Genomic DNA, 256,262 nt, shown 5'->3' with positions numbered 1-256,262 from the left:
CCCCTGTTCATGCTCTCTCTCTCTCTGTCTCAAAAATAAATAAAATGTTAAAAAAAAAAAAAAAGAGTTAAAGTAATGGTCATAAAAATGTTTACCGAACTTGACAGAATGGATGAACACAGTGAGAACTTCAACAGAGACAGAAAACGTAAGAAAATACCGAACAAGTCACAAAGCTGAAGAAGACAATAACTAAACCAAAAAATACACTAGAAATATTCAATAGCAGACTGATGAAGCAGAAGAAAGGATCAGTTACCTAGAATACAAGGCAGTGGAACTCACCCAAACAGAGCCCCAGAAAGAAACAAAGAATTTAAAACAGTGAAGATAGCTTGAGACTGATAGGAAAACATCAAGCAGAATAACATTTGCATTATAGGGTTTGAAGAAGAAGGAGGAGGAGGAGGAGGAGGAGGAGGAAGAGAAGGAGAAGGAGAAGGAGGAGGAGGAGGAGGAGAAGGAGAAGGAAAAGAGAAAGAAAGGGATAGAAAGCTTATTTGAAGAAATAATGTCTGAAAACGTCCCTCACCCAGGTGGGGAAGGAAACAGACATCAGATGCAAGAATGTCAGAAAGTTCCAAAGAAGATGAACCCCAAATAATTCACACCAGAACACATTAAAAGTAAACTTAAAAGTTAAAGAGAAAATCATAAAAGCAGCAAGGGAAAAAAGCTTGCTACGTACAAAGCAGCCCGTGGGACTATCAGTAGTGTGTTTTAGCAGAAACTTTGCAAGCCAGAGAGTGGCACGGTGTCCTCAAAGTGCTGGAAGGGAAAAACTTCCAGCTGAGAATACTCTACCCGGCAAGGTTATCATTCAGAATTGAAGGAGAGATAGAGCTTTCCAGGTTTAAAAAAAAAAAAAAAAAAAAAAGCTAACAGAGTTTATTACCGTTAAACTAGCCTTACAAGAAATGTTAAAGGGACTTCTTTAAGCTGAAAACAAAGGGCATTAATTAATAAGACAAAAACATGTGAAAGTATAAATCTCACCAGCAAAAGTAAATATACAGTAAAGGTAGTGAATTAATCACTTATAAAGCTAGAATGAAGGTTAAAAGACAAAAGTAGTAAAAATAACTATAACCACAATAAACAGCTAAGGGATACAAAAAAATATAAAGATGTAAAATGTGACTTCAGAAACATAAAATGGGGGAGGGGGGTAAACATGAAGAGTTTTAGAATGCATTTAAACTTATATCATTATCAACTTAGAATAGACTGCATATATTATAGGGGGTGAGCCTCATGGTAACCAGAAAACAAAAACCTATAGGAGATACACAAAAGTTGAGAAAGGGATCTAAGCCTAACACTAAAGAAATCATCAAATCACAAGGGAAAAGAACAAGAGAAAAAGAACAGCCAAAAAACAATTAACAAAATAGCAGTAAGTACATACCTATCAATAATTACTTTAAATTTTGAAAAAACATTTATTTATTTTTGAGAGAGAGAGAGAGAGAGAGAGAGAGAGACAAAGCGGAGCAGGGGAGGAACAGAGAGAGAGGGAGACACAGAATGTGAAGCAGGCTCCAGGCTCCGAGCTGCCAGCACAGAGCCCGATGCGGGGCTCGAACCCATGAACCATGAGATCATGACCTGAGCCAAAGTCGGGTGCTCAACTGACTGAGCCACCCAGGTACCCCAATCCAGCTTTTAAATTCACCTGTGTCTGATGCCACAGTCCATGTTCTATCTGCTTTATCCCCTTCACTCTAGGAGGGGGAAATGGGGACTAGTTCAAGTGTGATTTGAGACACTATATTCAGCCCTTCTGGGCCCCAAGACATGTTCTTTATCAGATGTCTCAGTTCCTGAAAATCCACTATTAAACAATCTTGGTCCAATGTTCCAAAGTCTTCTCCTTTGGTCTTGATCTTCTATTCCCCGTCTGTTACCATCCACCCAATGGCCCCAAACAAGAACGTTAGGAACAATCCTTGCCTTTTCCTTCTCCCAGAAATTAATGGCAGTAGGGGTGTGGATTCGCCTTCATAACCAACTCTCAAAACCATCTGCTTGCCACCCTTCCGGAGAGCCTCCACCCCGTCTCAGATGAGTATAACCACTCCCTTGCATGACCGCATCAGCCTCCTAACCTGCCTCTCCACCAATTCACTCTATGTGGGGTGGGAAACATCAAGAATGTTTAAGGAATGCAGAACAGTAGGGTATTAATACACATTTTCACATTTGCCATACCTTCTATAGGTATTTCTCTTGATATGTATGCCTGTGTGGTTACTGAGCATGTTAACTCTGTTTTCATGAAAGGTCTTCATGTCTTGTCAGGACATTACGGTTTGATGCTTTATGGTTTGACTTCTTTGAGCTTTGGTTTCCTTATCTGTAAAATGATGTTATACCTTGATGATATAGCACCTCAAATTCGAAGGTTCTATGATGTCCTGAATAAACTTAACCGCCCGCTTTCAAAATTTTATTTACTTTTATAATCCAATGCTAGGGATTCAGTGTGTACTTTGGTGAAGGCTATCTGTCCTGTTTAGACTGGAACTTCGTGACAGAAATCCCTTTGTTGTTCTACAGTCCACCAGGGCGGCGCCGACTTTCTAGGAAATTGGACATCAGCGCCTTGGCTTCACAGAAATCATCTCCTACATTTCAGGAACATTTCAGCGAGCACAGCATTATAAACAACTTAAGATAATTGTTAGTACAAATTGATTTCAATGTTTTAAAAAGAGCATCTCCACAACGGGTTGAATTTGTTATTTTCCCCATGATACTGGAGTTATGAAATATATGAAATTTGTATGAAGTTGAACTGGAGGTTCTATTCCAAACTCAAGACAATCTCCATTCCTTAGCCATGTTCCTACTTAATGTCTGTATTTCCCACTTACTTCTGCTGGATCTACCTTGGAGGGTTTCATGGAGATTAATTTAAAGGATATGAAAATGGCTACTCAAGTATGTTGTTATTAGGCAGGAGTTTATTGCTGAAAAACCAAGACTCGGGATGTGTGTTAATTGTTTAAACTATAATTAGACATATCTAGAAGAAAAAAGTAAAGCGAAATCATAACAAATCCAGTGGGTTTTTTTTTTCCTTGAAATCCATTCATTTGAAATCCCCATCGGATAGAAGAAAGGTACCCACATAAACAGCATGTCTGTGTTCAGCAGCATCACAGTTTTGATGCTACAAGGTGGTTTAACCAAAATAAGGACATTGAGTCAAATACTTTCGTTATAAAAACGATTCTGGACACAATTCTTCACAAAAACAACAAAATACTTTGGAGAGCAAATAAGCCATTTTGAGGGAAGATTCTTCTAACCATTGAGAGAAGGTGATTCAAGGATACATGTTTATGGGCTTTAGGTAAATTATAATGGGGTCTGGCGGTGGGGGTGCAGTAATGATGGAGGATTGGGCGAAGCGGGTAGGGATAAGGAAGGGGAAGAGAGAGGGGTGTGGAGAGCAACGGGAGGGGGTCGGAGGAAGGCAAACAAACTGGTCAAAGGGACCCTCTAGGCAGGCAAACGTTGTTAGCACTTCGGACACGAGAGAGCAGCCACCCAGCAAACTGGACACAACAGGGTTCCAAAAGGTCCACCAAAAAGCAAAGCAGCCACCCAGAAGGATGGTCAGGGCATTGGGAGAAGACGTGAGAGATGATGGCCATAGGACTTGTTATATGACGTGGTACAATTAGTTGAAAAATATGGGCTTTTTCAATATGGGTTTGAATGACCTTGAGAACATTGGTTCACATCTCCAAGCCTCAGTTTCTTCAACTGTAAAATGAGGAGAGTTAATACCTACCTCTCAGTGTTGTTGTAAGGATTTAATAAATTAACAAATATGAAGCTATACATGGTAAGTACTACAAAAACATCACCATTATCATGATCCTCTCTTTCTCTTTATCATCATTTTTATCTTTTTAAAAGAAATTTTTTTTAGTGTTTATTTATTTTTGAGAGAGACAGAGTGTAAGTGTGGGAGGGGCAGAGAGAGAGGGAGACACAGAATCCGAAGCAGGCTCCAGGCTCCAAGCTGTCAGCACAGAGCCCGACGTGGGGCTTGAACTCACAAACTGTGAGATCATGACCTGAGTCAAAGTCGGACGCCCAACCAACTGAGCCACCCAGGAGCCCCATTATCGTGTTCTTTTTTTTTTTTTAATAAGAGAGAGACACAGAGACAGAGAGAGAGGGAGTGGGGGAGGGACAGAGGGGGAGAGAGAGAGAGAATCTCAAGCAGGCTCCATGCTGAGCTCCATCCCATGACCATGGGATGATTACCTGAGCTCAAATCAAGAGTTGGGCACTCAACTCACTGAGCCACCCAGGCACCCTATAATTTTTATGTTTATCATTATCCCCACGTATTGTTTTCCTTCTAAGGCCTATTGATGAAAGCCTTTAAGTGGGTGTCCTATGTGCCTTCCCACGCGTGAAAACTAAATTGAAAACAAAACTCTGTTAAAACTTAGCATACACCTTCCCTGTGACCAAGCGATTCCCCTCCCAGGTATTTACCAAAGAGAAATGAAAATATGTGGAAATAAAAAGTCATGCACCCACTGTTCATTGCAATTTTTTATTGTAGTAAAAGCATTCAACATTAGATCTATGCATTTAGCAAAATTTTAAGTGTAAAATATTGTTAACGTAGGCACCATGTGGTAGAGCAGATATCTAGAACTTATTCATCCTACATAACTGAAACTTTTTCCCCGTTGAATAGCAACTCCTAATTTCTCCCTCTCCCCAGCCCCTGGCAGTCACCATTCTACTCTCTGCTTCTATGACTCTGGCCAGTTTAGAGACCTCGTAGAAGTGGAATCATACAGTATTTGTCCTTTCGTGATGGCTTATTGCATTTATCATAGTGTCCACGAGGTTCACCCATGCTGTCACATATTGCAGGATTTCCTTCCTTTTTAAGGCTTAATAATATTCCATTATGTGTATACCCCACATCTTTTTTATCCATACGTCTATCAGTGGACATCCAGGTTATGTCCACCTCTTGGCTGTTGTGAACAATGCTTCACTGAAGTTTAAGCATAATGACCTCAAACTGTAAACGGCTCATATGTCCGCCAAGTAGTAAATTAATAAGTAAATTATGCTCTCTTCATCTAGGGAATGAACCACTGACACAATCGATACCATAGATGAATGGTCCAAATACATCATGTTGAATGCAAAAAGCCAGACGCAGATAAGGCATACTAATGAGTTCCTTATATCACGTTGAATATGCCAAACTAATTTATGGTGACAGGTATCAGAACAGAGGTTTGGGGAACAGGGACAAGGGTGGTGCGGTTGGACTGGAAGAGTGCCTGCGGAAACGTTCTTGGGCAATGAGAATGTTCTAATCCTGTTTAGAGTGTAGATTTCACAAATATACACATTAAACAGTTCACGTAAGCTTTGTGCCTTTGACAAATGTATATTAGACCTCAATAACATTGTAGTTCTTCAGAAAAATAAGACAAAAGCAAACAAACAAGTCCATGATATTTAGCCAAGAAGCTCTCACAAAGCAAAGCTGAGCTACCAAGATCTAGTGAAGGCAGCACGTGCACAGATAGCTTTCCTGGCAAACAGACAGAAGCATATAGTGATGAATAAAGCAAGAGCAACTTTCCAGAAGAGTGAGCACATCCACAGCCATTCAGAAAAAGCATCAGCCGACAGAGGCCACCCCAGCAAAGGGTTTCCCTGTGTGAAAGCTGAATTGTCATTGAGCATAATTGAGGTCTGTGAAAAGGGTTGATGGGGCACATCCTGAGGATTTGTCTCTTGTCTATTAATGTGTCTATTTACCCTACCATCAGGTCCTCTGCTCTCCCTCCAAAGTATGCCTGTAATCCGGCTGCTTCTTACAGCCTTCACTACAGCCCAAGCCACCATCATCTCTAGCCTGATCACAATAAATTCCATTACTGGTGTCCCTGCTCCCTCTCTTGCCCCTCTGCAACCTAGTCTCAGCACAGGAGTCAGAAATGTGGTTAAAATCCTGCAGTAGTTTTCCACGGTCCTTAAAACGAGATGCCCGATTTTTGCCGTGGCTCACAAGGTTGACATGAACCTGCTGCTGACCGCCTCTTCAACCTCAGCTCCTTCCCTGAGGCGTCCCCCACCAGCTTCCTGCTCCAGCCATGGTGGCTTCTTACTGTAGCTCAGATGTTCTGGATTTGCCCTAGGTACTTATTGTTCCCTCCACCCAGAATGACCCTCCTCCATAGCATCTTGCTTCTCCTTGGAGATACCTTCCCTGACTCCTCTTTATAAAACGGTACCCCTAGCTACTACCTTTACTCTTAACCTAGATGATAGTTAATTTTGACTGGGCCATGGGGTGCCCAGGTATTTGGTTCAACATTATTCTGGGTCTTTCTGTGAGGGTCTTCTTGAATGGAATTAACATTTAAATTGATAGATTAAGTAATTGATAGATTGCCTTCTTTAATGTGGGTGGGCCTCCTCCAATCAGTTGAAGGCCTGAATAGAAGAAGTGGCTGACACTCCCCCAACTAAGAGAGAATTCTCCTACCTGAGCCACCTTTTAACTGAGATATCCTTTTAACTGAGCCTTTTAACTGAGATATCCTTTTAACTGAGCTATCCACTCTTTTTAACTGACAGCCTTTTAACTGAGATACCCACTCTTCCTGGTACTACGACAACTGCCAACTACTGAACTTGAATTTAAACATCAGCTCTGCAGGTTTTGGATTTGCCAGCCTCTGTCATTGTGTAAGCCAGCTCCTTATTCCTTTTTTCTCCACACCCCCATCTGTATGTCTTCTCTGGAAAAGTCCAAAGCTTTTAACCACATGGCTATGCTGCCTCCCAGTGGCATCTCTCGCCTAGATTATTCCAGCACTTTCCTAGCTGGTCTTCCTGTCTGCATTCTTGCCCTGCTCCAGTCTGTTTGTGATGTCACATGCAACCTTGCCTGAACCTCCTCAGAGGCTTCTTCTTGCCTTCAGGACACCATCCGAGCATCACACCATGGCCGACTGTGACCTGGCTTTATGTACCCTCCAAGGCCAACCGCCGTGGTCACCATGTCCCCTGGCCTTCCCTGCTCCTTCACACACATTATATTTTCAGCCTTGCCAAACCTGCTTGGGTCCCTCAGATTCAACACACATCCTCTACGTCTGGGCTGCAGAGTTCTCTCCCAATTCTCCTGCTTACCTCCAGCCTACTCTTGAGTCTTTCACTTATATGTCACTTCCTCCAAGACGACTCCTCTGACTTTTCCAGGCTACTTTATGAACTCCAGATAAGCATTCCCAGAGAGCCCTGGACCTCCCCTTTCATAGACCATCAGCTTTTCTTGGTTTTAGTTGTTTTAACTTCTTGCCTTCTTAGCTGGACAGGAACTAGTCTGTTTCACTCGCAAGCAACTGGTATGCATAATACACATTGGTAAGTGGTTGATTGAATCTGTGAGTAATATATTTATGATTCTCAGCTCTTAAGAAGTCATCTACCCATTTGTATGATTTCTAGAAAAGGTAAATCTATAGAGAAAGAAAGTAGATTGGCAGTTGCCAAGGGCTGGGAGTGGAAATGGAGAGTGCCTGCCTAACTAGCAGGAGGAATCTCCTTGGTGTGATGGAAATGTTCTCAAACTGGACTGGGGTGATAGTTGTGCAACTCTTTCGGTTAACTAAAAATCATTGAACAGTAGGTACACTTAAAATGAGAGCCATGACAATGGCATGTAAGTTACACAGCAATAAAAAACAAATTTAAAGAATGCATCTAGGGGCACTTGGGTGGCTCAGTCGGTTAAGCATCAGGCTCTTGGTTTCGACTCAGGTCATGATCCTACAGTTCTGGAGTTTGAGCCCCATGTAGGGCTCTGTGCTGACAGTGCAGAGTATGATTAGGATGCTCTCTTTTCCTATCTCCGCCCCTACCCCCCTCAAAATAAATAAACGTAAAAAAAAAAAAAAAAAAAAGAACGCATCCAGTGTCTGCTCGCTCGTTGCCAGCCAGTTCCAGAGATGTTTTTTCTGACGGCAGGAAAGCGATCCGAAAATCCGACGTAGCTTAACATTTTTATAAAAACAATGATATCCAGACCTCGCATTTCATTGTTTCATACACAACTTGAACTTCTCTGTGGAAAGTATTTTGCTACTTTAGATTCTTCAGGGTCTGCAATCATCAAGTTTCATGGCAACTGATAAGGAAGCCCAGGATCATATTGTCATGAGAATTCCTGAACCGAACATTAAAGAAGAAATGTTTGTAGATCAATTTTCTCTAAGACTAGCACGGCGTGTGTCCCGGTGAGATAAGGCTGGAGAAATGTCCCCGTGTGAGCCGGCCAGAGATTGGAGAATGACTCAGACAGTGGAAGCGGTTTTCTCCAATTGCTGAATTCTCGGTGGAATGTTGCTAAATAGTCATGTGGTTCCCAAGGGGTGGAAGTTCTCTGATTTCCCTTCTGCAAGTTCAGCAAGAATTTGGAGCTGTCTGGCCCAACGTGGGGAGCATATGTGGGAACAGGCAGGCCTTGGGACCCCAGTCATATTCCAGTAGGACTGCTTCTTTGCCCTGATCTTGTCAAATGAGACCGGACAAGGAATGTTTTGGTAAGGGGCTGCAGCTACACCTGTGAAGTTACCACATGCCCTGTGCCCCAGTGGGAGAACCACGGTGCTTCTCAGGCCCAAGATCCCTAGAGGGCTCAAAGCGGGCAGCTCCAAAATCTCTTGATGCCTTGGAATCTGGGACTGCCTGAGGGTAGATCAGCAAAACCACCAGGGGCGAGAACTCCACCATTCCAGCCTTGGTCTGTCTCTTACTAGGCATTTGCTCTTTTGCATTGGGATTGATTGACGATACTTGATTGCCATGGAGTTGGATCATGTAATTCTATAAGATTTAAGAAACCAGTCTTGGGAGAAAGAGCGATTCAAGAGACAGATTACAGGACTGGAACACAGAAGATGTGAATTCAAATTCTGGTTCTACAACTAATCAGCTGTGTGACTTAGGAGAAATCACTTTTCCCCTCTGAGCATCTGCTTGTCCATCTGTAAAATGAGGGTTTGGAATTAGATGAATTTTAAGGTGTTCTTGACTCTGATAAAAATGATAATAATAATTTTCATTCCCTAACCATTTTCCTAATCATAGGTGCCGGGTACATTTGCATTTCATCCTAAGAGGCAGGCATGGTTCTCATTGTTTGTCATGGATGAAAATGAGGACAAGTCAGGCTAAAAAAATTGCTCAAGTTCAAAGTGCTTGGAAACAAAATTACTTGGACCTGCCCAAATCTGTCTACTCTACACTGGGCACTAAACCCAACTACACAGTGGAACGTGAGGGAGTCGTTCCTCATTTCCTGGCACCATCGACGTTTCCAAAGGCCACTCACTGCTACAGAAAAGCCTCTTGATTATTTTCCCCAACATTGTATTTAGAGAACTTTTAAGCCTACAGAACCATTGAAAGAATTTTACAGTAAACACCCTTACACTGATTTTCTACTAGTTCTCACTGCTTACTTTACCACACATCAAGCCAACTACCTATCCATCCCTCTCTTCCTCCATCCATCTTATTTTTTACGGAATCCCTTGATTTTGATCTTTGGAGAAAGGCTTCTCCCATCACATTTTCTCAATCTTTTCTCCCTGTCCACATACCATTCAATCATCACAAGAGCCAATGTAGCAGGTACAATCCCGCCTTATGGATAAAGGATGAGGTCATGAAGGTAAGCAGCTCGCTCAGTATCGCTTAGCTAGGAAGCAATAGAGTCTATATGTCTCTTGGGCTAAAGGCTAGACTCTTACCCTCATGTTCTTATGCCCTCTGACACAGTACTTTTCCAAAAGTAGTCATTATGCCTTCACTTTGATAATCTTTGCTCATTTCCACTAGGGATTTTTTTTCCATAGGCAATTAATATCTTTTACAGCCAAGTGAAACAATAGCAACGACAAAAACACCTCATGGTTTATTCACTGTGCTCTGATCAGTGCTTTAAATATAGTACCTTAGGGGCACGTGGGTGGCTCAGTCAGTTAAGCTACCGACTTCAGCCCAGGTCATGATCTCGTGGCTCATGGGTTCGAGCACTGCGTCAGACTCTACGCTGATAGCTCAGAGCCTGAAGCCTGCTTCAGATTCTGTCTCCCTCTCTCTCTCTCTGGCACCCCCGCCCCCCACGCCCACTCATGCTCCCCCTCCTCTCAAAAACGAACACTAAAATAATAAAAATAAATAATTAAGTATAGCATCTTAAAAGAGGATATATAAATTATGTGGCCCTTCTTCAATAGAGCTTAACATTTACTGTTTGATTCTACGCATGCGTTTGTGTGTGTTTGTGTACTTGTGTGTATTCCATGATATCTGTTGCTTTTACAAATCTACGCCTTTGCGCCCAGTTCAGAACCTTGGCTGGGCTTGATTTCTTTGCTTTGTTTTGTCATGCTCTTGAAAGCGTAGGTGAAGAAGAGGTCTCATCAGGTGCATATGTGGAAGTATGGGCGTGTGTGATAGGGGATTGCTCAGATTTAGCTCAGCGTGGCTCTCAAGCCCCAGGCTTGTTACCCTCAACCTGTCAACTTGGGTCAACAAGTAAACAAATTCCCTTCCCAACCTGATTGAGCAGAAGGGCGTTGTTCACCAGAAATACTTTAGGTGACCCAAAACCCAGTGGCTATTTGTATTTTAGACCAGTCTTCCCCTCTGCTTTTATTTAAATATGGGTGTGTCTCATTTATGGAAGTTATCACACTTCAAATCCAGAAGACTTACCATGAAAGTGCTTAAGTCTGTTGTGCTGTGAGCCTCTTTGGTCATCTGGGAAAGCACTGGACCTCTTCTAGAGAAAGTGTTTTTAAATTGTTTTTTTATGTTTTTTAATTTCTTTGTAACAGAGAGAGAGCACTAGTGGGGCAGGGGCAAAGAGAGGGGGACGGAAGGTCCAAAGTGGGCTCTGTGCTGAAAGCCTCGAGCCCGAAGAAGGGTTGGAACTCACTAACTGTGAGATCATGACCTGAGCTGAAGTCAGAAGTTCAACCAACTGAGCCAACCCTAGAATAAGTGTTTATAAATGAATAAAATAAAATGTAGGGGCACCTGGGTGGCTCAGTCGGTTGAGCGTCTGACTTCGGCTCAGGTCGTGATCTCACGGTCCGTGAGTTTGAGCCCCGCATCGGGCTCTGGGCTGACAGCTCGGAGCCTGGAGCCTGCTTCCGATTCTGTGTCTCCCTCTCTCTCTGCCCCTCCCCTGCTCATGCTCTGTTGCTCTGTGTCTCAAAAATAAATAAAAACATTTAAAAAAAATTTTTTTTTTATAGTATTTTTTTTTATTTTTTTTTCAACGTTTATTTATTTTTGGGACAGAGAGAGACAGAGCATGAACGGGGGAGGGGCAGAGAGAGAGGGAGACACAGAATCGGAAACAGGCTCCAGGCTCTGAGCCATCAGCCCAGAGCCTGATGCGGGGCTCGAACTCACGGATCGCGAGATCGTGACCTGGCTGAAGTCGGCGGCTTAACCGACTGCGCCACCCAGGCGCCCCAAAAAAATTTTTTTTTAATAAAATAAAATGTAAGAGTATAAAGGAAACTAATTTTATTAAAATGCAATTATCAAAATGTTGAAATAATAGCTTGTGATATAATATGTATGTTTATTAATGTATTGTATAACTAGACACAAAGATAATTCTAATAGTTATCATAATTTCCAACTAATGATTAGTGTTAATGTTATTTCAAGAGATCTAACATATCTAGATATTTAATAATCTGAAATACCATGATTTATATTATGTCAATATGTAATGAAAATACATGAGGTGTCTGTGTGCAGCAAAGTCATAGAAACTGCTAATATTTGAGTTTTGTTTTGTTTTTAATTTTTTTTTTAACATTTATTTATTTTTGAGACAGAGAGAGACAGAGCATGAGCAGGGGAGGAGCAGAGAGAGAGGGAGACACAGAATCTGAAGCAGGCTCCAGGCTCTGAGCTGTCAGCCCAGAGCCCGATGCAGGGCTCAAACTCACGGACCGCGAGATCATGACCTGAGCCGAAGTCAGACGCCCAACCGACTGAGCCACCCAAGCACCCCTAATATTTGAGTTTTATTACCCAACTCATAATTGAAAGAAATGCTAAATATCAGTATTAGTAAAAGTAAAGATTGTTTTGTTTTGTTTTTTCCACCAGAGAAGTTGACATAAATTCTAATTTCTATGCAGTCATGGGAATGCTTAGTTTGGAAAGGACGTTAGCAATTATGTCTCAGGGGTTCTAAACCAAGATGGGTTTCACAACAATTTAGTGAATATTGAAGAAATAGAAATTCCTGGGACCTAGCCGTGACTTGTTGAATTAGAATCTCTGAAGCCAAAGCCACGTACATTTCCTATAAATCCCAAAGGTGATTCTGTTGCACAGGCAATCAAGGAATTCATTGAACTCTTAGTATTTCCAAGGAATTTCTCCAAGAATTTCTGATATATATTCCCTTTTCCACTCTCAACTTTCGTGGACCCGGTAGTTTGAAAGATTTATCTCAGTGTATGAGTTAAGTAGTCATTAATTCCTTCCTCCTATAAAAAAAGTATTTAAGATATAATTTGCATACAGTAACATTCATACTTTTTCGTGTATCGGATAATCATACATCCACAACAACTATCAAGATATGGAACAGTTATATCACCCTAAAATTTTATACAGGTAAAATTCGTAGATAGTCCTTCCCTCTCTCTTGCCTGTGGTAGACAGTCCCTGCCAACAACTGATGTGCTTTCTGTCCTAGTTGTGTCCTTTCCAGATTGTCCTACAAATGATTCATACAGGCTTTGATCTGCCCTTCTTATATTTATCATAATGGACTTGGGGTTCATGCATGGTGTTTGTGCAAAAGTAGTTCATTCCCTTCTATTTCTAAGCAATACTTATTTCATGATATTGATGCACCAAGTTTGTTTATCCATTCACCAGTTAAGGACGTTTGGATAGTCCCCATAATTTCTGGCAATTATGAATAAAGCTGCTATAAATACTTACAGATTGTATATGAATGTAAGTTTTGTTTCACTTGAGTGAAATCCAGGATTGGGGTTGCTGGGTCATATGGTAAGTGTATATTTAACCACATAAGAAACTGCCAAATTGCTTTCCAAAGTGGCTGTACCATTTTGCATTCACACACACGCGCGCGCACACACACACACACACACACACATGCACACACACACCAAACATGTTCATAACAAAATGAGGAGGGATACTTATGAGAATCACAGTCCTTATCTCTGAAATTGATCACATGGTCATAGCTGGTGTTTATTACTAACCACTTGCATTCTCCACTGTGTATTTCCTCAGCTGGTCACGATTCTTGGAATACAGTGGAGAAATGAGGGTAAACATCGCTGAGAGCATTGCTGAGAGCATTATTTAAAATGGAGGGGGTTGAGGAAGTGCGTGTCTTCTGTCTCAAATTCTCAGAATTGTTGCGAACTCAGCTAAAATTCAGTTAACAGGTGAGGACTCTAGAGAAGTTAAGCAATCTGACTGAGATCCCAGAGCTTGAAGGGTTAGAACGCCTTCCAATGTGGGCAGAATTTCAAGGCTATGGGAGCGTTAGCCAGGGGCTTAGGGCAAGTCACACAACCTCTCAGAATTTCAGTTTGTGGTGTCACAGGGGGACAGTAAGACCTACTCTGCAGGTGGGTCATGGAGATTAGATATAATACATGCTTAGTACAGAATCCACATTCCAACAGAGCCCTCAGTGTCTTCTTCCTATTGCTTTCATTTACTATACACAATCTCTCCTTTCTAGTGTCTCAGTGAGACTAACCATGAACAAAGGACTCTGCAAGGACACTGGGAGGCCGTAGCTGCAGTAAAGGACCCTGAGAACACTTATCAGTTTGGTCCGGGTCTGTGAAGCTGATGGAAGACGGAAACTAGACCGGGCGTGTTTATGGACTGAACAATGGGAGACCCTCAATTGACCCCTACAGAGCATTGTTCCTGGACCCCTTTGGGATTCTCAGGAGAAAACTGAGCTCACTCCTATAGAAACATAATAGCCATCACACCGACCTGTTAGAGTGCCAATGCCAGCATTAGGCTGCACATCTCATCTCATCCTCACTGCACAACCCCAAGAAGTAAGGATTATTTTGCTTATTTCATAGAGGAGGACATAAACCTAAATCTACTTGACTCCTAAGCCTATGATCTTAAAATACTGTCCTTTTTAGAAAAGATTTTTTAGAAAAAAAAAAAAAAAAAAGAGGGGGAGGGATCAATTCAATACGCTGTAGGCAAAAGAGGAAATATTATTATGTAAGTAGTTTTTCACACATTTCCTGAGTAAGGAACCAGAACTGGAAACTAGAAAGCTGTGCATGTGCGTGCGTGTTCTCACTGAACCCCGTCCCCACCCTCATCCCCCCACACCCGCCATCTTTTCCCTCAGTCTTTTCTTTCTCTCTGTGGAGCACCTCCCAACACTTCCTCAGCCCTGTGTAGAATTAGCCACTCCACAGTTCTGAGGTTATAGGCTACTGGCCCATCCTCTCATGAAGATTTCTTTTCCAGTTAGCAGGAGAAGAATCTTTTATTTATTTACATATTTATGTATGTATTTATTTATGACCCAGGTGTGAAATCTGAGGGGTGTGAAATCTGAGCTGGGCCACAGAAATTCTTGAGAGTCCAGCCCACTCGTATATGGGAGTCTTGTATACCCCCACAGTGTGCTCACCTGTCTCAGTGTGGACACCTCCAGGACAGCCAGTTTAATTGTGGGCATCCTGGCTGTTAAAATATCCTCCTTTACACTGTTCTTACCTCTATTAAGTCTCCTTCACGGGGCCTACCAAGGCTGAGGGCAGGCCTGGGAGGTGGCCTCAGCCCCATGGTTCGTCCCACCCCAGCCCCTGGGCCACAAGCTCCCGTCATCAGTGTTCCTCTGAAACAGGCGAGACTACCACCCTCCAGCTCCAACCTCTGGGCAAGATTTCCCTACTGGTTTTCAGCCCAGCACACGGTGGCTGGTGCTGAGGGGGACATATTGCTCCAGAGGAAGACCCATTGTGGGTTGCTCAGGGGCAGAGGCAATGTTGAGGCAGGGGGTGGTAATGGGGACTCCTCTGCTCCTGAGGATTCACAGGGAGGCAGGGACCCCAGAAAGGCCCAGTCAAGAGGGGAGGCACAGAGCCCAACCCTGACCATGGCCCAGCTCAGTCACAGGCTCTGATGGCGGTCTTTCTGAGGGCCTAGCCAGTGTTGTGGGTGGAAGGGAAATTGTGGATAGGGCGTTCTTTGAGAGGGGTGAGGGCTTTGAGATGGAGGGGGTTTAGTGAGAGGAATGAGGGTTCAATGAGAGAGGGGGTTCATTCGTGAAGGGTCCATCAGTGGTGGGATGGGGGTGACTGGTGAGAAGACTGGGTCTCGGGATGAGTGATGACAGAAAACTACAGGCATTTTTTCCCTCAACTTGGGGGAGTGGGGGTGGGGGAGGGGGCTCTGTGTTGCAGCCTGGGCCTTTTTCCATCCTACCCCCACGACCTCCACCTACAATCCTCTGTGCGTGTTGTGTCTTGAAGTGGAGGGAAGTGTGAATGAGAGAGAGAGAGAGAGAGAGAAGATGGGCTCTGTGCAGACATCAAGGGCAGTGGGGCGGGGGGGGGGGGGGGTGCAGGTGGGGTGGTGTCAGGACAGAGTCAGAGACACTGCTCCACCCAGAGCTTAGTCTCATACCCCAGAACCAGCTGGCCCAGAGCCTCCATTTTGACCCTCCCGGGAGAAGAATCCTATTGGACCAGCTTGAGTCAGGTGCCTTCCGAAGTTCATACTGGTTGAGGACCAACAGGATCAAGGGGAGCAGGAGCCACCTTGGTGCATTGCTGAGCAAGGAGAAAGGGGACTGATGCTCAGGACGGATATAGACACTGGAAAGCGTACCCTCCACAGCTATGCTACTTTCCTATAAGACGTTCAAGCATTTGTGGGGCGCCTGGGTGGCGCAGTCGGTTGGGCTTCCGACTTCAGCCAGGTCACGATCTCGCGGTCCCTGAGTTCGAGCCCCGCGTCAGGCTCTGGGCTGATGGCTCAGAGCCTGGAGCCTGTTTCCGATTCTGTGTCTCCCTCTCTCTCTGCCCCTCCCCCGTTCATGCTCTGTCTCTCTCTGTCCCAAAAATAAATAAACGTTGAAAAAAAAAAATTTAAAAAAAAAAGACGTTCAAGCATTTGTTCATTTCAGGTAATTCAAACCGAGCGCGGCCTGTATTAACACAAACATGGATTGAGGAAGGCGTAATGAAGACGTTAGATGCTTAAAGACACTGAGTTAGGTAGAGAAACTAGTAAATCTAGAAAATCTCGAAACTAGCAAATCTCTGCAGTGCTGTCAGGAGGAAAAAAAAAGGGCAAGCCACCTACGGAATTTTAATTTTTTTTCTTTTTTTTTCAACGTTTTTTAATTTATTTTTGGGACAGAGAGAGACAGAGCATGAACGGGGAGGGGCAGAGAGAGAGGGAGACACAGAATCGGAAACAGGCTCCAGGCTCCGAGCCATCAGCCCAGAGCCCGACGCGGGGCTCGAACTCACGGACCGCGAGATCGTGACCTGGCCGAAGACCGCGAGATCGTGACCTGGCTGAAGTCGGACGCTTAACCGACTGTACCACCCAGGCGCCCCTGGAATTTTAAACATTCTAGCAGTCACATATTTTCTTTTTTTCTTTTCAGCTTTTATTTATTTTTGAGAGAGAAAGAGAACACGCACGGGGTGGGGAGACAAGGAAGGGGGGTGGGAGAGGATCCCAAGCAGGCTGTGTGCTGTCAGCACGGAGCCGGATGCAGGGCTCCAACTGAACTCACGTGCCATGAGATCGTGACCTGAGGCCAGAGACAAAATCAAGAGTCAGACGCTGAACGGACTGAGTCACCCAGGCACCCCACTGGCAGCCACGTGTTTCAAAAAGTGGATGGAAAAAGATAAAATTCATGTTAGTAATACGTTTTATTTAACTCAACATCCAACATATTATCATTTCACCATGTAATCAATAACATTAATGAGCTGTTTTACATTTTTTCTAAGTATTCAAATACTGATATATATTTTACAGTTAGAGCAGATCTCAATTTGGATGCAATGTTTTCATTGGAAATACCTGATCTGTGTTCAGATTCCCTAAAATACACATTGCACAAATACAGCTGTATTCACATGATCAGCTATCCTTGCTACCTCTCATTTCTTATGTGGGATGAAATGAATTCTTGTCGGGGTTTCCGGTTATCGCTCACTGAGTTGGTCCATCACCCACACCGTTTTTCTTATGTGAAAGTGATCATGGATCAAAATGACCATGCTGAGATTGTGAGCCCCTACTCTGCAAAGAAAAAAAAAAAAAAAAGCTGGAAACTGGGAGCTACATTTGTTCACCTCCTTGCTTGCTTTACGTGATAACAAATACCTTTTTTTTTTTTCTTCAGAGATTAACTGAACTGAGTAGGTTGGAAATTACTGGGATTGTATTGTTACTTTCTTTTTCATTGAAACAATCCAGTTTCCTTAGGGAGAGCTTTTTCTTTGCCCCCTGTAACTCAATAATTGCATATAGTGGGTCACGGGGTGCTGACAGTGCAAAGGACTCGTGGCCAAACACAAGCAGCTAACACTTGTCCCTTCCTGGCAATACTTGTGGACAGCTTGGATCAGCAAGGAGGCAGCAGCTCCTGTAGGGAACACCCAGCAAGGCTTTGGGTTGAATGACAGGTCATGAGCTGCCGGTAGAAGGCGGGTCTACAGAATGTTCTCTAGAATCATGTAAAGACAGCACAGATCTAACCACTCCTAGTCTGGTGCCAGGGAAAGCTATTTCCGCCGAAAACATGGGTGCCAGAGCCACCAACGCTGTCCTCACATTCTCCTCTCCTTGGGATGGCTCAGCCTGGTGGGGCCTCGGATTTTTTTAATCTTTTTCTGATTAGTTTTTTGATTCGAGGAGGGAAGAGACAGCTCCAGCTCCCTTTTCTTGGCATCCCAGTCTTCGTCCCTCTGGTCCAGAGGCAGCCCCTTCTGCCTGGCAGTGCGGCGATGGTCCTGGCACTCGGGCTCGGCCCTGGAGAGGGGCAAGATGGCAGCTCTCAGTACCCAGATGGGAGAGCCTGTGTGGGCAAGATGGCGGCTCTCAGTACCCGGCTGGGACAGCCTGTGTGGGCAAGATGGCGGCTCTCAGTACCCGGATGGGAGACCCTGGGCTGACATCGACGTGGGTGTCTCTTCCAGCCCTCTGCACACAGCCTGGCCACCTCAGGAGTGCCGGAGAGAAAGAAGGGGGCCGAGCTCCAGCATCTCCAAGTGTACGCTTCGGGACCTCGGACACTAAAGAAGCTACTGAGGTGGAGAAAAATGGCATACCCAGAGTGGGAAGTTCATAGAAGGATGGGCGCTTAGCGTGAAGACGACACTGCTAATGCTGAAGGACTCACATTCACAGAGCCACCAGCATATTACTAGGATGCTGTTTTCCTTCGTTTCTTTTTCCCTTGTATTTTTTCCTTAATTATAAAACCATGTACATTTGTTGCATAAGATTTTATTTTTTTATTAAAAAAAATTTTAAATGTTTACTTATTTTTGAAAGAGTGAGAGTGCAAGTGTGAGAGGGACAGATGGAGAGGGAAACGCAGAATCCGAAGCAGGCTCCGGGCTCAGCTGTCAGCACAGAGCCCCACGCAGGGCTTGAACCCACGAACTGAGAGATCATGACCTGAGCCAAAGTTGGTGCTTAACCGTCTGAGCCGCTCAGGCACCCTTGTTGTATAAGAATTTAAAATATGGAAACATTTAAAAAAGAAAGGAAAGTACTCATAATCACATATGATTATTTGTATATAGAAGGATTTGTGAAAAGAATACTTACACGATATATAGATAGGTGATAGATACGGAACAATAGAAGAGGTAAGAGAGGAATGGGTAAATAGATCATCATACACACATGGACAAAGGAAAGCAGACAACAGGATCATTTGAAGTAGTTCAGGTACAAAGTTTTATAAACAGCACAGTTCGATAAGGAGATAGCAAACCTGCTTGTCCCCTTAACAACAAGAAGTGACCGCTCTGTATTTAGACCACATAACATCCTTCCTCTGCCCTGCTCTTTTTGGGCTTTGCCACCTTCTATCCCATAGTAGCACTATTTATGTAAACAAGTATCTCTCCTCTCACACAGGGAACTTGACATCCAACACTGTATCTGATTTATCTTTAAATCCTTTGTGGTATCGAGTTCAAAGCAATGGGCATGGTAGGTAGGGCTCCAAAATATTTGTTGAATGCACGGCTTAGAGGACGCCGAATCAAAAGCTGAATTATTTCACTAGGACCCCTAGGATATTCAGCAAGTTGTCAAATACTGCCTAGGCTTTTTCTGAAATTCTCTTATATCCTTTCTTTTCGTCATCCTAGCCCAGGAGATCACCTACTTGCAACATGAGGCATTAAGAAATTCCTCAGTGACCTCCCTACTTATGGTCTGAGTGCCTCCAATCCTAGCTGCATACCACCCCGGCTGTCTCTTCCCCTACAGAAGGGACTTTGCTAGAGCATCTGTTACCTCTCCTCAATGCCTGGATGAGTTCACACTCATCTGCTCGCCCATCCCATAATGGTCACCCACGCACCCAACCTTATTCTCCACTTCTTTCTAGCATGAGTGGTGTACTTAGCCAGGCCGCTCATCTTTTCACTCCCCCTCCACTCCCTCACACGTATGCACAACCTCTGCGTACTTCCGACCTGGTGCCCTTCTCTCCAAATCAAGAATCTTTCTCCCTTCTGCATTAGTCAGGCCTTAGCTATCTTTCAAGGTCCAGATTAATTTCCTCTTAACCAGGATTCCTTCTCTCTAACCCCTTTCAACTGTCAAAGGGGAAGTTCCACATGGAAGATGATGATACCTAAACATGACTTACACGTGATGTGGCTGATCGTTGTTGTTTTTGTCGGCTCAGCCCTGCGGGCCCACTTTTCCTGGTAATAGCACCCCACCCCCGCCCCCGCTCTTCGGAGGAACCACCCATCCTCCACTTCAGTTATGCTGGGCTCATGTATCATGCTTATCCACCCACGGGTCACTAGGAAGGGGATGAGATTATGCAGAGAGGTTCAGCAGAGGACAGCCAAGGATAAGATGCTGAGGAATTTCAGCATCTAAAAGGCCAGCGAGAATCAGAGCCCAAGAGAGTCATGAGAAGAAATGATCAGATAGGTACAAGGAGAAATAGAAGGCAGTAGCATCAGAGAGGATAAAAAGTTATCCAAGGAGACATGCCAAAAGAGAAGGGCAGTCAAATACCAAATTAAGGGAGATGAGAACTGATAAGAGGTCACTCATTTAGCAACAAGGACCTCCCCGGATGAGCATTGATTCATACAACAGTGGGGCAGAAGCGCAAAGGTGGGTGAGGAAGGAGAGACGATTACACAGATTAACATTCAAGTAGCACAGAAATGCAGGAAGAGAAAAGAAACAGCAGACAGCAGAAGGACCTCTAATCGTTTGTGTGTTTGTTCCGGAAGATCTATTTGAACAGGTTCAAAGGCCAATGAGGACTGAAGGGAAGGAGTAGAAAAAAAGCCAAAAAGACAGAAGAGAGGATAAAAGATGCAACAGAGAGTATGGGAACGATGGCCTTGTAGGAGGTACAAAGATTTGGGTCAGGGCCTATATGGAGAGATAACACTTCTCCCAGAAGGACAGACAGGAAGGTAAGAAGGAACAGATGTGGTGTATATACCACATGTAGCTGTAGGAGGTTGAAATACATATGCTCTTGGCTTCAATCTTCTCTATGAAGGGGAAAGCCTACTGCCTGAGGAACAGGTGGATGTACGATGGGGACGTGAGTCATCAATGAAGGAGCAGGACAAGAAGGGATAGTCCAACTGTTCTGAGGGCTCAGAATCCCAGAATTTCTGACGGTGCCTGTGTACGTCGTTGTGGGCTTTTCTCGACCAGAACAGGCACAGGAGTGGAGAAGACAGACACTGACTCAAGGGTGGGAATGCTGGGTCATATGGTACAGAAGGACAAACGGTTGGAAACTTAAGAATCATGGGAACAGAATGGAAGAAGCAGTGAATCATGGCGTCCAGATGGCAGATAGACGGAAGATCGTGGAACCTTCAGGCAGACGACGGATCGGGAGGGAAAGAAGAAGCTGAATGAGGAGAGGTCTTGATGCATTCAAATCCCCGCGTGGTGATCCAGGAACTGGCAAAACGAAGAGAGGGCACCACGCTCACATAGTGATATGTTAAGAGTTTTTAAAAGTTCAGAGAACAATGCTGCAGATGCTGAGGTCCACAATGGATGACGCTCACTGAATGTAGGGGATGATGCAGGATTGGGGAGAAGAGCCTTCGAGTCAGGACTCAAGGTTCTGTCTCTTTAACCTCCAAATCACCTCAATCATGATATTTATTTATTTATTTTGGAGATACAGAAAGAGAGACCGAGCACGTGCATGTGTACATGTGGCAGAGGGCAGAGAGAAAAGGAGAGAGAGCATCCCAAGCAGGCTCTGTGCTCAGCACGGAGCCCAACACGGGGCTTGACCCCACAACCCTGGGATCATGACCTGAGCCAAAATCAAGAGCCAGGGGTTTCACAGACTGAACCACCCAGGCACTGCTTGAGTCTTTTTTACTGTGGAACACCTTCTTAAGAGAAGGTCTCTTTGGTTACTTCTACAGATATCTAACCTCATTGTAAGCTACTATTTTACTTTACAGAAGATAACTTTATCTTCAAGTTCTTAGAAGGTGATTTCACGGTCATCCCCCCTCCCCACCATGAACTGCCCTGCCCTGGAGTCAGATTTGCTACGCATCTCATTTTGGTTTTCAGGCAACGCCACCCTCATTCTGTTACTTTACTGCCTCGTGTACGAACTACTGATTAACCCAACCGGATCATAAATTCCTAAACGTTATTTCCATGCCTCCCGAAGCTGTAACTGTCACGTGCGTAACTGACACTTAATTCCATTTGAATGTGTGGGTGAGAGAAAAGATTAACAAGTGCTAGAAGAGTCCTTATGTTTGGTGAGTGTGAGAATAGAAGATTCATAGGCGAACAGCAATTTTAAAAGGTAGAAGGGACCTTACAGCTGATAGCCTAATTCACCAGGTTCATTTTTAATACGAAAACTGAGCCAGCAAGGTGGCTTAACTTGCCCAAGGTCACAGAGCTAGTATGAATACCTTTCAGGAATCTGCAGGGGCTGCATGAATCTTGTCCCACGTCCCATTGGCAAACTTGGTGTCTCACCTCTCTTATCTGAGATAATTTTTGTACAATCTAAAATAGTAATTATAACAATGAGATGTTGTTAACATTATTATAAATATGTATCATTAAAATAACTATAATTTTGGTATAATACAAAAGCAATAGATTTCACATAATCTGCAGCAATGTCGCTTCCACCCAAACTAGTCATTTCTGTGAAAAGTTCATAAAACCAACTCAGACGACTGTTAGCTGAATTTGCTCATTCCCTTGGACGGAGCCGAGACCACTGAGTTGGCAGATATCTTGATCACAGGCTCCTGTTTCTCTGCCACTTCTCTAGCCGGAAATAGAGGAAACTTACTTCTCCAGAAACGCCACACAGGCGGTCTGCCCATAGATCTGTGCGATCCTCTTCGGCGTGTCTCCAAAGAAGTCGGGGGCGTCGATGGCCGCATGCAATGCATGGAGAATTTTGAGCACACTCACGTGGCCTGACTCAGCTGCAAAATGAGCCGGGGTCCAGCCCACATCAGTCACCAGGCAGGGCCTGGCTCCGTATTCTATAAGGAGCTGCATCACCTCCACATGCCCTTAGATGTAACGGGAAGAAACGGGAGGAGGTTAAGATTAAAATGTCTCTGCCCCCGCGGAGGCCAGAACTAGCCTAGGTTGTCCAAAAGAAGGGAAGACATTTGCTGGGAAGCCCCTCCTCACCCTCCCTCTCCTTCCGCCCGCCCCTTCTTACCAGGGACTCAGTGCCCCACTTTCACCCCATGAACCTTGCTCCTACCAGAGGCCTGGGCCCTCCAACTATTCCCTCTACTCCCTCCCTCCAGGGCATTCCCTTCCCCCCAATCCCTTCCTAGGAATCTTGCTTTCCCTCCTAAGGCGCTGTATTCATGGCTGTAGGGCACTGGTCAGGCTCACTCAGCTTCTGGCAGTGTCAATGGTGATTGAAAAACAAACATTTTGCAACAACAGGGATGGGCCTTGAGGGCATTACGCTGAGTGGAAATAAGCCAGAGAAAAAGAAATACCTTAGGATCTCACTTGGACGCGGAATCTACAACAACAACAGCAACAACAGAAACCTCACACACACACACAAACACGCCAATATCACTGGTTCAGTGAACAAACTGGTGGGTGCCAGAGGTGGGGGGTGAGGGGCCGGAGAAACGAGTAAAGCCCGGCAAAAGGCACAAACGTCATTATAAAATAAGTAAGTCCCGAGGATGCAACGTACCACAGGGTGACTATAGCTAACGAGACTGTGTTGCGGATTGGAAAGCTGCCAAGAGAGCAGATCCTAAAACTTACCAGAAGAAAGCTTTTTGGTAACTACAAATGGTGACAGATTTTAACTTCAGTTACTGTGGTGCTCATTTCGCAACGCATAAAAAAGTTTAGTCACTGTGTTGTTGTGCATCTGAAACTGATATAGTGCTGTATATTAACTACACCTCAATAAAAAATATTTTAAGTCCCACCGACTTTATAGTTAGCACCAGTTAAGAGCCCAGGCTTTTGGGGACGACGGATGTGGGCTCATACCTGCCAGTAAATAACAGCTGCTAACTACGGCATCCCAGACGAGAAACGAAGGTGTGAGGCTCAGTTTCCTATTATATATTATATATTATATATTATATATTATATATTATATATTATATATTATATATTATATATTATATATAATATATAATATATTATATATTATATATTATATATTATATATAATATATAATATATTATATATAATATATTATATATAATATATATTATATATTATCACCTCCCTCAGTGAGTTCTTGTGAAGTACGAATGAAATCACAGACATAATGTATACAGCACAGTGCCCAGCATAAAGCCAATGTTCACTAAAAGGTGCTTCATTATAGCTACCATCACCTTGTACTTGAGTTTCTGCAAAATTCTACCAACTGATTTCTCTGCATCCAGTCTTGCTTCCTGCCAATCCATTCTCCACATAGAAGTCAAAACAAAATTTTAAAAAGCAAACGGAACACTCTCTTACTTGACATCCTTCCATGGTGTTCCACTGCTGAAGGCCTTGATAGGCCCATTGGCTGCTTTTGCTACTATCCTCCTTGAATTCTGTAACCGAGCCATGTGAGGCTTGGGGGTTATAGCGATGAACAAGGCAGAGTCCCCGTCCGACCTCGGCAATGATGTTCCCTTTCTTGTTGGAGGTCAAGAGGGCAGAAGACTAATATCAATTGAGAGCAAGTTATGGGCTGGGCACTGTACATCCATTATCTTAGTGAACCCTCACCACAAGATTCCAAGGTAGCATCAGTTTCCATTATGTAGATAACTCACTTAAGGCCCAGAGACATTAAATAATTTGCTGAAGGTGCTACAACCAGTAAGTGGCGGTGCCAGGGTTGACATGTTCCATTTGGCTCTCAAGAAATGTTCTTCCTACTACCCCACACAGACTGGTCACTTCACAAAAAGATGGATTCTACCCAGGCACTGCCCACTCACCTTTGATTGCAGCCCAGTGAAGTGGAGTTCGGTCATTCCAGTCCACATCCTTGTAGTTTGGGTCACAGAGACCTTTCTTCAACATCTTTTTCACGAAACTGTAATCCCCAACAGCCACAGCTTGGTGGAGCTTTGTCATGTCTGACATTTTGGTCGATTCCATGACTGAAATAATGGGGGGGGGGGGGGTGGGGGGAACATGCCCTTTAGGAAGTTCTCTACAGCTCTTTCTTCTCAGTAAGTGATTCCACGGGATTCTTTACCATTTACTTTCTTTCTCAGCTCACAAATTTGCATGTGTGTGCGTTGCTGAGGGTGTATTTGGATCTCAGCCACCATGGTTAGTACATGCCAGTCCCTTACCTAAAATCTATCGACGCTCCCCTCTGCCTCCAGGCATACAGGCTGAATTCATGGGCTGGCATTTTCTATTTGGCCTCAAACCACTTTCCAGTGCTATCTCCAGTTCCCGTTCCAAAGGGCTGGTAGTGCGATTCTGAATTAGTTGTGTGATTCTGCGCCTTGGCTTTCTCATCTATAACCTGGAGACAACTTGCCGGAGTTGTTGTGAGGGTACAATAACAATCTACGTGAAAAGTCTACTGACTGAATGCAGAGAAGGGACTCCAGAGAAAGTTAATACTATTGGCACACCAATTCAGATGGAGTAGATGTAAACATGCAAACAACACAGCTACAAGTTATCTACAACATCAATGCAGAAACCGACAGTTCTCAAACTATAGTCTACAGATGCTTAGGAATCTCTAGGACTCTTTCAGGGGATGCATGAAGTCAAAACTATTTTCATTCTAATGTGAAAATGCCATTGGCCTTGTTCACTGTGCCGACATTTGCCCTGAGGGTTGAAAAGCAATGAGGTACAAAGCTGCTGTTGCCTCAGCATGAAGCCAGGCAGTGGCATCACACACGTAGAGTCAAAAACAAACGAAAAGGGGGGGCACCTGGGTGGCTCAGACGGTTAAGCGTCCGACTTCAGCTCAGGTCATGATCTCACAGTTCGTGAGTTCGAGCCCCGCGTCGGCTCTGTGCTGACAGCTCGGAGCCTGGAGCTGCTTCAGATTCTGTGTCTCCCTCTTTCTCTGCCCTTCCCCTGTTCATGCTCTGTCTCTGTCTCAAAAATAAATAAATATTAAAAAAAAAAAAAACCAAAAAAACGAAAAGGTAGTTTCAACCAAGAAACTAAAGTAGTAAGAACTATGCATGTTGACCCTTAATTGCATGACTTCACAAAAGTTATTTTAAAAGATTCTGTAACAAAATGTGTCAACATTTGGGAAGTCTGCATAACTCCCTGAACTGATGTCTTCCAAATGACAAGTGGATGATGTTACAAAATCATGCATGGGTAAAGAGACCCATTCAAGATAGACCTGTGGATTTTAGTGAGACAGAGGACAAAAAATACACTGAGGTTGTTTCAGATTCCAAGTCACTAAAAAGCACAGCCATGTGTCAGTTTGGGCATAGTATCAGAGAATATCCGCAGTTATCTGAAAAGGCCACAAAATACTCTTCCCTTTTCCAATATATGTAGAACCAGATTTTCTTTCAATATTTCAGCCAAAACAACAAACTGAATACAGAAGATCTAAGAACCCACCTATCTTCTATTAAGCCACATATTATAGGGATTCAACTACATAAACACATACATACATACATACATACATACATACATACATAAACAATGTTACTCTTCCCATTTCTTTTGCTTTAGAAAATGTAATTATTTTTCATAAAAATATTTTTGTTATTGTATATTAGGCTTATTATGATTTTTGTAAGTGACTTAATAAACATTTAAATTTTTTCTCAGTTTTAATTTCTAATAAGGTAAATAATAAGGTAACGGAGTCCTGAGACCAACAAGTTTGGGAATTACAGATATAAACAAAATAAGGATTGGGATAGACATTTTTTAAATGTTTACTTATTTTTGAGAGAGAGAGAGAGAGAGAGAGGCAGACTACAAGTGGGGAAGGGGCAGAGAGAGAGGGAGACACAGAATCCGAAGCAGGCTCCAGGCTCTGAGCCGTCAGCACAGAGCCTGACACGGGGCTCAAACCCACAAACTGTGAGATCATGACTTGAGCCGAAGTCGGACGCTTAGCCATCTGGGCCACCCAGGCGCCCCAGGGGTTGGGATGGAATTAAAGAATGAGGAGAGAGCCACTTGCGGTGGGGCCAGCGAGAATGTCTCTTTGATCCCAACATTTCAGTTGAGATCTCAAGAAGAATTTGGAGTCAGCCAGACACACTGTGGCCCAGCAGCAGCAGCACCTAGGAATTTATTAGAACGGTGAATTATTGAGCCTCATATCAGACCTCCTGATGTAGACGGAAATATGAGGACAGCCCTAGAGGGGGAGAGAAGTGCGTAACATAATTAACATGCAATGTCCTAAATGTTATAATGGCAGTGATTTTTCTGGGGACAGAAGGAAAGGACATTTCCCCAGGACTAGGAAGTGAAAGGGACTTTTTTCCAAAAGTGACCTAAGCCGAGTCCCAAAAGGATGAGTAAGAGTCTTCTCGGGCATGGCCGTAGTGGAAGATCCAGCCCAGGCAACAGCGCATCTGGAGTGGGGAGGGAGGCACATTCTGCAAAGAGCAAGTGGCTCTAACTTTGACGTACAGACCAAGGATCCACAAATGTTTCCAATAAAGGGCTGGATAGGAAACTTCTTAGCCTTTATAGGCCAAGAGGCAAAACTCAAGGCTATTATTTAACGTTACCTAACTATTATGCAACAAGAGAAAACCTCTTGCCAGAGGCGGGCCATCCTGGGAGGGGAAGGATCTGTGGTGGTGGGTGAGCGTCCTTTGTGCCCAGTCACGCTCAGCTGGAGACATTCTCAGGGCCAAGAGCAACCAGCCCGGGGAGGAGGGGTCTGGCTGAAAGGATGGTCACTTGCCCTTTACTCCAGTGATGCCCAGATCCCAGCATGCCCTCTCTCCTCTCCAACAGCCCAATCAGTTCAAGTTGACAGCTGGTGGGAGGCAAGGTAACTTGGCTGGACCATTCCTATTGCTCACTGCCGACAGCAGAGTCCCCAAAGTGTAGGCGCTGACCAGCAGGGTCCTGGGCAGGGACTAGGCACAGCCGTGAGCTCAGCGGACAAGTGCTAAGAGCAGACTAGGGAGCAGTTAGCTCTCCAAAGCTCACCGTGCTTGACCCCCGAGAGCCACCATCATAAGTGGTGACCGCATGCCTGAAAACATGGAGCGAGCCACACTTGGCCCGTAGACCGTAGTTTACCAACCTCTGGTCCATATAAAGCATCTGGGATCTTGTTAAAATGCAGATTCTGATTCAGTAGGTCTAGGAGGAGACCTGAGAGCCTGCATTTGTAGCAAGTCAACACGACAACTACCAGTTCATAGACCGCACTGAGTAGCAATGTCTCTGGCTACATGGCAGGGGAGAGACTTGAAGTAAGGGAGAAGCAGTAAGGATGCAGCTGTTTTTCCTCACTGAAGGACTACGTGAAAATTACTGGTGAGTTTTAAAAAATAGATGCCCAGGCCTCGGCCTGAAGTGCTTCAGAGTCATTAGATGTGTCGGACAAGGACGTGCCTTTTTGCATGAAGTGAGCGCTCAGTATATGTTAGGTAAGAGAAGATGGCATGGGATGTGTTTCCTCTTTTTGGCTTGTTTTAGTAAGAAAACCCTTACACCAGAGGATTTGATCGATGATAAATCAAATAGTGAACAAGTGCTGGAGGCTTTCCGACCTGCAGGTGTCACAAAAACCAAACCATTTTTAGAATCAGTTGTCTGGAAGCCTCTGCTTACATTTCACGCCAACCTTTAACCAGGTTTGGGCTTAAATCAACTCCATCGGGGTCGCGTTTGTGTTCATACCAAGGAAATTCCACAACTTCCCACAGAGAAGCTGCAATTCAAGTAGAAGTTTCCAATGAGTAGCTACATTTATTTGCAGAGAAATTGATGAAGTGATCCTAAAACTTCATATGGAAATACAAAGGGCTCAGAATAGGCCAAACCATCTTGCAAAAGACCACAGTAGGAGGACTCAAACTTCCCGATTTCTAAACTTACTATAAAGATACAGTAACCAAAAAAGTGTGATACAAAGTACACTGTGTGGCATAGAAATAGATACAGAGAGAGAAAAGGGACAGAATTGGGAGTCCAGAAATAAACGCTTACATTATGGTCATTTGGTTTTCAGCAAAGGTGCCAGGAAAATCATAGTCTTTCCAAATGGTGCTGACACAGTTGGGTCACAGTGACACAGAGACACTGACACAGTGAATGCTTGAGTATTCACATACTCAAGAATTCAGTTAATCCTTTCCCTCATGCCACACACGAAACTTAACTTAAAATGAATTGCAGACCTATAGAAGACCTAAAACTAAAACATTTAGAAGAAAACATGGGAGCAAATCTTCATTACTTTGGGTCAGACAATGAAACGGTTCACAGACAGGACGGCAAAAGCACAAGAAACAAAAGAGAACAAACAGATAAATTGAATTTTACCAAAATTAGAAACTTTTTTTCTACAAACAATACCTTAGGAAAAGTATAAAAGCACATATGGAATGGGAGAAAATATTTGAAAATTATATATCTGATAAGAGATTTGTATCCAGAATACAGAACTCTTACAATTCAACAACAACAAAAAAGCTCCATTAACAATCGTCAAGGAATATAAACAGAAGTTTCTCCAGAAGAATAGGCACATGAAGATACGCACAAAATAATAAGCACCTGAAAAAAATGCTCAACATCATTAGTCACGAAGGAAATGCAAATGAAAACCATACTGAAGCACCACTCACCCCCTCTAGAATAACTGTAATCAAAAGACAGACAATGTCAAGTGTCACTGAGGCTGTGGGGAAATTGAACCCCTCACAGATGTGGTAGGGATATAAAACGGGGCAGCTGCTTTGGAAGACAGTTTGGCAGTGCTTCAAAAAGTTAAACATAGACTTATCATATGACCTGTAACTCCACACTTAGCTATGTACCTACAGAAATGAAAATATATATCCACCCAAAAACTTGTTACACGAACGTTTCCAGCAGCATTATTCATAATAGCCAAGAGTGGAAACAACGCAAATGTCCCTTAGTAGGTGAATGCATGAATAAAATGTGGGAGTTCATACGATGTAACATTATTTGACAAAGGAAAGGAATAAAGTACTGACACCTGATACGACACGAACGGACCTTGAAAACACGCTAAATGAAAGAAGCCAGGCGCAAGAGACCACACATTGTAAGATTCCAATTATGTGAAGTGTCCAGGATAGGCAAATCCACAGAGATAGAGAGTAGATTATTGATTGCCTGAACTGGGAGGAGGCGGGGGTAGGAAGTGACTACTAATGGGGATAGGATTTCTTTGGGGGGGGTGATGAAACATTCTAAAATTAGGCAGGGGCAAGTGATGCTTTCATAACTTTGAATATATTAAAAACCACTGAATTATGTACTATAAATAAATGAATTTTATGGTATGTGAATTACAGCTCAATAAAGCTGTTTAAAAACAATAAATGAGAGGGCGCCTGGGTGGCTCAGTCAGTTAAGCCTCCGACTTCAGTTCAGGTCATGATCTCATGGTTCGTGGGTTTGAGCCCTGCCTGGCTCTGTGTTGACAACTCAGAGCCTGGAGTCTGCTTCCGATTCTGTGTCGCCCTCTCTCTGCCCCTCCCCCCCCCCCCAAAATAAATAAGCATTAAAATTTTTAAAAAATAAATTAAAAAATAAATGATACTGCTAGAGGCTTTCTTTAAAAAAACAAACAAAAAACTGTAGAAAACGTCCAATTCACTAGCCTGCAACTGACAACTGAAATTTAGCAAACTTTCCTTCACATGAATCTTCATAAATTTCATGAAGTGCACCTGAATTTCTGTCTTTCTGGTACAGGCGCCCAAATGTAAAGAAGTAGCCAGTAAATATAAGTTCTAATAATATGAATGATCCATAATAGGTGTAAAAAGCTGAAGGCAGGAGTAATATAAAAATACTTACTCTCTTGCTTGAGATCTGAGGCACCCAGCATGGGCAGGCGTCTTAGGGGCCAGAGGTTTGTTTTGTTCACACCATGGAAACTGGCCCCTCCTTCCTCAGTAAAGCCTGTCAATCAAGGTAGGCCTCCGGGAGGGGGTGCTTGCTGGAGGAAAGGGGACTGCCCCTTTGCTTCCACTGAAGCTGGTCAGCGGTCCTGGCCTGCTTCTGTAGTCTGAGTGTGGTCCTTGACAGCTTCTCTTCAAGTGGCATTTCATCCAAATGCATGAAAATGGAAAAACAGATTGCCAGTCCACAGGGCACTGTGAAGGAAACACACTGCCCGGTGACCACCGCGGGGTGGCGTAGATGACGTGCACCCCGCACTCTCAGAACCAGCTTGAGATCTTGCGCAAGACCCTTAAATTTGCTGAAACTCAATTCTCACCAATAAAAGGAAGTTTTAACACTTTTCTCATATGGCAACAAAAGATGCGTAGCTGAAATAATTGATAAAGCACCTGCTAACAGGGTGGAGGAAGGAGAAAGCCTTCAGTCAATTTCTCATGGCCCCCTCGTTTTTGATCCCTTACTCTAGCATCTCCTATCTTTATGGTGATGCTGGTCTTCCTGTCTCCCTTTTCGCTCTCTCCCTCCCTCCTTTCCTTCCTTCCTTCCTGTCTTCTTCCTCTCCCTCTTTATCTCTCTCCCCCTCCCTCTCTTTCTCTTCCCCCCTCTTTCATTCTTTTTTTTTTTCTTTCTCCTATCATTTCTCTGCTACCTTTCTCCCCACATGTGTTTACTGAATGCCTTATATCCTGTACTAGGCTCTGTGGAGAACAAGACTCATGTTCCTTTCTTCTTCGAGCTGAGAGTCCAAAGTAAAAGACAGACCATGTTGAAAGCATTTACTACACACATTCAGTATTCCATTAGCAGAGTCTACTTCTTGCAGTGTACAAAGAATTGATATTGTTGCAAGATCAGAATTTATCTTCATCTTATGTTTATAAAGCTTTGTGTGCTATTTCTGTCAAAATTTTAATTTTTTTTTTTAATTATGACTGAATGAATGCCTTCATCTGGGGTGAATGTCAATAATCTATCCTCAAGGGTCACTTGCTTATATTGTGATAGGACACAGAGGCCACCCGGCAACATCTATGGGCCAGACATTGACCTTTGGTCACACTGGCTCAAGCACTGGGACGAGCATTTCTGGCTGAAGTGACTGCCGTTGAGTATCTTCTCCATAGAAGCCATTTTTAGATCAGGAAGGGACTTTAGAAATCGTGATTCAAAAATTCATCTAGAGATGAGAATGTTGCGATCTGTTGACATTATGTGATTTGATTAATTCACACAGCCACTGTGTTTTAATGCATCTCTTACCATCTCCCCCTGTCACAGACTTTGAGCCTGAAGTTCTCTCTTGTCCAGCAAGAGAGCGGACACAGAATTAAAATGTGAGAGAGGATGTAATGTCTGGGAGAAGACAAGAGCCCCAAGTAAGGGTCCTTGCTCTATTTTTATTAGGATCAGAAGGCCTACAAACATGACGGACGTGCAGAAAGAGACCATGAAACCACGAGCATTAACTCATGTGTGCGAGAGAAAGGCGGTTTTGAAGATATCCTGTGATAGGGGTTTGGGTCAATACAAAACAAAATCCTGGCACTGGGCCGATGCTTGTTTACCACAGGCACAAGGAGAGCCTTCTGTTTACCTTAGCTTGCCTAGGGGTAAGACAGAGCATGGGTCCACAAGGCACCTTACTTTTGCTAATTAGCCCTACTCCAGTCAGTTTCACCCTACTGAGGTCTATGGCCCTGTCTACCTGTTTACCTATTCTGGACCTTCCTTCCTGTGAAAGCAGCTTTCTGGTTTTGTACTATGTTGGGGGCACTTCTGCTCTGTTTACCTAATCTCAGATGCTTTCAGCCTAAACCTTCTTAACCCATTGGTGCAAGTTCAGGGAATTCCTAAACTTATTCCCCACAATCCCCACCCTAACTAAACTCAGGATATATAAGAGATGCTCAGTGACCACAAGTTCAAGGGTTGGCTGGGCCGCTTTGTCACTCCATTGTATATTTACTGCTTACTGTTGACCTCTGCTCAGAACACCATGATTTGATTTTCTTCTGCCTCCCTCCAATTCTAAAGAAGTTGATAACAACAAACCTATATAGACTTTGTTCTCAAAGCAATACTTGTGAGGAGGCAATACAGTGGGGAGGACAGAATGGTGATCTGGCATCTGGGAGTGATGGGAAAAAATGAGATATTTGTTGAATGCCTTTGTGCATCAGGCATTATTCTAGGTGTTTGGGATATTACTCATCAATCTTTTTTAAAAATGTATTTATTTATTTTGAGAGAAAAAGAGACAGACAGAGAAAAAGAGCACATGAGCAAGCAGGAGAGGGACAGAGAAAGAGGGAGAGAGAGAATTCCAAGCAGGCTCTGCACCCACAGCATGGAGCCCAATGCCGGGCTTGAACTCATGGACCATGAGATCATGAACTGAGCCAAAACCAAGAGTCAAAGGCTTGCAATAATAACCCTCCTCTCTCTTGTCTTTCAAACCACCCACGTCACCAATATTTCTCAGTTCTTCTTGGTTATTCATGTTATGTATGTATGTGTGCATTTATATATATTAATTCTCTTTCCCGCATACAGTAAAACCTTGGATTGTGAGTAACTTGTTCTGCGAGTGTTCCGCAAGATGAGCAAACATTTCTAATAAATTTTAACTTGATAAAGGAGCGATGTCTTACAATCCGAGTGGTAGTATGGGATGCCGAATGTCACAAGATCACAACTGAGCCAATGGTTCTTTTCTCTCTCGCTGTGAGATTGTGGGATGCCCAGATGCTTGGTCTCAGGCTGCGGTGTTTGGCAGAAACCAGTGATTTTTCGGAACGTTGGAAGGCGCCCACACCTGGCACTAATGTATTTTTTGTCACTTCAAAACACCTATGGACAGTCCTTTGCTTTTCCATTCAAGAGGAAGCTGACGAATGCTTTGCTTCATTCTAGGTCAGGCTGCCTGCAGATATAGACCCTTTCCTCTTACTGCCAGTTACATTAAATACGGTATATGACAAGAGTTTATTAACACTGTACCACAGTCAACATCCGTGTGAGTGTATACGATGGCCCCCATGCAGAAAAAGGTTGAAAAGAAAGGCGGTAAGAAGGAGATGATTGCTGTGGAAGTTAAGAAGGAAATCATCAAGAAGTATGTACAAGGTATGCGAGTGGCCAAAATTGCAAGATTTTATAAGAAGTCTATATCTCCGCCTCGTCTGCAGGGGAATTGAATCCCTCACTTCAAATGAGATTAGGGAGATGTGTAAAATGTGAGAAACAGTGCAAAATTCTGTAGGAAAGCACCACCCGAATAAGGCTGTAGCAGTGAGAGCAGTGAATCTGTTTAAGGACAAGGCAATGTCACATTTCTGCGAAAGCCTCAAAGGGAGGCAAAACCAACGTCATTAGATAGGTTCCTTGCTAAAGTTGCACAAAATGGGAAAGATTCCACTGAGCCAATAGACAGCAGTGATTCCATTAGTGATAGTGAAAGATCTCCTACACAGTAACCCTCCTCTCTCTTATCTCCCTCACACCCTCCAGGAAGGTTTTCAAAGGTAAGTGCTGTTTATTTCTCTTTCTATTATGTATCTTCTTTATTATTTTGTATTATATTACAGTATTGTAATCATTTTTGTGTGAGTATTTTTAGGTTGTGGAAGGAATTGTCTGCGTTCCATTATTGCTTATGGGGAAATTTGCTTTGATATACAAGTGCTTTGGATTACAAGCATGTTTCTGGAATGAATTATGCTTCCAAACCAAGGTCTTACTGTACATATATACGTATAATGTGTATGTTCACACACATACACATGCATATGTATTTCAAATGCTCACTCTGCTTGCCTAGTATTGTCCTAAGCAATTTACATGCATTATCCCTTTCAGTTCTTACTGCAACCTTGTGATACAAATACTATTCTTATTTCTGCTTCACAGATTAGGAAACTGAAGGGTTACAAGGGTACGGAAGTTGCCAAAGGCCTTGAGAGCTAGTAAAGGTAGAACTGGATTCAAGCCCAGCTCAGTCTGACTCAGCCTTCTTAATTACCACACTATGTCTGGAAAAAATGTCAGGAAGATATGCACCAAATGTTAAATAACTACTTCATGAAGTTGGGGTTGCGTGACCCACCCGCTTCCTATGTTTGCTGTTTGGTTTAGATTTCTAACAACAGGAATGTATTATTTCATCTTAACTAGAAAAAAAAATCTCTTTTCAAATTACCATCAATTCCCTCATTTTCTCTGCCTTTGGTCAATCTGCTGTCTAATTTTGCAAGACCAGATAAGCCGCCACTCTGGCCTTGTTCCTGGAAGAGCAAACATCATCCGGGAATGCACATCACCAGACAGACTGACTCCATGACTAAGGAGTGAATTCCAGCCACCATGGGGCTCAGAAAGCTTCAAACAGCCTCAGACAGAGCCCAGGACCATCTCCCACATTATCACTCTCTTCATGCTTTACTGTTACCCAAGTCACAGCCGTATCTCCTTCCTTTTCTTCCCCATCAACTATCTTAAAAGTAGTCTACACTCATTGTCTTTGCATCTGCATTTCTACTCCTTACAGACTCTGACTTCACCCCTCAGTCATGATACTGTTAGTTTTAGGGGTCACCACGTCTTTCTAATTGCTAAGCCTCATGACCCTTTCCTCAGCCTTCATTCCTTCTATCTCATCAACAGTGTTGGTCATACTTACCTTTTAAAACCTCTTTTCTCTCTTGATTCCACAGAGCTTCTCTTTCCCATTTTCTATCCTCACTGTGACTAGCCTGTCTCAATTTCATTCACCAGCTTCTCCTCCCCCTACCGTCCATGACTGTGATGTTCTTTAGAATTCTTCCACCTCTGCTCTCTCTGCAAACCCTTGATGGCCAATCCCCCGAGTTCTCAGCATTTTCACTTCCAAATAAATGACTTCTGCACAGGTTTGAGACTGAGTTTCGGACCTGCACAACTAACGGCCCAGGAGATGGTTCCACCCAGATGTGCTAGCTCACTGGAAGACAGGATCATTTTGTAGTGTTTGCTGATTTCTGTGACATGAAGCCCTCCCTATGGCTGATCTCAAGCTATCAGAGCGAAGTCACTGACTACAGAGCTGGAAAGAGATGTGCACAGGCAGGGGTTGAAGAGGAATAAGTCAACTCCACGCCCCCACTCGTTCTGCCTGGTATCCAAGGCCAAAGGCTCTCAAACATTATTTTTTAACATATGGTAGAAAACACATTCTATGTCAGTTACCTGAATATGTATACGACTGGAACAAAGTTGTCCTGTGAAACAACATAACCTTATCACATGTGATATACTTTGAAGTCTGTCACGTTTCATTTCGTTAAAAAATGTGTCTCAACTCACCAAGTACATTTAATAAGCCATTAAAGGTTCAAGACTCACAATTTAAAAACATCATCCTCGAGTCTTTCAAACTCGATGTGTACAGAACTGCATTTATTATCTCACTTTCAACAACCTGCTCCTCTTCCTGCTTTTCCTTTCTCAATTAATGGCTCCATCATCTACCTGGTTTCCCCACTAGAGGTCTCGGGGCCATTTTGGACTCATCCCTCTGCTTTATCCTTTATACCTTGCTGATATCCCTTAAGTAGATCTTCCTACCTCAGTTCCCACTGTCACTATCCCAGTTTATATCACCACCTTTCACCCCATAGTCTCCCAATTCATCCCCTGTTTTCAATTTCTCCAATCTCATTTTTTTTTTTAGTACAGTATTGTTTTCCAAAAATCAGTAATGCTACTGCTCTGCTTACAAATGTTGATGGTTTCCCATTGCCCCACGATGTTTTGCATTCATTTAAATATTCCAGAGGGCAACTAATGTGTGCTAGGCTTCGTACTGGATGCAGGGGAATAAAAATGACAGAGTTCTTGTCCTTAAGGAGCTCACACTCTACACCCCATTGCATCACTCGGAAGACTCTTATAGTAATCCCAGCTTATCTTGTCATCCTTAACTTCTGGCCCACCCCATCTGTACAGCTGATGCTTGCCAGTGGGGAACTTGACATTCCCAAGGAACGTCATTCACCTTTAGGTCCCTGTGCCTTTGCTCATACAGTTCTACATTCTGTTCCAGCATTCTACGTGCTCTTGCTTTCTTTCTTCCAGATGACCTCCCACTCATTCACAAAAGCCACTCTCTGTGAAGCCTTCCTTTGGGCAAATTCCTACTTTAAAAAGTTTTAAATATTTATTCAACGTAATCATGCACATACTTCAAATTGTTAAGGTGTTCTAGAACAGAAAAGAAGTACTAGAACAGAAAAGTCAGACTCTTCCATCCCTACCTCAGTCTAATTCCCCAAAGATAATCAATCTTAACAGTGTTTCTTGTTGGATTTTTGGTGATCTCCCTGTGTTTCCAAAATAATACCTGGTACTATTATTTCTTAGTGGGTCATCTTAGGCACTATCTGTCTAATTTCTACTAAGAGAGTGAGCATTTGGCTCACAAACACACCGGCCCTATCTTTTCTCTTCCCTGAGCCTCCTGATAGGATTACTTCTGTATATTCATGCTGTCTACTTGTTTTCTCCTCTGCAGAATTGCTATACATCCAGAACTTTATTTCTGTCCTACCAACTGTAGACAGAATCTCTCGATTTTCTAAAATGAGACCCTTAGTAACCCAACCTTCTCTCCACCCTCCTCCCCAGTTCTATTTCCTTCTACCTACCTACCTACCTTTATTTTTACATTTAAAAATTAATCTATTTACGTTTTCTTGTACAATCATAGTTTATTCTACTTTGGCTTGTTTATAAGGTGATTCTAAAAGTTGAAAACCAATAAGCAATGTTCCCATTATTAGACTATCTGAATATTGTCTCCAATAGTCTAATAGAGCACACTGCTCATATTTTTTTCTTTGGGCCATTCAGAGAGGTATATTCTTGGATTTCTGGTTTAAATGTAGTTTCTATATTTAGATACCACTCAGTAGTTCAAAATCAATCTATTGTAAGCTGTGTCACACTAGCGTTAGGCCTTTCCTGGACATTTCCTCCCTTGGAGCTCCTACTTTTATTTTATTTTATTTTTTAAATTTTATTTAAATCCAAGTTAGTTAACATACAGTTTAATAAAGATTTCAGGAATAGAATGTAGTGATTCATCACTTACCTATAACACCCAGTGCTCATCCCAACAAGTGCCCTCCTTAATGCCCATCACCCATTTAGCTCAGCCCCACCCCACCCCACACCCCTCCAATAACCCCCAGTTTGTTCTCTGTATTTAAGAGTCTATTATGGTTTGCCTCCTTCTTTGTTCTTATCTTATTTTTCCTTCCCTTCCCCTATGTTCATCTGCTTTGTTTTCATTTCACATGTGGGTGAAATCATATGATATTTATCTTTCTCTGATTGACTTATTTCCCTTAGCATAATATATTCTAGTTACATCCACATTGTGGCAAATGACAAGATTTCATTCTTGTTTATCACTGAGTAATATTCCATCTTACTGATTCATCTTCTTTATCCATTCATCAGTTGATGGACATTTGAGTTCCTTCCATAATTTGGCTATTGTTGATAGTGCTACTATAAACATTGGGGTGCATGTGCCTCTTTGAATCAACATTTTTGCACTACTAGGTATTTATCCAAAGGATAATTTTTAAATTTTTAAATTTAATTAATTTTCTTTTTTGTCGTAGACTCTAAATCTGAAGTTCTCTTTTGGCCAGCAGAAGAGCAGGATGCAGGATGAAAAGCAAGAGATGGCTAACGTCCAGGAAAAGACAAGAGCCTCAAATAAGGGTACTTGCCCCATTTTTATTAGGATCAGAAGGCTTACAAACATGGTGATGGGTGTGCACAAAGAGACAATGAATCTGTGAACATTAACTTGTGGATGTGAGGGACGAGGTCTTGAAGATATTCGGGGTTAGGGGTTTGGGTTAATACAAAACAAAATCCTGACACTGGGCAGTCGGGTAGAAGGTTGTTTACAGAAGACATGAGGCACCCCCCTTGTTTATCTTAGCTAGCCTAGGGGATGGGACAGGTAGGACACTTGACCTCAGAATTAACAAGGCACCTTTTCTTTTGTTAATCATCTTTGCTCTGGGCTGCTTTACCTGCAGCATAGTGGTCTATAGCCCAATTTACCTGTTTACCTAACTTGATCCTTTCTTCCTGTGAAGATAGTACTAATATCTAAGTACTAAGATAGCATCTTCCTGATGCTATAGTACTAAATTGGGGGGGGGGGGGCTTCCACCCTGAACACCTAATCTTGTTTATTTCACCTTTGTGCCCTTATTTTGGGGCCTTTGCCCCTCCCTCTCCATCCTGGGGGCTCTGCACCGCCCCCCCCCCCATTCTGGAGGCCTAAGCCCCCTTTCTCTATCCTTATTCGCCTAATCTTGTGAGCTCAGTGTGTGGGCATCCTATGGCTTTGTATTTATTTATGCCTTGGTAACCCATTGGTGTAAGCCAGGGAATTTCTAAGCTTATTCCCCCCACAATCTTTTAATTTTTTTTTTTTTTTTTTTTTTTGCATTCTGTCACCAGCTAAGAGCTTCAGGGGTTTCCAAGTTCCCAATCATATCTTCAGTTTTATTGAATCCCATTTTCTCCTCTAGCTTATTATTTTCATCAGGATGGGTTGGCTTCCAGGCTAGGCCTAGCTGTCGTCTTGGGATTCCCTTTCTCTGCTCATTTGTTTCCAAGTCCCATGGAACGTACTTATACATATATATAAAGCTTTTTAGCTTTTGTTGTTTATCTGAAATTCCATTTAACTGGGTATCCTGTTTTTATTTTTTTGCTAAATCTGGCAACCCTACACTGGGTATTTTCTCAGGGCACTAACCTATAAAATGCCAACCACTGTCATCCCATCAGAGAATCTGATCTTATTATGATGGGAAAAGCATAGAGCTGGCTGGCACTGAAAGAAACAAATACAATATTGCATACTCGCCTTCCATACCCGCTTTCAAAGCCCACCACATTTTTAGGTGTGATGCTGAATTTCCAGCTTCTTCATCAGGTCTTGAGGTCCTTAGAGATCTCTTACGTAGGGCACATGTACCCTTTTCCATGAATATTCTGGGACAGTTTGCTTCACAGGAGGTCAGCCCAGGAAGTACAGGAAAATGTCGTTAAGCTGATCAAGTTTTATTTAAATTTTCATCTACTGCTAGGTTTAAATAAGTGCCTGCTTCTTTAAAGATACTGATATGAGATAACAGTGTGACTGTTTCCCAGGTGACTGCTCTGTCCTTGCATTTCACATGCACAGGCATTTCATTCTTCCAAGAGGCCGTCGACTGATGTGTTTTGATTATCTCCATTTTACTGGTGAGGAAACTGAGAAGCAGAAGGGATTTAAGTGAAAAAACAAAACAAAACAAAACAAAACAAAACAAAACCGTGCCCAGAGTCGTTCCGTCACCTCACCCCAAACCAAAAATCACTATTTTAAACGTACAGAACTTTAATAACGCCACGCAGGAATTTCAAACTATTTTCCCCGAGTCTCTACATGAAGTTTTAAATGAGTATGTTTTCATTAGAAAGCAGATTGAGGAGAAGGCATTGGGAAACGGAGGAAATGTCAGCTAAACCCCAAATAATTGCGTTAAATTGAGCTACGAGATTGGCCCTTCTTACGTTTCCCGTCATAAATGCTCTTCTGATGGCCCTCCCCCGCATCTCCACGCAGAAATGAAACCGACACAGTGGCAGGCTTTCCAAACCTGAGCGCACCCCACGTGTGCTTGAGTCGGAGTCGAACGCACAAGGGTCGGGAAATGAGGAAGGCGCAGGCTATTTGGGATTACAGATGGAAGCAGAGTGCCTGGAAAGTGAGCAGGACAGACAAGGTTGGCTGGATGCGGAGTGCAGCAGGGAGCGGATCTGATCAGGCCGGAGTCTGGGAACAGAAATTGGGCGGCACAGCACCCACCCGAGGCATGTTAGGGTCCGTCCCCGGGGCGTGTTGCGTTATCCAGCGGGTGCGGGGTGCGGGACCCCGGGGCCGCGGGGAGGGTGCTGGGTGCGCCCGAGCGCGCTGGCTTCCCACGCGCGTCTGCCTATGGGAGGCCGGCGGCCACACGCTCCGCCCCGTCCCTCCCCACCCCCCACCGGGGCGGACCGAGGGCAAAACCGGCGCGCAGCCCACCCGCCCGCCGCGCGCCCCGGGGGAACTGCAGCGCTGGCGGCGAGGAGCGGTCCAGGGCTCCTGGTTCAGACGAGCAGCTCACCGCAGCGCCCGGGTGAGGAGCGAACGCGGGGCGCGCCGGGCTCGTGCCGGACTCTCGCGGCCCCGGCGCGGGAGGCCGGCGATCCCGGAGCGGCCACGGCCACTGGCGTCTGGAGGGTGGGGGGGAGGGGGGGAGCCGCGCCGCGTCCTGCCCGGGGTGGGCTCGCCGTCCCTGCCGCCTGGCGACAGCGCGCTGGGATCTTTGCGGGGAGGGTCACGGAATTGGAGCCCAGTTCTCCCACGCCTGTTCCCCCCCCCCACCGAGGAGGCAACCCTCCTAACCTAAGAATTCGGTGCCCAGAGGGAATCAGGGGACACGGGGAGGTTTCTCATCTCTAGGTCTCCTGTGCTGGGACAAAACGGACACTTCTCTTTGGGGCGTGTGGCGTTTTCCAGACCAGTTCCGAGTAGCTGCGGTACCACTAGGGTAATAAAAAGCACTACCTCTGCTTTGCTCACAGGCTCCGCGGGTCCCACGCCTCCCCCCGCCGCCCCCCCCCCCCCCTTCAGACACCATCACCCCGGCTCTACCCAGAGTAAAGGGGAAGCTTGCTTGTAAAAAGTCACACGAAACCAGACAGCAGAGAGCATTCTCCTCCCATCATACTCTGGAGCTTCTGGTAGAAGTTTCTAGCCCCAGAGAACGAAAAGGTCAGGCTTTCATTCAGGTCTTTGGTTCTTGCGGTCGCTGCAGAGGTGATGAGGCAGGAGGAGGGAGAGGTGTGTAGGGTTCATAAAGGGGAGCTCACCATTCTTGAAGGACACGTGAGCTCAGGTTTGGGAGAGATTTGTGTGAACAAATCAGACTTGTGCAAATTACCTTTGACCTAGGCGAGAATCCTGAGCTGGGAGACTGGTATGGGAGTAGGAGCTGGAAAGTGTATCCCTTAAAGTGTTGACAATCCCAAAAGGCTCAGGACCAAATCTTGGGCTCCCCTTGAACTCAAGAGACCAGGGCATTAAGTATTGGCCACGACAAGGGACTGGTGAGCTGCTAGCACCCCACAGATCTCCTCAGGGAGGGAATTCTGGTGGTCCCCTAGAAGCTGGTGAGAACCTACCTCCTTGGATTTCCCAGCGTCCACTCATTGCGTGTGGGCACTGTAGGTTCTCTCCCTTCCCCAGACATTCGGGCAGGGGTTGCCGCCGTGGATGGCATGGTGATGCTCTTCATTGAACGGGACCCTTTGTACTCAAGGCGGACACTATGAATTGTGGGGGATATTAATCTGGTTCAGCCACTCATTTTACAGTAGAGAAATCCTTTCCGAGGTGTCGAAGGGGTTTGCCCAGCACCCCAAGGCTTTCCTGTAAAGAGAGCCCTGGACAGCTGGTTCCCCATTTCCTGTCCATTGTATGTCTGTGCCCTTTGAACTTCAGTAGTGAGGAGTACGCCTTCCCTACCCAGTTAGGTTTTACCATACTGTTTGAGAGTCTCATCGTAGAGCATTGAGACAAGTGCCGACTAGGTACCTGAGCAACACGAGTGGAACCCTTGGGAATGTCACCGGAGCTTAGGAATCTGTATTCCTTTCAGTGACACCCCAGAAAACGGATTATTTCCTGGAAAGGAAGGTGATCATCAGGTTATTTGTACTTTGATTCATCTGAAGGTTGATGAACCTTTTTTTTTCCCCCAAGATCCATGGTTATTGTCTAGACTGACCTCTGGAGGTATTGAGAAATTTACATTGAAGTGAAGCATTGAAGAGAAAGTATTGAGTGAAGGGCAATTGAAGGGGAATGTCTGGTTCTAAAAGTGCATTGTACCAGAATTCTGAGGAACCTTTGTGTTTTGAAGGGACGGGCAGCAGATTCTTACCGCCTCTCTCTATGAAGCCAGGCACTTATTATGTACCTTCACTGTCACTTTGCTCCATTTTACAGGTATGACTCACAGCACACTAATCGAAACAGTCTAATATATATGGGCTTGTCATTTTTTTTAAAAAAAGAAACTTAGTTGAGAAAGAAAAAAATCAGCTGTAAGAATCAATAGTGATTGGATTCAATGGGCTAGTTGATTCCTCATACAAGTTTGTGCATTCCTTCATTGATGTCAAGAAATATTTATTGAGCACCTACTGTGTGCCTGGCACTGAGTATAGAGCAGTGAATAAGACAGATGTGGTCTCTGTTCTTAGGGAGTTCACCTTCTAGAATCGAGGGATGAGCAAGGTAAATTCAGATACCGCTAGGTGTTTTAAAGCAAAGGCAACAGAGTGCTGTGGTAGAGTACTGTGATGAGTGTGTGTGTGAGAGAAAGAGAGAAAGAAGGAGGGAGGAAGACAGAGAGAGAGAGACAGAGACAGAGATGGTGGGAGAGGCCCAGCTTCTTAGATTGGGTTTTAAGGAGAGATTTTTCTGAGAGATGGCCTTGAGATGAGCTCCCAGAACATTGACAGATTGTTCTGGTGAAGGAACCGCAATCACACAGCTCCGACCACGAGCTCAGTGTGTTCCAGACATAGTCGGAGGGCAGCGTGGCTGGAACAGGGTGAGGGAAGAGAGTCAGGTTGAGGGCCAGGGGCCAGGTCATGCAGAGCCTCTTGGGCTCGGGCACACTGTCTGGACTTCAAGGGCAGTGGTAAACCGAAAGCAGGGGCGTGCCATAATAGACTTAACGTTTCCTCAGAAGTTACTCTCGGTGCCTTGTGAAGAATGGATTGCAGGGAATGAAGGGCAAGAAGGAGACTAGCCCCAGGCTTTTTATGGTGACCTAGAAGATGATGGTAGCCGTAGGTGGGCAGAAGCTGTTTGGGGAAGCAGAGTAGGAAGTTCCTTAATGTTTTTCTCTCAAACTTCCCTTCTACTTGGTGGGGATGCCATTGCTACGCCTGGTCCACTTAGCTTGTAAAAATCAATAAGCTAGCGATTGATTATGCTCTTAAGGGTGAGGTAAGACTTCATTACTGGCATTATTTGCTAATGCCGCGTTACTTGGAATTTTCTGTGCTTCGTTTTCAAAAAGTTTACCATAGATTTCATTCTTTTCACTTACTTTACTCGTTACAATAAATTATGTGTATTGCACATAAAAAATACTTTGATCTGCTCAGAAGATTGGAATATCTCAACTAAGAGTTACCAATTAAACGCGCCATCTCAGGGGCGCCTGGGTGGCGCAGTCGGTTAAGCGTCCGACTTCAGCCAGGTCACGATCTCGCGGTCCGTGAGTTCGAGCCCCGCGTCAGGCTCTGGGCTGATGGCTCAGAGCCTGGAGCCTGTTTCCGATTCTGTGTCTCCCTCTCTCTCTGCCCCTCCCCCGTTCATGCTCTGTCTCTCTCTGTCCCCCCCCCCAAAAAAAAAAAAAATAAAAATAAACGCGCCATCTCAGAGTGGAGTAAAAGGATGCTAGTGTAATAACTGACTTACTGTGAGGAGTCGAATGTGATCGGGTAAAGTTCAAAACAGAGTATTTGAATCTGAAAACAGTTCACAAGGAAGTTAGCAGATTTCCTTTTGTCCTGGATAGGGCTGTATGCAGAGATCTGAGTGCAAAGGTCTGTTGATAATTGAAAGTCTATACGTGGCAGCAGAATTTCTGGAGAGGGCTGTGACCCAGAGTTGAATAGGAATTGCTTCCCTTAGTGAAGCATTCTCTCTCAGAGGGGACTCTTGAACTTTCCCTGATTGATCACTGACTAAATATTAGAGGGCCAGGGAGGAGTTTCAAAGTTGTTTACCAACTGGGGTAGGGATGACCGTCTCAGGGACGGGACAACTAACTGCCACAATGAGGCAACGCTATTTCTCTTTCCTGCCTCATTTTGACATGCAACATACTAAGAGGAGATGTATCTGTTTACAAGGAAATAGAAGTCCTTCCTCATTTACACTGTGTGCAGTGGAGGATTCTGCTCTGGGAATGGGCTGTCATTTATCTTCATTTGCCAGACCCCATTAATTATTTTTTTAATGTCTATTTATTTTTGAGAGAGAGAGACAGAGCACGAGCAGGAGAGGGGCAGAGAGAGAGGGAGACACAGAATCGGAAGCAGGCTCCAGGCTCCGAGCTGTCAGCACAGAGCCGGACGTGGGGCTTGAACTCACAAACCGGGAGATCATGACCTGAGCCGAAGTCGGACACTCAACCGACTGAGCCACCCAGGCGCCCCAGACCCCATGAATTATTTATTGGCTGGGGCATCTGATTTTAGCTTGAAGTGGCCAGTCTGGTGATTCAAACTGCAGGCAAAATATGACAATAATTGTGGGATCTGTATCTTCCCTTGGGGTTGGGAGTAATGGGGGCATCTTTTTTTTTTTTAAATCATTCTTTTTTATTTATTTATTTATTTTTAATTTTTTTTAATGTTTATTTATTTTTGAGACAGAGAGAGACAGAGCATGAACGGGGGCAGGGCAGAGAGAGAGGGAGACACAGAATCGGAAGCAGGCTCCAGGCTCTGAGCTGCCAGCACAGAGCCTGACGCGGGGCTCGAACTCACGGACCATGAGATCATGACCTGAGCTGAAGTCGGACGCTTAACCGACTGAGCCACCCAGGCGCCCCAATGGGGGCATCTTTGAGGGAGAGATTATAGTTTCTCCTAGAGACGACTAATTATTCTCTTTGACTTCCGTAATGTTTTGAAATGTTGAATTAGCCACTATCCTTTAAAAATCAATAGAGTCAGTAGATTGTACATACAAATACGGTTTCCCGGCTTTTCTTGGAAAGAAGAAAATCTAGTACCATGGAGCTATCAACCTTACATGACAGCAATCAACTGGAACAGGGTGGTGCTGTTCCTTTTCAGCTGGTCTTGTTTGCCCCTGTCCCCACCACTGTTTTTTCCTTTCTCGCACGTCCTGTTTAGCTCATCTGAGTTACCTGGCTGGCCCTTGCAGACTTCTGATCTTAAACCTCAGGTTTAGGGTTACCTAGCCCAGCCTGTGCATCCCATTTCTACCTCTAGCCAACGCAACAGTCCCCTTTTCAGTGTCTTTGCTAGGAGTCCCCAGACCTGCATTTACATTGCTCCTCTGATTGAACATGGTAACTGTTGAAAGGCTGCTGATACAGAGTTCTCCAGTCTGGGTGTATACACAACATGTCCTCTTTCCATGGAACTATGGCGGCCATGTGCCATCCGTGTCTCCCCCAGAGTAAGCATCCCTGGTGCCTTGAACAGCTCTTCTTTTGATTTGTTGCCTTGTTCCCTTATCAGTCTGGTTATTGTTCAGCGATCGTCCTTCTGCATACACTGTCATTTGTTGAAGTCCTCAAAACCTGACCAGTTCAGTGAGGTGGGGTATAACCGGGGTGGAATATACCGATATGCTTCCAGCGCGGCCGCAAACTGTCCAGCGATCTTAGGTAACTGTTAACATTTGTGGCCTGGAAGCCATGTAGGGCACCAAACGTTTGGAAACCAGATGCAGGTGAGTGCACATTTTCAACGTGTGAGTAGAATCAGTTCATCGTGTTTTGTTTGCAGCTGTTCAGTGCTTACGCTTATGAGCGTATGTTTTATTAAATTACTCGCACAACAGGGAACTGCTCCTTATCTTGCTTTTTGGAATCTATTGTTTTTCTTGGGTTGTGAAATGATTACCCAAGAGTTGTGTCTGCTGTGCCCAAGATAAGAGGCTTTAGAGACTTTGCAGAAGTCCCTTGAGAGTCTTGCATTCATTTGAGACAATGTCCAGATGAAGTGTTGATTCCCTTAGCTAAAACGGCAGAGCAAAAATGATATTAATAGATTAGGTACTATCTTTTTTCTTTTTGAGTTTCAGTACTAGCGAGTCTGAGGCAAGAACTTTTTACTGACGCTTTTATTTTTATTTTTATTATTTTTAAGTTTTTTAAACATTTTTCTAATGTTTATTTATTTTTGAGAGAGAGATAGAGTGTGAGCAGGGGAGGGCCACAGAGAGAGGGGACACAGGATCTGAAGCAGGCGCCAGGCTCTGAGCTGTCAACACAGAGCCCGATGCAAGGCTCGAGCTGACAAACCCCAAGATCATGACCTGAGCTGACGTCAGATGCTTAACCGACTGAGCCACCCAGATGCCCCTTTGCTGATGCTTTTAAAAGGAGTCCTATATCTTAGAAGAAGATGGAACCTCGGAGTCCAGCCAGAACAATGCATCGATCCCTTTTCCAGTGTCCCTGGCAGAGGGCCAGTTAGCAATGCTTGAACCCTTCTCATGACAGAGGACTCTCTCCACACTGTAAGGTATACGTCACAAACAGCCTGATCATTAAAAAGTTCTTCCTTGTGTTGATGACGCATCCACCTTCCTCTAGCCGGTTTCAGAATGAAAGAAGTATCTTCCTTATTAAACAAGGATATAGTTTCTCCAGTCTGCCTTTAGACCAGGGTTCTCAACCACAGCATTACTGACCTTTTGGACCATATATATATGGTTCAACCCCGACACGGGCTCCAACCCATGAACCATGAGATCATGACCTGAGCTGAAGTCAGATGCTTAACTGACTACGCCATTCAGGCACCCCTTATATGTTTAAAAAAAAATTTTTTTAATGCTTATTCATTTTTAAGAGATGGGGAGAGACAGAGCATGAGTGGGGGAGAGGCAGAGAGAGAGAGAGAGAGAGAGAGAGAATCTGAAGCAGGCTCCAGGCTCAGAGCTGTCAGCACAATGCCCAAAGTGGGGCTTGAACCCATGGACCTTGAGATCATGACCTGGGCCAAAGTTGGACGCTTCACCGACTGAGCCACCCAGGTGCCCCTCCCCCTATATTTTTCAAAAGTTTATTATTTATTTGGAGAAAGTGAGTGGGGGAGGGGCAGAGAGAGAGAGGGAGGGAGAGAATTCCTAGCAGGCTTCATGCTGTGAGTGAGGAGCATCTCACTCCGGCTCAGGTCATGATCTTGCAGTCCTTAAGTTTGAGCCCTGCATCAGGCTCTGTGCTGATAGCTCAGAGCCTGGAGTCTAGTACAGATTCTGTGTCTCCCTCTCTCTCTCTCTCTCTCTCTGCCCCTCCCCCACTGGTGCTGTGTCTCTCTCCCTCTCTCTCTCAAAAATAAATAAACATATGGGGCGCCTGGGTGGCGCAGTCGGTTAACCGTCCGACTTCAGCCAGGTCACGATCTCGCAGTCCGTGAGTTTGAGCCCCGCGTCAGGCTCTGGGCTGATGGCTCGGAGCCTGGAGCCTGTTTCCGATTCTGTGTCTCCCTCTCTCTCTGCCCCTCCCCCGTTCATGCTCTGTCTCTCTCTGTCCCCAAAAAAAAACAAAAAACAAAAACGTTGAACAAAAGAAAAAAAAAATAAACATAAAAAAAAAAGTACTAGATTGCTTAGAAATCAGGGCTAGAAAATTGACAGTCTCCTGCCTTCATCCTATTGTAAAAGATCCAAAACAGAAGATTTTATCTTCTTCAATCATTCAGTTTGATATTGGGTCAATTTTGAGATATTTAAAGCACTTTTTATTTTTTAACTTTAGTTGAAAGTGAATCAGCCTATATTTGTTCTCTGCTTTCATTCTGTAGCTTTATGTGCTCTGTGAGTTTTCTATTGCTGCTGTAATGATTTATCACCAATTTATTGGTTTAAAGCAACCCAACTTTATTACCCTAATGTTCCATCGGTCGGAAGTCTAACACGACTTCCCTGGGCTAACCTCAAGGTGTCTTTAGGGTTTCATTCCTTTCTGGAGGCTCTAGGGGAGAATTCGTCTCCTTGCCTTTTCCAGACTCTAGACGCTGCCCGTATTCCTTGTCTCATGACTCCCTTCCTCCATCTTCAAAGCCACCAATTGTGGGTTAAGTTTTTCTCACATCTCATCACTCTGACTTCCTCTTCTTCCAGCCTATTCCACTTTTATTTATTTATTTTTTCAGATCCCAAACGCCGTCTTATTCTCTTAAAGATAAACTGGGAAGTCAAAGAGATGAAGTATTTCGAGATTAACTATTCCCAGCTGATTAAATATGTCTAGCAAAGCCATACCACCTGTACTGGAAACGCCCCACAGGCCAGATGGTTAATTTGTACTTGTCTAACATCTAGTCTTTCAAAGGAGATAATGCCGAAATTCCCATTACAGCATATTTGCTTTCCCACTGAAGAATCACAAGAGTTCTTAGAGGCACATGCTACCCATTCATCTGGCTATGTAGGTAGATGCTTCCTGGGAATACCAGAAAGAATGCCCTGAGATGCAGTTTCTAGAAAGTGCTCAGCATCTTTCTTTTTTTATTTTATTTTATTTTATTTTATTTTATTTTATTTTATTTACTTACTTATTTATTAGTAATCTACACCCGGTGTGGGGCTCAAACTCACAATCCCGAGATCAAGCTCTACTGATCGAGCCAGCCAGGCGCCCCATAAAGTGCCCAAGGTCTTTTTGGCATTCATGGGCAACGGGAGATGGCAGTGGGTGGTGGACACTGAGAAGTGTTCAACTATGGCCGGGGGTATGACTTGTACACATGTCACGGGGCTACGGGGCATCAGCTCTTCAAATATGATGGAGGAAACGCACGGCCCCAGTTATGCCGTGAGTTCATAAACTGAGCAGTGTCAATAATGGCAATGATGACAACCGTCAGCAAAGCCCAAGGAGGCCCAGTCCTACTGGTTCTTCCGTTGGACCTGGCCCCCCCACAACTGACCTGCTCATTTGGCATCGGCAGTCTCTGGCCACCTCAGACAGACGCCGCTGCTCGTTGGGGATGGGACTGAGGGAGCCACAAACCAGGAGCACCACTAGGATTTGGCTCATCATCTTGTCGGATGCATCCACACCCACTGCGGTGGTCACCTTGCGTGTGTGTCTCAGGCATCCACAGAGGCACTCGGAGAGCCTCGAGGGACTGCCAGGGACTGGGGACTTCGCTGTGTTGAACCCAGGGTTCTTGGCTTGCACCCAAGGACCGCACAGCACGGTGTCTGGTCTCGAGACACAAAGCCCTCTTTGGCCACCCTCCCTCTTCACTTTTAAAGACACATGATTACATTGGGCCCACCTGGATAATCCAGAATAATCTATTTTTTTTTTATTTTTTTTCTTAACATTTATTTATTATTGAGAGACAGAGAGAGACAGAGCATGAGCACGGGAGGGGCAGAGAGAGGAGGAGACACAGAATCTGAAGCAGGCTCCAGGCTCTGAGCTGTCAGCACAGAGCCAGACGCGGGGCTCGAACTCACAAACCGCAAGATCATGACCTGAGCCGAAGTGGGACGCTCAACCGACTGAGCCACCCAGGCGTCCCCAGAATAATCTGTTTTTCTCATGTTTATTTTTGTGAGAGAGACAGAATGTGAGCAGGGGAGGGGCAGAGAGAGAGGGAGACACAAACCTGAAGTAGGCTCCAGGCTCCGAGCTGTCAACACAGAGCCCGATGCGGGGCTCAAACCCGTGAACAATAAGATCATGACCTGAGCCGAAGTCGGACGCTTAGCCGACTGAGCCACTCAGGCACCCCCAGGATAATCTATTTTAAAGTCAACGGATTAGCCACCTTAATTCCATCTGTAACCGTGATTCCCTTTCGCCACGTGAAAACATATTTACGTGTTCTGGGGATTAAGATGTGGAATTTGGGGAGTGTCGCTATTCTGCCTGCCTTATACCCCCCATTCCAGAAGTTCATCAGAAAGAATCTGAGAAACAGAGTACTGGCACTTGTGAAAGAACCATTTCTTTTCTCTTTACCAAGAACAGTAGAGTTAAGGCCCATGCCCTAATCTCTCACCAGGATTGGGATTTACACAGGTTTACCTTTCAGCTCTTGACATAAATCCTGGACTCAAGAGTGGGCATCTTGCTTACTATTTTGGTTTGTCTTTTGTTTCAGAAACGGAAATGATGCCTGATAAGAGTTTACTAGTGACGGATAGGGGAACAGAGGGTTAGCAGAGGTCACGGCGTTAATAATATAGAGATCTCAGCTGAGATTAGAAGGGCAAGTAGGGGACTGTGGCTTGAGGGACAGACGGAAGTACAGGAGAAAAGACAGTATCAACTTTTTTTTTTTTTTTTTAAGTAATCTCCGTATCTACCGTGGGGCTTGGAGTCATGACCCTGAGATCAAGAGGCATGCTCAACCAACTGAGCCAGCCAGGCACCCCAAGAAGGTGGATGGATTTAGATGGATTTAGAAAGAAGATGGATTTAGAAAGAAGATGTTCTTTGAGCTCTCTCTAAAGGGTCTTCTTGATCTATCAGCATGGCATTTTATGTCACGGTCAGGGCGTCAAAATTGAAGAAAATGCTTCTCAGGTTTTATTATTTTAAAAAGTAGTGATTTTTTTTTTAAAGTAAATGTTCTCATTGATTTAAGATCTGGGCCAAGGGAAAAGTAGAAAGGATAGAAAATTACCTTCAGTTTTTACCTATACAAAACTCTTCCAAGAAGGTAAACTTTGTAAATGTTTGTTATTTCTTTTATTGATTTTGGGGGCGCCTGGGTGGCGCAGTCGGTTAAGCGTCCGACTTCAGCCAGGTCACGATCTCGCGGTCCGTGAGTTCGAGCCCCGCGTCGGGCTCTGGGCTGATGGCTCAGAGCCTGGAGCCTGTTTCCGATTCTGTGTCTCCCTCTCTCTCTGCCCCTCCCCCGTTCATGCTCTGTCTCTCTCTGTCCCAAAAATAAATAAACGTTGAAAAAAAAAAATTATGAAAAAAAAAAATTATAAAAAAAAAAAAAATATATTGATTTTGGGTCTTCTTCTTGTCCCGCCGTCTTCCCCACCCCCCCCCACTCCCCCGCACTCCTTCTTCCTCTTTTATGTATCTGAGATTGTGGGTAATCCTTTTTATTCTCCACATAACAGTTTACTTAATATTAAACGTAAACACTTTCCATGGTCATACCAACTCTACTAAATATTCTTTTAAAATTATTTGTTAGGGGGCACCCGGATGGCTCAGTTGGTTAAGCGTCTGACCTTTGATTTCAGCTCAGGTCATGACCACACCGTTCGTGAGTTCAAGCCCCCGTTGGGCTCTGGGCTGGCATCTCGGAGCCTGCCTGGGATTCTCTCTCTCTTCCTCTCTCTCTGCCCCTCTTTCACTTGCTCTCTCTCTCTCTCTCTCTCCAAAATAAACAAATCAACTTTAGAAAAAAATTAAATTGTTAACAATAAAGCATTATGTTTTATTGTAAAAGAAAATATGAAACTTCATGGGAAAATCACATAATTCTCTCACCCTTATTATATCAATAGTCTTTTTAGTGTGAATTTTTACACAGCATCATTTTATTTTTTTTTCAATCAAAATTGCATTGTAAAGAGTTTCCTAAGTCATAATGAATTGTTTTGTAAATATGTTGTTAGTAACTGAATAAAATCCCATTGACGATATTCTCATATTGCTTGAAATCTGTAGGGTTTCCATGTGTGTATGTGTGGGTTGGCTCTCATAAATGGAACTGGAATGAACACCACAGTGCATTATATTTTTAGGCTTTTCTTTCCCTGTGAATAAGATTTTTTCGTGTGTGCTGATCTCAGGAATGAAGTGAAAAGGTCCAAGGATACAGACAACTTAAAGCTTGCCAAATTGCCTCCCAAAAGTCAGAGTACCTATTTATACTCCCGCTAGAACTGCTGACTTTGCTTTGGTAAATTTCACAGTGTTAAAGAAAAAGGTAAATCCTGTGTTCTCCAGCCTTTGGCTTACCAGTTACTGCTCTGCCTGGCCAGGTACCTCTTTCTCAATGAAGATTTTGTATTGGCTGGCGCCGTTAGTAACGAATCCTCAAACATTATGATTAGTAAGGTTGCAGGATCAAACGTTTTAGCACTGTCGCCTTGGATTCTCCAGTTGTAAATGTCCAAAGTCAATATTAGACTGTTCAGGGCCCTCGTTTCCAGAGGTAAATACATTTCTAGCTAACTCAAAGCCCGTGGTTGGGAAAAAGGTATTTTTCTGTGGAATGGGAACCATGACAGCTAACAGACTTCTTATGAATTATCCCTCTGTTTGGATTCAGAGGCCTCCCTAGTCCTCTTCTCAGACATCTCAATGGCCATCAGAAGATAAAAGAAGCCAGTGTTTGAGAAAGCCAGGGACTTGTAGCCGGTGATAGTAGCCCTTTGTTCAGAAAAGCAAGAAGCACTTTTCTTTTCTTTCTTTCTTTCTTTCTTTCTTTCTTTCTTTCTTTTTGGCGCTTTCATTTTAATAATATGGGAACTGTTTGGTCATATTGATCTAAAATGGGTAATACCTCCAGAGAGGATTGTTAGTTGCTTATAATAAAATCACGTGAAGCAACAAAACAGCTCATGTAAGAAATAAAGCTAGAGAAATGGATTAGAAACCAAAAGAATGTATTGTGAAGGTCCATAAAAAGGCAAAATTTGAAAAGGTGAAGGATACTGGACCTTTTTCAGGAGCAGCTTCAGTCTATTTGGGGTAAGAAAATGGACACGATTTTTAAATGTGACAAAGCGACACACGAATTAACCGCAACGTAATGGGATAGAGTGAGCATGGTTTTGGGGTGCTGAGGAGGCACTGGGGGAACGGATGTTACCGTTAAGGAGCTCAGATCCCCTTGATGAGGAGGTGTGGGGCCACAGCCTGGGACTGCGGGGGGCTGGGGGGCGGTGAGCCGTGGTCTGGAATTGAATCAAAGGCGGAGAGAAAGGCTCCGGAGGGAGTGTCCTCCTGGGGTTTCCGTTTTCCTTGGGGAAGCTTTCACATCTTCAGTTGTAGGGAACAGGAGGGCAGGGAGAAGGAGAGTGCATCATTTAAGGAGCCACAATTTTCACCTAGCAGGAAGAAATGAGCTTAAGGGTCAAGGGGCTGCTGTGACATCATGGGGACACGAGTCGTAGACTGAACTGTGGCCTGGGGACACAACTGTGCTCGGTGGCTGTGCTGAGGCCCCAGAGCCCTGCACTTTACATCCCCTGTAAACCCCAAACACACACACGTGCACATGCATACACACGTCACTGGGCTAAGGACACCCACAGACAGCATTGTGCACTGCCCAAGTCATTCCTGTGTTAATTCAGCACATCTTCATTGGTCACCTGCTGGTTGAAAGGCCCTCACTGCTGGGCGCAGCGGGACGTATCACTACGTGTAGGACAAAAGTCCCCCCTGAGATGCACTGTTGTAAGGGTCTCTGTGCTCTGGCCCCTGCGCTTGCCTCCAGTCTCCTACCACCCCTACGCCTCACCGATTCCCAGGCTGCATCCCCACAGTGCCTTCACTTACAGCCTCCTCTGGGGCATGCCTTCCGTCTCCTCATCAACCCCGGCCAGTCCGCTAAGGCGTCCTCCTCTTGGGAGCCTCAGCTCCAGCGTGCCCTCCTCTTCTAGGGCTTTCCACACCTCCCTGCATGCCCACCCCCTGAAACTGACCATCCTCCTTGGTGTCCGCACCGAACCCACTTTTATCAAAACATCTCATACTCCAAATTGCATTTTAAGAAATCCTTGACTCTCTCTGTGCCTCCTCTGCATTTAGCCAAAGGAGGGTTAAGACCTTTAGAAGCTACAAGTGTTGCAAATACACTACAGCGTCCCCATCCTCTACCTGTAATGCAAGATGAAGACTATCCTAAGCCAAAAATCACACGTAAAACCTGTGCATATATTAATTTAGAATAATTCGTTTATCGACTTTTTGATTGAAATATTATAAATAAATTTATCAAAACTGAAATTTTCTCCTAGCTTTGGAGCCCTTGCCACACGATTTCCCTTCATAGGGTTTGGCATGCTTATATATATAGATAGATATAGATATAGATATATCTATAGATCTATATAGATCTATATAGATATAGATCTATAGATCTATCTATAGATATCTATAGATATAGATAGATCTATAGATCTATAGATCTATCTATAGATATCTATAGATATAGATAGATCTATAGATCTATCTATATCTATAGATATCTATATCTAGATCTATAGATCTATCTATATCTATAGATATCTATATCTAGATCTATAGATCTATAGATCTATCTATATCTATAGATATCTATATCTAGATCTATAGATCTAGATCTAGATATATATATATCTATATATATCTATCTATATATATATATAGATATATATATATATATATATATATCTCATAGGGTTTGGCGTATAGGTGCCAGCCATCCATTTAGCTCTCAAGACCGGGCACAGTGATGGTGCTTAGGAAATGCTTGAGTGGAGGGATGGGCCAACGGATGGCCTGGCATAGAGGCTGTTGTGGCACAGTGCATTGTGGGGGAGAGTACACACCATTTGGGAGGAACAAATATGTGGGCACTGTGGGGAGGGGCAGGTGCCTCCGCTCGGGGAAACCATCATGGGCATCTCGGCAAAACATCCCCAACTAGACTACAGGGAGAGTAAGATGAAAGGCAAGTGTGAGGGCGCATGCATATCACAAGTTGAATACATTACTGAAGAATTCACATCTCTTAGTAAACCTAAACCAACCACCCAACCCTATGTTTACTGTTAGATCAACCTACCTGCTTAGCAAGAGGGCTCATACTTAAAGTTCTTTCTCTTAAAATCGATGGTTTTCAACTCTGGTCTTTATTGACTATGTGGTTTTGCCCCATCTCCTCGATAAGATAGGCCTGTCTTTTCCTTCGCCCACTTTTTTTTTTTTTTTTTTGAGAGAGAGAGAAGGCTCAAGTGAGCGAGGGACAGAGAGAGAATCTCAGGAGAGGCAGAGAGAGAGAGAGAGAGAGAGAGAGAGAGTAGCGGGGCTCACCTGAAGCAAGACTCCTGTTTTATGCAGAGTGGGGCTCATGTTCACCTAAGTAGGTAAGATAGTCATTTACACCTCGTATCCTTTTTAAAATTTCTTAACCAGTAATCAGGTTTTAGATTCAGGAGAACTGAGTTGCAGTGAACATACTTCTTTGTTTATCTTTAGAGTTTCTGCGAAAAGTCACGTAAACCAAAACCAAAGGCAACAAGTTGAGACACTGGAAAACTAATCTCCAAGTCTTTTCTCAGATGCCTACGATATGTTAATCAGGAGCATTCCTGGAGACTTCCAGAAGCATGCTTCAGCAAGTCCTTCTCCTGGGCCAGGGAGTGCTCATTCAGGTTTTAAGCAAATGTAAAACTGGGCACCTGGCTGGCTCAGTCTGTAGAGCATGTGGCTCTTGATCTCAGGGTTGTGAGTTTGAGCCCCACACTGGGTGTAGAGATTACCTAAAAATAAAATCTTAAAAAAAAAAAGAAAAGAAAATGTAAAACTGATTAAAATGCATTTAAGAATGTGTATCAAAATCCTCTTTCTTATTATCTTATTACTTCTTTAGCTTTTTTCATAACATCACGAGTTTGTTTGGTTTGTTCTTTTATTTGAGAGAATGAGAGAGTGTGCTCGCGAGCTGGGGGAGAGGGTCAGAGGAAGACAGAGAATTTTAAGTGGGCTTCATGCTAAGCACAGAGTCCAAGGTGGGGCTCCAGTCCACGACCCCGGGATCATGACCTGAGCTGAAATCAAGAGTCGGCCACTCAACGGACCGAGCCGCCCAGGCACCCCTCCCTAGTTTAGTTTTAAAAGGACTTATTGCCCAGGATTGCCTGTTTCACTACTAAACCTCCTGAGAGAGTACTCGCTGATACCGTCCCAAATACAGAGAGAAAAAAATGGTTTCAAAAAAACCAATTTTCCTATTTTTTTTTAAAATTATGAGAAGTTGCATCCCAAGAACAGAGCTGTTTGTACCCCTTAAGTACTGTCTGTTACCTATCTCCTTCAAACACAAAAGTTACATCACAAACTATACTCGGGACAATTTAGTCCCCTAGTTTATAGAGTGTCTCTTCAGTGCCGTACCGAATGGTAGAGCACAGCTCGCTCACTCTTGCCTGAAGCTTGGAGGCCAGAGGGTGCTGGGGTAGCCAGAGTGGATTACTGACCACAGGATCTGACTTGCAGGACTTTGAAAAGCCTTTTTTCCCCAAAGCGTTTCTTCCCAATAGCTTATGATTCTTTCCTTGGGAGTAAATCTTCAGGGGCTTTGATAGATTGCCTCCGGGAGAGCTTGGCTAAAGGAAGGGGCTGTTATTTTGGAAGTTGATGAGGAAAGCCCCCATGAACACACCAGTACCTTTTAGCAGCTTGCGAGACTGGGGAGCTGTCACTCCGAGAAGCCACGTGAGGAGCTGAAAGGTGGAACATTTGAGAAGTCTTAAGAGGCAGGTTGTAGATGATAAGAGGTGCGCAGGCATTATGGGGGCACCAGCAGCCTGCAGAGGGGGAGAAGGCCAGTGAATACAAAGTTCCCCCAGAATTATAGGGGAGATGCTAATTACAGTGTTTGGGAGATATTGGAGCCCTTAATGAAACCTAGAAGATCTATTCAGCAGAACCACCTATGGACAAAGGGGATGATGACCAAGCATGACTTCCTGTTTCTATCTCAAGGTCTCGATTGGCACACTAGCTTTTATTTGGATGACACTTATTGAGCAACTCCCTACCTGGGAGTGACCCACGGTGCTAGGAATGCGAAACGAGTATGCTAATGTTTGCATCTAGCTCCATGCAAAAACACTGTGTTACGCATGTCAATCACTTAACCCTGGGTAATATTATTATCATCCTCAGCCCCATTTTATGGATGAGGGAATAAGGCAGAGAGGGATTCCATAGTTTGCCGAGGGTCACGCTACCAGCGTCCAGGCTGGCATTCAGACCCAGGCAGTTGGGCTCTAGGCACTAAAGCCCAAGTAATTGACCCCTACCCACTTTGGTGTATTGAGAAGTCATCCCTGGTGTGAAATCATCTGGGAATGTGTTTCTGGGCTGCTTGGTAGCCCGTACCAAAATGAAAACAGGATTCTTCATCCTCATTAAGGAAGTATTTACTCATGCTTGCTATATACTGGCCACTTTGTAAGTAGTGAAGAGGTAAATGAGACCAATCCCTGCCCTGGAGGAGCTCACAGGCTAAGGGTGAAACAATTCTGTAAACAGAGCATTGTATTGGAGGCTGCAAAGTATCCAAAGGAGGACGTGTATAGAATGCTGCCAGAGGGGCGCCTGGGTGGCTCAGTCGGTTGAGCATCTGACTTCGGCTCAAGTCAGGATCTCGCAGTTCGTGAGTTCGAGCCCCGCGTCGGGCTCTGTGCTGACAGCTCGGAGCCTGGAGCCTGGTGCGGGTTCTGTGCCTCCCCCCAACTCTGCCCCCCACCCCATGCTCATGCTCTGTCTTTCTCTGTCTCTCAATAATAAATAAACGTTAAAAAAAATAAATTAAAAAGTTAAAAAAAAATAGCAAGAATGCTACCAGAGGGGGGGCAGACTTCTGTGTTGCTAGTGGCTCCAGGGCACAGGAGCCCCTGTTCTCTGGGGTGGGAAATGCCTTCTTCCCTGGTGTCCTTGAGGAGCCAGGCCCAGAGAAGGCCTCCTTTCCCAACTGCAGGGAAACCTTGGTGACGATTGTCCACTGCTTTGGACCCAGCTGTCGTGCCATCAGCTGGGGACAGTGTTGGCATATCGTTTCATCCCACAAAGCACACCAGCAGGAGGCAGCAGGGGAAGGCAGTTCATTCTGTGGCATGGGGTGGGGGGGGGGGGTGGAAAGCAGGCAGGATCCCATCTGGATCCTTCTATCACTCGGTACACGGGGGCCAAAGGAAGAAGACCCACCGTCCATTCCTGGCCGCAAACAGTGACTAGGTGACCTCAGGCCGGAGCCAGAGCCTTTCTGTGTTTCCTTGACCTTCTTCCCCCAAAAGGAAAAATGCAGGTGCTAAAGTTTGCTTCTCCTTTATGTCCACTAAACCTTTATTCCCCCTACATTTTGTAAATAATCTGTTACGGCATTTACCACAATTGTTTGAAAGTCTCTCTGCCCACCGGAATTTTTAGGATAAAAAAATCACGTCTATTAAAAAAAAAAGCTTGATTTAAAAAGTATTTTTATCCCAAACATGGGCTGACACATTGGTGCTCTTTTTTTTTTTTTTCAATATATGAAATTTATTGTCAAATTGGTTTCCATACAACACCCAGTGCTCATCCCAAAATGTGACATTGGCGCTCTTAAAATTGAGTGCATGAGTACGTGAACAAATGAACGAATGAATGAGTCAGCCAATCATTAAATTATTTAGAGGCTTACTCTCTTGAGCATGAGATCAGATAGCACATTATAAGAGGGTGGTGAAAACCTCTAAACAGGTAGTACTCTCTGGGCACCTGGCTGGCTCAGTTCGCAGAGCACGTGTCTCTTGACCTTGGGGTCATGAGTTCGAGCCCCACGGGGGGAGTGGAGATGACTTAAATAAAAAAATAGTGAGTTAATTAATAATGCTAACTGAATAGTACTCTTTTTGTCCCACTGCAGCAGTTTCCAAATGCTACATTCTGGGAGTGGCTGTGTCGGGATCCCTCAAGAGCTAAAGTGCAGATGCCCCAACGTGCCTTCTAAAAATTCTGAGTCAGTAGGTCTGGGTGGGACTCAGGAAGCAGTCTGTTCTGAGGTTCCCCAAGAGCCGTTGTAGCTAGCATGAGGTCAGGGTGGGAACTCTAACGTGCCATTTCACCTGGCCTTCAGTCTGTCCTGCTTCACTCTGAGGACCGACGGTGATGGCGTTGGCACAGGTCTGGTAGAAACACGGGGGGGGGGGGGGCAAAGCACCCCAGTCCTGCGTGGAGGACCTGGCGAAGCCCTTCCAGCAACTGGCCGTCTCTAGCTCTTCCTGAGGTTGTTAACAGGGAAGCTGTCATGAGTACCACAGAGCTGTGGGCAAAAGCTAACTTTCTTTGGGTTAGTGCAGTGTTCCTAAAACTCTCTGTTGATCTCCTTGTGTGTTTCACGTGGCCTTCCTTCTTCCTCATCTTCATCCCCAGTGATTTTCCAGATGGCCAAATGAAGCTCCTCTAACTCAGCCTTGGGCTGGAGCACCAGGGGTAGAATTTTCTAAAGCCCTCTGTTCATGCCCCTGTAAATACTTTCTGCAGATGGTGTCATTTGGTGAAAACCCCAGTTGTGACGGTATAACAGGAGGGTGGTTGGTGGAGGCTGGGGAGCAGATCACCTGACTTCTGTTCAACTTCGTCTGCTGCTTATTTGGGAAACTCAGTAGCTGTTTCTCTGGATGCATACACAGCACTCTGCCGTCTCCAAGGGTTCTAGCATGTTGCTCCAAATATGAATTAGGGCAAGAATGATGAGACAGAGTCTCCTCTCTTTAGAGAACATCTTTTAAAAGTCATCTTTTATTAAGTCATCTTTTAAAAAAAAAATGTTTAGGGGCGCCTGGGTGGCTCAGTCAGTTAAGTGGCCGACTTCAGCTCAGGTCATGATCTCACGGTCCGTGAGTTCGAGCCCCGCGTCGGGCTCTGTGCTGACAGCTCAGAGCCTGGAGCCTGTTTTGGGTTCTGTGTCTCCCTCTCTCTGACCCTCCCCCGTTCATGCTCTGTCTCTCTCTGTCTGAAAAAAAATAAAATAAAAACGTTAAAAAAAATTTTTTTTTAAATGTTTATTCCTGTTTGTGGGGGGGAGGGACAGAGAGAGGGGGAGAAAGGATTCGAAGCAAGCGACAACAGAGAGCCTGGTGTGGGGCTTGAATCCATGAACCACGAGACCATGACTTGCGCCAGAGTTGGACCCTTAACCGACTGAGTCACCCAGGCGCCCCTATTAAGCCCTCTTTTCAATCCAGGAAGTTCCTAAACACATTAGCGTCATTAAAATAGGTGTTGTGTTCATTAACTTTAGAAGATTATCATTTTAAGGTGAAGAGAAATTGGTGCCGCCCAAAGTTGTGGTTAAAAGCAGGGCCTCAGATAGTCTGGGTTCAAGCCCCGCCTCCAGCCCTTGCTAGCTGTTTGATTAGGACAAGTCGGTTAAATTATCCTTGCCTCTGAAGAAGAATGAAATCATGCCATTTGCAACAACGTGGATGGGACTAGAGGGTCTTACGCTAAATGAAATAAATGAGTCAGAGAAAGATAGGGATCATATGTTTTCACTCATATGTGGAAATTGAGAAGCTTAACAGAAGACCATGAGGGAAGAGAAAGAAAAAAAATTATAATCAGAGAGGGAGGCAAACCATAAGAGACCCTCTTTTTTTAAAAAAAATTTTTTAATGTTTACTTGTGAGAGAGAGACAGAGCATGAGCAGGGGAGGGGCAGAGAGAGAGGGAGACACAGAATCCAAAGCAGGCTCCAGGCTCCGAGCTGTCAGCACAGAGCCCGACGCAGGGCTCGATCTCACGAACTGTGAGATCATGATCTGAGCTGAAGTTGGACACTTAACCGATTGAGCCACCCAGGCACCCCATAAGAGACTCTTAAATACAGAGAACACACTGAGGGTGGATGGAGGGGTAGGGGAGAGGAGAAAATGGGTGATGGGCATTGAGGAGGGGACTTGTTGGGATGAGCACTGGGTGTTGTATGTAAGTGTTGAATCACAAGAATCTACTCCCGAAACCCAAGAGCACACTGGATACGATGTATATTAGCCAACCTGATAAATCATATAAAAATTGTTTTTTCCTTGCCTCAATTTCCTCATCAATACAATGGGGATGATTAAATCTCCCTCACAGATTGTTTTAGGGCCAACTGAATAAGAAAACACATGCCAGAAACTATGAAAAATGCTGGGTGCATAATAAGCCTTCAAATGTTGGCAATATTGTCATTTGTTTAGTGAACAAGCTTTTATGAGGAACTCCTAAGTGCCATTTTACATAAAAAGACAAACTATAGTGCCGTATACTCATATGAAAAGACTCTAACCATATTATCAAATTAAAAGTGTAACTTGAGGGTCACCTGAGTGGCCCAGTCTGTTAAGCGTCTGGCTTCGGTTCAAGTCATAATTTCACAGCTTGTGAGTTCGAGCCCCGCATCGGGCTCTGTACTGACACCTCAGAGCCTGGAGCCTGCTTTGGATTCTGGGTCTCCCTCTCTCTCTGCCCCTCCCCTGCTCATGCTCTGTCTCTCTCTCTCTCTCAAAACTAAATAAACGTTAAAATAAATAAATAAAAGGGTAACTTGAAATGAAGTTCTGCAAATAAATTTTAAGAGTATAGTTTTACATATTGATATTTATATGTATGTGTGTATTTATAGCTATGTATGTATTCTATGCATGTATTCAAGCATAGAAATACATCTGAAAACAAAAGTCTGTTAGCAAGTTATTACCAGTGAAGAAACAATTCAGTTTTATGAAGGGAGAAGTTCTAGAAGGTAAAGATGATGCACAACTACAAGATAGGCTTTTGCTAATAAGATGTTAGCATAGCGCCCAGTTGTAATATCATTTGTTATTATCATGAGTCTAATATACCACATGTTGGACTACAATCATTCCTTCACAAATTCTGTAAACATTTATGCAACACCCACGGCATGCCAGGCCCCTGGTAGGCAGTGGGAAGAATACATAAGGCCTGACCTCGCTGCCTCCGGGAAGGTTTCAGTGTAGAAGAGGCATAGAGATCACCAAAAATGAAACATCATTTCTGCAGCAATATGATTTTATAATTGTGACGGAAACATTAGCCAGAACTCCCGGAGCGTTTACGAATGTGCTAGACATGTGTGTGGACATTATTGACTGCCATCTGTGATTGCTACAATTATTCTATTTTGATGCTATTCTTTATAACCAAACTAGACTGCTACAGAGTTAGAGAATTAGTGACCAGAAACCTAATATGACTGCCTCAACGTGTTATTTCTACGCGCTATGATATGATCCGGCATTCCCAAGGATTTGGCCACCTTGATGCCATTCAAAAACCCGGCCCAGAAAATGCATATTCCGTTTTTTTCCAGGTGGTTTCTTCCCATAATTGTATGTAAAATCATGTTGCTAGTGCCTTAATCTCCCTGATTTGTCAGCCTATTTAAGTCCTCTTGATTGCATGTGTTTTTTTTTTTTCTTTTAATAACCTGCCTTGAAGAAGGTTAAGCTGAAACCACTCCTCAGCTACCAAGATGTTGCCATCCAAATTGCATGCGCTTTTCTGCCTCTGCAGCAGCCTCGCACTGGTTCATCCTTTTGACTGGCAAGACCTAAATCCTGTTGCCCATATTAGATCATCAGGTAAGAGGCATCTTTGTTCCAGGGCTTGAGCAACTGATCTGTGGCCAGATTCCACGTGGCCCCGGAGAAGTTGCATGTGTGGACTTCTAACCAAGTTCTATTACAAAAAGGCTCATGGAGACCTGTTCTCCTGGGGTTGGGGAGAGAGCCTCGCTTTCTCCTCATTGCAACTGAAACTGAAGAAGCGCCTGTCTTCTTCAATATCATGACTGCAGGACAGAACCAAGATGAGGCATTTTCAGACAGACTGGAAGCTCAGCTGGCAACCACTGTGGAGAACTTCCTCAACGTGGCCCCTTCTGTCCCTCACTGCCCTAGCCCGCTCTCACTCAGGCGCAGTGACACAAAGCCCCTGGAGTTCTCTCAGAGGCAACCTCAAAACCTGCTCCCATGAAGGTCAAGGAGAGGCAGGTGTCTTGATCAACAGGTGTAGTCCTGGTTAGTACTGGGGGGGGGGGTGGTGATGTGAGAAGACAACCATTTAGGCTCTTGGGGTCCAGAGGGAAACCATGTTTTCTATGTTATCACAAGGGGAAGCAGGGACCAGCTGAAGAGCTCCAGGGGAGAATGGATGCACATCTCTTGCTCTCTCTTACCTTGTGGTGGGAGGGAAGGGGAGGAGGGGAAGGTTTAGTCAGGCCCAGAAGAGGTGGCCAGAGTTGGACAGCCACCTCTAGAAAGGTACATCTGCCATCACCAAGAAGGACCTGTATTGCAAAGAGATTGCTTCCGGAGTTTTGTGGGTTCCTGCGAATCCCAGAGCATGGTGATGCACGGTCTTCTCTGTCCAGCTTCTCCTCAGGTGAGCAGTGTAGGTGGCTTCTGAAGCCACAGACCTGGTGACTCTGGATCTAGCTGTTCAGGTTTGATGGGTGACTCCTTACTGTAACATTTACAAAAGGGCTTTCATAACCCTGCACCTGATAAATACTGCCTTGCTTTGTAGTTGGCAAAGCAAATGCATCGGTCGGACAGACTATATGTTGTATCTGTATTTACACAGGAAATGGCATAATATCTCACAGGTGCATTCATTCAACAACACTTATCAGGAAGTTGAGTCATCGCTGATACACCGGTGACTAAGACAGTGAGCTTGTGGTCAAGCTCAAGGACCTTCCAGCCTAGTGAAGTTAATTTTCCCATTACCTTTTCCAAGGATTGGAAACGAGTAACATCTTACCCGACGGACAGATTATCAGCTAGGAGACGTTTACATCATGCACTTTTTATTGGCTCAGGGTGGGAATTTCAAAACATGTTTTATATCCCATGTTTGAAAGTCATGGGAAGGCTGTCATTGGACTGGCAGAAACTTAAGAACAGGGACACTACATTTTTCATCTTTTGTAGTCCCACAGTCAAGGCCAGTGTCCCATTCGGTCTTGAGCAACCGAATGCATACATATTTTGTAAATTGTTAGAAATCCTTGGTTAAATAAAGGATTAGGATAATAGATGGTTGTTCATATCCTAACTAAGTGAGTATGTAGAAAACATGGTTATGCAGGTAAAGTATGGGCTAGAAATATCCTTTTTGTTAATGGAGGACATAAAGCTGTGTAAGAAAATGTTATGTTCCTAGCGTGTATACAATCCATCTCGAAACCCAGGAGTGAGTATCAGGAATATTTGACAAATGAACACCCCAAAAAATGTAAGATTAATAGCCTATAAATAGTCCAGAGGTTCCAACGCTCCTATTAAAATAAAGTTGAAGAAAAACAAGGAGTGACATGTATGAGTTCTGAACCACAAACTGTATCATCTAGAGGATGGACGCTCAACCTGATAAGACTCCTCGTTTCTCCCTTCATGATGAGTCCTGATAGATGATTGGAGAACAGGAAACCGGGGACAGTGACTGGATTACCTGCAGGCTGATGAAACTTTTCTGTACCCCCCTGGCACTGAACAGCCACAGGGCTCTGTAGACCTACACCCACACCTGGGTTAGCTCCAAGATTCCTGAGGGGCCATCTTCAAATGGGCAGAACTGTAGACTCACCTTGACCTGCGGCTCCTGAATGCTGGGCAAGGGGGCTTTTTGGTAGAGCAGGATTTGGAGAACCAGGGCACTCCTAGGTAATTGGAGAAGGTTCCCAGAGCCGAGGTGGAATTGAGATCTCACAAGAGAAACCTTGTGGGCCTTGGAACCCTCCCATTACTCTAGAACTGAACTCCTAATTTCCAGAGGTAGAGTACTTCCAAGGGGGCTGTGCGTTCTCTGCGCTCCTCACCAAACTCCATGAGCTGTAGCCCTCCCCTTCGATGCCCTTACCATCACATCATGGCTGATGTGGGTGGGGGCACAGCCGGACACAGCCTGCCCCTCACAGAGGGAAAGGCAGGGCTTAACATGTCCCTGTTACACCACGAAGCCTGACTTGGTAGACAATCTTAAATGGGAAAGAAAGAGCCTTTTGTGATTCTAAATACCACTGAAACCGTTAGCCTTTACAGGTAAAGTGGGTTGTTGTTGTTGTTGTTGTTGTTTAAACGTCTGAGGAAATACTTTGGATTTTGAATCTGCCCAAAGGGAAAATAGTATGGTCTAGTTTCCATCTGCTCAAACTCTTCTGAGGGCTTGAATTTGGGTAGCCAGAGTTAACTCCCTCTAGGTAAGGGACACACAGTGTCAGTTGTCTGCTGCTGATGTGTTCTGTGCTAGGCCCTTGACTTCTACCATCACTTCATTCTCACAGCTGTCCTGCAGGTTGTCAAGTGCCTTTTTCCGCCATTTGACAAATGAGAATAAGAGAGGGGAGCAACTTGCCTAGGCCAGAGCGCCATAGCTTCTCAGGGGTACAGCTGGAATCCAAAATAGGACTACCTGGCTCTAATACCCCGGGCCATTCATCTCACTCCCACCTTCCTTGGAACTAGCTCCTACTATTGGACTATGAATGGCAGATCAGGTGGTCTGGTACCTTCGCCTAGTCGTTTTGTAAACTTGAATAGGCACAGCCTTTCTGATTTAGTAGAATTGGGGTACGGCTGAAGATCCTGATTTCCAAGCTCCCAGTGATGCTGATTCAGGGACCAACTTTGACTAGCAAGCCTCATGTATTGAAGGGCCCATCACTGGCAAGTGCTTCACACATTAGTCACTGACATGAAAGACAGGCTTCTTCTCAGTCCTCAGAACATTTCTGGGTGATGCCCCATGATATCGACATAAGTTCCATACCTAAAACGGCTCCCTGTGTCTTAGTGGCAGAGGCAGAATGCGATGGAAAGCTTGAAGGAGTCTGTCGAGCAGTGAAATCGACTCGCACGGTATCAAGTAGGCAAGCTCGGAAAGACAAATAGAAACGTGAAAGTCTGGCTATAATGATAGTTGGACTCACCATCTTACCAAGTAAATACGGATTCAACTGGGATTCAGAAAGGAGGGTAACAGGCAAAACTGCAGGTGTGTTGAAGAGTTTAGGCACCAAAGAAGGAGAAACAGTTTCAAGAGTGGGTGGGTAAAAGAATATATACCATAAAGGGGTTGATGCAGATGAGAGCCTGGTGAGCCGTGGAAAAGCTCAGCTCAGCTTACTTCCACAAAGATTTATGGAGCACCAGCTGTGTGCCAACATTAAGATCTGAAGATACAAAAGTACACAGCTCTTAAGAAATAGCCTAGTGTGGGAAGCAGAGTGTACAAACACATAATTTTAATACGATAGGAAAAAAAGAATGATAGAAACACATAGAGGGAACTGATTTAATAATGAGAATGAAACAAGTCTGGGGAATGAGGGAAGGCTTCGGAGAAGACCTGACATCTGATCAAGATGTTAAAGGGTGAACAGGAGTTTGCCCCTGGGATTTCAAACACAAGGAATAGAATTTATAAAGGTGCCGAGGCGTCGAACACCTCCGTGTATCGCTCAGGAGTGCTGGAGCCCACGGAAGGCAGGTAAAGAAAAAGCAGAAGAGTACAAGGCAGTAGACCTTCAGATCACTGAGGGTCTTTCTTACAGTGCCCAAGAACTTGGGATGTAACTTATGCCCCTATGAAATCTACACATTTCAACTCCAGAACATTGGAAGGATAGGCCACATTTGTGCCTCAAGTAGCAACGGAAGTAGCTTAGGAAGACGTGTAGATTTAAATACCGTCTACAGACTGCCTTCCAAAAAGATTCCAATATATTCCTCATTCAGAAATAGCCACTTAGTGATCGGAAGCCATTGATAAATTCTAAGAAGAGTAGCCTGGTAAAATGTGAAGGATGCATTTGAAGGTTAAGATCCAAGATGAATAGGACAGTTAGGAGAGATGACAACTGTCTGAGACCTTGAAAGTGTAAATAGACAATTAGGGGATCAGGGCTATACTGGAGAGAGAATTTTAGGCTAAAAACAAAATGTTAAAATTGAGACTCGTTGGATGGAGGGGTTTGATGAGAAGGACATAGGAGGAGGATTCCCAGGTTTCTGACTCGGGATACACGAGCTAGGAAATGCTGGAGCTGCAGGCTGTGTGGTTGGGGGATGAGGAAGGAGAGTTGCGAGATGGCCATGCGATCTTATTTTGGACCATTGGCCTTGATGTTCCAAAGGGAAGGATAGCAGGTAGAAGCACCCAACGGGAAGTTGTCAGCCCAAATCTGAAGTGTGAGATAAGGTTCCTGTTTGGGAAAAACAGTCGGGGGAAGGAGTTTTTAACATGATCTGGATCAGAGCAGAGGCTAAGGGCAAGGCTGTAAGTGTTAGGAGGTGATGGTCTTAAGCATCTTAAGAAATGTCTACCTCTATCTTTATTCCCCCACAATACTTTGCTTATATCAGGCCTTTAATAATTATTTGTATATTTTACTAGTTAGGTAAAGAAATGAAGGAGGCCAAAAACGAAGGGGTGTAACTTAATTCCCTTGGAATTTCCTTTTGCATGATAAAGTCTGGGTGTAATGGATGACAGTGAGATAATATTCACTTTTTCTTTTGTTTCAGCATGGGTCAATAAAATACAAGCTCTGATGGCTGCTGCAAGCTTAGGCCAAACTAAAATTCCCAAAGGAAATGGCTCTTATTCTGTCGGTTGTACAGACTTGATGTTTGATTACAGTAATAAGGTAATGCTTTGATTAATAGCACTAATCTTTATGTTCTGACACTGACTGTTCCTGTGGTCCCCTAGAAGGTTTTGAAACTTGCTCTTGCCCTCACCTGAGAATGACTCATGTTGTTATTTATGTTGTTGCCTGAGAAGCCTTTTGCTACGTAAGTCTTTCCCAGATTTGTTGCTATCATCTGATTTATTTATCTATAAGCTCTATTTTCCCCTTCCTTAATGGTTGAAACCAGCCTGCTTATGCTTTCTTTTCACTCAGAAAACATGTTTCTCCTTCTCTTTCTACTGTATTCAGGCACCACAGCAGCTTAAAAAGTTCTCTCTGGACCTCCTTGTGAACAACCGAGGTTTCCCCTCTAATTAAATATGCCAAATAGCTGTTGGGACATAATGGAGAAGCAACTTCACTAAAAGTACATTGATTTCTTTTCCTCTCCAGGGCACCTTCTTGCGTTTGTATTATCCATCCCAAGAGGATGACCACTCTGACACCCTTTGGATCCCAAACAAAGAATATTTTTTTGGTCTTAGTAAATTTCTTGGAACACACTGGCTTATGGGCAAAATACTGAGCTTCTTTTTTGGTAAGATTTCTGTTGATCCTGCTTTGGTAGGCTCTAGAATATAAGAAAACCTTGAAAACAGCAGGAGTTTCTGGCAAAGATCAAAGTAGATTTTCTCCAGTCTAAACTTCTAAGATGACAAATTGCTTCTTTTTTTTAAATTTTTTTTCAACGTTTTTTATTTATTTTTGGGACAGAGAGAGACAGAGCATGAACGGGGGAGGGGCAGAGAGAGAGGGAGACACAGAATCGGAAACAGGCTCCAGGCTCCGAGCCATCACCCAGAGCCTGATGCGGGGCTCGAACTCACGGACCGCGAGATCGTGACCTGGCTGAAGTCAGACGCTTAACCGACTGCGCCACCCAGGCACCCCGATGACAAATTGCTTCTTAAAAGCCCAGGCAACTGTCAGAGAAGCAGGGGTTCTCGTTTTGTTCGTTTTGCATATATCGGGGTATATGGAGGTAGGGAAAGTGCCAGACTTAAAGACGGCTGTAATATCTGCCTGTGGCAGATATTCTTTGATATTCCTGCTCATATACTGCAGGGAAGCAATCATCTGGTAAGTGCCCACTTCCCTTTTGTATGCTTTGTGCGAAAGTGAAAACTAATTTCTCACCCGTCATAAATGATGAGACTCCGCTGTCATTCCCATCTCCTACCTGCCAAGGGACCAGCCTCCCTCACCAAGACAACCTGATGTGCATTCCCCACTTCATTTGTCTACTTATAACTAATATAGACGTTTCCTTCCTTATCTGTTTGACCAGACACTACTGTTGGGCCGGTGTCGACTACATCTTCAAATTTCCCTCTCAAAACTACCTGCCACTTTTGGCATTCTTTGAAACATCTCCTTGGAGTTTTCCTAAAAACCACCTAATAACAGAAATGATGGAACCGTAACTAACACCTCTTTATGTTGCCGAATAAGTTAACAGATCACTTCCACGGCAATCATCACGTTCAAGCTTTATGACTGCCTCTCCATTTTATAAATGAGAAAATGAAACACAAATAACTCATGGTGATAATGACAATAGCAATGGAGAAGTGAAACGAGGGAAGACAATGCCTTCCACGTTGTGAGCCCCTTCTTACGGCACGAGATAGGCGCTTTACATATGTTGCCTACTTAGATAACATTCTCACAAAAGCCCTATCAGGTATCATTTCCTCCATTGTGCAAAAGAGGAATCGGAGACTCGGAGAATTCTCCTTACTTGCTCAAGATCAATAGTAAGTGGTAGAGCTGCATCCAAAGGCACATCCGAGTATGAAGTCAGCGGTCTGTCTTGATCGTTACCAAATTAGCATGGAATGAAAGGAGATTTGAAGATTCTGGTTCTCAGGGTAACACTCCTGAGGTTTATTCGGTAGTTTGGTTTCAGAATATTCCCTTTGAAGTTTCACCAAGACCCGGGGTTGGTGCTCAGGAACAGCCTTCTGAATACACCTGTAAGGGGTAAAGTGTCTCACCCTCAGTTCAGAGCTGGCAGTGAAAACTGATAATTCATGATTTTACGGTCTTAGGAAAAACCACATGCTTCAGGTCTTTGGGTGTTAAGTATCTAGCAGCAGACTTTTTAATGAATTTACTATTAGTACATAAAAACATAAGTATAAATTCCATGAGTTAGGATTTCTACTAAGAAGATGTAAATTAAATTAGGTGGCAACATTCAAGTCGGAGCAAACACTAATTATAATCTCTCATTGTTGTCTAGGTTCAATGACAACTCCTGCAAACTGGAATTCTCCTCTGAGGACTGGTGAAAAATACCCACTAATAGTTTTTTCTCATGGTCTTGGAGCATTCCGGTAACGTGTGAGAGGAAAACTTTTAACCCCTAAGGTCCAATGGCAATGCATTCCCTGCCCTCCCCTCGCAAAAAGAAGAGCAGAGTTTGGAGTATCATGGTCACCCCCGTCTTGGAGGAATTGGGGTTCCTCAAATGTTGACCATGGTCTGTTGATCAGTCCAGCCCTATCTGGTCAAGTAGTTTGTTCTCTCCTTCCAGCTCATGGGGACTAGCCTCATGATGAGGACAGAAGAGGTGGCATTTGGGGCTGTCACCCTTCTATAGTACAATACACTCTCACAACCATCCCCTGGATTAGCTCAGGTCTTCTGAGAAGCGTGCACCAAGATTGGATTGGCTATAAGACATTTATGGAGAGAAATGCCCATGAAGGATAGAGGGAACAGAGAGGAAAAGACAGAATCTTCAGATCATGATGCAGGTTGGACACTTGGGAAGGAGATGGGGAATGGAGAGATTGGGTATGGAGAATCCCAGATTACAGCACAGTTCTAGCAGAGACTGGACCAGGCCAAATGAGAGAGTGCTTAACTCGAAGTTGCTCATCAAAGGAGCCTCGCATCTCACAGGAATGGGTCTCCATTGCTACCCGTGCCATGCCCAGTCACTGGGCACAGCCCACAGGAAGCTTAGCTGGTGGTGGTGGATCCAAAGGGGAAGGGGCTCAGTGGGGTCTTTAGTCAACTATGCTCTCTGTGGCATGATCTCAGAGTGGCACGTTTTCATGACCGCCACACCCACGCCTCCTCTGTTTTCTCAACTGCCTACCTTTCTTTCTACCTCAGAGGATTATAAGACTTTCAGAAAATTAAAGGTGACTTTTAGTTGGCCAGAAGTTGGGTAGCTTCTGCAATAAGAAATTATCTTCGGTACTTCAATTGGAGCCATTTCTTTGATTTCTACCAGACCAGTGGTTGGCACGTTAGAATCTGAGGACCAACTCTAGCCTGCTGCTCAGTTCTATAAATAAAGCTTTACTGAAACACATCCACACTCATTCGTCTTTCGCATTGTCTGTGGCGACTTTTGTGCTACGACAGCAGAGTTGAGCAGCTGTGACAGATATCGTATTGCCCACTAAGCTGGGAATATTTACACTCTGGCCTTTTCCAGAAGACGTTTGCTGATCCCTGTACTAGACCCATTTCCCCTTCCTGGGTCGATTGCGTATCTTCAACAATAGAGGATATCGTTCCCACTACCTCTCTTTGGTTCTCTATTGCCATTTCCTATTGAATGCATGACACGAGAAGATCGTCCAGAATGAGGAACTGGAAGGGGTCAATGCAGCTTACTTAGCACATGATTGTTTCCAGTCGTTTAAATAAATAACAGTTGACACGTGTTCAGCCTTTCCCCTGTTTTAGATGTGGTTATAAGCACTGAAAACATATTAATGTACTTAATCCTTGCAAGAATCCCACCAGTTATCATAGTGTTGCAGAGGACAGATAAGTGACTTATCCAAAGCAGTGGTAGATTCAAATGTAGTGGTCAGACAGCAGGTCGTGTTCTCTTCAGCACCACACTGCACTGCCTTCCTACATACGCTGTCTTAGCAAAACCTTCTAACTGTTCTAAAGCAAAGGCTTTATAAAGTCCCATTTTACAGGTGCAGACAAAGATCTGGTCATGCAATTGCCTAAAGTTATATACTTGGTCAGTGGTAGGACCAAGATTAAAATCCAGCGCTCTCAAAGGCAATATTTAGAATCACTGCATCACGGTTTCTCAACCTCAGGACTACTGACATTTCTCAGAATTTCTTATCGTGGAGGGTAGCCCTGTGCACTGTAGGATTTTTAACAGCATCCCTCTACCCACTGGATGCCAACAGCACCCTCTGCCCGGTCATGATAATGAAGTTACCTCCAGACATTGTCAGGTATCCCCCGAGAGGCAGAAGTGTGCCCCCTTTGAGAACCACAGCTCTCTGGTGTACCCCTGGGCACTACCACAGGGGTGTGATGGCTTCCACATTCCGAGGCTCGTTAGTGGACCCCGCCTTTGCATGACAGCTATTTCAGTGCTTCCTGTTTGTTTGTTTGTTTGTTTTGTTTTGAAGGACAATTTATTCTGCTGTTGGCATTGATCTTGCATCTCATGGGTTCATAGTTGCTGCTGTAGAACACAGGTATGTCACCTGGGCTCTAACTTCTAAGAAGATTTATAAAAAGAAATCAATGAAATTGTCGACTATGGTTACTAGATGAGGGGGGAAAAAGGGGACTGAGTTAAATTGTCAGGAGTTGAAAACCAGCTAGCATTTCTAGAGTTGTCATTGTGTGCCATGTTCATATATCATTTAATCTTTGGAACAACCCTCTGAAATGGTTACTGTGGTCACTCTTTTAAGGAGGAGGAAAAATGAAGCTGGGAAAGGTTGAGTAACTTGCCGTAAATCACACAGTGAAAAAATGGCAGCACTGGGATTGGATTCGACGCATGAGTTTGCGAGGGGGCCTCCTAGAACAATGACGATGGGACGGGTTGACTTGACCTGCAGCGATGGCTCTTTCTGAGGACTCCCCTGGGGGCCTCTTTGGTTTTATTTTTGTTTTCATTTATTTATTTTTAAAATACAATTTATTGTCAAGTTAGCCATCACACAGTGTGCTCTTGGCTTCGGGAGTAGATTCCCGCGATTCATCCCTTACTTACAACACCCAGTGCTCATCCCAGCGAGTGCCCTCATCAATGCCCATCACCCATTTTGCCCCTCTGCTCCGCCCCTCCCCCTGCAACCCTCAGTTTGTTCTCTGTATTTCAGAGTCTCTTCTGGTTTGCCTCCCTCTCTGTTTGTGACTATTTTTTTTCCCCTTCCCTTCCCCCACCGTCTTCTGTTAAGTTCCTCACAGTCCACAGGCGAGTGAGAACGGTTTTAAAACAAAGGAAAGGGAAGAAAGGGAAGTCGGAAAGATCAGAGTGAAGTGCGGGATGGGGATGAGGAAGAGCGAATGTAAGTAATTGATTTGTTTGTGTTGTAGAGACGGATCTGCGTCTGCGACTTACTATTTCAGGGACCAGTCTGCTGTAGAAATAGGGAACAAGTCTTGGCTCTATCTTAAAACCCTAAAACCAGGGGACCAGGAGGTGCCTCTACGAAATGAGCAGGTACGTTGCAGCAGCAAGAGGAGGCGTGGTGACTAAAAATCGTATGCACGATGATGATGCTTGCTGATTTAATTTGCACATGGTAAAGTCTGCTCCGAGCTCTCCCATTTCCCATTCCCAAAAGGCCTGTCGGAAGATCTTCAGAGTGATACAGCTCCCTTGATGAAAAGTCTGGATCATGGTAAAAACAAAAGACCAGCATAAACATCTTGAGAGATGACAGTAGATATTCAGAAATCATTGGCATCAGAACTTCTAATTTTAGGGGCGCCTGGCTGGCTCAGTCGGTTGAGCGTCCGACTTCGGCTCAGGTCATGATCTCACAGTCCGTGAGTTCGAGCCCCGCGTCAGGCTCTGTGCTGACAGCTCTTGCTTCGGATTCTGTGCCTCCCTCTCTCTCTGACCCTCCCCCGTTCATGCTTTGTCTCTCTCTGTCTCAAAAATAAATAAACGTTAAAATTTAAAAAAAAAAAAAAAAAAGAACTTCTAATTTTAGAATCTCAGAGGTGCTAGAAAAGGAATCCATAAATACCCTCGCTGCCAAGGCAATATTAAAAGCACTACTTTTTGGAGAAGCAGTATAGGACAGTATTAAGAGTCCAGGCCTTAGAATCCAAATTTCTATGTTTGAATCCTGATGCCCTCGCTTCCTAGTGGGATGATCTCGATCAAGCGACTTACTCTATTTTGCTTCTATGTTTTACCTGTTGCAAAGTAGTGAATAATAACCGTATTTGGCTCACGGGGGAGTCTGGAAGATAAGTGATAGAGGGCACATTGGCTTCCACCTTTGTGCCAAGCTTTACTACAATGGGCGTTTTCCATATGTCATTGCATCTAACCCCACCCACACTTCACTGAGGTAGGCATTATTACACAACAAATGGGAGCTGCGGAAGTTAAGGAAACCGTCTGAAGTCACACCGTGGGGAAGCAGCAGAGACAGGATCTGGACTCAGCTGTAACTACCTGCAGGGCTAAAGCCTGTGTCCTTACACTAGGTTGTGTTCCAGTCACTAATCACTGAGACATTTGTAGTTTATAAGCAATCAATCGTCTTTCCCACACGCAACTCGTACACACACTTTAAAATAAGTATCGCAGCTTCTTTACTGGTCATTTCCTTGTTCTAATAATCACACTAGGTGCGCCAAAGGGCAAAGGAGTGTTCCCAGGCTCTCGATTTGATTCTGGACATTGATCGTGGAAGGCCAGTGAAGAATGCATTAGATGTAGAGTTTGATGTGGAACAACTGAAGGTGAGCTTGAAAAAAGTCATTTCCGTTGTCCTGTAGTTCTTTATTATTCCTTATCATCTGCTTTTCTGCTGTAATGCCTGGAACCGTGTGACAAAAGGCTGCAAATTAAAAAAAAAAAAAAAGTGTATGTGAAGTATTATAGTGATGAGGAATGAACTAGGCTGAACTGTAGATGAGATTGCCCACAGTCACCTTTGAGCTACAGAAGCAGCCGTTTCTGTGGTTCAACTCAAGAGCTCCAGCAGAAGTGTCGTCATTTCTCGGATGGCTCCTGCATATTGTTGAGCGTGATCCTGAAATGGTGGCCAAAAGTTTTCAGCAGAATATGGACAGGAGGTGGAAGAGTATCAAAGTGGAGGGCATGCACAAAGACCCAAGAGTGTGTATGGAGGACGGAGGGCAGGGAGTAGAGGGGACTAGGTAGAAGGGCTTCAGTCTGGGTAGAAGATGATCGTCTGTTCTCCTGACACAGTGAAGAGTTTCTTGTCCCTCGACCGTCTACTCCCTCTCCTGTCTCGCCCTTGGCCTGACACATTCTTCTCCCTGAGTCCTGCTTAATCTTCATCTCAAGTCAGGCATCACCTCCTCCGAGAAGCTTTCTTGGACCCCATTGTCACCCCCGCCCTGGACTGGCGAACTATCTATCACCCTCCTAGCTCCTGGGCACCACCCTGTTGTATTTGCATCACGTGTCCATGTCTCTTTCTTCACTGATAGACTGGGAGCTCATTGAAAATGAACTACGGTGCCTGGCACAGAGCAGGTGTTCAATAGATACTCATGAAATGAACAAACTAATTAAATGTGGACGGAGGGAGAGGCAGAAGTCAGCAATGATGCTGGTGTTGCAAGTGTGGGTGCCTAGGAAGATCATTAAGTTCACTTCTGAACTTCTATGAATGCTCAATGTGTGTGCATGTGTGTGTGTGTTATTTGTGTATATGTATATACATATATGTGTACATACACGTGTATGTATATGTGTGTATTTGTGTGTATGTATGTATGTATTTCTTTTATAAGAAATCAAGGTACTTAACCATGCCCATGAAATTATTAATAATTTTATAATTTAAAAACTAATTTAGTCTATTCTAACAACCTGTGAGATAGTTATGAATATATATCATGCTTTTTCATATAGGACTCTATTGACAGGAATAAATTAGCAGTAATTGGACATTCTTTTGGTGGAGCCACAGTTATTCAGACTCTTAGTGAAGACCAGAGATTCAGGTAAGAGGAGGCAAAGAGAGAAAATAGTAAGCTATTGGAAGAGAGGAAGTGATAACCTATGTGAGATAGAGTATTTTTCAAATTCTTAATGAGGAAGGAACCCTTCAGGGCTTATAAGTCTGTTCTTTTGCCTCCATAAGTACTCTATATGAATTTTCCTAGACAGAAATAATCTACTTCTCTTGCTATCATAAGATCTCCCCATTCCTATATATTTTTCTTCATCATTCTTATTTATCTGCTTAAGGACTTAACATTTTCACTTGGAAATTTATCTTTATACATCATTTTATTTTATTATTATTTTTTAGTGTTTATTTTGGGGAGAGAGAGACAGAGCGTGAGTGGGGGAGGGGCAGAGAGAGAGGGAGACACAGAATCTGAAGCAGGTTCCAGCTCTGAGCTGTCAGCACAGAGCCTGACGTGGGGATCGCACCCACAGACCGCGAGATCATGACCTGAGTCGAAGTCGGATGCCCAACCGACTGAGCACCCAGGCGCCCCCGTATACATTTCATATATGACATATGATTGTGATGCCAGTAATGCGTCTTGTAGTATTTCTAGACTTCCTCAATATGCAGGGCATTTTTAATTTTTTTTTCCCATCCTTAAGATGGACAGAGGTCTTAAATTACACTTAACTTGGGTGACAGTCAGGACCAGACCCCAGAAAAAAATACTTTCTTTCTTGAACTATGTCATCACAGACTGATGAGATCATGTAGAGCCAACCAGTTAGAAAGTGGGTAGGCTCGGGGCTCCTGGGTGGCGCAGTCGGTTAAGCGTCCGACTTCAGCCAGGTCAGGATCTCGTGGTCCGTGAGTTCGAGCCCCGCGTCGGGCTCTGGGCTGATGGCTCAGAGCCTGGAGCCTGTTTCCGATTCTGTGTCTCCCTCTCTCTCTGCCCCTCCCCCGTTCATGCTCTGTCTCTCTCTGTCCCAAAAATAAATAAACGTTGGAAAAAAAAAATTTTAAAAAGAAAGTGGGTAGGATCATCTCTGAAACTTCATCTCACATTTCTTCCTTAAAATCGGTTTCCATTTAAGGGAATTATCTTAGTTTGCCCATTTAGCACATAAAACAGAGTGTCCAAAAGGTCCAGAAACAGGATAAACATACTTTTAAAAAGAAAGTTACATTTTCAAATGATACGCCCCCTATGTTTTTCTTCAAGCCCCACTTTTTCAGGTGTAGTACCTCAAAGCAAGTGGTCCAACGGTTGCTCTGAAAAAGGCATAATAAATCAACTACAGACTGGCCGTACGTGCTGGAAACAGGGGCAATAGTGCATGTATTGTATTTCTTCAGACACCCTACAGTTCTGAAGAAATCGTTGCTTGTTCGAGAATGTATTTTGAAGACCGTAACAAAAATGAAAACATTTTAAGCATATTATATCGTTCTAAAGGTCACGATTCCTAACTGTCTCTTAAAGAAAATGATTATGTAATGCCAAGTCGACCGCCTTATGAAGCTAATCATATTCCCTTCCCACACTGAAGTATAGTACCAGTGAGATTAACCTGTAATGAACCAGTGTGGTGCATGTCCATTAATCCTGGCATCATCAGGAACGCTGTATTTCGGCCAGCGTGTAACCAGCTTTTTATCATTGTCTACAAACACCTGCAGGTGTGGTATTGCCCTGGATGCATGGATGCTTCCATTGGGTGATGAAGTATATTCCAGAATTCCTCAGCCCCTCTTTTTTATCAACTCGGAACGGTTCCAATATCCTGCTAATATCATAAAAATGAAAAAATGCTACTCACCTGACAAAGAAAGAAAAATGATTACAATCAGGTAAGTATTAGTGATTTATTTCATCTTCTGAAAAGAAACTTGAAACTTGGATAAGCATCCCAAGGTACCATTGGTAGCCGTCCCAGAGTTGTTAAATTCACTGTTTAGACTTTCAATAAGGGAGAATATTAGATACTTTCAGGGTCTAAGAGCCTTTGTGTTTACTCTTTAAAATGCAAATGTTTTGAGTAGTGTTAACGTATGTCATTCATATATTGATCATTAAAATTTGCATTAGGATACATGCTATTTTTTTTTTAATTTTTTTTTTTTTTCAACGTTTATTTATTTTTGGGACAGAGAGAGACAGAGCATGAACGGGGGAGGGGCAGAGAGAGAGGGAGACACAGAATCGGAAACAGGCTCCAGGCTCCGAGCCATCACCCAGAGCCTGATGCGGGGCTCGAACTCACGGACCGCGAGATCGTGACCTGGCTGAAGTCGGCCGCTTAACCGACTGCGCCACCCAGGCGCCCCGAGGAGTCTTTTTTATCTGATGTGGTCAGAAGACACCTTGGAAGACACGGGAATAGAATTGGCCTTGAAGGATCAAGAGACATTAAACAGATAGTGAGGAGGGTCTAAGGTGGTTTAGTTAAGGACCTCAATTTAGCTTCAAGTTAGTTAAGGACTTCAATATTTGTATGTATAAGTCTAATTCTAAAACAGAGGTAATGCAGAACGCCTAGCCTCCCTCAACCCCACTTCCTTACTAGGCTCTTTACCTTTTTCATCCTTTCTCTGTGAGGAGCCTGGAAAGAATAGCTCATACTTAAGAGCTCATCCTGACTTCCATTTCCACTTTGACTCCTGTGGACCAGCTTCCTGAACGCCACCAATGTACCGAAATGCGTCCTGTGGAGGACATAAAAGGCCCAGCAGCCTGTTCGCGGCCTCAGGCTTGCTCTCTGCATCCGTTAGACACTGTGGACTCCCCCTGTTTCTCCTCCCCTGGTTACCACACCCCCACTCTTTCCTGCTCCTCCCTCCATCTAGACTGCACCCTCCCTTTCTCCCCGACCCTCTCCTTCTCCTGAGGCCATTCCTCCACTGTTGGTAGCATCCAGCCCTCTCATGACCCGGTTCTACCTTCTGACACTCACGTTATGTTTGGAAGCAGGGAAGAAGGAGCAGGAGGCAGGTGGCTCTGGTTTGAGTACAGATAAACTGAAAGGGTGGTGTTTGCTTAGAAGCAGCAGCAAAGTGAAGAGGAAGAGTTGCACCATTCGGGGCTGGAGACATATGTTTTCATCTCGGAATTTCTTAGGTTGGGACGGGGAAACCAGGGTAGAGATGTCTGGCCACAAACCTGGCAGGACAGAATTTGTGTCTTACACCCGAAACCTTGGGAGTAGATAAGACCACCAAGTATGGGGCTCCTGGGTGGCGCAGTCGGTTAAGCGTCCGACTTCAGCCAGGTCACGATCTCGCGGTCCGGGAGTTCGAGCCCCGCGTCGGGCTCTGGGCTGATGGCTCAGAGCCTGGAGCCTGTTTCTGATTCTGTGTCTCCCTCTCTCTCTGCCCCTCCCCCGTTCATGCTCTGTCTCTCTCTGTCCCAAAAATAAAAATAAACGTTGAAAAAAAAATTAAAAAAAAAAAAAAAAAAAAGACCACCAAGTAGATAAGAGCCACCAAGTAGGGGAAGAAGTGGTCTGAGAGCAGAATATTGAGGAATGTCCATATGTATGTGAAGAGAACAGAGTTGTTAGGGGAAGAAGGGAAGGTACAAACAAGGGAAAGGAGATCAAAGAAACAAAAGGAAAAAAAAAACCGGCAAGAAAGTGTCAAATGTCTTACAGGCAGTGGAAAGTGATCACCAAAAAAGGCCATTTTCTTGATGTTAGGTAGATTTATTTATTTATTTTTATTTTATTTTTTTAATTTTTTTTGATGTTTATTTATTTTTGAGACAGAGAGAGAGCATGAACGGGGGAGGGGCAGAGAGAGAGGGAGACACAGAATTGGAAACAGGCTCCAGGCTCTGAGCCATCAGCCCAGAGCCTGACGCGGGGCTCGAACTCACAGACTGCGAGATCGTGACCTGAGCTGAAGTCGGACGCTCAACCGACTGAGCCACCCAGGCGCCCCATGTTAGGTAGATTTAAAGAGCAGTGTAAATGATATCTGTAAGGTGTTTACAGCTTAAATAATACAAGGAAAAGAGGTTCCCCCCCCCCCCACCACCAAATATTTAATCCAAGGTTTAGGTGCAGTGTGTTTTGAATAGCATCACATAGATACGAAGTTAAACAGTGTTGGTAAAGGCTTCTGGCTCTGAGTATACAGTCCCTGCAACACGTAACACATTTTGTCAGCTCAAATTGGGACTATTCTAGCCCACCGAAAAGCTGGAATCATTTCTTCTAAAACCAAGATGCCAAGGAACTCAGGAATCTTTGTTTATCTAGAGGGGAGGATGTATAGATACTAAGATGCACAGCCTGTGACCCACAAACACATCTACAGAGATCAAATCTACAAGTTTATTTCCTCAGTTTTCACTCAATAGGCTACCTAGACCACTATCCTTCCTGCACCCTAAGTACCAAAATAATTTTGTCAAACAATGTGATTTATAAACCTCTCATTTCTCTTTCAGGGGTTCAGTGCATCAGAATTTTGTGGATTTCACCTTTGCAACTGGCAAAATAATTGGATACATGTTCACTTTAAAAGGAGATATCGATTCAAATGTAGCAATTGATCTTAGCAACAAAGCTTCATTAGCATTCTTACAAAAGCATTTAGGTAAGAAACTAAGAGTGTTTCATGACACAAACCAGGTGCTTCTTAAGACAAAACTGTTTTATTGCAGTGTGAGTCCCATTTTAACTGTCTCCAGTTGGTTTACAATGTCCCAGAACAGTAAATCAGTTTGAAGAAAGAAACTTGAGAGATTGAGTTTTGCTGCTTCTCATGCTACATATCACAGATAGGAAGTCTACCTGTTAATTTATCTTTGAGGCAGAGCATGAGCAGGGGACAGGCAGAGAGAGAGAAAGAGAATCTGAAGCAGGCTCCAGGCTCTGAGCTGTCAGCACAGAGCTCAACGTGGGGCTCAAACCCACAAACCGTGGGACCGTGACCTGAGCTGAAGCCAGACACTTAAGGGACTGAGCCACCCAGGCGCCCTGGAAGTCTGGCTTGTTAAAGGGAATCATGTCATCTTTCTGTGCAGACTGGTGGCCGTTTGTGGTGTAATTTGTGAGGCTGTCCTGCCACCTAGAGGCACTGAGCTGTCTCGTACTCTCCAAAGCTTCATATTCTTGTTAACATTTTTCTCTTCCAGGACTGCAGAAAGATTTCGATCAGTGGGATTCTTTAATTGAAGGAGAAGATGATAATCTTATTCCAGGGACCAACATTGACACAACCAACCAGCATGTCACTCTACAGAACTCTGCAGGAAGAGAGAAATAGAATTTAGATCAAGAGCACTTTTTAAAAAGCTGTCTAAAAGTGTGTGTATGTGTGTGATTTTAATGTTTTTTTTTCTCAAATAACTCTATTGTAAAATGTAGACTATATCATAACAGTGATTGAAGCTTGTACTGGAATTTCTTTCTTTAAATGTAAAGAACGACTGCTATGTATAACAATCATACCAGCCTAAATTTTTATTTTACTAAGATGATACTTTTTCAGTGCCAAAATTAATAACTATTTTTACATTCCTTTAGTGGACAAGTATATCAAAACAGGCACAATGCTAATGAAAACATGTTGCAATGACATAACTAACTCCCCCCAAATACAATAAATACAGATTTTTTTTTTTTTTTTGCCTCTCTTTTCTATTATGAGTACAATTGAGTTTTGGCAATATGGTATTCTAGGTAGGCTTTGGAAGCACTCCCCTTTGACTTTTGGTCATGGTGAGAAAAATCAGATCACACAGATGATAAAAGCACTGATTTACCACAGGATTAGGGATACTGTACAATTTCAGTATGAAAACTAAATTAGGGGAGTGGCCAAGGATAAGAATATTGGAGACAAGGCAAAGGCAGCAGATTAAAATGGATTAAAGAGAGTTTATAATTTGTTTGCATTTACTTAATGCTTTATCTCTGATGGATTCCACCTACTCAAGAAAGGTGCACGAGACCCGGGCCAGGGATTCCAGTTATAACATATTAGTTATGCAGCCGAAGCCTGTGAAGGATAACAAAGGAAACAGAATTGCTTTTAACTGGTTTGTTTTTCCAATTGGTTTTATTTATGTTTTACATTGTGTATGCAGTGGTAGAAGTGGAATAGCACAACACAGGCATACCTTGCTTTATTGCACAGGGCAGATACTGAATTTTTTACACGTTGAAGGTTCAGGACTTCCGTGGAGGAAGTAAGTGCGTGCAGCTGTGGTGGAAATAGCAAAAGAGCTAGAATCAGACGTGGAGCCTGAAGATGTGCCCGAATTGCTGCAAGCTCATGATCAAATTTGAACGGATGAGGGGTTGCCTCTTACGGATGAGCACAGAAAGTGGTTTCTTGAGATGGAATCCACTCCTGGTGAAGATGCCGGGAAGACTGTTGAAATGACAACATAGGATTTAGAACGCGAGGTACACTTAGTTGACAGAGCAGCCGCAGGGTGTGAAGGGATGAACTCCGATCTTGAAAGAAGTTCTACTGGGGGTAAAAGGCTACCGCACGGCATCACGTGCTACGGAGAAATTGTTCATGGAAGGGAGTCAATGCGGCAAACTTCATTGTCTTTTTAAAAGACGCTTTAAATGTTTATTTTTGAGAGAGGCAGAGAGAGGGGGGGACAGAAGATCTGAAGTGGGCTCTGTGCTGTCTGTGCAGAGCCTGATGCGGGGCTTGAATTCACGAACCGTGAGATCATGACCTGAGCTGAAGTCAGGTGCTCAACTGACTGAGTCACCCAGGCGCCCCCATTTTGGGTGCCAGAGCCACCCGAGCCATCAGCAGCCTCCTGATCAGTCAGCAGCCATCAGCATGGAGTCAGGATTGTCCAACAGCAAAAAGATTATGACTCACTGAAAGCTCAGATGATGGTTAGCATTTTTATAGCAATCAAGTATTTTTAAATTAAGGTATGTACGTTGCTTTGTTTAGAGATGCTATTGCACATTTAATAGACTACACTCTAGTGTAAACATAACTTGTATACACACTGGGAAACCAAAAAAGTTATTTGACTTGCTTCATTGTGGTGTTTGTGGCAATCTGGAGCTGAACCCACATCTCTCTCAGGTATAGCTGTAAATGGAGGTAAAAAGCTGGCTTAAAACTTCACGCGCCTGGGGCGCCTGGGTGGCGCAGTCGGTTAAGCGTCCGACTTCAGCCAGGTCACGATCTCGCGGTCTGTGAGTTCGAGCCCCGCATCAGGCTCTGGGCTGATGGCTCAGAGCCTGGAGCCTGTTTCCGATTCTGTGTCTCCCTCTCTCTCTGCCCCTCCCCCGTTCATGCTCTGTCTCTCTCTGTCCCCAAAATAAATAAATGTTGAAAAAAAAAAAAAAAAAAAAAAAAAAAAAAAAAAAAACTTCACGCGCTTATACGTCGGGCGTCATGGGAAATCGTTTGTTTCCCGATGAATGTAAAAACTTATGCCACTCATAGTTAAGTATATTTTGGCTTAATTATGGCTTAATTAATTATGGCTCCTATGAATTCTTCATAATTAAGCTTGTTTAAGCCTGTGTGAACAGGATAACCAGGACTTCATAAGCAAACCAGGTTAACTGTAACTATTCCATCACCTACTTATTGTGCTCAGTTAATAAGCAACGGTGTATTTTGATTTGGCACTTCGGGCTATCCTAATGTGGTAGGGTGCAAAATCGCTCTTTTTGAGAAATTTAATTTCTCAATCCTATAGCCAATTCCGATTTTTAAAATTTTTAAGAGTCAAACTCTTTAGCAGGACACTGAAGCCTCTCTATCATCTGGCCCTAATGCATCTTCTCTGACCTTTTCTGCCAGTACCCCACAACTGTATCTCCTACAGGAGTGAACCAAACTTGTCTATTCTCATCCCAGGAACAGGTAACACGCTTTCTCCCTCAGCTCTGTTCAATGCAAAACCCTCTCCTTTCTACTTATTGAAATTACACCCAGCTTTTAACGTCCTTAGTTCTCACCATTACCCCATCAGGCTTCAGGGTCTGGTAATGTCTCGGAGGCAGGGATCTTTTCCCCGCTCACGGAGCAAACCTCCCTACTCATTTTAGAAATGGATGGTCCTTCCAATTGTGGTGATGGCCCATTCGGTAGCATCTTTGGGGGTGGTACATGCAGGTGCTGACAGGAGAAAGACCCAACGAGTTAAAGGTTACAAATACAATAATGATCTAGTGCGCGCACTGAGTATCTTTCAGGGAAAAGAATACTATTTCTAATCTTAAAAACACTTCGAGAAAGGTTTCATTAACCCCATCTGACAGATGAGGAAGATGAAGCCTCAGAGAGATTGTATAACCTGCCCAGGTCATATATCTAATCAGCAGCATATAGCTGAGGTCCTAAAGCTGGGACCTGTCTCACCACCTACACAAAACCATGTTTTCAAAGCATGGGCTTTGAAGTTAGATCGGTCTGGGTTTGATCAGGTTTCTGAGACTCTCCAGCTCTTTGACCTAGAGAAGTTATTTAACTTCTCCAAAAACCTGCAATTTCCTGTGGCGCCTGGGTGGCTCAGTCCCTTAAGTGTCTGACTTCAGCTCAGGCCGTGATCTCGTGGTTTGTGAGTCTGAGCCCCGTGTGGAGCTCTGTGCGGACAGTTCGGAGCCTGGAGCTGCTTCGGATTCTGTGTCCCCCTCTCGGTGCCCCTCCCCCGCTTGCATTCTGCCTCTCTCTCAAAAATAAATACTCAATTTTCTCACCGATAAAACATGGATAATATTAATACGCCCTTCGGAGTTCAGAATTGAAGGAGAAAATGCATTTAAAGTACCAGCGGAGTGACTGACACGTAAGAGCTAATACTGACTTTACTATTTCCCCCATTTTTAGAACTGTGATTCCATTGCTACAGATAATCCAGAACCAAAGATATTCCACAATCGTATTTCCTGTTTGTTTTAGGCTCTCATCACCATTTATTTCCGATTTTTTAATTTTTTTGAAGTTTATTTATTTTGAGAGAGAGAATGAGTAGGGGAGGGGCAGAGAGAGGGCCTGACACGGGGCTCAAACTCACAAACCATGAAATCATGACCTGAGCAGAAAACAAGAGTTGGACACTTAACCAACCGAGCCACCCAGGGGCCCCATTTCAGGTTTTTTACATGAACGATGCTAATGTGAGTTTACAGGGAATTTTTCTTTTCTTCTCTCTTTTTAATTTGAATTCAAGTTAGTTAGCATATAGTGTAGTATTAGTTTCGGGAGTAGAATTTAGTGATTCATCACTTATGTATAATACCTATTGCCAGTCCCAACAAGTGCACTCCTTAATGCCTATCATCCATAAACCCCCCACCCACCCTTCCCGCAACCCCAGTTTGTTCTCAGTATTTAAGAGCCTCTTGGGGCACCTGGGTGGCTTGGTCAGTTAAGCATCCAACTCTTGATTTTGACTCAGGTCATGATCTCACGGTTCGTGAGTTCGAACGTGCCTCAGGCTCTGTGCTGACAGCTTGGAGCCTGTTTGGGATTCTCTCTCTCTCCCTCTCTCTCCGCCCCTCCCCTGCTCTTTCTCTGTCTCTCTCCCTTCCTCCCTCCCTCCCTTTCAAAAAATAAATACGCTTTTAAAAAAAGAGTCTCTTATTGTTGCCTCCCTCTCTGTTTTTATCTTATTATTTTTTTCCTCCCATATGTTCATGTTCATCTGTTTTGTTTCTTAAATTCCACATATGAGTGAAATATATTTATCTGTCTCTGACTTACTTCACTTAGCACTAGACACTCTAGTTCCATCCACGTTGTTGCAAATGGCAAGATTTCATTCTTTTTGAGTGCCGCGTAATATTCCATTGTATATACACATCTTCTTTATCCATTTATCAGTCAATGGACATTTGGGCTCTTTCCATAATTTGGCTATCGTTGATAGCACTGCTATAAACATTGGGGTACATGTGCCCCTTTGAATCAGCATTTTTGTGTCCTTTAGATAAAATCCTTATAGCGCAACTGCTAGGTCATAGAGTAGTTATATTTTAAATTTTTGTGAGGAACCTCCATACTGTTTTCCAGAATGGATGCACCAGTGTTCATTCTCAGTACAAAAGGGCTCCCCTTTCTCTGCATCCCTCCCAACATCTATTGTTTCCTGAGTTGTTAATTTTTGCCATTCTGACAAGTGTCCTCACACCTGTATCTCATTGTGGTTTTGGTCTCTGTTTCCCTGATGATGAGTGACGTTGAGCATCTTTTCATGTGTCTGTTATCCATCCGGATGTCTTCATTGGAAAAGTGCCTGTTCATGTCTTCTGCCCATTTATTCACTGGATTATTTGGGTTTTGACTGTTGAGTTTAAGTTCTTTACAGATTTTGGATACTAACCCTTTATCTGATGTCATTTGCAAATATCTTCTCCCATTCCATCGGTTGCTTTTAGTTTTGCTGATTGTTTCCTTCACTGTGTAGAAGCTTTTTTTCTTGATAAGGTCCCAAAAATTCCCCTTGCCTCTGGAGACATACCTAGTAAGAAGTTGCTGTGGCCAAGGTCAAAGAGGTTGCGTGTTTTCTCCTGTAGGATTTTGATGGTTTCTTGTCTTACATTTAGGTCTTTCATCCATTTTGAGTTTATTTGTGTATAGTGTAAGCAACTGGTCCACGTTCATTCTTCTGCATGTTGCTGTCCAGTTTTCCCAACACCATTTGCTGAAGAGACTGTCTTTTTTCCATGGGATACTCTTTCATTGCCAAAGATTAGTTGGCCATATATTTGTGGGTCCGTTTCTGGGTTTTGTGTTCTGTTCCAACGATCTCTATGTCTGATTTTGTGCCAGTACCATACTGTCTTGATGATTATAGCTTTGTAATACAGCTTTAAGTCTGGGACTATGATGCCTCCAGCTCTGGTTTTCATTTTCAACGTTACTTTGGCTATTTGGGGTCTTTTCTGGTACCATACAAATTTTAGAATTGTTTGTACTAGTTCTGTGAAGAATGGTAGTATTGTTGGGATAAGGATTGCACTGCATGTGTGGATTGCTTTGGTTAGCATTGCTATTTTAACAATATTTGGTCTTCCTATCCATGAGTATGGAATGTTTTTCCATTTCTTTGTGTCTTCTTCAGCTTCTTGCATAAGCATTCTATAGTTTCAGCGTACAGATCTTTTACTTCTTTGGTTAGATTTATTCCTAGGTATCTTATGGGCTTTGGTGTAATCATAAACGGGATAGATTCCTTGATTTCTCTTTCTGCTGCCTCATTATTGGTGTATATAAATGCAACATTTCTGTATGTTGATTTTATATCCTGAAACTTTGCTGAATTCATGGGCCAGTTCCAGCAGTTTTTTGGTGGATTCTTTCAGGTTTTCCACAGAGTATCATGTTGTCTGTGAAGAGTGAAAGTTTGGCTTTTTCCTTGTCAATTTGGATGCCTTTTATTTCATTTTGTTGTCTGATTGCTGAGGCTAGGACCTCCAGTACTATGTTGAACAACAGTGGTGAGAGTGGACATCCCTGTCATGTTCCTGACCTTAGGGGGAAAGCTCTCAGTTTTTCCCATCGAGGATGATAGATATTAGCTGTGGGTCTTTCGTATATGGTCTTTACGATGTTGAGGTATGTTCCTTGTATCCCTACTTTCTTGAGGGTTTTTATAAAGAAAGGATGTTGTGTTTTGTCAAATGCTTTTTCAGCATCTATTGAGAGGATCATATGGTTCTTATCTTTTCTTTTATTAATGTGATGTATCACATTGATTGTTTTGTGGATATTGAACCACCCCTGCAGCCCGGGAATAAATCCCAGTTGATTGTGGTGAATAATTCTTTTAATGTATTATGGGATTCATTTTCCTAGTACCTTGTTGAGAATTTTTGAATCCATGTTCATCAAGGAAATTGGTCTGTAATTCTTTTTTTAGTGGGGTCTCTGGTCTGTAATTCTTTTTTAGTGGGGTCTCTGTCTGGTTTTGGAATCAAGGTAATACTGGGATAATAGAATGAGTTTGGAAGTTTTCCTTCCATTTCTATTTTTTGGAACAGTTTCAAAAGAATAGGTATTAACTCTTCCTTAAATGTTTGGTAGAATTCCCCTGGGAAGTCATCCAGCCCTGGACTCTTTGTTTGTTGGGAGATTTTTGATTACGGACTCAACATATTTTTATTGATTGTGGGTTTATTCAAATCTTCTGTTTTTTCCTGTTTCAGTTTTGGTAGTTTGTATGTTTCTAGGAATTTATCCTTTTCTTCCGGGTTGCCCAATTTGTTGGCATATAATTGCTCATAATATTCTCTTATTATTGTTTGTATTTCTGCAGTGTTGGTTGTGATCTGTCCTCTTTCATTCATGGTTTTATTTATTTAGGTCCTTTTTCTTTTTGATAAGTCTGGCTAGGGGCTTGTCAATTTTGTTAATTCTTTCAAAGAAACAGCCCCTAGTTTCGTTGATCTGTTCTACTGTTTTTTTGATTTTTCTATCATTGATTTCTGCTCTAATCTTTATTATTTCCCGTCTTCTGCTGGTTTTGGATTTTATTTGCAGTTCTTTTTCCAGCTCCTTTAGGTGTAAGGTTAGATTATATGTTTGAGACATTTCTTCCTTCTTTAGGAAGGCCTGGATTGCTATATACTTCCCTCTTATGACTGCCTTTGCTGTGCCCCATATTTCCTTTTTAACTTAAAAAAATTTTTTTAACATTTATTTATTTTTTGAGAGACAGAGCATGAGCAGGGGAGGGGCAGAGACAGAGAGGGAGTCACAGAATCCAGAGCAGGCTCCAGGCTCTGATCTGTCAGCACAGAGCCTGATGCGGGGCTTGAACTCATGAGCCGTGAGATTATGACCTGAGCTGGAGTCAGATGCTTAACCGACTGAGCTGCCCAGGCACCCCTCCTTTTTATTTTTTTTAAGTCTATTTATTTATTTATTTATTTTGAGAGGGAGGGAGGGAGGGAGGGAAAGAGAACAAGTCGGAGAGGGACAGAGAGAGGGAAAGAGAGAATCCCAAGCAGGCTCTGCACAATCAGCATAAAGCCCAATGTGGGGCTTGATCTCAGGAACTGTGAGATCATGACCTGAGCCAAGACTAAGAATCGGCATCGTAACTGACTGAGCCACCCCAGCGCCCCTCCTTTTTTTTTTTTTTAAATTTTTTTTTTCAACGTGTTTTATTTATTTTTGGGACAGAGAGAGACAGAGCATGAACGGGGGAGGGGCAGAGAGAGAGGGAGACACAGAATCGGAAACAGGCTCCAGGCTCCGAGCCATCAGCCCAGAGCCTGACGCGGGGCTCGAACTCACGGTCCGCGAGATCGTGACCTGGCTGAAGCCGGACGCTTAACCGACTGCGCCACCCAGGAGCCCCACCTCCTTTTTAATAAAATGAGACTACCACACCTTTAAGGAGAAACTTTATTCAAATATTGTGTCATATTAGAATACTTCCAAAATCAAACAGAATATTGATCAAATGTTAACTAGACCAACAAGACAAAGCTCAGAAACAAAACAAAAATCTGAATGAGTTATTGCTAACAAAGCCATCCCTATAAGTAGTATCATAGAATATACTTGCCATAAACCTAGCATTTTCTATTTTAATTTAAACACTATATTCAAAAGAAACAGAAATAGGGGTGGGTTGTTTTTTTTTTTTGTTTTTTTTTTTAAATTTGAGTAATGTGTTAGCATATTGTTTAGCAAAATAAATCCACTTAACTGATTAGAAACATAACATATTTAAAGGGAGAAGAAAGATCCCAGATCCATATGTACGGCAAAACCACTATAAATACATTTCGTAGTGGCCCTGAGATCTATTTTGTTTTCAGTGCATATCAGAGTTTTCAAAAATGACAACTTCTTGTGATCATATGCTCTCAACTTGCTCAAATACTCTGTCGGTCTGGGCAAGATGCCACATGTTTAAGAGCAGTTTCGGACAGATTGGCCACGTCTATGGATCCACAGTTAAATCTATATCACCTCCAGACCCCTTTTCTGGAAAAAAAGAGAGAGAGAGGAGACAGAAACCTCAAGTTGAGAAAGAAAAACAAGAAAATTATCTACACGAGTGCTACCACAACAAATTTAATGTCCTTTCAAAACGGTGAGAATTATTCTATGGCGAATTATTCCTACAGAAATGTTTTTTGTCTTTTAGCATTTTGGTTCTCACACTCTACCTATTATCAAAGTTTCTCTAAAATATATAACTGGCATATTTTATATTTTTCTAGAATGATGTTAGTAAAGCTGATAACTGAACAGTCCTTTATTCTCTTTCACTAGTATGTATTTTTCAAATAATGGGAAAGCCACCAAGAGCGGATTTCACTCTCAATGCACCTCACTTCTAAGGACCACGTGCTACTTATGAACAAGATCATGCGATAACCAGTAACTTCCAACAAATTGAATCTTATCACGAGATAAACTAAAAACCCAGAAAGAAATTCTGAGAGATCATTTAATATATGAAGGTCACTTGAATGTATGAGCTAGTCAACGCTGAGAAAATTCTTTAAAATCCTTTAAAATATAAATTTATCATATTCACAACTTAACTTTCAAGATTAATTCAACCCACAAACAAATTTTCTATGATATTTCAAGAAATCCTCTTCTTTGTTCTTTATTCCCAGATGCACATTTAACATTTTTAGCTAAAAATTTTCTACTACTAACATCCAAGGAAATTGATAAACCATTTTTGTTTGAGGATTCAGAATAATGGTACCTTTAAGGCTTGGCAATCTGTTGATAAAAGCTATTTTCTTTTAAAGACACAAATCACCTTCAATTGTAGTCTAATCCAATGACATGAAGTAGAGATCTTTCCCCACTGTTTGGAATACAGCCTAACAAAAGGAACCTTTGGATTACCACCAATTCTTTGTTACAGACACAAAATGATTAAAATCAGAAAGGGACCGTAGATAAACCAGAAAAAAATGGTAAACAGTGAAAAACTAAGCCTCTTGAAAGTGTGGCAATCTGATTTTGTAGTGAAGAATCACCCAAGAACATTTTCTATCCTTCCAATACTCATTTCTCTGGAACATCTCTACTGGAGCGTCCCATACTGGGAGTAAAGTAGCCTTTTCCAATTTTCAGCTCCCAGTCTCCCACAACTTTGGTGTCTGATGCCTTTCTCAAAGGGCTCCTATGCAAACACATTATCCACGGTGAGCCACAGATCCTTTACTAAAGACTTACTGAAGAGGGATATTTCTCCTATATTCCTTTCAACAAATAACAGCATTGTGTGTATGTATGAAGTCTATACAGAAATTGATTCATGATGAAAGGGCGGGCCTACGCCAGCCGACTCCATCTTGTTCTGTGTCCTTCACCTTGACCACACCTCCTCCCCTTGAGTAACCCCCCCTCACCTGCCTAACAGGACTCGGACCCTTCCCCAGGACCCTTCCCCAGCCAATCGGCTGAGGCCATAGCCATTACCTCACCAACTGCCCCCAGGCCCCAATAAAACCTTTGTCCTTTTGAAACTCGCTCTTTCCCTGGTATCTCACCGCTGCGTCGGTGCAGGTAGGGGATTGAGCTCGAGCTAGCTCGAATAAAGGCTCTTTGCTTTTGCATCGGACTCGGCTCCCTAGTGGTCTTTGGGGATCACGAATTCTGGGCATAACAATGAGACATATTCTTACAATAAAATGAAATCTCTCAGATACAAAAAAAAAAAAAAAAAATCCTTAAAAAAATGCAATCAGATCACAGTGACTTGACCAAAAAAGTCATGCGTAATTTAATACCTCACAATATCCACTTGTAAAGGAAAACCAGCTTATTTGTAGACACATATCTAAGAGTTCTTTCAAATTTGAGGAAAGGATCACTTAATAAATAAAATTAAGAAACAAATTTTAAAAAGTAAAGCCTTATCCATAAGTAGCTTCTATATTTGCTAACTGATGTAAAAGCCAGTTGTGTCTATACTATTTTATGAACACTCTGAGTTGCCTTACATAGTTCGCTATTTGGCAGGCATAGGGTAGTTTATCCAAATAGAATCCCATATGTGTACATCTATGCATTTGGCTGTGGATTCTTGAAAAGTAATGAATGGAAAAGATCAGAATGTAAAAGAAAAACTTCAGTAAATACTTATGCAACCTAAGTGAAGCAAGCTGTTATTTTTGACAAGTAAACAAAAACACGAAATTAATATAAGAAGGTGAAGAAAGATGTTCAGTGGTTTTTCACAGTGGAAAAATTTCAAATGACCTAAATGTGCACCGCTACAAGAAATGGTTTACCAAATGACTGACCATTTGTGTCATGTAAGATTATGCAACTATGGCCTTCTGGCTGTGGCCAAGATGGAGTGAGTTGACTATAGCCTGCCTCTCTTCTACTTGCTACAACTAAAAATTCTGGAAAGTATACAAAAAGTAACCGTGGGCTCTGAAAAGTAAATGGGAACAGGCAGATTGAGGACTGAAGTAAAAACCTGAATAATGACTCATAACAGGGGTGGATTCACAGATGTTTCTTTCCTTCCCTCCTTCCTTCCTTCCTTCCTTCCTTCCTTCCTTCCTTCCTTCCTTCCTTCCTTCCTTCCTTCCTTCTTCTCTCCTCTCCTCTTCATTCCTCTCCTCTCCTCTCCTTTCCTTTCCTTATTTTTTTCCTTCTTTGTCTCTTAGTTTTGACTTGAGCCTGGACCAAATCAGAGCTGCCCAGCCTGTGTGGATGGCAAAACTCTGAGGGAGACCCCTATTTCTAGCCAGCAGATTGGGAAAAGAGGCCCCCTGAATGCTAGAAAGTGACGAATGAATGGGAAATCTCGTCACTATTTTTCTTTTTTACCTTCTGACCCTGTCATGAGAGCAGCCCCAACTGAAAGTCTGAGAGAAGACTCTGACCAGTGGAACGGGAAAAGGGCTGTTTGTTACCTGGAAATGGGGGGGTGGGGATTGAGTTTTCTTGTTTCTCTCTCTGCTTCACTCCAAAGGCAGGCTCAGTCAAACAGAACTGCATGACAGCAAAGAAGGAAACCTTGAGAGAAACATGCTCTCTGTCTAGAGGAGCAAGAAAAAGAGCCCCTAGGAGCTGGATTAAAGAAGATCCTTGAGGGACACCTGGGTGGCTCAGTCAGTTAAGCGCTCAACTTCGGCTCAGGTCATGATCTCACAGTTCTTGAGTTCGAGCCCTGCGTCGGGCTCTGTGTTGACAGCTCAGAGCCTGGAGCCTGCTTCAGATTCTGTGTCTCCCTCTCTCTCTGCCCCTCTCCCACTCACACTCTGTGTCTCTCAAAAATGAATAAACATTAAAAAAATAATAATAATAATAATAAAGAAGATCCTTGAGGCCAGCAAGTGTGGAGGAAATCTCAGAGAGAAAAGGAATTGAAAAATATGAATCCCTAATAGTATAAATGAACTGATATAAATCCCAAGGTCAACCCTCAACTATGCATATGCAGAAGAGAACCAACTAAGCATAGCAATCTTTAACACCCGATCTACTATATAAACTGCTACCTAAGTCCCTGGGAGGCTTATGCTCTGGGTGGATGCAAACACCAAAGCAAAGTCTCTGAAAACTAAACTGACATTGGAACCCACAAGCAAAGAAGGAGAGACAGAACTTGTGCTATGAACCCAACTGGGTTGACCACCTGCTAAAATAAAGACTTCAATATTTTCTAGAAGATTTTAATAGGATCCAAAGTCTTGCAACATAACGTTCAAAACATTTGGGACATAATCCAAAATTACTCAACATACAAAGAACTAGGAAAAGCTAATCATCTTTCAAGATGATCAGTAGATGGCAAGCCCTGAGGTGACCAGATATTGGAACTATCAGATACATATTTTAAAGTAAAAACGTCAACAAATGTCAAACAGAATAAACTCAAATGCCCAGATATTATAATGGCATGGGAAATTGAACACAAAATATAAAATATAGAACACAGAACACAAAATATAAAACTGTATGCAGAATGAAATCAATTATGCACAAAATATGTCGATGACATACGTACATTCCATATAAACAGAAAAATTATGAAATAAAATGAAACCGATCAAGCTCTTTGTCTTAGATAGATGTATTATAGGTGATAGATACTTTGTTTCAAATTTGCCATTTTTCAGATTTTCTACATCAGGTGTATTTTATAAAGATCTCAGACACCAAACAATTTTCATTTTTAAAATCCCCCTCTCCCCCGAATCAAGGTATAAAACATTAATAACCCGTTTGCCCAAAGGGATACTTGGCATAAAGTCCAGAATCACTGATTTTGTTATTTCTGCTTTTCATTGTCATTAATTCCAGTATTAGTATTCTTTTTTCTTGATTATTCCCAAACACAAGGGCTTTGGAAATAGTTTAAATTACCTTTCAAAATGAGACACAATGCTCTCATTAATTAGTATTTATATCCATACCTCAGATGGACTCTTATCTAATTTGGGTATGCCATTCCAGACATTCTCAGGGTTCACTATCTCCTCCATACCATTTGAAAGGTTCAAAACCTACAAGAGAAAAAAGGTATTTAATAAAACTTGGTAGTTTCCAAAAACTGTAACTGATTTATGGACCCTAGCAATCCTTCTTCAACCGAAATACCTCAAAAGGCAATGAAAATAATTTTATTAAACTTCAACTTTACGCTTCTAACTCTATGGAACTTCTGTTCAAAAAACATATTGAGTATGCCTAGATATCAAAGGTAGCTAAAAATGAGATCTTAAGAAGCTCAACATTTTGTGGAGGAACAGATCTCTAAGCAGATCATTACATCGTAGTAAGTACAGACCTCTGTAGCAGGAGAAATGGGAATATAATATAAAGTTTTTGGTGTGTGGGGAGGGTGAAGAGATGGAGAGATTTAGAAATAATGCTAGTGAATGCTCCCTGGAAGAGGCAATGCAAAACGAAAATGAAGACGCAATGAAAATCTTCCAAAAATAAGTGAAAATCGGGGCACTCAGGTGGATCAGTTGGCGAGAGTCTGGTTCTTGATTTCAGTTCAGGCCATGATTCCAGGGTCATGGGATTAAGCCCTGCATTGCGCTCCTCGCTGAGCACAGAGCCTGTTTAAGATTCATTCCCTCTCTCCCTCTGTCCCTCTCTCCTGCTCACACTCTCTCCTCTCTCAAAAAAAATAAAAATATTGCAACTACGTGGATGGAACTGGAGGGTATGATGCTAAGTGAAATTAGTCAGTCAGAGAAAGACAAAAATCATATGACTTCACTCATATGAGGACTTTAAGAGACAAAACAGATGAACATAAGGGAAGGGAAACAAAAATAATGTAAAAACAGGGAGGGGGACAAAACAGAAGAGACTCATAAATACGGAGAACCAGCTGAGGGTTACGGGAGGGGTGTGGGAGGGGGGATGGGCTAAATGGCTAAGGGGCACTAAGGAATCTACTCCTGAAATCATTGTTGCACTAGATGCTAACTAATTTGGATGTAAAATTAAAAAAAAAAAAAAAAACAAAACAATAGTGGAAATTAGGTGTCTTTGTACTATCTTCATGATTTTTCTGTAATCTAAAACTCTTCCAAAAATAAGGCCTATCTAAAAATAAAATAATAACAAAATAAAAATAAAAGTGAAAATGAGCCAGTATGGGAGGGGGATAGAATACAAGTGACTGGATCTGCATTATTAAATATATTGAAGAAGCCCTGTGGAACGATATATATAAGAGAGAGCGAGCAATTTGGTGCCCATCCAATATAAGTTACAAAACATAAAGGAGTAAACCTAAGACTGGAGAAGAATACGGACACTCGGCCCTAGAAGACCTCAGGTCCCCTAGAGGACCATGCCATGTTAGTGAGCATGGCTTGGCTTTTCTATCCTAGACCAGTGGCTCTCAAATTTTAATGGTAAGAGAATGCTCATTCCTGGTCCTACCCCCAGAAATTCTGTAGTAGCCAGCCAGGGCAAGGTGCAGGAATCGACTGCTTAAGAAACCCACCAGGTGATTCTGACACAGGTGGTTTTTTGGGACCACAGGAGAAACACAATCAACTGGACGTCCCCAAGGAGTTTTACACACAGGAATTCTGTCGTCAGATTTGCACCTGACAAGTGTCACACTGGTAGTGTAGAGAGTCAGCTGAAGGAACACTAGAAGAACTAAACCAAAATAGGTTAATAGAGTAATCCACTTGTAAAATAAGGGACTTCACACCAAGGCAGTGACAGTAGGTGTAAAAAGTTTTAACTAAGTGATAAGAAGTGGAAAGTGTGACTGATAGGATTTGGTGACTGATAGGATTTCAGAGGCAAGGGAGATACAAGAGTCGGGGATGATTTCTTGCCAGGATGCTTACATCTGATCTTCGAGATGAGTTCTGCACTCGCACCAAATTTTAAGGGGAATGATCAGGTAAACGTCTGTTCAAGTGCATTTTCTAGTCTGGTAAAGTTGGCTAAAATTTCTTCAACAGTCTCCAAAGTATCTTTTGAGATAAAGTGCTTCCATTTCACTTACCTTTGTGCCTTCTTCACCTATTTCCAGAATCTCACATTTAGACCATGTGTTTCTTAGACTTGACCACACAACACACTTGGATCCAACGGCAAATCCTTCCAGAGTGTAGGTCTTCTCTGCTTGAGCTGCCAAAGTGAATAAAGACTCAGCGTGTACCTCTTAATCCCTTGATGTTAAATACACAAGCAAAGCATTTTCTTATCTGCGTTGACTATTCCTATATAATCAATGTCATGGATGGTCTCAGTCTGTATCTTTTCCTGGATTTGATTTTAAATTCTTCCAGGGCCCTTTCCCAATAAAATTCCTTATCGCTTTCTTCAAAAAATACCAGCATGATGTGATGCGTCTTTTAAGAATATGAATCTGGGGGCGCCTGGGTGGCTCAGTTGGTTGGGCGTCCAACTTCGGCTCAGGTCATGATCTCAGCGCTTGTGAGTTCGAGCCCCGTGTCGGGCTCTGTGCCGACAGCTCAGAGCCTGGAGCCTGCTCTGGATTCTGTGTCCCTCTCTCTCTCTGCCCCTCCCTCACTTATGCTCTGTCTCTCTCTCTTTCTCAAAAATAAGTAAAACATTAAAAAAAAAAAAAAAAAAAGAATGTGAATCTGATTCCTGACTTCGAAACTTACTGTTGGAAGCTGGTTATTGTTGCCACATGCGATGTGGTCTATGGTTACAACAGCTGTTTCTGAAGCAGCATATTACAAATTGGTAGACATTCTTATCACAGAGCTATTACTTATTATTAATAAAATGTGGCAAGGGGGACTAAAAACCTAGGGTAATATTTAAATGAATTGTAGTACAGCCACCGAATGGAATCCTAGAGAGTTAAAATATTTTGAAAGCATATTTAAGGGATTAAAATGCAGGATTTGACACTATGATAATATGATTTCTTTTTTTTCTTTTTTTTTTAACGTTTATTTATTTTTGAGACAGAGAGAGACAGAGCATGAACAGAGGAGGGGCAGAGAGAGAGGGAGACACAGAATCCGAAACAGGCTCCAGGCTCTGAGCTGTCAGCACAGAGCCCGACGCGGGGCTCGAACTCACGGACTGTGAGATCATGACCTGAGCCGAAGTCGGATGCTTAACCGACCAAGCCACCCAGGCGCCCCGATGATATGATTTCTATTTAGTTCTTTAAACTGTATGTAAATAGACACAGGGTGAAAGACAACAGGAAAGAAGTGCACTGCAGCTTTAATAGTGGCAGGCTTATGGTGATATGGGAGATTTTCATTCTCCCTAGACTACTGTTTTCTCTATTTTGTACGATGGCTCAAATTTAATAATCTAAAAATTGACATATGGGGCACCTGGCTCGGTCGGTTCAGCGTCCAACCCTTGATTTCGGCTCAGCTCATGATCCCAGGGTCTTGGGATCGAGCTCTGTGCTGAGCATGGAGACCATCTAAGGTTCTCTCTCTCTCCCCCACTCTGCCCACCCTCCCCCCACCCCCCGGGACACATTCTCTCTCTCAGATAAAAAAAAAATAATAATAATAATGATAATAAGTAAAAATTGACATATAAGAAGTCTAACATTGATTATTTCCCAAACCCTAAAAGTTAGGCATTTCGTGTAACTTTGTTTTGTTTGTTTGTTTGCTTGTTTAATTTAGAGTGTGAGAATCTTTTATTTTTTTATTTTTTTATAAATTTTTTTTTTTCAACATTTTTTATTTTTATTTTTGGGACAGAGAGAGACAGAGCATGAATGGGGGAGGGGCAGAGAGAGAGGGAGACACAGAATCGGAAACAGGCTCCAGGCTCTGAGCCATCAGCCCAGAGCCCGACGCGGGGCTCGAACTCACGGACCGCGAGATCGTGACCTGGCTGAAGCCGGACGCTTAACCGACTGCGCCACCCAGGCGCCCCTAGAGTGTGAGAATCTTAAACACACTCCATGCTCAGCGTGGAGCCAGACGTGGGGCTCAGTGCCACGACTCCGGGATCACGACCTGAGCCCAAATCAAGAGTTGGATGCTCAGCCAACTGAGCCACCCAGGGGCCCCCATTTCATGTAACTTTTAAATCTTATTAAGTAGAAAGAAAACAGCCATACATGTAGTTTACTTAGAAAGTTCATAATAAATTTTCTCCAATATTTACTCATGGCTGGTCTCTTGCTTGGTTACTATAAGCTCCCCAAATCTAGTGTTTGTTTAGGGGTTTCTAAATAAATGACAAGGTGTATGCATGAACAAAATGGTTAAATTTGAAAACTCTGCAAAAATGATCCCTATCGTCAATTCACGCCTACAGTAGTGCTTAGCAAAGGAACATGTTTTTTTTAAGACTTAACAAAAAACAGAACTTTTGATTTTAAAGATTATTTGCTTACATTTGAAACATAATTACTTTTTGGAAACACAGATTCTAAGCATTTTTATTCTTAAACACAAAATTAATAATTTAGCAGCATTTCATCCAGCCTACAAGGTATGGTTCTACATTGATTTCGCAACTTCATCTCCCCACACTTAAAATGCTCATCATGGGGGCGCCTGGGTGGCGCAGTCGGTTAAGCGTCCGACTTCAGCCAGGTCACGATCTCACGGTCCGTGAGTTCGAGCCCCGCGTCAGGCTCTGGGCTGATGGTTCGGAGCCTGGAGCCTGTTTCCAATTCTGTGTCTCCCTCTCTCTCTGCCCCTCCCCCGCTCATGCTCTGTCTCTGTCTGTCCCATAAATAAATAAAAACGTTGAAAAAAAATTTAAAAAAAAAAATAAAATGCTCGTCATGAAATCCGAATCTGATTCTCTTTTCAGGTTTTAATCTTTTCCCCCAAAAATGAATTAAGAAAAAAACAAGGCAAAAAGTAAATAAGAATTATTGTCTTTAAGACAAGTAGGTATTTTTTGAAAAACACTAAGTTAAGTAAAAGAATAAGAAATTACATACCTGAGACAGGATCTTGTAAAGCATTATTGCGCTTCCTTCCGTCTCTGGATTCTTCTTCGGAGAACAAAGTCAGTGGTGAAATGGCATCTCTGCTTTTGTACTCTGTAAATTCTTCTTTATATATGTTCATTTCAACTTGCCTGTTGGGATCGCAATTCATTCCGTGTAGGTGCAAGGGTAACCTAGGCTGGTCGTCAAAACATTCCATACAACTTGACTTCCTTACGTCCTCAGCGCACGTGGGGTCTTGGGCTCTCTGACCGACTCGTAGAGACAAAGGGTTTATTTTGTCGTCTAAACACAGCTGGGCTGTGGGTAATTCTAGTTCCGGCTGTTTCTCAGATTCACAGTTGAGGGGAAGCTGCGCTGTACATGGATGCAGGGTGGCTTCTGTGTCACAGCCCTGGGGGAGGGGCACAAGTGGAGGCACCCGGCCTGGCTCTTTTTCTTCATCCCCGACTAGAGAATGCTGTAACTCAATGGACTCCAGCTCCAGGAACTCTTTTGATTCATCATCAGGAGAAAGTGGCACCTCAAGTGAGTTCAGTTCTAATATCTCCTTTGTTTCACTAGCCTGCAGTGGAAGTAACGTGTTAAATCCCGTCATGAGGTATTTATCATCAAACTTTGCTTCGTCAACCAGATGGCACTCTCTTTTACCTTCCAGTACCTCGATGCCTATTTTATCTTTGCGTGGGTTTTCGAAAGCTTCAAAAATGTTGTCAGTGTCAGGGTCATAGAACTTAGTTGGTTTGGCTTCAGTGATGTTTAAATCTTTTTCAATTCTTTCAGAGAGCTCATCTGTCTGGGACTCGACATATAGGGCTTTCTCTTGTCCAGCTTTACTACTTGGTTTCTTAAATCCAACCTCAGGACCGAGGGACCCAAGAGCTCCCTTTATCTCCGGGTCATGTTTTTCATAGGGCAGATCACTGTTACTAACGCCAATCTTAGAATATTTCTTCATCTTCTGATTAATACTTTCGCCTTTGCTTTTCAAGTCAACGATTGCTAAAGGGATATTACAAACATCCCTTTTGATTTCTAATATTGTTATCTCCAACACATCTTCTGTTACTATTTCATAAAAATAGTCATTTCCCTCTTGACGGCACGCACCTTCTGAAATATTAAATCCTGAGAGGCAACATGGAAAGGCTTGCATGGGAACCACCAAGAGTTCAGAAGGAATATTCCAGAGTGCTTTGGGGTCCACGCAGTCTTCGATGTTTCCAAAGTCCACAAGCCTGACAGATACCAGATAATCATCACAAATATTGGTGATAAGTGCCCTGTAATAATGCCCATCTTCTCTATATCTCACTATGCAAGGATCTCCAACATGAGGGCATGGGACACAACTTCTCCAAGCCGTTACTTGTTCTCCAGCGGTTTGTACTTCTACTTCTAAAAACTGAAGTTTCTCGGTATCAGCAAACTGACACCAAAAATATTCAGGTCCATCTATCACAGTGGCATATGCTCTTATCGTCTTCATCTTTGGGTTGTACCAGTTAAGAAACAGTGAAGTGCCAATGTCTGTTTTGTGGACAGACTTTGAACAGGCACCTTTAATGATTTGGTCAGAAAGTCCTACTTGAGATTTGTCACTGAAAGCATATCTGCTAATCATGTCTTCTGCTATGATCCCATGTTCATCAGCAAGAATAACTTCCCATCTGTCTTGGAGTTGAACAAATTCACATCTTATTTGAACCTCATCTGTCCTTCGGGAAAAGTAACGCGTCACTGCCTTACAGTTTAAAATCTCGGGAACCCAAAGTCCTCTCAAGGAGCAGTGAATGCACAGGGCTGGTACCAGTGCGTATGGAAGGTCCAGCTTACCTATCTTGTTAGTATGGACCACAGAAACATTGCCATAATCTATAAACTGTACACACAGAAGGTCATTGGGTTGTTGTTCCCTGACCACAGCCCGATACCACAAACTGTCTTCCGGAAAAATGGCGCATGTTACATCTCCTCTCTGCAAAGGTGGACCTGAATAAAATTCTGGCCTGGTCCTAACATCATTTAATCTCTCTGAAAGACTAGTGATTTCAGCTTCATCTTCTGTTAGTTGAACATAAAAGTCTGAAAGGTCATTTATGTGGGAAACATACACCACTGTTTTAAAGCCAGGCATTATAATCTTCTGAGGGAGCTCAGAAAATTTTAGAGGCAAATCTTTGTTACACGAATCTCCTATGTTTCTCTCTGAAAGGGTAGCTTCTAGTCTTGTGGCTTTCAAAGGCGACTCAGCAGAACTTTCTTCTTTCTTCTCGGCTGTGAAGGGACACATTTGATTATCTTTATTTCCCACGGAGTCCTGATACTGAGTGACTAAGTTTGTCTTTGTCAAACTTCGTAAAAGCTTGGTTTCCCTACATGCTGGGCTGGTCTTAGATTTGTGTGGTTCTCCCAAGATCTCCATGCTACATAACGCAGAGTTCTCTACTGATTTACTTGAATACTCCGTAGGTGACAACTTGAGATTTTCCTTCTTTACTTCAAGAGTTTCTGTCGTGGTGGTGAGATCTTTGCTTTCTTCTTTTTTTCTTGTCCCACCCTTGTAGCCAAGTAACCCTAACTTCTCATTGATATGAGCGTTGATTTGGATACTGTCCTCATAGAGTTCTATAATCAGTCTCCCATCTGGATCTTTTGCCACCACCAAAGCCTTCAATGACTTATCTAAAACAGTCTCCTGGAACCATGTTGTAATTTCGTCTGGTATGTGATCGGGTATGTCAGACAATGAACACTTAACAGCTTGCATGGGCAGAAGTAAGACATCATACGCATCCCTAGGTAGCGGAAGCAGATCATCGCTGGTTACCACATAAATGTTTCCAAAATCAACAAAAAAGACTTTCTTTGGTTCTTTTCCTATTGTCATCCCCCTATACCAGTTTCCATCAGTGTACTTGGCAAGGCACAAGGTTCCAGGGGCCAAGGGGGATGTTTTTAAATTCGGCAAAACTTTACTCAATTGTGTAATATTACAGGACAACTGTTCTAAAATATTTGCGTTTCTTCCCAGTTGGCAATAAAATGTCCAAGGGTCATCGACATGCGTTATATACACCAATTCTTCACTTCCGATTTTCATCTCGTGTGTCGAATAGTAGTAAGAATGTAGCTGAACGGAGGACTCCAGGGGCTTCTGAAGTTTCATTGGCCTTGCGAGTCTCTTTTCTACCAAAAAGTGGCAGGCACTCTGAAACGGTGTTAGCAAATCCACTATGTTAAACAGCTCTTCGTCATGCGCTGAAGCCAAAGCAAATACTGTGCATTTCAATTCGAGATTGTCTTCCCATGCATTGTCTACAAATTCCCTAAAAGCTCGGATTGCCTTTTCATTCCAAGCAAAAGGATTTTGACCCGTTGGTTGAATTAAATTATAAAGACTGCACCGAAAAGCCTGAGCCTTAACCTTGAGAAACTCTTCACTAATTGAGCAAATATTCTTCACAGCTACCATACCTTCGTCTCCATAATCTACAAACATTACTCTGACGTGCTGTGAAGATTGTGCCCCGCGGATCACAGCTCTGGACCATTTTCCATTTACCGTGCGTTTTGCCAGACAAGCGGGGGCGGTCCCCTGGTAAGGAGCAGCTGTGTTCTCGCAGTAGTCCTGGATATCACACATCAAAGTTTTAAAGTCTTGAATGTTCCTGGTCAGCTGGCACCAGAAGTAGCCGGGGTTTTCAACAGAAGACACTTTGACTCCTACTGTACTTCCGACTCTCACCTCTCCTTTACAAGAAGAGTCTGGCGTAATTTCCAGGAAGTTCTGCACTAGAGGAGAATAAACAGATACTCTTTTTTCTTTCTCTTGCACCACTAGTCCAGCCGGGGTCTCTGCAGCGACTGGCGGATCAGTCAAAATTTCTGCAACAGAGCTAGTTGTGTTGTCTCTCTGGGCCTTCTGTTCTACGTCTCCCCTCTTGGCGGGAGAGATTTTGTTATTCTCCGCAGGAAAATGGTTTGAAACATGCCCTGGAGAATGGGCACTTACGGGAATGTTCTCCTGTGTTTCAAAGTCCTGATACTTTGCATATCCGGCTTGAGCCATTACCTTACTAATGTTTTCTTCCCCTGTTCTTGATTCATCGAGAATCTCAATAACATATTGCTTATCCTGCTTATCAAGGACATGGATAACCAATTCTTTGTGGAGCACAGTCTTTTTGAAAAAGGAAACTGCCTCCTGGCTCCAGCTTTCTCCCAAAGGCCAAATATCGGCCAGCGTGCACCTCAGAGCCAACACCGGCAGTCTTCTAAACTGAGGAAGCAGCATCCTCACGTCGTACCAATCCACATTTTCCAAACTGCCCCGGTCAACTAGGAATACGGCCACACTCTTGTCATCTAATCTGGTGACCATGGCCCGATAATAGCCGTTCTCTTTCCATTTGACACAGCAAAGGTCATTGGGTTTGGGTTTCAGCACCACCCCCTCCAGCTTACTGGCTGAGGAATAGAAACTGCACATCCTCCTCATCAGCTTGCTGAAGGTGCCGTTGTGCTTCCTCAACCTAATCCAAAACTCGGACGGATTTTTAACAAACTCCACCTGGGCATCATAGAAGGCGTTTATCTTCAACCTGGTAGATCTTAAGGCCGGCAGTGGAATCTCTTCATCCGCTTCTTCAGCAGGAGACTGAGACTGAAAAGCTGTGGCTTGTCCCTTCTCCTCTTCCTCCTCTTCTTCCCCTTCCTCCTCCTCCTCCTCCTCCCTTCCCTGGCTCTGCAGGAATTGGTCGGCCAGGCAACAGGACTGTAGCCCGAATACACAGTTCATGTTGGTCCCATCTTCTCCATACAGAGTGACGTAATACACGTGCTCAAAGGAACAGTAAAATTCAATCTTTGCATTCACCGCCTGGCCCAGTATCAGTGTCTTCAGGTCACCCACCTGTGACCGAGACCAGCCTCTCCCACCGTCCCAGAGCCCATACAACGCACAGGGGTAGGTCACCACGGGCATTCGAAAATACTCGGGCAGCAAGTAGCGGAGACTGCTGCAGCTCACTAACTCCTTCCTTCCATAGTCTACGTGGAGCACCTGGGCACAGCGCTGGGGCCGAAACGTCTCCAACAAGAGCGCTCTGTACCAATGTCCGTCCAACCCACAGGAGGCACACGGAGAGCCAGGCTTGTCTGGGCTCTCCTCCCTCTCCTCCCGGGTGGCACTGGTAGAGTTCTCATCCCCCGTTCCCGTGGAACCCCAGTATATCTGGGCCATGCTCTCGGACAGGCGGTGGATCTCCTGCGAGAGGCTCCGGAGCTGGCAGTGAATGCGGTGGGGGTGGCACACCTGGGTCACCACCACCGGCTCCGTCACGCCCAGCTGCAGCTGCGGGTAGAAATAGTCCAGGCCGGGGTGCTCCTGCTTCGGAGGGACTCGCGGGAGGACCCGGGCCCCGGAGCCTAGGCCGGCAGCGGCCGCCGTCAGGTAGCGCTTGAGCAGCGAGCGGAAGAGGCTGTCGGGCACCTGCCGCGCCAGGCTGAGCTCCTGCATCTGCTGCGACAGCCCGGGCGCCTCCAGAAGGACCAGGCGATGGAGCAGCAGCACGTCCAGCACGCGCCCGTGCACCTGCCCTCCCTGCAGGCTGCTGAGGAAGTCCACGGCGCCGGCAGGCCAGGGTTGGGGCTCGCCCCCGCCCGCGCCGCCGCCGCCCGCCGGCACCAGGCCGGCCAGCACGCAGCCCAGCACCTCGGAAGGCAGGTGGAAGAACTCGCTGCGCCCCGGCGCCAGGGAGCCCGCGTCCGCCGTGACGGTGCGGCCCTCGTCGAGCAGGAAGACGCGGCTCTCCTGCGCCTGCTGGCTGACCACGCGGCAGCGGTGCCATACGAGCCCCACCTGCACCAGGCACAGCTCGCCCGGAGAGGCCGTGGCGCTGCCCGGCGCCCACGGGAGGCGCGTGGCCGCCGCTTCCTGAATCTCCCGGTTCAGGCGCAAGTACTCCTCCCGCCGCTCGCCCACCAGCCCCCAGAGCTGCACGGGGATCACCTCAGGGCGCACGTCCACGAACGACACCCGCAGGACCAGCGAGGTCCCCGGGGTGGGCAGACCGGGCGTCGAGGACATCTCCGCGGCGCGGTTCCGCGCTGGCGCACCCAGCCGCCAGCGCCGCCGCGCCCGTGCCGCGGGAGGGACGGCCCCACGGCCCCAGGCTCCGGGCACAGAGGGACCGGGAAGGACGCCCGGCGAGGCGCCCCGAAGGCAAGGTCTCCGACGCCGGGTCTCCGGCACTCGCGCCGACTGGTAAGACCGGCGGCGGGACCAACCGCCGCGTTCGCGCCGCGCATGCATTTGCAGCGCGCGGCGCCCCGCTTCTGGGCGCGGGAGGCCGGCCGGGCCCGCGGGCTCGGCGCGGCGCGGCGCGGGGGAGCTGGGCCCCGGCGCGGCGTGGCGCGGCGCGGGGCGAGGCCTGCGGCTTGGCCTAAGGGGCTGGGAGGGCTGTTCCCGGGGCCACGGGGTGTCGGGGTCGCGATCCATCCTACTTCTCGAAAGAGCGCCTTCCGCCGCGGAGGGCGCAGTGGGCGGGCCTGGCGGAGGGCGGAGTGGGGGTGGGGAGCGACACCGAAGGGGGGAGGCTCTTGGCCGTCCACCTAGTGCTGCTGGAGCCCCGTGTGCCCGTGCTAGGCTCCGGAGGAACGGGAGGAGACCTGGGGGCGCCGAGACCTGGGGGCGCCGAGGCCCGGGCGCTAGGGCCGAACCGAACGCTCAGAGGGCCCGGGGCTCCAGGGCGGAGGCCGAGGGGTGCTTGCTTGCGGCCCATTCCCCATTCGGTGTTGTGACCTTGAGCAAGTTGCTTACCCTCTTCTTGAACCTGTTTAGTCGCTTGAATTGATGAAGTTGTTAAGAGGGTTACAATAAAGTATGAATGTATTTGGAGACTGTTACATCTTCCCCACAGCTACTGGGCTTGACTTGCTCTGCTTTTTTGGCCTAATTCCGGCTTCTCGGTTTTGCAGGCATTTATTCTTGGAGGAACGGAAGAAACACGCCTTGGTATCTTGCTGTATCTACTACGGCAGGGGACCTCTTGGCTGTCCTCTTGTTCTGTTCCCTCATTGAAATCTTAGCAAGATAAAGCCTTAGAAGACTGCAGGGGGAGGGAGTGGAAGGGGAAAGTGCAGGCTGGTGGTGGGGGGGGGGGGACTGTGTGTAGCTCCCAGACATATGCCTAGAATAGATTTTTGTTCATTCGCAAAGCCAGTCACGTTCGTGGGAGTTTCTGTGTCACTCCTTCACATTTTGAAATATCATCAAGGGGCGCCTGGGTGGCTCAGTCGGTTAAGGGTGGGTCTTCACCCAGGTCATGATCTCACGGTTTGTGGGTCCTACCGTCCCTCCCAGCTGTGTGCTGACAGCTCAGAGCCTGCACCTGCTTCAGACTCTGTGCTTCTCTCTCTCTCTCTCTCTCTCTGCCCCTCCCCTGCTCTCTCTCTCTATTTCAAAAAATAAACATAAAAAAAATTAAAACAAGAAAAAAGAAAAAGAAATACCATCAAATACAATGTAAATAAAATCAAGACAGTTCTTAATACAATCCTGGGCTATTAAATCTCAGCGTTTTCAATCTATCCAGGTTAGAAGTAACCTCCTTCTGCCGAAACCTCCCATGCTTACTTCTTTCAAGTTTTTTTTTTTTTAATATTTATTTTTTTAAAGTAAGCTCTAGGTGGGGCTTCAACTCATAACCCTGGGATCAAGAGGCACATGCTCTAGGGACTGAGGGGACCTCCAGTCTGAGGGGACTAGGGACTGAGTATCCCCCCAGCCTTCTCCCCCCATACGTTTTTTTTTTTAATTTTTTTTTTAATGTCTATTTTTATTTTTGAGAGAGAGAGAGAGATTCAGAGAAAGAAGGAGATACAGAATCTGAAGCAGGCTCCAGTCTCTGAGCTGTCAGCACAGAGTCCGACATGGGGCTTGAACCCAGGAACCATGAGATCATGACCTGAGCTGAAGTCGGACACTTAACCGACTGAGCCACCAAGGTGCCCCTCCCCCCATACGTTTTAATGGCACTTCCACATTGTGTTGCGGTTGGCTTTGAGCACTTTGGCATCCCACCAACTTAAACACTCCTTGTGGCAATAACTGTTGGTTGCGTTCCTGGGACCTAACATGGGGCTGACACAGTAAGTACTTGCTGGATGAATAAATACAAGAATCATTTGGTTTCCTTAAGAAGTTAGATTTTTATCTGATAAACTCATCCTTGACAATTCAGTTTCAGTTTCCAATTTTTCTGTAATGTTTTATATTCATGATGGAAGAAAAACATTTGATTTAAAAACATCTAGCAAGATCTAGGGGTACCTGGGTGGTTCAGTCGGTTAAGCTTCCGACTTCGGCTCAGGTCATGATCTCCCGGTTTGTGGTTCCAGCCCCACGTCAGGCTCTGTGCTGACAGCTCAGAGCCTGGAGCCTGCTTCAGATTCTGTGTCTCTGTCTCCCTGCCCCTGCCCCTGCATGTGCTCTGTCTCTCTCTCCTTCTCAAAAATAAACGTTAAAAAAATATAGCAAGATGTAGCTCAAATGTCTCTTCTTCATGACTCTACTATTCACCCAGGCAGAACTGGCTAGCCCCCCGCCCCCTCTGTTACATTTAGTTTTTGTGACATATGATGTCACACCATGCAATTGTTTACTATTTCTCCTTTTTACCCAAGTATGAACTTCTTAAAGGCAAGAACTCCTCTCATTTTTAATATTCTCAGTGCCTAGCACAGTACTGGACTTTCAGTCAGCACGCAATAAATGTTGAACAAGAGAATAAGCAGATTATCTGGCACTGTGTCCTTTATGGTGGAAGGAAGGAGTTCATTATAAAATGGTCTTATTATCATCTGGAATTGTTTGATCATCCCACGGAATAATGGAGGTTTCAATTCTCTGTTGCAGCTCAAGCAGTATAACCAAACTCTTACAGAGACCACAGGGCTGTAGATAGAGGAAATGACTTCTGTCTTCTGTTGAACTTGTCTCCTAACCTCCTTCCATGGCTCAGTGCCTTGACTCCTGAATGTCAGGGCATATCATGTGGCTATAATGGGCTGAGAACCTGTTCCTCCCATCCTCCCAGATGTTCCCAATGTCCCCCCTCTTCTGTGTCTGGGGGAGGTAGCTTTATTTGCCCTGCATTGCTCTGCTGCTGGACAGGGAGCTTAAAAAATCAGACCACTGTGCCGTGAGGATTAAGCTCCTGTTACCACCATCCATCTCCAGAACGTTTTCCTCATCCCAAACTCTGTAGCCATTAAACACAGACTTCTCATTCTCTCCCATTCCAGCCCATTAGTAACCACGATTCTCCTTTCTATGAATTTGGTTACCCCGGGTTATCTCACATAAGTAGGATCATACGGCCTGTGTCCGTTTCTGCCTGGCTTACTTCACTCGGCACCATGTTTTCAAGATTCGTCCGTGTTGCAGCATGTCTCAGAATTCCCCTGCTTTTTTTTTTTTTTTTTTTTTTTTTAAATTTTTTTTTTCAACGTTTTTATTTATTTTTGGGACAGAGAGAGACAGAGCATGAACAGGGGAGGGGCAGAGAGGGAGGGAGACACAGAATCGGAAACAGGCTCCAGGCTCCGAGCCATCAGCCCAGAGCCCGACGCGGGGCTCGAACTCACGGACCGCGAGATCGTGACCTGGCTGAAGTCGGACGCTTAACCGACTGCGCCACCCAGGCGCCCCTTCCCCTGCTTTTTAAGGTGGAGTAATATTACATTGTGTGTGCGCGCGCGCACACACACACACACACACACACACACACACACACCATTTTGTTTATCCCTTCATACATCGTCTGTCAGCAGACACTTGGGTTTCCACCTTTTGGCTTTGTGAAAAATGCTGCTATGGACATTGGTGTGCAAGTAGCTGTTCAAGTCCCTGATTTCAATTCTTTGGGGTAGGGACCTAGACCCGGATTGCTGGGTCATACAATAATGCTATGTTCAGTTTTTTTTTTGAGGAACCTCTACACTGTTTTGCATAGTTTTACATTCTCATCAGCCACGTTTCCCCACGTTTTCACCAGCACTTGTTATTTTCTGTTGTTGTTTTTAACAGCCATCCTCATGGGTATGAAGTGGTACTCATGAATTTTGCACCTAAGTTCATAAAAGACGTTGGTCTGTAGTGGTCTTTTTTTATAAATAGATTTAAGCATTTGGGACAATAATAATAATAATTAAAAAAAAAAAAAGTCAGGGCTGTCCTGAGGTTTCTTGGTTGTGTTGGTGAGCTTGTAGTGCCACAGAGAATCCTGGAGCAGGACCAGATTTTAAAGGACAGGGAGGAAGGATGTGTACAAAAAGTACTGTTGTAATATTGGGAAAGTTCAGCTCACAAGGACTGTGGCCCTCCTGGAGGAGGTATATAGTTGGCAACTGAGGGAACATGATCAAAACTTGAGAACGAGTAAGAACCAGGAAGACAGATGATGGGAGCATCTGCCATTTCTTGAGTAATGGTAAACGTTCACGAATTCCCAGCCTAAGTGTAGTAGCTGGAGTCACAGAACTGCAGGACTCTCCCGAGAGACAGAGAGAGTGACAATTGGCAAGAGGGCCAACAACAGAACCCCGAAGAACCAAAATTTAAGTACTGTGCAGCAAAGAAATAGCCAATAGAGACTGCAAAAAAGGAAGCAGCAGGAGGGAATAGTATTTTGAAATCAAAGTAAAATACGGTATTTAAAAAGGAGAGCTGATTCTCCAATGTTTCAAGGAATTCCAGTGTTATTTTCCTCTTCGGTCCTCAGCCAGTGATCATGTCCATCACTGTAATTTATTAGATATCCTTTCTAGTCCCAGCAGAACCGAATTAATAGGAAAACTGGGTCAATGGCAGAGCGGGATTTATTATAAATTAACAAGCTTGTAGTGACAAGGTATGAGCATCCTTTTTGCTAATATTTCAAAGCTGACATCTAAATTAAGCCTGTTTTGGGGCGCCTGGGTGGCGCAGTCGGTTAAGCGTCCGACTTCAGCCAGGTCACGATCTCGCGGTCCGTGAGTTCGAGCCCCGCGTCAGGCTCTGGGCTGATGGCTCAGAGCCTGGAGCCTGTTTCCGATTCTGTGTCTCCCTCTCTCTCTGCCCCTCCCCCGTTCATGCTCTGTCTCTCTCTGTCCCAAAAATAAAATAAACGTTAAAAAAAAAAAATTAAAAAAAAAATAAATAAATTAAGCCTGTTTTTATTTCAGTTGTGAAAAGTACAGATTAAGACTTAAAAATCATCTCTAAATTTATTATCATCATTTAAAAATAACACCAGGGCAAAGCCGCACCAGGACACAGCAAAACCTTTTACAACCCATCAGGCGTTTTTAAAACATTTATTTTAAAAATCAGAATAATGCGCTATATTTACTCACATATATTCCTGTTTGTTACCAGATATTTTCAGCAAACAGACATCTTTAAGCCTCTTCATCTGCTTTTATCAAACCTTCAAAGTGGCTCCTGCTGCTGTTGACAATCACAGCAGCCTGTTGGGGGTAAAGTATGGGGAGAGAAAAATAATCACGTATTCCTCAAAATTCAGAAATAATAAAGCACTTGAGCGGGTAAATGTGCATTTGTATGGCACCAACCAAGGCCAAAATAGTGATGTAATTTCCATACACACTCTAAAATGAATAATATAAACTTGTCCCATTATTAACTATGAACTCACCAAATACTTTGTGTTAAACCCTAGAGTTTTGTGGAATAGCTATTAAACTGATGACTACTTCGTAAACGTTGTAATAATTACGTATGTTCAAAAACACACGATCTTTTGAAAGTGCAGCTAAACAGTTTGGTGAAGAATCTCATGAAATCAAGTGTTACTGACCCAACACAATTATTCTGAAGGTAGGAGGAAAACAACACATGAGTTTTTATCGATGTAAGGTCTTTAGAATTCATGCTCAACCATTCCTCCACATGACCTGGCATTTAGTAATCATATATATTTTGGGGGGAATCGTTTTTAAAGACTCCTGTGTGTGCATAAATGTTTTTCTCTCTCCACCCCCCAAAAATTCTCTGAATGCAACAAATACCTTCTGAGTGGCTTCTATTTGGAGTTTTAAGAGAAACAGAGATGTATTACATGGTCCTTGCTTGCAGGTAGTTCATTCTGTACGGGGGAAGGAGGCATAAATCCATATACACAGTCGTGTGTTCTTAGGAGGGGAGGCAATGGGAGCACAGAGGTGTTGCAGATGTGGAAGTGGCCGGAGGTCATTCTAGATATTAAAGTAGGCTTTAACCCCAACATGAGGATGAATGGGCAGTGGTGACGGGAGCACACGGTGGGAACATGGCATGAGAAGCGGCCAAGTGAAGAACAGCTCCAGAGAAAGACGCGGAGGAATGCCTTTGCAAGAAGGTGGAGTGCAGGTACGCGGTGAAATGCAAAGGTTAGGAAAATGGCTTGGAGTCAGATTGAGAGGGGCTCGGATGTGGTATTAAAGATTTGTGCCTTGGGGCGCCTGGGTGGCGCAGTCGGTTAAGCGTCGGACTTCAGCCAGGTCACGATCTCGCGGTCCGTGAGTTCGAGCCCCGCGTCAGGCTCTGGGCTGATGGCTCGGAGCCTGGAGCCTGTTTCCGATTCTGTGTCTCCCTCTCTCTCTGCCCCTCCCCCGTTCATGCTCTGTCTCTCTCTGTCCCAAAAATAAATAAACGTTGAAAAAAAAAAATTAAAAAAAAAAAAAAAAGATTTGTGCCTTTATTATGTGTGTATGAGGAGCAGCTGAAGGTAAGAACGTAGAGTGACGTGTCCAGAATTGCTTAAAGGAAGAAGAGTCTGCCACTCTGTGAGGGAGGATTTTCCCGTGACGCAGGCCATCTATATAAAAATTTGTATTGTACTTTAAGGTCTGAGTAAACCTTAACCAAGCTTGAAATATGAGAAGTTAATCAAACCCAGGAAAAAGCAAGTCCCAACAAATTTTTAATCTCGTTTTTTTTTCCACATGACATCAATATAATGGCCCCCTTCAAGTATGTGCAAGTTAAGATTCTAGAAGATTCTAGAGTTCCAGCACTTCATCTTATAAAGGAATGGAAATCAAGAGAAGTGAAAGGACTTAATCTAGTTATACTACTTTGTCATAAGTAGAACCTGAGTTGGATAAAGGTCTTTAGAATTCAAGCTCAATCATTCCTCCACATTACCTGGCATTTAATAATAACATATATTTGTTTGGTAATCAGTTTTAAAGAATCCTAGTTTAACTGAGGAGAAGAGAATTGAATACTTCCCTCCTCCCACCCAATTTTTAACCCTCATGTATTAAAATACACATTTTTTTTTCCAGTGGAGGTAATCTGTTTTCACAAACAGAAAAGAACATGTATAACTATTTTGACTGTAAATAAATGTTGTGGTTAAAAAATTGAAGATGATGGCAGAATAGCATTTTTTTACATTTAAAATCTCCCTGAATTTTCCTTTTTTTCTTAGCGAAGTGAAAGAAATTTCAGACTAGTCTTATGATAGACATTCTTAAAATAAGGAAGACAAAACTAGTTGATTTATGTTATCTGTAGCTGTAAAAAAAAAAAAAAATTGTTGAGTACCTCACAGCAAAGAAATGCTGCCAATGAGCATAAAGATGTATATAAAAATAAGACATGGTCCCACCACTAGTGGCTTATAATCAAATAGGATTTGGAGCACTTGATAGATACTTTATTCCTTACTGAAAGCAAATTTCAGTAATGTTATCTCTATTTAGATATATATGCTAATTCACTTATATGTATAAAGAACAAAGAATTGTATGTAACTAACAATCGCTATATATTTTTCAATGAGAGAAAATCATTTGGGAAGAGAAAAATGCGGAAGCTAGAAGCAAAACAAACTTAAATGTTAGTTATTATCAATACTGAAGATAAATACTACATACAGTAGTAGTAGAAGAAAGTGAGATTGAAATGGTTACGTCTTTACTGAAATTTTAATTCCTTTTTATTTACTGTGGATTATTTTGAAGCAGATCAAGATGATTTCAAGTTGGTAAAAATAAAGTGAAATTCCAAGATACATTAATGAAAATGACTTCACTGGAAAAGTATGAAATGGGAAGAGACATATGTGTTGGATATAAAGGATTTGGTCATATTATGGAGGGTCTTAATGCTTGAGATAAGGCATGGTGACTCCATTCTAAAATTTGGATTAAAGACCATTCAAATTTATTTAAAATGTACGAGACAAAAAAAAAAAAATGCCATAAAGAAAAATCTACTTTTAGAAGATTCAAGAGCACTGGACTGGGTTGTTGTGAAGATAACATAAGGCATTTGTTGTATACCTAATTAGAATATAATAACTGCCAATTATAATAATAATTAGGAGATCTGTATTTTTATCCAGGCTCTGCCATCAAGTGACCCATGAGCATGAACATCTCTACTTCTCTGGCCCTCTGTTTCACAACATGTAAAATGAGAAGGTTAAACCAGATGATCCCAACGAGTCACTTCAGGTTTAAAAATTCCAATTATTCATGTTGAATCCAGAGATCAAGGAATAGTACTCAGTACTTAAGCAGTGTTTTTACCCCCAAACCCCTCAAAGAATAAAGCTAAACAAACTTTTCATGGTCCAGTTTGCATATTTTGATCCAGTCTTTACTTAATTTTAAAAGTTATAAAACATGAAAACCCAAGAGTCCCCCAAAGTGGTCCCAATGCAGAACACTTGGGAATTTAAGAACACAATATTATTTTAAATATATTTAACAACTCAATTCACACATATTGACAGATGCAATGGAAAAGTAGACCACCAACAGATTCTGATTAAACTCCACAATCTGAAAATTTCATAGAAAAACAATAAGCCACTGCATATTCATACATCACATTAAAATATATATTTAAAGTATACATCCTCTTTTAAATGGCAGTGATTATACATTAGTGCAACCACAGAGCACTTGTAAACTTTTTTTTTTTTTTGTGGTTCAACATCACCCATGGACAACAAATTCTGTTTGGTCAACTCCACTGTCTTTCTTGGGTCTAAGCGTTTTGAGTTTTCCTATGTTGACAGTTATAGCCTCTACCTACAACTGTATCCATCTATCCAGAAATGCCCACTGTCTGTGGGTGTGGGAGCAGGTGGTATACAGGTCAATCTGAAGAAATCTCTCACCTTTCTAAAGTAAGAAAAAGGGTTTGATCTGATGATTAGAGACATGACCATATATCACAGGCAATTTATACTTCTCACTAGGCAGGAAGCTTTGTCAAAATGGAGTAAGGTTCAGGCCAGAGACGGCTTCAGTATGATTCCTTAGTTATCTCTCCTTCGGGCCCTTAGTGTTAAGGAAGGGAAGATAAGAAAGGATGCTTGTCAAAAGTGGCTGACATCATCTCAGCCTTGCTTTTAAAATGCCACAGTTTAAAATTCAAAGGCTGATAATGATAATAACAAGTTGCTTTATGAAAAGCAACCTAAGCTTAAGCAACTCAAGCAACTTAAGCTGTCCGCTTAAGCGTTAATCAAACAAGTTGCATGTTCTTATATATCGAGATTCTCAGGAGCAAGCAGCAAACTCTGGTCGCAATGGCATATGTAATGAAGCAAACACTCTTCTCTGCTTTCATCAAGACTCGGTCTGTGGCTGGCAGGAAGTCCTAAGCGTGTGCAGTGGAGTGCTGACCAGAAACACAGATCTAACTAAAGATGGGACACAGACAGAATGGAGCTTCTTTCCTTGAAATCCAAACATCATGTCAAATTGACGTTTTTTGGTCCTCTTGGCAAGAAAAGGTACATCAACTTCCGTCACCACTAGGGAGACTCAAAATGTTTATTCATGAATTTTCAGTCACCTCCCTTTAATTTACAGTATGTGCATGTTAACAACAACAATGAATCCCCGAGTTTCAGCTGAAAATACAACAGTTTCAATGTATTTCTTAATCACTAAGTATGTATGTATTCTTCCACATTCCTATTATCTACTTCAGGTCTGAGATGCCCCCTTGTGGCACTTTTCTAAGTAGGCTCCTCAGCACAGAATAGCATCTCAAAGGTCAAATCTTCTGGCCCAAGGGAAGTGCTCAGGATTCAATCTTCTTGAAAATTCTGTGCTGGGTCTCACTGGGTGGCCTTGTGTAATCCAACCAGATTGCTTTTGAACAAAAAGAGGAGTCAAAGAGAACTTGGGTTTCCAGAGAAAAATAAAGTGCTGCCCCCTATAAATCACAGTCTCTGTGGAGTACAGTGTCTTCCTAAAGAGGTAGAAATAATAGGGGTGTGTGTTGTAGGTGCCCATATTTCAATGATACTGAACACTGTATCTTTAAGGGCTGCATCTTTAAGGGCTTAAAATGGACTGACTCCACTCATCCCTCTGATTTTTTCATAAGTAAGCCAGAACACCAGTGACCAAGGGGTCTGAAAGATTAACCAAAGAAGTTAGTGCATATTTCAAAGCGATTATGAATATTCTACATAGACGCATATACATCTTGGAATGACGAAGTCATTTTGAATCCACTTAGGCTGCAAACAAATATTTTGGTATTTCACCTTTAAAGAGCACTTTATAACTGACAAAACATTTTCATACCTTATTTTTCATAGATTTCTCTGAACAATTTACAATAGAAAGGAAAGGTACTGACACCCCTATTTTACACATGAGGGCACTGAGGCTTGGCAATCGAATACCTATTAACATATGATAGAGCTAGACTACAGGCTTCTGGCTTCCATTCTAGGGTTCTTTTCACTGAACCATTACTAGCTAAAAGGCTAGGACTCGCCATGCCTGAATTCTAGGCTGGGCTCTTCTGTGTGTACTTTCTGTGTGGAGATGGACAAGGAGACATTTAAGAACTTGAAACTGAAGACAGAAGATTAGCCCCTGAGATGTAAACCATAAACTCAACACCTGATCTCTCACAAAGTGGATAGAAAAATTCCCATTAAAGAGAGAAAAGAGCTTCCAGCTCAGGGAGACATGCCTATCTTGATATAACTGTGTCAAAAGGAATTAAAGGGAAGGGGGTTATTCAACAATAGAAGATATAAACGTGGAAGGAAATCACAGAGGAAACACTGGAAGGAATCGTCAGGGAAAGAGTATCTTGGATCCAGTTCCTGTATGGTTTAGTTCATAGGTTATAGGTAATATAGATCAGAGAAAAACTATCACACTAGAATCAAAATAGAAGCCTGAGCAATTAGACTATAAAATGCATTTGGTTAGACACTCTGTGAAGCAATATTTAGGTCACGTGTTTAGAAATACGGAGTATGTTATATGGGAGACGGAGACTTTACCGGTGGGCTTAGGAGAACACATCTTGATTAGTTAAATGTGTGAAGACGGACACCAAATAAAGAAGGTGAAGCCATGACGATATCATATTCTTGTGACAACAAAAATCAAGTGAGCCACGGATATAATTGCAATCAGATCAAGGAATTAGAGGTCTTGGTTAAGACTGGACATATTATATAATCATTCCTAACTGTTCTGGTAATCAGACTTCTGTATGCGAATGAAAGAAATATTAATTAGGGATTGAGCAAAGCAAGGCCATACTACTTTCACGTAGTGGAAGGGCCTGGGCTGAAGTTTAGCTGGGCTATGAATGGGAGTTGGACAGGGAGAGCATACAGCCACTAACAGGGGTACTACATAGATGGGATCCTTGGAGCGTCTGCGCAGGATCACATGCAGGTGGTGCATGTGCACTTGGTTTTTCTTCACCAGTATAGTTATACTGCCGTAAAGAATCCAAGTGAATATGAACCCATGTGGTCTGCTCTGGTCTGGCTATTGCTGTGACTGCTCAAAAGAGTCCTTCTCCATGCCTTTCACTGTGGGGCTGAACACATAAGGGCTCTTGGGTTGATATTCTTAAATACTAAGATTACAAATAAGCTCTTCCTGTTATCTTTCTGTGTGCAGCAAGCAGCCTCCTGATTGTGACCTGCCTTCACGTACAGCTTGAATTTAGGAAGCACACTGTCCAAAGGACTTCAGCGTCTGGATCACTTGCCAAGTGTGTTTCTCCGTGTGAAGGGGCCAGTGCCGTGGTCTGATCGTCAGTTTCAATGAATATGGTTGAAGTGAATCTGTATTTGCAAGGCCAATTTACTTGCAGGTTTCATGAGTCAGGTTTCTAAGCTCAGGGTCATGCACTGTGGCAGACCAACAAGGCAGTGCCACCCTGGAGATCTCTGCTGGTTAGCCAGCTGTTTGGGGAACATCTCTCTATCAGCACGCACTGTCTCTTTTCCCTGACGACTTCCATAGCTACCTGCAGGATCTTGAGAGATTCACTACACTGTATTAGCCAGGAGCATGGCTTCAGAGCTGAACAGACCCACAGCTAATTCCCAGCTCTGCCACATACCAGCTAAATGAACTTGAGCAAGCGTCTCATCCTTTGAGCCATGTTTTTCTCATCTGAAAAATGAGGATAACACCACCTGTTTTACTAGGTTCTCAAAGACTTCGCACAGTGCCTGTCCTATGTGAAGTACTCTTTTTTTCTCATTTATATTCCCTGAGTCTCACGCATAAAGAGAATGGGTCAGATTCAGTGGTCTCGGTATTCCTTTGGACTTGGATATTCTCCCTGCCCTCACGCCTCCTGCCCGATTTTTTCACCAATGGCCTCACCATCCTCACAGTCTCCCACACTAGACATCCAAAAGTCCCATTTCCTTTGTTCCCTCCCCACCTTTTACACAGAGTCAGTTAAGTCCTGTGGAGTTAACCATATATGTCTCTAGAATGTATCTTTGCTCCATTTTTTACAATCATCTCCAGGATAGAGCGCGGATAAAACTTCCTTTCTTGGGTCCTGGCTTTAAATGTATCTTCTATATTGCTGCCAAAGTAGTCCTGTCCCCAAACAAACCTGAGTACTTTTCTCCCATGATTGAACAGCTGCTTGCTTGCTCCGGGGTTTTCCCTAAACCAGCAAACTGACCCCAGTAAGGTCCTTTTATAACCCAGTCCATAGGTACTTCTCTAGAATTCTGTCCCACCACGTCTCCCCTGAGGACCTATTCTCCAGCTACACCGAGTTTTCTGCAGTTGCCCCAACCTACTGGGTCCACGCATGAGTTGATCCCTAGGCTCATACTGCTTTTCTTGATAAATGCCTACTGATCTTTCAAAGCTCGGATCAAACGTGCCTCTGCAGAAGACTTTTGTGCCTTCCCAAACAGTCAGAGCCATGTTTACTTCACTACCCGTGTTCCCAACACATTTTGTTTATACCACTAGTAGAGCAGTAATACAAACTGCTTAGTAAGACCATGTCCTCTGGAGTCAGACTTGCTGGGTTTGCCTCCCTGATGCCACTAATTGATAACTACCTAGCCTGGCTGAGTTCTTTATACTCTAAGCTTTTGTTATTCCTCTCTAAGAGAGAAATCACAATAACCTACTGAAGAGATTGTTGGGAGAGTTCAGTGAGTTAATCCGTGAAAATGATGAGCACGGTGTTGGTGCTCTTACCAACTGATATTTAATAATGTTAACTTTATTATTTCTGTAATTTTCACTATTTACATGTGTACATTTTCCATCACATTATAAGCTCCTCTCAGGCAAAAAACTTATTCCCTAGGGCTACCAGCACTTACGATAGTGCCTGGTTCATGGCAGGCCAAATCAAAATCCTCCTTTCCATTAAGAAACATCCATAGATTTGAGATAATTTCAAGATAGAATCTAGACAGTCAAAATAAGGTTTTACACTTGGGTACACTTTTGGACCAGCTATTGCCCAGGGCTTTGGCTATTAAATCTATGTTAACAGATACCTACTATTGCTTGGTGATGTCACTTATTCTCAGAGCTTCAATTCCCATCTATATGTAGACAGTGCTCCCCTCTAAATCTCCATCCCCATATTTTCTGTAAGATCCAGATCAATATACGAAGCTAGTTATCTAGACCTCTGTTCTTAGATGTCCTAGGAGTATTCAAAGCTTAACAAATCTAGAGCTAAACTTGTTATTCTACCATGAAATCATCCCTACAAATGATCTCCGTGTTAGGATATTACATCATCCGTTGCTCAGGCTGGGAATCTGGGAATGAAACCCAGCATTTCTTGCCTTCTTTGACCATTTCCCCCCCCCCCCCCCATCCAGTCATGCTTGTCATGCTTCCAGCTCCTTGCTTTCTCCTAAATTATTTTGTACATCTATCTTTTTCTTTCCCCATTGTGGTACTCTAGTCCGCACTATCATTATGTCTCATCTACTACTGTTCCTGGCCTTTCTCTAATCCACATGGCAGCTGGAATGATCTTTTTAAAAATACACGTATCATCAAGCCGGTGCCCCTCACTCTTATGGGTCCTATGACCCTTCCCACACTGATCTCTGCCTCTCTCTGGCCTCACCTTGTACCTCTCTCCTCCATGTCTTCATGCCTCGGCCGGCTGGGTTTCCTTCAGTTCCTCGAACTCCTCATGTTCTGGGTCCATGCCAATGATTCCCTCTACCTAGAATGTTTTTTCTGCTCTTTTTTACCTGGCTAAGTCCTACCCATTCTTCAAAACTCAATTCTAAAGTCCATTGTCCATGGAGGTATTCTCCATCTCCAGGCCTAGGCTGTATGCCCTTGCTATATATTGCCATAGCACCTTGCACTTTTCCTCTACCACTCATCACTTCCAGTTTTTTATTCAGTGTTTGGCCTTATCAAACCAGCAGCTCTGGCACTAGAGCAGGGGGGTGAGACTCTTCTGTTCATCCCCCCAAACCAGGCATTGAGTACAGGGCTTCGCATGGAGTAGGTGCTCAATAAATATTATCATATTGTGTAAAGTGTTGATTGTTTGAATTTCTAAATGCACGACTCAGTCTTTCAAATATGTTCCAACTTACAAAGTCCTTGAGTACCCTGTGTTTATTATATATGTTGTTACTTGAATAAGTCTCACACTACATCTTTGTTCACCTCCATAAAAAATAACATCCAGACCTAATAAAAATGACATAAGGCTTTCTTACTAAGCAGAGCTTTGTGGTGATAAGTATTAATGGATAATGCAACATTTGCCACCAAAGTAACAAAAATTTGTTTGAAACAGTAACATTTCCATAGGAATGGTCTCTAGCATAAAATCTTTATATCTGTCCCAAACTACAGTACTTTGACTAAATAGACCACTAAAGGTTTTTAAATTGCAGAAAAACCCTCTCCTCTGGCTTTATAACAACAGAATATGAACTTATTTATTTCTGGATGTAACTGAATTATTTTACTTTATTCTACCAAGAAAGGTAACAGGACTCTGAGGAGAGGTAAAAAGAAAACAAAAAAAAAGATATAAAAAAGAGAAAGAATTGTGGTTTGGGGGCAGAGCCATGCTAAAAACCAAAAGAGAAAGGGGAAGATATTTACAGATTAAAAGCAATTTAAGTACAAAGAAAACAAAAACAAAGGAAAAACCTGACGTTACCATTCTCAGCCAAGATGGTAAAAAGCCTTTATATAGACTCATGAATCCTTCTCCTTGAACAGCCTGAATCAAGCAGTCAGTTGATGATTTATACAAAAGTCCCCTAAAAAGGAAAGAAGACAGTTCTACTAAATTTCTTGTGTGTAAATGGATGTGTAAATAAAACATAAATAAAAAATAGTCTAAGCAAACTTACTCTAATGAAACTTAAATATTTTCTGCTAGCTTAGAACAAATAATATTTGTAGTTCAGTATATATAAATCACCTCTTTTGAGTTTAAAGGTATTTTCTTTAGATGTCTAAGGCTGACTCTTCTGATTCATCCCACCCTTAGTCTTATACTTAGAATTCGCTCTACCTGATCTCTTCCAGAGAGAATATAGTGTTTTATATCAAATCAAATTCTCCGTGTTACCTGTAAGTCATAAGCTTCTGAAGAAAGTGCTCTGTAAATTCTCAGCAGAGTATATTTTCATAAACTCTTTGAAAACAATAAAATCACAATAAATACCTTGTGTCTAAATAATATGATCATTAAATTAGTTTATATCCTCAAATGCACAGTACTTTTCCATCAGACAAAGAGCAAGTAATTACATACAAACAGTTTGCTCGTTGAACACACGAACACACGTATTCATTTCTAACAAGAATAAATGCAGGGAAACATCTTAAAGAAACATTATTATTACAGACATTCGAACACATGAATAGTGAAGACTTTCTATCTACCTTCCTTGTTTATCTCGTGGTTGATTCATTATTCGGCTTTTGATGACATCAGCAGGTGTTCCCAGAATCGAAGCTACCAGGCCAGAACATAAACTGTAAATACAAAGAAATGAATTTGAAAGATAATAAACATAGGGGTTTCTAAATTTTGAGAAAGGGAAATTTGATATGTAGACAGAAAGAATGTATGTATCATTGTATTATTCTTCATAACGATCTTAGTTTACCTTAAAGTCAATGCTTAATGAATTCACTAAAGAGGTAGAAAAAAGAAAAACTAAAAATAATGTCCAGTCAACAAGTATACACGGAACACCTGCTGGTGGCAGGCCCTCTTCTAGGCAGTGGGGAAGACACACCCGGTCCTGTCCCTGAGGCACTTAGTTGGGAAGAGGCAGAGAGGAAATGAATAATTTCAGATGCAGGTAAGTGCAATAAAAAAAAAAAAACCAAAATGGGACAGTGTGCTAGGGAGTAACTGGGTGACAGGCAGCCGGGGAGAGGCTCTGGGGCAGCAGCAGAACCGAGACCTGAATGGTGAGAAGCATCCGTGTGAAGACACGGAGGAAGAATGTTGTGGGCAAGAGGAACAGCCCAGGAGAAGCCGTGGGTCAGAAAGTGCCCTTGGTGTGCTTAACGGCCAGAAGGCGGCCAGCATGGCTATGGCGTCCTGAAGGAGGGAGGCCAGCCATGTGGAAGACTAAAGAAGCAGGCAGAGATCAGCCCATGAAGGTTATTTAAGGAGTCTGATTTTATCCTAGATATGAAAGGAAGTCATCGAGAGGATCGGAAGCAAGGGAATCACCTACTTTGGTTAATAGTTAACAAATAAGAAAAAGTTCACTCTGACCGCTGTTTAAGCCTCACTTCACTAAGCTGTTTGATTTGAATACAATAACCTTACCTTTTCCCGCCAGCCTAAAGGATCTTTCTAAAATACAAGTCTAACTATGTCATTTTTCCCTACTTAGAGGCATCTAAGACTCGTTCCCTATTACCTGATTTAGCTTCTACACTGGCTGCCGCACATATTACTCCAAAATCACATCCCTCTTTGCCCATTATGCTCTAACAACATAACTAAGTGTAGTTCTCTCTACTCCCCATACTATGTAACACCTCCGTGTCTTCAGTTCTTCCATTTGGAATGTCCTGCACCCCCATCTAGTAGGAAAATTCCTGTTTTTCCTTGAATCTATGTTCAGGCATAAGGGCTAGGAAGTTTAGGCTTATCCCTTCTTCCTTTATCCACCAAGGCTAATCACTCCTTCTTGAAAATGGCATGTCAGTTACTCAGAAAAGACAAAATGGATGTGGTCAGCCTACTGCAGAGTAAATCAAGATTCTGAGAAGATACTGAGAAGTTAATCAAGAGACTGAGAAGTGAAGAAACCACTAACAGTTCATTATATATGTGGGCATGAGAGGCAATTACAGAGCATGAGCATCCACACACTGAAAACCCACGAACTTCTTGAAACTTTTCCATGAGAAAGACCTATGATGAGTAAAAGGGTGGTTGACCTGAGTCATAGAGAATGGAAGTCCCATGTCCCAGAAGCCGAATCCGCAGACTGGGATCCTGGTAGTAAGCATAACGGCTTATAAACATAAACAGCCAATGGAAAGCTGTTAGGAAACCGTGGAAAGGAAAGGAAACCGTGGAAAACTTTTAGGTCCTTCCAGGACATCAAATACCTCACAAAGACAGGGACCACTGGCTTCTGTGCCAAGGCTTTTGAAATCTCTGAAAGCTCTATGGCAGGAAGTTGAAGCTACCTTAGGAATTTTCATACTCTCTCTCACTCTAGGAAGTACCCAGACTCTGTCTCCCTCTTTCCAGCCAGGATTTATAATTCAAAGGAGAAAACTACTTTAGAAATACTTGAATTCGAGAGAAGGAAATCATAGAACCTATCTCATATTACAGCAAATGACCCAACTGTATGTCATGTACATACAGCCTATTTCATATGCTACAGCAAATGACCTAATAACTCTCTTGTGTCTCTGTCCACATAACAGCCGCTGTCTATGTGGGAAGAGCTCTTGTTTCACCATATACTTTCCAGTAGGTGCACACAACTGCTCTTTTCATATTCTTTCCTATTAGTTCAGATTCTCTGAAAGCTTAATACCATCAATTTTAATACACCTTCATATTTTCACACAGAAAATCTTAACTAACACCTAAGGATATAGTGTGCTTTGGCTAGACTTCTTTAAAAAAATAAACATTGAAAGAGCAAATAATGTGTTAAAGAGGCCTCAAATAAGATGGTATCTAGGGTCAAAATGAAAAGATAGGGCAATAAAAGGAACATGGATTTTGCTCAAGCTACTTGCACTGAAATGGACGTTGCTGCTTTTTGCTATTGGCCTTTATCGCTCCTTGCTAGTAATACCCCCAAATGAAGCCCAGGCCACAGCTGAAGTGATAATGGACAGAAAGTGACCAGGTGAGTCTTCTGATCTCTCCAGAAGGCCCAATGGCTACCTGCAAGACCAGTGTCAGATATTCCATCAGCACTGTTTCAGAGAAAGTGATCCTCTCAAGGATGAACTAAATAATCATGCTCATGTATCACCTTCACAGAGAGTAAACTAGCCAGTTTTACCTCTCAATAGCCTCATGATTTGAAAAGAAGAAAAAAGGCGTGCCTGGGTGGTTCAGTCAGGTAAGAGTCCAGCTCTTGGTTTCGGCTCAGGTCGTGATCTCATGGTTCTTGAGACTGAGCCCCACTTTGGTCAGAAAGCAGAGCCTGATCAGAGCCTGCTTGGGATTCCCTCTCCTTCTTCTCCTTCTCCTTCTCCTCCTCTTCCTCCTCCTCCCCCCCCTCCTCCTCCTCCTCCTCCTCCTCCTTCTTCTTCTTCTTCTTCTTCTTCTTCTTCTTCTTCTCTCTCTCTCTCTCTCTCTCTCCCCCTCCCTCCCTCCCTCCCACTCCATCCTCTCAAAATAAAAAAACATTTAAAAAAATAAGAAAAAAAAAAGATTATTCTGGCCTTTCTGTTCTTTATCATCACCTGACCATTAATTCAACTCTCCACTGTTCCTCTGCTTTCTTTAGTAAACGTAACTTGTCACCTGCTTTCTCACCTCACTAAAATCCTGACTTGTCTTTTACTGTTCCTGCTCTACCCTGGGAGAGGTACTTTTACTTACACCATTTTTAAGGGGCGCCTGGGTGGCGCAGTCGGTTAAGCGTCCGACTTCAACCAGGTCACGATCTCACGGTCCGTGAGTTCGAGCCCCGCGTCAGGCTCTGGGCTGATGGCTGGGAGCCTGGAGCCTGTTTCCGATTCTGTGTCTCCCTCTCTCTCTGCCCCTCCCCCGTTCATGCTCTGTCTCTCTCTGGCCCAAAAATAAATAAAAAACGTTGAAAAAAAAAAAAATTTTAAAAAATTGTGGTTAAATACACACAGCACAAAATTTACCATTTTGACCATTTTTAAGTACGCAGTTCAGTGTTTATACCATTTTTATTTATATCAAACTCATTTTTCCCTTAGTGTTGATGGCTCATATAAAGCTCTCTGATTGTACAGCTGCAATCCCCTTCAAGCCTCCATGAGCATTCGTTTTATTCTATGACACAGTATCCAGAACTTCCAGATCACACAGCACTGTTTACTTACTTAGAGTTCATGGTTAGCAAATTTTGAGCTGCCTCGTATACCACACATATTCATATCAACCCATTAAAAAACCTGATCCGGTGGGTCGAGCTCAAAAATGAACCAAATGCCCTAAAAACTGAATGAGAGAATTCATTTTCCTAAAACCTGAATTAGAGAATAATCAGACCATGTTATTTCAGATTAGGGCTGGAATATATATAGCTGAAAATCTTATGTCTTTCCAAAATGACAGACCTGTTTGGTGGAGTAGTATACGGTAGGAAGATTTACACTCGCTGGGAAATCCATGGTTCTTTGGTTAGAAGTGTGGTACTTCAGAAACCATTTGGACAGAAAGACAATGAAAAGGAAAGAGTGGCAATATCAGTGTGGGACCCCAGGACAGATCTGAATATCCTGCTCCTAGAGTAGATCATAACACTGGAACACACAGTGTCTTGAAAGATGAGAGAGTCTCACAAGATGACCTGACTAGGTCGAAATGGGAGACGAACGACTCCTGGGCAGAGTGAACAGCATGAACAAAGACAGTGCAGGAAAGATGGTAAGGGTGGGTACACATGTAACACATATGTACAAGGATGGAAGTAAGAAGCAGAAGGAAGCAGAAATCCTCAGTTTCCTCTGAAAGAGGAGGCCAGACTATTGGCTACAGAAAGTATGGTGTAGCTTGGGAACACACGTGGGTGAGAATTTGGAATGGAAAGGATGGTAAGCAAAGACATATACAGAGGTTGCCCTAGTAGCACTAAGGATAACACTTATATTTAAAGTGGAGGAATAAAGAAAAGCTACTCAAGGAATATTAAGGTGAATCTGAAATGAGGAATGACTTCTGTCTCTGTATCTCCAAATGTCATTGGTTGGACACTATTAATATACTTTTGGGGTTCTTTAAATGGCATAAAGGGTCCTGGAATTTGGACACATGATCGGAAGCTAAATAAAATCATTATAATGTTCAGGATACTAGATATTTATAAAGTAACCACTCCAATGGATAATTTGAAATTGTGTTGCAAAGAGATGAAGGTACTGCTCCTTCCTGGAGTGTTCTACTTCCTGTCTCTGTCAAGACTCCAGCCCTTCAAAACACTCAGCTAATCCTGTCTTCTTTATAGGCCCCTCCAGATGGTTACTTTTTTCTTCCTCTTCGAATGCTACAGTAAGTAGTCACTTTCTTTCAGCATTTACCTTATGTTGTTTTTATACTTGTCTTGCTTTCCCCTTGGTCAACTCCTTGCAAAGGAGCCTGGGTTACCTTCTGTCCCCACTGCAGAGCCCTGCAGGTGCCTTTATCAAAAAGATGCTCAAACATATCTGTGGGACTGAATTTGAGAACTGAATCACCAGAATCTGACCCCAGGAGGGTCCCATCAGGGTGCAAATACTTGGGAAGGTTTAATATGAAACATTCTGCACCTCCGTCTCTCCCCCGTTTTAACTGCAACTATTTTTTTTTTAATTTTAATAATCTATTTTTTAATGTATTTTTTTTACATTTATTTATTTTTGATAGAGAGAGACAGAGAACAGTGGGGGAGGGGCAGAGAGAGAGGGAGACACAGAATCCAAAGCAGGCTCCAGGCTCTGAGCTGTCAGCACAGAGCCTGACGCGGGGCTCAAACTCACAAACTGCGAGATGATGAACTGAGCTAAAGTCGGACACTCAACCGACTGAGCCACCCAGGCGCCCCAATAATCTATTTATTTTTAAATTTACATCCAAGTTAGTTAGCATATAGTGCAACAATGATTTCAGGAGTAGATTCCTTAATGCCCCTTACCCATTTAGCCCATGCTCCCTCCCACAACCCCTCCAGCAACCCTGTTTGTGCTCTGTATTTAAGAGTCTCTTATATTTTGTCCCTCTCCCTGTTTTTATATTATTTTCGCTTCCCTTCCCATATGTTCACCTGTTTTGTATCTTAAAGTCATCATATGAGTGAAGTCATGAGATATATGTCTTTTCTCTGACTAATTTCACTTAGCATAATCACTGCAACTATCTTTAAGAAAATTGTCCTTGGGGCGCCTGGGTGGCGCAGTCGGTTAAGCGTCCGACTTCAGCCAGGTCACGATCTCGCGGTCCGTGAGTTCGAGCCCCGCGTCGGGCTCTGGGCTGATGGCTCGGAGCCTGGAGCCTGTTTCCGATTCTGTGTCTCCCTCTCTCTGCCCCTCCCCCATTCATGCTCTGTCTCTCTCTGTCCCAAAAATAAATAAACGTTGAAAAAAAAATTTTTTAAAAAAGAAAATTGTCCTTTGTAAAGAAAATCTGTCCGTTGTACTATCACCTTACTCTAAGGGTAATATCACTAGATTCTCAATCAAAAGAGACAGAAGGTTAGAATTGATGCCAAATATGCAAGGAAAGTGACACACAAAAAAATCAATCAAACTAAAATAATCACTTACCTTGATAAACCATGAGTCGTGATATTGTCCTCAAGTGGTGTATTCAGTACCAAATAGTGTTTCACTGTATCATAAGTGGTTAAATCTGGCAATTAAAAAGAAAAAGAAGGCTGGGATATTCATTCATTGGACAACAAATGTCTTTCATGTTGTGAATATGTTAGGCTGGGGGCGGGAATGAAAGACACCATTATTGTTCTCAAGCAGAGGAAAGCAAGCCACAGATGGAGGGGGAGGAGAAAGGAAGAGAGACAGACACTCAATTATATCGTTTGAACATCTGAATCCAGCTAGGCATAAAGTGAGCTCAACTGGTGGCCTTTCTCAGTATTTGAGCTGATAAATTCCTTTTTTTAATCCTAATTTAAGTTGAGTTGCAATTCTGTCACTTATAATAAAAGGTCCTGACTATTACTCTCTGTTAAGCTTTTTATGTTTTTTTTTTTTTCTTTCCTAATGACAATGCAGAGCTGTTAAGGAGCTTTAAACAGGGCAGTGGTATCTCATAACACTGGAGTCTTATAAAGATTACCTACAGTGAAGCACAGGGAAGTGAACTGTAAAGAGGCAAGAATGGATAGATGCATTTGATCATTCACTAGATGTGTGAGCATCTACCATGCGGTAGGCATTATTCTAGACGCTGGGGAAAAGAGCCGTGGACAAACCGAACAAAATTCTCATTCTTTGTTGAGGGATGAACAATGAACAAAGAAGTAAACCATATGGCATTTCAGATACAAATAACCAATAAGGCAAAGCAAGGGGGATAAGACGACCAGAGGGTGGAGAAGAAGAATGTATATCAATTTTAAAGATGGTGATCAGAGAAGGCTTCTTAATAACATCTGAGCAGCAGCCTAAAGAAAACATGAGAAAACAGACCTTGGAGATAATCTAAGAGAAAGTGTTCCAGGAAAAACAACAGTATGCATTATATCCCCGAGGTGACAGTCAGCTTCGTGTGTTAGAGGAACAGCAAGAATACTGGTCTAACAGGAGCAAGTGTCAGAGAAGTACGAGTCCAGAGATGGAGAGCAACAGAAGCCAAGGGAGGGTTTTGAGCAGAGCAGTGAACTGATCTAAGCTATTCTTTACAAGGAGTACTCTGCTTATTTGGCTGTGAGGAGACTATAGGGAGACAAGGCAGATGAGACATGAGACGATTGCATTTATTCTGGGAAGAGATGATGATGGTTTGGACAAGGGAGTTGTGGAGTGCTGGTCAGATTCAGGACAAGTTTTAAAGGCAGAATCAACAGGATTAGCCAGCAGACTGTATAGAGAGCGAAAGAAAGGGATCAAAGAGGACTATAACATTTTGGGCTTAAACACTCTGTCTGTCAGCAGTGCTGACATTTTTGGAGATGGTGAAAATGAGAACTGGCCAATTTAAAATGTTTTAAGTAAGATGATGGATTGGTGACCTTGATGGGAGCACTTTCAGATGCAAGGTGGCACACAATGGCTGTAGGGTGGGTATGGGGAGACCAGTTTGGAGGCTTTTGTAGTGATCCAGTAAGGGAAGATAAATTATACTTGGACAAAGGAGTGGCTCCTTGGACAAGAAGAAGTAGGTGGATGTGAGATTTAGCTAGGAGACAGAAGTGGCTGGACTTGAAGTGAAAGGAAAGAAACAAAAATCATGCTTAGGTTTCTGCGTTGGTCAGATGAGAAGATGATTTTATCATATTCTGAGATTGGGAAGAATGGAGAAGGAAGTGGTTTGATAATGAGTGTGGTTTGGACACAAAGCAATGTATTTGAGAAAACCTAAGCGAACATTCTGAGTAAATAACTGGGAACCTAGGAGAGGAATCTGAGCTACACGAGATTTTGAAGCATCGAATTGAGAAACTACAATCAGACAAGATTCCTGATAACCAAAATATCCACAAGTATGATACAGTAGACATGGATGGACTGAAATGGCAAAATAATAATAATAAAAAAACAGATTTGCTTTCTTTGAGGTTTATGTGATATGTTCCTACACCCCTCAAAAAGGCTATCTGTTAATTTCCTAGAATCATATAATTTTGGTCTTAGAAATGGTTCTTTCATTCATTAATTCATTCATCAAGTGGTTAGTGACTACATGTAAGGGACTAGGAAAATAATGATAAATAAAACATGGTCCTTGCCTTCAGAGAACTCATAATCTAGTGGAGATGAACATATACTAGAAAGCAATGGAATGAGGTACAAGCAATAACAGATAAGCACCGGGAACTTCAGAAACACATGAAAGGACATCTAACACAACATGGCTAGGGCAGGGTGGTTGTGGGGTTCAGGAAAATTACATGGTGGAGAGACACTTCAGCTGGTGCTAAGTGATCTGCAGGAGGAAACTAGATAGAAGAAGAGAGGGAAGAACAAAGTAGGAGGTGAAGAACAGTGTGATACGTGTAGGCAGTGGAACCTTCTAGTTTGTGACTCTCTACTTCATTCTTTACCCCTCCATCAATGAATTGCTCAATTCCCCGAAGCACCAGTTGGATTGTGCAGACTTTCTGTGTTATGTGATGAAATTTCCACTTTGTTCTGTGAGGGATGAGAAGCCAGTGAAGGGTTTTAAGGGTCCCAGTACCATGTTCAGATGTGTATTTTAGATAAATCCCTCTGGGTATTGGGTACAAATAATGAGGACAAAGAATGACATCTGCTGGATGGCTGTGTCAGTGCTCTAGCTATGTGGCTTTGATGGTGAGTATTGTAAAAATGGTGGTTTTAAGGACACTATGATGTTATGTATTGGGGGGGGACACTTTTAAGAAATATTTAGAAGACAGAAGCAATTAGTGACTGAATATCAAAGGGGAGGGACAGGATGAGTTAAGGAAATGTTCAGGCTTCCAGCCTGGGGTGCCTGGCTGCACAAGCTGGGTTATACAGCAGTAGGAGCAGGGTTACTGAGGGAACGATTATTTAGTCTTAATATCCTTATTGTCACAATTTGCTTGTTTTAGGAAATCCTTTTCATAGATCACCATGGAGAAAAGTAAAAATGCTCTAGGGAAAATATTCAGTTAAAATATTAACAACATAAAATAAGACTGTTGCCAATATACATTACTAAAACTAATAAAAAAAATTTCATTTTCCCCAATGTAAGTGCTTAACCTTACGGTGATCAAGGCAGTATGACTTCTCAGAATTCAATAAAGTTTCCATTACCTCCCATATTCACCAGTGCTGCTCTTTGTATATTGGGTACCCAGCCTGCCCAAAGCCCACGTATTCCTCCTTCAGATAAGATTTTTGCAAATGCATGATGCACACCACGAAATCTAAAGGAAAAATAATAATTAAATATGAAAATTCTATGCATTTCTGTGCATGGAATGCAGCTGGATAAGCTTTGCCTATAGCTGTTATGATTTGGAGTAAAATAACATCTTAATTATCCAGAATTGTTAGAAATTAAAGCAATCCATATAAGTCAATTTCCAAAAAAAACTTTTTTTTTAGGGAAAAAAAGCTGACATTTGACTTAAACATTTTTTTACTCAAGTCTTTATCAACTCTCATCCTCTTCTCAGATTATTAAGCAGGTTAAAATTCCTTTCTTGATATTTAGCCATCAATGCACATATTAAATCCAGGAGGGAAGCTATCAAATGTCTGGGTTCATTTTACTAGTACTACGTGAGACCTGCAAATTTTGTAATTTCACCAAATAATGTTACAAAATCAATCCCCAAATATTCTCAGAAAGGAAATGACATTTTTAGCCCAAAGAGTAGGGAGGGTAATGTCATAATAAGAGTTCTTAAAATTGAGTACTTATGGCTTTATAAAAATTTACTATCCTATCCTGATTTTGCTCTTGTTTATGGTACACAAGTAAAAAATGAGGCTGAACCATGAATCAAATCTGGAAACCTCTGTTATAAAATAAAAGTCTGGGTTTTATATAGTCAGAAATACCTGGAGTTCCATGCCTCCTTTACCATTACTAGCTGAGTGGCTTTTCTTAGGCATTACATTCCCTAAGTCTCAGCAAAAAGATAGTATGACATATTTACTGGGCATGCATAATGGCTCTTATGCTACATGGGAAGTGATACTCACAAATGATGGCCCTTGTAGCTAAAATCTGTTGTGCACTTACTAAGCACAAGACTTTTTATATACATAAGATAAATTTTATTCCTGAAAACTCGATGAAATATGTATTAATATTTCAATTTCCATCTGAGGAAACTGAGGCTCAGAGAGGTTAAGGAACTTGACTAGGGTTGGAGCTAAAAGGTGGCAAAGGCTGGATATGAATCCCAGGATGTGTGACCCCAAGGTTGATGTTCTGTACATGAAATGTTTTACTACTACATCAAACCAAAAATTTCTAACAGTGGAGACAAGGGGGAAACATTGAGGAGATTAGTTAAAAAGTCAGATTTTTCTGGATCCCAATAATTCTCTCCATATATCCAACCATGGCAACATAGCTGTGCCCTGCTACTTAGTAATTAACTCAAAGTGGTTACAAGACAATCAAATGGGCCCTGGGATTCTGTAAACTGCTCGGTTAAGTCAGAGTGGTACCCTTTTGTCCTCTGTGGTGGGTGTCCTCTCTCTGTTTGCAGAGCTCAAGGGGGATGTGGACTGCCAAGCCCAACCTCATTTTTCACGGAGCCAGCTGGAGGAGGGGCTGAATGGAGAGCAGTGGTCAGTGGTGGGCTCTCGAAGGGGCCGCCAAAGCCTCCTTCCCCTCTGGCCCAGTCACAGACCTGCAGTGTTCAGAGGAGCAGACCTCTTTGTACTCAGTCCAAGGCATCCTGCACTTTTCCTCTTTTCTGAGAGAGGTCTATCAATCTCTAAGGTTTTGCCCTTTTTCCAGGGAAACAGTCCAAGTGGTGTTTTCATCAATTATTTAACATAAAACCTTTGAAGAAAGGCAGACTTCAATAATGTAGAGTAATGCCATAGGAGAATTTTATATCACAAAATCAAAATGAAAACCTTCCTTCAACTTGGGGAAAAGAGACGGAACAGAATTAGGGAAGTGGAAAGAACTTGCAAGGTCACTCTTGCTATTTCCCTTCTTTCAGGGAGAAAGGGAATGACACCTAGCTTTTAGACATGGCTGAGCCAGGCAATCTGTCATGCAAACCTTCTGAGATTAACCTTTTCAAAGATGAGAAAACAGAGACGAGGAGTGCTAAGTGACCTCCACAGCACTAACCCATAATGGCAAAACTGGGATTCACACTAGGGCAAATTTTAGTGATCAGACGCTATATCAAAAGCTGTAGCAGGAGACAAGTCTAGCTGACTTGGCTGGGAAAAGCAGCTAAGAGCTACGCACGCATAGAATTTGTCTGGTACAGAACACGTGCACCTTAACATGCAAAGCAATGATCCATGTTAGCTCTCCTCTTAATGAAGGTATCTTCCAAGCTGAAAAAGTCAGAATTAATGTCTCTACTGCACAGTGGATTGCAAAAATGCATAAATCATTAGGTAAGTGTTCAAAGTATGATGGGGGAAAGGAAAGGTATCAGTTAACTGGAGAACTTACCGCAAAGGCTTCCCTTCAAGTTTCCTTTTTCCTTCCATTTGCATCTGAACCTTCACTAGATCAGTTGGGTTGGCTAAAAATTGGCCAACAACACCAGCCATCATACCTCCAATCACTGACTTCCTAATTATGAAAGGAGATACATTTTCAATAGTTTCTATGAATTTCACAAATTTTGTAGTGAACAGCACCACGCTGGTACAGCCCCCGCATAGGGGACTTCAGACAAAGTGCAGAAAAGGATAGACCCAAACAAATCACAGGGGAAGGCAGATGGTTTGTCTGTTTACTGAAGGGAGGGTTAAAGGACTAGAAGGAGTTGAAATTCAAATCTGGTTTCAGGGGCCTTCCATAGCCTGAAATTCAAAGGAAGGGCAGTTGCTTCAAAGACATAAATACGTGAACTGACCATTTAATTGTTGCTTAATTCTGACCACAGGGAAATAAAAAGAGCGCAGATGTAATCAGTCTAACAGACAGAAGCTGGTCAAATTTTGTAAACTACTATTTTAGTAGTTGCAAAGTAAAAGGGGTTTGAAAACTTTCCTCTCTTTGAAGAAGCTCTCTCTGTCCCTAGACTTTCTTCTCCTCACCTCCCAAAGCCAACAGCGATCATGTCTAGACTACTGCACTTAAACATGCTTTACCTTTTCTTAGGAGACAGGGGGTATTTTCTTTCCTTTTACTCTAAAACAATATTAGAAGAGGTACAAATGGGTATAGAGTAAAAAGGGTCCCTATCACCAGTTCCCCTCCTCTGAAATAATCACAATTGCTAGTTTCTTAGGGTGTCCTGGACATAACAGTAATGCATTCACTGAATGCTTATTATGTCAGGCACTGTTCTAAGTATTTTTAAAAACATCATTTCATTCTTATGTCAAACCTATGATATTAGTACAGCTGTTACGTTCTCTTCACAGATAAGGAAACTTGAGACATAAAAGCAGTTAAATGATAACTCAAATCACACAACTAGTAATCAAAGAAATTAATTAAAATTATCTTTTAGCCATTACATTAAGCTATTAATGGGAATATAAGTTATTATATTATATATTATATATAAGTGAGTGGAACAGCCAAGATATAATGCCAGGAAGTCTGAGTGCAGACCACCCAGTCTTTTTTTTTTTTTTTATGTTTATTTATTTTTGAGAGAGAGAGAGAGACAGACAGACAGACACAGAGTGCAAGCAGGGAAGGGACAAGAGGGGGGCGGGGGACACAGAATCCAAAGCGGCTCCAGGCTCTGAGCTGTCAGCACAGAGCCTGATGTGGGGCTTGAATCCATGAACTGTGAGATCATGACCTGAGCTGAAGTAGGACACTTAACCGACTGAGCCACCCAGGAGCCCCTGGACCACAGTCTTAAGCACTAAGTTACAACTGACAGTGCACACACAAACATGTATGTATAAATACTCCTATTTAAAGGCATAAATGTAGAATGTCAGGCTGTATGCTGTTTCACACTTTGATTTTTCCCTAATAATATCTTTTAAGATATATTTTTCCTAATACTGTATCTCAAATGTTATCAATTCATACAGAGCTGCCTCGTTTAAAAAGATTGTTTCATAGCATCCCACTTTATGGACATACCACAATTTACTTAAACGGTGTAATGTTTAAAAAAATTGAAGATTTACAGGACGTTTGATAGGCCCTGCCGAATTATCTTCCATAGACTTTATATCAATCTCCAGTGCCACCAGTGGCCTACCAGAGCGCCTGGTTCTCACGATCATGAACATGGTACACCATAATTGTCTTTCTCTGTGAGAATCTCATAACCATGGCCTCCTTGGTAATTGTGACATAATTATAATTCTTTAGGCATCTGTCTCTATTACTGTGTGCTCAGTGATGGCAGGGACTGTATCTTTTTCATTACGATAGCCTCAGTATTAAATACAGAACTGGCATGCCATGATCATTCAATAAATACTTACTGACTGAATTAATTGTTCGGACTGGGTCAAAGGACATCAAACCCATCCACCCTGAGAGGTGACTTCATGGTGAAATATTTCCTTTGAACCCCTTATCTACATCTTTCTCTGCTGGGGGTTGGATTACAAAATGCAAGGACTATTAATCTATTCTATCACTAGTTCTGGGAAAGCAATTAGTGTAACTTAGTACATTACACTTTTTAAAAAACAGAGCCAACAGATTTCATCTGGAAGGTGAAATTCTGCTTATTGCCCTTTCCTTACAGTTGTGACTTCGACTTTTTTTTTAGGCCAGGAAAGATATTATTACAGACATCATTATTGGTTAGTCATATAAAACCTACCTCAGTCTTTCAAAGCTCTGCATTATGCTTTTCTGAATAAATATATCAAAATTTACCCACTTCCCAATTGATATTTACTTTTTTTATTATTTTATTTTTTTTAGATTTTTTTTAACGTTTATTTATTATTACTGAGAGACAGAGAGACACAGAGCGTAGCAGGGGAGGGGTAGAGAGAGGGGAAGAACAGAATCTGAAGTAGGCTCCAGATTCTGAGCTGTCAGCACAGAGCCTAACACGGGGCTTGAACTCAGAAACTGCGAGATCAAGACCTGAGCCGAAGTTGGTCGTCTAACCAACTGAGCCACCTGGGTGCCCCGATATTTACTTTTTTAAAAAAATTACTAAATGGGTGATGGGCATTAAGGAGGGCACTTCTTGGAATGAGCACTGGGTGCTATATGTAAACGATGAGTCACTAAATTCTACTCCTGCAATCAACGCTACACTATATGTTAACTAACTTGAATTTAAAATTTAAAAATATATCTAATTAAAAAAAGAAAAAAATACTATTATCAACACTGCTACAGTCGATATCTTTGTGTGTGTGTGTGTTTATGCATTGGTACAAGTATTTCTGAATGTGATTATATCATAAAGGAAGAGTTGCTGGGTCAAAGGATTACACATTTAAACATTTTAACAGAAATTTTATTCTCAAAAAAAAAAGCTCTCTAATAACTTATATTCCCATTAATAGCTTAATGTAATGGCTAAAAGATAATTTTGATTAATTGCTTTGATTACTGGTGAGGTTGAACACTTTACATGTTTAACAAACACATAGTTTTCCCTTTGTGAATTTTGCCTGTTGATATCCTTTCCCTATTTTTCTTTGTGTTTTTATGTTTTTAATTTATTTACATTTAATTTATTTATAATAACCTATTTTTCTGTTTCTGTTATAAACACTCTAAGTGATATGCACTTACATACATTATCTCATCTAATCGTACAAACACAAAAGCCTGATGGTAGGTATTAGTTCTACAGCTAAGAAAACTGAAGATAAAAACGATCAAGTAATTTAATCAGCTTATATATATACTAGTAGAGCAGGAATTTTTGAGCCTCTCTCTGTCTGACTCGAAAGCTCTTTTCTCAGTAGAAAGAGGCATAAAGGAGGTGCTCTGTAAGAGTTCTTTTAACATTAAAATATTATATAATATATATAAAACCTTAATATACATATGTACATGTTTGTTTTATGCTGTATGCAGTAAACGCTCAATTACTTGAATTTACATTGTAATTATTCTTTATTTTAAGCCTATGACAAGGCAGTTGTGGCATAAATGTACAATTTTATATGTATCTGATGGGTAAACATGAAAGCCTCGGGGGCAAGAGCACATACTATTTTCAAAACAAAACTTACCAAAGAGGATAATGCTTATCTTCACTTTTGCCAAACACAACTTCACGGAGATGTTCATAAGTGACCATGCGCCCTCCAGAGTACACTGTATAAAACAGATCATTTAAAACGTGAATTCGGCTACATGTTTAATAAGACAAGAGGACATTTTGACCTGAGCTAGTGGATCTCTTTAGCTGTGTCTTTCCCTCATGCGCCCTATGCTTCAAACACGTGGGTTTTTCTTGATGTTGCTCTAAATGTGGCATGCATCAAGCCTCAGGCCTTCTCACAGGCTGGCTGATCTTTCTTGAATGGATTCTCCCTTCTCTGCTTTGCTAACTCCTCCTAGTCCTCCAAGATTCAATTCAAAGAACATGTTGTCTAAAAAGTGCTCTGTTCTAGACTGCCGTTGCATCTGCCATGCTTCTCCTCTGTTCTCCCAGAACTACCCAGGCATACATCTAATAGGACTTTTATCACATTAATTGGAGATTAACTTGGCTTTGTTGCTTATCTTTCCATCAGACCGTGAGCTTTTCAGGGCAGGCTTTGTGTGTTTTCATTATTCTGTGTGCCCTCTCAAGGACAGAGCTTGGTATACAGCAGGGATTTTCCTTGAACAAACATGCATAACTTCATCAGATGACTTATTATATTAAGGTAATTTTTCAGTCAAGTATCAAACATATGACATGAACCTTAACTGGAAAGCCATATATGATGATCCACAAAATACAAATGAAAAGAAATCAGAACAATCATGGGAAGCAAAGGAGAAAATTAAAAAAAAAAAAGAATGGAAAATAAAAATCATTAAAATCAGTACATGGTATTCACAGAGAGCACTTTTCGTGATATTTCAGGAAGTCTGATCAAGGGTTTTAATGTATGCAAAAATATACGAAGCTCCAAAACACCAACAGTCTCTGTACATACTTCTGGATAGCTCTTGAAGAATACACTCTTAACTTACTCATCTGAAGAACTGAAACTTTAAAAATAATAAGCTGGTGAATATTAAGTCTGGACACTTTTCTGGTCAAAGGTCCCTACATATTTGAGGAAATATGAATGTAGAGGAGTAAAATGCCATGTCTGTCCTACCTCCTTTGAAACCATGTTTTACGTTCTCCCATCCACAAGCTGAAAACCCAACAACTATTATGTTTGTGAGTGCCACTTTAGAAGCAGGGCAGAAAAGCATCTTCACTGGCTATGACATAGTTACAACTATTTTCCTTGAAGAATGACTGAAGGCCCACACAGGTAGTTAGGTAGCCTTGGAAACTGAGGCAAAAATCAGCTGCACTGCAATTACTCCATTGCCAGAATAGGATTAGTCATCCTTGTTTTCTTTCAGAGTTACCTAGTCTGTAACATATGCGACAGAGACTAGCAAGATTTGGCATTTAAGTCAAATAAGTTTTAATTTGCAAAGAACACGAAAAATTTAAATTTTGTGTTTTAAAGTTTCCAAAGTAGAGAAATGTATCGATTATTCATTTCTTTTCTTAAAAATCTTCAAATGTGGGGTGCCTGGGTAGCTCGGTCAGTTAAGTGTCTGACTTCGGCTCAGGTCATGATCTCGCGGTTCGAGCCCTACCATGGGCTCTGTGCTGACAACTCAGAGCCTGAAGCCTGTTTCAGATTCTGTGTCTCCCTCTCTCTGCCCCTCTCCTCTTCATGCTCTCTCTCTCTCAAAAATAAATAAACATTAAAAACATCTCAAACATGTAGAAGAAGTAGAGAAAATAACTCCCTCTATATCCTTGAGATTGATCAATTGCTAACATTTTTGCCATATTTGACTCATTTTTTTCTTTCTTTTTTTAAATTTTATTTTTTATTTTTTAAAATTTATATCCAAATTCGTTAGCATCTAGTGCAACAATGATTTCAGGAGTAGATTCCTTAGTGCCCCTTACCCATTTAGCCCATCCCCCCTCCCACAACCCCTCCCGTAACCCTCAGTTTGTTCTCCATATTTATGACTCAGTTTTTTCTTAAAGTCCATTACAGACATCATGACAGTTCATCCCTAAATACTTGTATGTGCATTTCTAAAAATTTAAGGTGATTGTTCCTTAATTGCCTTAAATTGGTAGTCAATTTTCTTCTTAAGAGAATATGTATTCATTTATCACATTGATAGGAAAAAAGCTACTGGTTTTTGGACACGGCTAAACACAAAAGCAGAGGACACAAACACAGCACTCATAACAAACTTACCAGATGGAATCAAGATAAATACCTACGTGTCTGTAAATGGCAGGTGTCACTCCTTGCCAAAGCTTTAGGAAGCCTTCTTCTTGAACAATCCCTAGGGCTGTGCGCACCATGCCCCTATAGGGAGCCGACTCTCTTGCACTGTCTCCCAACCGAGCAAGAGCCGCTTCTCCTTGCATTTGGAGTCGAGTTTTTGTGAGATCGAGGGGAAAGGTTGCTAACAAAGAAAAACAAAATGAGGGGGAAACCCGCAACATTCAGAGAAACCAACAAAAATTCTAAAATTCTAAAGTCATAGGTCTAATATTTTAGTCACTACAAGATGGGCGGTTCTCAAATTTTGGAGTACATCAGAATCAGCTGGGGAAATTGTGAAAAAGTATTTATTTCCCAGCCCCATGTTTATGGATTCTCAGTAGGTTGATGGGGGTTTAGAAATCAGCTGATTCTTATGCACTCCCAAATTTAAGAATCATTGTCCCAGATTACCCCCCAGATCACCGGGGGTGGGGGGTAAGTGACAGGATTTGGGCTTTTTTTACTCAGAAATTTCAGCCTAAAATATACTTCAGTCCTTAATTTTTGCTTTCCCATAGGAATAACTTCAAATATTCATAGTCTGTGATGTCCCCTTGACTGCAACCATGATTAGGACACAATGTGACTTTTAGAATACTATACTACTTATGACAGGTTCCTAATAAATGCGGGTGAGCTGAATTCTATAATTTCATGGGTGATGCTCACTGACCCCAAGTTTGAGATATGGAAGATGTAATACAGAGTTTATAATGTTGTCTTTTTATACAAGGGCAGCATGCTCAATATACTTTCGATTAAGGCACATACTGAATTGTTTTTCCAGCACTAAGTTTTATGTATGGCCTCCTCACAAGTACCCACTGTAATTGAAAACAATTTTTCTAATAATTATATTTTGAATTCAAGCTAGACATTTTACCTTGAAACGATGAAGCTAACTGGCCCACATTAGGAAGATCAAGCTCATAACTTTATAGGTATAATGTCTTGAATAACTTAACCAGATTCAGAGAAGCTCATGCACATTATTGACATTACATGAGTCTTTTCAATGACCACCGCCTGACACAAAACCATAGTTACGCTTTTTCTAAGAGAAGACAGTAGGGGGGAAGGGAATATTAAATCTTACCACTGGTCTTTGGAAAAAATATCTTGCTGATAGCTCCCCTAAAACAGAAGTCGTTTGCATGAAGAGAATTTAAGCCATGCTTTCTTAACATATGAGCCCCGAAAAGTCTTATGATATAGGCACGTCTATACCATGTGCCTCTCAAAATAATTTTCGTTTACTTGCTGGTTACTTAAATAACGCTTCAGGTTCCGATCCTAAATTGTTTTGTACTCAAACCATCTCATACTCTGATTTCCCCACCTCTCATGCCCAGCCCCCACACCATTCTCCACAAATTTTTAAGAAAAGGGTTCTGTGCCAAAGCCATTGGTCACAGGGGGAAACTATCAAGTTAAAAAACAAACCAGCAAACAAACGAAGTGCCAATACCTAATTCAGCAATCTGATTTTGCATGTTTTAAAAAGCCGATGAAGTGTGTCTCAGTAAAAGCAATGAATAACAAAAATTTCCCATCAGCTTTAGAAAAGAATGAAGAAAACATAGAGGGTCCAAAGGGCAAGAGTGGAGGAGCATAAAGGGCAAAACAACAGACGGTGCTGGCTCTGCAGGAAATACAAAATAATACAAACAGTCATTTCACAAGAGGACAAACTACCATTGCTTAATGGTAACACATCAAAGCTGTTGTTCCCCCCTCCCCCCGCAACAGGCAAGAAGATGAAAGGGTATTCTTAAAATGCACAGAGAAGGCTTCAGAGGGAACACATGGGCACTCCGCTTACAAAATCCTTGGAAAGAACGCCACCTGCTCATGCAAGGGCATCCGAATTCTCTCCAGGTGGTCTGGAGTTTTCTCTGACTTGCTTATGCATATGTAACTGTCCATCTTCTACGCTCTTATGGTACTTGATATCTTCATTATTAATAATTAGCACAATGGAACTGTCTGTCTCTGCATGTGTCCCCACCCGCCTGTAAGGTCAGGGTTGAGTCTTTTAAGCTCTATTACCACAGTCCAGTATTGTAGCTATTATGATAATGTTGCAATTAATAAGTGCCCCGCTTTGGACTTAGCATTTGACTTCTCAGAATCCTGCAAGGTAAACACAGTATAGATGAGCTAAGCTCAAGGAGGACAACTGACGGATGTTGAGTAGACGATCCGTAAGTGACAGGTTAATAACGTAAGTCCCACAAGTTGGTTCCACAACTTGGACCCAAAAGACAATGATCTAGTGAAGCTATGTAAGAATATGAATCAGATGATCTCAGTAAGGATGAAAAGTGGATTGTGTTTTTATTAGAAGGTCATCCTCGCGGAAGGGAAAAGGATTCCTACAGAGGAATGACCGCTCATGAAGCTTCCAAGAGTAGACACTCAGGCACAATGGCACACCTCTGAGGGAGACGAAATTGTTAGGAAAAGACCTTGGTGACCTCTAGTCCTCCTCGCAAGGCCGGCCTTGCCCCCGCCCTGCCACATCTGCCAGGCAGGTGTGCAAGAAGAGGGCGCAACCCAGCCGGCCGAACACCCCCGTGCCCCTCACCCCCACCCCCAGCGCGGCACCTCGACGACTCGCGGGGGAGGCCCAGGCGGGGGCGGCCGGGTACCTAGCTCGGCCACGGTAGCCGCGCAGCCCGACAGAAGGAACTTGCTCGCCCGGGGCCATCTCTGGGCGAGCGGCAAAAGCCTCTCCTCATCCTCTGGAACCGACATTCAGCAGCAAGACAGGACGACAATGCACCCCTTCTGGCCGGCGCCCCGCGCCGCGGCTGGCCTGCCCCTCTGCCAGGGCGGCCCGTCCTCAAGCGGCGAGCGGAGGGCCGGGGACCATTTCCCTCGCTCGGCTCAGTCAGGCGGCCCCGCGAACCTGCAGCCTTCCTAGCAGCCCCGGCTGCAGCGGTCCACGGGACTGAGAGCAGAACAACAACGCGAAGCGCACGAGGCTTCTGGGAAATGTAGTCCGCCGGGCTGCGCGCCTCTTGGGCGCCATTCTCCAATTGGCCGGGAGCGAAGCTCCCTCCGCGCCGCCGGCCCCGGTCTCCATGGCAACGGCGCAAGTTCGCCCCGCCCGCCACCCCGCCTCACCCGCGCCCGTTCGGTCCAGCCCCAGCGTTTGGTCCGGAGTGGCCAGGGCAGGAAAGACAAGTGGAGGTGGGAGGAGGGAGCGATGCTGCAAAAGTCATCTAAAAATTGGGGCGGGGAAAAGAGGCTACAGTTTAGAAGGCAGACAAACTGCGGAAGTTGTAGCAGACAAGTTGGCAGGTCCAGTAGGTGCACCCTTCCAAGAGGGAATGAGCAAGTGCCACGGCGGCAGGATTTTTACCTTCTCTGATTGTGGAAGGCGCTAGACAAAAACATGGAACTAATTTCCCCAACAGTGATTATAATCCTGGGTTTCCTTGCTCTTTTATTATTCTTTCAGCGGAAGAATTTGCGTGGACCCCCGTGCATAAGGGGCTGGATTCCTTGGATTGGAGCTGGATTTGAGTTTGGGAAAGCCCCTCTAGAATTTATAGAGAAAGCAAGAATCAAGGTATGTGGCCTTAGCAGGTGGGGTTTGCGGAGGAGGTAATGTTTTCTTTTTTATTTTCTTTCCCGGGTTCTCAAATGCAATACTAGAATACGGAGAACATACCTAGATCCACAGATAAAGACGATCATTACTCAACTATTGACAGCTATTCCTTATGCAAGATTTTTCGAAATAGATTTTTATCGATTATGAACAGATTTTTATCAGCTCGTAGCTGCCCTTTTGGAAGTAGATACATAATTTATAAATGCTAGTTACTTCGCCGTAGTTTAAAAGTTCTAAGTGTATACACATTAGCTAACAACTTGGAATAATTCAGAAACACAGAAGTGAAATACAGTTAAATTAAATTTATGAAAACGTGTAGTAAATGCGTGTCCGAACTGAGATTAACACCAGGCCGCTGTAAAAATTGCTTACAAACGGTCTTTTCAAATTTAGCCTGCGCTGTATTTTCAGCTGGTGTTCTTATTTGATGATGATGAGATCCATTTTCACTGCATACTAAGATTAGTAATGTTGTTGTACGAGACGTTTTTGTCCTTAAAATAGCTTTTAAATACAGTGTATCTTTCAAAAACAGGATATAAATTACTGCCAACTTTTCCCCTTTATTGCTACCAGTGCTTCAGGGTGCATTGCTGTATGTGTGTCGTGTGGTTGTGCTGTTGGCACTTATCCAGTTGTTTCCTCAGAATAAATTCCTAAAAGTGGAAGTGCCTAGTCCAGTGACATAAATATTTAAATTGTTTATATTATTGTGTTACCCTTGCAAAAAAAAATGTAACAATATACACCTTTTCCTTTGACTGTTCGGGATTGCCTACCTCCTCATATTCTAGTCCACTCTAGATACCATAATTATTGAGAGCCAGATATAGGAAAAATGATATCTTAAAAGAATGTTTCTTTGTCTCTGGTAGCCTTTCTTAGGCATATGATTTTAATAAATTTTAAGGAACGTTTCACTGGCTTGTCTCAGAAGGTCAAGCAAGGTCAAAAAGATTATTGTTTTCTTCTAAAAGGTGTGTGATTTTGTATTTTACATTTAGGTCTATGATCCATTTTGAGTTATTACTTTTGTGTGTGGGGGGGGTGGTAAGAGTCAGGGGTGAAGTTAATTTTTTTCCCCAATCTGGATGGTCTCGTTGTTCTAATTGTTCCACTCTCCTTTCCTCACTGGTTGCCTTTGCAGCTTCTCAAAAATTAGTTGACCATATACATGTAGATCTATTTCTAACCTTTATATCCTAGTCCATTGATTTATATGCCCACTCCTTTGTTACTAGTACACTGTCTTAAATACTATAGTTTTATAGTAAGTGTTTAAACCAGGCAGTGATAGCCCTCCATATTTCTCTGTAATTGACTTGGCATTCAAGATTCTTTGCATGTTATTATAAGTTTTAGAATTGGCTTGTCAATATGTATCATAAAGACTGCTGGAATTATGATTGGAAGTTTGTTAAATCTATTAGGAAATTAGGGAGAATTGACTTCATAATAATATTAAGTCTTCAAAGCTATGAATACTGTCTATCTCTCCATTTTTTAGCTATATAATTTCTTTCAGAAATATTCTGTAGTTTTTTGTGATGCGATTGTTAGTTATTTTAAGTATTTTATATTTGGAGGCACTCGTGGATAAAATTGCTTTAATTTTTGTTTTCCAGTTGTATCCCGTTGAAACATAAAAAATACAATCTGTTCTCTTTATGTTAACTTTATTCCCTGTGACTCTGCTAAATTCACCCTATTAGTTCTACTAGCTAATTTGGAGATTCCCTAGGATTTTTATACATAAACGATATGTCTTATAAAAAGATAAATGTACTTGCTTTTTTTCTGATCTTTATGCTTTTTGTTTCTTTCTCCTATATTATTACCATCAGTAGGACTTATAACACATTGTTGACTAGAAGTGGTGAGACTAGACAAGCTTGTGTTTTTCCTAATGTTAGCGAAAACACGTTCAGTATCTCACATTTGAGTGTGACGTTAGCAGTAGATTTTTCAAAGGTGCCTATTTCAGTCCTGACCTTCAATCCATACCAAGAATTCACAGATGCCACCAGGGAATTAAATAGTGATTTATTACCTGTTCATCTTTTCCTAACTGCCAGTGAAATCCTTATCTCACCTGGTTCTACCTCATCCTACACCAAAACAGAAGCCTTTGCATTTGTTTTAAAAGCTGCAAAGTATTCCCTAAATTATAGTTTCCTTCAACAGTGACTTAATAATTGACATACAGTAGTTTGTTTCCCATTTGTATGTGTGAAAATGTATCCATAGAATGAATGATCAGATTCAAAGTATAAAAGCATTTATAATTTAGAGTGAAGTAGGAAATCTTTTGAGAGTGTTTTGAGCAGAGGAATGATGGGATTTGATTTAAATCTTAAAGGCTCACTTTGGCTGCTCTGTTAAAAACAGGACTGTAAGAATAAAAGAAGGATAATTTGAAGGTTCTTTGCAGTAATTCAAACTTGAGGTCAAGTGGTTTGGAGATAGCAGTGGAAACTTGAGAAGCGTCTGGGTATATGTTGAGGGTGGAAGCAGCAGGATTTCCTGGTTAATTGCACGTGGTGTGTAGAAGAATGCGAAGGGTCCAAGATGGCTCCAAGAAGTTTGGTTTGAGTAGCTAGGGAATGGGAGTCCAGTGAGATCGCCATGATTGTAAGAACTTACTGAAAGGGAAGATGTTATCAGAAGTGCAGCTTTAGATACATAGGAGTTTGGAATGTTGACATCCAAGTGGAAATGCTGAGTTAAGTAGTTGGATAAATGAATTTGGAGTTGCAAAAGACGTCCCGTGATGCACAGGTTCAACCTCTTTTGCCTGTCTTCTATAGCTATCATTTCCCCTAAAATTCTTTTCACATAATTCTATTTAATATTTTTTGCATTCCTATATTGTATTGTCTTTAGACTATTTCCTATAGTCTCCTTTGTGCTTCTTGTAATTATTATCTTTTATTTAGAAATGTCTTTATTGTTTCTTTCTTTCCTCAGTTCCTTTATCTCCTAATTTTCCTCTATCGTCTGGCTGTTTCTTCCATGGCTTCTTATGTTTCTTCTTTGCTTATTTCTTTCGCAGTTGGCAAAATTATTAGATTAATTTTTTTTTGATTCCAAAAATAATTTTGCATTACAGGTTTTAGGTGCCCTATGGCAGAATGTTTTTGGTGAGTTACTTCATCTGTAAGGAAGTTCTGATGTCCTTTTTTGCCCTTTTTTAAAGAATTTTTCTTACAGTGGTGACGTTTTCCTTTTTTGTTTAACCATATTTTTATTTTTTTTTTTTTACCATTCATTTATTTCTGAGAGACAGAGAGAGACAGAACATGAGCAGGGGAGGGGCAGAGAGAGAGAGAGAGGGAGACAGAATCCGAAGCAGGCTCCAGGCTCCGAGCTATCAGCACAGAGCCCGACGTGGGGCTCGAACCCAAGAACTGTGAGATCATGACCTGAGCCAAAGTCGGATGCCTAAGTTCCTCCATTTAACTGCATTTTAAGGTGTTAAGTTGTCTTGGACCAGCTGTCAGCAGGAGGTTTTGGCTGGGGGCAGTTGCTTTCCAGGTTTCTTGACAGAGCTCTTTTATCCTATCCTCCCTTGCTACAGTGAAAATCTAGTGCCTCTGTGCACCCATGGCTCCTCTGCTTTTTAGGATACAATCTTTCACGCTTGAGCTCTCACTGCCTTTCTTCAATAATGGCTGCTAGGAAAAGAGGTGACCCTTGTCTTCTCAGGTGTACTCTTCGCTTTTACAAGAAAGTGCTTTTGGGAGCCCACTCTCTGTGTTATCTTTTGCTACCTCCCTCAGTATCCGTGGGCTGTTTATCCTAGCCCATCTCATAGTGGTTCCAACTCTGTAGACTTCCTTCTCCTATCTCAGAGTGGGTGTTTCTGGGCTTTTCCATTGTCGAACCCCTTGCACATGCTCCTTGTCTTTCTCATGGTGCTGTGATAGCTTCTAAGAGCAGAGCGAAGAGTTCTACTGGTTTCAAGTGCCGTGGGTCATGCTTCTTGTAGTTAGTAAATTTTCTTCTTGTTGTCTAGCTCAATAATGTTGCACATATGTTTTTCTCCTTGTGGCTCTGTGTGGTTTCCAAGAAAGAGGTAGAACAATTCAGAAACACGTCGCTGTGACATCACCACCAGAATTGAAAGGCTGTGTGCTTCTTTAAAGAAATGTGTGTGTTTTTTTCAAATAGGTCCATACTCTAAAGGCATGAACATATATACAATGAAAGGTCTTCGTCGCATCTCTGTCCTCTAACTGCTTACTTTCTCTTCCAACAAGAATGTTTCCATTCTCTTGTATCACTTTCAGAGATATTCTGTGAGTGAAAAAATAAAACGAAACGAATTAGGGATGTTTGCTTCTGAAAAGATGGGGTAGTTGTACTTTCCCCTATTCCTCCCACTAAGTACAGCTAAATATGAATTAAACATTATATGTAAAACAAACGTGAGATGATTTTGCAAGGTGGAGAGAGGAGGGCTGATAGGCTAGCGACCTATGAACAGGATCTGATGAACAATATGGTAGTGAATTTCCTTGATTTTTTTTTTCTGCTTCATATATCTGGATTGGGCTCTAGAAACGCCAGCAACCTAGAGATGCCAGTGGGCACAGGCAAAAAAGTAAGCCCCAAGAAAAGACGACTCTCTCTAGGTAAAGGTCCAAAAAAGGAGCAGCCTAGCAAGACAGAAAAATTTTAGGCTGTAACTGCTCCAGGCAAACACCACAGGGAAAAAAAAAAAACATGGTGTCACCACAGTCAGCAAGTGCCAAGTGGAAAGGCTACCCCTGACTCCTAGCCAGGGTGAAATGAAGTAAAACTCGTCCCCTCCTAGCAATGGTAGTGGCAAAAGAGACCTAGAGGAGGATCTTGACTTTCCATACTGCTCAGCAATAATGAGGCCATCCCCACAACAGTGTTAATGGAGACCACACCTAGAGCATGGACTGTACCACCACTGAGGAATAACAAGCAGTCCCTCTCCTACTCACTGAGGTGGTGACCCATGAACCTTAGAGGGTGAGCCAGGATTTTCACCACCATTCAGCAATAAAGAGGCTGCTCTTCAAACACCTCCAGGCCAGTGGTGTCATGTGAGAGCAGTAATGAAAAACCCCTTCTTCTCCCAGCCAGAGTGATACAAGAAGAACCTAGAAGGGAGACTTAACTTTCACCCCCACTCAGCAGTAATAAGGAGTTCTTCTCTCCCCATGCTGAGTGATGAACCTAAATTTCCATCCCCCTACCTGGCAACAATGAGGTAGCATCCCCTTTCCCATATCAGAATAATGCCAAAGGAAGCCTGGAAAAATGTAACAGTTAAATAAAATGCCGTGTCATAACATTATATCCAAAATGTTCAGATTTTAGTAGAAAATCACTCCTCATACCAAGAACCAGGAGGATTTCAAGTTGAATAAGAAGAGACAATCAACCGATGACACAGATATTAGAATGATCTGACAAGGATTTTAAGACAGCTATAATAAAAATGCTTCAACAAGCAATTATAAGCATGCTGGAAACAAATGAAAAAAAAAAAAACAAAGTCTTAGGAAAAAACAGAGAGTCTCTGCGAAGAAATAGTACATATCAAGAGGAAACATGGAAATTTTAGAACTGAAAAATACAATAACTGAAAAAGAAAAAAATAACTTAGTGGATGAGTGCAATGGCACAATGGAGAAGAGTGAAAAGAATCAGTGAACTTCAACATAGGTCAATAAAAGTTACCCAATATGAAAAACAAAGAGAAGAAAGATTGAAAGCAAATGAGCAGAACTTCAGGGACTGTAAAAGACCTAATATTTATGTCATCAGAGTCCTAGAAAGGAGAAAGAGGGTGGAGCTGAAAAAAGTATTTGTAGAAAGTAGAACTGAAAACTTCCCAAGTGTGGTAACAGACATAAACCTACAGATTTGAAAACCCAAGCTAATCCCAAACAGGATAAACCCAAGGAAATCCATAGCAAAGCAAATGAAAGTCAAACTTCTGAAAACTAAAGACAGAGATAATTTTTAAAAGCAGCAAAAGACAAATGGAACCTTATTATGGTAGGAAAAGAAACTGGAATGATAGATTCTTCATCAGAGACCATGTAGGCCAGGAGGAATAGCATACCATTTTTCAAGGGCTCAAAGAAAAGAACTGTCTGCCTAGAGTCCTATCTCCAGGACAAATATTCTTTAGGAATTAAGGAGGAATCAAGGCATCCTCAGTTAAAGGAAAATTAAGAGAATCTGCTGCTAGAAGACTAGCCTAAACAAATGAGTAGAAGTAGTTCTTTAAACAGAAAAGGACCAATGAAAGAAGGAATCTTGGACATCAAGAAGGAAGAAAGGACACAGTAAACAAAAGATGTGTACGTGCAACAGACTTCTCTTCTTGAGATTTCTAAATCATTATTGGTGCCTGAAGCAACAATTATAACACTATTTGATATTGTCCTAGTTGTATGTAAGGGAACTACCTAAGAAAATTACATTACAAATGGGAGAGGGTAAAGGGACATAAAGAGAGATTTGCTTGAGTTCATAAAATGGCTACACTCTGCAGCCACTGTGGAAGACAGTATGAAGTTTCCTCAAAAAGTTAAAAATAGAGCTACCCTATAATCCAGTAATTGCACTACTGGGTATTTACCCTCCACATACAAAAACACTAATTCAAACGGATACATGCACCCCAGTATTTATTGCGGTATTTATGTACAATAGCCAAGATATGGGAGCCCAAGTGTCCATTAACAGATGAATGGATAAAGATGATATGATACACACACGCACACACACATATACACACAGTGGAATATTATTCAGCCATAAAAAAGAATGAAGTCTTGTCATTTGCAACAACATGGATGGAACTAAACAGTAAAATGCTAAGCAAAATAAGTCAGGCAGACAAAGACAAATACCATGTGATTTCACTTAAATGTGGAATTTAAGGAACAATCAAACAAAAGAAAAAGAGCGACAAACCAAGAAATAGACTCTTAACTAGAGAGAACAAACTGATGGTTACCAGAGGGGAGGCGGTGGAGGGATGGGTGAGCTTGGCGATGGGGATTAAGAGTACAGTTATCATGATGAGCATTGGGTAATGTATAGAATTGTTGAATCACTATATTGCACACCTGAAACTAATATAACACTGTATGTTAGCTATACTGAAATTAAAATAAAAAACTTTAAAAAGTGGCTATACTAACTGACTATAAGTTATACATATCTAATGTAATACCTAGAGTAATCACTAAAAAACTCTACACAAAAGGTCCACTTAAAAATAGTATAAATAAGTTAAAATGGAATTCTAAACAATGTTAAAATAACACACAGGAAAGGAGATAAAACAGAAAAGCAAAACCCAGGGAGAATAAACAGAAAAATAAAAATAAAATAGCAGAGACTTAAACCGTAATATATCAATAATTTAAGTTATAAATGGTACAAATACAATTATTGAAAGATAGACATTTGCAAAATGGATTTAAAAGTGATCCACCTCGGGGCGCCTAGGTGGCGCAGTCGGTTAAGCGTCCGACTTCAGCCAGGTCACGATCTCGTGGTCCGTGAGTTCGAGCCCCGCGTCGGGCTCTGGGCTGATGGCTCAGAGCCTGGAGTCTGTTTCCGATTCTGTGTCTCCCTCTCTCTCTGCCCCTCCCCCGTTCATGCTCTGTCTCTCTCTGTCCCAAAAATAAATAAACGTTGAAAAAAAATAAAAAAAATTAAAAGTGATCCACCTCTATGATATATACTAGAAACTCACTTTAAGTATAATGAAATAGGCAGGTGAAAAACAAAAAACTATGGAAAAAGATATATTATGTAAGCATCAGTCAAAAGAAAGTAGGAGTGGCTATATTAATAGCAGAAAAAGTACCTTCAGAGCAAGTAAAATTACCAGAGACAGAGGGAGACATTATGAGATAATTTATGACCATTATAAAATGGTCAGAAGGAATTAGCAATTCTAAATTTGTACACACCAAACAACAGAGCTGTAAATTATGTGAACCAAAAACCAGACCTGAAAGAAGAAACAGACAAATCCAGTTATAATTAGACACTTCGACAATGCTCTCTTAACAATGGGTAGAACAGCTAGGCAGAAAATCAGCTAGACTATAAAGACCACCAACCCAACAGATCTAATGAATATGTGTAGAGCATTCTACCTAACAAAGCAGGTTATGTATTCTTTTCAAGTGCCCATGAGACATAGGACAAGATAGACTATATTCGGGTCCATAAAACCCCACAAAATTTAAAATGATTCAAATTGTACAATGTATTCTCTGACTACAGTGGAATGAAACTAGAAATCAGTAACAGAAAGATGACAGGAAACTCTGAACACTTGGAAACAAACAGCATATTTGTAAATAACCTATGAGTTGAAGGGAAATTCTTGAGCGAAATAAAAAATCATGCTGAATCGAAAGAAAATAAAAATGCAACCTATCAGAAGTTGGGGGCACAGCTAAAGAAGTGCTGAGAGGGAAATTATTATCACTAAATATTTTCATTATAGAAGCACTTAAGTGTGAAATGAATAAAGCTTGTCTTTCAACCCCTTCCCCATGAAAGAGCAAAATAAACCCCAAGCAAGCAAAAGGAAGGAAATATTAAAGAACAGAAATCAATGAAATTGAAATCAGGAAAAAAAGAGAGAAAATCAGTGAAAGAAAGAGCCAATCCCTGACAAGATCAATTACTTTGAAAGACCTTATGCAAGAAAAAGAAGACACAAATTATTAATGTCAGGAATAGAATGGGGCATATCACTGCAGACATCAAATGGATGATAAGGGAACACCATAAGCAACCCTACACATAGAAATTTTGGCAACTTAGATGAAATGAACCAAGTTCCCCCCCAAAATGCAAACTACCACAACTATTCAGTATAAATTAGATAATTTAAATAGCCCTATATTACTTAGGAAATTGAGTTCATAATTTCAAAACTCCCCAAAAAAGAAATCTTAAGACCCAGATTGTTCTACTGGAAATTATGCCAAATGTTTAAGGAAGAGTTGACATCAATTTTATACAATCTCCTCCAAAAAGTAGAAAAGAAGGGATCGTGTTCCAGTGTATTTTATGAAGCTAGGATTACCCTGATACCAAACCAGATAAAGACAGCACAAAAGAAGAAAGCTACAGATCAGTATTCCTTATGAATAAAGATGCAAAATCCTTAAAATACCAGCAAATAAAATCCAGCAATGTATAAGTGAATTATATGACCTATGACCAAGTGAGGTCTATTCCAGGGGTTTAAGACGGGTACAATATTTGAAAATCAGTTAGTCCAAGCTCCCATACTAATAGGTAAGAGGAGGAAAAAAACCACATTAACATTAATTTGTACAGAAAAAGCATTTGACAAAATCCCACACCCATTAATGATTTTTAAAAACTCTCAGAAAGGTAGTAATAGGAGGAGCCTTCTTCAACTCGATAAAGAATATCTACAAAAAATTTACAGCTAATAGCAATCTTAATGGTGAAAGAATTTCCATCTCTGATTGGAAAAAAAGCAAGGATGTCTACTGCCACCACTATTATTCCACATGGTACTGGAAGTTCCATGAGTGCAATAAAGCAAGAAAAATAAGTAAGAGTCAGAGGGAAAGGAACAAATAAAACTGTCTCTGTTTGCACATGCTGTGGCTGTTTACTTAAAAAATCTGGAATTAACCTGCAAATCCAGCAAGGTCACAGGATACAAAGTCAACACACAAAAATTAGTTGTATCGCTACATAGTAACAATGAACATGTACACATGGTAGTTAAAAATTCAGTGCAGTTGCTCAAAAAGAGAAATAGGTGTAAAAATTATGAAATGTGTATAGGACTTTATTCTGGAGACTACAAAACATTGATGAGAGAAATCAAAGACGTTAATGAAGAGACATACTGTGTTCACGTATTGCAGAAGTCGACATAGTAAAGATGCCAATTCTTCCTAGATTGATATACAGGTTTAATGCAGATCCTACTAAATTTCCTGTAAGGTGTGGATATAGACAAGATCATTTCAGAATTTATATGGAAAAACAAAAGAACTAGAATAGCTAAAATAATCTTAAAAAGAAGAATAGAATGGGAAGAGTCATTCTTCTCGATTTCAAGACTCATTACATAGCTACATTAATCAAGATTATGTGGGTGCAATGATAGATACAGAGATTGATGAAACAAAATAGAGAACTCAGATGCGCTAAATGTTCAATTTACTTGCAAATGCAATTTAATGAAATAAAGATAGCCTTTTCAGCAAATAGCAGTGAAGCAATTAGACACCATTAAGCCAAAAACAAAAACAAAACAAAATGAACCTTGACCTAAGTCTTCCATCTATATAAAAATTAACTCAAACTAGATCGTAGACTTCTATGTGAAACATAACACTATATGACTTTTAGAAAAGAATGAGAATGTCTGGGGCCAAAAAACTAGTTCTTAGACCTGACACCGAGAGCACAATGTATAAAAACAAAAACTGATAAATTGGACCTCATCCAAATTAAAAGCTTTTGTTTGTGAAAGACCCTGTTAGGAGACTGAAAAGACAGGCTGTAGACTGAGAGAAAATATTTGTAAGCCACATATCCAACAAGGGACTGCTATCTAGAATATATAAAGAACTCTCGACACTGAGCATTGAAAAAACCCCAACAAGTCAACTAAAGAAATGGCAAATGACATAGGAACAGGTTATTGAAGGGGATATGAAGATGGTAAATAAACACATGAAAAAACGTTCAACATCATTAGACAATAAGGATATGCAAATTAAAACCACAATGAGGACCGCCTGGGTGGCTCAGTTGGTTGAGTGTCTGACTTGGGCTCGGGTCATAATCCCATGGTTCGGGAGTTTGAGCCCCACATCAGGCTCTACGCTGATAGCTCAGATCCTGGGGCCTGCTTTAGATTTGTCTTCCTCTCTCTCTCTGCCCCTCCCCCGTTCATGTGTGCAGTATCTCTCTCTCTCAAAAATAAATAAATAAACAAATAAACATTAAAGCCACAATGAGCTATCACTACACACCTATAAGAATGGCTAAATAAAAAATAGTGACCACCTCAGATCCTAGTGAAACTCATACAGAGAAACTCATACAGATCCTCATACAGGATCCAGAGAAACTCATATATTGAAACTCATACAGATCACTCATATCTTGCTGGTGGAAATGTCAAATGATGCAACTACTCTGGAAAGCACTCTGGCAGTTCTTTCAACAATGAAGCATGCAGCTGCCATATGACCCAGCCATTTCACTTCCGGGCCCTTATCCTAGAGAAATGAAAACTTAACCTTCGCACAAAAATCTGTGCATTAATGTTTATGGCAACTGTAATTGTAATAGTCCCAAACTGAAAAGAACACAAATGCCCTTCAACATGTTTAAAAAACACTGTAGTACATCCATACCGTGGAGTACTACTCAGAAATGTAAAGGAATGAATTATTTTATTTAAATATTTATGTTTATTTTTGAGAGAGAGAGAGTGAGGGAGGGGCGGAGAAAGTGGAGGACAGAGGTTCCAAAGTGGGCTCTGTGCTGACAGCAGAGAGCCTGATGCAGAGCTCAAACTCATGAACCGTGAGATCATGACCTGAGTGGAAGTTGGACACTTAACTAACTGAGCCACCCAGGTGCCCCAAGGAAGGAAAGAATTATTGGTACCTACTGCAACCTGGGTGGATCTCAAATGAATTCTGCCAAGAAAAAAAAAAAAAGCCAATCTGAGAAATTTCTATACTATGTGATTCTCTTTTGTATAACATTCTGGAAATTCAGTATTATAGAAATGAAGACCAGGTTAGCAATTGCCAAGGGTTAAGGAAGAGGTGGGGGTGAGAGGGAAATGGAAACGACTATAAAAGGGCAGCATGAGGCATCTTTGTGATGATGGAAACGCTCTGTACCTTGACTTCATCAATACGAGCGGCCACAATACCAATGTGATACCATACTGTAGTTTTGCAAGATGTTAACACTAGGCAAAACAGAGTAATGGCTACGTGGGGTTGCTCTGTATTATTTCTTACAACTGTGCACTAGTCTGTAATTATCTCAAAATAAAAATTTTAATGACACATCACACAAGGGCCATGTCTATGACATACTGTATGTGCTTGCCTTTGCTTCATAACACTCAGACGTCATGCACAGAAGAACAAAAGCAAATCAAATAAGACCCAAAAAACCCCGTTAGCGAATTTATAACATCGCACATGATCATTTGCATGACACAGTTTTGCGATAAGTTACCTTAAATACCATGCATCAGCAGTTACCTCAGTTATTTAATGTGTTTGAACTCATCTGCTCTGCACTGTGGCCTGGGTACCTATTATGTGTTACAGAGGCCACTTTCCTAATTGGAATTCTCATTTGAACAAAACTTTAACCAACAATGGAAATCCTTCATCTGCTTCTAAATATTGACTAACAAATAACTATAGATAAGGAATACTGGAAAGTAATGCAGATGTCCAGATCACCAGTGTAAGAAAATGAGACTTCACTGTTAGGCAGCTTAACGGTTACAAGCCCACAGTTGCCTGATCGGGCCCAACAGTGTGTCAGAGGAATGATCTCGTGCCATTTCAGGGTGGTCCTAGAAATGGTTGTAATATCGAAGTAGTGACAAGCATAATATTTCGAAATACTTACAGTAACAATGATGGGATATGAAAGTATGGGTAATTGTTCTAAGAATGTATATGTTGCATGTGGTATTGTAAAGTCAGAGCCGCCATAGGAGGAAATGAGAAGGAGGGATTGGAAGGAAGAAGTGTATTATGCTCACAGGTCTGAGAGTGTGGCCACTGGGTACCATGCAGGGCCACAGGGAAGAAAGAGTCAGGAGGCAGACATTAACAGCAAGAGAAAAGTCTGTGCCTGAGCCTTTGTTGGGGCTTCCTCAAGAAAGGCAAGCAGGGCAGGGAAAACAATTGAGGACTGGCTAGTTTGAATAATTCTTGTGGGCGTTGGGCCATACTGGTGGGGTCTACTTGCCTGGTACCTGGCCTTTGGATGATTTCGGGCAGGGGAAATACTGACTTGGTGTGTGAGGGTTAGATAAGGAAGTAGATGGTGATATAAGCTCAAGGTTGGTTATTTTGCATGTGAAAGGTATGCTCCCAGATGGCTGAGCCCTTTGCTCCCTGGAAGAATTGGCTAGCCCCAGGAGGACAATCTCTACCCAGTAGTGAAACTCCAATGCCAGAGCATTAAGAATAAGAAATATAGTTAATATAATTGGCCCTGTGATGAATGGATGCCAAAGAGACACAGAGTATAAGAGAATATAGTTGGAACAACGGTTTCTTTCGATGATAGAGTCACAGATAAGATTGGGGTTTTTTTGCCTGCATTCATCATCGAAAAAAATACTAAATTACAATTTGAAGTCAATGAAAATAATGATATATTTTTCTCCCAATAAAGTCACGGACTTCCTGAAATCAAACTCTGGGCTAGTGTTTGTAGGCTGCTGGTGATCTGATGGAGGGCAGGAGTGATGATGTGGGATGACAGGGTGCATAAACATGGAGTTAAGAGAAGGTAAGAGTGTGGAATCCATGATGCAAGTGAGCAAGTGCAGACATTCCACAGGAGCAGGACGTCCCCTCTGTCCTAACCCAAAGGGAAGCATGGAGAATGGATACAAACGTGTATCTTTGCAAGATCTGGTGGTGACAATTTGAGAGTGCCCTTACTTGATTGCCCCCGTTTTCCTCGTGAGCTACGAAGCCAGAACTATCTCTGTGTGGCATGGGTAGGGCAGGTATCCAAGGGAAATAGTAATTTTGGAAAGTGAGACAGTGAACACATTAGAGGACTTTTCAGGATCGCAGGACATTGTTGCATGACCACAGATTTAAGGTAAAATCAGTCAGCTGTTTTGTATGTTTTTCTTGAACAAAATTGAGCAGTAGATTGCTCGTGAGCCTACTGCTATCTGGAAAACAAGGTTCAAACATCACTGTTGACATAATTTCTAATAATTATTTCTAGTTATTATTTCTTACTACAAGAAAGGAAGCTTCAAACAAATAACATGATCAAAAGGAAGGTTAAGTATCAGGACAGAATAAATCATGATTTATATAATTTATATTTGGCTGAATCTGCCAAAATGTATAATGTTACTATATATAAGCATAATAATTTGTGTCTTGTCTATAACTTCAGCACTGGGGTTCTTGTGTAACCCATGGCCCATAACTTATTTATTAGAAATGCTTCCTAATATCTGTATTTATGTGTTTTCTTCCAGTATGGACCAGTATTTACAGTCTTTGTTATGGGCACCCGAATGACCTTTGTTACTGAAGAAGAGGGAATTAATGTGTTTCTAAAATCCAAAGAAATAAATTTTGAACTAGCAGTGCAAAAGCCCGTCTATCGTACAGGTAAAGAATATTTTCAGATAGTTTGTTTGAATACAGCATTGGTCCAAGAGCAGCTTTGGGTAACAACCCCTCACTCCTCTACCGAGAATGATGACAACCCTTATTTTATGCTCTAAAGTGGGAACATAAGATAGAAAGAACATCTGATGATTTTGGTAGTTGACAAACGAATTCTTGGCAGCCTCATTTCAGTCTTAACTAGACGTGTGTAAGAGACGAGGTTACCTCGCTGCTGTTTATTTGGAAAATATTCGGAATCTGTATCCTGTTACAGCTCCCACGATGTTCACTGGGACATGAACATCTGCTGCCGTGTATACAGTGTTCTTCAGGCTATAGCTCTTGGCTTGATCACATGTTGCTACTCTGCTCACTGAAAGTAGAATTCCACTGCTTAGTAAGCCCTTTACTATGGCATTTCCTGACACATTCCATAGGGCTATTAAGGTAAGTGGGGCTTGGCGTCATGTAATCGGCGGCCTTTTGTTCTCCATCCTCAGAGACTGCTGGATTGTACTTGTCAGCATGCTTCTGGTGTGACCGTCCACTTTATTTCTTCCCAGGCTGCAAACGTGTGGTGCTGAAGCCATTTGTCCTCCCAAGAATGCAGAGCGATTGCATTTTTGTGCCTGATTCTTCTTTTCCTTGGTTTCTTTTTCTTTTCTTTTCTGGTTTTTTTTTTTTTTTTTTTTTGCTTCTTTCTTAGTTTTTCTCTTCATGTAGCCTCTCATGCATTTCTTACCATTAAAACAGAACGGTTTTAAAAGCTGTGAGTGACCGATAGCATGATGATCATTTATTTTTGCTTGCATGAAAATCACAACATGTTGGCCAAATTCTTTGACGATTTAGTGCTTCTTAATATTTAAACTGTGGAAGTCCAGAGGCACCTGGGTGGCTCATTTGGTTAAGCGTCCGACTTCGGCTCAGGTCATGATCTTACGGTTCACGGTTCAGGCCCCACGTAGAGCTCCACACGGTACAGATCCTGCTTGGGATTCTCTCTCTCTCCCTCTCCCTCCGAGCCCCTCCCCCACTCATGCTGTCTCATCTCTCTCTCTCTCTCTCTCTCTCTCTCTCTCTCAGAATAAACAAACTTAAAAAAGTTAAATAAATAAACTATGGAATTCCAGATCAAAGAATAGAAATATTCTGAAGGCTCTTGATCTGTATCTTCATATATCCCTCCAGAAAAATATGCCAACCTCTCATGTGATAGGGCTGCATAGAAGTGGCCAAGTTTTTTCACCTCTGCCTCTACTGGGGACTTTCATGTTTAAATATTTCTATTTAATAGACAAAATATGTTAATATAAGTACTCTTGAGCCAGCTTCCTTTGCCTCTCGTACATTCCCCTGCTACAGAGATGTATACTCAGGAGATCTAAACATTATTTTTAATGAACTTGTATAAAATGTAACCTACCCATAATAGGCTGATGAAATATAAAACCAAACATTATTTTTTTGCAAAAGTTACTTTGCCGACAATAAAAGAGGATTAAAGAAAAATATGTAAGACTAGTGAGTTTAAAAATTCATACTCTTACTGGCCAAACTCAAGCAGGAGTGTGTGTGTATCATGGAAGGATCATGAACAAACACTAATGCAAAGGAACAAGAGCTACTCATGGGATTAGGAAAGGCCTCCTGGCGGAAGTGATATTCAGTAAAACACTTGAAGGAGAAAAAGAAGTTGGCAGGATAAATGTGTGGCTTATAGTTGTGGGTGTGTGGGAATGGGGTAAGGCTGGTCAAGTAAAGAGTTTTGAGCAGATAGTACATCTCATAAAAATGATGGGAAATATAAATATTAGAATACACTGTACCTGGAATACAAATCTCAGGAGGGGGGGCAGGAAGGGGCTGGAAATGTCACGGGAAAACTAGAAAGGTAGTAGAATGCCTTGTAAACTTTGTTAAGGATAGGAAGCCAACGAAAGCCTAACATGGAAATAAGTGGTGTCTGGGTGGCTCAGTCGGTTAAGGGTCCGACTTCGGCTCAGGTCGTGATCTCACCTCAGTTTCTGAGTTGGAGCCCTGCGTTGGGCTCTGTGCTGACAGCTTGGAGCCTAGAGCCTCCTTCAGATTCTGTGTCTCCCTCTCTCTCTGCCCCTCCCCCACTCATGCTCTGTCTTTCTCTCTCTCTCAAAAATAAACATCAAAACTTTTTTTTTAAATAAATAAAGATAAAAATAAAACCACTACATTTATGTTTCCCAGAGGTCCTCCGAATCACCCACTTGTAGATCACCCCTTAGAGTGAATCTCCCTACAGACTTTTACTGACTCACAGGATAGGTCGAATCTTCACCTGCTCTTATTTGTGGGAGGCGATTTTATGTAAGGGGAGGACTTTGGATCTAGTCCCTCCTGACCAAGTAATAGTAGATGTAGGTTGACTATTTGCTTCAAGGAGTCATTGCTTCTTTTGAAAATAGTTTTCTCTGTTTATAGCATCAATTCCAAAAAATACTTTTTTAACACTGCATGAAAAACTTTATGTCACGATCAAAGGGAAAATAGGGACTGTGAACCTATATCAATTCACTGGACAACTGACTGAGGAACTACATGAGCAACTGGAGAAATTAGGCACTCATGGGACAATGGAGCTGAGCAACTTCGTAAGGTAAATAGTTGCATTAGTAGGGGTTAATCTTGTAGGGTTTTTGCATGTGGGTCTTTTTTTGGGGGGGGGAGGATAAAAAAATCTGCAGCCAGTGCATTGAACGTAAAAAATTATCTGGTGGATTAATGAAGTCTAAGTAGGTAATTATGAGATTATATTAATCTTTTCAATTCTAATTAACAGGTAGTTTTTAGTTAGCACACCAATTTTAAGGTGAGCAAATAAGCCCATACAATCATTTAAAAACATTTATAGTAATTTCTCTTTAGTGATGCCATGCCACATAGAACATATCTACCTACAGGGGATGCTGATAGGTGAGACAGGGTAGGGCAGTGGAGGAAGCCAAATGGCCTCAGCTGTGTTCTGAAGCTTTCTGGCAAAGGTCAGGGCTGGTCAGAGGGAGCCATGAGAAAAATTCCCAGCATGCATAAGGAGATTTGGTAAATTGAAGTTACTGCGTCGGCCATTTTTCCATCTCATTAGGATGCCGAGGGCAGGATTCAATAGTTCAGATTCATGATAAAAGAGCAGCGTTTACTATTTTGTTAGAGGTCCAACAAGAGAGAGAGAGGAAAACAAACCAAAAAACAAAATAAGCAGCCATCCAAACTTGTAGCATGTCCAGTACCTACAACAAAACAAAGCAAATTCTTGGATGTCTTTGAAACTTTGGGGGAAGCAGATCCTGAAAAACTGGTGAAGAAGGGATGGTAAATAAAAATGAAACAGTACTTGGTGTCACTAGTCTAAGTCGTATTAATAATCTTTGATTTTTTTTCACTTAAGTATGCCACAGTAATCATTTTATTTACTTATGGCAAAACTTAATGACGATAGGTACTATATTTCAGTACGCAGTGGTTCAGATCTGTGGGATCCTGTGAGAGCTTAGGAAATTTGGTAACTAGTGTTGCCCTGAGGCTTTGGTTATTTTTTGCTGCTCTCTAAAATCATGGGCTGTATCTTAGTTAGTGGTATTACTTGCTAAGTAAGCGCTTGTTGAAATTACATTGAGTCAATTTCTTTCTGGCGTATCATCTCACATTTGTCAAGATCTAACAATGCTTGCTTAGAAAGCATTTTAAAATCTTCAGAGAAATAAACCAAAATTTCAGTTACCCCTAAGTTATCTTGACCACAGTGAGCAAATATTAAAACCTTCTAAGAGTAACACTTTCCCAAAAGAATCTGTGGCACATTATTATCTACCCCTAATATATATCTATTGAAGTAACGCCCTTTTTTTTTGTATCCTGTACCTTTCTTCTTTGGTCATTGGGTCTGACTTTTTATGTGTTTTTATCTTTGTAGGCATCTGCTTTATCCGGTTTCAGTGAATATACTCTTCCAAAAAGGCTTGTTCCCCACAAATGAGAGAAAAATCAGGGAGTTCCATCAGCATTTTCAAGCTTACGACGAAGGTTTCGAGTACGGGTCCCAGATGCCAGAGTGTCTCCTAAGGTAGAGAGATTTTCCCTATAATTAATTAACCAACCAAGCTCCTCCCAGAAATACATACGTGTCTCATTTTCCTCTTCTGAGTAGGGAGAGCAGCATCCAAGTGGAAGACACAAAAGCTACTTCTCATGATCAGATTTTATTTGTGGTTTGTGTTTAAATTATTGGAGGAACTGAAGAAGAGAGAGATGCATTCTTTCCTTTTTTTTTTTTTAATTTTGAGAAGCAAAAATGAGATGGGAGAGAGGGAAAGCGAGAGAGAGAGTGTCAACATGAAACGAAGAATTTCTCTCATTTACTGCTTATTATTATCACAGTCGTGGCTGTAGTTTGGAACCATGCTAAATCACCAAGTATCATCGATCATAGATGTTGTTGTTTTTAGTCTCTCTGAGGCAAAAGGAGACATGGTCAAATGTATTTCTCACGGTTGGCTCTCATGGTTTGAATGCAAAATAACACATGAATTCTTAAATGCCTTAGCAGCTGGTCTGCAGTAGTGGTTGGTCAGATAATATTAAAAAGATCTCGGGGCGCCTGGGTGGCGCAGTCGGTTAAGCGTCCGACTTCAGCCAGGTCACGATCTCGCGGTCCGTGGGTTCGAGCCCCGCGTCGGGCTCTGGGCTGATGGCTCAGAGCCTGGAGCCTGTTTCCGATTCTGTGTCTCCCTCTCTCTCTGCCCCTCCCCCGTTCATGCTCTGTCTCTCTCTGTCCCAAAAATAAATAAACGTTGAAAAAAAAAAATTAAAAAAAAAAAAAAAAAAAAAAAAAAAAGATCATAGCCGGTTTGTTTCACCCGGCTTAAGCCAGTCCTCGGTCCCTGTGCAAGTTTTTCATCCTTCAGCAACTGACAACAGCCCAAGTAAAAGTAGGGCAAGCAGGTCATTCTCTTTTTTTTTGTATTCGATGCCAATCCTGTAAGAATGCAAACATTTATTCGCAAAAAAAAATCACTAAAAATGTGGCTGCCTTGCCTCCTCGATTTTTCTTGTGGACTAGTAAGTCTGAAGGAAGACCTCGCATGAAATTCTGGCAAAACTGAAGACGAAGCTTGGAGAAATAATTCCATAGTTATTCCCCCTTTCGCGCCGTGACCGGTTATTCCTGAAGTGCTTTCCCGTTAACTTATGCACCTACTTTTTCCTCACCCAGTCACTGGTCGAAATCCAAAAAGTGGCTTTTAGCACTCTTTGAGAAAAACATTCCCGATATAAAAACATACAGATCTGCGAAAGATAATTCCGTGGTAAGTATCCCTTAGTTGTTTTTTTTTCTAAAATATGTGGGATGAAAGCAGTCATAAGCTATGGTTTTTAAAAGATGTTTTGCTAAAAACTCATAAGATTGTTCAGGTGACATGTTTGTGTCAAGTACCGTGTTGGATGTTTACGTACATTAATCTGTGGCTACATCCTCACAACAATGAGGTAGGTATTATTGGTCTTCTACATAAAGAAAAAAACTGAGGGTACGGCAACAACATATAACAAGATGCTCAAGGTTTTACTGATTTATGTATCCTGCAGTTGTGTCAGCAATGGTAGGTAGGAATTATGGTGCGTCAGGCAAGGAGAACAAAGCTCCATAGGCTTTGTTCTTCATGTCACTACCACTGATTGTTTCTCTCTTCAAACGCAAGGATGTGGTAAGATATAATTTGAAAAGCAATGCCCTGGGAGCCACTGTCCTAAGGGTCCTAGATCTGTGGTTCTTCAGGTGTGGTCCCTAGACCAATGGTACCAACATCGCCTTGGGACCACTCAATCGGAAACTCTGGGATGGAGCCCACCAGTCTGTGCTTTGATGGGCCTTCCAGGTGGTTCTTACACTTGCGTAATGAAAGGAAGAAAGGTTCTCAGCCCTGTCTGCTCATCAGAATCTCTGGGAAGCTTTGAAAACTATCTGATTCTCCAGACTTCCCCTACCCTCCACTGATCAGAGACTGGGATTCACTGAGTCTGAGCGCGGGCTCAACTTCGGTCTCCAGTCACATGACCTTGGGCGTGGCACCTCGCCTCTTGGCCTCAGTTTCTTCACCTGCCTCATAGAATGTGGGGCTTAAATGAGTTAATATTTGTGAAGCAATTAGAGAGTAGTGAGGACCACATCAGAGCTTACACCATGTGATTATCATTAAAAATCAGATCTTTTTTTTTAAATATGAAATTTATTGTCAAATTGGTTTCCATACAACACCCAGTGGTCATCCCAAAATGTGCCCTCCTCAATACCTATCACCCACCCACCCCTCCCTCCCACCCCCCATCAACCCTCAGTTTGTTCTCAGTTTTTATGATTCTCTTATGCTTTGGCTCTCTCCCTCTCTAACCTCTTAAAAATCAGATCTTTTAGTATTTACAGATGATACCAAACATCTCTGTTTGCTTGCTTTTATGTTATGATAGCAAGTGTTATCACAAGCAACTCTGCTTAACACTGGAGAGGAAGGTCGCGTTAGAAAAATAGGGATGTGTAAATGCTTAGGTATCTCCCTCCTAAATAAAGAGAACAGAAAACTACTCTGGAATGCCCTTTATTGATAAATGATGTTGCAGCTAAGGATTCTATTTTATAAACAGACCCAGACAAATACATTTTTGTTTGCATAATTTTCCAGGATTGAGGGGAAAAGCCCCATGTGTGTAAAAGATTCATCCATATAGATCTGCAATTTGTGGGTCTGGAAACAGGGTTTTTAATGCCACAGCTAAACTCTCCACTGACAATACTTCTAGAGTAACATTTCTCATTCCTATTCTGAAGAAAGGAGGCATTTTTTTTTTTTTTTAACGTTTATTCATTTTTGGGACAGAGAGAGACAGAGCATGAATGGGGGAAGGTCAGAGAGAGAGGGAGACACAGAATCGGAAGCAGGCTCCAGGCTCTGAGCCATCAGCCCAGAGCCCGACGCGGGGCTTGAACTCACGGACCGCGAGATCATGACCTGAGCTGAAGTCGGACGCCCAATGGACTGAGCCACCCAGGCGCCCCGAAAGGAGGCATTTTTAATCATAGGTACTCCAACTTGCTATTTGAATAGAGACACATTTTGAACTTTGCTGAAGATAGTCCAACATTTAAGACTTTAGGACAGAAGCACCTGGGTGGCACAGTCGGTTAAGTGTCTGACTTCGGCTCAGGTCATGATCCCATGGTTCTGGGGTTCAAGCCCCACATCAGTCTCTGTGCTGACAGATCAGAGCCTGGAGCCTGCTTCGGATTCTGTGTCTCCCTCTCTCTCTGCCCCTTCCCTGCTCGCGCTTTCTCTCTTTCTCTAAAAAAAATTAATAAACACTTAAAAAGTTTTTTTAAAAGACTGGGAGAGAACTCAGTTTGAACATTCATGAGAAGTTTTCATTTTTTTGTGTATCATTTCTGTTTCTTCCAACAGTGTTCACACTGAGCTTGTGTTTTGTACCCAGTTTTTTTTTAATGTGGGCTAAGAAGAAAATAAAAGATTCTGTTGTCTTCTACTGTATAAGTAGATTTCAATGGCCTAGTTAAGCAGAAGACTGGAAGAGGTTTTTGTTTTTTTAAAATATTACACACACATTTCATCACATTATAAACATCAAACGTGGTGATTTCTCTCTTGTTATTCTAGATGTATATTAAACTAGTATTTTCATTTAAAATTAAGACTGCACCTACAGAATAGCATATCCAGAGAATGAAATCCATCTATAGGATTTTTCATGAGGTACAAACTTTGTGTTGCAACAATTTACGTTGTATGATAAAACCTAGGATTTTCAATTTTGCTAATCCATTGTCACAAAAACAGTAACAATGAGACATCGGTAGCATTTCTGTGGTGCTTACTCAGTGCTAGGTGTAGTGTTACACATTCCACAAGTTCATGACTCATTTTTCACAACCACTATAATACCTGGAAAACTGGGGATTATTAAAACCAGGAAGCTGAGGATTAGGGTGGTTAATCACTTTTGAAACATTACATGCCTTTGTAAGTAACAGCAATAGTCTCCCATCATGTATTTTCTTTGATAGTGATTTAACAGTTATTTCTCATATCATAAGACCCGAAGCAAAACTACTAACGGTAAAATGCAGTTCTCTTAATCCCTAATCCATGAGAGATGTGGGTTGTATCTCTCATGGGGCAGTATAGCGTAGTAGCTAAGAGTGTGGGCTCCAGAGCCAGGACCTGGCTCAAAGGGTATGAATCCCAGCTCAATCATCGACACGCTGCCTGTCCCTGGCAAAGTTCCTAACTTAATTGTGCTTCAGTTTCCTCAAATGTAAAACGGTGAAGATAATGGTATCTACTTCTTGGAATCGTGGTGGGGATTGGATGGTTAAATACTTGTAAAGCCCATAAAACAGAACTCGCCTTAGCAGGCAATGACTAGGCATTAGCTACCATCATTTCTGTAACCTAAACCTGAGTTATTGAAGGCTCCAAGTGCATGAGCAGCTCAATGAAAATGGTACAGTGTCTGAATTTCTTCCCCCTGATGGGAAATGGCCACTGATAAAGGGGTGTTCAGGAAACCTCCCAGTGAAGAAAACATGCTCAGGGAATTTAATTTGTGTGGTGACCCGAGAGCAATTGTAGGTGGTCTTGGATGGGGCTCTGAGCTTAGTTGGCACCATTCCAGTCAAATATCAGTTCTCTTCATGTTGCGGTATTTATAATATATACTGGCTTGACGATACTTTCTTCATGGTGTATAGGCTGAGAATCTTCGTGGAAAATGGGGAAAGGATTTTTTCTTGAATTCTTCAGAGATCTGTGTTTCTGTGTTGCTGGCATTTCCCTAAAAGCAGAGGTTTATTATTTTTTTATTTTATTTTTTATTTTTTAAAATTTATATCCAAATTAGTTAGCATCTAGTGCAACAGTGATTTCAGGAGTAGATTCCTTAGTGCCCCTGACCCGTTTAGCCCATCCCCCCTCCCACAGCCCCTCCCGTAACCCTCCGTTTGTTCTCCATATTTATGAGTCTCTTCTGTTTTGTCCCCCTCCCTGTTTTTACATTATTTTTGTCTCCCTTCCCTTATGTTCCTCTGTTTTGTCTCTTAAAGTCCTCATATGAGTGAAGTCATATGATTTTTGTCTTTCTCTGACTGACTAATTTCATTTAGCATCATACCCTCCAATTCCACCCATGTAGTTGCAAATGGCAAGATTTCATTCTTTTTGATTGCCGAGTAATACTCCATTGTATATATATACCATATCTTTATCCATTCATCCACCGATGGACATTTGGGCTTTTGCCATTCTTTGGCTATTGTTCATAGTGCTGCTATAAACATGGGGGTGCATGTGTCCCTTCAAAACAGCACACCTGTATCCCATGGTTAACTGCCTAGTAGTGTGATTGCTGGGTCATAGGGTAGTTCTATTTTTAGTTTTTTAAGGAACCTCTGTACTGTTTTCCAGAGTGGCTGCACCAGCTTGCATTCCCACCAACAAAAAGCAGAGGTTTATTTTTTAAAAATTGTCAAAATGCTATTATGTACTAAGTTTTGTTTTAGGCACTTTATAGGTAGTAACTGATTTAATTCTCACAACAATCCTATGAGGTAGATACCGTGTTATGGCCATTTTATTGATGAGCTTAAAGCAACTTGTCCAAGGTTACCTAGGTCTTGAGTAACTAAACCAGGTTCTGGTTACACATAAGGATCTTGGAAGTTGCAACTCCATCCTAACAACAAGTAGCAGGTGGAATGGACCAATGTTGGAATTATCAGATTGAGACTTTGAAACAACTGGGGTCCATGCAGAAAATAGACTGAATGCTAGAACAGATGGACAATGTAGGCAGAGAGATGGCAATCCTTAGAATGAACCAAAATTAAATGCTAGGTATAATAAACACTATAGCAGAAATGAAGAATGCCTTTGATGGACTTATTTGTAGGCTGGCGGAGCTGAGAAAAGAATCTCTGAGCTAGAGGATGTATCAGTTGAATCCCCAAAAACTGAAAATCAAAGGGAACAAACACTGAAAAAAAAAATACAGCAGAACATCCAAAGACTGTGGAAATGTGGGACAACTACAAAAGACATAGTATACATATAATGGGAATACCAAAAGGAGGAAAAAAAAGGGAGAAAGGAACAGAAGACATATTTGACAATGATAATGACAGAATTTCCCCCCATTTAATGTCAGACACCAAATCATAGATCCAGGAAGCTCAGAGAACATCAATCATGTAAACACCAAAAACTACACCTCAGCATATTACTTTTAAATTACAGAAAACCAAAGATAAAAAATCCCAAAAGAAGCCAGAAGGAAAAAATCCATATCTCCAGGGGAACAAAGATGAGAATTACATCTGACCTCTCCTTAGAAACCATGCAAGCAAAAAAAGAGTAGAGTGGAGTATTAAAAGAGTCGAGTGAGAAAAAAAGCACCCCCAGTCTGGAATTCTATACCCTGTGAAATTATCCTTTAAAAGTGAAGGAGAAATAAAGACCTTCTCAGACAAACAGAAGTTGAGGGAATTTGTTGCCAATACACCTTCTTTATAAGAAATATTAATAAAGCAGTTCTTTACAGAGAAGAAAAATAATATAGGTCAGAAATTCAGATCTATATAAAGAAGGGAAGAGCATCAAAGAAATAAACAAAGTTGAAATAAAAATGTGTTTTCCTTAATCTTAACTGATCTAACAGATATAATTTGCTCAAATTATAATAGCAACAATGTATTTGATTATATATATATATATATATATGCACACTTATGTGTGCTTGTATATAAATGAAATTATATATGGTTATTTGGTTGTCTCTCTATATTCTTTATCATATCTTTCTGTAATAAACTGGTTATCCACTAAATAAAATGTTTCTCTGAGTTCTGTGAGCCCCTTTAGCAAATTAATTGAACCTCAGGAAGGCGTTGTGGGAACCTCTGATTTTTATAAGTACAGATAACAACCTGGAGTTGCAGCTGGCATCTGAAGCCCAAGGAGGAGGTTTTTGGAACCTCTGGTCTGTAGCCTGTTGGTCCAAAGTCCAGGTAATAACCTGGGCTGTGACTGGCATCTGAAGGGCAGGTGCAAGGGTGGAGAAAGGGTATAATCTTGTAGGACTAACAAGTCCAGGACTAACAAGTCCTGACAGACTAACACTTAACCTGTATAATCTCATGCTATTTCTGGGTAGATAGTGTCAGAATTGAATTGAATTATAGGGCACCCAGATACTGTCCTGAATATCATTTATCATTGCTTGAAACTTCCCTCCCCCACTCCCCATACACATACATATTAGACATTGGTACCAGAACCCCATAGCAAAGATGTCCTCTTTACCACCATGTTCAACATGATGCTGAAAGTGCTTGCTAATACAATAAGTCAAGAAAAGGAAATTAAAGTTACATTTATCAGGACAGAAGACATAAAACTATCTTTTTTCTTAGATGCCATGATCATATGTATTGAAAATCCAAAAGAATCAACAAACTATTAGAACTAATAAGCAATTATAGCAAAGTTGCAGGAGACAAGTTAATATACAAAAGTTAATTGCTTTCCCATATACCAACAGTGAATGAGTGGAGTATAAGATTAGAAACACAATACCATTTACATTAGTATCCCCCCCAAATGAAATATTTAGGTATAAACTTAACAAATGATGTATAAGATCTGCATGAGGAAAGCTACAAAACTCTGATGAACAAAACCAAAGAACCAAGTAAATAGAGATTTTATGTTCATGGATAGGAAGATTCGATATTGTCAAGATGTCAGTTCTTCCCAACTGAACCTATACGTTCAATGTAGTCTCAGTAAAAATTCCAGCAAGTTATTTTATGGATATCAGTAAACTGATTCCAAAGTTTATGTGGAGAGTCAAAAGACCCAGAATCACCAGCACAATATTCAAGGAGAATAACAAAATTCTTCAAAAGAGCAATGCTCCCCAACTGCAAGATTTATTGTAATGCTATAGTCGTCAGGGCAGTGTGGTATGGGCGAAAGAATAGACAAATAGATTGATGGAACAGAATAGAGAACCCAGAAATAGACCCTTTTAAATATAATCAACTGACCTTTGACAAAGAAGCAAAGGCAATATAAAGAAACAAAGATAGACTCTTCAACAGATGGTGCTAAAACAGTTGGGACACCCACATGCAAAAAAAAAAAAAAAAAACATCTAGACACAGATCTTATACAGTTCACAAAAATTTACTCAAATGAGTCACGGACCTAAGTGTAAAATGCAAGAGTATAAAACTACTGGAAGATAACATGGGAGGAAACCTGCTTGACCTTGGGATATGGTGATGCCTATTTAAGTATCACACCAAAAAATACAACCCATGAGAGAAGATGAAAGCGTATGAAAAGATGGTCCACATCATATGTCATCAGTGAAATGTAAACGAAAACAACACTGAACTACCACGACACTCATTCTGTCCAGAATCTGGAACACTGACACCACCACCGGTGTTGCTGGTGAGGATGCGAAGCAACAAGAACTCTCATTCGTTGTTGAGGGGGCAAAATGGTACAGACACTTGGGAAAACACTTTGGTGGTTTCTTATAGAAAACAGCAACAACAACAACATACTCTTACCATAAAATGTAGCAATTACGCTGCTTGATATTTGCCCAAATGATTTAAAAACTTATGTTCACACAAAAAACCTGCACAGGGATGTTTACAATAGCTTTATTCATAACTTATAAAACTTGAAGGCACCAAGATGCCCTTTAGTAGGTAAATGGATACACTGTGGTACATCTAGGGACTGGAATATTATTCAGCACTCAAAAGGAATGAACTATGCAGCCATGAAAAGACATGGACAAACCATAAATTCATAGCACTAAGTGAACGAAGCCCATCTAAGAAGGCTACATAATGTATAGTTTCAACCGTGTGACACTCTGGAAAAGGCAAGATGTGGAGAAAGGAAAAAGACCAGTGGTTGTTGGAGAGGAAGGAGAGGTAAATTGGCAGAACACAGAGGATTTTTAGGGTAGTGAAAATAATTTGTGTGACATTGTAATGATGTCTGCGTATCATCATGCATTTGTTCAAACCAATAGAGTTTATAATGCCAAAAGTGAACCCTAAGGTAAACTATGGACTTTAGGTGATTATGATGTGTCCGTGTCCTTGATCCATGGTAAAAAAAAAAAAAATACCATTTTGGTGAATGATATTAATAGTAGGGAAGGCTGTACATGAGTGGGAGTGAGGGTCATATGGGAAGTCTTTGTACCTTCCTCTCAATCTTATTGTAAACCTAAAACTGCTCTAAAAAAACTAAAGTCTTTACAAAAAAAACAAAAACCTAAGCCAGAATTTGAACCAGTGCATAAAGCAGCAGAGCCCCTACTCCTAATTACTATCCTGCTGGTAAGAATATATATCCCTTAGCATGCCTCAAGCTGCAAGGCTAGGAATGGCAGAAATAGCTTATTTGAAAAATATGCATGCTCTTTGTTTATTAACAGCACTCTTTGTCACGTAGCTGTGGTTTGACAGTATGTATTTCTTTTAAACAGACATTAATGCAGACTTTGCTGGATATCATAGAGATGGAAAGAAATGAAGAAAAGAGCCCCAACTATGGGCTTTTAATACTTTGGGCTTCTCTGTCCAATGCTGTCCCTGTAAGTATATTAGTAAAGTAAGGGTTACAGTTCTGTCTACTGCAATTTCAAGTTTTTTCCTTCGTTTTTCTTTCTGTTCTTTCTATTATGGGAAAGAAAAAAGACAGCAGTGGATCTGGTTGTGAGCTAGGAAAACAAAACTCACATGGCTAGTAAAATCTGATAAAGCCACAGAGGAGGCAAAGCAGAGATCTCAAGTGAATTCTGCCCTCTGCAAGGCAGCTCGTCCCAGGCTAAGGGAAAAACTTGCACTTTGGGGTCAATTGTGACAACACTGCTTATGGAGCACTTTCTTTGTCAGGCAACATGCTTAGTATTAGCGCTTGAAATGAGTAGGTCTTGACTCTAACATTTTACTGGGGAGAGAGTAGGCAAATGGATAATTTGAGACAGAATTGGGCTGGAATCAAGATATCCCCCTCCAGAGCTGTGGAATCTCAAAGAGGTAACTTCAACCCTCAGCCTCCATTTCCTTTTGGGTAATGAAGGGATAATACAGCTCCTGGTATGGTCCTAGGACTTGGGTACTTAATGAGTGGTGACTCTCATTTCTCTACAAGGTTGTTGCAAGGATTCAGTGAGATAAACCCCGCTGGTACCCGGTGAATATCAGTTTGTGTTAGGTGGCATCTATGTCCTGTAAGCTTCCCCATGAATGGAACTGGTGACCTTGGAACTCACAATACTTCTGAAGAGAGCAGAGAATTTTTTTATGTTTACTTACTCTGAGAGAGAGAGAGAGAGAGAAAGAGAAAACAAGCACAGAAGCCAGGGAGGGGCAGAGAGAGAGAGAGAGAGAGAGAGAGAGAGAGAGAGAGAATCCCAAGCAGGCTCCACACTGTCAGCACAGAACCCAAAGCAGGACTCGAACCCTGAGGTCATGACCTGAGCCAAATCCAAGAGTTGGACACTTAACCAACTGAGCCAGCCAGGTGCGCCGAGAACAGAGACTTTTTAACTGTTTCTTTTTTATTTATTTTTTTAGTATTTATTTATTTTTGAGCGAAAGAGGGACAGAACGCAAACAGGGGAGGGGCAGAGAGCAAGGAAGACGGAGATTCTAAAACAGGCTCCGGGCTCTGAGCTGTCAGCACAGAGCCCAACGTGGGGCTCGAACTCATGAACTGTGAGATCGTGACCTGAGCCGAATCAGATAGTTAACCTACTGAGCCACCCAGGAGCCACTTTAACTGTTTCTTTTAAAGTTGTTATAAACTAGGGGCGCCTGGGTGGCGCAGTCGGTTAAGCGTCCGACTTCAGCCAGGTCACGATCTCGCGGTCCGTGAGTTCGAGCCCTGCGTCAGGCTCTGGGCTGATGGCTCGGAGCCTGGAGCCTGTTTCCGATTCTGTGTCTCCCTCTCTCTCTGCCCCTCCCCCGTTCATGCTCTGTCTCTCTGTCCCAAAAATAAATAAACGTTGAAAGAAAAAAAAATAAAAAAAAAAATAAAAAAATAAAGTTGTTATAAACTAGATCAAAGCCATGTGCTGTGTGCCACTTCATGTTTGACCCGCACCAGCTACCTGTGTCAGAAGATTCCACATTAGCTTAAGCTGCGTTTACATTATTTGAGAAATTAAAGAGTAACCTTTTTTATGCATCTGTCTTCTACTAAATGGGACTATTCAGCCCATCTCTAATGATACATGTAGCCATTTTTCTTTTTTTCTTCTAGCAAATAGAAATAAGATATTTTAAGTATTATTTATTTCTCCCTCCTCTTAATGAAGGCTTTCTAAGTACTGATAGTCTAGTTTCCTTTAACCTGTTGGAACACAGACTGGGTAAGAAGCGGAAATAGAAACACTGGCCTCTCTGCTCACATGTGTGTCAGTCTTACGTATTTCATCTGGAATGGGCAAATAAGAATCGTCTAATCCTTTCCTCTTCTTTATGTACCTCTGACATTATTCCCTGATTTCTCCTTAGACAGCGTTCTTGGATACCGAGTAAGCTACAGCAAAATTAAAAGGCAGACGTCAGAACAGCTCCCAAAGCAGCAACAAAACAGCCACTCCTGTCACAGGATTAATTTTCAAGATCTCATTAGAGAGGTCCCCCAGAAAAAAGGGACACAAAGCTCCAATTGATCTGACTCAGGGGAAGTCAGTTCTTTGGAACGTGTCCCTGGCATTCATCTGAAAGGACTTAAATCATTAATTTCAGAAAGAAAGTGTCTGATGATTAGTGAAAGATCCATCTTGCTGGCGCTTGTTGGCATCTCCAAGAGGCAGCTGGTGTGTGGACAGACACCCTAGAAAGGCTTCAGAGAGTGAGGCCCACTGCCAAATCCCCGTTCTGGGTGACAGTGAACCGATTGTTTAACCTCTCTGATCCTCAGTATTCTCATCTATAGGATAGGATGAATGTGATCTACCTCATACGATAGTCGTGACGGTTGTATTTTTAAGACATGGCAAGTGGCTAACAGTCCCTGGCACAAAGAAGGTGCTCAATGAGTGTTAGCTTTCTTCTTTTATAAAAAGTAAGGCCATCCTTCCTGTCAATCATTACTTTCAATGGCCCATTAATTATAAGCTGGCTTGGTTCTCAAACCTGGACCAAATGCCCCAGAGTGGGAGTGGCCATGTTGCCTGGCTTCTGTGATGTCCCATAAGTGCCTAGACAACCACTGCAGGCCCTGCTGGAGGGACAGGAGGTGGGGCCTGTCATTTCTTCTCTTCTCTCCCACTCTGTGCTCTGCCTCCAGGCCCATGGAACTCAGACCTATCTGAAGGATAGTCTTGGGACAGGTCACTAGAAGGCTCCATTATGGCCAAGGTGACCTTTGGTGGGCCGGCCCAAAATATTAACCATAATTTGTGAAATTATTCCTGTGGGGAAACCACTTCCCAATTCCAAGAAATTCCTTTCAAATGAACTTTTTAAGAACATTTTTCCAAAACTAATCTCACAGCTGACATTTTGTCTTTGATATCGACCGCTATTTGAAGCTCTTTCTAAATCCTTTTGGTAGTGACCACTACCCCCCACCCCACCCCATCTCACTTTCAACTCGCACAGCATGGGTTGTTGGCACCACACCTGGCTCCTTTTTCACCTGATTGTATTTCATATCCCCAGCTAGATGTGTAAAGTTCTTTGGGCAGGAATGATGTCTTGTACATATTTGTGTTTACCATGATTGTAGAAGACTGACATGTTATGGAGACTCCCTCAATATTTATTAATCTTTTTTTGAATGGGGGAATAAAATTTTTTTTTTTAACGTTTTATTTATTTTTGAGACAGAGAGAGACAGAGCATGAACGGGGGAGGGGCAGAGAGAGAGGGAGACACAGAATCGGAAACAGGCTCCAGGCTCTGAGCCATCAGCCCAGAGCCCGACGCGGGGCTCGAACTCACGGACCGTGAGATCATGACCTGAGGAAGTCGGACGCTTAACCGACTGAGCCACCCAGGCGCCCCTGAATGGGGGAATAAATGCTGCTGAAGAACATACCCAATTCATCTTCTCTCTAACAGAGCTGGGCAGGGCTTTCCTCTTTGTCCATTGTTACCTTTGTTCTTACCTCTCCAGAAGCATTATAGTGGCTGCTTGTGAAGTCCAGTGAGCCAGGGCACCCTTTTTCTTTTTGCCCAGCCCTCACCATGGACTTGACCCCTTTGACAGAACTCTAATTGTCATTTTTGGGAGCAATGTTTAACTGAGAGTGCCAAGGTCTTGTGGTCACTTAGTCTTGTTTGTTGATTCAGTAATATATGTAAATTTCTTAGTTTCTTATTACTGTCCTTTTTTTTTTTTTTTTTTTTTTTTTTTTTTGAGAAAGAGAGAGAGGGGAAGGGTCAGAGAGAGAATCTTAAGTAGGCTTCATCCCATGACCATGAGATCATGACCTGAGCTGAATCAAGAATTGGATGCTCAACTGACTGAGCCACCCAGGCGCCCCTACTCTTTGCTGTCTTTTATGTGTCTTTTTCTTTTCTTTTTGAAAAAGTAATTGAGCTTTTTTTTTTTTTTTACCAAATTTAAGTGATAAATAACATCGTTGTACAGCCATTTATAACTTAGCTGATTTTCTTGTGTTTGTTATAAAAATAAATATTACCCAATTTTTGTGAATGTCTAAAACTCTAGGTACTAGTTAGTGTAACTCTGAACCCCTCTTTTGTATAACTGAAAGTCTATGTGCTATCACTAAGCTGTTTTTTCCCCTAATATTAACTCTGACCTTTTATTCATTTATTGAATATTTATTTTTGAGAGAGAGAGAGAGAGAGCGCGCGAGTGTGTGCGCACAAGCAGGGGAGGGGCAGAGGCGGGGGGGGGGGGACAGAGGATCCAAAGTGGGTTCCATGCTGACAGCAGAGCGCCCAATGCGGGGCTTGAACTCATGAACCATGAGATCACGACCTGGGCCAAAGTCAGATGCTTAACTGACTTATCCGCCACCCAGGCGCCCCGTGAACTCTGACCCTTTAATAAATAAGATGAACTGAGGGTGGAGTGGTTATTAATTAAATCCAATAATTTGGCCTTTCCATCCATAGATAATAATAGAAGGGGCCCGAATGGGGAGACAGGAGAAGAGAGCTTTCTGGTCATGTTTCTTCTAGTGTAAATCGGCCTGGATGATCTCTAGGATAAGTCTTTTGTAATGTGGATAATGCCACGGAAAGAGGCTCTCCAGATGGTGGCGGTCTTTGTTCTCCCATTCACTTTGTTTATGTACACAGTACCATATTTACCCTCCCACAGACAGAGTTCCTGCCCCAGAGGGGAACACCATTGAGCAGTATCGAATTTGGCTTATTTGAGAGCTTCCTTCCGATAATTGCTCTTCCTTCTTTGACCACAGAGGGGAGTATTGGGATTATTTAAAGGTACTTACAGTTACCTCACAAAAAAGACAAAAAAACTTAAGTGTTTTAAATATTAAGTATTTTCTGAGTCTTTCAGGACTGATTTGCCTAGATGAAAGTTCTGTCACAATACATATTTACAGAAAGGATGAAAGGGAAACCCAAGCTTCTTTTAACGATTTTATGCAAGGTGACTGTGTAACCTAAAAATAGAAGCAAAAACATCTACCCAAGTTAGTGGAAAGTTAATTTTTGAAATGTATGGCAGTATAACTTTACCTTGTAATACCACAGTGAGGAAAGACATGAAAGGATTTTCTTTGGTCTAGAGAGAGAATTTGCAAGCATGCTGTTTGGTAACCTTCAGGTGTGAAAGAACCGTAGTTTTGATACTGAGTAACTCTCATCCTTTAGTTTATTGTATTTTAGGTATACTTTCCTAGGCTTATTGAAAATTACCATGTTTTATTTGCAGAATATATGATGTGCTCATTCATTTCTATTTCAAGGAAATTAAATTTTAGAAAATGTTTTTGTCTGGATTAACATTCTTAAGTGTCATAATTCGTTGCTTCTGGATATTTACTGTATGCCTCTGTAATATCTTCTAATGTGAATTACTAAAAAAAAAAAAAAAATCCTGCCTCATGTTTTAGTAGAGATAGTTTAATCTGTATAAACAATATAGTTAAACTACCGTGACAGAATGAAATTATAGATTTGGCTCTCAGAGACGGGTAACATCTCTGTTGTTCATAAAGTCTGTTTTCAAAAATGCTCTTCAGTGTGCTTTTAAGTTTAATTTAAACATTTTCCTGGCTTCTTTTCATGTTTACAGCTAATATTAAGTATGCTTTCACTCACTTTCAAAGAAGCTTGTATTGTTTGATACATGGATTTGTTGTTGTTGTTTTTATTTTTAAGGTTGCATTTTGGACACTTGGATTTGTCCTCTCTCATCCCAGTGTCCACAAGACCATTGTGGAAGGCATATCTTCTGTGTTTGGCACAGCAGGTACTAAACCTGGATTGAATTACACAGTTGAAGAGATATCTAATAAATATGCGCTTGTCACATGTCATGGGCAAACCTAAGTGCCCAGAATTTTATAGAAGTTGAACATAATCCAGAATTGAACACAGGATATAAACTGATCAGGTAGATTCCTAGAATTTAATTACTGTCCAGGATTTTGGAGGTCATCTAGTGCAACCCCCTTACTTTCCAAATCATGAAATAAGTGCTAGAAAGATTGTGATTTGCTTAATTTTCCTACTTAAATGCAAGTATATATATACTTGCGCATATATATATATGTGTGTGTGTGTGTATGTATGTATATTTATACTATGCATATATATACATTTATACTATACATATGTATACTTGGATGCAAACATATATAGGCTTTTTCTTCAAATATGTGTATATCTTTATATTGTTTTCAAATATGCTACTCACTAACATGCCTTTAAGTTTAACTTAAACATTTTCCTAGTTTCTTTTTTTATTTTTTTTATGAATATAATTTATTGTCAAATTGGCTTACATACAACACCCAGGGCTCATCCCAACAAGTGCCCTCCTCAATGCCCATCACCCATTTGCTTAGTTTCTTTTAATGTTAAGGGCTAATACTAAGTCCACTTTCATTCACTTTCAAAGAAGGTTGTATTGTCTGATACATGGGTTTTTTGTTTGTTTGTTTTTTAAGGTTGCATTTTGGACACTTGGATTTGTCCTTTCTCATCCCAGTGTGTATGTGTATGTGTACACACACATACACACACACACACACACTATATGTATATGTATGGACACATATATATGTATATACACACATACGTGCAGGCTTTTTCTTCAAGTCTCTTGGACCTTCAAACCTCTTGGCCCTTCAGTTGGTTTTGGAATTCAGGATTTTCCAGATTTTTGTAAAAAGTAATATGGTGCATATATTACATAACATAGATGTCAGGTAATGTTTTGTCACTAAAGGAGTTGTTTTAAAAGTTAGAGTTAGAGATTTGGGAGGGTTCGGACTGGAGATGGGGATTGCCACCTTGCACTTTTTAGTTCAGTTTGGGATGCTTGTCATCTGTTTTAAAAAGCAGAAATAAGCTTGAATGAAGACAGCGCTCAACCCCTTGTTTATGTAGCATAATTTGACCCGTTTGGAAGTAGCATCTTTTAAAAAACCTCAATGTGTCAAATTATGTATTCTGATATAAAAAGAATAATAAATGACTTGGAAGAAAACAATGTAATAATAGGACGAAAGTCTGATGCCAATAGATAGTCCCGCCCCCCACCCCCACCATTTCATGATTGCTGAAAATATTTTCTTTGAAATGTTTTCTTTATTTTCTACTGCTTCTTGTTGAATTAAACCAAAAATCAAATTGGCTTGATCAACATGACTGTCTAGGCAATACTGTCTTTGAGCCTTGAGTATGAATAGCAGGTATTGGGGTTGGGTCTTACAGATATGGTGAGGGTTAGAATCACTGAGCACCAACAATGCTAACAAGTTAGATTTTGGAGATACGTTAGTGAATACAAGACTACTTGCCTTTATGGGGCTTAGAGCTACAAAGTTAATGGAAATGTGCATGCCAGCACATCTACAAAGGATAAAAGGGAATGTGTCTTTGATTGTCTCATATTCACCTTTACTGTTTCCTCACTGGAGTCTTCTCCTGACTTAAGGTTCTCCAAAGTCATAATCTTCAGGATTTCTCCTCTGGCAGAAAAATGTTCCTTCAAACAGCAGTACCAGTGTAATAGTTACATCTATCAATGTCTTCAGTTTATAAGACTCTTGCAGAATTGAAACAGTTTACCTAAAATATCAAATGTTCTTTGCTGTGTGTATATGGAACGATTCAGAATCCGTTTACGCATAAGATGTAGTAGCAGCTCAGGAATTTAGAGGTGAGAGACCACTCACTCTTTGAAGGTTGATATCAAGGAGGATATCTATGTGTGACAACGAATTCTGTCAAAGAAAGCACATTAGAGTGCATGGAACAAGAATCTGACTTGTACGGCAGTTCTCACATTCTTAATGCTCTTCTCTGTTACAAGATCACCACTTCTTTCTTGGAGATGTCCTTAGTGACTTGGATGCCTCTCCACATCTCTGTGGCCTCAACACTCACCACTAGAGCCCATCCCAGGCATGATGGTCAACTTTCTTATAAAATAAGTCTCAGGGTAAAAGTCACTGTTGAATAATTGGTCCTTTGTATCTGGCTTCTTTCACTTGGCACAGTATTTTATTTCATATCATGTTATTTTACATTAATTGATTTTCAGATGTTAAACCACCCTTGCATTCCTGGGATAAAGCCTACTTAGGCATGTGTGTAATACATATAACTTTTATGGATATAAAATATCCATAGTGTACATATACATATATTTATATCCATATGACCTTTGTAATTTTTATGTTGCTGGATTCAGTTTGCTAGTATTTTATTAAGGTATTTTATATCTATATCAAAAAGGGATATTAATCTGTTTTTTTCTTTCCTTGTGATTTGTCTGGGTTTGATATCAGGACACTTTTGGCTTTATAGAATGACTGAAGAAGTATCCACTCCTCTTATGATTTTTCAAAGTGTTTGTGAAGGAGTGATGTTAATTCTTCTTTAACCATACGATAGATTTATCAGCAAGGTGATCTGGTGCGGAGATTTTCTTTGTGAGAAGTTTTTAATTAATTCAACCCCTCTACTTGTTATAGGTTTATTCAGATTATATATTTCTTATTGTCTTTAATTGAAATAAAGCTGACGCATAACATTATATTAGTTTTAGGTGCACAATATAATGATTTGATATATGCATATATTATGAAACGATCACCACAATAAATTTAGTTAACACCCATTATCACACAGTTCATTTTTTTTCTTGTGATGCAGACTTTTAAGACCTGCTCTCTTATCGACTTTCAAATACATAATACACTGTCACGTATTTATTATACCATTGCTGTACATTCCATCCCCAGAAAAACGTGGGACACTTCACAAATGCGTGTTATCCTTGTTCCGGGGCCATGCTAATCTTCTCTGTATTGTTCCAGATTTAGTATATGTGCTGCCAGAGTGAGCACTGTCTCTTTTTTCTTGAGTCAGTTTTGTGGTTTGTGTCTTTTCAAGGAATTTGTCCATTTCATCTAGGCTGTGTGACTCGTTACATTCATATTATTGCCTGTAATCTTTTTTATGTTTGTAAAACCACTCGGAAAGCATCTCCCTCTTTTGTCATTTTAGTGATTGTGTCCTCTTTCTTCTTTTCTTGGTCAGTGCAGCTAAAGGATTCTCAGTTTTGTTTTCAAAGAACTAACTTCTGGTTTTGTTGCTTTTATTTTCTCGTATTGCTTTTCTATTCACTACTTCTTTTATTTCTGTCCTGATCTTTACTATTTATAATTTATATCCCTTTATGTTGATAAAGGGATATTCTTTATTTTGTTCTTTAAACATAATTTTTCTTACAGTCTTTGAACACGTTTTAAAATATCTGATTTAAACTCTTTTTTTTTTTTCTTTTTCTTTTTACTAAGTCCAACATCTGGTTTTCTTCAGGGATGGTTCCTACTGATTGCTTTTCCCCTTGTGTATGGCCTGTATTTTCTTGTTCCACGTACTTTTGCGTATTTCCCATTAAATGTCTTGTAATTTTGTGTTGATAATGGGACATTTTAAATAATACAATGTAGCAGCTCTGGAAATCAGATTCTCCTATCTCCTCAAGGTTTATTGCCACTGCTCCTTGTCACAGCTCTTGTTTGGGTGTTTCTTTATTGACTTTGGTTAACTAATTCTGTAAATTTTGCATTATCATGTGTGGCCACCTGTGTTTCTGCTTGGTTAGTTTAGTATTCAACTAATAGCTGGATGAAGACTTCCTTACACTAAGAACCAATAAGACTCCTCGGTTTGCATGTTTTGGATTTCGTTTGCATGTCGGAGCATGCCTTCAACACTCCGCTAGGCAGTAGGCAGCTCTGCCTTCATGGTCACTTCCACTGACACAGTGCCCCAAGGTCAGCCATGAGTCAGACCTTAGAGCCTTCTCAGGGCTTTCTGGAGCCTGAATAAAGCCCCAGGCATTTGTACTGTCCTTTATAAGCACACATTTCTATAGTCCCAGGAATACACTGGACCTCTTCAAAGCCCTAGGACATGTCATTCCCTAGCTCTTCATTTTACTCTTTTTGATTTGCCTGTTGTGTGTCCCAACTGTTGTCTATTGCCTCGGGGAGCTGCAAAGTCCATTATCTTTAAAGGTTTCCAACCAACACCCGAGGGGAAAAGACTTACTCCACTGAGTAAGTTCCAAGTCCAGTCAGATAAAGATAGTCTTGTAAGTGGGACCTTTGTAGGGAACCCTCAGACAGGCCAAATAATGAGAATTCTCTAGGAATGAGGTTTTGAAGGAGTTCCAATATCATTCTGTCCCCTCTGATGGCTGTTGAGCTGCTGGTCTGCACTGTGATTGTAGGTGATTGGTTTTTAAGGCTACCATGGATCTATGGCGAGAGGGATGGGAATAGGGCACATTAAAATGTCATTAAGCTTGCTCTTCTTACCAAGATTTAGCCATTTTTCTTGGATAAAAACCCCCTGGGTTGCTGTAAGCTTTGGTTAATTTCCAAAGGTCTGAAAAAGTTGATTCTGGCGATTTTTATCAGATTTTTCATTGATTTTAAAGAGGAAGTTTTGGGAGTCCTTTACTCTGCCGCTTTTGCTGACATTACCCTGCACCATAAGTTTTAAAATTTCTTTTTTTTTTTTTTAATTTTTTTTTTCAACGTTTATTTATCTTTGCGACAGAGAGAGACAGAGCATGAACGGGGGAGGGGCAGAGAGAGAGGGAGACACAGAATCGGAAACAGGCTCCAGGCTCTGAGCCATCAGCCCAGAGCCTGACGCGGGGCTCGAACTCCCGGACCGCGAGATCGTGACCTGGCTGAAGTCGGATGCCTAACTGACTGCGCCACCCAGGCACCCCTTAAAATTTCTTTTAAGAAACCTTTCAAATTCATTGTTAACCCGTCATTCATCTATTTATTTAGCTGCTCTTCAACTCTGTTTTGAGGGTGATAAGGCATTGTGTGAAAATATCAGGGCTATGAAGATGAGTAAACTGTGGTACTGGCTCTCAAGGAAGTTCGTGAATGAAGTGTACTTTATTAAAATGAAAACAGATTTGGAAGTATTCAGAAGATGTTAGGAAAGAACAAGGAATGTTTACATTGTTTCTTCGGAGGTGTGTACCTGTTGATGGCTTCTGTAGGTTTTCTATGCTCAGAACTCTTTTCCTTGTTCTCATTCATGTTTTAGTAAGCTTGAATGTCATTTCCTCAGGTCTTTTCGGCTTGCCCTTTCTGAAGTCACTTTCTCTAACTCACTCTTAGTGATTTTGTGACTCACCTCACTATTTCCTTAATAAGAATGATTATTTTGTTTATTAGTCTGTCTATCTATCTATCTATCTATCTATCTATCTATCTATCTATCATCTTCTGCCTTTTTCATCAGAACATAGCCCCTCTAACAACAGGAACGATGTCTATCTTGGTCTCTATGGTAGGTATCCCCAGCTGCCTAGAGCCAAAATTACTCAACAAATATTTTCTGAGTAAATTTAATGAACAAGTATAAGAATATAATTTTTAATTTATTTTGATTTTTTAAAAATGTTTATTTATTTTTGAGAGAGAAAGAAACAGAGAGACAGAACGTGAGTGTGGGAGGGGCAGAGAGAGTGGGAGACAAAGAATCCGAAGCAGGCTCCGGGCTCTGAGCTGTCAGCACAGAGCCCGATGCGGGGCTCGAACCCACATACCGCGAGATCATGACCTCAGCCCAAGTCAGACGCTTAACCTACTGAGCCACCAGGCGCCCCTGTATAAGAATGTATTTTAAGAGATGAATGTCTTAGTTTAACTTTCATTGGCAGCTCTATCACCCATCCCAGTAGACAGTTTATATGAAATGAATATTTTATGTAAAGAAGCTTTTGATGAGTTTCTGCACTTGATTTTTGAGTTAGAAGAATGCTAGTGTCAGCTAATATCTGATCAGTACTTTGAGACACTGAGTAGTCTCAGGTCCAACTAACATTTCTCTAGGGTTTTGAACTCTGTGCAGAATCTTCTTACCTACAATTTTATTGTATCCATTGATCATGGGTGAAATATGCATTATCAAATTATTAAGAATCTGACAAAGAATGTTTTGCTTTGTTACAGAGTTTTTGGGCATTCCTGGAAATTAGTCGTTTTGTTTTAAATTTTAATTGTTAGATCACCAGACATTATGTCAGTTGCCTGTCATAACCTCAAAAACTTAGTCCAAATGCAGGGGTCAGAATGCCTGGGTTCAAATCCAATCTGAGATACAAACTACTGGTTAATTCCTTACTCAGGTTACCAAATTCTTCTTCTTCTTCTTCTTCTTCTTCTTCTTCTTCTTCTTCTTCTTCTTCTTCTTCCTCTTCTTTTTTAATGTCTATTTACTTTTGAGAGAGAGAGAGAGAGAGAGAATGAGCAGGGGAGGGGCAGAGAGACAGGGAGACACAGAATCTGAAGCAGGCTCCAGGCTCTGAGCTGTCAGCACAGAGCACGATGTGGGGCTTGAACTGTCGAACTGTGAGATCATGACCTGAGCCAAAGTCGGATGCTCAACCGACTGAGCCACCCAGGCGCCCCACGTTACCAAATTCTTTAAGCCTGTTTCTTCTTTAGACAAATGGCAAAATAAGAGTGCCCACCTAATGGAGTTGTTAGGAGAATATGGCAAATATAAAGCAGACAGCACAATATTTGTCAAACTATAGTCGTTTTATGAATCTTAGCCATGACCAAAACTGATATAACCTGTATCAGTTGTATAAAATTTTACAGTCTTGTCACATCATGATATTAGTGACTGTTATGACTCTGAGTTTTTCTACATTTAAGTATTAGCATTTCCTTTTAAAATGCCATAGTTTTCTTGAATGTTTACAGCAATAATTGAATTATTTTGTATCAGTTGGCCATCCCTTTAAAGGGACTGAATGCAGCAGAAATATATCATGAAGACATTTCTAATATTATCCTAGAGGGTAGAAACAATAGTAACAATAATGGCTAACAGACCCAATTCCAATTGCTTTTTTTTTAATTTAAAAAGTTTCTTTAATGTTTTTTATTGTTTTTTTGTGACAGAGAGAGAGAAAGAGGGAGAGAGAATAAGAGCAGGGGACGGGCAGAGGGAGGAGGGGAACAGAAGATCTGAAGCGGGCTCTGTGCTGACAGCAGCAGGCCCAATGTGGGGCTCGAACTCACAAACCGTGAGATCATGACCTGAGCTCAAGTCAGATGCTTAACCAGCTAAGCCACCCAGGTGCCCCTCAGTGTCCACTTTTTTATATCACTAACTCCTAATGCAAAGTCTGGGTTGGTAGATCTGATTGGCAAAGTCTTATTTTCACATCCTAGCTTCCAGGGAGGCAAGGGGAGCAAGAGTCTGGCATTTTTCAGCTCTGTGATGGTAGGCAAGCTTCTGCTGAAGCATGGGGTGCAGATATTGCACAGTCAAAACTAACACATATCGATATGTGTATGTAAGTAATGGAATATGTATCTTTATATATATATGTGAGTATAGAAAATAAGCATATTTATTATATTACCATATAAATATATTTTTATAAATGCAAACACATTTCATAAATATAATATGTACCTTTATGTCTAAATATTTGTGTACATACACACATAACATCCCTTGACTATTCCCAGGTGAGGTGACCCCTTGCTAACAAAGTCCATGAAAGCAGACAAAGAACAGTTAAATCTTCTCACCTTTCTCGTGTCGCTTTGTACTTGTATAAACTATGAATTTTCAAAAACAGCGCAATAATTGACTGACACACCTTTGTGCTGCCCAAAGTCAAATGCTCATTTTTTTTTTTATTAAAAGTTTTTTTTTAGCTTATTTCAAGAGAGAGAGGGAGAAAGAGAGTGGGCAGGGTAAGGGCAGAGAGAGAAGGGGGAGAGAATCCCAAGCAGGCTCCACACTCTCAGTACAGATCCTGATGCGGGGCTCAAACTCATGAACCGTGAGATCATGACATGGGCCGAGATGAAGAGTCAGACACTTAACTGACTGAGCCACCCAGGCACCCCTAATCTTCTTTATCCTGTGTATCTAAAAATTCACACACTTGTAGTTCAACCAAACTTTGTGTGTTTTGATAAAGAAAGAGGAGCTTTTGTCTTTGTTTTTTTCTGAATCTCTTCCTCTTCCTAAAGGGTTTTATCTATTCTCAATATAATGAACATTGCTCTTTGTACCCATAGAACTGTTCTAAGAAGAAAATAAAGCTATTCATGTTTTTACTTTAACATTAAACTACATATTATGCCATATTTGATTGTATTAAAGTATTTACATTTTAATTTGTATAATGTCATTCCATTAACCCACCATTTTGGTTTACTTTTCTTTTTTATTTTAGTTAAAATGTAGGACTACAGGTTTGTTTAGGTGCTTCTTGCATTTTTAGCTTCATTGTGCTTTGTATTCTCTAGATAACTACTAAAGGACTATAGGATCACAGAAGATTCACCAACACAGCATAAATACATTTATGAGCAACTGACCAAAAGCAAGTTCAGGCACTCACATTTGGGACCTGCTTAGGCTATTAAAAAGCAATTTTCTTTTCCAATTTTGGACTCCCACGGTGAGGGTCTGCCCACCAGGAGAGGGTCATTCTATCTTAAAAACAAAACCCATAAAAATGCAGTTGAAATCTTTAGCTGGTTATATTGGCCCTTTCTACCCTTCTTTTTTTTTTTTTTTAATTTTTTTAAAACTTTTATTCATTTTTGAGAGAGAGAGCACAAGTGGAGGAGGGGCAGGGAAAGAGGGAGACACAGAATCTGAAGCAGGCTCCAGGCTCTAAGCTGTCAGCACAGACCCCAATGCAGGGCTCAAACCCATGAACTGTGAGATCATGACCTGAGCCAAGTCGGTTGCTTAACCGACTGAGCCACCCAAGCACCCCATCTACCTATTCTTTTTAATGTAAGGGAGCATTAACACTTTTTTTTTTTTTTGCATTCAGTTTTACTGTGCATTTATTTAAAGGAAAAATTAATAAAACTTAAAAAAAATTTTTTAATGTTTATTTATTTTTGAGAGAGAGAGAGAGAGAGAGAGAGGGAGAGTGAGTGCCAGTGGGTGAGGGACAGAGAAAGAGAGGGAAACACAGAATCTGAAGCAGGCTCCAGGCTCTGAGCTGTCAGCACAGAGCCTGACGTGGGGCTCGAACCCACAAGCTGTGAGATCATGACCTGAGTCAAAGTCAGACGCTCAACTGACTGAGCCACCCAGGCGCCCCAATAAAATTTTTATGTTAATATACAAGGAACCAGATTAGTAATAGAAATGCACCTACATAGAAATGATCCCTGTCTTACATGAAGTTGTTGTTTGTGTATTGTGAAAGATACATTACCAGATTTTCATGGGATTAGAGTCACGAACTTGACTTACGAGTTTCAATCTGGTCGCTCACTAGTTGTGTGACTTAGGATATAAGAGAAAATTTACTCAGAAACAACCAATAATGTTTTTTTATTCCCTTGTGTTCTGATTTAGCAGCAATCCTGACTGGGGATGCATGGTCACTGACATTGTCCAAGTGGCCAGATGCTATATTACATGGTGACATTGACTCATGTGGCTACACTCACCATACATTGGTCAGACTCATGTGGCTACACTCACCATACATTGGTCAGAAAAGGTTCTGTCTCTGCCCCTAATTATAAACAAGTATAAAAATTAGCAGTGTGATAAATGAAGTTCAGAACCTGTGGTGATGTTCTAGGCAAAATCCATATTGTTTGTATTATTACAAATAGTTCGTTGGTTTTACTTCATTGCATTTAAACATTTTTATTTATTCTTGAAACCCCATCTGTACACTTCTTAGCTATATTATAATATGTGTACAATTTCCCTCCACTTGAGTATGTCTCCATCCTATCTTGCCAACCAATAACAACATTCTTGGAGGACTCCATCATGACATGTTAAAGACCCAAGTCCCTCCAGCTAACTGAAGAAGCTCACTCTCATTACCCTTCTGCAACCTGCCAGGGCTCAATGGCTGATAGCCAAAGTTGTGTCTGTGATAGATTCTTGGCCCTTTGTTGCCCAAAATATTGAGAAAAAAAGGTCAAGTAGCAGAACCAAGGTCACTTCAGTGGAGTCATGAGCAGAGGTAAGTTATTTAATTAAAAAAATTTTTTTCTCCACTTCCACTCGTTGCTTGAGAATATGTACTTAATATAGAGGTTTTGGAGGCTGTAACTTATCATACAGAAAATTTCTTGCATAGCCTTGTTTTCCTTTGCTAGTCCAACTTTTTAAATACTAGAATGGCAGGCTCCGTGCTCAGTATGAAGCCTGCTTAAGATTCTCTCTCTCTCTCTCTCTCTCTCTCTCTCTCTCTCTCTCTCTCTCTCCGTCTGCCCCTCTCAAAAATAAAAATAAATTTTAAAAAACAGTGGGGCACATGTCTTGATTTTGGGTTGGCTCAGGTCATGATCCCAGGGTGGAGGGATTGAGCCCCACATTGAGCTCTGTGCTGAGTGTGGAGCCTGCTTAAGATTCTCTCTCTCTCTCTCTCTCTCTCTCTCTCCCCCTTTCCCCTGATCACATTCTCTCTCTAAAAGTTCTTTAAAAAAATTAAATAAATAAATACTGGAATGGACCCAGCAAACATTCAGTTATGCTGGAATTTCTCACAAACTACTTGTCATTCATCAACCTTGAAGAACATACATAGATTACCTAAGAAAGTGTTTATTAATGCAGGATATTCCATCTAGAACTGTTCTAGTCTGCTCTGAATATATAATTTTGTTATCCTCTTTTTCCCTTGACCTTAAAGACCAAGATGGTGTCACTTTAGAACTCAAAACTTGTTACTTCCCAATCCACTAACTTAGCTGTAAAGAACAGGGTGAAACTTGAACATAAGATTTTTGGCCCATGATAGATTTCCCGGGTGGATACATTTCCTCCTACATTTTCTGCCTCTAATACCTGATTGCATATCTTCTGGTGCTCTAAATCAGGAGATTTTGTGTGAAATCACTCTCTCTTTTATTGCCTAGCTTCAACAGGCTGAAAGAGATAGCTATAGATCATTTGATATCCTGTTCAAATTTACAAGCTTGGAGATAGGTCCCACTCAGGCGCTTCTCATTTTATTAAGTGTTTCATGTCTCACTTGGTGGGCACTGTTCATCCGCTTTACTTATCCTCTACATTTTTCATTCTGACAAAGTTCTTTTTTCCATGTGTTCCATTAGAGAATTATTCAGGCATTTGGATGATCTTCCTTTCCCTTTAGCAAACACTGAGGTAAAGGCCTTAAGATTGGGTTGACATCTCTCCAGAGAACACCATCTAAAAATTCATAGTCATTATGTAGAGTTTTTAAATAAAGGGCATTTCTAGGTCAAAATATATTTAACATTTTATAATCTACCTACTGTTGTCTTGTGTACTTAATCTCTCTCTCTTTTATTTATTATCCATTGGACTATGTCCTTTATTCCTTGAAAAAGATACTGTAATTATAAAGCAGGCTTCATTTTATATTCCAGTAAGTAGGGAAACTGATAACTTCTTTGCAATATATGAAAGAAATATTTCTGAAAATAACACAAAATACTGGTTTTTTTCAGAGGAGAATCTTATATAGTTGACTTGGTATAGTGACCTTAAGCTTTTCTCAAAATGATAGAATGGGATTTGGGATATTTTTATATGTGCATGTAATGGAAGAAAGGGTGGGGAGCATCAGTCCCTTAGTTATCAACTCCTGATCTTACATTCGCTAATAATAACCTGTTCTAAGCAACATTGCATTCATTCGTTGGTATCTTTCTCAATCCATTGTCATCACTGCCTCTTTTTAACATACCCAGTCTATGGTTATGAATGTTGAACTGAAGCCACTGAGCAGAGGCTACTTCCAAAAGATTATTGCTTATAATATTTCAATAGATGTCAAGCAGAGTACCGTGCACCGGTCATTGATCCCAGAGGAGGACTCTAAATGCTTCTGCAGCTTGGTATCAGAGTCTTTAGGAAAAACACAAAGCAGTAAAGCACTGGATGGAACACACTCCGCTTACATACAGAAGAGACCGAGCAGTGGGTCTCTCCCTAGCTTACCCCTCTTGTGCCTCAGTGGAAGGAACCGGGGCCCTCTCCCCTTGGAAGACAGATAAAACAGTGGGGCGGCCAGATGTCAGATGGTGCACATGCTTTAAGCAGAGACAAAGGAACTTTCACTGTGCCTGCCGCAAGGAAGGATACTCCCACCCGAGGTGATAAGACCAGCACAGGCGGTATGGGCTCTTTATTCTTGGTAAGGAGTAATCCAAGCCCAAGGCCCATTCTTACACAGCTGAGTTGGAGTCCAAGGACTGGGCGCATGAGACCGACTTTCCCAATGATAGGAACGTGCCTCTTTGATAATAAGATTTTATCCTAGATCCTTCAGATGCCAAAAAGTCATGTCTACCGCTAGAAAAGTCACAAGAACCAGACGTGGAAGGTCTGAAATGACTGAGGGGTTTGGAAAAAGCTGGTGGCTAGAAGGGGTGAGTGAAGCCATGGTTTGCCAGCCTCCAGCGACAACCCCTGAAGCCCCTAGTGCCCATATTCACAGAATCTGTGGACAATCTCTCAGCTTCGTCTTTGCTTTCCCATCTGTATCCACTTTTCTCATCTGTATTCACTGCCAGTGCCTTAAACTGCTTTTTTTTTAAGCCTTCCTATTCATTTTATATCTGTCCTTCCTGTTCATTTAACTGGCATTTGTCTTGCATAAAGAAATTGGGTTAGGACATGACCTATATAGAGGAATTAATAACATTTTATAAAAATATACTTTAAACAAAACAACCTAAATAAAGAAAAAAAAGCACACATATTCCTGGACAGAAGGGTTTAATATCATGAAAATGCCAACCCTTTTCAAGTTAATATATATTTAATCAATTTTAATGAGAATTCCAATGGATTTGGAGCGGGGTAACTAAATGACTTAAATATGTTTTGAAGAACAAGTGTAAATAAAAATAACAAATACTGGAAATATAAATTAGTAAGGCCAGTTTTGTCCTACCTCATTTTAAAACTTATTTATAAAGCCGCCATAACAAAAGAGGACACAGTTGGGATACAATTGATTGGCATAACCCTTATTTGTTTACCTTTTGCCTACAAAAAAGCAAATTCACAGCCTTTTCTTTCAAGACTAAAAAAAATATAGGAAAAGGATCATTTTAAAAATTCTCTTTCACATTCTTGAAGCAAAAGTTTTTAAACCATCAACGTTTGCAATGAATTAATATTCTAGAAACCCGCAGTCCTTGGAGACACTATACCTATAAAGAATTTATAGAAAACAGCAGTGAACGAAAAGCCCTTAACTTTGTAGGCTACTATGTACTTCATAGTCTTTCATCTACCATCACCTCACTCTTGAATTTTCTGCCAATTTACAATCTTTTCTCACAAAGTTTTGTCTCACAGAACATGTATAATAAGGCACGTGTAATGTACATGGACAGTCATGAAGTTAATATTTTGTAAGGAAAAAAGACCCAAAGACTATATATTTTTTTCTTTATTAAAGAAATATTGGAGAGAGAACACAGAATACCTACTTTTTAAATCATGTTTTTGAAGGATTTCAACACAATAAGCTTATAGTTTGCTTGATATGTTATAGTTGCTTGTTATGTTTGAAATACAAGCTTTGTATTTTCAAAAAGGGTCCAGATATCTTATCTTTTGCATATATTTTCTCACCTCAGGAGCTTCCCTGAGTGGACCTCCTTATCTCAGCCTGTTCCTCATATTCCAGGGGCTTCTGTGAGATACCTGAATGAGGCAACAGGATATAACTCAGTTCCAGGGATCTCTTCTACTCTTTCTTTAATTAACTCATTATCTTTTTCTGATCTTTTTGCTTCGTGTGCGTGCGTGCGTGTGTGTGTGTGTGTGGAAAATCATATTTACTTCCTAATTATTTTAGGTGCCCAATAAGCTCCCATTCTATATCTTCAGACGCCATAAATCCAGAGTCACCCCCTACTACATGGATAAGGATCTGATCCTTCTCCAAGAGGGAGGAGAAAGAGACAAGAAGATAGGAAAGGAAAGGGGGAGGGGGAAGGACTAGAGACCAGAAGAGTGTCATCCATGGTGAGATGGATTCTGAAACAGCTCAGCTCTCTGACACAGGGGAACCCCTGATTTATCCCCCAGGTCCCCCTGCCTAGTGACCTCTCTCCATCACCCTCTCCCTTCTGAAAAGTAAAACAGCCTTGCCCTTTCTCAACATACTCTTTTGAATCTCCTTTATTCCTTTCACATCTGCTCTAGAAATTCATTTAGACTTGATTTTTTTCCTGTATAAAGACATTTGGCTGTGGTGTGCTCTGTGCCCACTGATACCAGTGGCGCCCAGTCTTGTGGCTTATACTACCTGAGAAGGTCCAGCCCCAAACATAATCCACCACATTCGGGAAAAGCTGGGTCTTACTGTGCAGAATAATGAAGTACCTCATAATTTGCAGCTTGCTTAAACAACTTTACTCTGCAACCTCCTTTACTCATTAATTCTTTCATTTCTTCTTTCTGTCCTTGATACTCTTTGTTTCTCAGTTCTGGTCTACTCCTGTTCTAGGCCTTTCTCTCTCTCACTGTCTCTCAGTCCTCAGGAATAGAGGAAGGTACATATTTGGAGAAGGGAAAAGTCATTGGAATCTTTATCCAAAGCTGAAAATTAATTTTCCCTTCCAATAATGAAAGCTCAGTTCCACATACTTCCTTTTAAGTTTAAAAGGATAAGTGTAGAAAGGGATTGCTTTCCCCATTGGGAGACAGGCCAACAAAGAAATCTTCATCTCACTAAAAATTTCCAGAAATCTGTACTAGCACATTCTTACCACTGATAATTGTTATACGGTCATCTGACATATAAAACCTGTTATGCATAATAGTAACTATTTCAGGACATTTTATCCACTCTTACTCTCTCTATTTGAGATGTACAAACTTTCCCCAGTGAATATAAGTTTCTCTTGGGAAGAAAACAGCAATTTTGTAAATATTAGAAAATATTTCTGGAATAAATTAGAGGTATAATTTTTAAAAATTGAGTTTTTGAACACTGTTTATCCTATTGACGTTTTTAAAATTCCTGAAGTGAAGGCATGGATGTAAGATAGTTTTTCTCCACTTTGGAATATTGTAAATTATTGATTAGTTCTCTTTAGCTTTGTCTCTGTTCTCTAAAAACTGATTTTTTTTTTCAGGAGCTTATCTAGAAGTCCCTGGTTGAGAAAACTCATTTCCTACCCTTATTTTTTTTTTATCAGTAATTGATGTCATTGCTTTATTATTTTTGAGTAGAAGTTTTAGAAATGCTGTATTTTTTTCAAAGCTGTTGTATAATTTCCCTAAATAAGTCTAAAGTAAACGCTAGCTTTTATTACTTAATTTTTTGTTTTTAAGCAAATTATGATGAAGTTTGGGAAGCAAATTTCTTGATCAAATTTTGGTGGGAATCATTGCTCAAGGTTATGAGATCAGTTTCTTTATTTTGCAGCCTAGACCTCATGTATTTTTATCCCAGCCCCACCCTCCTTCATGTGTACTGTGACCTTTTGCACACACCTTAGCTCCAAATATTTTAAACAAGCTGCTCTATGAATATGAAAAGGCAACATTTGTAAAGGATCTCCCAGCATAGAAAAGCAAACAGAACTAAGAATCCATGCTTTCAAAAGTATGGAAAGAAGTGGTGGGATGCACTCTTTAAATTGCTGTGGAAGTTTATGTTTGCTCTTCGTCATCTTTCCATATGTCCCTGGGCAGTAGATGCACCTGCTTTTCATTGTGGAGAAGCATGGAACCCCCTCAGTCTTCAACCCCGTTTTGCAGTCCCACTGTCTGAATCAGACTCCTCAGAATTATGGCTCAGAAGGTCTGAAGGACTTAGCACATGCCTACTCTTCCCCTCCTTTTCTGGATTATTTCCTCCAAGTTGTTAGTTAAATCTTTACGTAGTATTATTCCCGAGCTATAGAAGCAGGGTGTTTATATTTTCTGTACTTATTTACTTCCTGTTTGGGGGGTGTGTGTGCACGTGCGCACGTGCGTGGATGCTTGCGTGTGTGTCTAAGTAAGGAGAAGGGGCTTGAAATATTAAGGAACAGAGGAGCCACATCTCAAAGAACAACTTACTTTCGTGATTCTATTTGAGTCATGTTCCTTTTTATAAGCCCAAGAAATCATGGTTTTATGATTAATTTTGGAATTTAAGTTGCTTTTCTTTCTGCCTGGGTGAGTCCGACTCATCCCTCCAGGCTTAGCTGAAACTCCAGCCATAGGAAAGAGGGGACGAACACCCTTGCCACCTAAGTCCTCTCTTGGGAAGCTAATATCATAGTCATTTATATACAGATATTACTTTGCGTCCTTGTGTCCAAAATCCTTTAGGGAGACTAGTGACTGTGTCTTTCTCATTCCTTCCTTCTCTTTCTCCTCTAGGGGAAGCGGTGGGTCAAGGTAAGCCAGGGCAAGGGCTTTCTGGGTGGGTATCGGTTTGAAGACAGCTCTGACACGTCCAAGGTTGTCTCCGGGGACACATTATCTCTGAGGCTTGCTAGCTGGCAGGTAGTTATGAGGGATAAATGAAGTGGTCCAAAGTATTTGTGACATTAGATGATCAGTAATTAGTATTATTCTCTTCCTATCTCTTTAACAGCCTCTAGGCTTGGCCTGGCGTAGAACAAATATGAAGCAAATTTATCTTGAGTGAATTAATGGCTAAAGTAATGGAATTCTAATCTATGACGCATACTTAAACAGATATGATTCACTGTGCAATAACATGCTTGCCATTGTGCCTATGGAATCCCCAAACCATATATATTTTAGAAATGGTTTCCCGTTTCTGAATGCAAAATCATCCTTTCTGTTATTTGGTTTCAAATGGCCTAAGATGTGGTTTGACCTTTATTGCATGTATGCCAAGAACTTAAACAGATGGTTTCTGAATTTTACCCCAAATCGCCCATAACTTCCCTGGTTGTCTTCTGTACTGGTCCCAGTCCCCATTAGGCTCTAGCTCTTTTGATAATTACCTTGGCATTCTTCCAGTGGAGTCTTCTATTTTTAGAGTCAAAATGCTGGAAGAACAAACCACAGATGTGCATTGAAATATGCAGAGTATGGGTACAGAGCCATTTCTGAGAGTTATAATAAGAAAAGTCTTTAACCTAAAGATGTTGTTTGAAAACTTAGCATATTTCCTTTTCTTTTCCTTTGTCTAGTCCCAGAATACTACCTTGTTTGTCCAGCATCACACTGGGATTTGAGAAACTAAAGATATCTAATCAAAATATCTACTTTCCGAGAGTACTCTACATTTCTCATACATTTTTGTTTAAAAAGTTATTAAAGAAGACAATATCAGTCATAAAAACAAACCTTATTTAACACGTCATGAAATGGACAGTCTCCTTTTGGAGAACTGCAAAATGGGCTGGAAGGCAGGAAGGTTTTATAGGATAAAGAATAAAGAACAAGGAAGAGACAAATAGAAAATATTGGTTAGGGCCACACAGTCATCCTTCTCTAGGGTGAAAAGAAACAAGGAAATAATAAGTACAGAGTTCAGACCTGGCTTGGCATTTGGGGATTGGCAGACGGTATGCTGTTTTTCTGATCAAGTGGAGCATTTATAGGACTGTGAAAGTTATCTAAGTTACTGATGTAGCCCGCTGAGCAGAAGTGGCTCCATCTTGGGCCTCGAAAGTTCTTTCAACAGCTTATATATCACATTAGATTTTAAGTATTTTGAACTCAAAACAAACTTTTGTTTCTGTGTGATATAATACAAAACATTTGTATGCTTTATCTTTTTTAATGTTTAAAAATTTTTTTTTAATATTTACTTATTTTTGAGACCGAAAGACAGAGCATGAGCGGGGGTAGGGGCAGAGAGAGAGGGAGAGAGAGAATCCCAAGCAAGCTCTTTGCTGTCAACATGGAGCCCAAGGCAGGGCTAGATCCCACAAACCATGAGATCATGACCTGAGCTGAGATCAGGAGTAGGAATGTTCAACTGACCGAGCCACCCAGGCACCCTAATTTTGCGGTTTACAGTTCACTTAGTTTAATAAGGTTACTTAATTTAAAGGTTTTTATTTATGCATTGTTTTATTTGATTTAAAAAAATTTTTTTTAAGTTTATTTGAGAGAGAGAATGTGCGCATAGGCACACACGCATGAGTGGGGGAGGGGCAGAGAGCGAGGGAGAGAGAATCCCAAGCATGGTCTCCCCACTGTTAGCACAGAGCTCAGCGTGGGGCTCAAACTCACGAACTGTGAGGTCGTGACCTTAGCTGAAATCATGAGTCAGACACTTACCCAACTGAGCCACCCAGGCTCCCCTTATTATTTTTATTTTAAAGGAGCTCAGAAAACTTCACTATTCCTTGAATCCAAACATTTTAGGCCAGAATTATGCCTGTCTTATTATAGGTGGGTCACTTTGGAGTCATGCAAATCTGATTTTAAATACAAACCCTCGTCCTTGGTAGTCATCTATCCTCAATTAAGTAGAAAAAATATTTTTCTGTATCCTGTAGCTGCAGTAATGTAAAATACAAAAAGAAAAAAGAAAAAGAGGGATTGTTTGTCCAATGTAGATTCTCTAAATAGATTTTTAAAGAGAAAACATTTTTTTTTAAAAGAAGATTTAAAATCTGAGTTGTAGGTCACTGCGAATTTATTTGTAACATCCATTTGCCAGGGGCCATCTTGGTTTTCAAGATAAAAGTGAAATTGGTTGGAACCCCATCCCGGTGTTCTAGGAATCCTTGGAGGGAGGAATGAGGGAGATGGCAGAGGTGGAAGCTTGTATATCTTGTAGTTTTCTCTTGACTCATGGTTCTTGCATTTGCTGATTTCTCAATTTACATTCTGTCTTCCCTTCTGCATGTTTTGCCTCTTTTTGGTATTGCATTGCCTCACTGGACATCGCCCAGATCTTTATTTCCCTGAGTGTACACTTAAGGTTATTTCTTAGCAAACTTTGCAAAACATTAAAAATACGGAACAAGGAAAGAGAAAATGATGTTGCAGCCAGAAACAACTTAAAATTGAATACTTGACATAAAGTTGAATATTCTTCTGTTCTTACAAGTCTTATCTGCCATTACCCTGAAGAATTTTCCTGGGCTTCCTATCAGGTAATCAGTCACCTGCCAGGTAGCTGGGTCCCTTCTGTTCTCTCAGATCTCCAGCCTTGTCTTACTTACCTTGAAGACTCCAGCAATTCCAGTCCCTTCTTCCTGAGCAGAGCCACAGACTCTCCCTTTGTTTGACCAAGGACATTCAGGCTTTGTCCCACAGAGCTTCATCTTTTAATGCATGCCATTCGTCAGCGATTTAGTTTTCTTTCCTCCTTTCTTCGTTTTCTTTCTTCTCTTCTTTTTTCCTCCTCCCACCCTTCTTCCTCCCTCCCTTCCTCCCTTCCTTCCCATCTTCCTTCCTTTCTTTCCTCAAATACACTTTAAAAGAATTTTGGATCCCCTCATTTTTAATTTGATGTGTAAAATTTATTATCCTGCACTTCAGTAATTTCAAAGGACACTATTCCTGGTATATTGGCTGCATGATTTTAGTCTGCTTAAAATATTTAAATATCAAAAGTTGTAGATTTAGTTCATTCAGTTATGGAAAATGGCTGCCTTATAACCTAATTGTCAAAGCCAGTTCTTATTATCAAACTCATCAGCAATCCAGCTTGTTTTCTAATGGGAAAGATCTGTCCTATTTTTTTCAATTCAATTCAAATAAATGTGTCATATGTGTGTTGCTCTGATGCTCCCCTCACTTTTGAATTCTAATTTTAAGATAGACACATGGACAAACATGGAAACAGCTATCTGGTTTGTGTGCAAGGGCTAGTGGAGAAATGGATGAGCTAAGACCTATCTTTGGGCGCCTGAGTGGCTCAGTCGGTTAAGCGTCCGACTTCGGCTCAGGTCGTGATCTTGCAGTCTGTGAGTTTGAGCCCCACGTCGGGCTCTGTGCTGACAGCTCGGAGCCTGTAGTCTGCTTCGGATTCTGTCTCCCTCTCTCTCTGCCCTCCCCCTGCTCACACTCTGTTTCTCTCTCTCTCTCTCTCAAAAATAAATAAACATTTAAAAAAAGAAAGAAGGCCTGTCTGCTTTTAATATTTCTTTTCTGTGTCTGCTTTACTTTGCTTTCAAGGGCTCCTTCTTTAGGTACAACGTGTTCTGTACTTGCCCTTTTGTTTGGCACTCAAGAGATTTTTATACTGCAGGGAAAATGTACCAGTGTGAATATCAAGATGACCGAGAGGCAAACTTTTACAAAGTGAGGAAAAGTTGATTGTGTTAGGAGATAGGGAAAGAGAACTGAGCCACAGTTTTTTCTTAGACAGACCCATTTTAGAAGAAAATAAATATGGAAGTACCAGAAAATTGGTTTCCTTAACATTATTGTGTCCATGTGCCCTCTGTTGATGAATGTGACTTGGAGACTATTATACGACAGTATCTTTTAAACAAAAACCATTCTTTTCCTAAGAGATTATATTTTCCATGCGTATAGACACATATTACAGGATTATTCAGATGCTGTGCTAGCCATTGTCCACTTGACTTGGTTATATAAACGATCTGTGTAATAAAGGTCACACAGAATTTATGGTACTTGTAAAATTCCAATGCTGGAATAAAATCTAGACTTCTGAGCAATAGGAGGTACAGTGAGGAGCAAACAAGCAGCTTGTTCCCTTGATGCTTCTTAGTCAGGAATTAGCAAGCTTTTTCTGTATAATACCATAGAGTAAGTTGTTTTAGGCTTTATGGAACAGAAGGTCTCTGTCACCACTGTTCAACTCTGCCGTTGTAATGTGAAAACATCCCTAGGCAATAAATAACAAACGAGTTTTGCTGTGTTCCAATAAAACTTTATTTGCAAAAACAGATGGTAAGCTGGATTTAGCCTACTGGCCATAGTTTGCCAACCCATGTCCTTGACTATGGCCTTATATAAGAGAGAAGAAGAGTAGGACCCAAATATATGGCTACAAGTAAGCTTAAGTCAATGATATCCAGAAGGCACTTTGGCAGTCTGATTCTGATGAAGACGGCACCTTTGTAGCTGTAAAAATGATATAATTTTGAGCCAGTTCTGAAATCCTGGGCAATCAAAACTTCAGTCGGAGTTATTTCGTTTTAGGGTTCATAGTAAGAAGTGAAACCCCTTTGCTGTCTTGTACTTTCATGTGAATAAAAACGAGTGACTTTGGTGTTGATACAGTTGACCCTTGAACAACACTGGCCTGAACTATACATGAAGTTTTTGAATAAATATATGAGACAATATTGACATAGATACTGACAGATGATTCATTTCATAAACAGATGATATAAATTTATGGTATCATATATATAGTACAATATTGTAAATGTATTCTTGCTTCCTTATGCTTTTCTTACTAGCATTCTCTTTTCTCTAGTTTACTTTATTCTAAGAATACAGTATATTATATATAACATAAAATGTGTGCTATTAATTGTTTATGTTACTATTAAGGCTTCTGGTCAATACTAGGCTATTAGTAGTTAAATTGTTGGCAAGTCAAAAGTTATAGGTGGATTTTTGACTGGAGTTTGGGGGGGTATAGTCAGCACCCCTAACCCCTGCATTGTTGAAGGGTCAGCTGTGCATCTGCTCAGAACTTCTGATTTAAATCTTATTTTTTCCCACTTAGTATGTTTCCCTCCATTGTCTTAAAGAGATGATTTTAAAACTGGTGATAGAAACTGTTTGAAACCCAGATTATTTGATAACATTCGAGAATTTCTTCTACTTCTTTCAGTCCAGCACAGTGGTTCTTAGAGTATGTTTGCTGGGCCAGCAGGCATCAATAGCACCTGAGAATCTACCAGAAATGCAGATGCTTGGGCCCTACTTCAGACTTACTGAATCAGAAACTTGGAGGGTATGGCCTTATGATCTGTGTTCTAACAAGTCCCCAGGTGATGCTGAGGCATGCTTAATGTTTGAGAACCACTGGTCTAGCATATACCAAGTTTTCAGTTAATTCTTTTTTTAATGTTTACTTATTTATTTTCGAGAGAGAGAGATAGACAGCGAGCAGGGGAGGGGCAGAGAGAGAGAGGGAGACAGAATCCCAAGCAGGCTCTACATTGTTGGTGCAGAGCCCGATGCAGGGCTTGAACTCACAAACTGTGAGATCATGGCCTAGACCAAAACCAAGAGTTGGACGCTCCACTGACTGAGCCACCCAGGTGCCCCTCAAGATGCCTTTTAGACGTGCAAGCAGTGCCATCAAGAAGCCAGTTGGAGGGGCGCCTGGGTGGCGCAGTCGGTTAAGCGTCCAACTTCAGCCAGGTCACGATCTCGTGGTCCGTGAGTTCGAGCCCCGCGTCAGGCTCTGGGCTGATGGCTCGGAGCCTGGAGCCTGTTTCCGATTCTGTGTCTCCCTCTTTCTCTGCCCCTCCCCCGTTCATGCTCTGTCTCTCTCTGTCCCAAATATAAATAAAAACGTTGAGGAAAAAAAAAAAAATTAAAAAAAAAAAAAAAAAAAAAGAAGCCAGTTGGATAAAAATAAGATGGAGCTCAGGAAGGTGATCAAAGGCAGATGATAAAATTCACCAGCCCACTGATGATATTTTATAGAAAAGTATTTGTTTGAAAACCACAGAAAAAGAATCTAGTTAGGGAAGAGAGGAAGGCCCAGAACCGAAACCTGGACTCTCCTGGGGCACATTCAGAGGTTGGATAAAGGAGCCACCTGTCATTAGCTCTGGCTTCAGCTGGTGTGGGCAGTCTGGGACTGCAATGAGGACCCCTGATCTTGTCACTTCCTACACTGAACTCTGTTCCAGCCAGCTAGATTCCTATTATGTGAACATGCCCTTACTTTGGTGTATCTAATCCTTTGTTCTGATTTTACTTCTTGTGAGGAGCCTCTCTGACATCCCCTTCACACCTGCCCCTCCCCACCCACCCCAGTGTGGTCACTGTCACCACTGTGCCTGATAGCACATTGCACATTTTGATGTGGTAACACCTACCACATGTTAATTACTTTTAGTTCTATGCCTTTTCAATCAGACTATGTACCTTGAGAGCCAAGGTTCTTCCATTCATGTTCATCCTCAGCACTTGGACACTGCTAAGAGGTTCTCAGTAAATATCTGTTGGGTGAATGGTTGGAAGAATTCCGCAGACCTGGTGTCCAATTAGTATTGGATATGCTTTCAAACTGTAATCTCCCAACTAAGGTTTCAGGGAAAAGAATCACTTTACTAGCTATGGAGCAAAATCAATCAGGAAGGTGTGGTTTCTAAAGAGTTATTACTAAATTTTCACTAATAATAATGGTAACAGTAATAAATACCACCTTATATTGAACGCTTACCTCATGTTAGACACCGTGCTAAGTTTGTGTGCCGTTTATAAACTCATCAGTTAGAACCTCAGAATTCCTCATTTCAACACTGTCTGGGCAAAGCACTTACCCTTCCTTTTTTCAGTTTTAGAATTTGTTGTCTTTTTAAGTGTAGTATCTTTAAACCTTCAATTTCTTGTTTCCCCTGCAGTGCTTAGTTAGCACTTTGCTCTCCACTAAATGCCAAATAAATATTTGCTCACTTGATTTAGTAGTGATAGCTCTTGCATAGGCAATGATCTCAGCCATTTTTTTTTTTTCAAATAAAAAATTTCTGATTCTGACCGTGGATTCTCTAAATTAACTTTTTTTCTGAATTAGCTTAGAAAGTCCAGGGATAGTTCAGGGAAAGTAAGAAGAAGTAAAATTTTTGTTCCATGGCATATCAAGGTAGTTTTCTGATGGTAATCATTCCTTTGGTTCCCAGTAACTACTTGTAGAAGATTTGGCCACATGCATGCTGAGACATTTGATATGTGCTGGTAATGCTGAGACATGAAAACCAGGGTTTGTTTGTTTGTTGAAGGATTATCTCAGAGAGTATCCATAGCCAGTATATAGCTACTTATCTTTTGAGTCCTGGTTAAATAGCTATTGATGATGCTGGTGTAGATAATGGGAGTTTTTAAAAGTTTGGGAATGTTAGCGTAAATAGCTGTTTCTCCTGTGGGATTTCTCAAAACCTGTAATACGCTAATGTGTTCAGTGAATCACCAAGAGAATGCTAACATTTCCTGTTAATTTGGTTGGCCATAAAACGCTTTTTCTGCTTTGAACTTTGGACATCTTGCAAATGCTTCATAGAACACAATTTGGAAAAACTGTGATATTTAGGTTGTGAAGATGCAGAAGGCATACCTATTATTTTCCCATCCCTGTTATGGAAAAGCAAAAGCAAAAGTTTTGTGAGACAATGTCCGTGAAGGTTAAACAAATGGCCCCTAAGGTCACTGGTCTCTTTTTAAATATTAGGTTACTTAGGTCTGAGCAAATGAGCAGAAGGTCTTAGTAAAGAACAGGGCTGTGTATCACTATTTCATTGTTGGAAGGTTCATCCTTTCTTGGCCCAAGAGAGGAAGCCCCCAGATTCTCGAGTCTTCACATTTTCTAGAATGGTGTCATGGATCATCTGTAATGGCCTCAGGAGATTTCTCACTGTTCCATCACATTTATACCACCTTCTGGACCCGTTACACCCACTGCCATTTTCCGAACATACCCGTGCTTTGTACAGTCTTCCTTTTGCTTTTCCTCTTTCCTTTGCCTGGACTGTTCATTCATCCATCTCCCCATGTTGAAGTTGGACCTTGGTTAATTCAGCAGTTATTTACTAAAGTCTACTCTTTGCAAGGAACTCATTATAATCATAGTTGTAGACAAAGATACTCAAAATATTTTGCTTTTCTTTTAGTTAGACATGCACCTCCCTGATTTTTTTTAAATGTTTATTTATTTCTGAGACAGAGAGAGACAGAGCATGAGTGGCGGGGGGGGGGGCAGAGAGAGAGGGAGACACAGAATCCGAAGCAGGCTTCAAGCTCCGAGCTGTCAGCACAGAGCCCAACGCGGGGCTCGAACTCACGAACTGTGAGATCATGACCTGAGCTGAAGTCGGTCGCTCATCTGACTGAGCCACCCAGGTGCCCCTGAACCTCCCTGCTTTTATATTAGAATAAAATACCAGAATATTTTACACATCACAGAACAGTTTCCTTACTTGCATGGTGTACCAGTTAACTATAGGCTTATCTTTTACCTCCTAGTAGACTAAATGCATTGCAAGAATGTCTTTTTTTAAAAAAAAAAAAAAAAACTTTTTTAAATGTTTATTTATCTTTGAGAGAGAGACAGAGTACGAGTGGGGAGAGAGCAGAGAGGGAGACATAGAATCCGAACCAGGCTCCAGGCTCTGAGCTGTCAGTACAGAGCCATATGAGGGACTTGAACTCATGAACCGTGAGATCATGACCTGAGCCGAAGTCAGACGCTTAACTGACTGAGCCACCCAGGTGCCCCACAAGAATGTCTTAATTATTGTACCCTAGTAGAGCCTAACTCAACTCCTGGCTCTTACTTGGTGCTCAAGAATCTGTCGAGTTGAATGGAATGTATAGATGTCCCTATGGCTATTAGTAGAACTATAGCTTAGAAAGCCTGGTTTCAGATTTGCTTCTGACTACTCAGGAATTACAGATGTACTGACAGGTCAGATTTCCCAGGTAGCACCCACCTATAACTGTCCTACAGAATGGGTTTACTTTAGAACCAGATTCGTCGAGAATCTAAGACACGGCTGGAGACTCTTATCCATGCATTGCCACTACAGTTGGGAAGCAAATGTGCAACTTGGCTTAATCAAACTGGCAGTGTTCTTTTACTTTTATTAACCAATACTGTCAAAACAAATTGAAAGCTGGGTTGTTTCAAGTAATTTTCAGAATGCAAACATTTTACTTGAAATACCACTAATTAAAATGTCTAAGTGGACTGAAAGGGCCCAGCTATATTTTGGGTCATGGAAAGATTGACCCCAATCCTTTTTCAGATGCCTTCAATCTAAACATAAACTAAGGTATGCACATTACATTAGGAATGTTTGGTGCACCTATGTTTAGAGGGAGAGCTCATCATTCCAGATGTAATACATGTTCCTCATTGTCCCTTTCCTCATGTTCTTTTTGGACCTTCTGAAATGTATGATTGAAAAATCAAAAGCAAAACCAAAAATGAATCAGCAGGGAAGAGGCAGAAATAGCAAGCCAGGTGGCTTCTCCGATCTTTTACTTTATGCGTTTGAAGCCAATCCTCTATTGCTGTTTCCTTAAGTGGAAGGAATATTTAGACAAGAAAGAAAGAAAGGAGTGAAAATGGAACACCTTTCCGACGGGTACCATCTTAATCATTTGACAGCCATACGAAGATGAAGCCCAAGGTTGGATCCCAGTCCATCACCTTGAAAGAATCGACAACGGTTTAATTTTTTAGGCTGCACTGGCTCTTGGTAGAAGGAAAATGATAAAAAGAGGCAATGTGTTACTAAACATGGTATGCAAAAAGTAATAGTAATGCTAACACTTGTTGTCCAAGGCAGCGTCTAACCTGTATTAATAAGCTCCCGTGAAATCACTCTCTGGCCTCTTTAGGTCGGTCTTTTAAACAAATTTTGAAATTCTCTCTACAGGTAAAGATAAGATAAAAGTATCTGAGGATGACTTGAAGAAACTCCCACTGATCAGATGGTGTATTTTGGAAACGCTTCGTTTAAGAGCCCCTGGTATCATTACTAGAAAAGTGATGAAGCCTGTTCAAATTTTGGTGAGCTTTGGTTTGGTTTTAAAATAGTCAACCTTTGAAGGAAAAAAGGTACATATTTTGCCATATATCATTAGATAATTCCTCAAGTTCCATTAAGGAAACAGGTTATGGATGAGAGTTGTGCCGTAACATTTTTATTAATGTGAATATTTATCCGTTGGCAACTATTTTAGCTAAAACGTAACTCTTCGATGATCATTTTGGCTATGTGATCCCACATCAGAATTAATATGATCCTATTTAGGTCAAGCAGGTGGATTGGATAGTCTGCTGAGCCAATGGGCAAGTAATCTTGAGCAATGGGTTCAGGAATTGAGGGTATGAGGAAAGTTCCTTTGGGTAACTGGAAGGTAGTTTCAGACTACAGATAACAGCCAGGGAAACAGCGGGAAAGCTGTGTGTGATAGCAACTGATATTAGCAGTCAGCAGCTGAGTGAGGGAGAGAGGTCCTTCCTATGAGCAAAGTAGGAGAAAATTTGCAAGTGCTCCATGGCAGCTATGTTCGTGTGGCTGACTTTTAATTCCGTATTTAGCAAATCAGTCAGGCAGAACAAAATATTTTTTTTCAGAATGACTTGACTTAGGGCCTGCATTATCCAGATAGATCACATTTACTCAGCTCTCAACTCTTGTTAGCTTTTTAATAATACAGTTTGATACAGTTTTTAGTAGTGGAAGACAAAAGAGACCAAAAAAAAAAAAATCAAAATTTTATAAAAGTTGCAGCTACACCCAAAAGAGACATAGTTTATTTAACTGGTCTTACATACATTACAGCATTCAGTTTTAGTGGGATTTTAACTGTTTATGCTTTTAAATAATCTATTAGTTACTTTAAAATATCAGTATATAAAGATATGCTTTGAGGAGATATAATCAAACAACTTGGTGCAATTGAGTAGAGGAATGTGTTTATTACTCTGAATAGTACTGTAGTTTATATTGAACGTTTGTTAAACCTTATTTATATTCTGGCTAACAGATAATTAGCTGAAATACAGAAGTTATTTGTTGGCCAGTAGGTATCTTGATTGTTACTTCAAGTATACAGATGCTATACATGCTTTGTGAGATTTATACCTACATATTTCAGTTATTTTGGAGCTTTTGTAAGTGGCATTTAAAAAAATTTTGGTTCTCAATTGTACATTACTTGTTTGTAGAAACGCAGTTGATTTTTGTGTGTTCACCTTGTACTTAAAACTTTGCAAAACTCAATGTGCTTTTTGGTCCTACAAGTGTTTTTATAGATTCCTTGGGAATTTTTATGTAGATATTTTATTTCTTTTATTTCTTTTTCTTGCCTTATTGCCCTGGCTCTGACTTCCAGCACTGTGTTGAGTAACAGTAGTGACAACAGATATTCTTGCCTTAAGGGGAAAGCATTAAGGGGAAAATCTTCCACCATTAAGCTCGAGTTTTGGTGTGTTTTTGGTAGATGCTTCTTATCAAGTTGAGGAAGTGTCCTTCTATTCCTAATTTACTGAGAATTTTAATCATGAATGGGTGTTGGAGTTTGTCCAGTGCTTTTCCTGCATCAGTAGATATAATCATATGCTTTTTCTTCTTTAACCTATTGTTGTGATGGATTACATTTATGGATTTTTGAATGTTGAACCAGCCTTTCATAGACATGAAAGACATGTCATGCTAAGCATGACATTCTGGAATAAATGTCATTTGATCATGTTGTCTAATTCTTTTTATACATTGTTAAATTTGTTTCACTAATATTTTGTTGAGGATTTTTTGCCTGGAAGTTCCTAAGAGATAGTGATCTGTAGTTTTCTGCTTTCTTACCTTTCTTTCTTTCTTTCTTTCTTTCTTTCTTTCTTTCTTTCTTTCTTTCTTTCATACTGTTTTGTCTGGTTTCTATATCATGATAATCTCTTAAAAGATGTTTTTTGCTTGTCCTGCCCTCTTTTCATAAGCACTCAGATTCCTTTCTTTACTTCTTTCCTCTCTCTTCCACTCTCTCTCCTTTCTCTCTCTCTTTCTTCTTCTTACTTAATTCTTTCTTTTTCTCGCATCTCCTCTTTTTGATCTCATTTTTCAAGCCTTTTCCCCTGAAACCTCTCTCCTTTTAAGTTCCCATTTAGTTCTTTAGTTCCCATAGTTCTTTACTAACTATGCCCTTCACTAAAACAGGGAGAAAAAACCACAAGAATCTTCATATCTATATATCTATCTATATCATATCTATGGAAGAATAAGATATATTCTTCCGGTTACTTTTGTACTATCTTCTCTGTAACTTTCAGTGTGGTTTATGTGACTTCAACACGTTCTGTCTCAGACTTCCTTGACCATTGTTCTGCCTGCCTCATATATGACTGCTCCATACCCTCCTTCTCAAACTTAACACCCAGCTTGTGCTATTTCATTAGCTCAGTATGTGAGGTCGTCACATGCTAATTTTATAATGAAAAAGTTTAAACTATTACATAAATACATTTTCTGGCAGACAGACCCAAACCAAAGACCTTTAGGCACATGCCAGTTTCCGATCAACATGGTGCACTTTTGAAATTGTATTCTTTTTAGCTTCTGCTATCCTGACCTTCAGCATTCCTTTTTTGTGTTTGTTTTTAATATATATAATTCATTGTCAAGTTAGCTAACATACAGTGTATATAGTGTGTTCTTGGTTTTGGGGGTAGATTCCGTGATTCATCACTTACATACAAGGCCCAGTGCTCATCCCAACAGGTGCCCTCCTCAGTGCCCATCACCCATTTCCCCATCCCTCGTCCCCCATCATGCTGTTCATTTACTTTTTTTTTTAACTTGATTATACTTATACCTCAACACTTCTTTTTTCAATTTTTTTTTTTCAACGTTTATTTATTTTTGGGACAGAGAGAGACAGAGCATGAACGGGCGAGGGGCAGAGAGAGAGGGAGACACAGAATCGGAAACAGGCTCCAGGCTCTGAGCCATCAGCCCAGAGCGCGACGCGGGGCTCGAACTCACGGACCGTGAGATCGTGACCTGGTTGAAGTCGGATGCTTAACCGACTGCGCCACCCAGGCGCCCCGAACCCTTCTTTTTTCAAATGGATACTATTTGTCCTTACTATTCTCTTGCCACACTAATTATCCTCTTATTTTTCCTTTATTTTTTACTGTACCACCACCTGAAATCTGTCTTCTGTGCCCTCTTTTTTCCCTTCGAGCGGAAGCTTTCCACTGGACAAATGTTAGTTTTTTGCTTATTTCGGTTTGCTTCTCATTTTGGGACCCTTGAAGATGACTCAGTCTATTTCTTCCTTCCTTGTATTTTTATTTTACCATAAGGTGTTGTTACAAATGTATTTGTTTTTCGTCATGCAACTGACTTAATTGCAGGTCAGGCTGCAATATTGGCACTAACACAGTCCCTGTATTCTACGGCTGCATTCACCAACCTGAAAACCTCTATCCTTAAGCAAGTGGCTCTTGGAAGAGCTTTTAACCACATGTTCTTACCAGGGTCGTGCTTAACTAAGGGAGGTTATAAATTTGTTGTGGCCATTAACACCTCATATTTTTTCAAAAGCAATTTTGCTCGTTCAAGAACTTTACCTAGAAAAACACCCAAGTTCAAACATATGCAACACGTATATACTCATGTGTATACAACTCCCCATGACCCGTTAGCCATACAGCTATCTCACATGCTCCTTGTATGGCACCAATACAGAAATCTATGTTTCATTATAGTGTAAATCTGCCATTTAGACACTTTTTAACATTATTACACCTTTCATGCATCCAGCGCTTGCGTATTTATCTCAATAGCCTTGTAATAGTCCACTGAATTCATAGCTTAAGCATTTCATTATTTCCTAACTCTTGAGAATTTAGGTTGGTTTCCTTTGTGGTTACTTTAATGTGGAGATTATTTGCATCTTTGTGCATAGTACATTTTTAAAAAATATTTTATTTATTTTTGAGACAGAGAGAGACAGAGCATGAGTAAGGGAGGGGCAGAGAGAGAGGGAAACACAGAATCCGAAGCAGGCTCCAGGCTCCGAGCTGTCAGCACAGAGCCCGACGCGGGGCTCGAACCCACCAACCGTGAGCTCATGACCTGAGCCGAAGTTGGACGCTTAACCCACTGAGCCACCCAGGCGCCCCCATAGTACATTTTTTAAATGATTATTCTTGAATTATACTTTAATAGTGGATTATTGGTCCAAGGGAATAAACACATTTATGATTCACTGCATACAATCCTCTTACAAAACTGAACTGTTTTTATAACTCCAACATTATAGATTCCCAATAAAAATTTTTAATTAAAAGTGATAGATATCTGAAACAATTTGAGAAGTTGTAGAAAAAAAAAATCATAATCTCTTATCTCCACTTCCTCAAACTCACACTTTCTTCCTAGGGGCCAGTGGATCCAGGCTCATTCCAAGCCCTGCTGGTGTCTTTTACTGATCATGCAACCCAGAGACATGTGCTCAGGCTGCTATCTTCCAAGAATGTTCTAGAACTCCTTTTCCTTATTTTTCACAATATACTTTTAACTTTTTTTTTTTCAAATTTTTAAATGTTTACTTATTTTTGAGAGAGAGAGAGAGAGAGAGAGAGAGAGAGAGAGAAACCATGCAAGTAGGGGAGGTGCAGAAGAAAGGGAGACACAGAATCTGAAGCAGGCTCCAGGCTCTGAGCTGTCAGCACAGAGCCCGATGCAGGGCTCGAACTCACGAACTGTGAGACCATGACCTGAGCTGAAGTCAGATGTTTAGCTGACTGAGCCACCCAGGTGCCCCTACAATATATTTTTAATATTTGTAAAAGGTACAAATATGACCTTTGTTTCTGTACTTACTATTTCTTTTATAAATTAAATGTATACAACCTTTCCCCTTTTAGGAGGCATAAACTAATCACTGTGAACTTCTCCCTGCAGAGTTGAGGCTTTAATTTTGAAAATGACAACTTGAACAACTTTTTCTTCTTATTTCATAAACAAATCTTGGTAGTTAGTTTTAAAAAGGAAACCATAATGAGGCACCTGGGTGGCTCAGTAGGTTAAGCATCCGACTTCGGCTCAGGTCATGATCTCGCAGTTTGTGAGTTTGAGCCCCACGTCGGGCTCTGTGCTGAAAGCTCAGAGCCTGAAGCCTGCTTCAGATTCTGTTACTCTGTCTCTCTCTGCCCCTCCCCTGCTCACGCTCTGTCTCTCTCTCTCTCTCAAAAAGAAATAAACATTAAAAAATAAACAAAAAAATAATAAAAAGGAAACTATAAAAAAACACTAAAAGAAGAGAATAAAAATTGCTTAAAATTTCACAAGTCTGATAACCACTTGAACATTTTGGTATTCTGATAATTTCATATTTTTTTTTCCTGTAGTCTGTGCATTTTTAAAAATTCAATTAGGACCATGCTATGCTAATTTTCTCATAATCAGCTTTTATGTTAGTAATAGTTACAAAAGTTTTCTGTGTCAACAGAAGACATCTACACAGCTTTGAATTGCAGCATGATGATCTAATATGTGGATATAACATAGATTTCTAAATCAGCTGTCTATGCCTGAATGCGTATGGCTTCCGGGTGTTTACTGTTACAAACAGGGCAAAGATGGGCATCCATATGGCCAAATCCTGGTTGACAGTAGTAATTATTTCCTTGGTATGAATTCATACAACTTGGTCCTTCTAGGCTTCATATGTTTTCTAAAACAGGTGGAATGTCTTTATTGAATATACTGATGTGTTCCCAGAAATTTGGATTATGAAAAACGCTTTGAATGGGATCATCCATGTCAAGTAGTGGTGGGGGTCAGTGTTTTCTTCCCTGTGGGGCAACTGGTCACATTTCTTGCTGTGAATGCTTGAAGTGCTCTCCTACGACTCTTTCCTAATGCAGTCTGAACATGGTCTCCTTTCTTTATGTCCCTGTACTGATTCCTTCCTATATTTTTGGGACAAATTAAGATGGGCATACACCATCTGCTTTCTTTGATTTATTCCTTCTTTTCTTTTTTTCCTTCCTTTTCTTTCTTATATCATCTTATTTTTTTTTATTTATTTTTTTTTTTTTGGGACAGAGAGAGACACAGCATGAACGGGGGAGGGGCAGAGAGAGAGGGAGACACAGAATCAGAAACAGGCTCCAGGCTCCGAGCCATCAGCCCAGAGCCTGACGCAGGGCTCGAACTCACAGACCGCGAGATCGTGACCTGGCTGAAGTCGGACGCTTAACCGACTGCGCCACCCAGGCGCCCCCTTTCTTATATCATCTTTACAAAACTCTTAAACTTCTACCTGTACTCTGTTTTTAAGGTTTCATACTTTTGGTACGCAGGTAATCTTCAAGAATACCCAGGAAAAGAATGAACAAGGAAGTGTTAGAAAATATGAATGATTAAAGAATACTAATTATCTTCTTGAGGTATTGAAACATATTATAAAACCACGACGGTTAAAATGGTATGATAGTGGTGTCAGACTTAATGTTCACTATCAATATAACAGGCTGGATAGGTAACATAGAAACAAGTCCCTTTGTATCCAAGAGTATAATATAGAATAAGTGAATTGTAAATCAATGAAGAGGGAAGAGATTAACATATGGTTTGGGATGACTGGCCAGAAAGTGGGTATTTTTTAACTTTTAGAGTAGTTCTCAAACTTTTTGTTCTCAGGATCCCTTTATACTCTTAGCATTATTGGTTTTTTTTTTTTTTTATGTTTATTTATTTTTTGAGAGACAGAGAGACCAGCAGGGGAGGGGCAGAGAGAGAGGGAGACACAGAATCCAAAGCAGCCTCCAGGCTCTGAGCTGTCAGCACAGACCTGACATGGGGCTGGAACCCACAAACCGTGAGATCATGACCTGAGCTGAAGTTGGACGCTCAACCCACTGAGCCACCCAGGTGCCCCTATCCTCTTAGCATTATTAGAGACCCCAAAGACTTTTACCTATGTTAGTCATATCTATCAATATTTAATGTATTAGAGGGGCACCGGGTTGGCTCAGTTGGTTACGCATCCGACTTCGGCTCAGGTCATGATCTCACGGTTTGTGAGTTCAAGCTCCACATCACGCTCTGCGCTGACAGCTTAGAGCCTGGAGCCTGCTTCGGATTCTGTGTCTCCCTGTCTCTCTGCCCCTCTCCCACTTGTGCTTTATCTCTGTCTCTCAAAAATAAACATTAAAAAAATTAAAAAATATTTGCTGTATTAGAAACTAAAACTGAGAAATTGGTATAATATTTATTTGCTAATTAATTTAAAAATAACAAGAAACCTACTACATGTTAAAATAATAGCATGGTTTTATGAAACATAACTATATTTTCCAAAACATAAAAAATGTGGGAGAATAGCATTATTTTAAGATTTTGCAAATCTGTCTAATGCCTTGCTAATAGAGGACATCTGGCTTCCCATAAATGTGTCTGGAATCAATCTGTTGTGATATATTCTTTCCATTGATGGAAATGAAGAAAATTCAGCCTCACACAGACATGTCACTGGAAAAGGAATCAATATTTCAATAACTTTTTCAGATATGTCTGCTTTCTAATACCTCATTGAAATGCAACAGTGGGAGTTTCCTAAAAGTTTGTTATAATCTGAAATATCAATCAATGAATTTATTGTATTCAGTTATGTCAAAATCCACTGGTTTGTCCTATACTTTGAATCTTGTACCCAGGCATGATTTTTGACCTAGCACAGCCTCTGGAAAGGTCTTAAGAACTCCCAGAAGGTTCTAGACCACCCTTGAGAACCACTATTTTAGAGAAAAAAGGGCTGCCAAATCTTGGGATTGATTCATCAATGAAACCACAAAGATGAACAGATTTAAATGTATCACGTCAAAATTTAGCATGTATTTTTTTTAAGTATAATCCAAATTAAATGTAAACCAAAAATTAAGAACAAATGTTAATGTAAGTATAACACAGGGGTAAATGATGTTAATATTTAAAGAACTCACAGATCAATAAATAAAGCAGTAATATTGCATAAATTAATGAGGACAGAACATGAACACAAAAGTTCATAGAAGAAAATAACTTAACATGGAAAAATGCTCAACAAAGACATAAAGATTTATACAGGAACCAAAAATAACCTATTAAATGTCAGATTAGCAGGGAAGAGGGCAGTGAAATTGACACTAAAATATTATAGGTAGAAACCTATTTAGCTACCAGATTTGAGGGAACAGTTGAGCAAAATGTATTAACAGCCTTTAAAAATGTCCATGCCCTATATTTTCTGAACATCTATGTTAAAAGATTTTATGTGAAAAAATGCTTCATGGAAGAAGATGCTTTTGATGGCATTATTTATTATAGAAAGAAAACCCAGGGAATGACTAAATTATTTATGATTAATCTGCCCAATGAAAGATTAAAGAGACATTGGAGACAAAACTGTTCACAATGAGTCCACAATATAAAGAAAAAATACTTATGCTATAATATTAGGTGAACAACGTTAAGTTTCCAAAATTAACTATTCATCAGGATAAAGACTATGTTTAACAACAACAACAACAACAACAACAACAACAACACTCAACTGTTCGGTAAAAGTACTGGAGGGAAGTCTAGCCGGTTGATGGGTGTTTTTTTGTTGTCAGCTTTCTGGTTGTTTTTTAGCTTTTTCTATTTTTCTGAATTTTCCAAAATTTGGATAGAGAACATTTTTTATCATGCAAAAGAGTGTACTTTTTGATTTTTAGCCTTTTTTTTTTTTTTTTTTTTTTTTGCAACGTAATCATGTTCCTGGTTAAGAGCTAAGAAAGTATGTGCCTCGAGTCCCCTCCTATGGATGTTTTGCCTTTCTATAGGACTGCTGCTTTCTCTTCAAAATTCTACATTCTTTGCAACCACTTTGCTCTCAGTATCCTTCTTGAGCTACAACAAAGAGTGCTGCCTTCTCTTCCCTCTTTAAGAAGACCCCATCTCCACACTAGCAAATTAAGCTCACTGGGCCTCACAGGATCCCTATGAAGGGGGCTGGCCAGGCTCAATGCTGCCTACCTGAGAGACGCAGTTTTACAACACAGAGAAGCTGTGATTTTGATGGCGATCTGTGTTCTGGTCCTAGGACTGTTTCGTCTCCCTTTTGGTCTTTCCCTTCATGTGCCATGTAGACGATGACAGCGACTGTTAGATGGGACGATGATGTCCTTTTGCTCAGAGGTTCAACCGGCTCTCACATTCCTTTATGCCATTCATCAGCCTGGCATTTGCTGCTGTGACAGGAGCTCCTTTCTGGTCTCCTCCCTGTTGCTAATGTTAATTCTGTGACTGAGATTCCATTTGAAGGCTTCTACTGGCCTGTGTTGTAGGCTGTGGCAGTCAGTCTCCAAGTCACAGTCATGGGTCAGCAGCCAGCCACTAAAGAGGTGTATGCGGTAAGGAGGGGAAGGGCACCAGTTGACCCGCCTGGAGCCCTGTCCCGGGGCTGTCCCTGGTCCTGCCCCCAAACACGCATCAAGGCCCTCTGCAGCTGATCTCAAGGTCAGGCATGACCACTCTAACCTCAGTTCCGCCAGAGGTAGAAGGAACAGATAGGCTTGAGATCTCCTAAGTCCTTTTCTACCTTAAAAATGGTAAGAGGACACCAGCGAAATCCCCCCTCTCTTCCTTGTTTGGGAGCTCTCTCAGCACTTAGTACGGCCGCGGCCAAACCTTAAGCAATATTCAGTCCCCATTGGAGCTAACAGGGTTTCTCTCTGGTTAAAAAATGATGGCCCATTCCCATATGCCACTCCCTGCTACTATGAAAAGACATATTTGTAATTGTAACGTGCTCATATTCTAGAAGCAGAAGGTAAGTGTTTTTGTGAATATCTTGAGGACATTTCAAACTTATGCAGGGTTAAATATATATGACTTCCAATGATTGGGGATGGGAGTTACTAACAGAATGTGCCTTAGGAAAGTTGATAGCTATCTACTGGTTACACACCATGGGAGAGCCCTTTGTCCTATGGTTCCTGAACATGATGAAGTCAGGGTGATTTTATGACATGGTTTTTAGTTCTTAGTATAGTTTATATATTAGAAAACCTATGATAACATAAACGGGGAAGGATAATTCAGAAACACACTGCTTAACCTCAGTCCCACAGCCACAGCGTTCCCAAACACCAAACCAACCAAGAAACACATAGCACTCAGTGTCCCATGTCTTCCTAACCAGTTGTCTTCGTAGTCTTCATATTATTTCTGCCCTAATAGCTGTTTCTGGAGTGGAAAAAGAGAGAAAGAGAGAGAGAGAGAGAGAGAGAGAGAGAGAGAGAGAGAGAGAGACTCCACTGCCTCTGCCCTGACACTGTCATCAATGTCCCCGGGGATAGGAGACACCCACTGTTCCCACCCTCAGTGCTGTTATGGCCACTGTCCTGTCTCAGAGTTAGATTTTTCTATTCCACGACCTGGGGATTCACTGTAGTTCCCATCAAAAGCACTTGCTACCAACCCCAGTATCAAACATCCAAAGCTGCATTACATCAGACATATACTAGTATCTAAAATCTTCACATTTATCTAATATATTTCCCCCATGTAACCAAATGTGTATGCACATGTAACTAATCATCAGAATTAGAATGTAGTCATTGCTTAAGTTGGAAAACAGAAACGATCCTTCCAGGAAAGAATTAGATTTTCTCGCCATTGATTTGTAAAATGTATATGTCTTCTCTACAATATAGTTGGAGCATTATTTTTAATGACCCAAACTCTCTTTAAAGCAGATTTCCAAAAATAACTTGAAACTGATTTTTCTATCATAGAATTACACTGTTCCTTCCGGTGACTTGTTGATGGTGTCTCCATTTTGGCTGCACAGAAATCCGAAATATTTTCCTGAACCTGAAGTGTTCAAACCTGTAAGTCCTCTCTTTCAAAATGCATTACCCTTTGATTTTAATTTCCTTTATGGTGGGAATATGAATTCATAGATCAACTAGAATTGTGTCATTTTAGCAGACCTATTTCTCTCTGTGGTCTAACCAAGTCGACAACAGAGTAAAAATCAGACTTGTAATATGGATGGGTATAACACAGATGAGATAGCAAGGTTTTTGAAATAAGCTTCACCAACTCGAAAATAAATGATCTGAAACCAGCAAAGTATGTTAAAGTGAATATGTCTGGTTCTGAAAGAAGACTTATTTTATATTCATCAGGCAATTGCTCCTGTTGTTAGTTTCCAAGGAGTACTAAAAACAAACGAAACAAGACAAATTAAAGCTGTTCTCTGCTGTTTCTTAAAATTGGGGGGTTACAAGGCTAAGCAGAATCTTAAGAGGTGATTTAGTCCATCCTCTGTCTTTAGGTACAAATTAAAAAAAAATGGCATCCAGATGTATTCATTCCACATCCCAAGCTCCTTCCAATAGGCAGGGCGGCCAGTAACTTACTAGATTTATTACCAAGGACAATTTTGTGATGGAGCCTGAGATCTTATTATAAATAGTCTTCCTTTTCTGAAGTCAGTTCTGTGGTTGATTTACATTATCATTTACGTTTACCACTTAACAAAATTCTTTTTAAACCTTTTTATTTATTAGTTCACATTCCAAAAACACAATTGTGCCTGATATGAATAACAGGTTGGAAAAAAAATTACCAACAGCCCTGCAACTTTATATGCAAGGATTAGCTGTACAAAGTCATTTTTAGCCTAGAGAAATAAAGTTAAGCTTATTTATATAAGACTGATTTGGAAAAAAAAAATGATTTCTTCCCACAGGAACGTTGGAAAAAGGCAAATTTAGAGAAGAATGCTTTCTTGGACGGGTTCATGGCATTTGGAAGCGGGAAGTACCAGTGTCCTGGGAGGTCAGTGAGACAGCTGGGCCACATTTATCCAGAAAGTCTGCAGAGACACGATGGCTCAGAGGGGGGGACATCTTTGGCTTAATCTCCCTTTTCTTTATTACCAAACTACAGGGAGATCCGGGAGACCACATTTTGTTTGGTTGGCTGGTCGGATTGCACGATGTCCTTGTGGGAATGTCTACGGTGGCTTCTGATGGGAGACTTCATCAGAACCAAATATGACAGTCACAGCTGCATGATGAAAGCAGGGTTTAGGTTTCAAATGTTCAGCTTTCCTATGAGGATACATTCGAAGTTGCTTGAGTTCTACCTTTTAGAAAATTAAGTCCGAAGTATACTATTTCTTTACAACGTTCTCATGGGCCTGTGCTGGGGTTACAGAACATCTGTAGCTTGGAGCAGAGCGGCGCCTTACTAAATGGTTTCTGTTTGTTGGGGCAGTTTTGTTCTAGGAAATCTTTCTTCTGGATCCTTTCAGAGTTAAATTAATCTGGTCCCCAGGACTGCGATGCTCACTGCGATGTTGTGTTCTAGTGCAAGTGTCCAGCACTTAATGAAAGTTATTTTATGTTTATTTATGTGATCAGAAGCTGTTTTGAACACCTTGCCTGGGCCAGGCCTTCTGTTCATTAGGATAGAGCACTGAGGAACATGGACTTAGTCCCCAGCTTCATAAAACTTACACTCTACCTGAAATAGGTCCCATTTCTTCACCAGGGACGATTCTGTTGGAGAAATATTAGTATCTGTTTGTAACGAAGTCTCACTCAGTGAATGTACAAATCCTTTAAAAGTGGTTATATCACAAAGGTTGTAGTTTTTAAATTTAAGAAGTCAGTTGTTTTCATTGTTTGAGCAGAAATGCTAATCCATATCTATAATTATGACTTACTCCACAGCATGCATTCTACCCCTCTTTTGTTTTATGGTTGATAGCATCAGTAGGCTTCTAGTAATTCATATTTCCCCCAAAATGGTTTTAAATACTCTTAGCCAACCATGGAAATTCTATCTTCATTTTTACTTATTTATTTTAATTTATTTTAATCTTTATTTTTGAGAGAGAGAGACAGTGTAATCTTTATTTGTTTTTGAGAGAGAGAGAGAGTGAGTGGGGAAGGAACAGAGAGGGAGACACAGAATCTGAAGCAGGTTCCAGGCTCCGAGCTGTCAGCACAGAGCCCAGTGCGGGGCTCGAAGTCACGAACTGTGAGATCATGACCTGAGTTAAAGTCGGACACTTAACTGACTGAGTCACCCAGGTGCCCCAGTATCTTCCTTTTAAAAAGTCATTCTAGGAGTCTAAGGGTAAGCAAATTGGGGCCTAGTGTTTCCCTGGAGCAATGATTTGTCCTGGAGTAGGTAGTTGACCTAAACTCATCGATCAGACCTAAAGGAGAGACTTTTCTTCCATAGCTGGGATAGAGGCCCCCCACTTTGTCCTTTCCCATTGAATATGTATATATATAGGGGTATATATATATGTGTATATATATAGACGTATATATATATACGTCTATATATATACATATACGTATACGTATATATATACATATACATATACGTATACGTTTATGTCCTTTCCCATTGAATATGTATATGTATATGTATATGTATATGTATATGTATATATATACGGGTATATATATATATATACGGGTATATATATACATATTCAATGGGAAAGGACAAAGGGGGGGCCTCTATAGACACATATATATATATATATATATATATATATATATATATATATACATATATATATGGATATATATATATATGGATATATATATATATGGACACATATATATATGGATATAGACATAAACATTATTTTTTAGAGCAGTTTGAGTTGAAGGTTTCATTGTTGAGAGCTGAAAGCATGCTGATTTACACATCAAGAAACTCCAAAGTCTAACATTGTAACTGAGTGCAGATCCTTTAGGAGCACAGTATAATAAGCAAACATTATCAAGGAAAACCTATATGTTCATCCTGACTTTCATATTACTTTCACTTTAGAGAAGCATTTTTTCTTTTTTGGTGGGAACGTGCACATAGGTGTGTGGGGGTGGGGGGCAGAGAATCTTAAGCAGGCTCCACACTCAGTGCTGAGCCTGACACGTGAGCTCAATCCCATGACCCTGGGATCATGACCTGAGCCGAAATCAAGACCTGGACGCTCAACTGACTGAGCCACCTAGGCGCCCCTGTGGAGAAGCGGTTCTTAACACCTGTAACCCAGCTATTGCTTTGTCACCTACTAACTATCAGTGCACCCAGAGTAGGTCTTCTAAAAACAATAGGTGTTACTTTTTTCAGGTCCCTTTACATGTATTCCCAATGACGACGAAAGAGTTTCTTAATAACTATCTTTTATTACAGAAGTTTATTTTGAACTATTTATTGATCTTGGGGGACTTTTGTTTTGTTTCGTTTTGTTTTACATTTTTTCAGTATAGTTGACACAAAACATTACATTCGTTTCAGGCGTAGCACACAGTGATTCAGCTTCTCTATACGTTATGCTGTGCTCACCACCAATGTAACTGCCATCTGCTACCATATAACCATCTTTTAAATTGAGCTGGAAATGTTTTAAACCAGGGACTAAAATGCCCTGCAATGAAGCATGTAGTATTAGCCAGTGGTCAAGGATTAACTGATGATTACTGTTTTCTAAGAAAGGCTGTTATGCAATTATTGTGATATCTTTTGGGGCTGACAGACATTTGCTGGAGGTTGACAGTAATAGGTACGATAGAGGAGACCATGGCATTTCAGCTTAGTTAGAAGTATCTTATTTGTACAGAAACTATACATTTTTAATGTACTCAGCTCTTCCTCTATGCAAGGCAGTGCCCTGGGTATTGCAGGAGCTTCAATCAAGAATCAGCCATGTTCTCAGCCCTCAGGAGATGATTATCTAGGAGAAGGCAAGGAGGATATTGAGTTCATAAATAACTACAAGGAATGCAGGGTAAGAAATGCCCAAACACCACACTGTGGAAATTTGAGAGAAAGGGTATATCTGGTCAGAATGATCTTAGATTTCCTGGGGAAGGTGGCCTTTGAAGGGTTAGGTGAACGTCTAGACTGAGAAAACAGAGTGACCAAAGAGTCATTAAGGACAAGGGTATGTAGTTGAAGGGTTTATGGTTTCACTGTTATTAAGATCGGACTACAGGTAGTGGTGGGAAGAAAGACTCAATACACACATTGGCCCAATTGGGGAGGCCCCTTAACACCTGGTTGAGAGGTTGGTACACAGCTCACAAGGCACTAATGAAGTGTTAAAAGGTTTTGTATAGAATGGATTAGAGTGGGGCATGGCTTAGGTTATATAATTACGCTATATTCCATGGGAGAGACATGGAGTGGTAGAATCTACCAGATTTTGGAAACTAATTAGAAACGGGATCAGTCAAGGGGAAGGATTCGAGGACTGTGGCTTGAATCTAGGTGGCTGAAAGAGATGGTGAAAATAGAGAAATCAGGTGTAGGAGCAACTATGAGGACAAGATGTTACATTTTCCTTTGAAACCTTTTTAGTCTGAGGTGTGGCAAAATATGTATCATATAACCAAAATCCGTGGGAGAAATGTGAATGTTGAAAACATGTAACAATAAATAGAACCTCCATAGTCTCATTTTTCTATTGTTTCTGCTTTTATAAGTCCTTAACCTTTCCATCACGTATTTTACATAGCCAACCCCAGAAACATTCTGTCTTTAAAGACAAACAAAACAGAAGATTTTCCAGGAAAGTGAATGACTTCATTTGGACAGTTTTATACCAAGATGGATCTCTCTACTAGAAATTTAATCCCACAGATCCTTAGCATAATCCTCAGAAAATTGCACCCATTCTAAATTCGTGTACCAAGAGCCAACTTATTTTCTTGTGTACCAAATATTCTGTGAGTCAGAGAAAATTGCCTTTCAAGTAGCCGACGACCACAGTTGATCATGAACACATAGCCTTGTGGCCTCGCAGCTGTCATCCCTTAGAGTTCAGGCCACCGAGGCGGTGTGAGAAGCCCTCTCATTAGTGGACACAGAAGGTTTTGCTGAGTTTGCAAAATAAGTACCCGGTACTGCTGTCAGCTGCCAACCAGAAGTCAGGATGGAAGAATATTGTTCCGGCTCTGCAGAGTGGGAATTCTGAAAATACATTTGCCGGAAGAACCCCTTGCTGGGCACTTCCTGGTAGCTAGGAAGCTCCTGGGTACAGGCAGGAAGGGAACTCTTCCCAGTAATTCTATTGCTGGAGAAGCCTGGTGGTACAGAAAAACAAACAGGAGAAAGCAACATGAACTGTCAGACTTCTTCGGCAATGGCAGCGTGCAGAATGAGGAGTTGCCTTACAGCGGACGTTCTCCTCTGAAGCCAAGAATTGAAACAAAGGAAGAGAACAGGGGATTTCCAGTGTGGCGTGGCTATCTCTGAGAGTTGTGACCTCAGCACAAAGGGATGTGCTTGCTGTACTGCACCCCCCTCCACATCCCCCACCCCCTTGCAAGCCAACAGCCCCCATTTCTCTTGCTTCCCATCCCTGCACGAGGATGCCTGGTTGGCTGTATCCCTGTGCTCATTGATCTGGGTCACATCCCAGTCGTAAAACAATAGCCCTGATCTTTGGCAAGACCCCTCACTTACAAAAGCTTGCTTGGAGAAGAAGAGGCTGTAGTAAGAGTAAATCTACAATACTTGAGAAGTAAAAATGAAGCGTGGAGTCCTCAGGAATAGCAACTACGATCTCTATTGTGTGTATGTGTGTGTGTGTGTGTTTGGGTCCTTCATATATCCTGGGGCAGTACTGGGCTACGAAGTCATGGACCTGTCTTGAATTACTAAAGAAAGTCACACGGTGATGGGAAAATTAATCGAAACATAGATCCAGCTGGTAGTAGATTAGTAGTGGCAGTATTCAACCTAACAGGTATTTACGGAGCACCTAATATTAGTATGTTTATTCTTTCATTCAGGAAGTATTTATGGAGTCTATGTTGTATGCCAGGATAGCGTTCTAGGAGTTACCTTGGAAAACAAAATGAGGGATGAAGTCCCTTCCCTCAAGGAACTTACAGTCTAACTCAAGTCACTTCATGAACCACTGGGGAAATTCAAAGACACATAACTTTCCTGAGTTGCTTATAATATAGCTGGGGAGATGAGACCCTAGCAACATGAAAAACAAGCCCTACTTAACAGTGTCAGATGACCCGTGAGAAATGCCAAATGACACGTATCCGTAGTAACTGCTGTAGGAATTTCGAAGAGGGGGATTGGAAAAGGCTGTATGGACTAGATGGTAATAAGCAATAAACAGTATAGAGAAAGCTCGTAGGAATGTAATGTAATGTAATATAATGTAACGTAATGTACCTGTATGTTGGGATTTTAAGCTCTGTGTACAGTTGTTTCTATATGTTTGTTTTCAAGGTAATATAATCTTAACAATTGTGCCTTATTCAGTAAAAAAAATCTTTGCAGTATGCTGCAAAGTACTGTAAGTAGCTTTTCTCCCTTTTATACTTAGAAAGAGCTGATTGCTTTGAAGAGTGAGGAAACTCAAATCCCAATGGATTTCGTGAGACCTTGCAAATTCAATTTATTCCGAGGCATTTGTTACATAAACAAACGCATCCCCTCAACTCTGGTTGTCACGTAGAACTGAAAAAACTATATTTGCTGATATAATTGTTTCCTAACATTTTCCTTATTGTGGGCACACGTCCTGGAGGGCATATAAAAAGGGTTAGGAGTGAGGGTGGGAAGGGTGGATGTGGTTAATTCCAAGACTGAGTCAGGCTGCCAGACTCCTTTATTAATTTTTAGCCATGTATCTCTCTTCTTACTGCTTTACTGAGGAGCAGTGACTCGCTGAAAGGAGCCCAGAAACCACTGGCAAAATTGTAGTCATTGCTTTCCCAGCCGCCTTGTTCTGACACTTCATTATGAGGCTAAGATTTAAGACTGTCAAGAACAGAAGAAGCAATTCAGGACTGACTTTTGATCCTCAAGCCAAAGTGCTTCCGAAATATAGCATGTTCGTTTCTGGGCAAAAATTATAGCAAAGACCCTCTTTTCCTTTTATTTACAAAGTAGATCTCCAGCCCCTCTGTGGTGCACAGAAAACCTGCACAGGATTTGTATCTGTGGAGAGAAAGAAAGAGCACTCCAGGCTGGGTATCTTCCACCGCTCTCCCCATTTTTTTGATTTTTCTCCACTCATCAAACTCAGTGACTACTCTTGAACAGGATAGATGTCTCCTGTTCAGAAGGAGGGTTTAATTGCAAGGAAGTGAGGACTGAATTAAAACTGTGCTGGGTCACCATACTGCTTGTGGGTTACTGCCTCCCTATCATCTAACGCCTTCTCCTTTCTTCCCCTCCCTCATTTTCTTTCGGGGGTCCATGGGATTCTGGGGTGCAGATTCCATCCCCCCCAGCTCCATAACAGTGGAGCATGGTTCCCTAAGCCCATGTGCAAATACCATCCCTGTTCCCCAGTTCCCTTCCCATGGTGACTGGTTTCAGTGTTGGCATATGTTTTAAGCAGTGCAAGGAACTACGAGGGTTCCCGTTGAGACTTCTGGGTCAAAAATAATCAATCATTCCCTGTAGGATGTGAATAAAGAAGCACTTGGCCCCCCAAATTGTTGTTAGCTATTCGGAGACAATAAAAGCAGACAGTGTTAGGGTGAAGTTGGTACCACAGGGCAGAGCAGCAGGGGCAAACTGGCTTTCTGGAAACATCACTGAGCTGCTGGGCCCTCTCTGCCCGAGGCCAGCCAGCTCTAGTTTTTCAGGCACACAAAGCGATGCATTCCCTTCGGTACGGAAACCAGTCTGATGTGGGATTTCTGTCACTTACAACCCAAAGCATCCTAAGTAACATAATTTCCTTAAAAGCAAAAGTGTGCTTCCAAGGTTTGTTGAACTCTGTGAAATATTGTATTAACGTGCTCTGACCGTATCCATGAATTGCTTTCTAAATAGCATGGGCTTTTGCAGAGGGGTGATATACCCATTTACTGTGGGTGCATCACAAAACAAAAGCAAGTGTCTCATCTTCAATTTTTTCTGGAAGGTCTGGAATTTAAAATATACCGTGAGGGTGGCTCAGTCAGCTGAGTGTCCGACTTGGCTCAGGTCATGATCTCACTGTTCATGGGTTCGAGCCCCACATCCAGCTTTCTGCTGTCAGCGTGGAGCTGGCTTTGGATCCTCTGTCCCCCTCTTTCTCTCTGCACCTCCCTGCTCGTGCTCTCTCTCTCTCTCTCTCTCTCTCAAAAATAAACATTAAAAAATAAAATAAAATATACCATGAGATCACTTCTATTTGGTGCATGCTTAATCTTATGGAAGTCAGTACTATTCCTGTGCCCTTTGCTTGAATAGGAAGGTTCGAAGTTGTATCCAACTTTCCCGCTCATATTGCATCCATAGGAGAGTTCCGCCACTAGGAGGGGTAGCGGCAGGATCATGGGTAGCACGTCAAAGTGACCTCTGGAGAGTGCCCTCCCGCTTCGATGAAACAGAAGACAATCTCTCAAGTTAGAGGAAGGGCAGAGGTTTTTCCCATCCTGTCCCTGTTTGTTTTCGTATCTGCTTTCTCACCTCCTCTTCCCCTATTCAAAAGCTCCCAGTCTCTTCCCTCTTCCGTAGGCTTTTTTCTTGTCCTTCTCTCCCACTTACCCTGTTCCCACTCTTCCCTTCCCACCTTATTCTTATTTAATGTAAGTGTCTACCTGCTCACTGCACACATTCTGCCCTCACCATCACCCCCAGTCAAGAGTCCGGTGCCCTAACCGTAGAGCTTCCCGTATGTATACCTGAGATAATCTTTATCATTGTGATTGTAGTACTACAGCTAAAAAAGGATGGTAAAATACATCTTCTAACATAGTCTTTTCCCTTTCTCCTCGTCAAATTCCTCTAGATCAGTGATTCTTAAAGTGTGATTCCCGGACCACGGGTGGGAACATTACCTGGAAACTTGCAAAAAATGCAGATTCTTGGGCCCTTCCCCAGACCTCCCCGAATCGGAGACTTCCAGAGCGGGGCCCAGCGATCTGTGTTTTAACAAGCTTTCCGGGGGATTCTGACACAGGCTAACGTTTGACAACCGCTGGGCCAGATTGCTTTGCCTCCTGCCACCAAATTGATTTCATTTTCCTAAAAGATCTCTTGGGCGGATGAGGTTGCGGGGACAGTACTTCCCCTTTAACTTGAATAACTCATGCTTCCATGGAGGATGCCTGTGAAAGTATGTCTGTCTGCTGCCTTCTCTGAATTCCAGGGCGAGATCATTCTATTTTCATAAGCCGCAGCTGGTAGCAACTAGGAATATACTTCAGAGCCCCTGCCCCTGGCAACCATGGCAGGTTTCCAGCCCATGCTGGCATTGCCCGCAGTGACTCTTCTGGTAGGAGAAAAAAAAAAAAAAAAAGCAAGAGATTTTCCTTCCAAAAGCAAGAGAGGGAGGTGATCTCAACATCAAGACATCTAAAACCAAGATCATTCATTTCCCGTAATCTTATCATTCCTTGAGTACTCCCTGTTTCTTTTTGACGTAGGGCTGCTCTAGACCCCTGGCCTTCCAGAGTGACCCTTTGCTCTTCCCTCTTTTTGGCCTTCCATGTCCCCCGCCCCCCCCCCCCCCCCCAAACCAGGTCTTCATGCCTCACCAGCAGGCGACGTTGCAGTTTCCTTAACCCTTCTCCCAGGTTCTGTCATCTCTGCTTTCAACCCGTCTTACTGCGTGCGGATTGCTTTTCCTCAAATAATCATCTCAGTTGGTCACTCTTGTTAAGACTCTGGTGCTGTCACCTGCAGAGCGTCATGGAGAGCCTGGAGCTCTAGGCCGATTGTATCTTTCTGAACATCTGGCAGTGCCCTCCCCAAAGGGGCTACCAGCCGTCCCCAACTGCAATGCCCATTCCTTCGCTTGGTCCTGCGCTCGCTGGGTCTGGAATGCCCTGACTCCAGGTGAGGGCCTACTTCCTTAAAGCCCCGTTGCCTTCCATCAAGGTCTAGCTCAAGTTTGACCTCCACAGAAGTTCCTGTTGATTGCTCCAGACCACAGGGCTCTCTCCAGGCTCCAAATGTCCATAGCCCTTTGGTCTCTGTCTTGGCCTCATATTGTCACCCTTTGCGTCTCTCCACGTGCATTACTAGTGTGAGGTCTGTGAGGTAGCGTGTGTTTTGTCCGACTCCGTGCTCTCCATGTCTGTATGGTGCTCCTTGAACATTTATCTACCAACGGGGGAGACACACGAGCACTACGTATTTAAGGAATTTTCAGTATGTTTATATTTTAACGAGCTTTATTTGTAGATGTGTTATGTGGTTCTCGTAAGTGTGAAAAATAAATCTGTTATAAATAATATGCCTCATTATCTTCATTGTTTTGACACAGGAGCATTACGAAAACAACCCCTAACGTGAACATAGCTCATCTTGCTTCTGTTAAAAATACTTTAGGAAGCCCATTTTCTGTGACATAAAAAGCTTTTAATGTCATAGGTATGTGTGTGTCAGTCTCTGACATCTCAGGCCTCAAACAAAATTCAATAACATGGTAAAGGCTAGAAAACACTATTTTTTGCAATTGCATAAAAAATGACTGTATTTAGTGAATAACTGAGGTAATTTTGCTATAATATTCAAATATTTGGATTTGGAGAAAACTATTTTTAGCACATATTATTTACTATCTGTATTATGAATGCATCTTACCTTTCCTTTAGCTAGGATATCAGTCAAAATGGTTAGAACTAGTATGAAATATGTTAATATTTATGCCCTTCTAATAACTAATACGAACTTAATAACTAACTTAACACTCAAAGATAAAAGAAGAAAAATATTAAAGCCTCTCTAATGCACAGTATGAAGTGGGTCAAAAACCTCAACTGTAATTTTATCTTAAGGGAAGGGTAGCTTTATGATTTTAAGGAACATTGCAGGGACTAAAGTTTGTTAAGGAAATGCCTTACAGATTATAGTGGGAAGCTCTTCTAATGAATCGGTGAATATTCTCTCTAATTATTTCTAATCAAATTATGCGTAGTATTTCTAACATGTTTACTCTTTTTTAAAAAAATGTGTATCTACTTAGAGAGAGAGAGAGAGAGAGAGAGAGAGAATGAGTGGGAGAGGGGCAGAGAGAGAAGGGGACAGAGGATCCAAAGCAGGTTCTGTGTTATCAACCAGGAGTCTGACACGGCGCTCGAACCCACAGACCATGAGATCATGACCTGAGCCAAAGTCAGATGCTTAACCAACTGAGCCACCTAGGTGCCCCTAACATGTTTACTCCTAAATACCTTGTGAACATTGTTTGCATTCTCATCTGTGTGATAGAGGAAGTCCATGTGGAGGGTCTTCTGTGTGTAATAACGCTTAAGGGAATGTCATTTTCACACATAGGTATAAGTTTTCAATAAGCACAACCTATTCATTGGGTCTGTAGCACTTTTCAGGATCAAAGACCCAACACTGTCATTCAAACCCTCCACGGACTCCTCCCACTCTGCCAGTCTCGTCTCTCATCACCTCACCTTCTGCCGGGCAGGGTGTGAAGCAGTCACGGGGCCCTAGATGTTCCAGGGCCCCTTGTGAGATAGTGCCTGGGAACAGGTTGTCCTTCTGGCCAGAGTGCCTTCTCCACTGGAGCGCCTGCCACCCTGCCCGCCCAAGTGGTTATTTTGTCCTCATGCTGCTACAGTGCCTCTCCTCCAAGGACTGGACAGAGTGCCAAGGTCCTTTATGCCAGGGAGCCGAGCTCGGAGAAGTGCGTGGTCTATAGCAAAGTAACGTTGAGAGAAGCGCCAAAGCCAGAGTTAGGAGAAAATAGGACCATCTGGATAAAGTGGAACCTACCAAACTGTTTTGTAATTCACAGATGCAAAGTTAGCCAGTATTTTGCCAGGTGAGCACACTGAGTATCCGGGAAGTCACTGCTTATTCCGCTGACACAAAGTGTCAGCTTAGTTATCTGAAGAAGTGATCTCATCTAATTTAATTCCAGGAAGGGCGCTAAGTCCTGAGAAGAGTTGGTCGTTTTAGTAGCTGGGAACTTGGTGACTAATTTCACATGTTGGCGCTCCTTGCCACGTTTTCCATTTGATCCGGGGCTCGTGCCCTCCATGAAATACTTCATGGGGATTTAGAGATGCCGCTCTCTTTTTGTTATTCCACCCCTTTGGCTCCTCCTTACCAATGTCCTTTGCTCCTCTCCCTCACCTTCCTGACTTCCAAATTTTGGAATGTCCCCAGCACGGTCTCGTCGGATTGCCAGTTGGTTTTGTTTTGTTTTGTTTTGTTTTGTTTTGTTTTGTTTTGTTTTGTTTCCTATTTAACTTACTTCCTAAGTGATCACATCCTGTCCCACAGCTTTAAATAATCGTCTGAATAATGAAGACTCTGTATTTATATCCCTTATGGCTCCAGTCCTGACTGAATCCCTCCTAAACGTCAGGCCCATTTACTCAGCCTCCACTCAGCATCTGCAGTGATGTCTCCAGGCCACTGGTGCACAGCAAGCTAAGCTTAACAGTTCCAGAACCGAGTTCCAGGCGATAGCTCCCCATCCTGCTCCTCCTTTCGTCCTTCCCGTGGCTGAGGTAAATAGCGACTGTATTCTTGCATTTCCTCAGGTCAGAAACTCATTTCCTAGGGTCAGAACTCATTCCTGACTCAGTCTTCTGCATCCAGAAGGCAAACCGTCAGCCCACTGTGCAGGGTATATCCAGTCTCTCACTCTGGCTCATGACTATTTCTTTTTCTTTTTCTTAACTTATTATTTATTATTTTTATTTTTACTTATTTAATTTACATCCGAGTTAGCATCTAGTGCAACAATGATTTCAGGAGTAGATCCCTTAGTGCCCCTGACCCATGTAGCCCGTCCCCCCTCCCACCACCCCTCCCGTAACCCTCTGCTTGTTCTCCATATTGAAGACTCTCTTATGTTTTGTCCCCCTCCCTGTTTTCCTATTATTTTTGCTTCCCTTCCCTTGTGTTCACCTGTTCTGTGTGGCTCATGGCTATTTCTACCATCCTGGTCCAAGGCCCTACTTTCTATTGTCTGGAAAATCCTAATGGCTTCCTCAACCAGTCTTCTGGCTTCCACTTACATCACGATATGTTCTCTTCTCCATGTAGCAGCCAGAATGATTCTCTTGAAACTTAAGTCACATTTGCTCAGAGCTATTCAATGGTTTCCCGTCTCACAGAATGAGATGTAGTCTTCAGCAGGCCCCCACGGGCTCTCTACTTGCTGGGGGGGGGTCTCTCTGACATTCCCCTTTTCTTGCTCATCTCTAGCAACACTAGCCTCTTCTTTTTTCCTCATTCTCCTTCCTCTGGATTTGTGCACTTTCTGTTCCCTCTGTGTGGAATTCTGTGCCCAGATATTCATATGTTGCACCCTCTTACATCATTCCAATGTCTACTGAAATGTCCCCTCATCAGAGAGGACTTCCTCATCCGAAATATCTTAGCCCATGCCACACTCCCTTTCCCTTTATCTTGTCTTATTTGTTATTGTAGTACTTATTCTCATGGTTGATATATGCATTGCTTGTTTATGTGCTGCCTGCTTACTACCTCTCTTCTAGAATTTAAGCATTCTTATGAAAAGTGTGAATGGTGTTTTTGTGTGTTTGTTTACTGCTGTAACTTCAGCACTTAGAAGAGCATAAAGCACATAAAGACAGTGCACACTGAATGGATGAACGAATGGAGATCTCACGTTATCGTCAGAACTCTTAGTATGTAACCTCAGTGCCTGTTCACTGGTCCCATAAATGTCCCTCCCTTCCAGGAAGAGTAAGGAGGAAAAGCATGTAACGTATATCCACACCGCAGGTGTCCCTTCCGAATCTGACCCGTAGTGTCCTGTGATGTCTACTGGACTCCCAGCTTCTCATGGTAGATGAGACGCTGTTTGTGTGACCCTGTCTCCAGGAGAGAGAGGAAGCATGAGGCTCTTTATGCTTCCTGACATTTTATCATCTCTTTGTTCTTCATAGCGGTGTCACACAGGGCCATAAAGATGCATCACGCTTGACTGATGTTTTTTAAAAAATGACACAGTTGATTCCAGACCATTGCAACAAAGCTAGTATCGCACTAAAGGGAGTCAAATGAAATTTTTGGTTTCCCAGCGCATATAAAAGTTACGCTTCTTTGCTACACCGTAGCCCGTTGAGTGTGGAGTAGCATTATGTCTAAAAAACTGCACATACCTGACCTTAAAAATACCTTATTGCTAGAGAAAAAAAAAAAATATCCTGACTGTAAGCTAATCTGAACTTGGAGTGAGTAGTAATTACTGATCACAGATCACCGTACCAAGCATAATAATAGTGCAAAAGTTTGAAATTTTGTGCAAATTGCCCAAGTGTGACGCAGAGACCCAAAGTGAGCACATGGCGTTGGAAAATGGCGCCGAAGGACTTGCTCAAGGCAGGACTGCCACCACCTCTCAGTTTGTACAAAAGGCGGTATCCGTGAAATGCAACAAAACAAGGTATGCCTGTGGAATAGTCAGGGAAAGATAAAAAAATGGATCTAAAATATTTCTTTTCCCGTAGCCCAGGAAATCCCCCATTCCTACCGTTGGCCCTTGCACACAGGCTGTGCTTGTCTATTGCAAAATAATCACAGAGTGGTCACTGTCCTCTTCACCTCATCCTGCGCCTGGGGTGTCGATTTCACTCAAAGACCCATCTCCCTTCCTCCATGAGTACCTTTCTCAAAGTCTGAGTGTAGAATAACACCAGGGGCTCTCAGGACAACTGTCCACCATTGTCCTTGGGACTTGAGATCCCCAAAACAGTCCCTGTGCTGGGCATGGGCACACCATCTCCCACTCTCTTAAGATACGTACACATGTTTATCCTTTAAATCCTCTACTCAATAATTGACTGCCATTTCAAATCTCTCTTTCTTTCTCTATTTCACATATGTCTCAAAGACCATCATTTTTTCCCCACAAGATACTATACTTTAAACCTATAAAGAGGAAATTAAATATTTACCCCCAAATCATCAAGGCAAGTTTCTCTCATAATAGAGTCAGCGTATTATTATAAAGAACAATGTGTACTTTTTTTTTCTTTCAACTCTTCAAAGATGTTGTTCTTGTTTTTTAAAATTTTTTTAAGTTTATTTATTTATTTTAAGAGAGAGATAGAGAGTGAGCAGGGGAGGGGCAGAGAGAGAGGGAGAAAGAGAGACAATCCCAGGTAGGCTCTGCACTGTCCGATCAGAGCCCAATGCGGGGCTTGAATTCACGAAGAGTAAGATCATGACCTGAGCCGAAAGCAAGATTCAGAGGCTTAACCAACTAAGCCACCCAGACACCCCTCAAAGATGTTGTTCTGTTGTCTTCCGCTTTCATGATTTCTGATGAGAGGTTTGTGACCTGTGACCTTCTTTCTTCCTTCCTTCCTTCCTTCCTTCCCTCCTTCCTTCCTTCCTTCCTTCCTTCCTTCCTTGTGTCTCCCCACTCCCCCACTGCTTTTAGGACTTTTTTCTTTGTCACTGTTTTTTTTAAAGATTTGATTCTGATTTGTCTTGGAATAGTTTTCTTTATGTTTCTTTTGCTTTTGCTTCATTGTGCTTCTTAGCTCTGTAAACTAACAGTTTTAACAAATCTGGAAATGTTTCAGCTTCTATTTCTTCAAATATTTTTCCTGCCCACTTCTCTGTATCTCCAAATTACACATATGTTAGACTGTGTGATGGTATTTTACAGGTCACTGATACTCTGTTTATTTCTTTTTTCAGTCCCTTTTTAATCTATGTACTTCATTTGGGATATTTCCCAGTGTTCTATTAAGTTCCATGATATTTTCTTTTGTAGTGTCCTATTTTCTGTTAATTCCATCCAGTGTATTTTCACTTAAGATACTGTATTTTCATTGCTACAAGTTAGGTTTGATTTTTTTTTTTTTTATCTTCCATTTCTTTCTTCATTGTGCTTCTACCTTTTGAACATGTGGAATATATCTAACTAGCTGTCTACAGTATCTGTCACTTCTGGGTCTGTTTCTTTTGAATGATTTTTCCCTCACCCATGTTTCATATTTCCCTGTTTATTCTAGGCATGGCCATTTCTGAATAAATGCAAGACATGAATTTTAAGTGTTATAGATACTAGGAGTTGCCTGGGTGGCTCTGTCGGTTAAGTGTCCAACTTTGGCTTAGGTCATGATCTAACGGTTCTTGGGTTTGAGCGCCGCATTGGGCTCTGTGCTGACAGCTCAGAGCCTGGAGCCTGCTTCGGATTCTGTGTCCCCCTGTCTGTCTGCTCTTCCCCCACTCTTGCTCTCTCTCTCTCTCTCTGTCTCTGTCTCTGTCTCTCAAAAATAAATAAACATTAAAAAAAATTTAAGTGTCATGGATACTAGATTTTATTGTATTCTTTAGTTTTAGCCTTAATGTGGCATGTAGTAAGTTGCTCAGAAAAATGAGTTTTCAAGACTTGTTGTTAAGCTTTGTTAAGGTAAAAGCAGGAGTGGCGTTTAATTTAAGATAATATAATGCACTTCTAATTAAAACAATAACCTTTATTTTTTTAAGTTTATTATTTCTTTTTCTTTTGAGAGAGAGAGCAGGGAAGGGCAGAGAGAGAAAAGGAGAGAGAGAATCCCAATCAGGCTCTGCATCGTCATTGTGGAGCCCCGCACGGGACTTGAACTCATGAACTGTGAGATCATGACCTGAGCTGAAACCAAGGGTCAGATGCTTAACCAACTGAGCCACCCAGGTGCTCCATAAGGCTATAACTTTTAAAGACCCTATTCAATTGTCCATGTGTTACAAGATCTCCTCACCCTTGCATGTGGGAACAGACTTCCATATCTTGTGGGAGCCCTGGGCATTATTCAGCTTATTGTTCCTTAGCTTTCTTTTTCATCTCTCATCTTCACTTCAGTAGTTGCCTCTTACACATGCTGAGATTAGTACTCAACCAAATACTCCAGGAGACCCCCATGTGGCTCTCTGAAGCATTCTTGTTCTCTCTGTGAAACTCCCTCCTCTCTTTTATTCTTGCCTGCAAATTCCAGTCTCTTTAGCTCCCCTGAACTTTGATCTCTTGCCTTTTTAATCTAGTGAGACTGTCCAGTTCTGCGTGGGCTTTCTCCTTGCACGTGACCTGGAAACGGCCATGGACGGAGAACGGGAGACTCTCTGGCAGAGTTCACCTCATTGATTCCTTTTCTCTTGGGAATTTTCATCCTATCCTGTGAATCTTGCTCCGTTTTTTGAGTTATTTAGGGCAGGACATGGCCAGAAGTAGAAGTTCCATTCGTTAGAAGTCTGGCAGAAATTTAGTTGTGAGAAATTCTGAACCTGTACATGGGTTAGCAAAATTGCTTTTTCTTGGCATTGCTCTTTGATTTGAAGCAGCAAAGACTGTGTATGTTCTATTTCATAGCCATTGATAGTCTCTTAGAATAAATTATTTTTAGCACTCATAAATAAGTAGGGTTAAATATGCATCACAAATATTTGTGAAGAAGTGATGTGCCATCCAAGTGGGTTATAACAACATGTGGAGTACTCCCGATTTCATTTGAAGTAAGATGCTTGAAGAATGTTTCGAGATGTTTCAAGAATACTACTAGGAAACAAATCTAATTACCTGAGGTGAATATCAGGTCATTCATATTCATTCGTTCACTCAATCAACAAATATTGAGGACTCAAAGATGAGTAGAACATGGTTGCTACTGTTTGTGAATACTGTAGTTTATAAGGGGAGTCAGACATACAAACCATTAACTGTAACATGGTAGGATATAGTAGGATTGGAGGGTAAGGACATTGGTGGAGGAATGTGTAAAGTGCCACAGAAATGCAGAGAAAGAGAGCTAGAAAGGGCAGGAAATTGAATCTCTTTTATGGAAGGCATCCTTTCCATCATCTATTCACTCATTCATTCATTCATTCATTCAGGTAACGTGATTAGGCACCAATAGTATGCTCTGTACTGTTAAGTCCCAACAATACAGTTCCTCCTCTAGGAGAGAAATGGCAATTCGATAAGCAATTGCAATTCAGTGCAATAGGTGGTGTGGCTGAGATGTGCACAGGGGACCATAGAAGTGGAGAGGAGGGGCATCTCATCTCAGAAGCAAGTGGTCAGAGAATGCCTCCAGAGGAGACCGAGCCTTGGGCAGGGGAAGGGCTTGCAAGAGAGTGTCACCATTCGGGAACTGTCAGGTACACGGGGTGGCTAGAACATGGGTGTCGAAGAGGAGCTATCAGTGGGGAGGAGGCTGGGGAGAGAGGTGGGGGCATATCTTCAAAGGCTGTATTCTCTGTTGTCAATTGGAAGGAAATGGGAAGCATCAGCAGATTGTGTGTGTGTCTACGTACACTGAGGACATAGTGACAGATTTATGTTTTAGGAAGTTCACTCCAGTGGTAAAGTGAAGGACAGAGTGGAGGGAAGTGAAATTGGAAGCAACGAAATTAATCTGAAAGCTGAGCTAATCTGGTAATCCAGGAGACAAATCATGATGAACTGCACTGAGGGAATAGTGGAGGGACTGGGGATAAGACAAGAAGCAGAGGGATTGGGGAAGTATTTAGAAGATAAAACAAAAGGACTCAGTGCCTAATTGGATATAGAGAGCGAAGAAGGGGATTGAGTCTGTGATGACTTCCAATTTTCTGACCTGTTGGACTCATCGTATTCACTAAGAGTTATGGCCCCTAAAGGCATTGCCTACCCTGAGGAGAACTCAAAACAACCCACAGAGATGCACAAAAAAAAAAAAAAAAAAGCAGAATTCCATTTATACTTTCTCTCAATATTTTTAGTTTCTATTTGTATGTGTCTTACAAAGCATATAGCAAACTAATATAGTAGTATGTGTATATACTTTATAAGTAAATGAGTATCAATATATTGTAGGGTATGCTCAAATATTTCATTATAGGGTATATGATCAAAAAGTTGGGAGACATCTTAGTGAGCGATCACAAAAGTAATAATATTTGGTAGTTATGGGGAATTTGAGATGCCTATAGAACATCCAGGCAGTAATTTCTCATGGGCAAAAAGAGTCTAAATCAGACAAGAGTGTCCAGTAGAACTTTCTGTGATCATGCAAAATGTTCTAAAGATGTGCTGTCCAGTAGGGAGGCCAGTAGCCACGTATGGCTATTGAATACCTGAAATATGGCTAGAGCAGCTGAGGAACTGAAATTTTCAACTTTGTTTAAATTTAATTTATTTATGTTTAAATAGCGATGTGTAGCTAATGGCAACCATGGCGGGAAGCACTGATCTAAAACTTTGAAGGAGACCTGGGCCCTCATTAATTGAGTGCTTTCACTGGCTAAGCATTTTACCTACATTTTTAAGCGATTTAATGATCCCATCTACCCTCTGCAGTAGACAGAATTATAAAAGAAAAGAATAAATTCTTCCTTACTCTATCCTTCTGATGGTTAAAGTTCATATTGTGTGGAAGAATATACTTGCTCTGAAATCTGTATGTGTGCTTTCTAAATATTCTCTATTGGTAGAGATTTATGCATCTTTCACTGACAATTTCATATTATTCTTTCAGGTGGTTTGCGCTGTTACAGATTCAAATATGTATTATTTTAATACTTTATAAATATGACTGTAGTCTTCTGGACCCATTACCAAAACAGGTAAGTGTTTTTGGAATTTTGAATACCATGGCTTTCAAATGTGGTATAAATTCTAACCCCTTAGTTTTAATTACTAGAGATGAGCTGCTAATTTCCTCACCTAGACTTGATTTTAACAGGGGTCTTACATGAAACCAGACTGAGAAGATAGCCCCTTAATTCCCTTACTTCCGGGTCTAATGTATGTGCCACAGTGTCACAAGACGGGGACCAAATAGCAGTGTTTCCACCATTTACAGTGTTAAGGAGCTCCTCAGTGAATTTACCAATTTTGACCCTGTTCCCTGTGCTAAATAGACATGGCCTTGATGTTGGGCTTGTTTCCCTAGAGAGGCACGTCTGTGAGTCCAAAAGTGACCCATCAGTTTTGGAGGCAAGTCATAGCCCTTGGTCCATTTGGGAAGCAATACCATAGCAGAGAGCAGCAAAGACAGTGAGCAGCAGTAAAGACAGTAAACAGAAGTGAAAAGACCATGACCTTATTCCTTCCTCTGACCATTCAATATTCTAGTCATTTAACTCCTCTGTGTTTCTACAGGCCTGTTCTCCTAGACCAGTGGCTTTCAAACTGGGGCAAGCATCAGAATGACCTGGGGAGGTGGGGGGGGGGCATTTTAGAACACAGAATACTGGGCCCCACCCCTAGAGTACCTGATCTAGGATATCTAGGGAGGGGCTCAGTAATTTGCATTTCTAACCAATTTCCAGTGGTGCTAATGCTGCTGATCTGGATAACACACTTTGAGGACCACTGTCCTAGGTGATAAGGGAAAGTTCAATTGGTTTCAAATGTTTGGAAGTCATTTTGAAGATTCTGGATAAAAGGTGCTGTTTCAACTGAGGATGGAGCTCAGAAATCAAGCATTGCAATTTCAGGGCTATTCACATGGCATATTGTGCTTTGATTTACTCTTGATATAATAAGGCTAATGTATGGAGGGATAAATAAAACTCTTGGGTGACATTTCAATAGAAATTATGTAAGTGCCTAAGTGACACAGACAATGTTGTATTACTCATAAATATGCACATTTCGGCACTTTCCCCTGATTTCTTTTGCACTTCTATTTTGAGTACAAGTAACTACCAGGATGAAAAGCCCTCAAAATCCTACCATGGACGGGAAATCAAAAAACCCGTCACAAAGGTTCTTAGCACGTATGGTTTCATTGTCAAAATGAAGATCAGGGCCAGGCGTATACTCCCCAAATGCTAGTTCCTGATCCACTGAGTTAGATGTCACAGTTTTGCCCAGGACTGATTCCCCCTCCAAATATTTTACCACCAGTGAGAGGACATGAGAATCCTTATCAGATTAGAAGGAGGACGTTTGTCCAAACCCCGTAACACCTAAGCCTAGAGGTCTGTAATTCTGACCAGTTCCTTAGGCAAGATTTTGCCCAGTCCTTTTTCCTAGCTAAGAATTCCATTAGTTATATTTATCATACTATTCTACACACATCCTATTTCTGTTTTGACACTACTAAGAACATTTTTGGGAGAAATATCTCAAAAAAAGAAATGTTATCTCAGTTTAGAAAAAGTATATGTCTAAGTGAATTCTCATGATCTCAAGTGGCATTTCACGTCGCAATTCTCATTCTAGAAAGAGATCGATTAAAATTATTTAATTATTGGACTTATTTTAATAAATTGCAAAATGAGGTGATCAAGAAAATGCAGGAAATGGCCTTCACAGTACCAGGCTCTTGTAGAGATGGGAGGGGATGGGTTGCCAGGGCATGTTCTGAACACTCTTTTGTCAAGTACAAGGGCATCGCTGGGCTTGGAAATCAGCTTCCCCAAAGAAATATACTTGTTGTAGTAGCAAAAATCAAATGCTAGAATCCCCAATTTTAATTTTTCAAAAGCCCTGTGCTTTATTTTACCTCAAAGAGTCTTAGAAAATTAATTTCAGGGGAGCCTGGGTGGCGCAGTCGGTTGAGCGTCCGAGTTCAGCCAGGTCACGATCTCGCGGTCCGTGAGTTCGAGCCCTGCGTCGGGCTCTGGGCTGATGGCTCGGAGCCTGGAGCCTGTTTCCGATTCTGTGTCTCCCTCTCTCTCTGCCCCTCCCCCGTTCATGCTCTGTCTCTCTCTGTCCCAAAAATAAATAAATGTTGAAAAAAAAATTTAAAAAAAAAAAAAGAAAATTAATTTCAGCTCTCATTGAGAAGCAAACAATGAACTTTACAAGATCTGTGACCGGGGAGCAGTGTCCAGATACTGACAATGAGAGCTATTCGTTTGGGGCATTTATAAGACCAACTTCAATTGTCTTGCCAAAACAAGCACATTTTTGCTAACACTGTGGAGTTTTTCTCATCCCGTTGGTTGGCTTTGTTCCATTTTGCCTTTTGGGGGGTCACGGATCCTTAAATAGTCTCACAAAACCTATGGATCCCTTTCTAGAAAAGAACATAACTTTCCATACACACAAATTTGTTGTTGCATCTTCAAGGAGTCCCTGGTAACCCTGCAACTCATCCTCTTAACTCCCCTAAGAACGTCCTTATTAAGAAGCCCATTCTATGCCTTGTTGTGTTCAAACTTGACCATAGACTGAGGATTTAAATTGAACTGATTACCATTTCCTTGCTCTTCACTATCCCTCAGCCCTCAAGGCTGATAGAACAGGTTGCAAATGTTCTGTTCCTTGAATGGAAGGCTAAAAAATGATGCCTGACATTTTGAAACGCATCAAGCAAATACTTCCACTCTTTCAAATCTAGACTCTGTACCTTTTAGAGATCATCACCATTGAATAAACCTTTGGTCTAATACTGTTGGCTTATGTCTCTTGATGTCTGTATTTCTTCTCCATTTCTGCTTTTAGAGTTCTCTCCATTTGATAGGTGTCCAACAGCCAGAAGGACAATGCCACATTGAATTCAAACAAAGAAAATGACATCGGTTGGGCCTAAGGAGGGCAAGGGCCTTCTGGAAGAGTGATTGCCCCCATCCACTAGCCTGGAAGCATCTAGACCTGAGCTCTACTGCTTAACTTTGTTTTAGGATTTAATTCAAGAGAATGTCGAAATGGTAGGTGTGTTTGGTAATGTAAGAGTAGACCCAGAATCAGACATCACTCTCACTGATATAGAGACCTGAAAAGTGGTTTATAGAAAATGTTTAAATGATTAAAAAAAAAAGAGGCGCTTGTTAAGAAGTTGTAGTTTGGTTTCATGCATAACTGTATTAAAACTGTAAATAGAAATAATGCCATTTGAATGAAAATTTGAGTAAATTGTGAAGGCAACATACTTAAATTTCTATTTTGAAAAAGGCTAAAAGTCTTCGACTCTTAAAAAAATGTTAAACGATAATTTCTGGAAATTTTCTACTTTTCTTATATGATCCTTAAGTGGCAATTGGAATTCTTAAGCTATAGTAATATAATTCTTTATGGGAAACATGTCTAGTACTGAAAGGGTGGGTGAAATGATAGCTTTCTAAGACCTGGAGCATGTCTTACACTCATTCTGTGCCCAGCTACACCTAGGGCAGCACTCTCTATAAGGTTTATTCAGTAAAGGTGTGCTGACTGATATATTGATTTGTATTTTGATGAAGGTGAAAGCACTCTTTTGATCGAAGGTGTTGGTAATTATGGGTTAGGACGTAATATTTTTGTTAATGTATAGAAACAGGAAGAAAATGATGTCAAGGCCAGTAACAGCATCTGAACCGATTACTTAGGACTTCTACCTGAAATGTGTACTATGAAATCCTGAAAAGAAATCCTGTGATGCCCACGGGAAATGTGTGATGCAAGTAATAGAGCGATCGGTGATGTCATGATGTGACTTCTATTCAGTAAAATGCTGCTTGCCTCCTTTATTTCACAATAAATAAGCTTTGAGTGCATGTCGTCCTCTGGATTATTTGCTCCCCTGTGCTAGAACTACCCTGCGGAGTTGATAATGACTGCTTACTCATCTATTTCCTACCAATGAGCGGATGACTCCCTAGGAGAAAATGAAGTACTCTGGAGTGCATTAACTCTTCCAGACTAATCCAGCGATTCTGAAGCTTAGCTCCCGGCTCGCAGCTTAGCTTAAGCAGGTTTGGGGTCCGGAGACAGGAAGGGCTGACGGAAGCAGTGTAGAAGTCCACAGCAGACCTGAGCCTTGCAGACCGAACGTGGCAGGCTCTGCTAAAAATGGGGGGAGTGTTCTTAGGGCACGCTGGGCCTCCTGAACAGCTGAGGCCCACAGCGAAACACTGTATTTGCCTATAATGTACACTTCAGCTGAATTTGTAGCCACTCAGGGCTAGTGTTTATCTCCATATTCTTGCTGGGTAAGGATGAATGTTAGCTGATGCACTTTAAAAAAGGATGTAGACTCAGGAGATCTGTTGACCATAAAAATGATAAAAATAAAATAATGGTAAAAGAAATACGCTTGGAGGTCCCGTATCTTTTTATTTCCCTAGGCTGGGACTCTATATTATAGATCTAAATCACTGCTCTCTCCAGGGTAGAGTTTAAAGTAGCTGGCTCTCCCTTTCAGCGGGGTGTATTCAGAACTCAGTATTGCCCTCTTCCGGTAGGTTGGGCGTTCAGCTGTGGCAGTGGCTACATCAGCTGTAGTGAGAACATAGCCTCCATGTTGTCAGCCATTGTCCAAATTTGTTTCTTTTAGGCCTCAACCAACCAACCAAACCTTTTGCCATTGACCAAGAGTCTATGTATATTATTACCTCAGCCTATTTCTGCCTCCACACAAAGAACACTGCCGAGTGTACTGCTCAAAACGCTGGGAAAGCTTCCCCTCACCGCTGTCTTTTAGGGGCATCCCTGAAGGTGACTGAGTGGGGTAGAAGTCAGTTCGTTCCATCGTATCAAGCCGATCTATATGTCATCCAAGCCTGTGATTTGTTTCTCTTCTGTCAGCTAGTCATGCCCAATGGGCCAACGGTGTGAATCGAGAGAGATACATTGGCAAAACACAGGTAAGTGATGGAGTGTTATGTAATTGACTTCTGGTCCTGTTCCAACCTGATCCCAAATGTATCCTAGCCATTGTATAATGGGTTGCTGCCAAGCCCACCTGATATTTTACTTCATAAATAGAACAGTACTCAGCTCATCATGGGAAGTCTGGTCGAGTATTCACTCGGCACGTTCAGGCATCAGAGACTGAGCAGTATGTCGGGAGCTGCTTTTCAAATGACAAATGGTTTTCACCTGCAGAAGGCATGCTCATGCTCTAATCCTAAAGATGTATCCATCTATCTATTGGCCCATCACCACTGGGAGTGGTAGTGCTTGAAGTGGAATCAGAGCTTGAAGATGCTCCCGGGGAGCTGACAGGGGAGGCGAGAGTCATCTTTGCTTGCAGTTGATGAACTTGAAGGCATGTCCTTGTAGGGTGGCCTTGCATGGAGGCACAAGATGGCAGAGTCCTTGTTGTTTGGATAGAAGTCCAGAAAGGACTCTGGTGTCAAGTGCTTGTCGAGATCCGGGTTGATGTTGAACTTGCAGCCCAATCTTAGGAGGCAGGTTATCAAAGTTGTAGTGGGTCTTGTAGTTTTTCTACTTGAAGCCTGTGTAAACACAGTTGAAGAATAGACTTGCGGGGCGCCTGGGTGGCTCAGCAGGTTAAGCGTCCGACTCTTGGTTGCGGCTCAGGTCATGATCTCACAGTTCGTGAGTTCTGGCCCCACATCGGACTCCATGCTGACAGCATGGAGCCTGCCTGGAATTCTCTCTCTCTCTCTCTCTGTCCCTACCCTGCTCTCTCTGTCTCTCAAAATAAATAAACTTAAAAAGGAAAAAAGAAGAGAAGAGAAAAGAAAAGGAAAGAAAAGAAAAGAAAAAAGAAAAGAGACGAATAGACCTGCTGTTGCACAAGCAGTATGCTAAAGAAGGCACAGGAGGAAAGAGACAGAGACACATACATAACACAGAAGGGGTTTTCCTGTGAAGGGGAGAAAAGGAAGAGTGGCGCTTGGAAGGGGACATGAAAGGACTTCCTTCCTCCCTCCTTCTCTCCCTTACTTCCTTCCTCCCTCCATCCCTCCTTCCTACTTTCTTCCCTTCCTCCTTCCCTTTGTTCCCTTCCCTCTCTTTTTCTCTCTCTCTCCCTCCCTTTCTTTTATGCGGGGAAGACACTAGCATGTTCCAGTGCTTATGGGAAGAAGCCTGCAGAGAGAGATACATTGAAATAAGAGACAATAGAGAAGATAGTTTTTCATGCAAAACCTCTCAGATGGGAGGTATTGGGATAGAGAGCCTATGCACAGGAATTAGCTGTAGACCGGAGGCAGGAAGGTCACATATTCCACCCTTAAAGAAGCAAGGAGGAAGGACTCAGGTAAGGGCAGTAGCAGGAAACTGAGCAAATTCTCATTTGACAGATTTTATTTTCCGTGTCAAGTGGTAGGTGAGTTATTTCCTGGGAGTGAGGGAATGGAGACGTGGGGGGCAGCGGGGAGGGGAGGGGAGATATTTTCATGATGAAATACCATGGCAGTTTTGTGGTATGAGCTCTGAAGGAACTTCTAGCAGCCTGCAGGACAGCTGGAAGAACAGGATTAATGCAATCGGGATCTTGATCGTTGGATGAATGTGTGCAAGAGAGGTTAAGTGCGGTTGAGGGTAACCTAAGAGTACCAGGCAGAGAGGGAAGGAAGAAGAGGCAGAAAAAGGCTGAAAAGAAGAAACAATCAGTCACGGGGCGCCTGCGTGGCTCAGTCGATTCGGCGTCCGGCTTCGGCTCAGGTCACGATCTCGCAGTCCGTGGGTTGGAGCCCCACATCGGGCTCTGTGCTGACAGCTCGGAGCCTGGAGCCTGCTTCAGATTCAGATTCTGTGTCTCCCTCTCTCTCTCTCTCTCTGCCCCTCCTCAGCTTGCACTGTGTGTGTGTGTGTGTGTGTGTGTGTGTGTGTCTCTAAAGTAAAGAAACATTAAAAAAGTTAAAAAAATAACAAAAAAGAAACAGGAAACTGGCTCCATGTGGAATTGAAGAATAAAAGTAGTGGGAACAAATAGTGAGAAACCCAGCAGAGGGCTGTGGTCACAGGACAGACCGTCTTGATGGCAAGTTTCAGAGGACAAGCAGTTGGGGCAGGATGAGAACGTCTGAGGGGAGGCGTGTGAGGGGAGGCTGGCCAGGCACTTAGGTGAAGAGAATGAAATTCCGACTGTGGTTGTGATCGTGTCTTAATACAGACGTGCAGAACATCCTCCTGGAGGCAGCTGTTGTAGCACGTGTGGTAACAGGAGTTAACCCTCCCTCTCCTTGTTCCGAGGACAGAAATGGGTGCAGATTATGACTCCAGTTTCCCTTGGCAGCCTGCGAGCAGAAGTGAGCGTGCGTGTGTTTAACTGACAGGATAGCAGAACTCGGTGGTGGTGCCCCCCGGAAACTTGTAACTGAAGCAGGAAATGGGGGGGGGGCGGGAAGGGCCATTAACACTTAAATTGTGAAGTCACCTGCTGAAACCCAAGTGTCCACACGTAGTCGGAGATCACACTCCTCAGACTTACAAGTCACTGTGAGATTTCAGTGTGACAAAAAGGAAGCGTCTTCGTCCATCCGGGCTGCTGTAACAAAATGCCAAGAGACTGGGTGGCTTAGAAACCACAGACATTTATTTCTCACCGTTCAGGAGGCTGGGAAGTCCGGGATGAAGGCCCCGGCATGGCGGCATTCGGGGAGGGCCCTCTAGCAGGTGCATAGCCAGCCCCTTTTAGCTGCGTCCACACACGGTGGAGGGGATAGAGTCAGTGATATTGGGATGGTAATGTAACCGGGTGGATGGTAGCTACCCTTGTGGGGAGCACGGCGTAATGTATATGTCAAATCACTGCGTTGTACATCTGAAACGAATGCGATGTCGTATGTCAATTACACTCAAAAGGAAGGAAAAAAAAAAAAACCCTCCCCACAAATGCTCCTCTGGGTTCCACGCCTCTTGGTAGAGAAGGCCGGGAGCTGGTGGTCGTCTCTGAATATCCCCAGGAGAGTGGACCATTGCACCGGCTTTTATCAGCACAGTATCTTTTGTTTTAGAATAGACGTTCCCAGGGACCACTGGGTGGCTCAGTTGGTGAAGCATCCAACTTATGATTTGGGCTCAGGTCATGATCTTATGATCGTGAGATCGAGCCTTGCATTGGGCTCTGTCTGCGCTGGGCATGGGGCCTGCTTTAGATTCTCTGTCTCCCCCTCTCTCTCTCTTCCCCTCCCCACTCATGCACTGTCTCTCAAAAAAAAAAAAAAAATAGAATAAATATCCTCATGATCTGGTTTTGGGTAATTAAAGTAAACTTTAATTAGAGTTTTGTTGTTAGCTTTATAATCTCATTTTTTGCTAGTTTAATAAATGGCTAGAGGTTGTTGCTGACACGGGTACAACTGGTTTTAACTACCTATTTTCTTAACAAAATACCTGTTACTTTCTAGAAACCAGCAATCTGACCTTTGTCACCTGAGCAGTTACTATATGGCATTCACTTGGCCAAGCACGTCTCACCCATCCGTTTACTTTGGTCTCATAAACACATTCAGTCCCATGTGTTCACTTTGTTTCTATTATTATCCCTATTTTACAAGTGAGAGAAATGGAGCTTGGAGAGACTGGGTGAGATCACACAACTGCTAAGTGGCAGAGGCGGGATTTGAACCCAGGGCGTCTGGCTGCAGAACATGTCCTCGTAACATCAGCCAGCACTGTATCCTTCCAAAAAAGACAATGTTACCCACAGGTGACAGCACCTTTGACCTTGGTGTCATCAGAATCCACACTCTGGGTTCTCTCTTACCTCTTAGGTAAAATGTGGCTAATTTGCGGTGTAGCCTACTTTACAAATAGAGGAGGAGAAGGACTCCTCCTTCCTTCTCAGCTTCCTTCTCCACCCTGCCCCAACCCTCATGAGAACCTTGCAAGTGACTGGCCTAGAGTTAGACCCCACAGATGGGGTAGGGGGCCGTTCACTGTTTTAAGAAAAACGTCTGAAAATATGCATCTTTTAGTAATGGAATATATATGTAAATGTCAAAAAAAATGTCATAAATTCTCCTCATATATCATGTATCATCAATTAACAGCAATCGACTCTTTTTTTGAGCATAGTCCTACCTCCTTCCCTGATAAAAATAGTCCTGGTCATTAGGGACCCAAGAGGCCAGAGGGTAAGGAAGATATATGGACTTTCTCTTCTGGTACAGACAGAAACTAAATACCAAAGAGTCTTAGTTTAAGCTTTGCCTTCCGGTGACTTGGAACTTTGGGAAGAATTCTGTAAAAGTGACCTGAAGGAAGGGGTGTGGTCTTTGCTTCACAATGCATATAAACCCTCTGATTTTCATTGTGGTTGTTGCGGAAAATAAACGTGTAGAGAACATAATTTGAGATTTCAGCCGAACATCTGGTTTTAGCGCTTAAGAAGCTAAAATCCAAGCTGGAGAATGTTATGTGCCCTTGTAGGATGTTGGGTGCCTGGTGAGCACAACCCCCCAGGCGAGAGGGTTTAAGGGAGTGATTCTCTGAAGACAGAAAAATGGAACAAATAAGGAAATTTCCAACTCCCTTGGGCAGCAAAACTTTTCATGCCTCAACACATTGATTTGTAGATCTCCCAATAGAAAAGCAGATAAAAGCTGACAAACCCAACTCGGCATCAATCGGCCCTACCTCATTGTTTGTACGACCGCTGCAGAGCCCCCGGGATCAGAACAGCACGTTTTGAAAAATGCTGGACTAGACAAGCTCTGTGTGGCAGAGACATTTCAAGCCTGCTGAATGTCGGGCGCTTCCGCACATTTCCCAGGGCCCCCGGACAGTTAAGCAGGGTCATGTGACCAATTGGGGCCAATTATCTGTAAGTAGAAATGGTGAGTGTCAATTCCAAGTCGAAACCGGGCGGCCCTAGAGATATAAATGGCCTTTCTTTCCGCCTTCACTGATGTTGTGATGGGGGAAGCTAGCAGCAAAAAGGGAGAGAGCCTCTATCAGCCTGGGTCCCTGACTCTCGATGAGAAGGAAAAATCCTTTCCCCGAATTTGCACTAGGCATACAGTGCGAGCAGTTAACGCTGATGCTTGCCGCCACAGCATAAACGGGTCTTCCCGAACACTCTTGAGAAATCTGGCTGCGGTTCTTTTTCATGCCTGTAGTCCTCTTTTCTCCAATCTAAAAAAGAAACGAGGGGGCCCTGGGTGGCTCAGTCGGTTAAGCCTCTGACTCTGGAATTCGGCTCAGGCCATGAAAGCGAGCCCCGCGTCAGGCTGCACGCTGAATGTGGAGCCTGCTTAAGATTCTCCCTCCCTCTGCCTCTCTCTCTCACTCAAAACAAAAAACAGAAAACAAAACAAAACAAAAGTTTAAAAAAAATAAATAAAAAGAAATGAAATACGGGTAAATGCTGCGACATGGATGAGTCTTGAAAACATGCTGAGTGAAGACGCCAGATAGAAAGGACCACATGTTGTATGATTCCATTCAGATGAAATATCCAGAAAGGCAAATCTGCAAAGAGAGAAAGCAGATTAGTGATCGCCTAGGGCTCGGGGTGGGGGTGGGGGCGGGAGGGGGGAGATGATTGAACAAGTGACAGCTTAAGGGACATAGGGCTACTTTTATAAAATGTTTTCAGTTGATTGTGGTGATGGTTTGTGCATCTCAGTGAATATCCGAAAAGCCATTGAATCTTACGTTGAAATGGGCGAGTTACATGGTAAAGCAATTATATCTCAATAAAGCTGTGAAAAAAGTCTACTGTAAAGAATATGCAATGTGGTAAGTGTGACTCTTAGAACACAAGGCAGCTGTGCAAAAAACACAACTTATTAAATACTCCATAAAGCTTCACCGTTCCAGATTCGGAGGTCCTGTTCTTTTGGGCCAGCTGCAAACTATAGATGAATAATTCATTCTGAGGGCCCTCCATCCTTCCCAGCTTCATAGTAAAATTAAGGATGTTCCTGGTGAATAGAAAAAGGGACAAGTGCCCCCTGGTCACCAATGTTTCCAGTCTGCCTCTGCCCTCCCATCACTGCTGTCCATTAAAGTCCCATGACTTCCTGTAAGTTCTGGACCTCACTCAGCACGGCAGGAACCCCGGAGCCTACGTTTTGTTTGGCCTAGATTCCCTTGGTCTCACATCTCCATCAAAGTCTTCAAGACTCGGGTCTCCCAGGCTCAGTCACCCTTGTCAGTCCAGTAGAAGCTCTTCCTAATGAGGGAGAACCTCTCTTGGCTTCTCCAAACGTCACTGTAGTGTCCCTGACCCTCGGTTCTCCCTGTTCTTTAAGAGTTGGCCTTGATAGCTCATAAAACCCACAACCTAGCTACATCTTAAGGACAGAAATGGCTTAAACTTAGAAGTGTTCCGGGAAGTGAGGAGAAATAGTTACATTCCGTTCTCCAGGTGCAGCAAAGGAGGGAACAAACAGAATAACTAAATTGCTCTATAAGAGCATTGTGAAGGTTTCTGTGTTTTGGCCTAGTAAGGCCACAAGTTAAAGATAATAATGATAATAAACTAATGCTAATAATAAGAGTCAACATCGATTGATTGTGTTTGGCCTGTGGAAGGCCTTTCCAGGCTTTGCCTTTTCTCTTTCCACAACAAACAAGAACCACACTCCATAAGAAGATACTGATTTTGGTCGTCAGTTCCAAGAAATGTGGTGAATTGATTCATAAAATAGGCATCCTGAAAGTGCTTATGGAGGAGGCTTGTCTTACAGTTGCCTATTGCGGTGGAAATCGGCAATAGGGTTTTAGTTTTCAGTTCATCCCCCCATATGAAGACAGGGAAGCCGAGTTTTCCCTTAAAAAGAGCTCCAAGGCAAGGTTTTTCATTGCAACACTAGGCAGAGATCACCTGCTCTCCTGTTGCGAGAGTCTAGGTCGCCTTTCTGGGCTTAGCAGTGGGGTTTACAGGAAGATACTCTGACGTGAGTCCTGGTGGCATGGCTGAGCCACACCTCATGGGTCTTGTTTTCCCTCGGCAACACGAGAAGCCTGTTTGGGGGAGGCTAAGACCCTTCGCCAACCCCACGTCTGATTGCGACACGCACAGTGGCGTGGTGGTGTCTTGGGAGGTGCCCGCTGCGGGCCAAACCTTGGAGGGCAAATAAGTCACAGCTACAGGCCTTTCTGCATCTTCAGTCATGAAGGGAGGAAGGATGAGGCAGCTCGGAGCAGTGGAAAGAACTGAGGTTAGACTCAAACCCCCCCACGTCCCAGTCCTGACTCTTGTCTTCACCACCCTTCGGCCCCTTCAGCCACAGTTTCCCAGCCTGTAAAGCAGGGCTAATCACAATAACCACCTCGCCCTGGGGTTGAAACTGACTCGCTTTGTGAACTCTGCTGCCCGGCAGGTGCCATCCAGCGACAAGGCACAGCAAGGATTGAAACGTTCCCGGACCAACTCCTTGGCCCCGTAGGCTCCCCTGCAAATTGCAGTCGATCTTCACTACAGCCCTCGGCCTTGTTCGACCTGGGAAATTTCTAGCTGTCATATTTCCGGGAACCCAACTGTGTTTTTCTCCAGTAGCCGTAAGCGCTGCCACTCTGCTCTTCCCGTCCCGGATGCCCTCTCATTATGGTTTTAGAAAAACGGGCCGCTCGTCTGAGACCCACATCCTTCGCATTCTCCTCGGCCAGCTTGCTGGGAACAACTTCGGTTCTGTCCCAACCGAATGTTTAGAGGCGTCTCTCCCCTCTGCTCTCTCTTGTGGAAGACGCCTCGCTGAGTCCTGCACCTGCCTCTTCTGTGCCAGTGCTTTTCTCGGGTGAGGTAAAGACCAAACACGAAGGACAAAACGACCTGTCTAGCCCCCGGTTACATTCCCAGCACTCTTTTCCCATGCTCTGTTAATCGTTCATCTGGCCAAAAGGGTAACAAGCACAAAATAAAATAAAAATAAGGCGGGGCACCTGGGTGGCTCAGCCAGTTAATCCTCTGACTTCGGTTCAGGTCACGATCTCGTGGTTCATGAGTTCGAGCCCCGCGTCAGGCTCTGTGCTGACCGCTCGGAGCCTGGAGCCTGCTTCAGATTCCGTGTCTCCCTCTCTCTCTCTCTCTGCCCCTCCCCTGCTCATGCTCTGTCTCTATCTCAAAAATAAAATAAACAAAAAAGGCATTATCCCCTGTCTGAAACATAAATGGACTAACCTTCATGAAAATGTTTCTAGATGAGCCCCAAACTACAATCCAATTTGTAAGACTCTACACATTGAGATTTTGCTAAGGTTTCTCTTTTTTATTTTATTTTTAAAATTTTTAATGTTTTTACTTATGTATTTTGAGAGAAAGAGAGTGTCTCTAGCAGAGGAGGGGCAGAGAGAGAGAGGGAGTGAGAGGATCCCAAGCAGGCTCCGCACTGTTAGCACAGAGTCTGATGCAGGGCTCGAACTCACAAACCCTGAAATCACGACCAGAGCCAAAATCGAGAGGTGGATGCTGAACTGACTGAACCACCCAGGCGCCCCACCAAGCTTTTTCTGTATTATAACGTCATTTAAGAAACTACCTTTGAGGATATTCATTCATGCATTCATTCATTCATTCATTCATTCATCATCTTAAATGAGCCAAGAGAGTGTCAGGCAAAGAGAGAATGAGAGAGGCACACCATGCCCTCCAAGATGTCTCTGTTAATAGGGGAGTCAGACTATCTCCCTCCTAAGAGCCCTTCTAGCATTACAGCCCTATGATGCTTGATGCTGTTGTTGGGAGAAAAAGTCCATTCAGCCTTCTACCAATTCCCCCAGGTAGTTAGTTTCTATGAAATATTGCATTTAAAAAATTTTTTAATGCTTATTTTTGAGAGAGAGAGAGAGAGAGAGAGAGAGAGAGACAGAGAATGAGTGGGGGAGGGGCAGAGAGAGAGGGAAACACAGAATCCGAAGCAGGCTCCAGGCTCCGAGCTGTCAGCACAGAGCCCCACACGGGGCTCAAACCCATGAGCCGCAAGAACATGACCTGAGCCAAAAGCAGATGCTTAACCGAGTGAGCCACCCAGGCGCCCTGTAATATTGCATTTACTGCCGTGTTTCAGCTCACTGTCTGCTTCCCTTCTCAACAGCCATCTATTACTAACCCCACCAGCACATGTGTGTGTGTGTGTGTGTGTGTGTGTGTGTGCGCGCATGCACACACACACACACACACACACACTACATATTCTTAGGACTTTCTGAAATATGGGGCATTCTTCTTTATCATAAGATTAGATGAATAGAAAAAAGAAAATAGAACGTCACTAGACACAATGGGTGCAGAATGAACAGCTGTCGTCAAAATCCAAGAGTGGCCAAAGGACTTGTGTCACCTCCAGTGAGGGCATCATGTCCACACCGTCCAGCACCCAGAGGAGGCTCTGAGGTTGTGGTCCACGTCCGTCATGTGCAAAGACGAAGGTAGAAACTGCAGACCCCTTGCTTTGTGCCCTTTCCCCTCATACACTGCCACTTCCTCTTTATTTCTGATTTTCCTTTGCTGAGCCAGGAGGAGCCTTTTCCAATCTTCACTGAGATCGCCAGAAACTTTTCCACCAAACTGTTTCCCCTTTCCTTCTGGAAACACAACACTACATCTCCCCAGCCTTCCTTGCACTTGGGTGTGGCCACGTGACTGAGTCCTGACCAGTGGAATTTGGACGCGAGTGGTAGATTTCTAGGCCTCGCCTATTAAAACCCTTCCATGGGTTTTAATGGAACCCATTAATGGAACCCATTTAATGGAACCACTCTGTTCTCTTCTTCCATCTTGGTTTCAGTGAATGGCTCTGAGGCCCCACTGGATGGTGAGGTCACAGATGGCAGAAGTCAGGGTCCCTGAATATATGGAGAAGGGTCACCCCCCCCCCCAGCCCAACCCACATTGAAATGTTCAGAAAGCACATGATACAGTTCCACAGTGTTGAGCCACTCAAATGTGGGGATTGCTGCCCCGAGAAGATATCCAACCCCATGTGTTTGCATAAGAATTTTGTACCATGATTTAAATGCTGTGCTGTCCTTTGAATCAGATTTAAATAAACTTCAACATCACTTGACGATTGTTTCTGTTGCCATGCCATGAAGAAAACTAAACCAAGTTTTCTTAGTTTGGAGTGCAAGTACCATAAAATGAAATGAAACAAAGTTAATTGGAACCAGATTAAAATTTTTATCTGATTTGATGTACTGCATTTCATCCATCAATAAATGGAATGTGGTAAATGTCTTTATATATCCTTCAAATGTTTATGTTCTATTTATATGGGTCTTCAAGAGCTGTGTCCCAAATGAGCTTGTTTTTGTAATCCTGAACTCCTTCAGAAAGTAGTTTTATATTTAATGCAGCATGTTTGATTGTTGTTGCTAAGCATCCATTTGGTGCAAATTAATAAAAACACAAGCACTAGCTCCAAAAGCCAAAAACAGAATGGGGTTGGAGAGGAGGCACTAGAATTATTTCCCTCTGATTTGGAAAAAACAAGGTTTCACATGTGAAACCTCACCAGTTTTCTTTTTCTTTTTCTTTGCTTTGCTTTTTTCTTCCCGCCTTTACCAGAGGCCCTTGGTCCAGTAAAGACGAGAGTTCAAGTGTCAAGTTGGGGCCGTTAACTGCTTACAGGCCCACGAACTCCTCTCTAATTCTTAAGCTTGGAAAAAAACACCTCATGTGCAGCAGGAAAGTGGGTGGCTGGTGAAGAAGGAAGGCAGAGCCAGGATATGAAAGGAAAAGACGTGACTCAGTGTGGTCACCCCAAGCAGTAGAAGCTGCAAATGAAACCAAGGATTAGCTCCTGCAGGAGAGACACTTGTAGGCATGTGAACCTGAAGACAGCTGCTAAACCAGAAGCTGAGAGACACAAGTTCAAGCTGCACAGAGATATAGCGTGACATGACTGCAAGTTAGGGAGAACCTCAGGCTGGATGAGTTTAGCCCACCCAGGTCCCAAGTCTAAACGCTCGCCCTTTTCCATTTAGTTCCACTCCACAAGCTTGACAGGCTCCGTGGGTTTATGAGTGCTGCCAGTGGGGGCAGAGACAGAGAGAGAGAGAGAGGGGTAGGGTGGGGGTTCTCTGCGCAAAGTAAGCCAACTTGGCTGAAGCAAAGAGGCGGGGCTTAAACAAGGGTCGCCCTACTCATTGGTAAATAGGCACGGTGCGGATGGCTGCTAAGGAAAAATCTTCATCCTATGCCGGCAGGAGGGAAAGCTAGTGCAGCCTTTGAGGACAAGAGATGCATGGGGCTTGCAAGGTGAGAATGGAGGACTCCAGGCTGGCCCCTCTTTGGCCCTGGCTGTAGCTAATGCCAGGCGTTGGTGGACAAGAGGCTGGGCCCTCTTCAGACCCTGACCCTGCTCCTCTGCCCCTTGTCTTCAGATCATGTCCCTACCCTTTCTCTTTTCCCTGTGACCTCTCCTGCTTGTATCCCCTTCATCTTTTCTTTCCTTCTGCCAGAGGATCTCTTTATAATCTGGGAATTGTGATGGACAGAAACCTTCCTCTTTCTCGAGTTTTATTTTTCTCCCATTTAACTGGACAGAGCAAATCATATCATATGCCCAAGCCCTGGGGGTGAGCAGTGGCCAGTCCTCTTCTAGGGAATGGCCACCATCCTGGCGCAGCTCCTCCTAACTAGTTGGCTGTGGACAGATTGGACTTGTAGGCGAGTGAGAGGACCAATTTATTCCAGATTGCGGCATCGCGGAGGCAGAGGGGAGGGCATTTGACTGAAACATTGAAGTCAGATACAAACCCCAGGCAGACGTTGGCCTCGGCGAGGAAAGAGTGAACCTTGGCAGAATACCAGGATTAGTGAGTAGCAACTGATAAGATTTAGTTAATGGATGAACTATGTGTTTGATCAAGTTAACTTAAAAGAGAAAAAATGGTAACTGGCCTATTATACGCAAGAGGAAATTTAAACCTTGGTTTTATAGGTTTTAGTGGGAATGACAGCAGAATGTAGTAATGAAATCTTTGTGAAAAATTGTATTCGATGAGGAAGGGAACCTCCAAAGATACTCAGAGTTTGGCAAATATTACTTAAATGTCAAAGGAAAAGTTTTAGTCTAGATTTGAAAGGGAACTTTCTCTTGTTTTGTTGTTTGTTGTTGCCGCTGTTTTTATTCCTGTTGCCTTCTCTCCTTGCCCCTCCTTCTCTTCCCTCCTTTTCCTCCTTCTCTTGCTCCTTCCCCTCTCTTCTTTCCTCCTCCTCTTCCTCCTCCTCTTCCTTCTTCTTCTTCTTCTTCTTCTTCTTCTTCTTCTTCTTCTTCTTCTTCTTCTTCTCCCCTTCATCATCACTATTTATATCACCACTTTTTCACTTCTTTGAGTGTCAGTCAAGTCTCAAGGAGTTCTTTCAAAATGTACTTTTTTAACACTAAAAACACACACCAATTGTCTCAATTAACATTGTATTTGGCTGCATATCATGGAAAATCCCAAAGTGACAGTGATGTAAACATACAAGGGCTCATGGTCTCACATTAAGGACATCCAAGGTCAGCAGTCCAGGACTGGCTTGACACTCCATGGTGTCACCAACCTGACACCCAGAAGGACAAAGAGACCTGATAATGGTCGCCCATCAAATTAGTGGCCGAACTTGGACTGCTGGAAAACAAGACAAATTTTGTAACTTGAACAGTGGAATGCCAAATGTTTTCTAAATTTGGCTCATTTTGAACTTACTTTTCTCTCCTTACCTCCTTCTTCTCTATGATTTCCTTCAGCTCCTTTGTTGGCTTTACCTTCCCTTTGCAGTATCCATGTAATGAAACACACTGCTTGGTCTTATTCACCAGGAAAACAGTAGGTGTCAGAAATACGGAAGTCACTACCTCTAAGGTGGTAGAGGCTACCTACTTACAGTCCTGACAGGGTTTTGGGAGGTAAGAAGATACACTGCCCAGAGCTCAGAAAGGGAACATCTGTGAAAAAAAAAAAATCAGCTAGAGAGAATTCATGTGGTTACAAAACGGGACACAAAGGTCTTGTTGACTTTGTCATTTTTGGTGCTTTTGACTTTTTCCCTTTCATAATTCTTGGGCTATACTAATATCATAAGAAGGCAGTAGGTGTGGTAGAAAATGATGTGGGTTTTAATTTCAGATCCTCTGGGCTTGTATTCAGATACTACCTATGTCCTAACGAAATGTCTTGGGTAAATTATATCCATTAGCTCAATTTCCTCATGTGTTAAATAGAGGGAATGGTCTCCACCATTAGGTAATAGTTCCCACCTGCACATACTGATTGTCAGGATTAAATGAGGCAATACAAATAAATGTTTTGGTCCTCCTACTTTAAACAAGTGACAACAACAAATAATAAAAGTAAAAATAAATAAACAAATGACAGCATACTACAACGTTTATTTATTTTGGGACAGAGAGAGACAGAGCATGAACGGGGGAGGGGCAGAGAGAGAGGGAGACACAGAACCGGAAACAGGCTCCAGGCTCCGAGCCATCAGCCCAGAGCCCGACGCGGGGCTCGAACTCCCGGACCGCGAGATCGTGACCTGGCTGAAGTCGGACGCTTAACCGACTGCGCCACCCAGGTGCCCCATGACAGCATGCTACAAATGGGAAGGGAGGAGGAAGAGAAGAGAGGGAAACGAACCACAAGAGACTCGTAATGACAGAGAACAAACTAAAGGTTGGTGAAGGGAGGTAGACGGGAGATGGGCTAGATGGGTGTTGGGTACTAAGGAGGGCACTTGTGATGAGCACTGGGTGTTGTATGTAAGTGATAAATCACAGAATTCTACTTCTGAAGCCAATATTGCACTATATGTTAACTAACTAAAATTTAAATTTAAAAAAAGTACAATGAAAACAAGTCCTATGAAAATTCACGTTTATAGAAATTAGGTAAGTTACTTATGGATAATTTGAATTGAAAATATTCTATTCCAAAAGGAAACGCAGTCATATTCTATTTTTTCCAAAAATCCACTATGCAAACAATTCATGGAACAGACTGTCTGTTTTACTTACTACTATGTCCAGACAGGAATGGTTTGGGATACATGGTAAGTATTTAGTAAATATTTGTTGAGTGAATAAATACATGAATGAATGAAACAACTTTCATTTATTCTCTGTAAACTTGGCACCATAATAGTTGCTGAAAACATAAACGAGTCAACTTTCGGGAATCTCAGATTCTAAGTATGGACAGACCAGATGATTTCAGATAACAATTAAGTGCTATGTGGAAAGCTAAACAGAATTATAGGATAGACATGGACGCAAGAAATGTGAAGGGGGCAAGAAATAGAATTCTATTTAGTTCATTTTGGAAACATTTTCTTCAGTTATTCATCACAAGGTTTATAGTCATAGATACAGCTCTCCCCTTAGATCTTGCAAAACTTGGAAAGCCTGAGGCTTTAGGATCTCCAGAGAACAAGTTTGAAATTGTTATATTAGGAAGTGTTTACTGGGAAGCATGTCCCAGTCAACATAAGATGGTCATAGATGCAAACCTCCAGAAAAAAAAAAAAAAAAAGCCCCGTGGTCAATATGCTTGTGAACCAGTCCATGAATATTGGTATATTAAAGGCTTAGAGAAGTCTGACAACAGAGTAACATATAGTACATGCATCCTGATATTTTCGCATGTTGGTTTAAATTTTATTTTAACTTCATTTTTTTCCCCTCTCAGTACACATATTAACATCAAAATACAGTTTGAGAAGTATTACTATTGTATAAAAGACAAACCTTTGGCACAAACAGAAAGCGAAGAAGTTGATCCTTTGCCCATACGTCTTGCAATTCTAAAATGGTATATTTACACACAGCTATCAGAAACTTAAAATAAGGTCTAAATATCATATTTATATACATTACCCGCTTTGACTAAACCCTTTGAACTGATGAAAGAGTTACTCATGTTTAGTTATTTTGGTTATTGGAGGGTTTCTTCAAGTAGCCCTGATGTGAAAAGGGCATATACTTGGATTCCCTCTATTTTTGCTTCATGAGAGTTAACAACGTTCAAGCAGATCTATCTTTGGTTTGGTTGGATTCGGCTGGGTTTAGCATACAACAAACAGTAGAATGTGGCAGAAACTGCATGAGGTTTTACACGTGGACACCACACTCAGCTCCTTCGCTCCATCACTCACTCGAGGTGCCTTTAGACAAATTACTTAAATTATCAAAGCTTTACTTTTCTCATCTGAAAATAGGGATAGTAATCACCATCTCCTGCTTTTAGGAGGAGGAGTCAAGCTGATGAAAAGGACCTAGAGAAGAGTGTCATCCCAGCATCTTTCTTAAATGTTAGCTTGCGGACTTTGTATTCTCCCTCTAAACCTCTTTTCAACCCCCTCCCCCCCCCCCCCCGCCCCACTGGAGATTCAATGGGAAAAACAGAATGTTTGCTGTTTGTTCCCTCAACGATGACTCACAGAGTGCTGATATATTGAATCAATTAGTGAAGAAGTAAAATTAGTGTCCTATTTTATAGGTGTGAAATGAGCGATTCAGCAAGTACCTTGTAGGATATACAACATTCCGAGCCAGAACTTTTCTAGATTGTTTACTTTGTTATTTCACCCCAGCCACGCTAATGGGAGTCCCTGGCCAATAAAACAATCGCTCCTTAGCTCCTTATGATGTTCTAAAGATGTAGAAAATCTCAACAAGTAATGATTGAATTCCTCACATCAGCTGCCCAATAATGACTATGGACTCTCCAACTGTTCCCACCACAGCATCATGGAGAAAAGAAAGCTTGCCTAAGTCAGATGACTGCACTATTTCCAGCAGACCACACATAACCAAATGCAACAACAACTTAACTTTGATAAGAGCCGATTGAGTTAATAACACCATTTTAGAAGATTGTTTAACAAGACATATTATCAGACCTCAGAGATTGTCCATGAAGAATTTTCAGTCCACTCGTCCAGAGCACTACCATAGCACACGGTGTTTTCAGTTCTCAGGAATTGCCTCATGAGTCATTCCTAATATTAACCCAAAGTTGAACGAATGGTTATGTTCCTTTGGTTGGATGATTTAGTTTGAACCTAAATGTTGATTTCAGGGCTGTGGAATATAAAAGTGGAATCATACTAACTGGCACGGAGAGAGAGAGGCAGTGTATCGTGGGAATGGGGGGAGGCGGAACATCCCACTACATATCCTCCCTTCTTCTAGAATGCGTTGCTTCCTGATGGAAAGAGGCTGCAATTATTGAATGCATCCTGTTTCATCAGAATGTCGTAGGAAAACTAAATCATGATCAGAGTGGGAAGGATCTTTGACTTATGAGACAAGTCATTCCCTGAGTTTTACTTTGCTCTTCTGTAAAATGATGATTTCATAGATTATTTATAAGATGTCCACCAGTTTCCTGATTCTATCATGGTCCAAAATTCATAACGTTTCTTTTTTTTTTTTTATTTTTTGAGGCATTCAGATACCTTTCATGATACTTCTTTATCAGTTTGCTTTCTGTTAAGGCTTTTCACAAGAAGCCCAACTTAGTCCAGTCTCCACAGGACACCTACTGGATTATTGGGAGAAACTAAGTAGTGTTTGTGATGGGGGAGACAGATCCCTTTTCCTGAATCACAAAAATCATGTCAGTTCTACGTGTTGGTCTTTTCCTATACCTGCTGCAAATAAAATTGATCATTAATCGGTGATGCTTTCCTCAACCAAAAAATATCTTTTACCATCTTCTGTGACCTGAATGATATGTCAGGAATCACTGGAATAGTAAGGAAAGTTAAGAACTTTGTCTCTATTACAGAAGTCTTTACATTCCAGCAAGAGCGAAAAGGCTTGTGTAAATAAATACTCGATACTATCGATCAAAAGATAGCATTAGTTAAATTGTGTGGTATTAGAAATAAGCACATAGAAA

The 256,262-nt window shown here is 41.9% G+C and overlaps 5 protein-coding genes and 1 non-coding gene across 17 annotated transcripts; 2 read left to right on the top strand and 4 right to left on the bottom strand.

The window, feature by feature from the left end:
- Positions 1-17,020: 17,020 nt before the first annotated feature.
- Positions 17,021-25,361, bottom strand: ANKRD66 (ankyrin repeat domain 66). 3 transcript variants are annotated; one of them, XM_086707015.1, is made up of 4 exons: positions 24,844-25,361; positions 22,694-22,922; positions 17,950-18,147; positions 17,021-17,415 (listed from the first exon to the last, which is right to left on the bottom strand). In XM_086707015.1, the coding sequence occupies exons 1-4, from the start codon at positions 25,004-25,006 to the stop codon at positions 17,319-17,321; spliced, it is 687 nt and encodes a 228-aa protein (XP_086563141.1). In that variant the 5' UTR covers positions 25,007-25,361; the 3' UTR covers positions 17,021-17,318. The 3 variants fall into 3 exon arrangements, with proteins under 3 accessions (XP_086563141.1, XP_086563142.1, XP_025781922.2); XM_086707016.1 differs by lacking the exon at positions 24,844-25,361 and adding an exon at positions 23,078-23,950; XM_025926137.2 differs by having other exon boundaries at positions 17,021-18,147.
- A 15,715-nt stretch (positions 25,362-41,076) lies between these two features.
- Positions 41,077-81,869, top strand: PLA2G7 (phospholipase A2 group VII). Of its 2 annotated transcripts, XM_025925161.2 has the most exons (12): positions 41,091-41,229; positions 63,079-63,221; positions 68,169-68,290; positions 68,729-68,873; positions 70,581-70,674; positions 72,742-72,810; positions 73,664-73,790; positions 74,936-75,049; positions 76,194-76,285; positions 77,920-78,090; positions 80,690-80,838; positions 81,380-81,869. In XM_025925161.2, exons 2-12 carry the CDS (start codon positions 63,113-63,115, stop codon positions 81,508-81,510), a joined length of 1,323 nt encoding a protein of 440 aa, XP_025780946.1. In that variant the 5' UTR covers positions 41,091-41,229; positions 63,079-63,112; the 3' UTR covers positions 81,511-81,869. The 2 variants fall into 2 exon arrangements, with proteins under 2 accessions (XP_086563140.1, XP_025780946.1); XM_086707014.1 differs by lacking the exon at positions 63,079-63,221 and having other exon boundaries at positions 41,077-41,229.
- A 7,705-nt stretch (positions 81,870-89,574) lies between these two features.
- TDRD6 (tudor domain containing 6) lies at positions 89,575-105,816 on the bottom strand. Its single transcript, XM_025926010.2, has 4 exons — positions 99,581-105,816; positions 96,674-96,798; positions 94,602-94,691; positions 89,575-90,180 (listed from the first exon to the last, which is right to left on the bottom strand). The coding sequence occupies exons 1-4, from the start codon at positions 105,678-105,680 to the stop codon at positions 90,157-90,159; spliced, it is 6,339 nt and encodes a 2,112-aa protein (XP_025781795.2). The 5' UTR covers positions 105,681-105,816; the 3' UTR covers positions 89,575-90,156.
- A 5,118-nt stretch (positions 105,817-110,934) lies between these two features.
- SLC25A27 (solute carrier family 25 member 27) lies at positions 110,935-142,334 on the bottom strand. 7 transcript variants are annotated; one of them, XM_086707010.1, is made up of 9 exons: positions 142,006-142,332; positions 139,302-139,493; positions 137,069-137,153; positions 133,386-133,508; positions 131,039-131,151; positions 127,859-127,943; positions 121,805-121,897; positions 121,071-121,173; positions 110,935-111,103 (listed from the first exon to the last, which is right to left on the bottom strand). In XM_086707010.1, exons 1-9 carry the CDS (start codon positions 142,109-142,111, stop codon positions 111,035-111,037), a joined length of 969 nt encoding a protein of 322 aa, XP_086563136.1. In that variant the 5' UTR covers positions 142,112-142,332; the 3' UTR covers positions 110,935-111,034. The 7 variants fall into 7 exon arrangements, with proteins under 7 accessions (XP_086563136.1, XP_086563137.1, XP_025781475.1 ...); XM_086707011.1 differs by lacking the exon at positions 110,935-111,103 and adding an exon at positions 115,418-115,856 and having other exon boundaries at positions 142,006-142,331; XM_025925690.2 differs by lacking the exon at positions 110,935-111,103 and adding an exon at positions 115,418-116,022 and having other exon boundaries at positions 142,006-142,330.
- Positions 142,335-142,543: 209 nt separating this feature from the next.
- On the top strand, positions 142,544-239,327 carry CYP39A1 (cytochrome P450 family 39 subfamily A member 1). Of its 3 annotated transcripts, none has more exons than XR_015251256.1 (13): positions 142,544-142,931; positions 157,273-157,408; positions 159,866-160,040; positions 161,355-161,504; positions 162,654-162,747; positions 171,023-171,130; positions 176,877-176,967; positions 203,771-203,904; positions 214,669-214,764; positions 215,631-215,719; positions 234,328-234,415; positions 237,249-237,454; positions 239,206-239,327. XR_015251256.1 is itself a non-coding variant. In XM_025925659.2 (12 exons), exons 1-12 carry the CDS (start codon positions 142,755-142,757, stop codon positions 237,318-237,320), a joined length of 1,410 nt encoding a protein of 469 aa, XP_025781444.1. In that variant the 5' UTR covers positions 142,544-142,754; the 3' UTR covers positions 237,321-238,279. The 3 variants fall into 3 exon arrangements, 1 of the variants encoding a protein (XP_025781444.1); XR_015251257.1 differs by lacking the exon at positions 239,206-239,327 and adding an exon at positions 239,059-239,182; XM_025925659.2 differs by lacking the exon at positions 239,206-239,327 and having other exon boundaries at positions 237,249-238,279.
- On the bottom strand, positions 179,972-180,076 carry LOC112862945 (U6 spliceosomal RNA). Its single transcript, XR_003223806.1, has one exon. It is a non-coding gene; the product is annotated as a U6 spliceosomal RNA (small nuclear RNA).
- Positions 239,328-256,262: the final 16,935 nt, after the last annotated feature.

This window comes from Puma concolor, chromosome B2 (assembly GCF_028749965.1).
Source record: "Puma concolor isolate L17-30 chromosome B2, mPumCon1.1.hap2, whole genome shotgun sequence".
Taxonomy (NCBI): Eukaryota; Metazoa; Chordata; class Mammalia; order Carnivora; family Felidae; genus Puma; species Puma concolor.
Note: the sequence above shows the minus strand (reverse complement) of the source record. Positions and strands in the feature narration are given on the sequence as shown.

What these genes read in the sequence shown, in the direction of transcription:
- TDRD6 (XM_025926010.2), bottom strand. Translation starts at nt 105,680, where the DNA reads ATGTCCTCGACGCCCGGTCTGCCCACCCCGGGGACCTCGCTGGTCCTG. An exon ending in TTTACAAGATCCTGTCTCAG is followed by an intron (nt 96,799 to 99,580) that starts GTATGTAATTTC and finishes TCACTTTGGCAG; the next exon opens with CTCAAGCAGAGAAGACCTAC. An exon ending in TAGATAAGAGTCCATCTGAG is followed by an intron (nt 90,181 to 94,601) that starts GTATGGATATAA and finishes CTTTTTTTCCAG; the next exon opens with AAAAGGGGTCTGGAGGTGAT.
- SLC25A27 (XM_086707008.1), bottom strand. Translation starts at nt 142,111, where the DNA reads ATGTCGGTTCCAGAGGATGAGGAGAGGCTTTTGCCGCTCGCCCAGAGA. An exon ending in GGCTACCGTGGCCGAGCTAG is followed by an intron (nt 139,494 to 142,005) that starts GTACCCGGCCGC and finishes TTTCTTTGTTAG; the next exon opens with CAACCTTTCCCCTCGATCTC. An exon ending in CCACGAGATAAACAAGGAAG is followed by an intron (nt 121,174 to 121,804) that starts GTAGATAGAAAG and finishes TTTCCTTTTTAG; the next exon opens with GGGACTTTTGTATAAATCAT.
- PLA2G7 (XM_025925161.2), top strand. Translation starts at nt 63,113, where the DNA reads ATGTTGCCATCCAAATTGCATGCGCTTTTCTGCCTCTGCAGCAGCCTC. An exon ending in CATGGTCTTGGAGCATTCCG is followed by an intron (nt 70,675 to 72,741) that starts GTAACGTGTGAG and finishes TTTGTTTTGAAG; the next exon opens with GACAATTTATTCTGCTGTTG. An exon ending in AGTGAAGACCAGAGATTCAG is followed by an intron (nt 76,286 to 77,919) that starts GTAAGAGGAGGC and finishes AAACACCTGCAG; the next exon opens with GTGTGGTATTGCCCTGGATG.
- CYP39A1 (XM_025925659.2), top strand. Translation starts at nt 142,755, where the DNA reads ATGGAACTAATTTCCCCAACAGTGATTATAATCCTGGGTTTCCTTGCT. An exon ending in CTGCGAAAGATAATTCCGTG is followed by an intron (nt 162,748 to 171,022) that starts GTAAGTATCCCT and finishes TCTTTTAAACAG; the next exon opens with ACATTAATGCAGACTTTGCT. An exon ending in AACCTGAAGTGTTCAAACCT is followed by an intron (nt 214,765 to 215,630) that starts GTAAGTCCTCTC and finishes TTCTTCCCACAG; the next exon opens with GAACGTTGGAAAAAGGCAAA.
- ANKRD66 (XM_086707015.1), bottom strand. Translation starts at nt 25,006, where the DNA reads ATGGAATCGACCAAAATGTCAGACATGACAAAGCTCCACCAAGCTGTG. An exon ending in TCACTGGGCTGCAATCAAAG is followed by an intron (nt 22,923 to 24,843) that starts GTGAGTGGGCAG and finishes GTTACATCTAAG; the next exon opens with GGCATGTGGAGGTGATGCAG. An exon ending in CATCCCAAGGAGAGGAGAAT is followed by an intron (nt 17,416 to 17,949) that starts GTGAGGACAGCG and finishes TTTTCTTTGCAG; the next exon opens with AGTAGGGGCTCACAATCTCA.